General features: G+C 45.1%; 2 protein-coding genes, 1 long non-coding RNA gene and 1 pseudogene across 11 annotated transcripts; 2 read left to right on the forward strand and 2 right to left on the reverse strand.

Moving 5' to 3' along the window:
• Window positions 1–1,357: 1,357 nt before the first annotated feature.
• MTCL1 (microtubule crosslinking factor 1) lies at window positions 1,358–125,450 on the reverse strand. Of its 9 annotated transcripts, XM_045065384.1 has the most exons (17): window positions 123,479–125,450; window positions 113,530–113,754; window positions 111,493–111,651; window positions 51,968–52,027; window positions 50,405–50,482; window positions 45,419–46,756; window positions 44,169–44,300; window positions 36,609–36,731; window positions 34,423–34,653; window positions 32,989–33,186; window positions 24,657–24,824; window positions 20,962–21,216; window positions 15,617–15,913; window positions 13,918–13,949; window positions 8,091–9,615; window positions 5,288–5,344; window positions 2,441–2,553 (listed from the first exon to the last, which is right to left on the reverse strand). In XM_045065384.1, the coding sequence occupies exons 1-16, from the start codon at window positions 124,547–124,549 to the stop codon at window positions 5,306–5,308; spliced, it is 5,931 nt and encodes a 1,976-aa protein (XP_044921319.1). In that variant the 5' UTR covers window positions 124,550–125,450; the 3' UTR covers window positions 2,441–2,553; window positions 5,288–5,305. The 9 variants fall into 9 exon arrangements, with proteins under 9 accessions (XP_044921317.1, XP_044921316.1, XP_004742777.2 ...); XM_045065382.1 differs by lacking the exon at window positions 5,288–5,344 and having other exon boundaries at window positions 1,358–2,553; window positions 50,405–50,479; window positions 123,479–125,444; XM_045065381.1 differs by lacking the exon at window positions 5,288–5,344 and having other exon boundaries at window positions 1,358–2,553; window positions 123,479–125,444.
• Window positions 124,592–134,110, forward strand: LOC101680731 (annotated as a pseudogene).
• Window positions 134,111–175,939: 41,829 nt separating this feature from the next.
• RAB12 (RAB12, member RAS oncogene family) lies at window positions 175,940–201,071 on the reverse strand. Its single transcript, XM_004742909.2, has 6 exons — window positions 200,540–201,071; window positions 186,881–186,941; window positions 179,994–180,132; window positions 178,898–178,987; window positions 178,161–178,265; window positions 175,940–177,161 (listed from the first exon to the last, which is right to left on the reverse strand). Exons 1-6 carry the CDS (start codon window positions 201,045–201,047, stop codon window positions 177,048–177,050), a joined length of 1,017 nt encoding a protein of 338 aa, XP_004742966.2. The 5' UTR covers window positions 201,048–201,071; the 3' UTR covers window positions 175,940–177,047.
• LOC123387620 lies at window positions 178,932–191,749 on the forward strand. Its single transcript, XR_006602049.1, has 3 exons — window positions 178,932–179,020; window positions 185,148–185,293; window positions 191,386–191,749. It is a non-coding gene; the product is annotated as an uncharacterized LOC123387620 (long non-coding RNA).
• Window positions 201,072–258,886: the final 57,815 nt, after the last annotated feature.

The following is a 258,886-nucleotide window of genomic DNA, read 5'->3' on the forward strand; positions in this document are numbered from 1 at the left end:
CACTGTTGGAGGCCCAGCCCTGTGATGGCACTTCTGGCACTTTTCCAGCTATGAGTGCCAATGACTCCCCTTCTTCCTGCCAGCCGGCTGCTTCCAACTGGAGAAACACTAATGCACCTTCCAGCATTTACTATGGGCACAGAAGTAAAGTTTGTTGACTTGTTAGGAGGAGTATTTTTTGCATTAAAAATTGTTATTGTGGTAAAATATACATTAGCATTCACCATTTTAGTCATTTTAAGGGTAGAGTTCAGTGGCATGAAGTACAGCCGTGCTGTGGGACACCATCCATTTCTAGAACTTGCCCATCCTGAACAGAAACTGTACTCATTCAACACTTACTTCCTGTTCTTTCCTCTTCCCTTGTAACCCAGTCACCATTATTCTCCTTTTTGTATCTATAAATTTGATTACTCTAGGTACTTCATAGAATTGGAACCATACACTGTTATTTTTGTGACTGGCCCATTTCACTTAACATGACGTCCTCAAGACTCGTGCATGTGATAGGCAGCACGTACGTGCCGGAATCTCCCGGCTTTCTAAGGCTGAACAGCATATTAGCGCATAGACAGACCACAGCTCGTTTATTCGCTCGCTGATGGACGGGTTGTTTCCGCCGGTTGGCTCCATGGGTCACGCTGCCGTGAACATCAGTGGGCTAAGAGCTGTTCAAGTCCCAGCTTTCAATTCTTCTGGGCCTACGACCACAGTTGCTGGAGCACAGATGATTCGGTTTCCCTTCAGGGCTGGTCATGCTGTTCTCCACAGTGGCTGCCCCAGGAGTGCCCCAGAGTTCCAGTATCTCCATGTCCTCACCAATAGTTGGCATTTTCCATTTTAGGGGGGGGGGAAATATTTAAAGGTGGAATATTTAAAAGTGGGAACGCTGGGAACAGAGTTTATTCTGTCAACGAGTCTAGAGAAGGACATTCGGCCTGAAGCAGTTCTTACGCTCTGTTTGGCAGCGTCACCTCTTCATAAACCCCTACTCTGTCACCCACTAACAGCCCGGAGACATCAGGGATGGAGGCACCCTCCTGGTGACTGGCCACTCCCGCTTTCCCAAAGAGGGGAGAAGGAGAGAGGCCGGGCACATTTGGACTTTGGATATGAGTTTCCTCATACCTCCATGCCTGCCATGTTTTCAGTCAGAATGAAGTTGCCTTTTCATCTACCCCAGCACACTCTTCCAGAGAACAGGGAAGCTGCGGAGCACCACATGCTCACAGTGTGCCCCAGTGAGGTGTGTCAGGACCTCCCCTCTCCCTCATTCCCCTTGCTATGGAAAACTGTCACTTGAGCCCTTAGGAGAGGGTGCAGGGCATGTGAAACACGAGGTCCCGGCACAGGCCACCATCTTGTAAAGGTTTTATTTCTACTTCATCATTGTCTCATACAGACTCTGAGGCACCATCCTTTGATTCAGTGTGGTACCCTCCTGACTTTTTGTAGTGCTTTTCCTTAAACAAGAAAACTTTGAGTAAACACTGCATATTGCCAGTTCATCGTTAACAATAATTTAAAAATGCCATTGCTGTTGTATCTCAGTGCAGGAGGACAACGATAAAAATACAGTACGAGGGATTCACAACGTATTACGGTGGGACAGGTGACTCACACTTAGGCGATGGCGAGACCACAGCAGCAGTATGTACAGGCACCCCAGCGCTTCGAACCCAAAGACGTGCAAGTCGAGTAGAGTACGTGGATTATACAGCAAATTTGGTAAGCCCAGCTGAGGACTCTGTACCTTTTCAAGAATGCGGACGTGTATCCCCTCACATAGAGAGGATGTCGGTCTTGTCGACTGGCTTCATGGCTTTTTCACTACAAAAAGTTCACTGAATCAGACAGTCTGAAGCATTTCAAAAATTCTTAAAAACCCAAGACACTGACAAAATAAAATTAACTTAACACACCCCAATTCAACGTGGAAATTAACCAAACCAAAGTGTAACAGTGCAAATTTAACAGAGAGGCAGCCAGTATCGAGAGCAAGGGTGTTCAGAATCTCTTAAAATGTACATCTTTAAAACTTTTATTGTTTAAATTTATTTATATCTTATCTAGCTTTTTTCTTGTTTAATATACTGTGTGTAAAAAAGATGGAGACAAAAATAGTTTTCTGAGCTATGAAAAAAATTAAGTTATTACAGGCACGTTTACGGTTTCGTTCTGGAAACATCTCAGGTTCACAGGTTGGACATTCAGCAGCTGTGTGTTTTTTTAAAAACATTCTTTGACCTTGGGAAAGCTAGATCTCTCCTTGTGGGCGGAGCTTGGTTGATGACGACAGTGTGGTTATGCAAATTACAGGGAATTATTCCCTGATAATCCATGCAAACTTTGCACTCGTCACAGGTGTGTCTTCTCCCCTGGTGGCTCCTCGTCGCCGAGCTCCTCCAATGAGGCTGGGTCTCCGGGTGACTGAGCCGGTGAGGCAGTGGGGGAATGTGAGGCCCAACGGGACGGAGGGCGACGGTTTGCTGGTCTCTCGGGCCTGGAGAAGCAGGGTTCTAGGGATGGAGCTAGTGCGGAACAAGGTAGTTCCTTCAAAGCCGAGAAAGAGAAAGACAGGATTACTCACACTGATAGGTCCCCTGGATTGGGGTGGGGGGGGGCGTGGGGTGTGACTCTCCTCAAACACACTTCTCAACAGACTCAAGTTCAATGCAATGGGTCAGGGGCAACTTCAGAACGTTAATTCATATTTTGCTCCAGGAGAATAACTTAAAGTGTTAAGTGAAAAATTCAGCACAGATGATCAGTGACATAGTAATGAGAAGATAGCAACGTATGATCAAAACATGGCAATGCAATGAGATGGGTTTTTACATGGCGTCTTCCAGATTGGGCTGGAGCCTATGGAGGTGGGGAGAGCCACCCGTCACCTGGTCACATCCTAACCCAGTTGATCCCATCCTTTTGGTCTTCCTGAATGATCTACTAGCCACAGTGACCTGGCCCTAACAGGCCAGCCTCCCTACGCTTTGGTCTGTTGGGAGGCCCACGAAGAGACCCATGATTTATCCAGCTGCATTAGCAACAACACTCACCTTAAAACGAACTCTGCTACTGCTTATTCTAAGTTGACTGGCAGTGGGTTAAACAAACTCCCACGGCATGGAAAAAAAAAATGCTGCAGGCAGAAATTTTAACTTCGTTCTGATTTTCTTTAATGATTCTTCCTTACTGCAGCATTTTAAAAAGGGGAAATCAGAGTGTGCTTGCGCTTGTCACAGGGATCCTACGCCCTCGAACAGATCGTGCACAACACACTCAACCAGAGGGCCAATGACCTGTCGGACTTCTCAGGGGCCTGCGCTCCTTTCCTGGTGTTAATGAGTGTAGAGCTACTTAGTCTGCAGGACAGGAAGCAAGGATGCCCACACTTGGGAGCATGCCGGTGCCCAGAAGAGAGTGGTGGGGGTGTGAGGAAACGGTGGGTTCCCTGGTGGGGGGGGGGCAGAACCCGCCCCCGCCCCAAGTGACACTCAAACGAGAAAAAGCTGAGATGGTAAGCCACTGTGATGAAGAACGACAGAGAACACAGGATGCTCAGAGCCTGTCAGAAGGGCGGCGGAAGACCGACAGAGATGGGACAAGCAAGCGCAGAGGCCAGGATGAGGACGGTTTGGTCTGCGGAGCAGGGAGTGACAGCAGAGAAGAGACAGTGAGCTATGTCGATGAGCAATGGGAGGAGGTGGGAGGGCGGAAGGCGGAGCACGGCGTGGTCCTTCTGGAAGAGTGATGGAGTGAGGTGGTTCCCGCCTCCCCCGTGGGCTCAGTGGAAAATGGCTTTAACACTGGAGACGACTCTTAAACATCTCCTGCCTCTTTGTGACTCTGCGTCCTAGCAGAGGATGGGGAAGCCTGGATTAGCAAAGCACTCCGCTGATGGGAACCATGACAACCAGGAAGACCTCGCCCACGAAGCCCAGCCTGAAATAGCTGAGATGCAAATTGAGGGGGTTCAAAGTGGGGGAGCTGTCCTCCCCTCCCCTCAGCCCGCGGGTGCACATGCGCCGGGGTTGCGTGGCTTGGGAAACCTGCCACGGCTTTGTCTTTTTCTGTCTCTGCTCCTGGTATTAAGATTTGCATGTTGTGTTCTGTTTGTATTTTGTGTGTGTTGTGTAGTGTACGTGTGGGATCGTGTTGGGTATGAGGGCTGCGTTGTATGTGCCGTGTCTGAGGGCATGTGGCGTGTGTGCACTTTGTGTCATCTTGTGTGTGTCGTGGGCTGTATGTGCTGTGTAGGAGTGTGTGATGTGTGTTACATGTGTGGCAGGTATGTTGAAAATGGGGATGGCTGCTACCATAGGTTTTTTTCCCCTGACTCCACAACAGCCCTTTTCTACCTGGCTGATGCTGGACCAGAATGGGCTTTTTGATTAGACCGTGTGAACCCCTAATAGGAAGAAGTGGGGGACCATGGGTTTAAGCATGAACTTTCTCTTTAGTAGTATACCAGTATATACAAGCAAATGATCTTGTCCTTCCCTGAGAGGCTACTGCAACTGGCTGTGTGGCCATTTTATCTTGGGAGCACCTCCTTCATCATTGAGAGCCAAGTGCATTTTTGTATTTAGCATTCCGAGTTAAGACCTGTGGGTGAGGTGGGTGGGTGACCAATTCTTGATCAAAGGTTAAGTTGGGATTTTTTTCCCATGCCTCCATTCAGGCTCAGATGACAATCATGAGGCTATTTTTTTGGACCAAGGGATGGCTTTGTTGTTGATTCATCCAACAAATATTTAGTGAGCGCTTACTAGGTCACCTATGGTGATCATCTGGAAGGACAAGATACATTTGGATTTATTCCTTCTGGTGCAGTTGTTGAAAGAGAGAAAAGCCTCATCGCATTATGGTCACAGCTCATTATAGCATCTGGTGGCGTGTATGTGCCTTAGAACACCAGCGAGCAGGTACAGGCTGACTGGGAAAACGCTGGGCTCACAGACCCCCCATAGGCCAGGCCTCTGTGCCCGACACAGTCCCCTCTCCGGCCAATATCCCTTTGCCCTCTGGAAAGCAGAGAGCGGAAACGTTAGCAGGATTTCTTCACAGTGAGCACTTGCTACTCCAGAGAGCAACTGGGGATGTCTACGCCTGCCGACTGGCTCCTGAAGATGGACTCCAGGCCACGGCAGGCTGGCAGCGGGCTCTCCGGACAGGGCAGATCCACCTGGCATGATTCGGCCTCATTTCTGAGTGTCAGATACCAACCCCAAATTACACAGAGGACCTTTCCAGATGGTGTGCAAAGAAGGTAGAAAGCACTTACGGCGTGAGGCAGGCAGGGCTAGAGTCCCCAGGGGGCAGTTAGTAAGACAGTTTGGTTCTGGACAGAACAGACAGAGAAAGAAAAGAAAAGCAAGTAGGTTGGAAAGTAGTTTTTAAAAAAGAAGAACAGTAAAGGTTTAAAGTCAATAAGTCTGGTGGCAGCTCCAGGGACAGCTATCAGGAGAGACGTGAGGCCCGCAGAAGTGGGCAGGTGCACGCGCAGGTACGCAGGCCTCTCTCTGCCGGGGTCCCGGTGGTCCAGCGCACAGAGGGACCCTCACGACAGAACAGCAACAGACCTCTCCCTCCCGCTTTCTGTTCCTCCCTGATTCGCCCTGTGGCGTTTCACGTTTCAGAAACCCTTTGGCGCGCATAGGGATAGAAGCCACATGACTGCTGTATTTGAAACAGAGGATTAAATGGTCTGTTTTAGTTGCAACGATCACGTGGCCACTGCTCTCACTGAGAAGTTCCCTTCACACTGTGCACTAGACACGGGAAGAAAGAATAGCACTCCATTTCCAGATTGTTCTCTTCTTTCACACCACAACTCTCCTCTTAGCTTCTCTGCAGGGTAGAGCTGGTACTACAGCTTCAAGAGAAAAAGAGGATAAATAGAACCATGGGGGCCGGGGGAGGGAGAAAAGACAAGGGAGATTTCCCGTTGTGCCCCACCCCCGCCAGGGAGGTCCCCTGATCGGGCATCCGAGGGTGTGGACAGGGAAAGGCCCACAGCCGGGCGCTTGGGGCAGGCTGGATAATCAGCATTAGTCCTGGTGATTCCGGAATGAAAACCCAGAACTACTTACTCCATAATTTATGGAGTGGTGGGAAAGTTTCCAATGGGCCTAATACAGGAAGTCAGTTTAGACAAGGAGGAACTCCAGTGGAATCAAGAGTCAGCAAAATTCCAACAGAAAAGGAAAAGAGAGCCCACAACATCTAATCTCTGCCACTGGGCGCTCTGCGCAGGTTCTGAATCTCCGAGCTTGGCCAATCATCTCTTTGGTAGCAAGCACACCCAGTGAGAAGAAAATCTATAGCAGACATTCCACAGAGGCCCTGACTGGTAGGCGGACAGGCCTAGTTCAGTCCTGATAAAACCGGTTTCATGCCTCGTGGTTGTGATTTACATGAAGCGGTTGTCTTTCTACTATCACAGATTGCCTGGAGCGGTCACTGTAACTCAGAACCCTTTTGGGTTCCTAAACATTAATTTCTCTTTAGTTTCTAATATTAATGGAATTAACTGCAGACACAACCAGGTAATGTTTTGGGTTGGAGCCCTCATTTCACCAGATGCTTCCAGAGCCTTACGAAGGTTAGGGCATCCACCTAAATAAGCCCTTTGTGGCAGGAAACTCACTGACCTCAGGCCCCTGGAGGGATGGGGTAACAGAAGTCCACACAAGACACCATTTGTCACCTGAGAACACTCAACCATGGTATTCGTTCTTCTCAGCGTACTAAGCAGCTTTATCACAAAGACACCTATTCCAAACGTGGCCAATATACTATCATTATGTTGAAAGAAATGGCCACTGCCATTTCTGTAGGGCACTGGCAATGCCACATGGTTTAAACTCTACATTTTGAGTTGACTGTTCCTGGGTGGGTTTCACTGGGAGCCACCGATTCCGCACCACCCCCCCACCCTGCCCTGCACCAGGAAAATGTGGAAACTCGCCTGCCTCGTCTCCCAACAAGGCTGCCTGGGCCATGGCAGGAGAGCAGGGCCGCAGCCTGGGGAGTATGTCTCTCTTCTCTGACCCTCGCCATATGCAGGAGCTACCTGGAGAATGGTGACAGGTATCTGGACTCCACGGGGCTGGAGTCTGTCCATCTGGGCTAGTGGTGAGCCGGCCTCACCCTCCAGTCTGCACGCGGGATCCCCGACCCAACAGTGTCTGATGGAGGCGGGGACTGTGCGCCGCCCTACCGCACCAGGCCCCTACGCGTCTGGTCCCAGCATAACCGTCAGACTTTGTTTTGTTTCACTCACTCTTGAAGTGGAAATGCGGACTGTTCTTAAAGTGGTGTGGTGTGGACATATTGCGTGTGGAAACACGTGAGATCAAAATTCAAGGCCGGCCCATTGGTGAATAATGTTAAGGGGAATGTAATAATAATTGCATAATAATCACAGGTGCTGGCATGGGTGGTCATATACAGTGTGATGGTCATACGAGAGACGTAAGGGGGATAACAGTAATCATCACATTGTAGGAAGGCAGGATTTTTGATCTTATCCATCTGCCTCACCCAGTTTTATGGCCAGGGAGACAGAGGGCTGCTACTCTGTACTGAAGCCAGCACTGGAGTCCAGACCTTCTGGGACGTTCCACGTTATCAGCCTCTCTGGTACACCTCTTGTGTTGTCCCAGATAAAGATGTGGAGCACTCAGATAGCCCTGATGTGACTCCAACACACCTCTCACACACGCACATTTCTAGGACACAAGTTCACACAGAAAGAGGACAAATTATAACCCCAAGTGAAAGGCCCAGATAGACAAGCATCAATCACCTAGACCAGAGAACCTGAGTCAAACCCTGAGCTACATCTTCAAGAAAAGATCACCGAGGACAAGAACATGAACTTTTCTTTAGGAGTAACCCAGGGCTTGTGTTTCTGCCTATCCAGTTCTCCCAGAACTTCTGCATCTTCCAGCTCACAAGAACCCATTACAGATAAGGATTCTTGAAATCAGATGACCTAACAAAACCCCAGGTTTACACATCTTTTCTGAGCATTTAAACAGAAGAGCTGGTGGGGTGAGGGTTGGAATACTCAGCCTTATTACCTCGATGGACCCTGGTTCAGCTTTGACTCTTTCTCCCGTGTGGTTGTCACTGTTAAGACTTGGGGGCGCGTGCCTCCTCTCCTCCTTTAAGGCATGCTCCAACAGCTTCTTGTTGAGGATCCGGGCTACGTTCTCAGCGAGTGTGTAACCAGGGGGAGCGGATAAGTCCTGCCTCAAGGGCGTGCCCTCTCCCCCTTCCTCCCTCCACGTCTCTGAGCCAGCCCCGATGGGGCTGGGGGACCGTCCTCGGGAACTGGGGCCTGTTTCCTGGCCTGGGCCCAGGTCTGGCCGAGGTTCTGCTGAGCGAGACCGACTCCCGGCTCGTGTCCCCTTCTGGAAGGAGTCCTGCACCACGGGGCTGTGGTCGATGATGTTGAAGAGGCTGGAGAGGCCATCGTTGATGGCGGTGTGCACGGGGCTCTCTCTTGTGGTGGTGGAGCGGGCCCAGGCTGACTCGCTGCACCCCTTTGGGGCTAGCCCCAGGGAGGTCCTGCTGTTTGGCGGATCGGCTTTGGGAAGGGGCTTCCTTTGCAGCTTGGGAGACCCATACTTGGGGGAGCAGCATGTGCGTTCAAACTTGGCCTGCACCTTCTCGATGGCGGGGGCCACCTGCCTGCTCCTAAGGCCACGGGAAGGAGACGACGCGGGCGTGGCACCACCCCCTGCCTTTGGCGTGAGACACTTATGGGGGCTGCTGGTGATGGTGCTGCCACGTAGGGCTTCGGTCTGCAGGCCAATGTTGATGGTCTGCACGGTCTGTGTCCCTGTTGTCCGGGACCCATTGGTCTGGCAGGCCATGTCCTTGACAGGAGGCTTGGCGGGACCGGAGCATATGGCATTCCTAACGGAGAAGGCCACCTCCTTCATGTCATCACTCATGTTCTTGGACAGACTGTGTAGTGGGGAGGCGAACCCCAGGGGGGTGCAGAGGGGGCTTTCCAGGGGGCGCAGTCCTCCCTCCACATAGTCCCGGGGGTGTCTGGAGGGGGCACAAGGCCACCTGCTAAGCACGTGTTCTGAGGGACCCCCCTTTGCGTCTCCAGCGCCCCCTCTGGCTCTGCTCGTGGGAAACGGGCACTCGGGCTCCGACCGGCCCTTGCCCTCACCCCCGGCCACCACGATGCTGTCCATCCTGCGGACGGCGGGCGGGCTGTGCAGCACCCGCACCCCCGCCTGCTCGGCGCACACGTGGCTCCGCAGGGGCTGCTTCTGGCAGTGCTCTGGGCTGGTCATGGTGTCCGTGGTCATGGTGACACTCGTGGTGAGGTACCAGGAGGAGTCGGGGAAAGGCTCCGCGCTGGCCTCATTCCCTGCCCGCCCCCCCTCGGTCCTGTCTGCCCATGGCTCCGGGGGCCTCTCCTCCCAGCTCTTGCTGTTGAACTCCTCGATGTACTTCAGGTCGTCCGGAGACAGGGGCGGGGTGACGTCCTCTTTGCTGTTGGCAGCCGGCAGGCCCTTCTCCGGCAGGAAGGGAGAGACGTCCATCAGACGCTGGAACTCAGACATGGAGGACACAGACACAGCCCTGGGGAAAGTGGGAGAGAAGAGGGTGTCAGCTGCCCGCCAGCCGAGAAGCGTGCTCACCCCCGCCCCTGACCCCGCAGCTCGTGGGTCCCGCCCCCGTGCGGCCGACTGTGCGTCAGTCTCCATCCGCCTCCACTACCCGCACATCTTCCAGCCGCTCGATGTTCTCTGCTCCTGAGCCGCCCCCGTGCGTGTTCAACAGACTCTTCATGGCTCTGGAATTGTTCCGGGAGCCTTGTAGGAGTCAGAGTTTCATACAGGCGGCCCTCAACTACCATGGAACGAGCAGGAGGCTGGGGTCTGGGGGATGGTCAGAGCTAAGCTCCAAACCCACTTTGGAAGGCTTTCATTTTGGCCTGTGGTTGCTCCAAAGCAAGAAGGACACCTGGCTGACGAGTGCCTTCAATCCCTAACCCAAAGGAGTTTCCAAATCCCCGGCACCGAGGCAGGTGCTCGAGCTACTGACGGAAATACTGCTCCGTCCTGATCCAAACCTGGCAAATGGTGTGCGCCAAAGGGGTCGATATCACAACATCACAGGTATAATCTGACATCCTGTTCATCCGCCAGCCTCATCCTCTGCTGGATGAACTTCTGGTGAAATACCATTGACCCCTGAACATCACGGGGGTTAGCTGGTCCCATCCCCATGTAGGTGAAAATCACGTACAATTTCTGACTCCCCCCACACTTAACTACTCATAGCCTACTGTTGAGCAGAAGCTTTATTCTTAAGATAAGCAGCTTATATAACACATACTTTGGGGTATGTATTAAATACTGTATTCTTGTAATAAAATAAGCTAATGAAAGAAAATGTTATTAAGAGAACCACAAGGAAGAGAAAATACATTTACAGCACTGTACTATATTTACTGGGAAAAAAATCCACATCTAGGTGGACCCGTGTAGTTCAATCCGTGTTGTTCAGGGGTCAACTGTACTAAGGGTGATCCCCAGAGGCCAAAGGGAAGATGTGGAGCAAAGGAGGGAAGTGGAAGGTGTGACAGGTGGGCACGTGATTTCCAAATACGACTTCCTACAGAAACTCCATCCTGCCCTGCTGAAATCCACCACCAGGGCTCAGGTCTCCCCTCCCCCCACCTGCTCCCTCCTGTACAGCCTAGCCTGTGCTGTGTTCTTGCTCCTCCTGGATCCTTGGACGAAAGGAAGATGCCTGCAAACACTCAAACACATGGGAGGGTGAAGAGGTCTGAGCTGAAGGGACATCCAGGGTCGGGGGAGTGCTGCCCGATGGGCGTGGTTTTGGATGTAGATTCATGGATAATTAGTGCTTTCATTCCACGTATTTCTAGTTGGTATGAATTTCCCTACTGCCTCCTATAGGCCAGGGCAGGCACCATATGAGGTGTTGGGGATTCCAAAATGCTAAGACAGGAGGTTGCTGGAGCGCTTAGGCACCTTGTCAACCCGCTGGACCTTCTGGCCAGAAATGGCTCCTGTCGGCGTGCAGGCAGGGGCATATGCAGACTCACTCTCTCTGCAACGAGACCACTTTCTCATAGGACAACATATTCCTATCTGCACACCCCAAACAGAAGTTTAAATATTTAGGGTTTCAGACCAGCACAACTGGGTCCCAGAAGGAGCGTGCATGGGCCAGTCTACTGCAGAAACCATTAATGATGGTGAGGCTAGAACTGGGGTCTGTGTACCACATGGACTGGATCACAGAACCGGCAAAGACCTGGGTACCTTTGCCCTCACCCTGGCTTGCCACCCTGGGGTAAAAAGACAGAAGGTTACAAATGATACCCATAGGCTTTCTATCTTGTTATTTCTCACTAGAGGCAAAATTTAGTGATTTTTTGTTGTTGTTAGAAATAATCTACAAACTTTCCCATGGGCCCATGAAGAACAGCAAGCTGGCTACAACTAGCACTGAAAAGAAAAAGAAATAGGAGGGATGGGTCAGTTTATCATAGATATGAAGCCTTCCAGTAAGTGTGATTTTTCTCTTCTTGCCTCTAACCAAGTCAGGGAGTTGCTGAATTAATAATGAGCTTCAGATGCCTCGGTGGTGTGGTGGGTTAAGCAGCTGCCTTTGGCTCAGGTCATGATCTCAGGGTCCTGGGATCGAGCCTGGCATCAGGCTCCCTGCTCAGCGGGGAGTCTGCTTTTCCCTTGCACTCTGCTGCTCGCCCTGCTTGTGCTCTCTCTGTTAAAGAAATAAAATCTTAAAAAAAAAAAAAGATAAGCTTCAGAACGTTGTTCACTGGGGACTGGAAATGCCCCGTAGGTACTGAAACCCCAATCCTTTCCACATTTCTTGAACATGGCTCGTCTGAGCCCCGTTTCTGCCCACAGAGGAACTAGCCTCAGAGTTAAGCCAGTGCACCGGTCTGGGGCCTTTTTGCTCCCAGGTGTTGGATGGATCTCATGGAACAGAGGTGACGTGGGCAGAGAAAGGGAACATATCAGCCTTAGCAGCGGCCAAAACAAAACAGATACAAAACCAGGACACGCTAGAAATGTGCCAGTGCATAAAAGCGCACAGAAGAAAGTATTTGGGGGGGAAGACAGGAAACTGCTAGAACCAAGAGGGAGAAGGGCATAGTGAGGAAAACACGTGTACTTTCTTGCCTTAGACATTTTGATACGTACTTTTATTTTTTTTTTTTAAGATTTTGTTCATTTATTTGAGAGACAAAACACAAGTGGGCAGAGGGACAGAGGGAGAGGGAGAAAGAGACTTCCCGCTGAGAGGGAGCCCAGCACTGACCTGAGCCAAAGGCAGACCCTTAACCAACCGAGTCACCCAGGGACCCCTAAAATGTAAGTTTTAATATTTCTGATATTGCGTTATTTAAGTTTTAATTTAGGATTAATTTTCTAAGTATGGATCACTTTTGAAATTAATAGCAGCAATAAGATAAAAAATAGGGGGCACCTGGCTGTCTTAGTCAGTAGAGTGTATGACTCTTGATCTCGGGGTTGTGAGTTCGAGCCCCACATTGGGTGTAGAGATTAAAAAAATAAACTTTTTAAAAAAGATAAAAAATAAGAGCTACTAAGTGAAGAGTTCTGTGAAGATAGCTAAATTTTGTTGACCACTTACTCTGTGTCAGGCATTGCTCTGTTTTATGTGGAGTAACACATTTAAGCTGTGAAGAAATGGAAACACCTTTTGTTTACAGATGAGGAAACCGAGGCACAGGGTGGTTACCGAACTCATGGCTGGCGAGAGCAGATGTGCATTTGAAACCAGGCTCTGGCTCTTGAATGCGGCCCTGGACTGTCCGAGAATGACCAGACAAGACAATGTCTGAAGGACAGAAATACACCATAGGTGTTTTGGATGGCTTGGGATGAATCCAATACCGGGCAAAATGGGAAGGAGACAGTAATTCATGGACCCGAAGTTCACAGGAAAACCAGGAGTGAGGAGATCTGGAAACAGCGAACTGCCCTGAGGAGAAGTTTCCTGTGGTGGAAATAGCATGTGTTCGTCTATAAAGAAAAAGCATGTGAGTGGGGATGGCGGGAGTTGTGTACAGGAAGTCTTTCCTCTCAGTTGTGTTTTCTTTTTTTTTTTTTTTTAAAGATTTTATTTATTTATTTGTCAGAGAGAGAGCGAGCGAGAGCGAGCATAGGCAGACAGAGTGGAAGGCAGAGTCAGAGGGAGAAGCAGGCTCCCTGCGGAGCAAGGAGCCCGATGTGGGACTCGATCCCAGGATGCTGGGCTCATGACCTGAGCCGAAGGCAGCTGCTTAACCAACTGAGCCACCCAGGCGTCCCTCAGTTGTGTTTTCAATGTTTAAATATAAACAAATTTGCTTAGATATGTCTTTTCAGATGTATCCTATCATACGAATGACCTAAAATGGATGATAATGAACATTGCCAACATCACTCACTTTGTATTTACTTTAAGGTTTACGGACAGGAAATATGTTAATAAACTCTCCTGGTAGAACTTTAAATGTACAGTATATAAAATGTCTCCGAGCACACTGGAAAGAGGGATTCTTTCCAGACTAAATGAGAAGGGAGGGGTTTCTGTGGACTGTTCAGAGACCACTAGACACAACATTCCTTTATATACACGATACACAATTGTAACTGTTCTCACCATGACACTAACACCCACAAGAGTACAGCGTCTCCCTGGCCTTTCTATGGCAAATAATTAATAATAATAAAACAACTACGTACTCAGAAGTCTTACTTTAAGTCATTCTCAAGAAGGTGGTTACCACAGGTTCTGGTGACAAGATAGAATTTTAAGACTGAGAGGTTTTAATTTCAGTAGCTGACTATTGTTTTCATCAGTCTTACTTACCTTTGAAGATTTCCTTTGTGATTTTCTTCTTCCTACAAAGAAGAAGGTAGATCATCTGAATCAGTTAATATGGTTGCCAGGCCCTTTCAATGTGCTAAGTAATCTGTTTTGCGCTTTGGCCACAGGAAAACCCCATTTAAAATGTACACCGAGGCCAAGTTTTGGTCAGGAATGCTCCTGCCCCTCAGCCCTTTGAAGTATAATAATAAAACCAGAACCCACAGTGTGATGAGGGGTTGGAGCTCTGGCAGTCCAGGGAGGTGCCCATGTGAGTGAGAAAAATTGGCTATATACTTTGTCATGAAGAAAGTGCTTTCCTGGGTTTCTGCAAAGGAAGCTACCTGTGTAAACTTCAAAGCTGGCTTTTGTCATGACCTGAATACATCTGAATGTGTGTGTGCGTGTGAGAGAGAGAGAGAGGAGGAGGTGGGAGAAGGGAAGATGTGCACTCCCCCCCAACCCCCGGCCCGGAGAGAGGAAGGTGGCAGCTATGTCCCTCAATCTAAGCCTCAGTGTAGAAGGTGATGCAGCAGCCTCTGGCTTGAGCACTTCTGTTGCAAGCTTTGCCATGTGGAATCAGAGGCAAGCTTACAAGAACGTCTGCTCTGTGGCAGCTCAGTATGGGGCCTGGTCACTGTGGACTCCCGACCCGGGTTTGCTTCCTCTCTGCTGTGCAGCTGCACCATGGGAATTGCCAGCAGACCAAACAGGATGGCATCCTAGTGATGGCACCTGGCCCATACTGCCAAGAAGGTATTTGACCTCACAGACACCAGACCGAAGTCTAACTGGCCCCCATTTCAACACTACTTGACACCAACTCTTCGAAGTCTGCCTTTGGACAGGTTAAGTGACAGGTACAGCAGCTTTTAAACTGACTCACAGGTAATGATTCCTAAAATCCAACCCGGTTTTAAAACCCAGTTGCAGAAGGGCACCTGGGTGGCTCAGTCGGTTAAGTGTCTGCCTTTGGTTCGGGTCGTGATCCTGGCATCCCAGGATAGAGCCCCACGTCGGGCTCCTGGCTCAGCAGGGAGCCTGCTTCTCCCTCTCCCTTCACTGTGCGCTCTCTTGAATAAATAAATAAAATCTTAAAAACAACAACAACAACAACAAATAACAAAAAACAAAACCCAGTTGTAGAAAGGGCATAACCACAAAAACCTGACATTGAGCTGTGGAAATCTGAGCCCAGAGTTGAGCTTACTGCATTGTTGATCTAATTTACGCACAGCTTCTAAGTGCTGGATTTCCCCCACTTTGCAGAGAATAAGAATTTATAGCATGTCATTGTTTAGTAACACTTAGCATTTCCCAATGTGAGGTACCTTCTTTGGAACAGATTTTTTTCTGTTACCAGTAAGTGTTAAGAATCAGAAGGCTGCGGTGATTTAAAGAGAGGTTGCAGACCTATACTTCCCAGAATGAAAGATCTCTGTGTGTTTTCCTGGACCTGCTCATGGGTGAGACCAGTGTCTCCAAACCCCAGACATGTTTGGAAAGTGAAAGTGAATGCAGCTCGCCCTAGGAATTAGGGGTCGGGACCACCAAGCAAAGATCTTGGCACTCTGAGGGTTTCCTGCCTACTCAACCCAGAGGCTGCAATTTGCAAAACCCGAGCCTGCCGGCCAGATGGCCAGCTCTCCTGACAACCCCTTGGTCCTGCAGCAGTTAACTGGACCCCAAATCCCAGGCCGACCTGGGGAAGGCAGTTCCTGAAGTCCCGCTGGGGCCCTCGGGCTGGAGGCTCCTCTGGCTCGTCATCCAGAGACAAGGCGTCCAAGTAGAGGTTTTCCCGTGCTGAACATCTGTCCGATTCCTTCAGCTTGGACAGCGGCCGGTCTTCAAACGGGGCGGAATCGGTGTCTGCGCAGGGCCACACCCCCAAGGGACGGGGCATTCGGGGGCTTCCCGGGTGAGCAAAGGGGTGCATGTTGCCTTCCTTTTGATCACAGAGGAAACTGCCACTTCTCCGGGGACTGTTTTCTTTCTGCAGCTTGAGGGTTTTAAAAATGAAAACAATGAGCCTCACTTTTCTGTCTATTGGTCTCCCTAGACCACTGCTTCTTCACAGTTTGGAACTACGTTTGGGTCCATCAGAAAGACTGTAAATAGTCAATGCTCTTAAAGTTTTGACCTTAATTTCAAAAGTAACACAACATTACAGATGCTTTTATTTAAAAAAAAAAAATCACAATTTTATCCAGCCTGGAAAATGCATTAACCATACACATGAACCTATTTCCCATGAAGCTGTATCATTTCATATATATATATATATTATACACACACATATATATCACACACATATATATATCATATGCACATATATATCATATACAATACAACTTCATGGGAAATTATACATTTATTTTTAAAAAACTGACATTGTTACATGACATATTTAGAACTCTTTTTTATACCTTTAGAACTTAAGGCACACTCACTGGGAAACCATCAGTGATAGCAAACTTCTGAGGGGAAATTTGATTGTCCTAACTAGCAGGGTATCCTCATTTTAACGCTATTATTCCCAAATCATTTGGAAGGGGTCCCATCCATAACCCAAGTGATGAACTGGGTTGTAACCACTGGGTGTCAAAAACAACTTCTAACTTTGCTCGAGGGGATTACAATTTAGCTATCAAGTTAAGGAAAGATCTGGACTGACTGAAAAAGGAAAAGCCACATCCTATAGAACGTAGTTGTTTGCCTGACTTGGGAAAGGGAGGAAGCAATAGTGGGGAACATACAGGCACCCCTCAAGTGAGGAAGGCCTGAGTTGGAGCCACTGTTCTGTGGCTGGCTGGCAGAAGAGATGTCCCCAGAGATCCCCAGCTCAGTGTCCTCATCTGTAAAGTGGGGACCTCACAGCTGTGAGGGGAGGAGCGCAGGGGCCACCGGCAAGGCAAGCTCAGCAGGGCTCACTCTTCGTCCATGAGACCAGCACTGACCTCCCTGGGGTCTGGGTGCGCAGACACACCTTGTTGATTTATGGCACTAAAAGGAACCATGTGGAGCAACTCAGGAAAGGAGCCAACGTGAAATCACTGGGAAAGGCAGGGAAATGGCGAACTGGGCGGATGCTGCCTCCCTGGAGAAGCCGTAATGGACTACTTCTCCCCAGACTCTCCAGAGCTTTCCTCACCGCCTTCCTTTCGAACCATGCACACAAAGGGCTGAGGAGACCCCCACCCAGGTATCTCCACGATGGTCTTTACTGGGTGACACGTCACACACCCTACCATGGCAGAAGCTCTCCTGGCTAAGAAAGTTACCTGAAGGGCGGAAGTGACATCTGGATTTTTCAAAGAAGAGAGATGATGGGTCCTCAAGGGCTGACATGGCGCCAGGAAGTTCTAGAACTCCCCCAGAAGGATTAATTTATTTTTTAACTGAGACTCTTTCACAAATTACACCTCTGTGTCCCAACTGAGGCCTTCATCCAGGAGCTGGAGGTAAGTATGGCCTGTTCATCATCAGGAACCAAGCCATGTGAAATAATTTCCATTATTAAAAGGACTTTTACTCAATTTAAGTAATTTCTGATATGGTGTGTTATCTTCATTTTCTGAGAAAGATGGAAATTCAAGCAGCCAGAGCTTCAGTGTTAGAGTCTGAGGTGGGGTCAGAGTTCAGTTAGGGAACAAGCCAGTCACTCTGGGTTTCAGCAGCACGGCCCCTCTCATCTCTTCCCATCCCCCCCACCCCAAGGCACAGTTTTTCCCAATTCTCTTAAAGATACTAAATGTTTTCTTTACAACACCAACAAACAAAAAACGACAACAAAAAGGGAACGCTTTTTATTATGTTCATCTAATGCATGTCAACGCAATTTCGTTCTAACACATGATCATCTCAAAGCTATTCTGGGCAAGGAATTAAAACGCAAGAATCACACTTGGAGCTGTAAATGTGCACCGAGGGTGTGTGTGAAGAGGAGGAAAGAATGACTAAGGAGGAGGCTTTGAACGAGCACATTCTAACTCAGCACAGGGGGAATTCAAAAATAAACACAGGCGGCCAGAAGCAATGCTCACTAAAGCTGGTCAGTATTAGGTTTCCTAAAAATGAACTGGAATGGGTTTAGCTGGAGGGTATCTGCTGCTAAGATGCCTCTGGGATGTTGTAATAGAATAATGGGTCCTTAAAAGGATAGGGTTTCCTAGGACAGTCATTTCAAACCAGCCACCGGGGCCCACTGTACTTCGAATCCTGCACTAGAACAACTTTTAATGCAAATAGAAAACTGAAAAGACTTGCATTTCAAATAATACAGGAAACAATAAGCCCTCCACAGTGTCACCTTACCTGAGCTGGTCCAAAAAAAAAGGTCGCTTTGTGAATGGGTTTTAAAAGAAAGGCCTTTCAGGCTACAGAGGTAGTTGATTTAAGAAAGTTTCTGGAAGGAGACCAGAATGACGCATGGTTTTCCCTGTAGGTCTTTAGTACAGTGGCGAGTCCTATATCATCTGCATGTTAACTGGGATCTTAATTCTAAGGAGAAATGTAGTGTGACTCCATAAAAGTTAACTATCGCCCAATCAAATCTGGACTGTGACAAGGGTTGCTGATAAGATAGATGACACGTGTTATGTGACCTTAACTGCATCCCCACAGTCATCTGTCATATGAAATGCCTCATGCAACGCAGAAATTATGTAGGAATTTAATGACACCGGACAAGTATGAAGCATGTGTTCTGAAAGTGGAAAATGGATTTAGTGTTACTTCCTTCACCAACTATATTAGGTTATCACAGTCAAGGTTACGTGGCTCACCAAGTAGTCAAATATCAAGAGCATATATTATGAAGAATGTTCACCTGTATTTCTTATTTATCTATGGAATGTGGAGTTAAAAATTAAATGAATGATAAACGAAATCTACACCACACACACACACACACACACACACACACTCTTTGGTCGATTTCTTCTTTCCAGAGAATGACTATAACTGCTTCATTTAATTTTTGGGATTGGGCACCAAGATTTATAAAATCTTTTTTTAAAATGCTGACTATTTGGGGGAAAAGGTTGGATTTATTTTTGAAAGCCACAACTGCATATCTGAAGCGTCATTCACTGGCAGCAAATCCTCTTCTAAAAACAGTGGTGAGATCATTGTGCAAAGCCTGTGGGATCTACCACACAGATTTCAGGAACAGATGAATGCCTGGAACCCACGTGTCTGAATCCCTTATACTCAGAGACATTAACCTTGAGGACTCACATTCTGAGGCTATCGGCTCGGCAGAACCACAGTCATTCTGACTCGAAAGACAGATGTGAACCGGAATTGGGGTTCAGCTCACGCCCAATCTTACCCTTCAAGATACAGTCTTAAAATGGGGCCACTGCTCCTCCCCTGGTCATTAACTCCTCAAAAGTTGACTATCATCAGATGTCCTACTACTTTTTCCTTTCCAAGGAATTCCTCATTCCAAAAAGTAAAAACCCTAAAAGACTTGCTTAAATTATATCCAAGCTGTGACTTCCAAAAAGGAGCTATGATAAGACCACAGCTAACAGGCAAAGGGGACCCCAGAAGGGCTGTGGCAGGGATTGTGCTAGCGTTACTGTGCCATAGGAGGGATGAACACGGTGAGGGCTCCTGGAGGGGAGGCCAAGGGGGACCCTCCCTGATAACAAGGTGCCTGGCATTTCTGAGACACTGGTTAACCAAAGCTAGATGTGATAAATCAGTGACCTCTTTGTGAGAATACGTGCTATTTCTGCCCCTGCAATTTCCACCTAACCACTGATCTGTTCAGGAGAGCACAGGCACACGGGGGATTCAATACAGAAGATTCTTCTCAAATGATGCATTTCTAGGCCAAACAGGAAGTGGCCACCTTTCTTTTGCTAGACTTTGGGGAATTCTGAAATGAGCCACATCAAAGACCAATATGGTGACTCAGGTGGGTGAGTAATCAAATCTAGGAAGAAGGTCCGCTCCATTCTATCTGCAGTGTGCCTCCTTCTCAACACTTTCTGAGCCAGAGAATCCTGGCTTTTTTTTTTTAGTCCATTCTCCTTCTCTCCCTCCCCGACAGTGTGCAGAAACTAACTTTGGCCATTGCACCGGCATAACACAGGTATCTCACACATTTTCAAAAGGCTCTCACATCAATGCAGGCAGTATGGGTATTTGTAAGAGAGTAATAAGGTTATTTTCCTGACCTCAGTTTCTTATTGATTAATTCATTTCCTTGAGGTCTCATAAATTTATAAGTGGGGCAGGCTGAAATAAAAAATAAAAATAAAAACAAAAACCATATATGCTATATAAAAATCCAGCCAGAGAAGAAGTTTAAAACTTCATCAGTTTAATATTTAATATTTAATCTGTGCATCACTCGGGCATGACTAGAAACTATGCAAACAATCCTGAGTCTGATGCAATGCAGAGAACGACTCTCTGGGAAGTAGAAAAACAACTCCTCAGGCTCCCCCTGAATTCGTCTGGGTGTTTGAATTGTTTGTTTAGCTGAAGACAATGAGCTACCAGCCCCATCCTCTGACTGTGGTCCTCCCTAATCACAGCTCAGCAATAATCACAGGTGCAACCAGCCTCATTTCCAACTTAACTTACTTCAGCGATTTCTTTCCTAATGGAGAACAACTCCATTCAAGTTGGAGCAGCCACTGTGACCACATCTTTAGTGATAAACTTAAAAGGTAGTTTGCTTTTTGGCAGGAATCACCTTAGAAGGCCTGAAATAACCTCATGTTTCAAGCGTAGTCTTTAAATTCCTTCAGAATATTACCCACCCCCACCACCCCTGACCAAAGACATACCACACATATACACACACACAAAGAAATTACCTACAAATTTAGCAATAAAAAGATCTGTGTAATGCAAGGGCTGAGTGTGGGTCGCCAATGCTAGAAATTCTGTGATTTTTTTACCTCTTCCTCCAGACGCCCATGAAACATTAGCCTGATTTTTTTTTTTTTCCCCCTCTAAGGGCTCTGATTTCAGTTTAGTTATCTGTACTCTCTTTCCTGTTCACTGGTCCCTGGGTACTCCCTTTACCTGTTCTATTCTCCACAGGAGCTCCTTCTTCTGCTGCTCCCACTCCTGCCGGTCTCTGTCTAGACGGTCAAGAAGTTCCACCTTCTCCCGGTTCCAGTTCTTCTCGCTGTGATGAATCTGCCAGCGCAGGTCCATGACCAGGCCATGACTGTCAGCAAGGAGCTTCTGGTGTGTCTCCCTCTCCTTTCTGAATGCTCCTTTGCTGTCAGTAAAAGAGCCTGCTTCTCCCAAGTTCTTCTCAGTCTTCTCTTCCAGCTGGCAAGGAGAAAGGACTTAGACCTTAATCTCTGGAAAATCTTACATGAACAGGTGGGGAAAATCTTACCACATTTGCATATTATCCTCAGAAACATGTTTAAGTCAAGATTTGACCAATCCCATGGTGGGGGGGGGGAAACAATTCTCATTTTTAAAGCCCTAATTACGAACATTTGACATAGAGAGTCACACAAAACACAAGGCAGTGAGTCCACTTAGCTTCCTGTGGTCTGCCTCTCAGCTCCACGTCCTGCCTCAGTTACCACCATACCTTGCCTGTCCTTCTATAGAGCTCCCTGAGGGCAGGTCCATATCTGTCCCCAAGTCCTCAGCCCCCACATGGAAATGAGGGATGGGCCAGCAGTGGGACTGACCCGTCTATAATCAATATCCATTAAACATCCTTGAGATCAAATACCAAAACAAACAAATAAGTGAAAAAACTTCCATCTAGACATACCATATTCCAATTGCTAAAAACCAAACAGGAAACCTTAGAGGCAGAAGACACAGGACACATAGACACGAATCACAGTCCACCTCTCCTCTGAAACTATCCAAGTCAGAGGACAATGGAGTGGCATCCTTGAATGGCTGCAGGGGAAACTGACCGACTTCTATGGTCAGCAACAATATCTTTCAAAAATAAAGGGGAAAAGGGCTTTCTCAACAAATTTTAAAAAAAATCACTGCCGGCAGACCTGCACTTCAAGAAATGATGGAAGTTTTCAGGCAGAAGGATTAGGATACTAAGAGACACTCTGATCTACACAAAAAAATGAACAATGCAAATGACAAAAGAAATACAAATACAAGCTCATTTCCTCCTATTTTTAAATTTGCTTTAAAGTATTACTGAGTGTCTAAAGCAAAACCAGTTGCAGTGTATTGTTTGTTTATAGAAGTAAGGTATGACAACAAGAGCAGAGGACAGGAGGAGGGAGTTGGGAACACACTGTTGCTACAGAACATGATCGATTTTAGTGAAAGATCCGTGAACGTAAGGATGCATCTTTTTCTATTCTAGTTCAGCAGACTGCAGGATTTTTACCTACGGACCATGTTACTCCATTCAATTCTAATGGGTTCTAATCCATTCTTTTCCTTGAAGCCAGAAAAATGTTTTAAAAATGTAAACCAAAATGCTTTACTTCCATGATAAAATCAGGATTAATGTTTCAATCTTTGGCACATTCTTTTTCCTCATACCTGACTAGGTGCAGGTCCTCAAAGATACTCCTTTTTTCATGATGTTTTTTTCCTCTGAAACATCCTTTCTCTCCTTTTCCAGGTACTCACTCATATTCATCTTCTGAGACTCATTCTAAGCAGGACTTTCACAAACAATCCCTCCCTGAAGCCTCAGGTTGAGGTGCATGGCCAACATACCCCCTACTTCCTGACAGCACTGTGTATAGGCCTGGTGGGGCACTGATCACACTATTATAAATTACAGCCCTGGTCTGGGTCTCCCACTGCACTGAGAACCCCTTTAAGAAAGGTCTTCTCCGTTGCTGGATCCTTGGCATCTAGGACAAGGTCTGACTTGGGAGTGAACTGATAGAATTGCCAATTCGGCCAGGGACACAACATGACCTCCATGGAGATAAAATACTTAACTTTTGGTAGAATTTTCCCGTTTTGCTTTTAAGTAGAAGAAGAGTAAAGATGGGAGTATTACAAAGAAACTAGCTTTAGCCCACATTCATTGTTTCTTGGTCTGCAGTGGTTTCAGAAACTTCTTAAAATGATCTGGGCAGAAGATGAATCTTTACCTATTACCACCTGGCTTCTAAGTTGGAAGTCCTAATTTTATTTCATGATGTCTAGTGATTCTCCCTGAGGCTTTATGTGTAGCATGCACGTGGGTGGCCACCAGGTTTCTCTAAAACAAAGATGAAATATTTTGAAATTGGCTCACATCAAAGATTAGGCCTCCTTTCTTTAGCTACATTTACATCTGCGAAAATATTTAGCTTTCTCCCCCATAAACATATTTTAAAATAGGTTTCAGCTCACCAGAGAGCATCTTACTCATTTTGTCTCCACTCCTGACTCTTCAGGCTGTGCACTAAGATAAACAGAGCCTCTAGTAAGACACCAGGAAGGAGACAGGATTTGTAACTGGGTCAGCGGCTCCAGCAGCCCGGCCTGATGCTTCCGTTTTGCCCTGCTTTGCTGCTTCCTCTGTGGAGAAGGCAGTGTCTCCACTCTACTGGGGGCTGCGAACCTGAATCCAGGGCTCCCCTGGGGCAGCTGGCCATGCCACTGAACTTGTGGGTACCAGGCCGGGTGGGGGGGTGGGGGGAGCATTGTTTTCTTTTGACATGACAGGCTCTTTCATCTTTTATCAAGGCCACTTGGAAGATGTCTCCTTTCTGGGCAATTTTTTTTTCTTTTATGACCTAGCCAATTCATATAAAATTTTAATTTAAGATATGCCTCAAAATAGGACTTAGAAAGTAGATGATCAAAGATGCACAGACTTTTCCTCCCATTGTGACCAAGGGGCTGGAAGAAACCTGGAGAAATAATCAGAACAAGAGGATCTGGGGCAGGACGTGATATTGCTTATAAGGGTTTCCAGGGAGAAAACGCTTAGAAAAGAACGTTTCTGGTGATGTCTGACCTTAACAACTATGGCCTTGGTCTAAAATCTCTGAGACGGCTCTGCTTGGTTGGGAAGATGGAGGTAAGACCCCGTTCTCTCTACTCAAGCACTAAAGCCTCCATGATCTGAGACCAGCCACTTCCTCTGGGCCTCCCTTTCCTCCAGGGGAAATAAGGACTGAGATACTAATCAGATTTCTAGGGCTTGTAGTAGAAGGTCTACAAGCTCTTTTCAGTATTTGGAGAAATCTAGAGGAATACATGTTTGCCTTTTTCAAAGATAACTAGGCCACGCTCTGCATTTTCTTTGCACCTGTCTATGACTGTGTGTTCCGATCACCACTTCATGTTGGCCACCCCTTGATGGGGCTAAATACAGCCTTGTTCAACACAGAATGGAAAAATAAATGCTGCTGTCAAAAAGCGCTTGGCGGGGACTGTGCTTCATACTTGGGAGAGGGAATAGAAGGGAGAAGAAGGTGCCTTGAAAAGGCTGGAAATTATTATTTTTTTTTTCCTAAGCAGGCTCCACGCTCAGCATGGAGCCCAAGACAGGGCTTGAACTCATGACCCCAGCGATCAAGATCTGAGCTGAGATCGAGAGTCAGATGCTCTACCGGCTGAGCCACCCAGGCGCGCCGAAGCTGGGGATTTTAAAAAGAGCGAGCGAGTGAGCAGGCAGCTATTCCCGGCTCCCCCCCCCTCCCCCCAGTCCTAGCTCTTTGGTCTACCATCACTGCAGATTTGTCGACTGTGTCTTCTCCCCATCTGGCCCAGATGACAGAGGCCCCGCAGCGGGAGCAGGGGGGACCCCCACGGGCAGGTACCTGTTCCAGGCGGCACTTGAGCGCGGCCCACTCCACGTCCCAGGCGGCCTTGTCGCTGGCATACTGCTGCTGCAGCCGCCGCCGCGCGTGCTCGTCCTCGCGCAGCTCAGTGCGCAGGTCCTCCAGCAGGCTCTTGAGTGCCCCGAACAGCTGCTGGTTTTCCACCACCTGCGAGAGCGAACATGGAGTTGGTTCTGTCATGTAAGGTTATTCTTTAGGTCATGGCATCAAGGGGGTGCTGGGTTGCGTCCAAGGGGCCATTGCAATGGGTACACAACAGGCGGAAAGTCTGCAGCTTGTGGGACAGAGCCCTAGGGTCCCTATGCTGCCAGCTGTCAGGCTCCCGGAGCTGAAGCCGCTAAGGGCCTGGTGGAACAGGAAGGGGGAACCCCACACTCAGGGCTGGTGCTCCGGGCCCAGAAACAGAAGGGAAGAAGCTGCAGGAGGCCACAGGGCGTCCGGAAGGCAGGGCTGCGAGGAAGCCCAATGTGATTTCAGACATCTGCAGTGAAGGTTGGGAATGCAGATCTGGCAAGATATAAACACTCACCTATATATGTTGTCATTTTAATACCAACTGTTGAATCAGAAGAGAAAAAATAAAGGTTCTGTGTCTGTTATCAACATAGGGTGGTCATACTCTAACTTGGATGGATAAGTATGGCCATGGGGGAGGCCATTTTGAGCTTTAATCAAAATCAAATGTAAATGTTTAACATGCATGATGGCTTCCTCATGGTCTTCTGAGACAGAATCACTGTGTCTCTCCTTTGGGCTGCACCAACATCACCAGTAACCATGCACCTGCTTGTTCTCCCTGTGCCTCCCCTGACTACCCCACCACCAATGTGAGTGCATGGAGACAGACAAAACCCAACCCACAACCATGTTTCCTTGGGCCCACACAATGCTCATCTCAAATGAAGTATGTAAACAGGTGTGATAAATGAAAAAAGGATTTTTATCACTAATCTGCTTACACCTAACTTAAAAGATTTTTTATTTTCTAAAACTCACCCTGCCCTTGGAAAGCACATTTCAAAAGCATGACTGCTGTCTTTGTACGTTTCAGCATGGGCATTGTATCAGAAAGGCCGGTCCAAGCGAATTAAATACTGAATCAATTACGATATTTGGATAGTAAAAATGCCACGAGCTCATCCCTTCCAATCCAACAGAAAAGTGCATCCTGAGCTCCCAGTCTGGTTCCAGGGCCATCTTGTTGGGTTCATGTACAAGGCAGGTAGAATCAAAGCTCTCTCAGTACTGCTGGAGTCAGACTGTCTCGACTCTGGGGACACAGAGCACCTTACTCTCAGAGACCCCCCCCCCCACTGCTTGTGCCCAGGGCAGCAGGACGGAGCCCCCAGCTCTCCTCCACCAGATGGAGAGTCTGTCATGCTTCTAAAACCATCTCATTAATCCCTTAAACACCCATGCACAGAGATGAAAATGGACAGCCACCTTTGGGAAGAATTTAAGATACTCTGGCTATCTATATGTTTAGATTTAGAGAGAGTTGAATTAGAAAAGAGAAGCTCTTTAACATGAGTTTTATTACTGAAAACACCCCAGTTTTCCCTGTAAATTGTCTGCAGTTCTAACATTAGATGCGGTAGACTTTCAATGGGGGTAGAAAGGCCTGTTTGTTAACATTTATAGCTGTTTGGTTTTTCTCCCCTTGACCGTCAATTGTTACTTGAATAGCTCTGAGACTAAAACCAGTAAGAGTACAATCTTGACAACGTCTGAAAGATTCAGCAGCCAGAGAGCCTTCTAAAAATCCTACACGTTCCTTCCAACCAAAATGTAAGTAAATTAACACTACACTCAAAGAGGTGCTCAGGATACATATACAACTGTAATAAATGCAGAATGGTTTCTTTCAACTCTACACCAAAGGTTTTTAAAAATTATGCAAGTGCAGGTGAGTCAGAAGTGTTGCAATAATCTTTTCAGAAATACATACCTTTTTGAGTACAGAATTTGAGAAAAACTATGCTTTATAGTAGATTCATACGCAATAGAAATATCTAAAAAAAATTTTTATTTATTTGAGAGCAAGAGAGAGCACAAGCAGGGAGAGCAACAGGCAGAGGGAGATAGAGAAGTAGACTCCCCCACAGAGCAGAGAGCCTGATGTGGGGCTTGATCCCAGGACCTTGGGTCATGACCTGAGCCAAAGGCAGATGCTCAAACGACTGAGCCACCCACACATGCCATCATAAGCTCTTTTCATCTTTGGATTTTAAACTTAAAAAATCACTACTTGTTAAGTCAGAGTATTTTAAGCATAAAGTAATGGGACTAATTTTGATCTAGTCTCTGTGTAGTCATTTAATTCTCACTGAAGAAAACAAAGAAAATCATGTAATCAATTCTTGTATGTAATCAATATCTCCTTATGAACCTTACTTTGTGAGTATCATCAGACTGCGGGGTTTCTAGCCCCACAACAAATGGTTCTGATAACATGAGGACCAGAATTTGTGGTCCTTGAAAGGAGGAATTCACAGAAAAGTCTTTTTGCAGACTGAAATTTTGATTCTTCTGGAAATAAGTATTTTCTGGCATTAGCAAATACCAGATTAAATAAAATTAAGCCTTAACGTTTTCATGCACAGTTGGGTCAGTATAATTATCATAATGTGCTATTATACCAGCATAATATTGATCGCCACGGAATGAGTTCAAAAATTGCTCTGGGACGAAGGTGGCCAAAGGGAGCAAGAGAGTGCACGGAATGGATGTTATTGTACTTGTGATAATCACCCAGGAGCAGCATGTGTCACTGCAAGAAGCCAGACTAGCTCTCTCCACCATTGGTGTACAACATCGAGAACTGAGGTCCAAATAAAAATTTCTGAAGACCCAGATGGGCAGGATACTTCAAACCTCTTCAGGTACAAAAACCCAATAATGAAAAGTAATACTAATTGTCTCTAATAGAGGGGGTGCTAAGTCAGGTGTGCCCATCACTCACCGGTAGGATCTCATTGGCCTCTCTCATCAATCCTGGGCGCGTACCATCCCGTTCCCTGGGTGACAGTGGAGGAACCAGAGCATGCGCAAACGCAGCAACCGCCGGGCTCTCCCAGGCAGGAGGTGCTCAGCGCAGACTGCGCTCCCGGTCTGTCCCACCCGAGGCTGGACAAACGGAGCCAACCTATCTATATCTAAATTCTGACATTATACACTACCCAGGCTTTTTTGTTTTTGTTTTTGTTTTTTCTTTTTCTTTAAATTTTGCCTAAGAGAAGCCACCTCATCTCTGGAAACAAATTCCATCCCCAGATCAATGGAAATAGTATTAGTAAGCCATCCTGAAAGAATGCCTTGTCTTACATTTTTCCTCTGTGGGGGCCCTTGCTGGGCAATGCTTTCAGTAAAAAGACGACCCTAATAACGTTAAGAACGGCATCAAGATTCTTTGGGCCATTTAGAGGTCTTTGGGTGAAAGTCATCTTGGCTACAGAACTTTCTGAAACTTCTATGCCAGGGGCCCAATTATGCAACCTTTTAGTTTATAGATCTGTTAAGTGTAGGTCAATTTCAATCAAAAACACCAATTTTTCAACCTCTTCAAGATCAGCTGGCTGGTTTTCTTGTGTAGAAGCAGGATAAAATCGCTGCCACCATTTCCTTTTCTGCAGGCTTAGGTTATTTCAGCCGTTCCAAGTTCATCTCTCTTTGGCAAGGCTTGCAATGATCCCAAAATTGGGATTAGGAGCTTGACTGCTATAAAGTGCTAACTTTATTACAGGTTCAAGGTTGGGCTTCTGCCAATAAGACTACTACCCAAAAATACAATAAATATTACTAATAGAAAGTAAAAAGGAAGCTTCTGGGAAAGAGAACACACCAAAATATTTGTGATGTAATGACAACTACTTCATAAAATCATTCTTGCCTAAGATTTCTAAGATAAGGTGTTTCATAATTCTATGAAAGACCTAAACTACCACCAACCACTTTGCTTGTCTCAGAGCCGTTAATTTGGGAGATGGGTTTAATAGAAAGTTGGAACAGATACACTGACCGGCCACTAAAGGCTGACCCACAGAGAGCCAGGTGGCCTCTACTTCGTGCTCATCTAGGCTAGCAGACATAGGCAGGGAGTTCCAGAATGCTATGGTAGCTGTGCCTGACCACCAGCACAGGCGTAGTTCCTATTTCATACTTATAAAGAGGGGGACCTCATATCCTATTCAATTCCTCTACCTGCAAGAATCCCAGGATAAGTCCTTTACTGTGAGATCAGACCAAAAGGATACATTGACACATTTTAATAAAGAAGCCATTTGTCATTCTTACTTTCATTGTTTCATTCAGATTAATTTTAAGATTCTTTTCTAAAACGACTCTCCTCCCACAGTTAAGAGAATGAGTCACTGAAGACCAGCCATGAAAATCCCCGGTAGAGGGTTATAGAGATGAGAAATTCATTTATGTACAGGGGCACCTGGGTGGCTCAGTGGGTTACCTCTGCCTTCGGCTCAGGTCATGATCTCAGGGTCCTGGAATCGAGCCCCACATAGGGCTCTCTGTTCAGCGGGGAGCCTTCTTCCCCCCTCTCTCTGCCTGCCTCTCTGCCTACTTATGATCTCTCTTCCTGTCAAATAAATAAATAAAATCTTTAAAAAAATTTTTTAAAAATCATCTGTCCTTTGGCTGAGAACATGCCCGGTGATCCAGGCCACAAGGGCTTCTCAGGGCAGGTCACTGTAATTTTCAGAGAGCTTCCCAAGAATAGATGTGGGCTTGTGAAAGAAAGGATGGACATATGTTTAGTAAGTTATAACACAGGTTATCAGCCAAAGGCTCCAAGAAAACCAGGGCAGATGTGATGAAAATCAAGTGGCCAGAGGGGAAGAAATCACTTATGAGCAAGGTTTAGGGTTTACTGCTGCGTGGCTGATGCTGGGAGGCAGGGCAGGGGTCGGAGAGTCCTTTCCTGAGTATCCTCTAGTACTTGTGGTTCTTCACTCCTGTGCCTGTGCTATTTGCACAGTAACAGTAACAGACAAAAACACATCACCAACATAAAATGTTTCATAATCATAAGCTTTAGTCTGGTTCCTTATACAAAGAGTTGCACGTCTCTTAGGGGAGGTTATAAAGTTGTAGAATCTGAAAAATGAATCATGGTACATACAAAATTGAAGGTAAAAGTGATCCAGGTTCAAGAGGAGGGCTTCTTTATTGGGAAGAGGGAATAAAGTCAGAGCAGATCAGTTTCTGACGTACAGAACTGTACGTTTCTTGTCTGGCAGAGGTGCTCTTTCTGGAAGTTTCCACATCTTGGGCAAAGCAAAAAAGGTGGGCACCAAGGTGAGTCAACTGGGAGGCCCAAGGTGCCAAAGGTACTCGGTCTACAAGAGAGAGGCTGACTTCTACCGAGGGGGGCTTCTGAAGGCCCTGAGCCCCAGACGAGTCCTGGATGAGCTGAGTGACAAAGGTCCTGGGGAACAGATGCTAGTCATTTCTAAAGCAGGTCCTGAGGGGGGAATCTTCAGGGAGCCGCTGTAGGTGAAGACTAACATGAAACATAATTTCATTAGCTCTTGCTCTGAATTTTAAATTACGGTCTATATATTTATGCTTAGCTGCTTTAATAAAGAATATTATATCCCCTCCCTGGATGAAAAAGTAACTTCTCTCTTTGAATAAATTAATCCAATTCATAGACAATTAGCTAGTGGAATCACGGGGCCATAATGCTGGGGCTCTTAGTCACCTTGCATTAAAAATCTTGATTTGGGGAACTCCTAGTAAGCATAAAATGCCTATGTGGGTCTCAAAAGCTTCATGTCATGGCCAGCGTCCCGGAGCTCAGTGAGAGCGATACAATAAGCTCTTGCCTATTTTCCAGCTCTTCCAGAAGTCCGGGCAAACTGAAAGTGCTTTCTGTTCTCGAGGACAATCAGGTCGCGGCCACTAGATCACTAGTCCTGTAACTAAAAATCAGTCGATGGGGAACATTCACACGGCTGAACATTTTCCAACCTGATGATCTTTTATGAACTATTCCCAAGGGTGACTTGATACACACACATTTTTCTTTTTCTTTTTTTTTTAACCACTTTGGACAATAATGCATTTTGCCATCCACTGTGTTCAACTGTGAGAATGCTCACTATGACACACAGCAGAAGTCCAAGGCCTGGGGAATTAGGTCCCTGGCGTGTTTAGCCTTGGGACAGGAGGTAGGCCACGTCACTGTGCTGCTTATCACCTTGGCAGGTTCTCAGAGTTTCTGAATAGGGTGCGGCTCTCTGGGACACGTGTCCCTGCTCTTGCAGGCAGGCTGCCTAGCTAATACCCATGCCACGGAAGGGCAGGCAAATCTGCTAACGGAGAACGTTCGCTCCCAGGCTACCAGCTGTCGTACAGTAGAGCGCATTAATCTTCTGTCCTCGGGCGGACGGCTTCGTGCACTTGACTCCTGTAGACAGACGGGGCCATGAAAGGCCACCTGGATTCTGCCAGGCCGCACCCTGTCCTGCAGGCTGCCCCCGGCCCCTGCCCCATTGGCCTCTTCTGCACACCATACAAAGTGGAAATTCACGACTCCCACTGCCACTTCCGAGGGGACTAACGAAAAAAAATCAGCTTTGGAAGGAGCGGGCAAAGAGAGATGATGTTAAAATATGCTGAATGTGAGGTTCCAGCTGACTGACTTTACATTATTTTCCACCCCCAGGGTAACATTTTCCGTGAGAACTGTTTAGAAAACCAGATGTGTTACATTTTTTCCCTTTTCCTAAGCATCTGGACGCACGGGCTGGAAACACCCAACACGTGACCTGAGACACGACAGGTTTAGGGCTAAGAGGCAGTCAGTCAGTCACTGGGTGCTCTCTGAGTTAATCCCAGATGCTTTAAAGAACTGCCTGACATCTCTTTGAAAAATGGTAAAAGCGGTAGGTTTTTGAGGATTATTTGCAAGGTAGCGTTGTATTTCCTAACTAGAGCCATTGCTGGAAAACTCACTCCACGCGTTAAGAACTCCCCAGGGACCCTGGCATAATGACAAACTTCCTAATAAGTGTAATTAAACATTCATTTGAAAGTGCAACCTCTTTCTTGAGTCATAATATTCAGGGAAAACGAAGGGCGGATGGGCGTGCAGAGAAAACAGCTCTTTAGTTGTGAAAATCTGATTTGTCTAAGAAGAGAAAGCAGACCGGGGCGGCGGGGAGTAGGGTTGGGGAAAGACACACAGCCCCGAGGCCTGCGCTCAGACATCACGATTTTTCTCATTTGGAGCTGAGCCAGAGTTCTGATGACAACCCTCTCCCACTTGACCCTCTGAGGCTCGGAGGGAGGAGCCGCAGCTGTGGGGTCCAGCACGCAGGGCGTGGCCAGAAATGTCTGTGGTCCAGGAGCCACACCGCCCCACCCCGGGTCACTGTGCACTTCGGGCCCACCCGCACCTGCCCCTCCCTGCCAGAGCCAAGAGTCTAGGGCTTGGGGCTTCTGGCTCTGCCCTGCAGAACCCTCAAAGAAGCAACACAGGATCGGAAAAAACTCAGACCAGGAAGGCTGCGAGGAAAGAAGCTTTAACACTGGGTACTTCCCAGGGTCTCTCAGCACGCCAAAGCCGACACAGCTGCTGTTTTGTAATGGGCGGCATCAATAGTATCTTCTGGCTGATTAAGCAGGGGCTATCTGCTTAATAATTAATAAATGTGACATTTGGTATTCATAATGATTTCATATTATGCACTGAAATTCCATCTCCATATACGCTTTTCCGTTTTTCTAAGTGTCATCAAAAATAAATTTTTTTTTGAGTGGCCCAAAAAGAACTTGAAACACTTTATACATGTTTGGGATTAAAAAAAAAAATACTTTTTCTTTCCTCCTTATGCAAGAGGTTGCCTAATTCGTGAGGCTGCCGATATCCATTCAGCCAAACATCAACAAAAAGAGCCCCTGTACCTTCTTGTTCTGGCCCCGAGGAGGGTGCTGCCCCCGGTAAAGTCTCTTTCGTGGAAGAACAGTCAGCCTTTCTGAAGTCACAGATCCTTCTACACACCACTCTGTAAGTCCCCCTTCTCCTTCTCAGGTACGTTTGCCGGCCCTTCCAATTGATCGGATCCTACCATGCCCCTTATTGACATGTGTAAGGCAAATGGACCAATGGGCTGATGCTGAAATAAAGCCTTAATGATATGATTTCTAGCACAAGCACAGTGACAGGCCACCACAGGCGCTCAGTGTTTTCCGCTCCCCAGAACACAGCACATAAAGTACGATGACCCAGACGTAGGCTAGGAGTCTATTCTCAGGTGTGGGTCACATGAGGAGCTGGAACCTTGGCACCCACCTGCCTGTGGAGCTGTCCCCCATGTGTAGGCTGCAGCCTCGATCCGTGGTCACCCGTTTGCACCGCGGGGTGTGCAGAATGCTCTCCCATCGAAAAGCCGCAGCCTGGACTGTTGTCATCTCGGTCTGGGCTGTCCCCCTTGGGCTCCCCCTGAACTCCAAGCTCACCGAGCCTGGGGAGGGTCTCTGGATGCTCGCTCTGAAAACAGCAGGAGACAACAGTCACAGCTCTACCCAACCCCTTTGCTTGCAGCCTGGTTTATTGCTTGAGGGTAATTCTCCCCTTTATGGGTTATCATGTCTTGACTTCTCAGCCCTTTCCTGAACATGCTCAGTTAGCCCATTTCATTCACTGGCCACTTTCTTCACGGAAACAGCACACTGTGGATATGCAATCGGTCAGAAAAGATCGGAAATTTGACTGTAACTTATTTTGATAATGAAAAGTTTTATTATTTATAAATCAGTATTGATGACTGGTACGGTATTATAAGCTGGAGAAGGAGGAACTCCAAAGCGCTGATCAGCAGTGAACTTTACAACCACTTCTAGGCTTTGCGCAAAGGTGGTTTTCAATGTCAAGGTTATCTGGAAGCAGGCTGAATTAATTTGGGAGGACTTTCCTCCCCGAAGAAAGAAACAACGGTATCTGCCCCTTCCTAGGATGACTTAAAATTACGTACAGTGAAAAGCAGATGAAAACTCTGTGGGGGCTAAGAGGAAACCAATATTCACGAGGCCCTGAAGCAGCAGACAAAGGAGCCAGGGGTGTGGCTGCCCCGTGCACACCCCATGGCAGTGGCCAGAAGGCAAGGCCCGAAGAAGCCCACAGGGCTAAAGGCCACAGGGACTGAATCAGTCAGAATCAACCAGAAAGCAAATGACTCTGTGCTATTTCTGTGATGAATCTGGGAGTGCAGGCAGAAGGGGGGCGGGGCACGTATGCAAATGTCAGAGGTGGCAAAACGCAGACCCATCTGGAGCAGAGCAGAGACCCTTATCAAACCACATGGGCAGAACGGGCTCTAGCATTTAGGAACAAAAAACCAAAACGGAAAGGAGACAGAAAGATTCAGAACTCAGTCTGACAAACCAGCAAGGCTTCTCAAGAGACACACAGGACCTCAGGGTGACAATGCGCATGACTTCAAAGGTCAGCAAGGGGAAAAATGGCCACACAGCTTCGCCGCACAGTGGAGTTCGAGACAAGGGCTCTGACAACGAGGCCAGGGGACAGCACAGAATTCTTGGTCTAATGTAGAACTGGACAACATGTTGCATTTCCCGTGCCTGGATTGGGCTTGATAAAATCATCCTAAGTAACAGAATGTGACTTTGTGTGTAGGGGGGTAGAGGAACAGCAGGGCCCGGGGGTCAAGAACAAAACGGACACAAATAAAATGAACTCTCCGTGGGGGCTGCAGGGGAGGGTTACCTCAGTGAAGTCCTCGCCTTCCTCCTCCATCTGCTTCCCTTGCCTCCAATGCTTCAGCAGCCACCGGAGTTTGACATAGAACAGGAAAATGTTCTGCTTCAAGGACCGGAGCTCCTGCTGCATCAGATTCCTCTCGTCACTCCAGGTTCGCTCATGGAGGGTGTTTTGCAAAGCCAGGCTGTGCATTTCTAGTTCTTTCCACCTTAAGGCATAGAGGTGCTCCTCCTCCATCTTGAATGGAAAGAGAGACACGAGTGTGACGGCAGCTATTCCAATGTGCCGCAACACCAAACCAAGTGTTGATCAAGTTGCCCCTGGGACGGGAAACACAGACTCCCCCAAAGCCCAGGAAACTCCTTGAGAGGTGTACTATTTAGGAAACCTCAAGGGTTTTCCGATTCGGAAGGAAACGCTATTTCAAACCAAGGTGCTATCGTCAGTTCTCCTTGTCAAGTCTCCCATGGTGTTTTTTGGAGGTCTCTAAGCTTCAGGAAAATCGTTTCTCGGATGGACGGCTCACAGCGGACTTCCATGCCCATTCCCTTTGCCCTCTGTTTGTGGGCCTGCAAAAGGCACACTGCAATTGGAAGCGGGGGTGGGGGGGAGGTTAAGTGGAAACCCTTCTCCTTGGTTTCCTAAGCCTTCTAGTGTGCACCACCCTCAGAAGACAGGAGAAAGCAAGCTGATGGAAAGGCCCACAGAGAGCGGGAGAGCGAGGTGGGCGGATGGGGGAGCAGGGATTGTCCTGGAGGCAAGGTCCTCGGCCACAGATGGTGGGGAGCAAACAGGAAAGTATGCTGAGAACCTCCTTCCACACTTAGCATTCCACATTCTCATTGGCTACAAGTAACTCTTAGGGAAATAAAGCATTGCTGAAAAAGAAGTGTTTTCCATTTCTATGCTCAGTTCCTGCTTTTCAACATGGGTATAGGCGCTCTTCCAAGCAATAAACAATGACTATGTCGGTAATGACTAAGCAAAGGGGTGTGAATAGAATCTTATTGCACAGAGAAGGGCACAAAAATAATATCAATAGTAGCTAAATGAAAGCTTTCTGTTCCACAGACTGGGGGTGGGGGTGGGGTAGGATTCTAATGCCAGCCTTGTAGTTATCAGCTGTCCTCTCCCAATTTAACACTCCCTCTTGGCCAAACACCAAGGCTTTGAGTTTTGTTTTGTCTTATTTTCCTAAAGGACTCCATTAGTGCTCCAAAACCCATGGAGCTGTGACTACGGCTGCCTGTGGTCGACACCATCCTATGTGTTAATGCCAGTGAAGAGGGAGGGGCAGCTCTGGGAAGACCCCGGCTGTGCACAGAGACTGGCGTGGTCACTGTCAAAACACCAGATCTTTCCTGCACTGCAAGCTGGGAGAACACAAACATAGTGGTGATTTCATTCCCCATCTCGGCAGCCCTCAGAGTCCCGCCGTGGGTTCTATTCCCGGTGGGCACAAGAGCAGGATGAGCGGGGAGGGGGGCAAGTCTTGTCTTCAATACACTCCTTTGTCTTGAACCCAAGTACTATCATACCTGGGACCCTGCTATTTTGCTCTTAGCATCTCCAGGGATAAACTCACTTCCAGGGATAAACTTTTGGTGCAGGGAAAAAAAAAAAGTTAAATTATTTAGGAAGTGAGGGCTCGTGTCTGTGACTCCCTTCTCCTAGCAACTCTGGGAATTAACAGATTCAGGATTTAACAACTCTGATTTAACAGATCATGGATAATTAGCCAGTAACTAAGCGAGGAGAGTTAATAAGGCCGCAGCTCAATCAATGGCAGTTTTCTGAAGACAACCGTTGAGGGTGGGTCTGGTATTTCTCTCAGAAAATTTACCTAACATTGGGAAAGCTTACAAATCTGATTATTATGATTATTATGGACACCCTTTCCTGTCCAGGTGTGTTAAGGCCCTCTGTGATGCTCCTTTGCTGGCTACGGCTACGTAGGTCAGATGTTAGGAAGAACTTCCTGAGACCACAACATAAATAGTGAAAAGCATGTTTTAGAGGAGGAAGATGGACAGCTGTCTTCATGAGATGTCCTCAGGGCAGCTCAACCGGATCCAGGAGTCCAGGAGCCTGCGAGTGACAGACAATGCTCTTTCAAATACATCCTGTCACCTGTCTCCAGGGGGCTCTGCGCTCAGAGCCCTGGTTGTACTGAAATTGTGTTACATATTTACCTTCCGAATCTTGTTTGTAAATTTCTCTGTCTCCTCTTGATGCAGTCTGGTCGCCCGCGTAAGCTGACCCTGCAGCTCCTCTAGCGATACACTCTGTTCAGGTAAAACAGGGGGGCCCCTGAGCTGATCGGTGGGATAAAGGAAGGGGTTTAGTGGAATCGAGAACTCTGCCTGACGGGAAGACGCAGGACAGACATCTGCACAAGCCAGGGACACACACGGAGCGACACAGCATCGGCGGGCGCTGTAGCAGTGGAGTGAGTTCAGCGGCAACTCAGGGCCCTGGGGTTGTCTGTGATGGGCAACCCCGGCCGTCCTCAGCTCCCACCTGGGAGACAGGTGCTTAGCGGTGCCTGTCGCCCGAACGTGGGCTACCACCGTCCCCGCCACCCAGGCCGAGCCAGGGGTGGCAATGACCAGCTCACACAAGTTGGTCTTTAAGATTCACTGCCTGAGTTCATTCCAGGTTGCAGCATTCATTTGCTCCGAGGCTTTCCTTGCAGAGATTTTCCTGCCCTGTCAAGAGTGCCTTTGTTTCCTCTGAGCACCAGGGATAAGTGGGGTGGGGTGCCTTTGGGGACCAGAAACCTCTTTTGAGTTGTACACATTGCCTAAGAGGAACTGCACAAAGATCTGCTTATTACATTTTGGGTTAAAAATAGCTAAAGGAATCCTTCTTCATGCCCTTTACTGGTAAACTCTACCTCTTGGTAAAAGCCTGTCTTTTGTGCCTTTTATGTCCAAATGGCAATGATCAAGAAGTAGGGGCTATTATGTTTTAAGTAAAGTGTATTTTTTAAGAAACGGAAACAGTTATATTTAAAATTCTCAGGCATTACTAAAATCAAAGCATGACGTTTTACCCACTTGGTTTATGTTGCTTGAAGGCAGGGGTTCATAAATCCAGGAACTAGAGTGGATTGTTGCAATTAAAATAGAACCTACTGGTTCATTCTGATGAGCTAATCTGTCCTTTCTCACAGAGGATACTGTTCGCTCATCCTAAATGGCTGTGACCTGGGTTGTTGGGACCAAATATCATGCCCCAAGAACAGGAAACGGAGGGGAATGGAGGGAAGTGCAGATCTCCTCCTTTAGCACAAGGGATGATCAAGAGTTTACAGGAAAAAGGATGACGACAGAAAATCAGAGATGCTGGGGATTTGCCAACTTTTAGGTAACATTTCGGGAAGCTAGATATTTCAGTTCATCCTACTTTTAAGAAATCAGGAACTACTGAGGACCATCATGCCTCTTGGAGTTGCTTGTTACTAGAGATGATTACTATAGACTTTTATATTTACTAGGCTGGGCTTCCAGTTCTCGCTGAAAAGAGGCATTTCTCCCCACATTAAACTTATGCCAAGGACTAGTTTCTCATTTTTAAGAGAACTACTTTATTGTTTTTTAGAATGTATGGTCTTTTACAGTAATGACTTAATCTTTTCTCCTGTTTGCCTGCCTTTCGAGGTTGTGAACACACCTAATTTGTCATCTCTGATGTTCTAGAAGAATCTCAAGGCGTATCTGGGAGTAGAATCCTGCAGTTGGCCATCAGCTAGCTCTTGCTCCAGAAGCGTGTTTTGGGCTTGTGTGTTTGCGGTTTTGCACTGTGAGCTCATCTTCAGTGGGGATTAGCTATGATCTTGTATGTAACCTGGGTTAAGGATGGGCCTCCAGGACGGATTTGTGTTCCCAGAAGCCAGTGACAGAACACCAATTCTCCTTCCCTTGGGGACTCCTAGCCAATAGGTAACATCAGTTCAAAGTCTGATCCCGGTGAGGCTGACTGTCCGGTATGGTTATGTAGGGGGAGACTTCAGGCTGGTAGACAAGCTTCCCTCTACCAATAGGCAGACATCTCTCCAGCTGAGGCTTACACAGTGTGCAGCCCCTGGAGGCCCTGGGTCATTGCTCTCTCCACCTGTCTTGGGCCCAAGGCCCTATGTCCTGTTCCTGTGCAGCTGTTAATGCCTAAGGCTCTGGGTTCCCAATTCTGGCAACTCTCCCCCTAACCTGCTCCTAAAAGCCACAGACACTGCTGCTCTGATGTTCCCTTCTCAAACCAATCCCAACCCCTGAAGATTTTCCTAAATCTGGGGGAGAATTCAGCTACCTATTTAAAGAGACATCTTTTATTAGGCAGCACTTTATTCAATAAGTATTTATTGAGCACCTATAGTACTAGGAACTATACTAAGGATTTATGAGTACATAAAGCTGCCCCAAATTCCTGCCCTCCTGGGGTGTCCCACTTTGCACAGAAGTGTCTTTATGTGCCTCAGGCTACTTTCTTCCCAGTTTTACTTTTTTTGGCTACTCATTATTCTGTACATTTAAGATATAAAAATCCTCCATATTTGGATACATCTCCTACTAGTCCAAGAATCCTCCATATGCAGAGATGTTGAAAAGGGCATCCCAGGGGTACCTGGGTGACTCAGTTGTTACGTGTCTGCCTTCGGCTCAGGTCATGGTCCCAGGGTCCTGGGACCAAGCCCCACATCGGGCTCCCTGCTCCATAGGAAGCCTGCTTCTCCCTCTCCCACTCCCCCTGCTTGTGTGCCCTCTCTCACTGTGTCTCTGTCAAATAAATAAATAAAAATAATTTTAAAAAAGAAAGAAAAAGGCATCCTAATTAAGCCTAACTTTCAAGAAAACCAAAGACGTGTTAATTTAGTTTCTATACATGAAACCAAACGAGTTAGTTTGGCTTAAATCTTAATGAATAATGTAGATAAACTGTTTTTTATTTTAAACAAATCTATGAGCCTCATACCTAAGCACTGATTTAAAAATGTGTCCCTCTATTGGAACCACAACTTCAAAGGCTCACCTTGAAGATGAAAAGGACCCTTGAAGTCCTACGAAGTCATTCATCTGGGGCATCTGGTTTACCTACAGTGGCTCCCTGTCACCCGTGGAAATGTGTCAACAACAGAAACTTCCTCATCTGCTACAAGTTTTATTTTACTGTCCATTTTTGCTGATGGAATCTTAAAACCCCTCAGGCAAGTTCAGTGTTCCTAGCTGGGATGCCGTCACTCCAGTGTTACAAAAAACAAAATACGAACATGCTACAGTCCAAGTTTCTGTCCAGAATTATTCCACGGCCACACAATTGCATCCAACCACATACATTAGGACCAAGTGTTCACATGACACATAGATGTCCTCTAGAAAATAGATACTTCCCTTCATTACCAAATTCCCAAAGGGTTGATTCTAAAAGCCTTCCTTGGCCCACTTACCTAAGATTCTGATTGTACATCAAATTCGCCTTGACCTCTCTCTACGTAAGGCAGTCTATTGCAACAAATACCATCCTTACTTGATCCCAAGGCTGTGGAGACGTAGCGAGCTCGATGTCACAACCACCTTCCCTGGCAATGTACTGAATGCCACCACTCGTGCTTTCCCCAGGTGGCTGAGTCCCACACCACTTTACCATGGGAATTTCTGGACCTCTTCAGAGAAAGTGGCTTATAGATCACTTTCCACACTTAAGAAGTCGCCTGCATTATCTCGAAGCAAAAACAGGAGTGCTTTTCATTATAGTCGCTATTAGCAATGCTCCTTAAATAACAGGACTCTATTCTACCTCTATCCCCAGGACTTCATTTTCTGGTGAGTTCCATTTTGTTCTGGCCAGTTTTGTAACTGCTTCTTCCAAAAGCCGTAGAGGAGGTCAACGCCCGTGTACACATACTTGGCATAAAACCCCACATCATTTTACCACGGCTGGTATTTCACAGCTGGGGCATGAGGGGTCCCAAATGCTTCGTGTATGTCGTTGATTAAGGGATCAAAGGAGGAGCTCGGGAAGAGAGCTCTTTGAAATTTCTGATCTAGAAATTCAATCCTCTGGGTATGGGCTCGGTATCATTTATATCTGAAACGTGACCAGGGCCCATGCTTGACCACTTCTCATTCAGAACTATTTTTAAGGCGCCCCGCACATTCCAAGCTGCGTATTCTACACACTGCTCTCTCTTAACAAGTCGGAATCTCTCAGCAGATTTGTCAGGACCTGCAGGGAGCAAAGTCAGGGAAGAAATCTGGTGCACGACAGGAGCATCTAGCGAACATCTACTCAGATGAATAGGCACCAGAAATATCTGTCCTTCTGAAGTCTGGTGTTTTTTTTTTTTTTTTTTTACCTCTGAGCTAATTTTGGTGTGCTTACATTAATGGGTTAGTGGGTTCTAGTGCCTCTGACTTCAGCTTGTTCTGCCTCTTCCTGTTTTAAGAGTGCTGGGTGTGGATATTCCCTTCGCTCCTGAAGATGTACGTGTGTCCCAAGCAGCAGGCCTTCTGCTGCACAGATACGTCACCTCCTGAAATGCTCCCCTGTTCGAAGGTGGTTTTTCCTTTTCTCCTTCTTGGTGTGCTTGCTCTTACCAGTGCTAGTACTGCGAGTAGTGGCTTAACCCAGCCCAAACACCCAAATCGTCCAAAGTAAGAATACGCCTTCTCTCCTCTTACCCTAAACACGAAAATCTACACAGATTTCAGAGAGGGCATTTCACAAATGGAACTTGAGAAATTGATCCTTTGTTAAAACTTCAGCTCGAATTCAGAAAGTTTTTTTCCTCTTTGAAGCTGTTGATACTAGGCGTCCTTTCGGCTCCCCACTCCCAAGAATTCAGAACAGAGCTAAAGAAAATTCACACTTGCAGAGTATGAATCAGCTTGCACAGACAATTAGTAACTTCAAGGGCAATGTAAGAGAAGGAAGAACACTACTCGAGGTACATTGGCTTCAGTCGTGGGCCCATTCTGGATGAAAGAGTCTGAGTTCACCTTTTCTGCAGTTACAGGGTGCTCTAGGGTGTCAGGCTGTGTGCACGAGGCTCCATCGGGAGCTCCTTCTAGGTCGGGCTGCCCCGCTCAACGCAGGGGAGCTCTGTGCTCCGTTTCATGACAGCTTCATTGGAAAGTTTTGGGCAACGGATCTGAAGATGTTTTCATTAAGAGGCTTTTACGAGTTCTGCCTCTAGCATTGTCCATTGTCCAGTTCTTTAACCCCCATGTAATACTGGAAGACCAAACTAAGCAGGGGACACCCACCCCAGGGACTGAGCAGCTCCTCTAAGACCTCCAAGGGGTTTATGCTGGGCTTCTATCATAAAAGGAAAAACTACAGAGCTGTCCAAGTGATTCTAGAATACGTCTTATCTTTTTAAAAATTTTTTTAAAACTAGAACGTGTTTGCCTACATAATTGAGTCTTCTGTGTGAAATGCCTTAAGGGATAAAAAAGTCAGAACAAAGGATGTTTCAGTCCCAATGGATACTAGCCCCCTCTTAGGAAATGATGCTCTCTGGGCCTTGCCTTTCACCGTGAGCTTTTTAGCTTTCTCATCAAACTCTGTAAAATTAAAGGAAACTGAAGATGTTTAAAGGAGGTGACACAGCATGGCAAGAAAGCTGGTTTTCTCCTGCACGGAAGGGGGGAATTTGCCTGAAGACCTGACATTCCCTTCTGAGCTATACTGTGCAGTGATCCCAAGTCACCCCATGGCACTGGCCAGCTCTGCTGATCTACTTCTCAGGGAGGTGTATTTTCCCAGAACACTCAGTCTGAGTGAATGAACTAGGTTTCTCTTTCCCAAGTCAATGGTTTCTGAAGGTATGCGATGCCATGTGTGTATGTGGCAGGCAACGGGGAAACTTATCAACACCCCAGTGTTAAACAACAGCTTATCAGCGTTTAGCTAAACAAGGCGACATGTAACACGCCTTGAGCAATGAACATATGGGAGGGAAGCAGCAGTTAGCCTAAAACTGTTATCCTGGAGAATGGGGCTGCCATGTTCAGCCGGAGCCATGCCTGTGCAGATCGGGAAGCAGCCAGGGGAAGATGAGAAAGGGCTACAGTGGGCAGAGGAAACTGGTTCCAGAACTAGGGGAGCTGTGACATCCCTTCCCTCCTGGCAGCCTTCAGTGGCAGGACACCTTTCCCCTCCTTATTATTAGTCAATTACTCCTTATTATTACTTTCCCACAGCACTTAGCACTGTTCATGCTACTTTCTCAGCCAACAGTTCCCCGGCTTTGAGAATCATCCACATATAATCACAGGAGGTAGCTAGGACAGTATTTTTCTTCCCATATCACAGATACAAAAACAGAGGCTGAGATATGCTTGAGAAACAGAGCCAGTAATGGACAGAACTGGGCTCAAGCCCAGGGCAAGAATGGATTTCAGCACAGTGTGGCCTCCCTGCTAGAAAGAGCTAGGGGTGCGGTATTCACTGAAGACTAGGAAATGTGTCTCCCTGGGAACGAATCATTCACTGGTTTTGAAATGTGCATAACTGCGAGCTTGCTACTGCCCAAGCAACCAGCATTCTCAGACGAAGCCCCTGTGTGGGGCACAGGCTGATCACCGGGGTTTCCTGCAGAAGTTTCACAGGTTATAAGACACACCAATCCCTAAATCCACATATGCTTTTACATAAGCTTTGAGGGCAGTTGTCAGGTCACTGTGTGCCCAAATCAATGAGGGTAGAGATGTGACCTACTCTCCCACAGGACAGAGGAAAAGCCCACGCTGGACATCTGGGAACTCAGGTCTGGGTGAACCAGGAGTCCCATGTGCCCAACTGGGACCAAGGGACCCACAGCTCATCCCAGCATTGGCCGCAGGTTGAGCTGAAAGGACGTGGCTCTACCCCAAGAGCCTCGGCGAGCATCACTTCCTAGTCAAACGCCCGACTTTTCTGCTGAGTGAGCTCAGTGTGCTTCCAGGAGTGAGTCCCCTGTCTTTGTCGCCCCTGCCGTCACCAGGATTGGTTGGAGCTGAGCAGTAACACCCCTACTGGGACTGATGAATTAAGAATTTCAGCCAGACCTTGTCTAGTGTGGAACATGGTACTCTAGCCCTGCACTAACCTGCCTTGACGAGCAGCATCAGAGAGAGGAATTCATTCCTTGGGGACACCTGTCTCTCTGTCACAGGTGGAATTACTTGCCAGGAAGAGCTTCCACCGACAGGATTGCCGACCCCTGTTTCATATGATGGAATATCTCTGGTAGCCTCGATGGGGGTCGGGAGTTTTGCTACCAAGAGGATGCTATGGCAACAGAGAACCCCCAGGTCGGTAGTGCACTCCCTGATTCTGCCCATTGGCTGGAGCCCTGCCACCAGAAACTACAGGACAGGCCACATGAGACACAGGGAAGGACAGTTCCCTCCAGCCCAGCAAAGACAGTGCTTGGCTTTCATGCCTGTTTTCTTTCCTGTTTGACACGAAGCTACAGAACACTCACAGATCAGTCCCCTGGGCCTTGCTGAGTTTCCAAGCGTCCACAGGCAGGACGATGCTTGTCGGACAAAGGAGCTGGCGGTCTGCCCGCCTTCACGCTGTGTGGACCCTCCCATTCCAGTCGCATGCAATGGATTCTGATTTCGCGGGGAGTCCCGCCTGGTTCCGCACCTGCCCACCACGTCCCTTAAGGGCCCTGGACCCAGGCAGGAAACATCACACGACCACACAGCCGAAGGAGGGGTGGAAGGGCGGGGGTTGCTGGCCAGTGGGGCCAGGTGGTTGCTGACCTCGAGACTGAAGCAGCTCTGGCCTCCCAGCCGGCAGCTCCCGGCGTCCCCGTCGGCCCGGCGGTGCAGAGGCTCTGGCTCGTCCCCGTGCTCCTGCCCCGGCTGCCACTCCAGCTGACCTCTCAGTTTGGACTGTCAGGTGCAGGGGAGGGATTCGGATTTGTTTTGTCTTTAATTTGCAATAAACAACGAAGGAGCGGGGAGGGGGGAGCGGGGTAGGGAGGAGCAGGGAGGGGGTTGCTCAAGGAAACAGACGGGTGAGGTAGACGAAGGAAACCACCGGAGGAGGAAAAGCATGAATGGACACAGCGCCACACGAGAGGGACGAGCACAGACCCACAATGAGGATGAGCAAAAGCGATCTGAGAGATCTGCAGAGCAAACAAGAGACACAGAGCGGGAGGAAGGCAGAAGACCGGTTACACGGCACATGCAACGGGGATGCGTGAATCAGAGACTCGACCGCAAGCACGCTACCCACGAAGGATACGGAAACAAGGCTCCTCCTTCCTCGCTTGTGGTCGAGCAGCAAAAGCCATAATCCAGGCCGCAGCTGGGTCATGCACCCAAGGGCGATGCATAGGAAAGCAGTCCTTGGAAGGCCACTCCACTCTGCCCTCGCCCTCGGCTCGGGGAGGGCAACGACCTTCTCCGTCCGCGCCATCCTTTTCCCGGGCCGGCTTGTCTCCCCACTCTGGCTCATCTTCCAGTGGGAGCGGGTGGGCCTGGCTGCCTAGGGCCTCTCGGACCCACACTGGGCCCCTCTGGCCATCATCAACCCAGGTAGGGACGCATGTGCTCCTGAGCGAGTCTGCTAAGTATCCTGACTGTGAAATGAGTTTGTACTTTGTTTTAAACTCCTCTGCTTCTTCATCGAGATGGCCAGTCGTTTGAGGCACCAAAAAAAAAAAAAAAAAAGGAGAAAGGATGGACTGCGTCGATCCCTATCGCTTCCATTGGGGTGAGCCTTGTGTCGTGAGGGAGGGCCTCTAAGCCAAGAGCAGCGGCGCAGTTAAAAAAAAATAAAGAGGAAAAAGGAAAAAGAAACAAGAAGTAAAAGAAAATTAAAAAAAAAAAAAAAAGAACCCAACCAATAGAAAGGGTTTGGTTGACACTTGAGGCTTTAGTACAATGCAGGTTTGAAATCATAACCAAGCAGCCGAGAGCAGAATGAGTTCAAGTGCAGCAATGCCAGCGAGGAGGAGGAAGAGCAAAACGGAGCAGGGAGGCGGAGCCAGGAGCCCCCTTACCTGCAGGTCCGGGACCAGCTCCTTCCCCAGGTTCCCGACCGGGGAGTCCCGGGACACGGAGGTCACAGTGGAGAGAAAGCTGGAAGACTCTGTGAGGTGGGGCAGCGGGGACAGGCCTTCCAGGCGCTCCCGCAGGCCGTCCCCGATCCGGTTCACCTGCTCCAGGAAGGCCTGCAGCTCCTTCCTAAAAGCCTTCATCCTCGCGTTGATGGTCCCCAGCAGCGGGGGCTCCTTCTTGCCCCCCTCGCCCGTCTCCCCTGCCCCCTGGACGTCAGCCCCCGGTGAGGCCTCCCCACTGCCCTGCAGCCCCGCGTCGTCGCCGAAGCCGGCGGTGTCCGTGATGAGGCGCTCCACGGTCCGCTCCAGCCGCTCGGCCTCGTGCTTTATGCTCGCCAAGCACTCGGTGTCCTCCCTGGCCCGCAGGAGCTCCGCCGCGCACGGCTCGCTCGCTTCCGAAGGCTTGCCGCTGCCGAAGCCCGACGTCTTCTCGAACATGTCCTCCGAGTCGCTCTCGCCGCCGATAGGGCCCTCCCGCTTGGGCTGGGGCTGGCGGCCCTCCTCCCCATCGCTCTCCTTCTTGCCCTGGTCACTGTCGGCGTCGCTGTCCCGGGGGCTAGGGGCGCGCGGGCCCAGGTGCGCGGCCAGGTCGTAGCGCTGCACATTGGACAGCAGCACCCGGTTCTCGTACTGCAGCTTCAGCACCTTTCCGCTCAGCTCGTTGATCTGCAGCCGCGCCGACTTGAGCTCCTCCTGCAGAGGGGCCCCGCTGCCCGCGCCCTTGCCCGCGCCCTCCGCCAGCCACCCGGGCTCCGGCCGGGGCTCAAACTTGAACTTGCTCAGCTCGTGCGTCAGCTGCCGGTTGTGGTCTTCAATCTCGGATATGGACCTCCGGAGCAGCTCGGCTTCCTCCTCCACGAACTGCAGGTGCCGGCGGAGCTCCGCGGAGGACTCCAGGGAGTCGCCGAAGGGTGAGGTAGGGATGCTCGCCACGTGGTCCCGGCCTGAACCCTCTCGCTCATACTGGACCCGCAGGTCCTCCATCTCCGCCTTGAGGCCCCGGTTCTCCACCTCCAGCTCCACGATCTTCCGGCCCAGGATGTTGGCCTCCTCTTCCACCAGCTTCAGCCGCAGCTTCAGCTCCGCCTCCCTGGTGCTGGGTGGCCCACCCGCTTCCCCGGTGGGCAGAGGGCTGTCCACATCTCCATACAGGGCCTTGTACTTCTGGAGCTCCTGTTCCAGCGCATCTTTCTCCCTCCCCAGCTTGGCCATCTTTTTACGCATCAGGGAGCCTTCCTCTTTGGCAAACTGAAGCTGGCACTTCAGATCGGTACTGTCATCCTGCCGGGAGAGAACAGCCCAAGAGAAGGGTTATTTGAAAATACCACATGTCCGTATTTTCTTAAAATTTCCCTTGCACCTCGCCCTCCAACACACACATATGCACACACACACACACACACACACACACAATGATCTTTCCATTAGCGTGTTGAGTTACAGGTCAAAGGACCCAAGACAATGCCATCATAAGCCCAGGCCTTCACGGGCCAGACACGGCAAAGGCCTATGGCCTGTGGCTTTGTCTCAGAAACCGAAGAAACCAAACAATTCATTTGGGAACAACATGCACGTGGAACCCATGATACAGGTGACGACGGCAGAGGACGTAGAAAGCAATGAGACCCGGTGCCTGTTAGCGACACGGCAGTCCCTCGCTACTGTGTGGGTCTATCCGACGAGTCACCAGTGCTGGTGAGAGATGCCGGAACTCTCACGAAGCCTGGGGTAGCAGACAGGCTTCAGAAGTGAGCTCGACGTGTTGCCATTCATTTCCTCCAGTGTGGACCTCACCATCTAAAGCAGCCAGCAGCCCACAGGAGTTACCAGGACGGGGAGGCCCTATCAGAACCCGACACTGCACTGACTTGCTGAGATCCTGAGGTGTGGCAATTCGCCTCTACTCCTCCCCTAGTCTCTCCACCCCATGCATATCACAAGGAGGACAGGAGGACAAGGACACAGGATGACAGGCAGGAGGGGGCTTTTTGGAAGCCATGGTGTAGAGAAAGTACATGCTCTTGCAGTTAGGATAAAAGGTCGCAGACCTAACACCTGGGTTACCCCAACCTTTCACCAGGCAAGGGCAGGCAACGTGAGAGCCCCCGCTCCTGTTCCACTCCCTTTACTTGCTCTAACACAGCAGGAAGTGAAACTCAGAAACCCCAGGCCAGAGTTAAGTGTTTGAAAACCAGAGATGTGGTTCTCACTGGACTCACTACAGGACTCTGTAGGGTCACCAAAGCAGACTGTCACTAAAAAACCATACTTGCGTGGCTGAGGTCCTGAAGGCAGGTTTTGGACCATTTGGAAATCTGATTGTGCCTTCCCAGGGCAGATCTCCATGCCTGTGACCCATTCTAACAGTTTTGTGGGTCTGCAGAAATGTTTCACTGGGCCCATTCATGAATGGGAGAAATGACGGATTTCGTGAAATCATTGCTCTCTGGCTACTACAAATTTCCAAAGGCTGCTGTGGGGACAAAGACTTTGGCAAAGGCTTCCCCACCACCCAGAGAGACCGGACAACATGGTAGCTGTGCCCCATCAGCCCTAGGGGAGGGAGAGGCATCAAACCAGTCTCCCGGGGGGCACCTGGGTGGCTCAGTGGGTTAGAGCCTCTGCCTTTGGCTCAGGTCATGATCCCAGGGTCCTGGGATTGGGCCCCGCATTCGGCTCTCTGCTCAGTGGGGAGCCTGCTTCCTCCTCTCTCTCTGCCTGCCTCTCTGCCTACTTGTGATCTCTAAAAAATAAACAAAATCTTTAAAAAACAAAAAAACAAACAAAACAGTCTCCCGAACAAGTCAACCCTCTGGGGAAGAGTGAACTTTCAGATCCTTGTGCTCAAAAGGTCCAGCAGAGTTACAGGCAGGTTTCACCCTCAGAGAACAGGGCTCATTCTCTGCCCTGTCCTTGCTGCACACTTGCCATCGTGTAGCAAGATACAGAAATACCCACCTTGGTGCCTCCCAACTGTCCTCCTTCTACCTTACCTCGATCCCCCCTCCTGTACCCCAAACCCACGGAAGGAAAAAATAAATGATGTGGCAGGGAAGCCTCCAGGAAAAATCCAAGGCCAACTGTGAGCCAGTGCCACGTGGGCAGGAAAGCCATACTGTATATAATCCTAAGACTAAGGGAAAAGCATGCTTGTTTGTTGATTCGTTCATTCTTTCAGTGAATACGGAGAATCCACCATGTACCAGAAACCGGCACGTTACTTTTAAATGACCCCAGTTTCTTAAAACTTTCAAAATCAGATCAAATGCACCCTTCAGTTATTTGGTAAACACAGATCTGCAAGAAGTCGATGCATCCAAATGCAGACAGAGGGCTCTGCCGTTCACATGATGGGACAGAGTTTAAATAAGCAAACAGACGTACCAGGGGAGACAGACTGTCAACACTTTGTAAATGGATTAGCTTGAGGGTGAAGAGCCTAGGATGGGAGACAGGGCGGTGCCCTCAGCCCCAACATTCCACTTGAAAGCCCGTGTGTGTCCTTAGTCCAATATCTCCTAAATGATTCTGTCTCCACCTTGAAGCACAGAAATCCACCTCTGTATCTGAGGACCGCAGCCGACTTCATGGAAGAGAATGTCGCCAGCCCCAAGAGAACACCACCATCTGCCCACCTTGGGCCTGGGCAGACCCAGGAATGGGCAGGGCCCCCTGCTGGGACCAATGCCCCACCCTCCCGTCCATGGACACCTGCAGTCCTGAGGCCCTGGAAGGTGGAGGCCAGGCTGGACATGGGCGGACAAGGGGTACTATTATCTGCATAGCTCAGACCAAGATCTGGGAGTCTCAGGTGATCTTCCCTGAGGATCTTCCCCCACGAGCTGAACTGAGAAACCGAGGCAGGCGGTAGCGTCTCTGAGAGGCCTGCAAAACCCCGGCCTTCCCAAAGGCTCTGAAAGGCTTAGCTCTAACAGCTTAGGGTAGGCAATCCAAGAGTCCTCACATCACATTGATTTCTAGAAACCCTAAACCTCATAACCCCCGCTCCCACCCAACCCTCCCCACAAGTCTGACTAAAACCAGAACTGCTCTCCCGAATCTAGACCCCAGTCTGTTAGAGAAGCAAGATTCTATGACGCACCCTAAGAAGAGTCCGATTCATAGATTACCTGAGGATTGATAAAGTATCCAAAAAGTCTTCTTGTTCCTTAAAAACAGAAACTACACACACACCAGGAATTCTAAGGCAATGCAAGCATGCTGTCACGTCTACTCAACACCATGCGCGACACCAGACCTGCCACCAATGCTAAAGCCGGTTTCCAAAGAAAAGACAATCTCTGGAGCCAAGGGAGTCAGATTCGCGAGAGGGTCAGATTCGCTCACTCTGGTCCAGGCAGCTGGAGCTGGGCGCTGTGCCTGCCGGCCAGTGGCAACCCTGAGAGTGGGGGTGGGGGACGGGGTGGAGGAGGGGCAGAGAGAGGAGGCACAGAGAGAGGAGGCCCAGGGAGCCGGGCTCAGTCTGTTCTGGTGGCAGGGGGCCACTCCTTCTCATGAGATGGGCAATCGCAGCCTCAGCAGAAGGAGCAAGAGGCAGGATCCCCATCTTACCTGGCAACCACACGCTTTCCAAAATCCTGCCAAAATTCCCGGGGAGGGGGCTAGGCTGAATCGTAAGGATATCTGAAGGATATCGAGCTCTGGTTTCAAGAGATCATCAGCTAGCTCCAGGAATGCAGTATGAAGGCAGACGGTCCAGTCAGACTTTCCACACCACAGGCAGAGAAGGCAAGCACAGCACAGAGGGGAGGACGCACGTGGGACCAGGACCACCACCGCCACCACCACCACCAGCAGCCGGAAAGGCCTTGTCAAGCAGCAGAAATATATCGCTCTGGGTATATATTCTTTGGCTTGCAAGTCTGATGTCTAGCCAGCACCCCAAGCGCTGACTCCTCGCGTTCCTACCTTGCGCCGGGGTGCCGGTTTCCTTTGAGTTTTGGTTGCAGACCTGCAGTTTCCAAGGCGCTCGGGTCCACCGCTCTGCTGGACAGAATACTCCTTTCTCAATGATAGCGCAGGCGGAAGGGGGATTCAACCCATTCCCGGTGCCCGGAGTAATTCTCAAGACACTCCCGAGGGCAGTGGCACCTGTTTCTCAGCCCGAGGGACCCCCCCCCCCCCCCCCACCGCCCAGGGAATGCAGTGCCATATGGCTCAGTCCTTAATGGGGAGGTGGTCACCATCTTAAGGGAGATCTGCCCTGCTCAGGAGCCAGGAAGCTGAGACACACTCGACGCCCAGGAGGGTCCAAGCTCCCAGCCCCGGGACTGCGGATTTTAATTTCCCCATTATCAGTGGGTGGCAAAGTGAGGTGAGGAGAGTAGCGAGGGCAGAGCAGAAATGTTAATCTTGGGCACTCCTGCTGTCCCATGGCCTGGTTCTCCTTGAAGGATGTTCTGGGCATCAGTGAGTGGCTAAAGGCGCAACAGAGCAGATAGAGTGTGGAGTTCATGGGCAGGTCGGCGGAGCTCTCGGTTACCCAGATTTCTTGAGCCTCTCTAATTACTACTTGTGCTAAGAGCTCAGGGAGCTGACATCCCACTCCTGCCTTTACTCTCTCCCAATACCTAATGCCAGTAGCATTCATTATTTTAAAAATTCTTATTTATTTTTTAAATTTCTTTTCAGTGTTCCAGAGTTCATTGTGTATGCACCATACCCCGTGCTCCATGCAGTCCATGCCCTCCACAACACCCACCCCTGGGCTCACACAACCCCCACACTCCTCCCCTCCAAAACCCTCAGTTAGTTCCTCAGAGTCCACAGTCTCTCATGGTGCGTCTCCCCCTCCGATTTCCCCCAACTCCCTTCTCCTCTCCATTTCCCCATGTCCTCTGTGTTATTCCTTATGCTCCACAAATAAACAAAACCATATGATAATTGGGGGGCAGAACAAGAAAGGAATCCAGGAAAGCAAGTGTTCAGAAGAGTTCAGGCATTGCTGCAGAACACACACCATGTACATGGAAAGGGTGATGCTGTTACCACCCCCAGCAAGAACACTGCACCTTCAATTAGGACAGTTTGGATACTGTTTGGCTTGCACGTTAAAACAAAAACAAAAACAAAAAAACAACCCAACACGGAAAACATTGCCTTATGAGTGACCCAACACCACACAAGCTGTACTGTTTTACTGTGTGAATGACTGAAGGCCAGAAAATGTTTCGCCAGTTGTGAGTGCTACCAGAGAGCCCTGAATTACACCAAATTATGCTTCACAGAGTCCGTCTGTCCTTGCCTTTCTTGAAGAAACCACCAGCTTCTCGGTATGAGAAACGAAACGAAAGAGCTGGTGGGTTAGAGTGAACATTTTCACCCCATGGAGGTTTTGAGTGAGTCCCCATTTTTGGAGCAGGTCATGTTTCTTTGAATATTTTAAAGGCAACACGAGCACTTTTGAGACAATTCAGAATGAGGTGATTGCCCCTCGAGGAGACATAACATGAGAAGGATCCTTCTGCTTACCTGGTTAAAGGTTTTCTTTTCTTTGTATGTTTCCCGGCTGCCTCTTCTTTTCAGGGAACTCTGAAATAGATCCAAGGGACATTCTGTTAGGGAGGGGTCACGGGCAGGAGCCGGCACCAGGCTCACACCATCCCCACTAGTAGGGGACACACCCAATGGAGAGAGGCTCTTCCCCATACCCTGTACTGGAATCAAGGAACTTTTTACAGCCAATGTTTAAATGCTACAGAATAAGCTCGGCAAAGTCTCTGAACCCTCATGATTGTACCTGGAGTGTTCCTCAATTATTCAGCTTAATGACAAGAGAGGTAGTTTGGATAATTTTAAATAGTGGGGGAAAGATGGGAGAAACGTAGGCATTTTAGGAAACAGGTATGTAATGTTTCTGGAGCTGCCTTACCTTCCTAATTATGTTTTGTTGGGGCAAATATAAAAATTAATTGGTATGTCCTGAGTGCCTATGGGTAAATGGCCAGATATTCAAATGGTAGGAAAGGAGAGAAGGGTGTCCTATGTTTAGGGAGAAAACCTCATCCAGGTCACAACACAGCCCCCTTCGACTCATGACTAAACCTACATCTTCAAGTTCTTGTAAGTCCATACGTGACTCATGGGACATGGCCTTGGCTGTGTCCTTCAGTGGGCTGGGCCCCTGCCTAGTTCTACATATGGTGCTGTTCACTTCTGCCTGCTATCAGCACGAAATCCATCTGAAATACAAAGAGGATTATAAATAAAAGGCCCGGGGATGTCTGAAATGGAACAGCAGGAAGCCAAGACAGTCCCTGTTAAAGTATGAAGACTGAAAGAACCAGCCAGCAGTTCAAGAAGCATCACAGCGGGAGACAAAGGGACGTGAAGCCTGCAAAGATGAAGGGAATCCTGAGATAAGCCAGGAGAAGGTGGTTTCGAAGGTTACAAGACTTGCCAGCTCTCATTCAGACCCCAGCAAAGCCTGCGAGTGGGAAGGGGCTTTCCTTGCCCGCCGGCCCCTCCCCTCCACAGCCCTGCCGTACAGGAAGCACCAGGAACAGACCTGGAAGCTTGGATCCTCTGGGAGTTCCTGTCAAGGGGGCTCAGAGCCTCTCTGCTCATTCCTTTGCTGCCCAAACAGCCTGGGAAGGAGGCTCGCACACATCACTTACGTCAAGGTCAGACCTATAGTAGTGAACTCAGTTCTGTTTACACTCCAAGTGACTCACTCATAGAAAGGCAGCGAGTGCCATTTACTGGATGAATTTCAGGGTTATGAAATAATTCCAGCCACCCCTTACCCTCTAGGAGGCCAGAGGACTGGAGAAAAAATAGCAGTTGAGAGAGGGTGAGAAGGTTACAGAATCAGCATGGAGTGTGGGTACTCCTGGGTCAGCCACGTCGGTGTGTACGGAAACTGATTGTTCAAACCCAGCTGCAGAAGCAGCTTTGTTTCTTGTAGCCTTTTTGGTAAAAGCAGGGTCAAAGTAGAAAGAGAACCAACGTCTTCCAACAAGTTATGTTAAGTCTGTGTTAAGAAAGGCTTGAGATTTACTACCCAGAGTCCATAGGCTTTCCAAGATTTTTCACGCGGCAATGAAGGGGCTTCTTTGATTTGAACGAGCTGAACAAGATGAACGCTTCTGATGATTCGTGACAGAGAAGAGTTACAATAAAGAAGCAGGGAGAGAAACCATTCCCAAGGAAGGCTTCAGCCTATGGGATTTAATTCTGGGACCGATGTCTGCGTAGTCAGCCTGCTGTCCCAGAGTCTCCCTCCACGGCATCATTTGCTACCCAATGACTGCAAAACACATTGTGCACACCCAAAAGGAAGCTATCTGGAAGTGACATGAGAGCTAGAGGTGGAAACAGAGGAATTACGGTGCTGCATTGGTTGGGGGTAGGGGGGAACACCTGGGCCAACCAATGGGGAGCCTGTCTGTGCACAGATCCCTCCACCCGACCTGATGGGGTCTCCCCCTTGCTGAGCCCTGAGTGCAAGTGCGTCAGAGTCCCGTGATCCTTCTAGCGAATCACAGAAGAGGTGGGGCGGGGAGGGGGGGTATGGGATCCCCCACAGAGGTCCCAATCACAGCAACAACTACAGGGAAAAACCATGCCAAGATTAAAGTTAACCAGAAACTGGCAGGAACTCTATGAAAGAAACCATACAATTTTGGTGCTAGACATAAATGCTTGATGCTGTCTGATGGAAAGACCCTATTTTATCAAGATGTCACATTTCGCCCATATCATTGTAAGTATGATGTCATGTTAACCAAATTCCTTTCTTTCCATATATATAATGTAATGTATACACATATATACATGAGAAGTATTTATGAGTGTGTATACACACATGCACACACACATAGACTCACACACACAAATGCTATTTGTGCATATGTGAGGGAGGTAAGAATATGGAAAGATTTGACAAAATGATTCAAAAATTCATCTTGAACAGGGGCTGGCAAACTAAGGCCTTCAGGACCAATCAGCCCACAGCCTGTTTTATAAATGAGTTTCACTGGAGCAAAGCCTTGGTTATTACTGTCTACTTTGTACTACGGAAGGACATCTGAGGAGCAGTGACAATGGCCTCCAGAGCCTGTCGCATTTACCATCCTGCCCTTTTCAGAAAGTTTGCTGACCTCTGACCTAGAAAAATAAATTGGTAAAAACAGCCAAGAACACTCTGCAGAGGAAGAATAGGACAGCAGCTTTGCACTATTAGGTGTAGAAATACAATATAATGGTTTGGTGCTGGTACAAAAATAGGCAGATAAATGGAACAAAACAGAAAGCTCAGAAATAAATTTGAGACTATATGAGATTTTAACAGTTGATATGGGTAGCATCTGAAAAGTGGGGGGAGAGAATGGACTGTTTGGTACAGGCTGGATAAACTACTGGCTAGCACAGGGGGGAAAAAAAAGCAAGATCAATACCAGGTATCCCCCCCCCCCAAAAAAAAAATCCACATGAATTAAAAATCTAGATATAAGAAATCATAAAGGAACTAGAAAAAGAAAATCTCTATTCTTGGGCACAGCCTTTATAAACATACACAAAAAAGCCAAAACATACAAGGAAAAGACTGATCAAGTGGACTGGTAAGATTTTAAATTTTTATGTTTCAAAAAAACCCAATAATTTACAGTATTAAAAAGCAAATGACAAAATGGAAAAAAGATTTTTCTAGTACAAGACAGACAAAAGAGTAATATTTTGCAAGCAGCAGGAAAATCATTAAAAAATAAATGGCCAACAAACACATGATTACTAGCAATTGAAATAAAATGCCATTTTTTCACTGAGAGGTTTAGAGACCAAAAGACGCAGAACACCCAGTGTTGGCAAGTATCCACAGAGGCAGGCACTTGTATCCAGATGAGTGAGAGTGGGCATTACATCCCACAGCATTACCGGTGGGAAAACGAGCCCGATGAACGCACACACTGAGCCAGGAATCCCACCTCTGGAAAGAAACCACTAAGTTCCCATGACTCAGACAGCCTTCACTCACTCAGTATTAACAGTATCTACTATGTTGCCTTGTCTGAGCAACAGAGTAACAAGTCTTTATTTCTAAGGAGGGGTCATGAGAGTGTGGAGTCAGACAGTAAGAAAGGAAACAACAAGAACAAAGTAATTTCTGCTGGCCTAAGGAAACTGCAGAGATACTGAGGGAAGACTTTGGGTAAGAATGCTGATCACACTACCTTTTCTAATAGCGAGTGAGTACTGTGGATGGTGTTAAAATTATGTTTTTGAAGAATACTTCCAGATTCAGGAAATAGAACACATTAAAAGAAAAATAGAGGTTGCAAACATCATGTATTTTGTGATTTCAATTTACATCTAATAAAATATCAATAGCGATATGTCAGAAAAGCAGACTGGCAAAACAGATACCAAGTGTTAATAGTGTTCATCCTCAGGTTATGGAATTATGAGTGATTTTTATTTTCTTTTTTGTGGCTTTTTATAGCATCCAAATTACCCACAGTAAATACTATTTCCTTTACAAGTAAAACAAAACAAAACAAAAACAAAAACAAAACAAACTGAGGAAATTATTAAAGAGGTCAGAGAAAAGAGGCTCCCACTGATATCTTATGTAGGATTGCCGTGTTTTTTTTTTTTTTTTTAACATATAATGTATGACTTGTTTCAGGGATACAGGTCTATGAATCATCAGTCTTACACAATTCACAGTGCTCACCATAGCACAGACCTTCCCCAATGTTCATAATCCAGCTACCCTATCCCTCCTTCCTTCTCCCTCTCCTCCCACAACCCTCAGTTTGTTTCCTGAGATTAAGAGTCTCTTATGGTTTGTCTCCTTCCCTGGTCCCACCTTGTTTCATTTTTCCCTCCCTTCCCACCATGGCCCCCGTGCCCTGCCTCTCAAATTCCTCATATCAGAGAGAGCTCCGATTGACTTATTTCGCTCAGCATAATACCCTCTAGTTCCATCCACGTCATTGCAAATGCCAAGATTTCCTTTTCTGATGGCTGCATAGTATTCCATTGTGTGTGGGGTGTGTGTGTGTGTGTGTACCACACCTTCTTTATCCACTCATCTGTTGATGACATCTAGGTTCTTTCCATAGTTTGGCTATTGTGGACATTGCTGCTATGAACATTGAGGTGCACATGCCCCTTCAGGTCACTACATTTGTATTTTTAGGGTAAATGCCCAGTAGTGTGACTGCTGGGTCATAGGGTGGCTCTATTTTCAACTTTCTGAGGAACCTCCATACTGTTTTCAAGAGTGGTGCAGTGGTGTTTCATCAGAAATTATTTTCCAGGAGCACCTGGATGGCTCAGTAGGTTGAAGCCTCTGCCTTCGGTTCAGGCCATGATCTCAGGGTCCTGGGATTGGGCCCCGCATCGGGCTCTCGGCTTAGCAGGGAGCCTGCTTCCACCTCTCTCTCTCCGCCTGCCTCTCTGCCTACTTGTGATCTCTCTCTCTGTCAAATAAATATATAAAATCTTAAAAAAAAAAAAAAATATTTGCCAGCTTCTTGGATCTCTTTTTGTGAGCTGACATTGTTTTTATCAGCCTGGTGCTTCAGGCATAACTATATATATGTATAATCCATATGTATATTGTTTTTAAAAGACCAGGAAGCCCCCTGAGGAGTGAGGGAACCCACCAGGTGCCCCACTCTACCACAGGTGCCTGGCGTCTGGCTCCCTCACTGACTGACAGACGGTCACAAGGCCCCCAGCCTGGGGTATGGTGTCTTCCCAGGCTCACCTGCTACTTTGGGTCTCCTGGCCAAGGGACCCTGAGTGTAGGATGGTTTATGTGCATGTGATTCATGGCCAGTTCATTTCTCTAGAAGATTCAGAGATCCAGTGGAGAATCTCTTCCAAGAAACAATAAGAAAAAGGGGAAAATGTTGACCATCAAATAAACCAAACTCAGAATGGAGGACTTGCCTGCTGATTCATTAGACTCTTTCTTTTTAGTCTGGCCAACAGCCAGCAAATCAACTCTAAATTCCTATTGAAAGGAGAAAAAAACTGAATTTCTCACTCCAAATTGAACCCATCTAAGGCTGATGCATTTGCTGAGTATTGAAAGTGACTAAATAAAATATGACGTTAGGCAATTATTTGGACTTTCAAGTCATTTCTTAATATTTCCTATTTTAAGCCAACCAGTTTCTTCCAGGCAATTTCAGAAAAAAAATGAACAAGCTCTCAATTGCTTAAGTGTTTCAGAGACAGGCTTTGGGCTTAAAATTCAGATTAGTAATAAAAAGAGACAAAAATCATGATCCTGTGAATCATGAGTGAGGATGGGAAGGAAGGTACGGATGTAGACAGGTGACTCTCAGAATTCTTAGAGATCCTTTTTATCTAGAAAGCTGTTTAAGTTTTGGGGGGCTGATGTACAGCACACGTGCTTATAAAATCTTATAAAATCAGAATAAGAAAATGAAGAGGCAGAGGCCTTCTTTCTGTTTAGGAGAAAGTTACCAAGATTCTCTTACCCACATTAGTCTCCACCGAAGGGTTAGGAGAAGGTAAGACTTACAAGCTTCTCCTTTAGTTAGAAGCAGCAGATCCTGGCTGGAAAATAACCTTTTATTCTTCCTTCCCCTCCACTAGCCTCTTGATGGCTCCCAGGGAGACTGGTTCCCATCCTGCCCTAGAATCATTGCACTCAGCTCAAGCCCATGCACCACTGTTACACTGCAGAGCCTTGTAAACAGAGTCCTCCGCGGATTCACACCCTCCATGGCCACAACCGAAGGAAAACACTTTCTCCTTGGCTGTTTGGGAGAATAATGGTGGATATTAACAATTACTGTTTGTTGGGCACACATTCACATCAGGGGCAATGCTAAACCCTTCCTTCCTCCCTCCCTCCATCCTTTTCTTTCTGTTAGTTATGAGAAAGAAGGGTGGTGGGCAGAGGGAGAGGGAGAATCTCAAGCAGACTCCCTGCTGAGTGTGGAGCCCAACATGGGGCTTGATTCCACAACCCTAAAATCAGGACCTGATCCAAATCAGGAGTCAGATGCTCAACAGACGGAGCCACCCAGGTGCCCCACTAAACTCTTCCCTTATGCGTCTGATCTCATCTCATCCTCACAAAAGCCCTGAGAGGCGTACGTTATTACCACTGATGAACAGAGGAGAAAACAGTCCGAAGTGAGATGAGGTTTCATGGTGTCCCCCACTCCGAGATGGGGCTCCAACCTGAGCCAGACTCCACCCCCTCATTCACAGTCCCAGCCCTGAGAGCCTCCAGGCTGCCTTCTGTGCTTCTGACAGCACAATCTGCCAATCTAGGCTGCTTTTCTTTTAGTTTTCGAGGTTTCTGAGCCCCGAGTTGCTAAGTCTTCTTGTACAAAGAGTCTCTCCTTTCTCTGGCGAAAGAGCACAAAGACCTATTACCGGAACAGTTGCAAATTGCTATGCTCACGAGGTACCTCATGGCTATGAAATATTTGTTTGCACTGGTAGTTTCTGAGGATCTGAGGCTGCAGACAGCACAGGTCCTTATATGGAAAAGACAGAAGCTATTATCAGAGGACAAAATGCTACAAAGTAAGTGAGAAGAGAAGACTCTATTGGGCTGTCCAGCTCAAGAAAGGTACAGCTGGTTCAGATCCCAGCACCAAGGCAAAGAGGGAGAAGGCCAGAAGGACAACAGCCTGGCCACAAGCCACACAGTCCAGGCTGCGAGACCTACCTGGGAGGGACATAGACCACCGGCACACCCAGGCTGCCCACCAAAGGCCACCTTTGCTTGGGGAGAGAACATGGTGATAAAAATGACAGGTTGCTGCTTGTGCACATTTGGAAACATGACACGTATCTGTTTCGCAGTAGGGGCTGGTTGTTGCATTTTAAGCCCCAGAGACATTTATCTTGAGGCCCAGTAATTGGAAAATTGTGGTGAAAACATACTACAACACGGCAGTCCCAGCCAAACACAAAATAAATGAAACTGAAGGTGATAAAGCGACGGGTAAATTATCATTACTCTGCAATCAGAGAAATGGAAAATCATGACTATGGCAAGACCGAAACAGTGATGGTACAAAAAATAAAGTGTTCTTACCCCAAATTATAGGAATTCCCAGTGTATACACACACACAGGCACTCAGCAACACCATCAAGCAGTACACGAAATATTGAATTAGAATCTATATTTCAGAAGCTTCTACGGACTCACTGAGTAGGTGACAAATAAGTGGCTGTGGGGCATTCACAGATGTTGAAAATCCATATAAATATATGCTATTTGCCGATCAGAACTGAAGGTAAGGTTTGTGTCTTATTATTAATAATCTGTTCCTGGCTCCCACTGGTTTAGAAAAAATATACTAGTCCATGGAGAGAGGCAGATTATTTCCCAGTCTAACAAAATAATACAAAAAAGTTAGAAGTGCTTTGAAAAACAAAGTTGGGACACCTGGCTGACTCGGTCAGTAGTGCATGGCACTCTTGATCTTGGGGTTGTGATTATGGGCCCCACATGGGGCATAGAGCTTGTTTTTAAAAAAAGAAAAGCCAGGGCACCTGGGTGGCTCAGTGGGTTAAAGCCTCTGCCTTTGGCTCAGGTCATGATCTCAGGGTCCTGGGATCAAGCCCCACATTGGGCTCTCTGCTCAGCAAGGAGTCTGCTTCCCTTCCTCTCTCTCTGTCTGCCTACTTGTGATCTCTGTCTGTCAAATAAATAAATAAAAATAAAAAAAAAAAAGAATACTTGTAGAAATTCTTAAAAAAAAAAAAAAAGAAAAGCCAAAAAATATAAATAAGGGGCGCCTTGGTGGCTCAGTGGGTTAAGCCACTGCCTTCAGCTCGGGTCATGATCTCAGGGTCCTGGGATCGAGCCCCACATCGGATCTCTTCTCAGCGGGGAGCCTGCTTCCCCCTCTCTCTCTGCCTGCCTCTCTGCCTACTTGTGATCTGTCAAATAAAAAAAAAAATTTTTAATTAAAAAATATATATATAAACAAATGTTAAAATGTTGTTCCCCTTTTCAGAGAAATTAATCACTTACTTTTCTTTCAGGTGCACATAACTTAAGAAAATACTTAGTACTTCAAACAAAAGAGCACATGAAACACTTTTAAATTACTTACGGTATATTTCATAATAATGAGCCATCACATCCTTTGGACCTTCTAAATTGACTCCAAGTATTGTTCTAAATAACAGAGTGTGCTATTATACTATTAAAATGTATGCATACAAGGGCGTCTGGGTGGCTCAGTGGGTTAAGCCTCTGCCTTCGGCTCAGGTCATGATCTCAGGGTCCTGGGATCGAGCCCCACATCAGACTCGCTGCTTGGCGGGGAGCCCACTTCTCCCTCACTCTCTCTGCCTGCCTCTCTGCCTACTTGTGATCTCTCTCTCTCTGTCAAATAAATAAATAAGTAAATAAAATCTTTATGAAAATGTATACATACATTTGTCAAAACTCAATGAACATAAATTTAACACCTGTGCATTTCAATACACATAAATTAACAAAAAAATATAAGCAAAATTAAGTTCTAGTTAATAATTATTTATTTAAGGTATATTTAAGGTAAGTGAATTGGTGCCTACATTTTCAAATGTGTCAAAAAAAGAAGGTGGGTTAATAGATAAATAGAAGGCTAGATAAATATCTGATGAATCAAATATTGTAAAATGTTAATGCAGAATTTAGATGGTGAGTATACAGGTGTTCACTATAAAATTCTTTAAGCTTCCCTGTATGTTTGAAAATTTCCCTAGCGTTGGAAAAAAACGCATTATGCACACAAATTCCCGATTTCACTGAAAACAGCTGCTATAATATTGTACAGCCATTAAAAATTATGATTACTAAAAATTTTTAATAACATGGGAAATTTTTCATAAAATGCCCACCTTTGAGATGTAGGCTAAAAACATAAATTTAATTATCTCATCAAGATTAAATACTTCTGTCTTTGAAATATTTAGAAGCAAGTACACTAAAATGCTAGCAGGTCTTAGCAATGGGCAGCAGCATTATGGGTGACTCTGTGTTTTTCCTTACAGATTTTTTTTCCAGGAGTCAAAATGATTATATATTACTTTTCCAGAAAAACCCTTTTAAGGATAAGAGAACTGACCCAGAATGCAAACACACCCACTAAACCTACCACTGTGTTACTTTGGCCCCATGTCCCCCGGAAGCAAGGCACAAGACTGATGGACTTTCCCTCAAGGGAGACAGGAAATTAAGCTAAGGGATTAGCCCCTAGGCGGGATTAGCTCCGTGCTGCTGGAGATCATCAAATATATTTTCACACGGAGGACAAAGGAGGGCCTAATGGACATGGGGGGGGGGATAGCAAATGGATCTGAGATTCTAATCACCTCCCCAGCCGAAGGCTTCATCTCAGAGACGCTCCCTGACCAGGCGGAGGCTGACTCACTGACCCGTGTCTGTCCGGGAGCCCTGTTATCTGAAAGCCCTGCTCGCCTCCATTAATCATCCACCAAAGGCTCTGAGATCTGGAAAGCAGCCCTGGCTAGCATTCTGCCTAAAGCCAACACTGTCCCTTTGGTAAATAATCGTCTGGAATTCTCATCTCCAAACCAGAGCACCTGGGATTCCCACCACTAACACCAAGGCACACTCTTTAGGGATTGAAGAGGGGACAGGAGATGCTGACCCCACAGTTTCGTGACTCCTACGGAGCCAAAGCTCTCTCTAGTCCCTGTCTGCACCACCCCGTTTGGGGGACTGCAGAGGATTCAGTCAAGCAAGACAGCCACTGCCTTTTGAGGTGGGCCAGCCAGTGAGCATGGGGAAAGTAAGGGGCTTCCAGCAGAACGTAATCTGGGAGGAACAGAACAACATCACGGCAGGAATACCGACCTGCCCTAAGTGCAGAGCCGAGGGAAGCCCCGGGTTGGGGGCAGCGCTCTGTGAAAGCAGGTATCCCTGGGGTCCAGCGATTAAGAGCAAGGAAGCCCACTCTGTCATCCGTGGTGCTGTCTTCTGTGAATACACGGGACAGAAGCCTGATGCCCGAATCGTGCATATTGCTGCCGGCATGTCGTATCCATGCAACAGACCATATAGACAGTGCTCAGAAACACGATCAGCCACCAGAGCCGGTGTGGCCTCGGCAGCCCTCAACAGTCAAGCCAGAGCAGCCACCGTAAGAGCCACTGTCGCCTTCAAAGCCCTCACTTCAGGATCGGGCGGTGACAGTGGCCGTATCACAGAGCCCAAGGGCAAACGTGTTATTTGGACTTGCAACAGCCTTTTGTTAGGATGGTTCCTCCCCAGGCTGTGTATAGTTCCATTTGTGCCATCAAGCCAGATCCTAATGGCTCCTGAGTCGACAGAGGACAGAGGCTTAATCAGGAGGCACTGTCTGCCTGCAAGCTTGTCCTGCTGCCTTCTCTGATGCAGCTTTGGGGCCGCGACCCGCTGGGCGGATCACTCATCTCTGACGAGCCTGCGTGCCTGCTTCTGAGCCCTCGCCTGTCCCAGGGTGAGAGCAGATGTCCCTGGTCCCTCCGACCTTCAGACCCTCCGAGTCTCCTCTTCAGCGGAATCACTCCCTCCCATAGCAGCCTGGGTTGGGAAGCGTGTGGAGGAGGAGGGGAGACCACACATGCCCACAGCACCTTCTGTCTCGCACTTTCCAGAACGGACAGCAGGCATGGCAGTAACCTTGCAAAGGTTCCTTGCAAGGGATGTGGGGAGGGGAAGGTTACACCTTACTTTGGGGTGTTGTCCCTGAAGTGCAGGGACAACTTGGGGTTGAGGTGTTTTTGCTTTGTCCGACAGCCCTCTGTTCAGACATCTCTGGCCCCTCAGGGGCTCCAGTGCCAAGTCCCTGCACTTGGGATGGGGCCATGTTTCCATTCTCCTCACACCACCAAACATTTTGCACGTTTCCAGGAGGAAAGTCACAGCTAGGGGCCTGCCATGCCACTTCTGCCTGCCTGGCCAGCACCACACATGGGCTTGGGGGGAGGGGGTGCACGGTGCTTCAGAAAAGTAGCTGATGCTCCCACAAAGAGTCCTCTGGAGGTTTAAGTAGCAAGTAGCCTGCAAATGGGAAAAAGCTGCCGGAGAGGCCTTGTTTTATCCCAGAGGATGTCCGCTGACTTCTGTGTGCCGCTCAGCTCACACTTCACGGGGTTCTGGTCACACATCTCTGTACTCCACTGATATGCTGTGACTCTCCTTTTAGGCATTTTATGTCTTCCTTTACCCTCTGGAGTACCTACACCTAAGAGCTCTCAGAGTTGAATGTGTAATTTCAATTGTTTTTTTTAAGTAAGAGCTACATCCAGTGCGGAGCCCAAGGCAAGGCTTGAACTCATGACCCTGAGATCATGACCTGAGCTGAGAGAAAGAGGCACTTAACAGACTGAGCCACCCAAGCATCCCCTCAGTTGGCTTTGAAAAGCGTTCATAGTATGGCTTTAGGGAAACTTCATAAATTTGAAGATTTTTGTCATCCAAAATCTGTCCACATCTTTATGAATTTTTAGTTTCCCAGTGAGCATATGAAGACCTGCATGTTATATGTGTAAAAGGGAAAAGTGGGCGAAGACCATGGGTATTCACATCCAAATCCAGGTAAATCACTAGTAGTCTGTGACCCTGGGGTAGCTCCTTGAGCTCCTAGTACCCCAATTTCCCTATTTAAAAGTGGTAATAATATTAATGCCTACTTTGTATAAAGGTTTCTTGTAAGGACTAAATGAAATAATATGCTTAATAAAGTGATTGCCATGGCCACAAAAAGCAAACATTAGCTAACCATTTATGATTCTTTACTTAATATTTTCAGATGCTAATCACCTTTTTTCCCCCTAAAGTAGAGGGGGGAAAACCATTATTATTCATTCCAGCTTTCTTCTCTCTACAGGAGCAAAACCAGTGTTCACAAAAATGTCTATTTTACTCTACATGAGGAAAGTATGTTTGAAGTGTCAACTTTGTCAACTGTGTTGTTTCCATATATTCTCTTATTTTTGCACTTTTTTTTTTTTTTTGGTAATAGAAATTGGCTATTTCAGGATGCCTGGGTAGCTCAGTGGGTTAAGCCTCTGTCTTTGGCTCAGGTTGTGATCTCGAGGTCCTGCGATTGAGCCCCATGTCAGGCTGTCTGCTCAGCGGGGAGCCTGCTTCCCACCCCCACCCCCCACCTGCCTCTGCCTACTTGTGAACTCTCTCTCTGTCAGATAAATAAATAAAATCTTAAAACAAAAACAAAAACAAAAGAAATTGGCTATTTCAGAACTTCAAATTCATATCCCAGGTCACCTAAAATCTCGCTATTGTCACTGAGGAAATTTTACCTTAGAAAGAAATCCTCTCTCACACTGAGTGGACGTTACTTCCATCGCTTCGGGGAGGTGAGTAGGTCAGATTTTCCACAACACACTTACGTGTGCCAAGAGCCACTGGCAAAGATGCGTAGGATGAGTCAAACCGTGAGGAGACAAATGAGGACACGTGCTCTCCCTCACCATCAGATCCTATCATAGCCTAAGGCTCAAAGGGAGACACGCCTCTTTGGGACTGACAAGGTTTTTCTTTGACACAGTCACATAAAGTGTGTGGCATCCCCAGGCGCGAAGGCATATTTAACTACCCAGACCATCCCCCACAGCACCAGGGGCTGGTTCTCGTGGCAGCAAGGGGAGGTCATTTATTGATGGGGCCCGTCACCTTCTCTTTGAAAATCTCAGCCTTCGGAAAGATACCTTCTAAAAACACTAATTATCCGAGACACAAACGGACACTCCTACGGTAATGTTTACTGCATCGTTATTCACAACAGCCAAACGAGGGAAGCAATCCCGGATGAACGGATAAGCGGAACAAGTGGTCATCATACAATGGGAGGTTATTCAGCCGTAAAAAGGAAGGACATTCTGATACACGGGTGAATCTTGAAAATGTGGTAGGTGAAATAAGCCAGACCCCCTCCCCCCCAAAAAGGAAAAAAATTGTGTACTTCCCAATTATGTGGGATACCTAGATTAGGCAGATTCAGAGAGCCAGAAAGTAGACGAGAGGTTACCAGAGGCTGGGTGAGGGAGGAACGAGGAGTTGCTGTCTAATGGATGGAGAGTTTCTGTTTGGGATGATGGAAAGTTCTGGAGATAGTTGCGATAGCTGCACAACATGGTGAATGTCTCCAATGCCACTGAATTATACACTTAAGAAGGACAAAAATGGTAAATTTTATGTTCCGTATATTGCAGAACAGTAAAAAACAAAACAAAATCAAAAACAAAAACCTCCTCCATCTCAAATAGCCTAAAAGCCATAGAAAACCCTCCAAACAAACCTCTAGCTATGGATCCCTACAGCTTATATTTTGGGTGTCACTATAAGATCCTGTGATTTATTTCATTTTCCATGTGTACAATACTATAGATTCTCTCTCCTTTTATGGCTAAGAAGCTAAGATTCACTAGTACTGTTTTTAATCTGTAAAATACACATTCAGATGGATTCAAACTGCTAATAAATGTTTTGAAGGCAGCTTTTAAACAGTGACCAAAGTGTTAGCAGGTTTTTTTTTTTTTTCCTCCAGGGCTTTGCTTTTTTTTTTTTTTTTTTTTTTTAAAAACAATGGCACATTTTAAAATTCTGTTTTATTATATCACCAAAGGTAGTTTTTCCCCACTGATGTTTTAGATCCATACATTTTAACCAACTACTACCTGCAGGCTCTCTTCATAAGAAACACATCATTTCTCTGTGGTCATAGCATATTTGTAGAAAAAAAAATTTCCAAACTTACCAGAACATTTGGATCTTTTTCATGGCTGTATCCAATCTTAAAACTTGCTGGAAGCAATGCAGGAGTATCTTCTAGAATACTTTCTTTTTTGTACATATGTACAGAAATACATTGCTTTTATGGAAATATGGGAAGTAAAAAGAATGAAAGGAGAAAGCAGCTGGAAAGACTGCAGGTAAGAGAGAGGGACAAGACCAGGGAAAAGGGCAAGCCTTATGTTCTGTCCCTAGACAGAGCTCTAGCTGACCAGCTGCCTTATTAGCCCTTGTGTCAACTGAGAGGTCAGGACCCTGACACTTGCCTTCTGGAACAGGGAAAACCTGGTGACGTGACAAGACACCCAGCAAAGGACCGCCGTCCAGAATGTCAGGAAGCTTAGCAGACTTGCTGCTTCTATTCTGTATCTAGTAACTTGTTGCACTACGGCCAAAGACTTTGTATTCAAGGTCTGGCCTCCTCACAACACTTCTGGGAGATGGGTGTCATCATTTGCATTTCATATGTGAGGGGAAGTAACTCACCCACCGCTCCAGGTGGGGCTTGAACCCAGGCTCTCCACAGAGCTGAGCTGGCTGTCTGATGAGGGAGCTCAGATGGAAGAGCGGTCAGAACCCCAGCGGGCCACTCATGTCCATGCTGACTGAGCTCATGTTCCAGTGGAGCAGAAAAGTACACAACAGAAGATAATGCTGTGCCCTTGATATTTTGGGGGCTCACAGGGGGGTAAAGAGGTAGCTACGCACTCCTTGCCTCACTAGAGTCACTTCATGTTTGTCTGTCCTTCGTAATGAGAGCAGAGCAGCCTCTAAGGACTCAGGGGACCTAGAAGGATGAGCCCTTCGGGGCCCCCTACAGAAACCGGAATCCCAAACACACTACCGTCCTCTCAATCCGGACACCCACAGCCCACCGCCGTCTCCCACTTTGCCCTCCTCAAGCCTGGGCACGCTGCAGACCCGAGTCTAGTGTTCTCTGGGTACTGGTGGGCACAGAACACCTACTGTAACAAGAGTTCATCATTTATGGACACGATACTCTGCTCTGGAAATTTCTGCCGGTTACATGCTTCTTTAGAAATCCTAGGTTTGAGAGGACAATCTTCTTTTAATCAGGGTCTCACCATGGAGTGGTGCTTTTTAAGCCTCCTTTCTTCCCAGGAGACTCCTTCCACATTGGGACAAATGAGAACCCCTTCAGCTCCCCCATTAGAAGGGTCGCAAAGGGTCCTGGGGGTGAGGGGAAGTAGTCTCACGTAAATTAAGAGCACGGAAAGAACGGGAGAAAGAACCATTTCTCCTGTGGATTCTTGGCTGCATGGAAAAAATCATAAGTAACTCTTGAACTTCAAGGAGTCAATTTCCCACAGTCTTTGAAATCAACGGTATTCTTTCCGAATGCCTCCTGAACTTGGCTCCTTGGCACAGCCAGAGATGATCTAGGGCCTGAGGATGGTTACGAGTGCTGAGCTCCAGGAAGAATCCTGAAAACACGTCCCAATCTTCCACCCCCCGGAGAAGCAGGAGCATTTACTTGTAGACCTTTGCCCACACAAATGCACTTTACAAAAAGGCTTGTCAGATGCTATCGATGAGCTTAAAAGCACTCGGCATAATTCGTGTGTGATCTGCTTAAGTCTTTCCACTCAAAGGCCATTTTCCTCCAAAAGTGATCCCAAATGCGGAATTACAAAACAATAAAAATGCCCCTTAACCCACTCCCCATCCCTTTTAACCTTTTATTCTTCTGTTCCTCTATGATTACTGTCCAGGACTGGGATTCTGGAGGAGGCATTTCAACTACATTGTACTGAATGCAATAAATGGAGAAGAGTAGGGGTCTTTGAGAGAAATCTACAAGCCTGGTATATTCAGCCCTCTTCATCTCTCTGGAACCCTGAACCTGGTTTCCCCCATTCTCGGCACAATCTGCAATAACAGAGTTTTGTTTCCTCGGGCCACTTATCACTGTCTACCTATTGTGTGATCACAAGCACCTAATAGCCAAGAATTCACAATTCACTGAGGTCCCCTGGCTCGTGAGAGGTGAAAGAGAGCCTAAATACAAAATAAGCATGAACAGTTTTTAGAAAAACTTCAAGAGCACAAAGTAACACAATCCTAGCTCAAGTTAGACTGGATGTTTACAGCCTTATCAAGTCAGATGCGTTTAAAGAGTATCCTAAGGCACAGGGCCAACCTCATCACAGATGAGATTAATCATCCTGCAAAAGTTCCCCACTGTCTCTACTCTAGATCCTACAGATTAAGAAAAACCCAGGTGAAGGGCACTGCTGTCATGTATGAACCTCACCTAGAAAATGGGAAGTGAGCCACAGTTAGATAACTGGAAAAATCTCTCGGGTGTTGTTTAGTATCATTCTTGAAGAAAGGATTAGCAGAGTGGGTGATACCATCTAGATTATGATTATTATAAAGCTTTCTTTCATCTTTCTGAGATAAAAAGTCTTTAAACTCATCTTGAAACCCTTGTTTAGCCAACTCCATAGGTATAAAACCATTTAAAGAAAGAACATCTCTATCAAATGAACATGTGCATTTTATTAATACCAAAACAATAAAAGTAGGAAATAAGAGCATTTAATACAGTAAAAACATATTCCTTTTAACCAACTGAGCCACCCAGATGTCCCAAAACATACTCCTTTTAAAGAACTGGGACACTTCATCAGACTTCCTGTGTTATAAGACAATATTCCACTGAGATACTGTGATGTTTGATAAATACATATTTGGTCTTCATTGGTATTTGGTCTTTCTGGCACAGACCCTGGAATTTTGTAAATGACAAGAGTCATAAACATGTGTTGATATTCATAATAAACCCCTGTCAACCACACCTGAATTTATGTTAATGAGGTGACATTTGGAAAGCTCCTAGAACATCTTAGGAAGATCTTAGATGGGGGCTGATCACCAGAAGAACCATGTAATAAGAGAACCTTCAGTCCCATCCTCAGATCTTCAGGAAGGAGAGAAGGGCTGGAGATGGCCAGTGATCTAATCCACTGTGTTTATATAATGAAACCTCCATAAAAATCCCAAAGGATGGGGTCTGGGAGATTTGGAGATTTGGAGATTTGGAGAGTGGTGCTCCCTGAGAGTGTGGAGGCTCTTTGCCATTCCCACGTATCTTGCCTTATGTATCTGGCCATTCCTGAAGTATATCGTCTTATAATAAACCGATAATCTAGTAAATAAGATGTTTCTGTGAGCTGCTCTAGCAAATTCATCAAACCTCAGGAGGGCATTGCTGGAACCTCTGGTCCACAGCTGGGTGGTCAGAAACATAGGTACCTGGCCTTATAATGGCATCTAAAGTGGGGAAGGGCCACGAGGGCAGTCTTGTGGGACTAACCTGCTATCTCCAGGTAGACAGTCAGAATTGAGTTAATTGCTTGGTGGGATGGACAAAACCCCACGTACCAGAATTCGTGTCAGAATCAAATCTTCACAAATCACTTCAAAAATGCAAATGATCCCTTTTTACTAAATATATATCTCCAATCACACCTTTGTGTCCTGCAACATTTTATGGGTTAGAACCTGAGGGCATAACTGTTTCCTGTCACATGCCCTTGGAACTTCCAAGATCTTCCCTGGGCGGTAATATTCTTATTTCACCTGCTTCCAGGTGTCCCTGCTCCCTGGCCTTCTCTAGGTTTGTTACTGTCCCCTATTTCCTGTCAATCACCTGTTACAGAGTTGACTGGGGGTTGTCTCGGTCACCAGGACACATGTCTTTAGTTCCTATAGTGACTATTTGCTATTCGGGCATTCTTGGGGAAGGAGGGGTTCCAGGGATATGAAAGATTTCCAGGGACATAACACTTTCCTCTGTAGAAGCTAAAGCTTCAAACAATAAATAAATGGCATTAGTCATTAAAGGTAACTCAGGTTCTAGAATCCTGAAGTTTAGAACCCAGTAGGAGAGCATGATGGTAGCCCACAGGCCTCAGCAGTGGGAAAGCTAGTACTTTTAATTTCCAGCTACTGTTTTAGAAAATACATTCTGCTTTCCCAGCCTTTTTAAATGGAATTTACAGAACACAGGTCAACTTTGTTCTCATGTCTGGGGCTCCATTACCAACATTTGGGGGGACTCTGCCATGGGCTCTCTGGCTGACTATACCCGGGGGCCAACTCACTCCTAAGAGGTGACCTTCCCCACTAAATGCATCACTAGGCATCCCAACAGCCTCTTTGGGGCTTCAGAGCCCTTTTTTTTTTTTTTTTTAAAGCACTCCGAAGTTTATGAGCATGTTCCAGATGTATATAAAGCTGACAACACCTGAATTCCAGATAAAGACACACTCTCATCTTTCATATTTTATCATCTTTTTGTTCCTCTCTTGTAGTCTCTCAATTTTTTTTTTCCTCCCAAAAGGTTGCCTCTACTCTTCCACATTGTGGAAATGCTACATAATGGGAAGCTGAAGCTCTTGCCACTGATCTATACAATTCTTTCTCCTGGCTAGCTACAGCTGAAATCTCGCACCGTTCCTTAAGGGAAATGTGACAAGGGCTGAAGTCACCGAACTGCCTTAATGACCTCCAGAAAGTCCGGTGACCCTCCAACAGGGACCACCGCACTCACGTGCAAAAGCTCAAACATCCCACTCCTCAGACAGAGCTGTCTGCCCTCACTCCTTGCCTGCTCGTTCTAATTCTGAATACACGTCTAACAAAACTGATGAAAATAATCGTATTTGTGTGATGTTGCATGACTTCCCATACAGCCTCTACCTCAAAGCCCTGCTCCACGCACAACTCCCTGTGAGCACATCATCTGAGGACTTTATAGGACTTTTCTCCCGGAGGGGGATGGTTTGTCTTTCAAAGGTGCCTGAGACATTAAAAATAGTTATGACCCATCACAAAATAGGTCAGGTTATCCTGGGGGCCCCAGAGAGATGTCCTGGAATTCTAAGAAGTGGCACTGGTGTCAGGAGGATTTTCTGGGACAGAGCTGGTTCCAGGGAAAGTGAGGAGAAGGGCATGCGATGCCCGTGAAGTGTCCTTGATGGGAAAGAAGGCTTGCTTGGCTGTCCCTTGCTCCTCAAGAGGAACAACCACACACTCTGCAAGTGTCAGGACCACGGAATTACTTTGCCACCACTCCACCACTTGCTAAATTTGAGCCTGACACGCCAAGATCATCAAGGACTAAAGGCCAGGTTTTTTGGCCCAGGTGGGAGTTTTCATACAAAACGATGATAACAAGAGTCAAAGCCCCAAAAGCGCTTGTGACCCTGGCGTCCGAAGGCTTGAGTCCTGGACCCTGTCATGTCACTTGTTGTGTGATGTCAGGCAAATCCCTTGGCATTCCTGAGTCACAGCCTCCTGTGGGTAGACCTGTGGGTAGACTCACAGAGTGAAGGCCTGTGAGGAGCGAGCGGCCTGGGGCGTGGACCCACTTGGTGTTCCTCAAATGTGCTGTCTCAGTCTGCAGCCTCTCAAACCTAAAGCCACTTAGGGACTGTAATATTTTCAGTGACTTTCAAGTTAAATGCTTCCGTCACCAACAGAAGCATATGGCACTCAAAGCCAGGAGTCGGGGGAGGGGGGAAGGGGGCGGGGCTCTTTGGTATTATCAGAAAGAAAGCTGGGGCAGAATTAGGGAGAGTTGTTTTTTTCAGGTGAGCTCTATCTGCAAGCTAATTTCTTCCCACCAAAAAATCTGAAAAACTAAACCCTGTTTCCATAAATACTCCTATGCGTCACACATCAGAGAAACAGAGACAGAGAGAAATGAAGAATAAGAGAGCACATAAGACACAGAGAACTGGGCAGGGCGGAGGCATTATCAGGTAGCAGGCATTCTGCGGAATTACATGTGTCTGCACTCCAGCTATGCGCATCCAGAGTGGCTTTGGCTACGGGAATATATATACCAACTAAAAAATATGTAACCATTCTTGATAGAAAGGTAACAACATGATTTGGTTGGGTTTTCCCTCTGACATCACTGGTATTTCATTATCAAGCACTTGATAGGTTTACTTTGGTTGTTCCAGGTAAGCCCATCTCATTCTTTTAGAATGTTCTAAAACCAAGGGCAAGGGCTGAATCATCTACTGCCTCCAAACTCCCAACAGCACCTGACGGGATGTTACGCACATAGGAGATACTTTATAGACAATTGTTTAAAGTGGGAGAAACATTTTTTTCAAGCAGTTGCTTCACATCATCTGCAGGAAAAGCAAAAGGATTTTCAAATCATTTGAAATAAGCATTTCTATATATTTTAAATTTGAAATCTATATAACTGGATTAAATGCTGTAAAATGGTTCTTTGTTAAACAGATGCAAATTTTACTTTATTTATTTATTTTTAAAGATTTATTTATTTATTTGACAGAGAGAAATCACAAGTAGGCAGAGGGGCAGGCAGAGAGAGGAGGAAGTAGGCTCCCTGCCAAGCAGAGAGCCCGATGCGGGACTCGATCCCAGGACCCTGAGATCATGACCTGAGCCGAAGGCAGAGGCTTAACCCACTGAGTCACCCAGGCGCACCAGATGCAAATTTTAAAACGTCTCTCAGATGTTCACCTATGGCACTGTCATATTTCTTTTTGTTTCATTTTTACATTATTTTATATTCATTTTTATTTTATTTTATTATTTATTATATTATTTATGTTTATATATTTTTATTTTATTTTTATATTATTAGAAGACCATATTTTTTTTTTTATATTTGAATACTTTTGTATGATGAGAAGACCATTTCCACAGGTCTCTCATGTTTCTATGCATCATGCTGGACCAAGGACACAAGAGTCGGACCAGTCTTTCCCTGGACCGTTTCTCAGGACTGTGCTTGCAGTGAGCGACTTGAAGATGAGGTTAATGCTCCCTCTGTAACAGAGAGCAGGCATGTTGACTGCTGCTGTCAATGCTGGGTGCCCCCCACCAGCTCAGTGCTCCCCAGAGGCAACACAAGCCCACTGTGTGCACATCACCCTTCTGGGCCCTCTGGGTCCTGCTCCTTGGACTTGGGGGACCAAGGGGGGGCTGACTGATGATGGCTGCCTGGTACACCGCAACTAATAAAGGCCTTCTCTCCCACACCAGAGTCTCACATCTTCCGTCAGCATCCCTGGAACTGTTCACAGGCCAGCTAAAATGCTTGTAACTTCGGTAAATAACACGGATCCATCCGTATCTTAGTTCAAATATTGGGTGAGTGTCTCCAACTGACATTAGAGTTGAGTAAAGGAAATCTGGGTTAGAAGGTCATGCCTATAAAAATGGAATTCAAGATTTGATATTTTTTTTTTAAAGTGATTTTTGACATTTCGGAAAAAGTGTCCTGCCCACCTCGGGCTCTGCGGTATCGGGTTCCGAGTGTGCGCGCAAACATGTCTATGATGTGCCCGTTTATCTAGCCAGGCACCCCTGCCTGAGCAGTCTGGCCTTACGTGACTCTGCTGCCATCCCTTTCTGAGGGCTCCCATGACACTGCTAGAGGCAGCTGGTCTCGTAGCCCGGGGATCAATAGTAAAACGTCAAGTGTGGCCAGCCTCTGCCCTTGGCCTGGCACCAGCCTCCTTCCTCCCCACAGTGGCAGGCCAGAGTGGCCACACCTGTTGCCAAAGCAAGTCATGAAGCTTAGAGACTGATTTTTCTATTTAAAAGTTATCAGCTGTCAGCCCTCTCTCAGCACGCCGCCCATTCGTGGAAGCTGACTGTTCAAAACGTTTAACCAAGTTTACAAAACTGCCCAGGAGCTTCATGAAGCCAGGATACTTCCGCATCTCACTCAAAACTATAGATGGTTCCTGACTCGTGAGGGTTTGACTTACGGTTTTTTAACTTTACGATGGCATTTAGAAGGCGCTACGCCATTGACAGAAACTGTACTTTGAACTTGGATTGTGTATGCTTTCCTGGGCTAGTGATATGGGATGATCGTCCCCTGGGATGCCGGGCACATGGGCACAAGAGTCAATGACCGACCCGCAGCTGTGCTGTACCCACATGGCCATCACTGGTCCCTTTTGGCATAGGATTCTATAATTACACAGAAGATTCAACATCTGATTATAAAATCGTCTTTGTGTTAGATGAATCTGCCCAGTGGTGGTCCTGCACACAAGGAAGACAGGCTGGGTGGAACTGTGACAGGCCAGGAGGATCAAATGTCTTTTCACCTTAACATGTTTCCAACTTAACGATGGGTTTCCTGGGACGTAACACATCGTAAGTCAGAAAAGTTCCGCATTTTGATGTTCTCATTTAAAATACTGGATAATGTATAATTTTATCTCAGTCTCCAAGTCAACCTTGTCCACGGTGTCTTCTCCCAAATCAGTCCCCTCCTCTCTGTCCTCAAGATGTCCCAGATTCTAAGCCCTGGAGTCCTCTCCAGTTCCCTCCTTCCCTTCCTGGCAGTCTTACAAGTTGTGCCTCCTTTCGGGACATGTTCATGTTCATCATCCCTCCTCGTCGTCAGCTTCACTATCTCCATCCAGCCCAGGTCAATGAAACAACTTTCCAAAGAGAATGTCCCTGACTCCATCTGTCCCAACTCAATGCATTTCTAACCTAACCTAGTCTTCAGCATGACAACAACAAAGAAGACTATTTTTCATTGTGATGTCTCCCTCTTCCAAAAAAAGCCAATGGCTCTCCTTGAGCCAGGAACCTTCACGGGTGCTGACCTGCCCTGAATCTCACCCCAACACCTAGCCCCAGCCTGCACTGGATCTATAGGATCCAGAACAGTGAGAAAGTTTGCCCTGGGTCTTCTTGACTATTTATGGGCATGCAGCAACCCCCCCCCCAAGAACAAAAAAAATGATGGTTTTTTTAGTGTTCATCTACCAGAAATGAGTGTCAAAAACAGCAGAGCAGTGAGAAATTATGACACAAAATTTAAGTGACCTTGTTACTTAAAAGGACTCTCCTGGAAGGACTGAGACGGACAACTTCTGAGCACAGCCCAGAACAGCAGTAGCAGCATGACCAGCCTCCCCAGGAGCACAGATAAAATATCACATTACACTCCTGGGTGGTCACAGAAAGAGATGTGTTTAATGTCTCTGCCCACAAAACTTAAAACAGAGCACCAAGTGGCTAAAGGAATACTCTTCTGGAGCTTTCTTTTGACAGAACACAGACACGCTATGTCCAAACATGTGCAAAATTCCTTATAAACATTCGAGTCGAAGCGCACTGTCAGCAGTGGCTTGAGCCTTACGAACCTCTCTTTTGCAAATATCTTCTTCTTGATAGAATCCAGACACACGCACACACATGTGCACGCTGTATGCCGAGAGACATGTACGTGGAGCAGGGAGACGCTCGGTCACATGTCCACACCCACTTGTGCTGCTGTGTCTGGTGCCCAGAGGGTCTGCCTAGCCAAGCCTGAAGGGTGGCATGGGGACCCATAGGGCAAACCTGGCCAAGGTGCCCACCGCGCGGGGATGCGGCCCACTGCCTCACAGCTGCCCACCATCCTCCCCGTCACCTTCTCCCGCTCGTGTCTAATACAGCAACACCTTAACACCTTAACAGAAGGTGGCTCTGCAGGGCTCAACCCCAGTCACCTTGTGACTCCCAGAAATAAATTAAGTTTTACAGGCAAGTTGCTTGCTGGAATGAAGATAAAGTACTCTAATTAGCCAAGAACTCCCTCAAGTCAGGGGGATAATCTGATTACAGCGGCAATGCATTCAGAAAGCTTGTTCATAATCTCATTACAAGTCCTCCTACACCCAGAAGAAACATGTTCTCAAGCCTTCTGCAGAGCCATGTCCTCTGGGCTCATTCATCTAGGGTCCAGCTTGGTAACCCCGAGGAAGAGCTGGTGGCGTTCTAGAGCTCCTCCCTGCCCTCTGTCTGAGGACAGGCAAGACACTTCTCCTCACCCAGCCGGCCAACCAGCCAGCCAGGAGACAAGCACACACTGCCTGGTGCCGGGAACCCATCCCTCAGCCAGGGACACAAAAAGTGGCCAAGCAGGGCCCCGCCAGGGAGAAGGGCTCTCTCCAAGCCCACGGCTTTGGCAGCCAGACGCAAGGGGCCAACCAGCTGACAATTTTAATATTCCCTATGGATTATCAGAAACAAATTCAAAGTGTATTTTTATGTCAGCAAATCTTTACCCCATTTAAACATCATAACGCTCTTCCGAGGTTGGTGCTATTGTCTCTATTTTATAGCTGCCTACACCGCAGTCGAGACACTCAAGCAGCCTGCCGCCGTCACCTAGTTATGAAGTGACAGGAGGACCTGATGTCTGAGTGGAGCCCGGCGTGGGCTGGCCAGCACCACACACTGAGTTCCAGTGGAAGACACAGTTCCCACAAGTAGTTAGCAGGTGGCCAAAGCCTTTGCTGGCTCACGGACCTGCTGCCACGGCACCTGCCTGGGCAGATCTTGCCATTCAGATCGCTGCGCACAGCCTCCGAGCCAGCGTCCCTCCGCCCGTGTCACTGTGTCGTCACTCCGCTGCCAGTGATCAGCCAAGGAATGCCTCTGAGAGTGGCAGGCCCCTTTGGGAGTCCTCCTGCGGCGCCCCATGGCCTTCAACATAGCATCCTACACTCAGAGCCCAGACAGGAGATTCACGCCATCTGTCCTTGGTCAGTCTGACCTGTCCAGCCTCACTTCTGGCCGCTCCACGTGCCGCATCCCTTGCGGTTCCGTGCGGTCGGACCCTCTGCTTCTCCTCCCAGGGCCCCATTACTGTGATGCGACGTCATCACTGCCGGGGACCCTTGGCCGGGGCCACCGCCCTTGCTATTTTCTCATTGCTCTTCAACACCTCTCCGAATGAAGTGTGGGGACACTGCGCAGGGAAGAATGCCCCGCAAATGGAAAACGTGGCTGGCTGCTCAAAAGCTCCACCTTTGGCTGCTGCCAAACAAATAAGGCAAGTGGCCAACTATCTCAGAAGGTCATCTGAGGCCAGTCCAGGGTCTCCATTTATAACGGAACTAAAAGTAGAGATGAAGCATGACATTGGGAGGGAGGCATCACATGCTAGTGGGGCCAACGGAGGACACTTTGCTCGTCCTTGTGCATGAGAAAGTGCTTTGAAGGGACTGGACCTTAAGTGACCGTGACAATCCCTGGGAAGGAGCTGCGACCACTGAGGACGTCCGGCTGCAAGATGCAAGGGTCTCACATTGGTTCCCGTTTATAAACCATGAGGCTTCCCTCATCATCAAAGTCTTACACTCAGGCTGGTGATTCTGTCCCGAAGACAGAGGGGCTTGACCCTGCACTAATGTAAAAAAAAATTCTGAAAATCCATACCAACATATCAATAAACTTCCCTAGGCCTAATGGAAACACACATATTATATATCTGTGCATATTTTATATTTATATTAGAATACATAGAAAAGGTATAGATCTCATACCTCAGCTTCCGAAAATGTGAATCAGTGCTATTTTTCTGTTGCTCTGAATTTTTATCCATCCTCGGTTGTAAAATAAGTTTCCATTGATTATTTTAGTTTTCTTTCTCTTCGTTCTAAATTGGTTTCAAGTTTCTTGAGATTTCTGTCTAATATTGTCTCCAAATGGGGGTTTACCGTACTTATTACATATATTGTGCCGAAGTCGCAAAATATTTCATCAACTATCCATAAAAAGAAACCAAAAACCATGAGAAATCTTATGGGACTTAGTAGAAATGTTCCTGGTTCCAAAAAAATTATGTGCTCTCAAGTTATCATGTTGGAGCCAACCACGGATCTGCTGGTGATGCCGACAAGGTCATGTGCCCAGCTGGAAGGCAGAGGTCATGTGCCCAGCCGGGACCTGGCTCCTGGGGGCGCCATACCAAGAGCCCTCACCCCTACAGAGCCTGGCCTCAGCTGCTGTGCCCCCGGGAGGGTGCAGCCCGACATTCATTCGTGCACGCACACATTCAACAAGTACTCATCGGAGGTTTACTAAGGGTTCAATCATACTCCACTGTGATAGAGACAGAAATGAGTATGACAGGGTCTAGCCGAGATGTTGAGACCGATGCCCAAAGAACAAAACAGGGCAGAACGTGATGAGGGTTCGAGCACTCACTTCCAGCTGGGATCCAGAAGCCTCCACGGGGAAAGACTGGAGGGGAGAGGGCCCCATGGAGGTAGCCAACTAAGGGAGCCGTGGTCCCAAAGCAGGCTTGTACAGGGAGGGGGTGTGTGACATGTGTGGGAGTGTGGTCACGAGAGTTTCTTGGGAATAGGGTGGAAGACATGGGTGGGCAAAACTCAGGCCAAGGAGGCCTAATGCCAGGGTAAGAAGTTCAATTCACTTGCCAGAAAGAGAGTCCCCAGTGATTTCAGAGCCCAGAAGTGACTGCCGTGGAAACTCTGTGCAGAGCTGGGTGGAGGGGCCGGACCAAGGCAGGGGTCCCTCACGGGACTACTGCAACAGTTTGGAGGAGAGGCTCAGAGAATGGAACAGAAGGGGCAGAACAATGGGCCCCAGAGTTCGGAGGGGCTGCTTTGGGAACTGAAGACCAGTGGTGCCACCACCACGACACAGAGGTGAGGAAGGGGAGCTGGTGTGTAGATAATGTCCAAGATGTTAGCAGGGGTACTGGAGGGAGAGACAGTGAGGAACAGAGCCCCAGGACAGTGCTGCCCAAGCTCTCTCTCCAGGGGCAATTTAAGAAAAATACGATACAATGAATTTCTGAAGAAAGAAATAGAAAATGCAAACCCGCTGGCTGTGTGCCTGGATGTCACGGCAGGGTGAAATTCCCACAAGAATTTCTAAGGGCTTACTCTCCACTTCTGGGCCTGTGTCCCAAAAAGACACACTGAGGTCCTAACCACCACTACCTACGAATGTGCCCTTAGTTAGAAATAGGTCTGTACAGGTATAATTGAGTTAAGATGCATTCGTCTGGTGTAGGGTGGCCTTAATCCAGTCTGATTGGTGTCCTTCTCAGAAGAGGAGAAGAGACAGAGACATACAGAGGGAAGGTGCCCTGGTAACATCAGGGGCCAAAACTGTTGCTGGGCAGCTGTGAGACAGGAGTGGCCAGGAATGCCCAGGACCATGAGATGTGAAGAGGGAGGTCTAGAACAGATTCTCTTCTACAGCCTGAAAAGAGAGTATGGCCCTCCTAACACCTTGATGTCAGACTTCTAGACTCTGGATCTGAGAGAAGACGTTTCTGGTTTTTAAGATGTGCAATTTGTGGCCTTTTGTGATGGCAGCTCAGGGAAACCCAATAGTACCCAGGGGAGGGGTGGGACTGGCCAGCACCAGGAGCCTGGCAGGGAAGGTCTGGGGTTCTGGATCTAGTCACTCCAGAGGCTGGCCATCCTCTCGGATTGCCACCAGGAAGAGCTAGGCCATTATGGTTGCTTGGGCACAGTGAGCTTTGTGATTTACACAGGGGCTCCTGGCGACAAGGCCCAGTGTTACTGGAAAGAAGGAAACTAGCAAGTCTGTATCTCCAAGCTAAACCTTAAACTGACTCCCCTGTCCATTCAGCTTTTGTCTCTTTTATCTGACAGAAGAAAATACCCCTTTTTACATGTACAGTAAGTCTCATTAGGACAGATGTTTCCCATGGGAAGCCCAGAGAAGTCAGCCCAATTAAAAAAGAATCCTGTTGAAGATTCATCCAGTCCTCAGGTATTTATTCATTACTATTGAATATAATGAGATAATTATCGGTTTACTCATCCCACATCAATAACCCACACCCACCACTTCAGGGGTTCTGGGTTCGGGCCACAGCAAAGACTCCACTCTTCAGGGAAAGAGCACGAGAACCTTCCGGCAGGGTCTGGAGACCCTAAAAGTGCAGACACCCCCGAGAAAAAGCTTCTTCATGAAAAGAAAAACCACCAGTTTAGTCCCAACCTTATTTTTACTCCAAACAGGATAAGGAACTGTGTAGGAAAACAACTGCTTTCACAGCTTCAGGTTTTTCAGGATTTAAATTGCATACACACACACACACACACACACACACACACACACACCCGTGAAAAACAACTCTGCTAAGAGCAGCGACAGGCCAGGCATATATCCTAGGCAATCCAGATATGCCTCCTCAAGTCCTCCCAATGACCTGGCGAGGGAAGCACAAATGACCCCAATTAGAAAAGAAAACGCCAGCCTCCCAGAGAACGATCATCTCCAGCGGGGACATGGTGGGGAAGGGGTAAGGGGAAGAGATCAAGAAAACACCTGCCAATGGGTGAAACAGAGGAAGGGCGTTAAGGCCACACTGATCACAACGAGCACTGAGTAATGCAGAGAACTGCCTAATCACTATACTGTACACTTGAAACTAATACAACATGGTTGTTAATTATACCTCAATTTTAAAAGTTAAAATTAAAAAAAAAAAACTGTCCTGGGAAAACCAACACGGTCACCCCTTTAGTTCTGCATGGTGTGTGTTTCATCACACCTGCCTCCCCGCTTCTGGGATAAACCTGCTGATCACTTCTTATGTCTTCCAAGTGCAGACACAGAAAAGTATTTAATACAAGACAGCAGTGCCAGATCTGACCCCGAGAAGGCTTCCAAGTACCTCTACACAGAGCTGAAGGGCTATTCTGACGAGTAGAACCATGCAATCCGTGAGTGTGTAAAATATTCCCCCACTGTGGTGGCAGTTCTAGGGGAAGAGCAGAAAAGTCAGAGTCTGCTGGTGTGTTTTTCAGAAGCACTCACACACATACACACCTGTTCAGGATTCCGTTGTCAGAACAGGAATGTGTGCAGTTTGCAAAATCTCCCTGATGACTCAGGGACATGACCCACTCTAAGTTGAGACTGACTACTCTAAGAAAAGATACAACGAAAGGGGCTGGGACAACTGGTCACCCATGGAGGGCGAACGAAGAAGGCTCCCTCGCTCACACCCTACCACAGAAGATAAATCCCATTTGGGTCAGGAACTTAATTGTGAAAGGTGACAAATCTATAAAATCATTGAAAAATATGTTCATGGCTTTGGAGTATGTGCCATGAAGAATAAGACTGACAAATTTAACCACAAGAAAATGTAAATTTCTGTTCAAAAGTTATTAACTATACTCTACGGTGAGCATTGCATAATATATAGAATTGTTGAAGCACTCTGTTGTATGCCTGAAATGAATACAATGTTGTATGTCTACCTACAACATTGTTGTATGTCTACCTACAACATTGTTGTATGTCTACTAATATTTTAATTTTTAAAAAAAGAGAGATTACTAAAAAAGTGAAAAAGATACACCACAAATCAGAAGACAATTTGCAGCTTCTGCAAACTAAAACCTATGTCATTTCATTCAGAAGACTGGCAAAAATTTTAAGTCTGACCATGCAAGAGTTGGCATGGCTGTCAAAATTTTCATGAACTGCTAGTGACAGACAAGTTAGTTGTTACAACCACTTCGATAAACCATTTGGCATTAGCTGGCAATAATGAACTTATGCAAAGGACTTGTATAGACATTTGGCCAAAGAAGACATAGAAATGGCCAACAGGCACATGAAAAGATGTTCAACATCACCAGTCACTAGGGAAATGCAAGTCAAAACCACAATGAGTTACCTCTTCATAGCCTTTAGGATGGGTACCATAAAATTACAAAATAACAGGTTTTGATAAGGACATCTAGAAATTGGAACTCTTGTGCATTGCTGATGTGAATGTGAAATGGTGTACCCGTATGGATAAAAGAACAGTCGTTCCTCAAAACATTAAAAATAGAATTACTTCTGGGCACCTGCGTGACACAGTCGGTTGGGCAACCAACTCTTGGTTCGGCTCAGGTCAGGATCTCAGGGTTGTGAGATGGAGCCCAGTTTTGGGCTCAGTGGGGAGTCTGCTTGAGACTCCCTCTCCCTTCCTCCCCTGTCCCTTCTCTCTAAAATAAATAAATATTTTTTTAAAAATTGGGATTTTTTAAAAATTGGGATTACCATATGATCCAGAATTCAAAGTGGTACTTGAACAGATACTCATACACCCACGTTCATAGCACTATTATTCACAAAAGCCAAGAAGCAGAAGCAACCCAAGTGTCTGTCAGATGAACGGATAAACAGAAATGTGATACCACACATCCCATGGGATATTTTTCAGAATGAAATTCTTATACATGTTGGAACACAGATGAACCTTCAGGACATTATGCTCCATGAAATAAGCCAGATATAAAAGGATAGATACCGAATGATTCCACTTATAGGCAATACATAGAGTGGTTAACTTCATCGGGACAGAAAGTAGAATGGTGGCTGCCAGGGGCTGGGGGCAGGCAAAATGAGGGGTCACTGTTTAATGGATAGAGACTTTGAGTTTTACAAGACATAAAAGTTGTTCTGAAGATGGATAGCGGTGACGGTTGCACAATTCGATATGAACTTAATGCCACTGAACTGGTACACCTAAAAACTGTTGAAATTATCCTTTTTATGTTATGTATATGTTACCAAAATTTTTAAAAACTAAAAATTTAAAAAGCTAAACGATTAGAAAAGTTCCAGTGCATGGAATTGGGGGGAGGAGTGGCGGGGAATGAGGCACATGCACAGAAACATGGTTCTGTAATCAAACAAACCTGGAAGCAACCAACCAACTAAAAAACACAAAAAGAAGAGATCCTGACAATGGAATAATAAAAAGCAATAACAACGTGTGAACTCCAGGGATACGCATCAGTGTAGACAACTATCAAAAATGCACTGTCACGTGATATACCGTGTCCTAGAAGAGTATCTACAGGACCATCCCACTTCTTTGCTTATTTAACACAAGCAAAACTAAATGACACACTTCTTTGGGATACGTAGAGAATTGGCACACAAGAAAGAAAAGCAAGGAAAAAATCAACACAATTCATGATAATGTTGAGTCAAGGGTAGGAGACAGTCGTAAGTGGATTTTCAAACCAACTGGTAATGTTCTAGTGCCTAAGATGGGCATTCTTGCTTTTCTGCTTTAAATTGTACAGATAAAATTTACATATAGGACCACCGGGGTGGCTCAGTTGGTTAAGCAGCTGCCTTCGGCTCAGATCCCAGGGTCCTGGATTCAAGTCCCAATCAGGCTCCTTAGTCAGTGGGGAGCCTGCTTCTCTCTGCCTCTGCCTGCCACTCTGCCTGCTTGTACTCTCTCTCTGACAAATAAATAAAATCTTTTTAAAATTTTTACATATAAAAATTTAATAACATGTGTACCCTTATGTACATATACATATATGTATATACTTACAATACATTATTTTTATATATAAGGCAGTTCATAATTTTTTCAAAGATCATCCAAAAAATTAACACATTTAGAACCCTCTCAAATATCAGGAGGCAAGAAGGATGCCTTCCTCTTACCCACTCTTTGCAGCCCAGGCAAGAGCCCACTGCGGGTCCTAAGATCAGTGAGACTCCATTTCAGTGGGTTGGCTGCCCTGCTCCTGGCTCCCAGGCTTTCCCTATACAGGCTTCTCGTTGTCATCAGAACAAGAAACCATGGGGCGGTGGGGCGGGGATGAGGAACTCTCTTAACAGAATTTCAGTGACGCCCTGATCCTTGCAACAAACAGAAGGAACAGAAAACAGCATGGGAGTGCCCTGGCCTTTGACAAAGGGGACCTGACAGATACCACACCATGGTGCAAACGGGACATGCACAGATTCGAGCTCATGCACTCTAATAAAAGTATCCAGATGAGTGAAAGTAAAAAATAAAACAGACAGAAGGAATGTGTCCAAGACAAAAAGATAAAGAAATACGGGACTCAGCTCTACGCAGTGGCAGGGCGCAGGGCGCAGAGCGAGGAACGGAAACCAGGTTAAGTTTTTATCTCAGAATTTCCACATAAACCTTCTGGTGTGTCTGAATTGGGTAATTTACAATAAAAATCATGCTCTGAGAGGATGGAAAAAAAAATATATGGTGTCCCCTTACAGAAGGAAATCAGGAGCTCCAAAAGTTAAAAGGGCTTAAAAATACCAAAGAGACTCAAAATCAAAAAGGAACTCCTGGAAAACCTATTATTACTTGGGTCACTGGAGGAAAATATGAGCTAGCAGAATGGCATAATGGAAAAAGAGCACCAGACAGGAACCCGGAGATCTGATAGGCTACCACCCGCACCCAGCACACAGAAAACGTACTACATCTAACAACTCTGGGTGAGCGTCTCAGCTCTGCCACTTACACGACAGAGGCCAGGTCTGTACCCACTCAGAACCTCAGTTTTCTTATCACTAAAGTAGGAATATAAAAATGCCCATTTCAACGATTAGAGGAGCATGTGGGAGCATTTAATACCCAGGGATACCTAATAAATGTTATACCCCAGGCCTCAGTTTCCCAACTGTGCAAGTCCGAGAAGGAAGAAATGAACTATAACCTCACAGGCTCTACCGTTTTGTTTCTCTACTGTGGTAGGTCGACTAATCCCCCTTCTCTCCCCCAAACATGCTCTTCCTTGATCCAGGGGATCTGGGATGGCCACCCTTCGGCAGAGGGTAATGACAGTTGTTAAGCAGCGGACCTTACAATAGAGAGATTATCCTGAATTACCTAGGTGGGCCCCGTGGAATCAGAGAGACCTTCAAAATGGAAAAAGGGAAGCAAGACAGAGAATCAGAAATCTCACCCCACCATTGCTGGATATGAAGATATGAAGATGGCTGAAGAGGGTTTTGCACCAAGCAAGTTGGATGTGCCGAGAAGCTGAGAAGGGCAAGGGAACGGATTCTCTAGTCAAGGCTCCGGGAAGGAATGCAGTCCTGCAAAACCTTCCTTTTAGCCGGTGAGACGAAACTTCAGACTTCTGAACAACAGTATCTTGAGGTAGTAAGTCTGCCCTGCTTTGAAGCCACTCTGTTCGTAGTCATTTGCTACGCCCTCTGCAACTACACAGCTTTACTGGTTTCCAGTAGCTTTCCCTGAGACCTAAGCGCTCCCCACACAGTGTGGCTGAGCCCTGGAACGGGGGCCCTGGCTTCTAGCTGCCTCAAGGCAGCTTGTTCAAAGGGCCTGACGTCAGTCTGTGATACTGGCTGACCGCCTATGCTTGGGACTGGACCTACATGGTGCTGGGGAGGAGAGAACTATGAAAAGAAAGAAAAAAAAGAGGATAAAACACTAGCTCACCAGTAATGGACAATATGATTACATGTATCCGTTCATGTATAGATGGTGTAAATTTGCGAATGGACATATAATTTTCAAAAAATTGTTTTTTAAACCTTACAAAACTGCTAGAATGGTGTTCTATGCTGGCAATGCACAGCCTGTATCCCTGGGGCTAATAATACATTATATGTTAATGAAAAAACAAAAACCAAAGCAAAACACAACAAACCCAGGAAGCTACCCCTGAACCAAGGTTAGAATGTCTTCTCCAGCTTCTCCATCCTGGGCTCTTGGCTCTGGGCTCCCCCCAAAGCAGTTTAAAGTAACTCATTCGGGACACGTGGGTGGCTCAGTTGGTTAAGCCGCTGCTTTCAGCTCAGGTCATGATCCCAGCCTCCTGGGATTGAGTCCCACATCGGGCTCCTTGCTCGGCAGGGAGCCTGCTTTTCCCTCTGCCTCTGCCTGCCACTCTGCCTGTGCTCGCTCTCTCTCTCTAACAAATAAATAAATAAAATCTTAAAAAAAAAAAAAGATTGTATAAAGTAACTCATTCAAATTTCCCATGTAGTTTTCAGTTAGTAAGATGAGGTACTCTGAATTGCATTAACTAGAAAAAGAATACTATTGATTTCTATTACTAACCGCAAAGGAAATGTCTGAGGCATACAGACGGATGAACCGCCTATGCATCTTGAAAATGCACAGCATTGTGGCTGTTGTTACACTTGGCTCCCTGCAAAGTCAAGGTTTGGGGAGCTTTGCTAGGGGAAAGGCATAAGTTATGGGCTCCTCAAGTTCGTTCTTCTATGCTCTCCATTTTTTGTTGGAAAAATAAGCGATTCAGAAGTACTAAATAGAAGTATGCGGAGATATTTGGAACTGGCTTTGAAATACTCACCATAAGGGAAGGAGGAGAAAATGAAAGAAGGAAGAGATACAACAAGGTGGGCAAAATGTGAACGGTTAAAGCCGGCTGACGATCGTTGGCCGGTTCACTACACCATCCGCGCAAGTGCTATCTATGTTTGACACCCTCTGTAACTAAAACCAACTTTAAATCAGGTAGGCTTCCCACCTGTCGATGCACACCCACCAAACTGGGGCCGGGCGTCCGGGGGAAGAGGGGCTTTTTGCCGCTCTAAGAGGCCGGGCGTGGTCCAGGCTGGGGGAGCCCCTGAGAAGCCGGGCGGCAGCACCCAGGGGCCGAGCTGAACTGGGAGGAAGGAGAGCAGCGGGAATAGGGACAAGGGTCACGGGAAGCAGGCACTTCTTTTTTTTTTTTTTAAGATTTTATTTATTTATTTGACAGAGATCACACATAGGCAGAGAGGCAGGCAGAGAGAGGAGGAAGCAGGCTCCCTGCTGAGCAGAGAGCCCGATGCCAGGGCTCGATCCCAGGACCCTGAGACCATGACCTGAGCCAAAGGCAGAGGCTTTAACCCACTGAGCCACCCAGGCACCCAGAAGCAGGCACTTCTTGAAGACACAGCTTTACTGGTTTCCAGTAGCTTTCCCGGGGACCTAAGCCCTCCCCATAGAGTGTGGCCGAGCCACGGGAAACACGGGCCCAGGCTTCCAGCTGCCTCCAACCAGCTTGTTCCAAGGGCCATTTAACTCTCCATTAACTTGATTTGATGAGCTCCTGGATGGCCACCAAGTGCACTGAGGAATAAACTCCGTCCAGCAAGCGCATTGAAATTTACCGAATCCATTAACAGATATGTGAGCCTGTAGCCCTTGGCAAAAGGCAAATCACTGCTGTTTTCTGATTTCCCCTCATGTCCCTCCTGGTCTGTGTGTGCACTGAGCAGACTCCCCTCATCTCTCATGGTTTTCTCTGTAACTTTATTCCGTTTGTTTCCCATCCCATAATCTTTTATTTAGTTACGCCATTTGCTACCACCACCCGTGTAATTATTGTGGACCTGACAGACGTTTCAAGGCAAAAATCCTACAGTCCTCAAACCATGCACTCATCCCACTTCCAAAGGTTCACAGAACCAAGTAGCTTTAGGCACGAGACCAGAGCAGTCAACTGGGACTCAAGAAAAACTGTAAACATGTCACTTAAGCATTCTGGGCCCTGGCACTGAAAAGGAGAGAGCCCAGGGTGCTTTGTGAAGAGAAGACGGCACCTGTGGGGAAAAGAACTTAGAGGCAAAAGATCCATCTTAGTGCTCAGTCTTCAACTCCACTCACTGACTATAAGAGCAACTACACTCCAGACACCACCCTGGCCCACAGGATACAACAATGAAGACAACAATCCCGCCTTGAGGAAGTGCACAGCCCAGCCGCACCTGGGTTTCTGAATCAACAATCTAACGTTAGTTCTTGGATTTCCATGGGCTTCAGGGCATCTGTCCAATGGGTGCTAAAACATCAACCAGCTTGCTGTAGGAGCTATAAAATACAAGTAAACCACAACCAGCTTGCTGTAGGAGCTATAAAGCACAAGTAAAACCAAAGCATGAATGAAGCACTACCCTGAGATGGTCATTACCTTATTTCTCAAGGATTTCTCATGCCTGAGCAGGTTCCTGTTTCCCTGAATGCATAGGCACAAGAGAACACTACAGACTGGATTTTGGTTAGTGGAAGAACAACCTAAATAAAGTTAAGTGAGTAAACAGAGCAACATACAACTGTTTCTTTACTCACCAACTACTAGGACAGTTTTGCCTGCGAACTCACTCAACAGAATGGGCTCTGGGAAACATTAACATGTTTTCCAAGGAGAGAACATTTGTCATAGCCCTAAGAAAGGAAACGTTACTTTCAGCTCTTTACAATCACAGATATTTACCGAAACCCTTTGTATGGCCCTTAACCATGCACATAGAACTCCCTGTGACCAGGGATCTGGCGTCAGGTGGTGGTGTTTCACCAAGGTGATGATGGTCTCCTTGACCTTGTCAGTTCCTGAATTACTCAGATGTCTCTGAATACAAGACAGAGATGCTGATGTTGGTCTCTGGAATATGTATCCTTTGGAGAAAGCATCCCATCTAGGATAAGATGTCTTATAAACACTACTGATACACATAGGGATTTCTAAGGGAAAGTCATTCATGCATCTAGCAGAATACCTTTCTGTCACCGCCTCTCCCCAACTGTGCGCACGCACATGCGTACACCCCAGTACTGCTGGGGGACATGCTTCCGGTGGAACGGCCCCTGTTTGCCCCTTTTTGTCCCAACACTTTAGCGCTCACATTTCAGAGTACGTTTTTCAGATGAACTTATGACATACACCAAAACGCACCATTTCCAGACTTCAAGGATGTCTTCTATAGCTAAGCAGACTCTAACCTTAACGCAGTATCTGTTACTCAAGGTTCTGTGTGTGGTTTCTCATTCTGTTGAGCCTGGTTACTGAGGTATAATAGCTGCTACAGAATCATTCAGGGTAGAAGTCGGTCAAAAAGGACTCTGTAAGCACCCTCTTCCTCTGCCAAAGCATCGTATTCTACCTCATGCCCAGACAAGGTCAGTCTAATCAGACTTTAAAAGGCAGTTCTTGGACAAAACCGCATATATTACGTGGAAGGATAGGAAGACAGTATCAAAAGAAACAACTCCGCTTTCTAATCTGAAAGCAAAATAAATGTCATGTCTTTGTTCTCTGCAAATCACATGAGGTCAACTAGACCTTCACAATCTCCCTTAAGATGGTTTTCTAATTACTTGTGTTATTGGCTAATATTTCACAGAATATTAAAGACCACCATCTCAAAAATCATGCTATAAGCCCAAAGGGGTTCACACTGAGAGTAGAAAAAGACTATAAAAAATAATTTTCCAAGAGAAGACAAAAATCACCTTAGTTGTCCATTCTTTGAATTCCCTACTATATGTAAACTAGGGATAAAAAATACATCTGTGATCTAGAATGACAATACTATTTTACAGCAGATAGCGCATAAAAATTATTATTATTTTTTTTTTTTTGAGAGAGAGAGAGAGATCGTGTGAATGTGGGGGGGAGGGCCAGGGGAGAAAGAAATAATCGTTTTTTTTTTTTAAGATTTTATTTATTTGACAGAGAGATCACAAGTAGGCAGAGAGGCAGGCAGAGAGAGAGAGGGGCGGGAAGCAGGCTCCCGCTGAGCAGAGAGCCTGGCATGGGCTTCAATGACCTGAGCCATCACCACCTGCCATGACCTGAGCCAAAGGCAGAGGCTTTAACCCACTGAACCACCCACGCACCCCGAAAGAAAGAATCTTAAGCAATCTCTACACATAGCTCAGAGTCTCGATGGGGACTCAATCTCACGACCCTGAGATCATGACCTGAGCCTAAGTCAAGAGTCAGATGCTTAACCAACTAAGCCACCCAGATGCCCCTAAAATTATCTTTTATGAGCTACACTAGTAAGCTTGGCACAAAGGCAGAAAATGGGCTCCTAAGCTTCTCAGTCAGGTGACTGCCCAAGAGATGGAAATGAGTATGGAAATGAGAGACCAGGAAAGATGTTTTTGGAGGGAAATGCCATTAGCCATGACATCATTGGACTAAACTATTCCTCCTTGAATACTATTGAAACAGGAAAAATAAGAAAGTGAAAATAATGTTTTTTAGACCAGATGCCCTCTATTCAGATTGACATGACACCCTGTATTTAGGGCATACAGATTTTAACTTCTCGAAGCTCTGACTGAAATCTTTTGCTATCGGTCTCTGTACCATCATATGGGCCCAACAGACACTGCTAGGCAGCTGGACCTGGACATCAGGCAACCAGACCCTGAACCAGGCACGATGGGCCATTAGATTCAAAGTGATGCCAAACACAAGAAATGAGGAAGGTGCATGAACATGCCAAGAGGAAGTCACAACAAGGCTCATCATAGTAAAACTACAACAGGAACAAGAAAATCTGAAGAAGAACCAGAGGGAAAAGTCAGGCTACCAACAAAGAATGACAATAAGCTAAGGAGCTACTAATAGACACCAAAAAAAAAAAAAAAAAATCAATGCCAGAAATAGATTTGGAAAATAATGGAATCAGACCTTTGGGAATACTGAGACAAAGTAACTGTTAACCTAAAATTCTCTACCAAATTAAAGTATCATTTCAGAGTCGGGGCAAAATAATGCTGTGTTCTAGATACAAAAAAGACCTCTCTTAGAAATGATCTCCTACTTAAGCTTGTTGAAATAACACTAAAAGAGGCCTTCCAGCAAGAGGGAAACAGAATCCAGAAAGAAAAGTAGAAACTCGGGTTGGTGGGTGTAGGTCTAAATGGGAAATCCACACCAGGACTTACAACGAAAAGAGAAACAAATGGATGTTTAAGATTGGGCGTGGGAGGATGAGGAGAACGGCCTTAGATGTCCGTCTGCAAGTCAGAAGGAGCTTGTCTCATTCAAGAGGACGGTAAACACACTTTAAGAGAGTTTATTCAAATTTGCGAAGGCGATCAGTAAAAGAACAGAGAAAAGAAGACGGGACTTCTAACCCCGCAGAGGGAACGAGAAACAAGTCCAGTGTTTTTGACAGAACGCAGGAAGGTGGGGAAGAAAAGAGTAAAACCACGGTAGCAGGAAATGTAGAACAGGGCAGTAGAAAGAAGTCTGGTTACAAATGCAATCACAAGGCTCTAAATGGAATACATGCTCCCTCTTCGGACAAGCTCAGGGTATCTCACACACGCACACCCATACATATACACAAACACTCAAACACAGACAGCGCTGTGGAAAACCGGGCATGGAAAAGCTAAAAACAAGTAGAAAAATTACACCAGCAAAAACTACCTAAAAGAAAGCTGACATAGCACCAGTAATATCAGACAAACTGGAAAAAGGCAAAAGCATTAACAGGGATGAAAAATATATGAATAATAGGAAAAGAACAATGTACCAAGTTCTAAAAATCACAGATTTCTATGTGCCTAATAATATAGCAGCTAACACTTCCCCCAAACGAAGTCATTTCCTTTATTTTACTTAAAGGCTCCAAAACAGACTCCTGGGTGGCTCAGTCGTTAAGCACCTGCCCTTGGCTTAGGTCATGATCCTGAAGTCCTGGGATCGAGCCCCGTATCGGGCTCCCTGATCAGCAGAGAGCCTGCTTCTCCCTCTCCCATCCCCCTGCCTGTGTTCCCTCTCTCGTTGTGTCTCTCTTTGTCAAATAAATACATAAAATGTCAAGTAAATAAATAAATAAATAGCCCCCAAAAGCCACACTGGTCGGATGGAAGTTGTCCCTGATTTAGCGGCAGATTCTTCCTGCAGGTGGTCATGGAGCCCTGAGTGTTTCCAATTCTCTAGAAGTTCTGAAGGTATCAAGGGCTGTTTTCCTCCTCTATGTGTCAAGGGACTCAAATCCAACCAAACTCCTCAGAGCCGAGAGGAAAACAGGGGGATTCAAATGAAGGGAGACACCCCCTTGCCCAGTTGCCCTGAAATTAGACAAGTTAGACAAGACCTGCTTGGTATCATCCGTGGTTTCTGCTCACTTCGAGGGCTGTCAATGAGCTTGTGAAGACAGTTCCGAGAACAGCCCCACTCCCCACAGCCAGCCCAGCCCACTGGCATCTGCCTCTTGCCGCCAGGCACCTTTCTTTGTCCACACTCCGGAAGCCAACTCAGCCAGCCCAGCCTTTAAACAGGCAGAGGTGACATCACCAAAGGCCACTTCTTATTGCCTTCTTGAAACATCCTTAAAACTCATTAGCTTGAAACTTCCCTGTCTCTGTTTAAATTCTTTACTACTAAATGTCAAAACAGAGCCTAGTGCGAGAAATAAACAAAACTCTTTGTAATGAATGTCAACCCCTCTACTAAGTTTAGTTTCATCTGTTTGTTGTTCTTAAGATCAAAGCAGGAAGCTTTGTGTGAACGTCTGGCCTCCAGACTTCCCACCTCGTAAAAGGAACATGCAGGGTTACTATACAGGCAGGACTCACAAATATAGGACTATTTATCTAAAAAGGAGCTAAAAGATAGCTTTCCCAAATCTTACAGGAATGTTTTAAAATACCTTCATGTTTCCTTAGGTATCTAACTCAAGTGGGAAGTAATTTGGGCATGAGACACAATAGGGCTTATCCAAGGGAATTAAAAAAGTATATATATGTCATATTCCATTGATTTTAAGATACACACTTTCGCATTTTAACATCTCGGAGCTGTCACATGGTATGATCTATGGCATGTCATGATTTCATTCATGGGCAGTTGATGTTATCTGTTCTTAATGTTACACATTTTCATCAATGACCATCAGTGAAACATGGCCTGTCAATGGAAATGGCCACAGCCAGACAGACTCTGTGACCCAGGATTTTTAAAAATGTGGTGGATTCCCTCCTTTATCCTGTTTCTTCCACACAGAGATGCCTTAATGTGTAACAGTGGGCACGTTTATACGTTTCACACATACACCCCCCTTTTCTTCCAGAAAGGGAAAGGTCGTTTGATCCAAAAATATAATAAAAGCATTGGCTCTGTCCCTTATCAAGTCAACGTTACCCACTGGTGTGAGGTCCTGTTTGCTTACAAGCTGTGTGACCTAGGGCAAGTTTCTTAACATCACTGAAAATGGGTCTGCCCCGCCCGGCCCACTCGGGGTTGCTTAGGGATGGAACTAGGTGAGGCTCTTAAAGAACTGAGTGCTGTGTCTGGCACCCAGGAAATGGTCAGTCGTCTCTGGGAGAGGGCCTCTTACCTGCTTCTCCCCGCTGCCCATGGCTGCTCCCCTGTCCACTCCCTCTAGAGGAACTCTCAGCAGGTGAGATCCCCCCGCAAGCAAACCACCCTTCACTCTTCCATCTTTCTCCTGCCAGGGTGTTTTAATGCCCCCAGGGCAAGTAAATACACCAAAACCCCAGCACTCAAGGTGCATGTTTTCCAAGGCCCATGCTGGGCCTTCTCCCCGCTGCCCACAGCAGTTCAGAGGCTGCTGGAGGTGGACAGGAGAAAGGGACAGATGGACATGAGAATGCCACTGCATTCTAATGAGAGTTCGTGTCCCACCTCTGCCCTGGAGGCAAAGAGCCACTTGCCAAATCAGTGATCAGCACCATCCCAGACCACCAGAAAGGGGTGCTCTCTCGGTGAGTGACAGGGGACAAGGACAGGAGAGGAAAACAAGCTCAACTGGGGGGTGGCGAGACAGAGTATGAATGGGATGAGGGGTGGGTTCAATCAAACCACGGCCAGGCAAAGGCCACTGTCATGCATCTGCCAGGATCTGGCCTCTGACTTGCTTTAGGAAAACTGTAATTAATGGCCAGGGAGCCGCGCAGTCACTGCCCTTGACAACTTCTGCGGTCATAAATGCCCGGCTCGAGACTATGAGTTGGCGACCTCACTGGAGCAATTATATGGTGTGGCTTGGTGGTCTGGGGCCTTGGCTTTGATGGAGAGGTCACTCCAAGGCCTCATCTTCCTACTGTCCTGGCAGGGACCACTGCTGATCTAAAGATTGCCTGGGGGGGCGCCTGGGTGGCTCAGTGGATTAAGCTACTGCCTTGGGCTCAGGTCATGATCCCGGGGTCCTGGGATCGAGTCCCGCATCGGGCTCTCTGCTTGGCAGGGAGCCTGCTTCCCCCTCTCTCTCTCTGCCTGCCTCTGTCTACTGTGATCTCTCTCTGTCAAATAAATAAATAAAATCTTAAAAAAAAAATGAATAAATAAAGATTGCCTGGGGAAATTAAAAAAAAAAAAACAACAAAAAAACATGATGCCTAGGTCCTCCCCCCGCCCCCAGGTGGTGATGTAACTGGCCTGGGTGTGGCTTGGGCATCAGGACTCCCAAAAGCCCCTCCCCCCGCCCCACCCAGGGATTCTGTAATGCGGCCAGGGTGGGGCACCAGAAGGCTAAAAGGTTCACAGGCCCAGCTCAGGTCCCTTTCACTACCCAATAAAAAGCAGTGGAGCGAAAGACACCTTGTTACAACCTGCTCTGAGTGCGGCTGTGCTCTAATCCTCCTGCAAAAAAAAAAAAAAAGACGCAAATGTCTACATGATCCTTTCAAAGGGCACCTCTTAAGGTGTCTTGCAAGCATCTGACAGCGAAGGCAAACACGCTGTGCTCACCTCCGAACCCACCTCTTCACAGGATTAAGAAAACATAGGCCGGCCCCACCCTCAGCAAAAGAGAGTTGGGAGCCAAGCTCTGGACTTCTAGGACTGGAAGCCAGATACAGAAAGAAGAGAGCTAAGAGAGCTCGCCTAAGGTGCTGGGCAAACCTTGCACATTTCCCTCCCGATCGGGTCAAACAAATCCTTTAGGGGGAAAAAAAACTGACACCACGGTCAGGGCCAAAGGTACCCACATTACCACGTGCTTGCCGGGTCAATCAGGACTCTTCCTCTGAAGTTCCAGCGGGGGAGTTGGAAGGAGTGCCCAGCTTCGTCTCTGGTGCTCCACTAGTGGAGGGGTTGGTCCTCCTCCAAGGACATTTGGCGATGCCCATTGACACGGTCACAGATGGGGAGGGGGGCTGTTACTTACATCTCATAGAGCAGAACCAGGAGTGCTGTTCATCACTCTGTAATGCACAGGACAGCACCCCCCAACAAAGAATCATCCAGTCCCAAGTGTCCATACTACCGAGGCTTAAGAAGCCCAAGTGATTTCTTTTTTTTAAAGATGTTTGTTTATTTATTGGAAAAAGAGAGATACAGATAGTGAGAGAAAACAGGAGCAAGAAGGAGAGGACTTGATCCCAGCACCTTGGGATCATGACCTGAGCCAAAGACAGGCGCTAGGTGCTCCGCCCAAGTGATTTCAATGTGTGATGTTTTCATGATGGTTATATGACATCTGGTGACCCTATGAGTAACCTTGGTTAAAAATAAATCCAAACCCAAACCCAAACTCTTGGGAAACAAACAAGAAACTCCCAGCGTTACTTCAAACTTGAAAAGCAAAAGAGTCACATGGTCCAGCCCCTAACATGGACTCAGTTCACCAGTGGGAAAATTGCCTCCAGTTCACATGAGAGAAACTTCCTGCAAATCTCCTCTAGCAGGAGCCTTTAAAGCTCTTGATCATTAAAAGTGTTTTTTTATTTTTAAGATTTTATTTAATTATTTGACAGAGAGAGAGAGAGCACAAGTAGGCAGAGAGGCAGGCAGAGGGAGAGGGAAAAGCAGGCTCCCCACTGAGCAGGGAGCCCGATGCGGGACTCGATTCCAGAACCCTGGGATCATGACCAGAGCTGAAGACAGCCACTTAACCAACAAAGCCACCCAGGCGCCTGTAAAAGTGTTCTAAATACATGTATTAGACCCAAACCAAGGAAACTCTTGACTAAAATGACATCATCTTTAAATCATGCTTTTCCTATGATTTACAAATACAATAAATGAAAAACTCTCAGAAATGACTGTTTTACTCGTTCATGGGAAAAGTCATTAATACCCATAAACAAACACAGACCATGAAGCATTTGAAAGCCTCTTCATATCCCGACTCTCCATGTGGTCTTCGAACTGACTGCAGGGACATGCCTGGTGCCCTGACCCTTCCCCCCCACTGGTTTCCCCACACTGCCCTCTTGCCAGACCTCTGACCAGAGAGACAAAGCCACATATGACAGGAGGACAACTGCTGAGGGTCTTCCCCGACTCTTCAAAATGAAGTCATGAACACAAATGCCGCCTTGATAAATAGACATTGCTTTGTCTGGGCCACCAGCTCCCATCAGCATCCAAAATCGAACAGCAGCCCAGTTCAAATACCCACCCCATGACGAACACGCCCTACACTTTCCACATTCCCTCATTCCAGGAAAATGACCGTGGGTCATGAGAAAGAGCACCTGTGATGTCGGGGAACACACGAGAGCCCAGCCATCCCACACAAACGTTCTTTCAGTAAAAGGATTAACCAACCTGTACAAATAAACAGTGAGGGAAAGTGCCCCCGGGGAACTTAGGGTCTCTCTTTTGTCTGAGGCTCATCCTTAGGTCAGAAATGCAAATACTGCCAGAGTAACTGCTCAACGGCAGGACATTCCGTGTGCTTGAGCAACTGGACGCCAGTCCCACCTGGAGCCTTTGCAATGCTGAGTAATTTCTGATGACTAGGGGGAAAAATGAAAACTGCTTATTTGGCTCATAATCATACCACTCAGCGTACGATGACTCGCACTTGAGTCAGAGAAATACCCAGAAAGTATACTCGGGAAACAGATAATACCATGTGGTGTTTTCTAAGCATTTCTATCTCTCTGACTCTTGACTCTGCATCTGAAGACAAGTTACCTAAAGTATATCACATCAATAACGTGACTTACAGCATGGAAATTTGACAGACTCGAGTATCGACTGCAAACTTTGAAAGGAGACGTATTTTTATTCAGTCCCATAGCGCAAACTCAATGCAGTTAACATTCCAGTGAAGTCTAGAGCATAAATACATGCTCTGTCTCTACTTTGATCATTTTTAAAGACAGGCAGTGGAGAACACAGTCTATCTCACTGTAATACACAAGTTCCGGGTCTAATTGCTTACACAGCAGTAGGTAACATGTTTCTGCAATGCACCCCACATATAAAAGATCCCTCCACATTATAAAAGTGGTATTGAGGAAGAGGAGAAATAGGTGGGTCTAAAATCTCTGAGGCTTGCAAAGCAAAGGCTGCTCGCACAGCCTGGTTGCTTCTGATGTGGCCACTCTGGGGGGGGTCACCCTCTGCCCAAAAGGTCAGCTGAGCCCCCATAGTGCCTGCAGGTGACCCGCTGCAGGAAATAGCTATACAGGAGCCCACCCAGCTCACCAGGGACAACTGAGTGTGGCCCGATCCCAGTGATGGGCACCCAGAGCCTGTGTGAATAGGAAGCAAGCAGACAGAAAGCAGCTTTCCTTATCGCTAACCAAACAGGGTGACTTCATAACCCACAAACAGTCATTGTCAAAATACTTGATCTAGAGTGGAATTACTGGTTTGTACGAACTGTCCTGGGGTAAACATTTACAGGATCGGAAATTCCTCACCAGGAGGTCTGTAAATATGTTACAGCTCTTTCTCAAGGAGAAATAAAGAGAATGAAACTCACCCATTCAACACGTATTTACTGAATGCTTGATAAGGGCAGGGATGTGCAGAATACACCTGCGTCCTACAAGGCAGAGACAGGAGTGTTCTGAAAGGCCAGTGAGGGGTCCAAGGAGACTCAAACTAATGGCTGGAGCAGACACAGCAGTTTCAAAATTTATACTGCTATGTCATCAAGACTGTATTGGCAGAGATCGATGGAACAGAACAGGATTGAACAGGATATGTACAACTGAGTTTGACAGGGTGCAAAGTAATTCAATGGAGGAAAGATAGCCTTTTTAACAAGTAGTGCTGAAACAATTAGACATCTGTAGGTTTAAAAAAAAAAAATGAACTTGACCTAAGTCTCATGGCTTACACAAAAATGAATTCAAAATGGACCATGGACAAGGATACAGAAAAAGGAAAACCCTCTTATACTGTTGGTGGGAACACAAACTGCTACAGCCACTCTGGAAAACAGTATGGAGGTTCCTCAGAAAGTTAAAAATAGAGCTACCCTATGATCCAGTAATCGCATTACTGGGTATTTATCCAAAGGACACAAAAATAAGGATTTGATGGGACACATGCATCCCAATGTTTATCAAAAATAGCCAAACTACGGAAAGAGCCCAAATGTGTATTGACTGATGAATGGATAAAGAAGATGTGGTGTATACATGCAATGGCATATTACTCAGCCATCAAAAAGGATGAAATCTTACCATTTGCAGCAATGTGGATGGAACCAGAGTATTATATTAGGCGAAAATGTTAGAGAAAGACAAATACCATACGATTTCACTCATATGTGGAACTTAACAAAGAAGACAGGTGAACATATGGGAAGGGGCAAAGTGAAAAATGAGAGAGGGAAACAAACCATAAGAACAACTGAGAACAAACTAGCGTTGCTGGAAGGGAGGTAGGTGGGGGATAGGTTAAATGGGGGATGGGTATCAAGGAGGGCACTTGTGATGAGCACTTGGGGTTGTATGTAACTGAGGAATCATTGAATTCTACTCCTGAAACCAATAGTGCACTGTATATTAACTAGAATTATAAAAAGATGGACCATGGATTTAAATGTAAAACATAAAACATTTTAAAAAACAGAAGAAAATATATTCAGAATCTAGGGGTAGGCAAAGAGCATACCATAAAAGGAAGCATTTATAAACTAAACTTCATCAAAATTAAAAACATTTGCCAGATGGGGTGCCTGGGTGGCTCAGTGGGTTAAAGCCTCTGCCTTTGGCTCAGGTCGTGATCTCGGGGTCCTGGGATCAAGCCCCGCATTGGGTTCTCTGCTCGGCGGGGAGCCTGCTTCCACCTCTCTCTCTGCCTACTTGTGATATCTCTCTCTCTGTGTCAAATAAATAAATAAAATCTTAAAAAAAAAAATGCCAGGAGGGAGAGAGACCCCACTGAAAGGACTAAAGACAGGCTTGGAGTGAGAGAAAATACTTGCAAACCATATATTCAACAAAGAACTAGTATCTAGAATATAGAACAAACTCTGAAAACTCAACAGTAGTTAAAAAAAAAAAAACAAAAACAAAAAACAAGCAAGCAATCCAATTAGACAACGGGCAAAAATTGTCAAGAGACGTTTCACCAAAGAGGAAACACACATGGCAAACACCACAGGAAAATATGTCCAACATCATTAGCTATTAGGGAAATGCAAATGAAAGACACAATGAGGGGTGCCTGGCTGGCTATCAGTGAAGCACGTGACTCTTGATCTCGGGTTTGTAAGTTCGAGTTCCCTGTTGGGTGCAGAGATAACTTAAAAATAAAATCTTAAAAATAATGATAATAAAATAAAACCACAATGAGGTATCCCTTATTAGAATGACTAAAATAAAAAACAGCGCCAACACCAAATGCTGGTGAGGATGCTGGAAGCAGTGTTAAATGGAGCGGCCACTCTGGAAAACCGTTTGGCACTTTCTTAAAAGACAAAACAACACAAAACAAAACAAAAACCCAAAGAACAACTACGATACTACCCAGGAAATGACATCCCAGGCATTTATCCCAGAGAAATGAAGATTTACGTTCCCACAAAAACCTGCACACCAATGTTCACAGTGACTCCATCTGTAAAAGCCCCAAACTGGAAAAACATAACAGATGTCCCACATCTAGCGAGTGGGTAAGTGACTACACACTAGGGCTCATGCATGCCTTGGAACATCTCTGGGGAATGCTGCAGAGTGAAAAAGCCGATCCCAAAAGGTGACATAGCAAATGAGTCCATTTATATAAAGTCTTGGAATGACCAAATTATCAAAATGGAGAACACAGCAGTTGTGGGGATGGAGATAGAATGGGGACAGGAGGGAAGCTGGTGTGGCCATAAAAGGTCACCATGAGGGATTCTTGTGGTGATGGAATTATTGTTCTCACAGCTGGACGGAATCAAAGTGACTGTCCTAGTTCTGGCACCATCCCAGAGCTTACCACCTGGGGAAACGGGGTAAAGGGTACGGGAGACCTCCTGTTAACTATTTCTTACAACTGCCTAGGAGTTTACAAAAATCTCAAAACAAAAGGTTTAATTACAAATAAATAATACTATACTAAAAACACTATACTAAGAAGTATAGGGGCGCCTGGGTGGCTCAGTAGGTTAAAGCCTCTGCTTTCGGCTCAGGTCATGATCCCAGGATCTTGGAATGGAGCCCCGCAAGGGGCTCTCTGCTCAGCAGGGAGCCTTTCCTCCTCTCTCTCTCTCTGCCTGCTTCTCTGCCTACTTGTGATCTCTGTCAAATGAATAAATAAAATCTTAAAAAAAAAAAAAAGAAGTATATAGGGTGTATTTCCAATTTCCTATGAAAAATAAGGTGTATTTCTGGGATGTTAACATAAGGGAAACTTTCTCTCTCTACTTTTTGAACATTCTCTAGCCAACATGTAACAGTTTAATCACACAGAAATGTTTGTTCAGAGGTCAGAAAAGTGTTATAGAAGGCTTTGGGGGAGGAAGTGGCATTTCTGGGAGAATCTTAAAGAATGGGCAGCATTTCAACAGATAAAAGAGGCATCTTGGAACAGTCCTGGGGAAAGAATGGCCAACACCACGGAACAAGATGGGAGGGAGAGGGCCATAGGAGGCCCCCATGGGAGTGAGTGGTAAGACAGACGGGGAGGCCTGTGCTCACTGCCTTCAAAGGTAAATTCTGCTGTCCTTCTTCCTGTAATTTTCTCTGTAGAGATGAAAGCAGCAGCTTAATAAATACTTCTGAAAGCAGAAATTAATTTTATATGGCAGCATTAATGGGTCAAAGAAAGACACAGGTGCTCTTCCTCACCAACACACTGAAGCAGGGAGCCTAGAGCTGCTCTCTCCTCCAGCAGCTTGCCCTGAAGACCACAGTCAAGATGGCCCCATGAGTGCTTACCTCCGGTCCTGACCTAGGAACCTGCCTCTTCCTCCTGAGCCTACAGAGAAGGGAGAGGGTGGGGCTAGAGATAAAGTCCTAAGGAAAGAAGGAGTAGAGGAGGGTTTCTGGAAGCCAGGAGACCTGGGGTAGCCACCATTCACAACCTACCCAGACCTTGGCTTCCTCGTGTAGGTGATGGGGAGGTCGGCTAACTCAGCTCTAAGATTCTTCTGGCTCTGATGTTCCATTGGCCTGAGGTCCCCAGGCCTGGGTCTGACCACGCATGCCAGATCCCAGGAGAGCCACCAAACTCAGTTACTCCTTCTAAAGTCCTGCCTGTGTCTTCACCACCATTTTCTTTCTTTTCCAACCTAACCCCCACACTACGTGGAAGTAAAATAGTCCTCTGACAACAAAATTTAACAAAAAAACTCAACCCAAGAAATGAAAGTATTTCGAAGACTCAAACCTGGGAAAGCCACCCATTGCTGTTGGAGCCACCACCAGAGCTCCAAAACAGAAGCAAATGTGACTGCCCAGGGAGAGCACCAGACAATCCCCAAGGGAGAGAACATGCGGACCATTGCCAAGTGGGTCACAGGACTTTTACTGGCCTTCTAGAAGACCTCAGTATGATTCTGTCTTGACTTTGACAAGAAATCGCTCCAAGGGCACCTGTTCTGAGTGACCAGAACAGACTGTGATGGGCTCTCCCTGTGCCTTTCCAGTAACAGCATGAAATTAGCCATTAGTACTATTTATCATTGTTTAACTGAACACAAACCCCCCTTCTTCCCAGACACCCAAACTGTTCCATTTACAGCTTAAGCATTCAAAATTATTTATGCCAAATCTTCCTACAGTTGCTGGACTCTTCCTAATCCTTCCCAGCCTGTGAAATCTGGATTTTCTGGCCCAGTATTTATTCTCTTGGTTGAAAGGGCTCTACTCTAATTCCATCCCCGCCTACTGGTCTGATGAGAACCTACAAAAGGCCATTTCCCTCTAGACCCCTGTGCAGACACTGCATGTATATGAACACACACAGATACATACACAGATATATATGTGTGCATACACACACACACACACACATACACACCCCCCAGACTGTACTTGTATTTTAGTGTTTGGGAAGAAGACTTAACCAGACACCCTGATTCTTCCTGCTCCCACTCTCATCCCATTTCATTCTCATCCCGCCCTCATTATTAACCCAGCAGGCCAGCTAACTGGGATATCATTCAGGGCACTGCATTTCTCCCTACTTCCTGTTCTCTAGTTAGAATCACCCTGCCCCCCCTCCCCCGCTCCCAACTCATGAGACCAGCAAATGGAACCAGATGTTACTTATTCCTCCCGAGGTATCTTGGAGAGCCTGCCAAGCTAACACAAAGAATGCCTGCCTGGACTCTGCGTGCCCTGCCGGCCCACAGTCCACCATTGACTGGGCCAGGAGCGAGGCCCCGACTGACTCCACAGCAGCTGCCAACAACCTGGTCGGTGTCCAAGGAGATGCCCTGGCATGAGGACTCGGCCCAAAGATGCTTTGCACTGGCTCACTCAAGCATATCTTTTTCTTATGGGGAGGACCATAAAGTCTGGAGACATAGATAATGTTTTATTAAACTATAGCGTAATAGCAATAAACCATTTATTATGTCCGTACACCTATGCTTCCAGACTTTAGGGCTGTCTGAGAGTTTAAATGCAATGACACACAGAGAAAACTCCTCACCCACTGGTTGAGAAAAAAGCAGAAAGACTAGGTCTTAGTCTGTTCAGGCTGCTGTCAAATACTGTGGACTGGGTGGCTTCAAGGACACGCATTTATCTCACACAGTTCTGAAGGCTGGGAAAGCTAAGATCGCAGTGCTGGCAGATTGGGTGTCTAGTGAGAACCCACTTTCGGGTTCACAGACGGCCATCTTCTCTCTGTGTCCTCAATTGGTGGAAGGGGCAAGGGAGCTCTAGGGTATCCTTGAAAAGGGCACTAATCCCATCCACAAGGGCTCCACCTTCGTAATCCAACCACTTCACGAAGGATCCACCTCCTCATTCTATTCTATTGGAAATTAGGATTTAACTAATGAATTGGCAGGGGCTTGGGGATATAAACATTCAGTCTCTAGCAAATACCTACAGAGAATGTAAGTAGAAGCCATGATATAATGAATCCATGAGTTTAAAAAAAAAAAAAGGCCTGGGGCAAATGGGAACTGGTGAGTAGCAGGGTAGAAGTAAATGAACAGAGAGAGGCAGGGACAATAGTGCTGAGCCATGAAAAGGAAGACCACGGGGGTTACTCATGGCACTCCAGAGTGCTACTAGAAAGCTTCCGCTAAACCCCAAAGGATCACATCCTGTTTTGGCAACACAGCACACTGAGCCGTCTTGAGCCTTCCCCCCAACAAACACCTAGAAATGCTAAAGAAAACATAAAAAGCAGAAATTCATACACAGCTGACTGACAGAGTCACAAAAGGAAAATTCCCTAGTATCAGAAATGCATTAGGGATTAAAGAGGTAGAGGGCAGGAGGGAATGGTGGCAGTTCTCTTACCCAGAAATAGGCACTCTAGCCAGGGACGTGAGAAGAATCTTTGATAAATGCCCCAGACAACCCACTAAAGGGATGCACACCACTGAAAGTAAACTAAAAATCACTTGGGAAGTGGGAGAGTAATAACCTGCTACGACACTGGCAGGTGACAAAAAAAAAAATCTCCTTAAAAGTATAAAAATATTTAGATGTATGCCATATATAAGTCTGATAACCAACTGACACAACCCCTTTGGGACACAACTCCATGAGCCCAAAATTAACAAGTGTATTTGAACCAATAATGCTACTCAGGCACATTTGGAAAAGACCAATGCAAAAATCTCACCAAGTGGAAATTTCAACAAGAAATGAGCTCATCTGAAAGCTCATAAAAAAATCCACTTTCAGTGAGAGACAACAGATCGGGAAAAACTGAGGGACTGGTAACACACAAGAACTCAAGAAAACAGAACTGAAAGAGGCCGTGACTTAAAAATGTTTCAAAATTTAAGGAAGAAATAACATACGGTAAGGGAAAAAAGAAATTTATGAAACAAAACAAGCAAATTTCAAAATTCATTTCATTGAAATGAAAACTTAGTGGATGAAGAAAAGAGTAATTCTTTTGTGAAGAAGAGAATTCATAACTTGGACAAGAAATGAAGTAATTATTCAAAATAAAGCACAGTGGGGCACCTGGGTGGCTTAGTCAGTTGAGCATCCAACTCTTGGTTTCAACTCAGGTCATGATCTCATGTCCTGGGACTGAGCCCTACCTCTGACTCTGCACAGCAGGAGGTCTGCTTGAGATTTTCTCCCTCTACTCCTCCCTCCCCACTCTCTCCTGTGAACAAGCATGCATGCACATGCATACACTCTCTCTCTAAAATAAGTAAATAAATAAATTATATATATATATGTACATATATATAAAACACAGATAAGAATAATTAAAAAAAAAAAAAAGAACAGTTAGGTGAGATGGTGGATGGAAGAAGAATGGCCAGCAGAAGTTCCTACATAAAACTAATAGGAATTCTAGAAGTGATACAGAAAATGGGGGAAGAAACACTATTTAAAGACATAATTTCCCTACTGAACGTTATTCAAAGAGTGAGAATTTTCCAGATTTCACAAAAGACATAAACAGACTGACAATGAGTGTTGCCTAAAGTATAAAAATAAATCTAGACACATCTGGTTGAAACTGCAGAATACCAAACACAAAAAGAAAAGCATAAAAGTAACCAGGAAGTAAATAGAGATCATCTACAAAAATGAGAATTATTTGACAGCAGACTTCTTGACAGCAAAATACAGCCAGAAGATAATAAAAAATACTATCTTCAATATGTTGGGATCCTATGCCCAACTAAATATGTTTCAAGACTGAGGATGACATAAAAGCATTTTTAGACAATACCATTTACTGAAAGAAAACACTCAAGGACATGTTAATGGATCAGTAAGAAGAAAATTGAACTCACAAGGAAGGAGTAACACTCAAAAAGCAATGATAACCAAAAAAAAAAAAAAAAAAAAAAAAAAACAATGATAACAGACTGGAAAATATGTAAATGAATCTAAATAAGCATTAACTGTTAAATTAGCCAACTTTTGGGGGAGATGCTTTTAAAAAGATAAAACTAAAATGATACTACATAATAATAGTATGAAACACAGGAGCTCACTGGAGTTGAAGCTTTCTAAGATGCTTAATATTATTAAGGAGAAGAACGGGGATAATGATTAGTTTTAGATGCTAAGTCAAACAGGCATGTTAAATATGTAAGAGTAATTTTTAGAACAATAATACAAGTTCCTAATCAAGAAAAGAACTTGAGAATTGAAAATTCAATCAAAGAGAAATCGACATAAAAAAATAGAAAAAAGAAATGAAGAAAAGGCTTGGAATTTACAAACATAAAATACAATGATAGAAATAAATTCAAACACATCAATAATCATAATAAATGTAAATGGGTTAAATTCACAAGTTTTTGTTAAAAAAAAAGATAGTATCAGATTCCATTTTTAAAAAGAGAACTATAGGGGCACCTGGGTGGCTCAGTGGGTTAAAGCCTCTGCCTTTGGCTTGAGTCATGATCCCAGGGTCCTGGGATCGAGCCCCGAATAGGCTCTCTGCTCGGCAGGGGGCCTGCTTCCCTTCCTCTCTCTCTGCCTGCCTCTCTGCCTATTTGTGATCTCTGTCTGTCAAATAAGTAAATAAAATCTTTAAAAAAAAAAAAAAGAGAGAGAAAACTATAGACCAGTCACAAGAAATACATCTAAAACATAATGACTCAGAAAAATGGAAAGTAATGGAAACACAAAAAAGCTATACCAGGCAAATTTAAAAAAAAAAAAGAAAGAAAGAAAGAAAACAGAATACATTAGAATAAAGAAGTCATTATCAAATGATAAAGGGGAAACTTCATAATCAAAAAATGGTTCTAAAAAAAAACTGTTCTAAATCTGTATGCATTTATATTCAAAATATATAAGCAAAATTGGCAGATTACAAGGAAATATAAATACAAAATTATAACAGGTGATTTTAACATACCTTTATCCTAAATAGATCTATTTAGCAGACAAAACAAAACTATAAAGGATATAAACAATTTGAACAACACAATTAACAAGTGGTCTAAAAAAACTTTCCAAATTGTTGCCATCCACATCACTGTAATTGTTTACAGTCCACATGGACTGTAAATCAAATGTATAACTACCCTTTAAAAAACAGAACTGTAACAGAATGGTCAAGTTTCATTCTTCTACATATAGCTGCCCAGTTTAAAAAACAGAACTGAATAGAACTGAAAATACCAAAATGCGTCCCATATGGCAAAGATAAGCATTATTTCGTGAGACCTTTATGTTTGTATTTTGAGTGATGATATAAAATGTACTGCTTGTTGTGAGTTCAAATTTGGAAGTCTTCAATCTAATGGATTTAAAGTCTTCACCCCAAAATTGGAGCATATGCTTTCCTCTCAAGCACTCAAGAAATATTTATAAAATTTGAATCATTTATTAGCCACAGAAGAAATCTCAACCAAACCCAGAGAATCAATACACATCCTGAATGGTGCTGAAAGATGGCCCGCAAGAGCTATCTGGCTGCTAACTGGTTCCCTGTGGCTTCATTCAACAATCCCTAGGGTGGATGGGTAGGAGGGGTAAGGGCAATCCAAAGATACAAACTTCCAGTTATAATAAATAAGTCATGAGATATAATGTACAGCATAATGACCATAGTTAACAATACTATACTGCATATTTGAAAGTTGCTAAGAGAGCAGATCTTAGAAGTTCTCATTACCAGAAAAAATATGTTTGGACCCATGTGTTCAACAAGGAATGTTAACCTACTATTGGGGTGATCATTTTGCAATATATACAAATATTGAACCATGACACCTGAAACTAATATAATGTTATATGTCAATTACACCTCAATAAGAAAAAAAAAAAAAAAGAAAATCCCCATTCCCTGGAATGATCTAGAATCTGTCTCTGTCCCTTCCAAGTGCCAACTAAACTGGCCAGTTATTATTGTGTCTAAGATATAGAAGTATTCAAAAACTTTGGTAGAATGAAATACTGCTCAGTGAAAACAATCTTTAAGACGTTGAAACTAAGCTAAGATTAACCATTTTCAACCTGTCCAGATAATTCATCATAGAGTTGAGTACTAGAAGAAATATACTCCTAAAAAGGCAAAAATGTTTTGAGCTTGCACAAGTGGAGGGGTGTACCAGAATTGGGTGCATGGACCACGATGCAAAGAGGCACAAGGAAGCTGGCTAGACAGAAGGGACAATTCCACATAGTTTCATATTGCCAACCCTCTTTAATCATCTTATCTATCAATGGAGACAGTGACTCTTCTAAGACCCTCTCTGTTCAAAGGAGACCGGAAGGCACAGATTATTCTCATCTCGCTCTGCTGCCTTTCTTTCATTCCAGGGTTTGCAGCAAGGGGTGGGAAACCCAGCCGGGAGACAGGGATGATCCCCAGCAGAAAGCGTCCTCTACGTCACACTAGAGAGTCAGCCAATCAGGAGCCAGGGCAAATTCATGTGTTTAAGCGGAGAGTCCCATGGTAGGCATTGGGGGAGCGTTGAAGGTGAAACAGAGAAGGGAGAGACTGGAAGTAGTGTCTGCCTTTAATGTGTGACGGCATAGAGTCGGCTCTCAAATATTCACTTGAGAGAAGACTGGTCAAAGTATGGGTAGAATAGAGAATCTAAAAAATCTTATTTGAGGTTAAACCCGACCACCTTAAAGTACACAATTAAGAGGCATTCACAGGGTTGTGCAGCCATCACCTTTATCTACTTTGAAACCTTTTTGTCACCCCAGAAGCAGACCCCATACCCATTAAGCAGTCCTCTCCCTTCTCCACAGCCCCTGGAAACCACTGATCTGTTTTCTGTCTATGGATTTACCTATTCCGAATAAATGAAATCATGCAATATGTCCAGCTTCGTTGGTCTCTTTTCCTTGGTCTATTTTCATGGTCCATCCACGGTACAGCATGTGTCAGTGAGAGAGAAAGATGAAATCTTGCTATTTGCCTCAACGTGGATGGAACTGAGGGTAGGATGCTAACTGCAGTAAGTCAGAGAAAGACAATTATCATCTGATCTCACTGACATGCGTAGAATTTAAGGAACAAAGCAGAGGATCACGGGAGAAGAGAGGAAAAAATAAAACAAGGTGAAATCAGAGAGGGGGACAAACCGTAAGAGGCTCTTAATCATAGGAAACAAACTGAAGGTTGCTGGGGGAGGGGGAGGGTAACTGGATGATGGACACTAAGGAGAGCGGGTGATATAATGAGCACTGGGTGATATATAACACTGATGAATCACAGGCCTATACCTCTGAAACCAACAATACATTATATGTTAATTAATTGAATTTAAATTAAAAAATGTTTTGAGGGGCACCTGGGTGGCTCAGTGGGTTGAAGCCTCTGCCTTCGGATCAGGTCATGATCCCAGGGTCCTGGGATCGAGCCCCACATCGGACTCTCTGCTCAGCAGGGAGCCTGCTTCCTCCTCTCTGGGCCTGCTTCTCTGCCTACTTGTGATCTCTCTCTCTGTCAAATAAGTAAATAAAATCTTTAAAAAAAATGTTTTGAAAAAAAAATCATGTTTTCAGGGGCTCCTGGAATGGCTCAGTTGGTTAAGCGTCTGCCTTTGGTTCAGGTCATGATTCCAAGGTTCTGGGGTCCAGCCCCACATGGGGCTCCAGATTCGGTGGGGAGCCTGTTTCTCCCTGAACCCCTCCCCCCACTCATGTGCGTGCACGCGCTCGCTCTCTCTCTCTTTCTCTCGCTTTCAAATAAATAAATAATCTTAGAAAGAAAGAAAGCAAAGCAAAGAAGAAAATTCCTAAGACCGCAAAAGCATAAGGGCAGAATGTGAAGGCATTCTCAGCGCCAGCAGGAAGAGAGGTCAGGGCACCCACCAATGTTCCCGCCAGAGGGACCAGCAGAACCGCAGCGCCGTGGACACAAATGGGAAAGACAGGGAAGAGTCAGGTGGGGCTGAGGGTGGCAGGTCTGATTCTGGACTCTCTGAGCGTGAAGTGCTCGGGCAAATCCATCTGGCAGAAGCCCACCGGGCCGCCACAGGGACAGTGTGCAGTTCCAGGAGAGGAGCCCCCCGCGGCAGCAGCTACGGAGCCCAAGAGGCACGGAGATGCCCTAACTGTCCTCCCAGGCTGAGAGGGACACGGTCGTCTGCAGCTACTTCCGTCATTCAGAGACACAGGCGACGCACGAACTCCCCTTGCCTTTTCCGGAATGTGACTCATCCGCTTACGAAACTTCAGAGGTGAACCGATAACGAGTGGGACTCAAGATCGAGAAAACAGGACAGTCCCTTCGCAGCAAAGCTCCTAGCGCCTTCCCTTCCCGCTTTAGTAAAGAGAATCCACTCACGAAGCCACAGCTAGCACTTTCCAGTAATTATCTCCTCTACCACCTTTGAACCTCGGGTCGCCTGGTTCCATCATTCTCTCCTTCCTGCACTGTCTAGAGCATCTACCTTCTGTAGAGTCTGGTCAGTTTTAGGGTTTGTTTGGAATCGTGAGGTTTGGTGCCAAGACACCATCCCGCGGCTGGACTGCAGCTCTCCAGGTAAAACAGGGACTGTAGCCCAGCTGGGCCATGCCTGCGGGGGACTCTAACCCATACAGGCAGGGAGGCGCCGGCCTGCCACCTCCTCTGTGTACATCCAGCCTCAACCAACATCACCGTTCTCTAAAGACCCCTGCTTCACCCTTGCCTGGCGTTGAACGTCAGTCATCATTTCTCTCCCTGAGGAGCTATTTGTGGCCTGATGCCAAGTCCCACACAAATCCAGCTCTTTGGGGGCAAGAGAAACTGCCTGCTTCAAATATATTTATTTACTTACTTATGTGTACATATAATTTGAATATTTGTATGTAGGCATTCACACATACAACATTTGTAAAATAGACTCCTAAGATGTTTTCTGCACCCTCAAGGTCAGGCTCAAACTGGAAATCCTGAGGAAAGAAGCCATTATGGCAAACCTTCTAGCAGACTTAGAGCAAAAGGGAAAGAAGGAAGTAAAGGACGGGGGACTCTAAGTGCAGAGGTAAGAGACCCACAAAGAGAGGAGAAATCCCCCCAATCCCTTGGGGTAAGTGCACACCTAAGTTAAGGAGCAAGGGTTACGCATGATGAAAGAACATTCTCAGACTCTACCTCCTCTGTGAAGCGCACGGAGTCCCCAGGCGAGCTGTGCTCACCACAGCTCCACCCTCTCGCCCTCCATTCACTCCCTCACCCTGCACGTCTCCGACAACGCCTAAGTGCCAGGCACTGTTCTAGGCACGGAGACCCCACCATGAACTACGGAGACACACCCTCTTCCCACAGAGCTCAAGTCCTGGAGGCACATTAGTGAAGGCAACAAAGAAATAAAACCCATGGCATTGTCAGACAAGCGCTGGCAATATACAAGCGAGTCACCAAAATCCACAGCATGTCAGATGGGAAGGCAGATAGGGATGGCCAGGAGGGGGGAAGCAGGAACAACTGGGAATGTGTACGTGTGCAGGGCCAGGTGGCTGAAGTGGGATGTCAGCAGAGACCCGAAGGCGAGGGACTGAGCCCCAGGGCTATTGATCTCTGAACAAAGAAGGTTGCCCCTCACCCCCCTGCCAACCTCTAGAAACAGCAGGGCACCTGAGTGGCTGTTGGGGGGATGGGGTGGAAGAAGAGAGCCAGCAACACCGGCTCCTTTGCCGTGATTACTTGTTTTGCTAGCCACGTGTCAAACTGAGCTGTAAACATCTTGAGAGCAGAGCCTGTGCGGCCATACTCACACCTGCCTCCCCAGGGCATGGTACGGAGCCTGAATTAAGTGTGGGCAGGTAGACAGCTGGGTGGATGAGGAACAACTGGGTGACTCGGGAAACTTGTCCAAAGGGAACATGCACTAAGTGAGGCTTTTAGCAGGTAATAATGCTGGCTTCAGCCATCACTGTAAAGGCTTCACCAACAGTTTCTAACTCCAACAACATACAGGCTATTTTCTAAGAAAATACACAGCTTTAATCTTATAATGGAAGTAACAATAAAACAGCATTTGCATTACTATATGCAAAGGGGAAAAAATATATATATATTTATGTATTCATTTTCTTGACCACTTTGCTAGAATACATTCACTCTCTAAAATAAAAAGAAAACCCTGTATTTAAACCATGTTGCCTAAATAACAGATAGAGGTGGCATATACAGATTATTTGTTTACACAGCTTAATAGACAACCAGAACACATTTTCCAGCTCATTGGAAGAGGAGACTCGAGGAAAAAGCTACTGCTTAATTTTGTATTCCGGTAATAATATTCTCCATTTAGACCCATAAAAGGAATTAATGGCCAGCTCATCTGAATGGAAATGATAAAAAGTAGTTTTAGACCACGGTTCACCAAGCCCTTTCTGTAGAGGGTCAGACACCAAATATTTCAGGCTTTGTAAGCAACATATAGTCTTTATCAGTCTTCTTTGCTTTTTTAGATTTATTTTTGTGTGACTGTTTTTGTTTTACAATGCTACGAAAAATGGAAAAACCGTTCTTAGATTCTGGGCCCTACAAACAAACCACAGTTCAGCAAATGGGGCCCTTGGAGTGCCAAGCTCCTAACAATTAAACCCAAGAAAGAAATCCCCGTATGTCTTGGGATTACCTCTTTCAGTCTCTCCAGCTCATTCTGGAGGGCTTGTTTGGATATCTCCACTTCAATCATCTGCTGTCGGAGACTTTCATTTTCATCTTCAGCTTTAGCGCGCTTTTCCTCCACGGTTTCAAGTTCATGGTGCAATCGGACAGATACATCTTTGGCTACCTGTATTGACCCACGGAGATAGTTATCAGGACATGAAGTTTTGCTGTGTGCTAAGGGCACATTCAAACAACTTCAGAGGCAGAATCATTAAGTGATATGATATCGCCATAAAGGGCAAAGACCTTCGCTGGGCAAAGACCCCAGCAATATTAACAAGCCTATTTTTAAAGGAGGAGGGTATTAGTTTCAAACATGAAATCTACATTATAAGCGAAGCTATGACCCTTATCTGGATTAAAAGGCTACTGTGGATAGCTCTACCTCATTATAGAGTATCACCAAGAATCCCAATTCTGCTCACACACACTGCTTTAATGATAAATTAGAAATAATAGTAACAATAACAATAAAAATGGATCAATAAACATTTCTCTTCCTAAGGCATACTAAAACTACTTGCTAAAAACAAAAACACAACAAAATAATCCTGTAAAATAATGTAGTCAAGTTTTATCTTGTCTACTATAGTAAAATATCTGAATGTTAAAAGCAATTAAATGTTTTTACCTTCTAAAGGGAAACAAGGAATGAGATTTTGCAAGAGAAATATAAATTACCCTTATATCCCCCTGAATGACGTTTTGTTAGTGGTTTATAGATTTGACAGAATTACACAGATTCTTTTCCTGTTATCATAATGAAAGGCGAAATGAGATTTCATAAGTACTCCCATAATAAGGAGGACATTATGCATAATTCATCTCTTGATAAATGATTTGATAATTGGAGCACAAGAGAAGCCATGCTACCCTCGGAGATAGCAAATGGTATAATGTCTGGAATTTCTTCACTTCATTCCCACCTCTGCCAGTGGTTTTCAAAAACACCTTAGACAATTAGCTTTAGACAATTAGTTATGGTCCCATTTCTCTTTCAGTTAAATCAAAACACCATCCTTGGGTTATGGTCATTTCAGGTTTCCTGCATTCCAGAAACTTAAGTAACGATAAAAACATTAAATGATTAGAATCAACCTCTATGAGTGGTCTTTGACTATAACTGAACTGATCATCAATAGATTTTTTTTAAAGAGTGTAGATCTTTAGAAGGCATTTTTGTACAATTCTCCACAACTGTCAGACCAAGTGGCAGTTATCTTTTTTAAATTTATTTTTAATTATTCATTTTTTTTAAGATTTTATTTATTTATTTGAGATAGAGAATCAGAGAGAAAGAACACAAGCAGGGGGAGGCCCAGAGGGAGAGGGAAGAGCAGACTCCCCACTGAGCAGAGTATCCAAGGCAGGGCTCCATCCCAGAACCCCAGGATCATGACCTGAACTGAAGGCAGACACTTAACTGAGCCACGCAGGCACCCCAATTCTCTCTTTTCTTTTAAATTGTAGATCCCTGGGCGCCTGGGTGGCTCAGTGGGTTAAGCCACTGCCTTCGGCTCAGGTCATGATCTCAGGGTCCTGGGATCGAGTCCCACATCGGGTTCTCTGCTCAGCAGGGAGCCTGCTTCCCTCTCTCTCTCTCTCTGCCTGCTTCTCTGCCTACTTGTGATCTCTGCCTGTCTAATAAATAAATAATTAAAATCTTTTTTAAAAAATAAATTAAAAAAAAAATTGTAGATCCCTTATTACAATTTGTTTTCTTTTCCTTAGGTTTTAAGATTCCAGTTCATGGGACAGGTTTAAAATCTTGGAATGTCAAAGCCATATGACTACCCATACCCTACACACCAGCAGGTGAATAAAGAACGTGTATGCTAAAATCTGCTGAGAGAGAGAACTACCCTCAGAACGGCAGGACCAGGTGTGTAGGTGGGGCCCAAGGGCTGCCGGTCCCCAAATCTGCGATCCCCACCCGCTATCATCCCTGGCTCCTGCCGCCCCATCTGGGAACGAGTGCCCCCTATCAGCGACACTCACTCACCTTCAAGTCCTGCTCCAGACTCCGGATGAGCTCGCCATCCACCTGACCAGTCTCAGCCACTTTCAGGCTCTTCTGCTCGGCTTTCCTGAGGCGGTACTGCAGGATTCGGCAGTTTTTGTGGGCGCGGTCCAGCTCCCGCCGAAGCTCCTGCAGCTGGTAAACGTCTTCCTCTAAGTAACTGTCTCTCATCTCTTCCATCTCAGCACGGAGTTCATCCAGCTCGTCCTACACAAGCCAGATGGAACAGAGTTATAAGCCAGGTCCACCAGGACAAGGATGGGGTTCCCCGTTCACTCGGCAATACTGGACGTCCACAACCTGTGCGCTTACCCCGCGGCGGATGGGCGCACCTACGTGAGGGGACACAGGGATCTCTGGAAAGAGTCACACAAGACAATATTTTCACATGTCCGTTCAAATCTCATGGGTCCAGAAACTCAAAACCAGGATGGATTATTCATTGTGGCCTCCCGACATTGATTTCACTCCCAATTTCTTACATAATCAGAATCATAGATGAAGTCAACTCTGCAGATAACTGAAACTTTAGATTCAAACCAAACCCTAACCTAAACCTTATCTCCAGGGCACAGGCTTGGGACGAAGAGGAGGGGCACAGAGCCCCGTCTTCGAAGGACGTAAACAGTGCAATCATAACAACTGCCTTGGAATTACGACACACCTGCAAAAATGTCCCTAAAACGTGGTTCCACCATACACGTCTCAGCACTGACTATGTGACTCACGATTCCAAAGATATAACTTTTGCATTATGTCAAATCCACACTGGGTTTGGTTTTTTCCATTCACTTGGCCTTCATTTCCCATCTCCACTTTACTCTGGCATCAGCATGAAGACATTGTGGGTACAGGAAAACCCAGCACTTGTTCCCTGCTCCCCACCCCCTGCCTTCCCATTCCACAGCCAAACCAGTGCCGTCAGCCCAACAGCAACATATGTGTGGGGCACTCTCTCCTCGGTGGCTGCACACACCACAGCTAGTCTCTGCCTCCGTCCATCCCCAGGGAGCAGGTGCACACACAGGTGAGTCAAGTGGGGCTCCTTGCTTCCCTCTTTTTTTTTTTTAAAGATTTTATTTATTTATTTGACAGACAGAGATCACAAGTAGGCAGAGAGGCAGGCAGAGAGAGAGAGAGGAAGGGAAGCAGGCTCCCCGCCGAGCAGAGAGCCCGATGCGGGGCTCGATCCCAGGACCCCGAGACCATGACCTGAGCCAAAGGCAGAGGCTTAACTACTGAGCCACCCAGGCGCCCCACCTTGCTTCCCCTTTAACCAATTCTCCACCCAGAGTTACCCTTTACTGTGGAACTCAGACCACGACCCTCAGACCTTCCAGGGGGCTTCCCACTGCCCTGAGGAAATCCTTCAGAGTCCTCCCCAGGGCCTCTGAGCTGCCCTTCTTCCCTGCCACACTGCGGGTCTCACAGCGTCTGGGCGGCTGGAGGCCTTTCCACCTGCTCTCCCCCTCCTTAAACCGTCCCTTCCCAGCTTTTACAGAGCTCGTTGTTACATCATCTGGAAGGTACACACACAGCGCCTTCCTTGACCACCCATCCCCCCCAACCCCTCCCTGCTTCTAACCCTTCTTGCCTTGCTCTGTTTTCTTCCCACCTCTTATCACCGGCTACTGGTTCTTTGTGCTTTTTCCTATTCCTGTCTGTTGCCCATACTGAAATGTGAGCTCTGTGAGGGCAGACCCTTCGAGGGGCTTCTCCAAATTCACAGCACCCAGAGGGGTGTGAGCCACACAGTAGGCCCTCCATAAGTATTTGTGGGAGGAACACACATGAACCTTGGTCAGTCCCGACAAAGGCCAAATTGTAAAGACTGACCAAAATCGGACACAAATGCACCTTTGTTTTGTTCCAGTCTTGTAACCTAATTACCAAAAATTCTTCCCAAACCCACAGACATGGCTGCAATATGCAAGACAGAAATCTATTGAAGGATTACAAAAGATTTTAACGAGGAGTAATTTGGAAGGTGGGAGCTTAAGAAAAGTATTCTAGGAATTTTTTTTTAATATTTTATTTATTTATTTGACAGAGAGAGAGAGAGATCACAAGTAGGCAGAGAGGCAGGCAGAGAGAAGGGGAAGCAGGCTCCCCGCTGAGCAGCGAGCCGGACGCAGGTTTTGATCCCAGGACCCTGAGATCATGACCTGAGTCAAAGGCAGAGGCTTAACCCACTGAGCCACCCAGGCGCCCTCTAGGAATTTTCTTGATTATTTGATCATTGATGGCTTAAATGTCTCCAGACTTAGATACGCTCAGTCATTCCTTTGTGTTGTTCAATTAACACTGAGGGTGAAGGAAAAAACTCTCCATGATGTGGATACACTAAATTGTCAGTTCTTATCCCACTATTCAGTTTGTCCCTGATTCTCTTCACTCTCACTAATCCTGTGTTTGTTCTCAAAAGCAGGGATTTGCTTGTAATAAAGAACAAGAGCTTCCTAACATCAAAGCCTCAGGCAGACAAGAAATTGACCAGAAGGGAATCTCCAGATTTTAACCTGGAAAAGTTTAGGTGTAACAAATAAATTGGGACTCCTTATGGAAAAGTACAAACTGGCACAGACGGGATAAAGACAGTTGCCTAGCCAACCTCTGCCATATGTAGGGGTCTCCTGGAAAGAGTACTATAGAGCATTTCATTCCCCCAAATCCCAGCCTGTAGCTTCTCCCCAATCTGTCCACACTACCCTAACCAAGAAAATGGCCTACTCAGCTGCCCGTGACTCCAAACGGAGCCTGTCTGAATGGACTGCCAAGAGGAATGATGTTAAAGAAGAAAAGCTTGACCACGTCCCAAATGGTATTGACAAAATTAATAAAGTGGTTTTCTCAACTTCTGAGTGTTCTCACAAAATTTCTAGAGCATTAAAAATATAAGATGTTCTCCTGTGTTTAAGAAAAAGGAAAATCTTAACCTTGAAAAGTGTTGCAAAGTATAAGCAAGTTTTGTTTCTTTTTTAAGATTTTATTTGTTTATTTAACAGAGAGAGAGAGATCACAAGTAGGCAGAGAGGCAGGCAGAGAGAGAAGGGGAAGCAGGCTCCCCACTGAGCAGAAAGCCTGATACGGGGCTTGATCCCAGGACCATGAGATCATGGCCCGAGCTGAAGGCAGAGGCTTAACCCACTGAGCCACCCCGGCACCCCAGCAAGTTTTGTTTCTGGTCTCTCTTCCTTCATGGAGAGCTCTTCCTATATATCTTGTTTCTAGTAGGAAAATTCACCAGGACTGGGAATTCACAGACCAAGCATGGAAGCCAGTCAGTTGAACATATGTGAACAGGATGAACAGGCTGAGCTCTTCAGGGAATGGGAGAACACAGCTCTTTCAGGAAGGACCTTGCCAACATCAGCAAAGAGTAAGTTGGCAGACTGATGCCAGATCCCGACACTGGAGCTGTGATGCCGCTGTGTAAGAGCCATGGCCCTGACCCGCCCCACTGGGGGAGACCAGCTGCAGACAGCAAGCTCTAACACAGGCCTTGTGGGCGTCAGTCTTCTGGTAAAGATTAGATAATTAGTCCTGAAGCTTCCAAATCAAGGTCAGGTTTCACCTATGGATATGATGGGTCTGACTTTCAGGAAGAGCCTATTCTCTACACTTAACCTTAGAGTACAGTTAAAAGGTAATTGTTTCGTTGCGTAACTAATACGGAGTTTAATACAAGCAAGAATCATTTGTATGGGGGCGCCTGGGTGGCTCGGTGGGTTAAGCCTCTGCCTTCGGCTCAGGTCATGATCTCAGGGTCCTGGGATGGAGCCCTGCATCATCACAGCATCGGGCTCTCTGCTCAGCAGGGAGCCTGCTTCTCCCTCTCTCTCTGCCTGCCTCTCTGCTTACTTGTGATCTCTGTCAAATAAATAATAAAATCTTTAAAAAAAATCATTTGTATGTATACATACAAATATACAGTAACTGTGGCCATTATGTTCATGGAAGGAATGGTCTGTGATTGCTTTTCCTTCTAGAAAGCTTACCTATAAAAGCCAAGGTCGTTAATGCCTAGAATTACCTGTTACTCAAACAAAAGTTTTCAAAGTGTGAAAACGGTCATCAGAAAACATTAGATACAACTTTCAGGTATAAAACTGTCCTCCAGTTTTCAGATTTTGTACTAGGAGGATGCTCACAGACGCAACTCAACAATGGATCCATCAAACAATGGATATGTTCTATAGATGCATAAACAACCACGCAAGCTAAAAGAGACAAGTGTGTAAGGGCTCGATGAACCCGCACCTCCTAATCATTCAGTAGGTCAGATGGAAACAGCTAACATTTTTTGGCATAAATAATCACCAATAGTAGTTGCACTGAAAGGAAAATTAGGGATAGCCCATAACTGCATGTATTTGAATCATTGCCTTTATAACTCATATTTTATCTAAAATTTGTAGAACAGAAGACATCTCATTCAGCACTTTACCTTCATTACTAACCCTGTTCTTATCCTGCCAGGAACATATGGCCCATTTCATAGACAAGAAAAGCAAACCCAAGCTGGTTAGCATGTCCAAAGCCTCATAGCTAATAAGCAGAAGCTAGACTGCAAACCCAGGTGCTCTTCCCAGTAAATACTATAAATTATTTGCAACAACCAGGACAAATGAAACAATAATAACCCTTAAATCACTCTTTTAAAAGCCCACCCTAGATGTGACATAATAAAGCAAGTTAACATTTTTAGACCTTGACAACTGTCGATGTATGAGTATATCCCTTATCTCAACTGGCCCTCAGAAAAACACTGCAATATGCAGCGAAATTATTAATATCCCCATTTTAAAGATGAAGCAATTGAGATTCTAAGCATTTAAATGGCTTTCAACACCAATCTGCTGCAGAGATGGGACCAAGGCCAGTGTCTCAGCTCCCTTCACAGAGGCTTGAAGAAAAGCAGTTTTCAGGTTCAGCGAAAAGAAATTACAAGAAAAGCAAATTATAAACCATGTCAGCCGGCAGCAGACATGTGAAAAGCAAAAACTGTGATTATTCAGATGAGGGTCATGATGGATGGTGATTTTCAAGCTACCACTACGTTAATTTTCGGACAGCACACTCTAATTTAGACTGTGTTGTGTTAAAGAAATCCGAAAAATGTCTGCTGTTTAAATGTTTAAGAAAACCAAATCAAGCAGAACATATAATGTGTCTGGCAAATATAATTTAGACATACAGGAAGTAGACGGAGAAAACTGCTGTTGTTTTTTTATATGCAGAAACTAAGAAGACCTGTCCTTAACAGTTTTATGTAAAATTAACGCCAGGTTTGTTTGCATACTTCACTGTTAGATCATTACTTCATTGAAAAGCTAATTTAGTTTTAATTAAATCTATTTTTCAAATTCTGTATATAAAATGAAACCTTGAAGGTGAGTGAGGCTCCCCAGCTACTCCCCTTTGCCTGCAGATAGCAGCTCGAGCCCTATTATACACATCAAATTACAGAAATAATGAGGTACCCTGTGTGCACTGGGGTAAATGAAGATTAAAACGAAGCGTTTCAATGCCAAGCTCCGTGAAAACAGTTTTATCCACAAATAAAAAATAAAAAGGGAATCCATAGTATCTTAATTGAAGGGATGCAAACTCTTGATCATACTGATTGTTGACGGAAATCTTAAAATCTCCTTCAAGCAACCTGAAAATCAATAACTAGTTCTACATTAATATTTTAATAACCCTTCTTTAAATAGACCCCAATTTGGACAGGGGAGCAGTCATCTGGCTACTGTTGCAATAATTCCATCTTCTGGGAGTTGTAGACAGAAACGATTGTCTGCTGTAATATACAAATAATCCACCTCATTTCCCTCCGGACAATGGAAATGTTCTCTGCACAGTCCTAGCTGTAGCAAAGAAGGCACAGGGGGCCGCTAACCATTGTTTACCAAGTGACAGTTCACCCAGCAGCTGATGGGCTCTGTTTGCCCTGGTCTACATGATCTCGCCTCTAAGACTATTCCAGCCGCTCTTTTGCGGGCTGAATAAAGAATGGGTGTGGAAAGGGGAATGTCAGGAAAGAATAGGAGTGCTGTCCACTTTAACCCTTCCAAAAGAAAGGCAGAAGAGAGGAGGAGCTCAACGCGTCAGCTGTTCAGAACCATGGATGCTGCTGGCCTCAGCGTCCCCACTCCAGGCCGGAACTCAAGGCTACTCAGGTGAGAAACGGAGTGGTCAGGCTAGTTCCGCGGTCATACACTGCAACCTATAAAACCCCAAACAGCCCTACCCAATGCTCTCCCTTAGGAAACCTCTCCTCTCAAAGGATGGGATATTGCCCGCCCAAGTAGCAAGCCGTGATTTTTGTATGAAACAAAAAGAATTCTTACGAAATCACTGAGAAAGCAGAGGAAAACAACAACAACAGCAAAAAGCAGCCTTTCCCCACACCAACCCGCGCCCATCTTGCAGGACACTGGGGCTTTGGAGAACATTATTTGGACACAAGCAGAGGGGGACATGGTGAGCACATCACCAGGAATCCGAAGGGCATTTTCAAAACGGGCCAATACGCTCAAAGTGATTAATTCCTCCTGAAAAGCCAGTGGAAACGGAGGACATAATTAATATGTTTCCAATGAGCACTAAGGCTGGTCTGATGGGCTCAGAGCACTCGAGCAAAAACCCGGTGGTGGCAGGGCGGCTGGCAGGCAGAGAACACACTGGCAGCATTTCACAGATGCTCTCATCCCTAAGAAACATACCTGGGTTCGGTTTGAAAGTGAAGCAAAGGCCTTTGGACCATTGAACTCAACCGCTCACCAGAATGCATGAACACGTCCAAATATATTTAAGATCATCGGGGTAAAGGGACAAGACTGCTTTTCTGACTGTGTTTCCACACAAAAAGCCAGCCACCTAGACTGCATAATTGTGTGTTTTTCAACTAGCCACCCTGGTGCCCTTTGACGAAGGCAGAAGAGGAAGAGAAAGCAGAATCAGGGATGCCCCAGACATCTCCACACAGCTCAACCCAACATAATATACTTGTCTGGTGACATCTATTTTAAAAAATACAGCAGACCAGCTAAAACTCAAGAGAATTCCACTTTGATTTTTCAATCACTAAGACATCCCCCTGGGGCTCTGCAGGCCTTATGTATCTGCTGGATTACCTTTCGGTCATTTTACCTCAGGAAGTGTGACCGCCTTGCACAGTAATGGTGACAGAACTGACATGGGAGAGAAGGTGACCTTTAACATGGTCACAATCCCCAGAATACACCCAAGTAAAATTCCTGGACCAAAGCTCTTCTTGTTAGGGAACATTTGGCCAGAGGAATGCTCTGTCTAATCATGAGAGCTCTGTGCAACCTTCCCCAAGAAAGCAGGAGGTCAAGGATGAGCTTCTACTAACCATGAGAAAAAAGTACCAGTGAGCAATGAGACCAATAAAAAGATAAGTTTTGATTTAGAATGTACACACTCTACACACCCTGTGCCAAGGTATGCCACCCGCCTCTGCCCCTCGAGGTCACTTGTGATCACAGCCCCATTTTGCACCAGTGGGCATGCCCACTGACCTTAATCTACCAGGACTGCTGTGTTTTCTCCCAAACTGAATGACTGTAACTTAAGCTCTTGTATCTGTGTGCAGACTTCTGGTTTCCTAGCTTCCTCCTGAGCTCCTCTACCTACTTCTCTCTCCTGCTGTCAAAGGACAGGCTGGGAGACGCGCTCAGGCAGAGAGAATGGTTGGCCGTGACACTTTCTCCACAGGAACCAGCAAGCGAAATTTCCCACAAATTAAACATTGTCAGTGGGATTTATATGACCATCTGTACACAGGCTAGTGGAGAAGTGTTCATTATGGCCCTTTCACCTAAAATGAAAAGAGGCCCCCTAGGAAAGCTAAACATTGGGAACATTTCAAGCGAATAAAACAATAAGAAAGCAAGCGGTATACACTGAGAGAGGCAGCCTTGCTGTGAATAGAAATGCAGCCTGGTGTGGGCGGCGGGGGAGGGGAGTAGAAAAGTTGCACCCCCTACTTGCTGTATGGCCTTGGGCAAGTCATTTAAGTTTTCCAGGCTTTCAGCATTCTTGTCCATGAAATTGGGGGTTATGATAAAAATGACCACAGCTATACCCTATGTTGTGAGAACTCACTGAAATATCAAATATACCAGATATCAGACTCCAGGGTCAGACACCTAGTTCATTCAGAGACTCCACCACCGTGAAAGGATAAAGCAAATAAACAGTTACCTAGGAATGAACTCTGAAATGACTATTGAGCTGCCTACCTTAAGATCAAAGATGCAATGGGAAACATCCTTTCTTTTATGGAACCCTCAGTTTCCTGTTGCTTAGCAGGTCATAATCTGGATAAACATCATTTAATCAGAAACACTGTAGGTCAGGGATCATGCTTAGAGCTGGCTCTGTAGCCCAACGAGATTATCTTTCTGGCCCTTAGGGAGTTTACATTTGCTGAAGATCTACAAAAGCGTTGATTTCAAGATTTCAAGATACAACATCACCAGCCTTTCTCTTCAGCACCTTTGAAATTCACTCTGTTTATTACGTGAGTGGGAGACACCAGCAAATGTACTGTTTGAAACATCTTGCTCCAAAGTCCCAATCTGTTCTCACCTCTCCTCCTCTGCCTCACTGCTTGCTACCTCTTTGCAGGCAAAACTACCACTGGGCTCAGCTGGGGTGAGCAGCTCCTGTAAGAGGCTGAGGTTTAGAACATTCGGCAGCGAACCTATTCCGAAGACAGCTTGAACTGCACACTTCACCACCTTAAATAAGCCCATGCCCTTGGTCCCACTGGCCAATAACCGGGCCTCATTCGGGTAGGTTAGCATTTGCTGAGAAAAAGTACAAATCACATAACCCAGATAAAGGAAGGCCGTCCACTGGTTTGGGAGGAGACCCATATCAGAATCTTAACAGAAACATGAAAACAGTTATACCACTGTAGCTATTTACTAACTTAAAGACTATAATAAAGCAGTTGCCCCAAATTCCATCCCCCTTATTTTCTCTCAAGTCACTTCAGTTGTCTTAACCCCCCTTCTCCCCCATACACATACACACACACTAAGCCCTCCATTCTGCAGGGCCAACCTGCCTGCCTCCTGGGAGAAAAGGCAGAAGTCAGATTGAGGGCCCCAAAGCTAAGAAGACCAGGAGGAGTTCTCTGCTAGCAGGACCTGACAAGAAATACTCAGAGATTGGGCAACGGAGGTTGCAATTCCCTTGAAAGTGCTGGCGTGCAGGGGGGATTAAGTGGCCTCTCCTGACAAGCAAAACCGGCTTGTGGATGCCTACAAAGGACAGGCGGACCAAGCCCACCAACCCCCCAGTCCCCAACCTAGGGCACACTCATGGGACCCCTGAACTTAAGGTTTATCACTGAAAACTGGGAGGTGCCCCCACCCAGAGAAACAGAAGGGGCCTCACTCTGTACCACTGCAGGAAAAGCATCTGATGCATCCACAGCCTGGCCCACAAAAGGCTCCCCAATCTACACACTCCTGCCCAGGCGGGGAGAGCTCCCTGGCCGGGGGTAGCCAGATCCCACAGGTGAGAGTGGGCACATTTTGGCCGGGCGGACGGTCAGCAGTGTATCCAAAATGTAATTCTGGCCACCTCTCCCCCAGCACATCTACAGAGCCAATGGCATCAGCAAGAAGAAGCAAGACCCAGAAACAAGAAAAGCTAAGTGGGGTGAGGACCCGCCCAGACCCACAGGTCTTGCTGCTCCTTCCAGAAGTTTTAGCTTAAGTTTCCAAAGCCCAGTGTGTATGCGGGGACGGGAAAGTGAAGCGCAGAAGAGAGAACGTGCTCGTCAGGACCCGGAATGTTGGACTCGCGGGTCCCCCTCCCCGCCCCCCCCCCCGCACCCAGACCATTTGGGGTCGCCTCCGGGACACCTGAGGCCGAGCCGGCTGCTCACCTTGAGATAGTCGTTCTCCGAGCGCAGCTCCTCGATCTCCCTCAGCAGCTCCTCCTCCTCCGCCGCCGCCGGTACCAGTCGGGTCTGCTCGCCGGGACCGGGCTCCTTGGGCACCCCGGGGACCGTTCGCTCGAGCGGCGCGCGCCCCCCGGCATCCTCTGCCACACCCATTCCCAAGGACCCCGTCGGGACCCCGCCAGGGCTGCTCCGACCCCCCAGGCAGGCGCCGGCGGCGGGAGGCGCGGCGAGGAGCGCAGGGGGTTCGGGGCTGCTGGGCGGCGCCCCCCGAGCTGCCGGGCTCGTCGTGGGGGCTCCTCGCAGCGGTTCCCGGTCGCTGGAGCCCGTGCCAGACTCGGCGTCGCTGCTGGCGGCGGGGAGCAGGCGTTGCTCGTCGGACAGGGGTTCGGAGGGGCAGTCGGAGAGGTCGGAGCTGCTGTCTGTGTGGCTGATGCGCGAGCCGGGAGCAGGGGAGCCGGCCGAGGAGGTCACAGCGAGGATCACGGCGGGGATTGGAGCGGCGGGGGCCGGGGGCCCGGTGGCACGGGCGGGGGGCACCCCGGGGCCGCGTTTGGCTTTGCGGCCCTTGGCAGTGGCGGACAGCGGCTCGGTCCCGGGCGGCGGCGGCGGCCTCCCTGCCCGGGGCAGCAGCTCCGCGGGCGCCGTGCGCGCCGCCCTCCTGAGGCCCGGAGCGGCCTTGGCGCCGCCCGCTGCCCTGGCCCCGGCGCCCGGTGGCGGCTTGTCCTTCGCTCCAGGGGCGCCGCCGCTGCGCCGAGAGAGGCGGCCGGGCGCGGCCAGGGTTCCCGGCGAGGACGGTGCTTTGCCCGCGAGGTTGGGCGAGCGTGGAGCGCCGGGCGCCGGGGCTCGGGCCGAGGAGGGGGCCGCCGGAGCCGGGCCGGACGCCGGGGGCCGGCCGTGCAGGTCCTTGAGGAAGGGTCTGGCGGGCGAGGGCGCACGGTGCAGCCGCCTACGCTCGGCCAGCGGGTGGAGGTGGTGGTGGCGGTGGTGCTGGCCGGGCGGCAGCGGCTTCGCGTGCGGGGCGCCACCGCCCGCGAGGCCGTTCAGCGTCTCCATGGCCGGCTGATCCCGGGCCGCGAGCAGCAGCTCCGGCGGCAGATGCTCCGGGCGGCGGCGGCGGCGTGCAGCCTCCCCGCGCGCCCGCTCATCACTGTCCCCCAGCCCCGCCCGGTCTGCGCCCCGCGCTCCCGCGCCGCCGCCGTGCCCGGCGCACCCCTAGCCCCTAGGATCCCCGCGGGGCTGGCAGCCGCCGCGTCCCGCTCTCCCCTCGCTGAGGTCAACGCCGCTCGAGTTCACCCGGCACAGCAGCGCGGCGGCTCCGCGCGGCTCGCATCACCTAGACTCGGCGCTCCGGGCTCTCGGGTGTGCCACCGCGGCCTCGCACACCCGCACTCGCCCGCTGGCGGCGCGCTCCCCGCTCCCGCGTCCGGCTCCCCGCCCACGGCAGCCCTGCTCCCGCAGCGCCCGCCCGCTCCGGCTGAGAACTGCACGCGCGTTCCCCCGCCTCCCCGCGCCCTGCGCCCCGCCACCGCGTGCGCATGTCCCGCCTCCCGCCAGCCGGCGCCGGGGGTGGGGCGGGGCCTGCGCTCCCCAAGCTCGCGCGCCTGCTGCGGCCCCCGCCCTTCTTCGCCCTGGGACCCTCCTCGCTTTTTGTGGCTCTCTGGACAGTGCCTTGAGCTGGGGAGGGGAGGAAGTGAGCAGGGGTAAAGTGGGGTGGGAGGGAGGCGGGCCCTGACTCCTTGCGGTATATTGGAGGTCCGGGAAACGTGAGCGGACCCCTCCGTAGCGCGTGCAGTGGGGTGCTCCCTCTCCCCCTGTTGTCGACCAGCGCTCCCCACAAACCCCTCTATCCAACCCCTGCCTTCTAGGGCCCCTTAGTTCCCTTCCCGCTGTCTTCTCACAGCTGTGCCTGTAGTCCCCGCACTTCTTTAAGGATTAGCTGGTACCCGATGCAGCTATCACGTCAAAACGGGCACGGTGCTCCACAGCTGGCACCCCCAGTGGCCTCCCGAGCTCAGAGAAGGAGGAGCTGCTGTAGAAATAGGAGAAGCAGCTCGCCAAGCTTGGGGTCAGAAAGGGAACTCACATTTATAGTGCCGGCTGGGAGCCAGGCACTGTGAGACACTCCATAGGCATTGTTTTATTTAATCCTCGTAACAAGCCTGAATTGGAATTACTGTCTTCTTTAAGGATGAGGACACAGGCGCAGGGAGGTGAAGTCGGCTTTAGGCAGGCTATGGCCGAGGCGGGTGGAGGGGATCACATCCAGTCGGTAGAATTCTCTGTCCTAGGTGCTGTCCCCTCGGAGAACCATGGCTGTGAGTACCTGTTCTGCCACCTGAGAGTCTAACGTGGGCCAATGACCTTTTCAAGCCTCAGTTCCCCTGCCTGTATAATTAGAAAATTCTGCTACGTGACTGTTGGAAGGATGACTGTTGGGCAGATGTGAGGACCACTGTGCAAACTGTAGAGTACTTTTCAAATATCCCTGGGTGCAGGTTTTGGATGTTGGGTAATACTCAGAGGACTAAGGCCCGGCCTGTCCTCTAGATTTGGCTTTGCCAGAAGGCAAAGGGACAGGCAGTAATTATGAGTTGCTGGGGTAAGCATTTGCCCGCCACCTGGGAAGACTGGTGTTTTCCTGGAGTGTAGTTGGGTGCCCAGGATTTACAGAGCAGGGATTGTAGGTGACAGAACCCTGGAGGGTGTGTGGGACCAAATATCCTGCGGCTATTATCCTAAAGGCTGGAGGAGCCTTTGGAGAATGGTGAGTATGGCTGATCTTATTTGCCTAGAAAGATCCCAGTGGCTGCAGCAATGAGGAGAGGGAGACGCATGAGGGGAAGCAGTCAGTGGTGACAACAAGCACAGGCCAGGGGTATGGGATCGAGAAAAGAGGGCAGACTTGTAAAGCTACAAGGAAAAGGAGACTCTAAGGTCTATTATCTTAACCACAAATTACCCTACTGAGCCACCTTCCTCAAAAAATACAGGATAAAGTGATTTTTTAAAAATCACTGTAAATCAGGAGAGCATACTCCCAGAAGACATCCTGTCTGCTTCTCCTTAGATGCCGGCAGTGATCCTGAGCCATGGCTAGCTCTGAGTGCACTGGGACCCCATCCTCTCTGCTGCTGTTATGTTTTCTACGACTCATTTATCTGGCAATTCCTCTGAATGTGGAACAGCACACTCAGAATATAATATGTACTGAGTCTCCTTTGACTCAATATCTAATAAGACCACAGCCATATTTCTTGGAGTATTTGAAGAAAAAGAACACTGGTAGGCAACAACACGGCAGCAGAAGGAAAACGAGGACGTCAGTGCCCAGCCAGGGCTGGTGGGGGAGCGGCGGAGAGGTGGGGCCGGGCAGCCAGCTTTCCCCTAGAGGGCGCTCCAACTCTCAGTTGGACACGTGTGATTTTAAAAGATTTTTGTTGGTCCATCAAGTTAGTCTAAAGGTGTTAGGGGTTGCTATTTAAAGTGGGCTTAAGGAGTGTTTTTCCGGAAAACAACAAAACCCCATGTGGGTGTGCCTGTCTGGGTCTGTCTGCCCTCAGACCCAGTCCTTGCCCTTCCCTGATGGCTCCTACAGAGGGGGAGCAACTGATGAGGGCTGGTTTTTTAGATTCCTGGCCTTGTTTATTGGGTTTGGCTGGTAGAAATTGTAAAAAAAAAAAAAAAAAAAAAAAAGTGTAAAAGCAAAGGAGCGTAAAAGCAAGGGAGAAACCAGAGTTATTACCTTCTCTGCCTCAAGTGGCTTCTTCCAAGTGGCTCAGTCTCCTTTGTGGACTGGCTTCTTGGGGTTCCAGCTTTCGCTGAAGCCCTGAAGCCCCTAGTAACTTCACCTCCTCCTGTTGCCTCTCCATGAAGGGTACTAGCGCCTTCTTATGGTTGCACATCTCTGGGTTACTTCACTGTCCCCTGTTTGGTTCTTGATCCCTCCCCCACTTGGCAATCAATTCCCCTGCCTTGTAAATCCTGTATTATAAGCACTGGCACTACATACCAAATTTCCGATTTTCTCATTCTTTTGCAGAGGCCTAAGTACAGGCCTAGAGAACTGCATGCACTAATAGGTAATTTGGTAGGACTGTATCCATGAATTCCTTGTCAAACAGCATGCGGTAGAGTGACAAGTGCTGAGGCTTCCACGCCTGGTAATCCGGGTCCTGATCCTGCCTAAAGCACTAGCATGCTCTGTGCCTCTGGATAAGGTATAATTATCGCTATCGTCATCGCCATGATCTATTTTATACCAGTGGAATAATCAATACTCTTTGAAAGGTGAGCGCACCCAACTTGGAGTGAAAGTTAAAAAACCTAGACTGTGTCTATACAGCTCTATGAAGAGAAACGGATTTTTGTTTACCTTGTTTGACACATAGTGGAAAAAATATGACATGGGACTACACTTCCCTTACCGCTCTGTGCACACAGGCAGAATTATATATAGGATTTCTGCACCTTCGAACCCTTGTCCAAACCTACAGACATTCTTTTCCAGTTTTTTCTGCTTATTTTAACACAAAAGTGCATTTAGAATATGAAATCATGCCTCGATTAAATAATAAGAAGTAATCCTCTTTGAAAAGAGTAGGAAGAAGAGATTTTTAACAGAGTGGGGCTGTGTGTCTATATGTGTGTGTATGCGCACGTGTGTGTGTGTGTGTGTGTGTGTGTGTGTGTGTGTGTGTATGTGTCTGTTTGAGGAGAATTGGGGTTAAAAAAGGAAACCAGAAGTCAGTGGGCCACCCACCTGAGGTTGAAGCAGATGTATCCAACCCAAGGAGGTGTGTGGGGGTGCCTTCCAGCTTCTCCCGCAAGGTTACTGCCCAAATGTCATGTGGGAGCTGAAGCAGGCCAGTCCTACAAGGACCCACGGACCTCCTCTCAGGGCCAGATCGGCAGCTCTGCATAGTGGTGATGGTGTGATGACTCAAGGGCCTCTTGTGGCTAGAGCACATTCATAGCATGTGAGCTAGTAAAAATGCAGATTCTATGGGGCCACATGCCCCAGAGATCTGGTTTCAAAGGTGTGAAGTGAAGCCCTGGAATCAGTATTTTTAATACATATTTTTTTAAAACATTAACTTTTTTTTTAGGTTTTATTTATTTACTTGATAGAGATCACAAGTAGGCAGAGAGGCAGGCAGAGAGAGAGGAGGAAGCAGGCTCCCTGCCGAGCAGAGAGTCCATGTGGGCCTCGATCCCAGGACCCTGGGATCATGACCTGAGCTGAAGGCAGAGGCTGCAACCCACTAAGCCACCCAGGCGCCCCTTTAATACATATTTTTGATGCAGGTAACCATCTGACCACACTCTGAGAAACCCTGTATTGGTATTTCTAACAGGGCACCAGGTGTCACACATTCTTCCTTTGCATTTCTTCCTGTTTTGTTTCCTTTTTTTTTTTTTAATTTAAGATTTTATTTATTTATTTGACAAAGACACAGCGAGAGAGGGAACACAAGCAGGGGGAGTGGAAGCGAGAGGAAGAAGCAGGCTTCCCGCTGAGCAGGGAACCTGATGCGGGGCAGGGGGGTGGGGGGGCTCAGTTCCCCGACCCTGGGACCATGACCAAGCTGAAGGCAGATGCTTAACAACTGAGTCACCCAGGCGCCCTCCTCCTGTTTCTTTTTGAAATTCTTTCCAATGCTGTATGTGAAATTCTGGATGATAGACATGTAGAGATGGAGACAGAGATGTACTCTAAGTCCGCTTTCCCAACTTCAGAGATGTACAGCGTCCCACCAAAGGGCTCTCTCGGGGCCAGGCGTGTGGGGAAAGAAGAGAATCTCCCTCTCATCTGAGAACTAAAGGAAGATATACCTGAGGGTAGAAAGGAGGCCCTTTTGCTCTTGACCGGTCATTCTCAAATGAGAGTGGAAGCACCTTTAGGGGCATTTTGGAAGTTTGCTGGCATGACAGATGGGTTGTGGGGGCACTTGTGGAATTTAAGAGAGGGTGTCTGGAATGCTAGTGTTGCAATATGCCTGAGAAGAGCTGTTCCATACACTGTCCAACTTCCAAATGCCCTTCTGAAACATTCCCGTGGGTTAAAGACCAAACCAAACCAAACCAAACACTGTCAGTATCTGAGCCTAGAATGTAACTATTGATCCGTTTGGGGAGCTATAGCAGAATACCGCAGTTTGGGGGGCTTATAAACAATAGAAGTTTGTTTCTCACAATTCTGGAGGCTGGAAGTCTGAGCTCAGGGTTCCCATATGGTCACACTCAGGTGAGAGCTCTCTCCTTGACTGCAGATTGCCATCTTCTCGTGTCCTCACGTGCAGATATGTGTCTGGTGTTCTCACATAGCAGACCCCTCTGCGGTCTCCTTTATAATGGCACTAATTCCACTCATGAAGCCACTACCATGCTGAGCTAATCACTTTCCAAAAGCCCCACCTCTTGAGACCATCACCTTGGGCATTAGGATGGCACATGAATTTGAAGGTGAGAGGGACATGAACATTGGTTGATAGCACTATTTTACACATAAACACAATACTTTTATGTATAAAATGGAGTTTTAGGGTTGTTTTCAGAGATACTAGATTTTTTCTTTTCTTTTCTTTTTTTGAATGAGAGAGAGAGAGAGAGAGAGAGCAGAGGTGGGGAGGGGCAGCAGGAGAGGGAGAGAGAATCTCAAGCAGCCAGCATGGAGCCTGACGCAGGACTTTCTCCCACAACCCCGAGATCATGACCTGAGCCAAAATTGAGAGTTCGATGCTTAACGGATAGAGCCACTCAGGCACCCCATACTGGATTTTTTTTTTTAAAGGAATGCAGCTGCAATAGAAATCAAGACTGATTTAAATTTATTTGGAGATTTACAATGACTTCTTCACGTTCCGCCATTTTGTCATCGATGGCAACGCCCCTCAAAGTATCTGAATCATCACATTAACACACCTCTATCTGTCTGCATTTTAGCAATTGCCTCTATGTATAGAATCTGACTACTCATTATATATATTTTCTATATTTTACCTAAGTTTTATATGTGGAAATACATACTACTTTGTTATAAATCACTTTCTTATTACTTCTTTTATGTTATCATTGGAACACTATATTAATTTTATAAGATATGTATGATAATAATGAGTGATACACACATAATGATTCTCATTGCAGAACGTAGGGACCTTTGTAAGAAAAGGGGGTGCTGTGTTCTGACATGTGTGAGATCCAATGCTCCTTTGGGGAAAGAGCTAAGGCGTGTTGGAGGATGCCCCCTAGTGGTAGGTGTTGTGATGGCACACCTCTTCCCCAGCACGCAAGAAAATGAGTCTCCAAGTGTTGGTGATTCCAAGAGACTTCCTTTCATTAAAAGAGGTAGTATTCCCTCATAAAAGCTTTTGATATGTTTGAGAAATTCATGGTTAGAAATTTGGGCTCCCTTCTTCTGACAACATAACTGCTAAAATTTTTTAAATTATTTTTTAAAACTTATTTTGGGATTCTAAGCTTGACGCACAAAGAAAATACATTGTTAAATAGGGAAAACTAATCAAAATTAGGTTTTTTTAAGATTTTATTTATTTATTTGACAGAGATCACAAGTAGTCAGAGAAGCAGGCAGAGAGAGAGAAAGAAGCAGGCTCTCTGCTGAGCGGAGAGCCCGATGCGGGGCTTGATCCCAAGACCCTAGAATCATGACCTGAGCTGAAGGCAGAGGCTTTAACCCACTGAGCCACACAGGCACCCCTCAAAATTAGTTTTGAAAGAAAGGCAAGGGCCCTTCCTGATAAGCAGCATGTATACTCTGAAAAACTTGGGGAAATTAATGTGCTGTGTTACCACCCCTTCAATTTAGAACATTACAGATTTCACTAGGCAGCTTCTGAAATGTACAGCACATGTGTATTTGCTTTTATTGTAACTAGTATTTCTATCTCTACCTATACAGTTACTACCTTTCAAAACAGAAATGGGGATGTGAAATAGAAGACGCCATTAGCCACTTCATCTCACTGGTCCGCTTTCCCAACTTCAGAGCTCTTCTTTCCATATAAAATAAGTGCAGGTTTACAAGGAAAGCAAAAATGGAACAATGGATTTATAGAAGCTTCCACAGCACATAGTACTTAAGAAATAAGCTTCCTGATTAATTCAGGAAATACAAAAGAGCATGCCTATAAATACATTTTGATTACTATTTCTATGTAAAAGTACTGTCATGCAGATTTCACCAGTGAAGTGATAGAACAACGTGGATTCTATGTCTCATCACAATGATTTGTTCATTTACCTCGGAGAAAATAGCTCAGTCTTCCTGGACTTTTGAGGCCTCATGTATAAAATTAGGGAGTTGAACTTAAGTGAGCTTTAATGTATGTCCCAGCTTCACGAATCTGGGGGTTGAGGGGAATTTGCATGTGCTATTTTAATTGTCGGCGTGGGATTATCTGTAGCAAATTGTAGGCCACCTCTCTTCATTCTCAGACAAAATGTACCAGGCAATATAAACCAATTTTAAAAGAATAGTATAATTAAGAAGGTTAATATGATGGAATAAATATGACAAATGTTAGTTATACATATTCCTGATTATCCTATTGGGGCAGACTATTGAGAGTTAATTTTTTTTTTTTAAGATTTTATTTATTTTATTTTAGAGAGTGCGGGTGGAGATGGGTAGAGGAACAGAGGGAGCGAATTTCAAGCAGACTCCAGGCTGATGTGGGGCCTGACTCAGGGCTCCATCCCATGACCCTGAGATCATGACCGGTGCCGAAACCAAGAGTCGAATGCTCAACCAACTGGGCCACCCAGGCGCCTTGAGAGTTAATCATGTTTTTTCAGTGGCCCTCAGTATTATTACTTAGAATAAGTTCATTTCACATTTGTCTCTTTATATTCTCCCCCACAGGATCTGAGAAACTGAAAGCAAAAGAGGTCTTGGAGAGCATTGCCATTCTGTTCTTTTGTCAGCCCCTAGTTAGGAACCCCCAGCATAGGGACCCACTGGTTGTTATTCTGAAGCTGTCCTCTTGCCTATGATTAGGGTTATCATGATCAGACCATAGAATATTTGAGAACGGAGGAGAGGTGGCTACCTGAGCTGCACCCAGCAACACGCTCCTTCCTGCTCCCCCACATCAGCCTCAGCCCTCTCACCAGCTGTAGAAAATGGTGAAAGAAACCACTTACTATGGGGCACCTGGGTGGCTGAGTGGGTTAAAGCCTCTGCCTTCAGCTGAGGTCATGATCCCAGGGTCCTGGGATCAAGCAGCGTGGGGGCGGGGGGTGTCTCTGCTCAGCGGGGAGTCTGCTTCCCTTCCTCTCTCTCTCTCTCTGCCTGCTTCTCTGCCTACTTGTGATCTCTGTCTGTCAAACGAATAAATAAAACCTTAAAAAAAAAAAAAGAAAGAAACCACTTACTATGATATTTTGGGGGTCAAACCCAATGCCACCCTAGAAGAATTGAAAAAGGCCTCCAGGAAACTGACCTTGAAACACCACCCTGATAAGAATCCTAACGAAGGAGAGAAGTTTAAACAGATTTCTCAAGCTTACAAAGTACTCTCTGATGCAAAGAAAAGTATGACAAAGGAGGAGAACAGGCAATTAAAGAAGGTGGAGCCAGTGGTGGTTTTGGCTCCCCCATGGACATCTTTGATATGTTTTTTGGAGGAGGAGGAAGAATGCAGAGAGAAAGGAAAGGTAAAAAAGTTGTCCATCAGCTCTCAGTAACCTTAGAAGATTTATACGACAGTGAAAGAAGAAAACTAGCTCTGCAAAAGAATGTGATTTGCGATAAATGTGAAGGCCGAGGTGGTAAGAAAGGAGGAGTTGAATGTTGTCCCAGTTCCCCAGGTACTGGAATGCAAATAAGAATTCATCAGATAGGACCTGGAATGGTTCAGCAAATTCAATCTGTGTGCATGGAGTGCCAGCGCCATGGGGGAACAGATCAGTCCTAAAGACAGATGTAAAGCTGCAATGGAAGGAAGATAGTTCGAGAGAAGAAAATTCTAGAAGTTCCTATTGACAAAGGCATGAAAGATGGCCAGGAGATAACATTCCATGGTGAAGGAGACCAAGAACCAGGACTGGAACCAGGAGATATTATCATTGTTTTAGGTCAGAAGGACCATGCTGTTTTCACTGGGTGAGAAGACCTTTTCATGCGTATGGACATGCAGCTGGTTGAAGCACTGTGTGGTTTTCAAAAGGCAAATATCTACTCTTGACAACCGAACCATTGTCATCACCTCTCCTTCAGGTCAAATTGTCAAGCATGGAGATAACAAGTGTGTGCTAAATGAAGGCACGCCAATTTATCATAGACCATATAAGAAGGGTCACCTTGTTGTCGAATTTAAGGTAAACTTTCCTGAGAATGGCTTTCTCTCTCCTGATAAACTCTCTTGACGAAAACTCCTGCCTGAGAGGAAGGAAGTAGAAGAGACTGATGAAACGGACCAGGTAGAACTGGTGGACTTTCCAAATCGGAAAAGAGGGCGTCATTACAATGGGGAAGCATGTGAGAATGATGAACATCATCCCAGGGGTGGTGTTCAGTGTCAGACCTCTTAATGGGGCCAGTGAATAACACTGCTGGCACTTTTTGTGCAGTAGTGAATGAGTGAAGGACTATAATCATAGCTTACTACTCGCTCTTGTTTTTGTTTTAATATTAAACTCTAGTAGTGTTTTAAAAGTTAAATGAGGAATAAACTCAAATATAAAAACTCAAAAAAAAAAAAAGAATATTTGAGAATGAAGGGACACTATTAATAATGACATGAGACAACAGGCACGAGCTGGACCTGAGCAGGCAGCTCAGGCTATAAGGTCACCCCATGATGCATGCACATTCCTCAAGGTAAGAATATTCTCCAAACTGGATCAGACAGACTCCTGTTTACATCCAGCTTCACTAAGAAGACATGAATTTTTCATTATGTTTAACTTCTTTACATATAATTGGATAGAAGACTGTTCAAGAGGGCATCTGGGTGACTCAGTAGATTAGGTATCTGCCTTGGGCTCAGGTCATGGTCCTGGGGTCCTGGGATCAGTATAAGGCAAGGCATCAAGCTGAAACAGAATAGAGCAACCATTCTCTGTTTTACAAATATATGAATCGGTGAAGCACAATCTTCGTGCTTTAACGGGTCGCGTTTGCCCTTGAAAAAGACTGTAAATATTGAAAAATCATTATATATTTAACGACTGCAAGTCTCTGAGCAGCTAAACCTTCTTAGTAACTGTCCAGATCAAAGCCTACTTTGGAGATGATGCGAAATAGACAGTCTTTTAGCTGCACGAATTGCTTTTGTCCTACAGTGACATGAGGATCTTATTTTTTGCACCAACGTAACGCCATTTTATCACCTAGGATACAACATTTGGTAATTTCATGAACTGCCCATTCCTCTCTGCCATGCAACCTAATTTGCTTGCTTATTTCTGTTTTCTCTGTAGGGTGCTTCTCAAATATCATCAAGGAATTTAGAAACTTATCAAGTAATGAAAAATGAAATAATCATGGAAGCATAGAAAGAGGATATAAAGAAAATAAAAAGTCATTGTCTAGTCAGTATTAACACACTATTTAAAGGATTTAATTGTTTTCATCCCTTAAAAGATAAGTGAAATAGAGTGGAACGGGCTGTCTTTAAAAGTACCGTCACAAGCTCTCCGGAAAAGCGTTGCCTAGGCTGAAGGCGATGTTTCAAAAAATGCTACAGAGAAGATTGTTATCTGGGCCAGGGGTTCTCTTTCAACTCTGTAGATGTATTCTTGGCTGTCTTCCAAAGAGGATAACCTTCTCAAGTACAGAGCCACAGGGCAGTACAGAAATCTGCACGCACTAGGTAGGTGGCAGATCTCTGCCTATTTTCTAACTACTGTAACTCACCACTGGAGCAAGTGGGAGGTCAAGACGGAAGACAGCCAGGAACTTTCAGAGCTGGAGGAGAGAGCTGCCGCCATTACTGTGGCTCTCCTTCTGGTCTTTATTCTCAAAGACGAAAAGAGTCATATCTTTGTCATTGTCTGGCACCTTGAATATTGCACATACTGAGAACATTCTACACGCATCAGGATTTTATGTAATCATCAAAGTTGCCTTTCTCCTCCTTTCCTTGCTCCCACTCTTGAAAGTCTCTACATATGTATCATCAAGGTCAAGGGACTGGTTACTTAAAACTTAGAAGAATTGCCGGTCTGTGCAAATTCCTCTTCGGGGACGATGCCCTTCTATCTCTTCACTTAGCAAGATTCCAGGGTCTTAGAAAATGTTCTACAAGGAGAACATTCTGGATTTCATTTTTGGCTTTAGTCACTGAAAATTATGGAGGCCAAAGCATTCTTTTCTACTATTTCTACACATACTTCCGGGGCGAGAAGGACAAGAAGTATCGTCATCCTACAGCTTTTCAAAGAAAAACTCATTTTAATCTCAGTTAATGAAGTGTGGTAAAATCAAGATCACAAAAACCAGCAAAGAATTTGTCCCAGATGCCTGAAACCTGTCAGAGTGAATTACAGAGCAGATTCACACCCTTTAAAGAATTTGTAATTTCAGGCACTGCTGGGAACAGGTGAGTGAGCTGCTGAGAAGCCCAGATCTAAGACTCAGTAAGCAAGGGCTCCGGCAGCACAGAGAGGCTTTCCTTTTGAATCAGGAGCAGCCTGGACCGCCTGGTATAGGGTTCAAAGAAGCACGAATGACCTAGGACCTCTATCCTATTATTTTCTCTTCTTGTCACTTCCTGGTGTTGGCACTTCCGCTGAAAGCAATGACGTATGACATCAAAGGAAAAGAGAAGATTGGCAACCCCTAGTTCCTTTCCTGCTCCTCCTAAGCCGCAGGCTGGGCGTGTGGGGAAAGATGTGCAAATATCAAGCAGCAACAAAATAAAAACAGCTGAGTTTGGGGCCACGAATGTCATGCAAGGTGCAGTGAGAGGCAGAGGCGAGTGCTTGCCCCATTACTTCTATGAGAAAGCATAAGCCAGCGACTGTGAGCTGGGGCTCTGGCGCCAGACCCCAACATTGCCAACTTGTATCCTCGGAGGGGTGTCCTACTCTCCGTGTTTCAGTTCTCTTAAAAATAGTGATGATAATGGTGCCTTACTCACAGGGCTGTTGTGAGGATCACATTTTTTAAAAAGATTTATTTATTTACTTATTTTTGAGAGTGAGAGAGAGAGAGAGAGACTGGTTACACCAGGGTTTGGGGCAGAGGGAGGGGTTGAGAAAGTCTCAGGCAACCTCTCCACTGAGCACAGAGCCCCACGTGGGGCTCGATCTCATAATCCTGAGATCAGGACCCTGGCGGGAACCAAGAGTCAGACGCTTTACCCACTGCAACACCAAGGCCACCCCAAGATGACATTTTAATACGCAGATATTGAGAACCCTATTGCTGGGCATCCAGCAAGACCTAAATAAAGATCCCAGCTATTATTAGTGAAGATGAAGGTTTGAAGCAATATATCATTGATTCATGACACGAGCAACTCTCAGTCTGGGCCCACCGACCAACCTTCCAATGGTAATTTAGCTTTCCTACGTAAATCCACCTCCAGGGAAAGAATGTGCTCGGTAATACATTTCTTTCTTTCTTTCTTTCTTTCTTTCTTTCTTTCAAATATTTTATTTGTTTATTTGACAGACAGAGATCACAAGTAGGCAGAGAGGCAGGCAGAGAGAGAGAGGAGGAAGCAGATTCCCTGCTGAGCAGAGAGCCCGATGCAGGACTCGATCCCAGGACTGAGATCATGACATGAGCCCAAGGCAGAGGCTTTAATCCACTGAGCCACCCAGGCACCCCGGTAGTCCATTTCTTACTAGAAGATTATGAATAGGTATTCTGATTTGCAAATTTTTTTTTAAAAAAGGAAGAAAACATGCAAAGAGAAGTCATTACGCCTGGTCAGGCTTTACGGTGGAGGTAACAAATGAGACTTATCAAAGGGAATAAGGGGACCTAGATATGCTGTTCTCTTCCTTCTTTTTTTTTTTTTTTTTTCCCAAAGATTTTATTTATTTTTAAGAAGTAATTCCTCAAACCCCACAGCACCATTGAGTGCCAGAGCCAAGCTTTGCCCTCAGGAGTTCTCACCCACTGCCGTACCCTGCACTACCTTCCAGCATCTGCTCCTGCCTTCCCCACAGGTGGGGCGACCCCGGGGTGGCAGGATCCCGCAGAGCAGCAGGGGACCTTGCCTAGGGGTGACAGGGAGGGGACTTCGCGAGATGCACAGAGGACAGATGTGTGAGAGAGGCAACGGGAAGAAGAGAACGAACCATCATCAAGCAGAAATGATAACCGTGGATGTCTTGCTTCTTCATGGGAAATTTAATGCCTGATGTCTGCTCTCTGGGTTCAGAAAGCCAGGAGTATTTCTAGAATTTCCATTCATCAGTGAGATGATGGTGGAAAGAGAGTTTTATATTTAGCAGGAATCAGAGATCCTTGGGAGTGCATGGAGTCCATACAGGAAAAATGAGTTCTGCTCAAACTCTATATAAGTTAAAATTTGAAAAGGTGGGGAAGCAGTTTTTTTAGTTAAAAATGTGAATACGGCCACTGAGTGAGGAGAGGCACAATCCCTGATCTCTGTATTGTGACCTAGGGAAAGGCTGACCTTGAGCCCCTGAAACAACCAGCTGTCTTTTTTTTTTTTTTTAAGATTTTTAAAAATTGATTTATTTGACAGAGAGAGATCACAAGTAGGCAGAGAGGTAGGCAAAGAGTGAGAGAGAGGGAAGCAGGCTCCCTGCTGAGCAGAGGGCCTGATGTGGGGCTCGATCCCAGGATGCTGGGATCATGACCTGAGCTGAAGGCAGCGGCTTAACCCACTGAGCCACCCAGGTGCCCCACAACAAGCTGTCTTTAGGTCCATTCAGAAGTTTACGTGTGGCCCTAGGAGAGCGTCATTTGAGAGGAGCCAAGGAAGAAGCAATTAGATTCTTTGAGACTTGGGAAAACAGGCATGAGGGAAATGACTTGAGATTTTCCTGTGTCCATTTGACAACACTGCTGTGTTTGGACCTGTTTCCCTTTGTGCTCCATGGTGAAATTCGCAATGGACAAGGGCCAGCCCACCAAGATTGCCCTTGGGTGGCACTTACCTGCTATCAGATGAAGAAGCATGACTTTGATCAGTGCCTTCAAAAACTGTAAGCATCTCCTTCTCAGACATTTATTCAAGTGCAGAGATAATGTGGTCAGATCCAATGCTGATTTAACAAAATGCCTTAGGAAAGCCCTTAATGATAGCAGTAGCCTTTGTAGATGTGAAAATCCTGTGGGCGCCTAGGTGGTCCCATTGGTTGAGCATCTGACTCTTTATTTCAATTCAGGTCATGATCTTGGGTCCTGGGGTCAGGCTCCTGGCTCAGAAGGAGTCTCTCTCCTTCTCCCTCTGCCCTTCCACCCACACTTTCTCTCTCTTTCTCTCTCAATAAATAAATAAATATTTAAAAAAAGAAGAAGAAGAAAATCATGTCATCAGTGTGCATGGTGTAACTGATGATTTCACATTTGTGTGTGGAATTGTCTTAGCATCTCTTGCCCCAGATTTGGATGTTTTCAGTTCCTTGTCCCCCCACGGCAGTGTTTCCACATTGAGAACTAAGGAGAGAGTTGTCACAATCCCATCCCTCTGTTTGTCTGCTTTGGAGGACATTGAGGTTTTCCTGGAACTATGTGCTGTCCGAGGGTTGATCGAAGGAGGTAGAAAGATGGCCAGGAGTCTACCTGGAAGGCACTTTTAGAGGACAAGGCTGATGCTTGAGGGAAGAGAAGATGCTTCTCTGTACCACTTTTCCTGATCCTTTAAGTTGGTTCTGGGCTCCAGAAGTTTCATCTTTCTCCTCTCTCTGCTTGCCCAATGACTTCTAAGCCAATCAATCCAGAGAGTATGTTTTCTTTGAGCATTTTCTATATGCAACACACAGCCATCACCTATCTCCTTCACCGTGCCCCTATCTTAGCCCCTGAGCTCTATCCTGCACACTGTCCAAGCTCTCGGAGGTTCTCTGGGTGATGACTGATTCCCATATCCTGTCATTGCAAGGTTGGCTTGCTTCAGGGCACAGCATGGGAGTGGAATGCCTAAGCTGGACTTACGGCATACGAATTGCAACACTTCCATATTTATCCTGCACAAACAACCAGGACCAGATTGTGTACACATTTCAGGGTAAGTCTGAGACATGCCCTGTCAATCACTAAGAAATTTCTTAAATAAAGGAGAAATGAATTCATTCATTCATCTACCCACCCATTACTTCTACTGTGCAAAAGTGTTAAGTACGCCTCTCCAAATACATAAACATGAATGTTTCCTTTTCTAGTTTTTGAAAAGTAAGGACAGAGAGGGTGCTGGGTGACTCAGTCAGTGAAGCATCTACCTTCAGGTTGGATCATGATCCTGGGGTCCTGAGATGGAGTCCCTGCCTGGGGCTCCCTGCTCAGTGGGGAGCCTACTTCTCCCTCTCTCCTTGCCCCTCCCCCCGCTCATCCCCCCTCTCTCTCTCTGCCAAATAAAATACATAAAATCTTTTTAAAAATAAAAATAAAAAAATAAAAGTAGAGACAGAGAAGATACTGCATCATTTGCTGCTAGATACACTACTAATCTCAAATGAGGGGGAGAATGGAAAGGAAAATTTTACACATTTTTTTCTCCTGATTCACAATGTTAATAGAATCTTTGTTCTTATTTACACAGCTTTAAATGGAATTAAATATAAGAATCTTCGTAATAGTGAATTTGGTTGGGTACTAAACAGAAGACGAATTTATTTTCTTTTATTATTATTATTTTTTAAGTAGGCTCAATGCCCAATGCAGGGCTTGAACTCTCCCTCCTGAAATCAAGAGTTGCCTGCTTCACTGACTAAGGCGGCCAGGTGCCCGGAAGGCCAATTTGAATTACAGAAAATTTATAGGTTTTTTTTTTTTTTTTTCTGATTTAAGAAACCAGACTTTAATCATGTATAATAGTAATGGGAACTAGGTGGGGCGCCGGGGTGGCTCAGTCGGTTAAGCAGTGAAGCATCTGCTATCGGCTTCAGGTCATGATCCCAGGGTCCTGGGATCGAGCCCCCTCTCCCTCTGCTGCTCTCCCTGCTTGTGCCCTCTCTCTGGCTCTCTCTCTCAAATAAACAAATAAAAGTCTTAAAATAATAATAATAATGGGAACTAGGCAGCCCGCGATCATTGTTGCTTTAACATCCAGTTTGCTCTGCCCTTGGCAAGCAAAGAAGACGTGCCGATGTCCTTCTTGGGGACCAGACTGACCTCAAAATCTCAAAAGACCACAGGGGATCTTGTTAGCTGAGTGAATCTGGGCAAACTATGCCTTGATTTCTCTCCATGTAGCTTCCTTTGTCCACCAACAGCAAGACAGTAATAGTGATAAAACCCTCCCCCAAGAACTGTGAGGATTCAATGAGATACTGTATGTCAAACCTTTTCTACATTCAAAACACACAGACAAGTTCCAATTCATGAGCTACATGACCTTCTGGCAAGTCACTTAACCTCACCAGTTTCAATTCTCTCCGATTCTAAATTCTCTTTCCAAACAGCCTCCTTGGATTTTAGAGAATTGTAATTAGCATATCAAGCACCAGCCTAATTTGTGCCAGCTCCTGCTATCACTGCAATTACACTGTTTATATGTAAATGGCACCCTGAGTCCCTGAATGGAGCCAGGGCACACAGCTAAGAAAACAGTGTCTAATCTTATTGACACTCCTCCTTTCCTTAGCAAACCCTTGTTCCGGGAGAACACAAAGGTACACTTCTGAGCAGCCCCTAAGGCACTGATAAGGTGGGGAAAAAAATGCAGTTTGAATTCTCAAGATTTTTCTTTGGTTGAGTGATGGGAACAGAAATGACCCTACACACACCTTCCTTTAAGAGTGCTTTGGAAGCTAATTCTATTTGGATGGACTGTTGCAATTAGCTATGAGAGCCAGTTGAAGCATTTTTAAACTGAAAGGAAATGTTCATGGACCTGAACTCACCATTAGGATGAATGTTTATGTCTGGAGGGGGGGGGCACAAGTATGCATCCAACAGAAATCTGTATAGTCAGGAAGGTTTGACTGAATGAGTCTTAGAATCTGCTGGTTGATTCCGTTTCCCACCCAAACATCTGAGTCAGCCCTAGTTAAGGCTCATTCATTTAGCACAAGAATTTTGCCAAACACAGAGAACACAAAAATGACTATTCATTGCTTTGGCCCTCCAAGAGTCTTGTTCAGGAGCCGATTTATAAGCAAGGATGATGTATGATGATGTGTTAGGGGAGATGGGTGCCGCTATGGGGCACGAAAGAAAGAATAAACGGCTTGCCCTGGATGCAGGTAGGAGAGGGCTGGTGAGGAATAGTCTGGAAAGGAGGTGACCATGTTTGTCTTTTCCAAATTTGTGTTCCCCCAATTATTAAGGTTCCCTGTTCCTCATTTTATTTTTTATTTTTTTAAAGATTTTATTTATTTATTTGACAGACAGAGATCACAAGTAGGCAGAGAGACAGGTGGAGAGAGAGGAGGAAGCAGGCTCCCTGCTGAGCAGAGAGCCCGGCATGGGGCTCGATTCCAGGACCCTCATGACCTGAGCCAAAGGCAGAGGCTTTAACCCACTGAGCCACCCAGGTGCCCCCCTGCTCCTCATTTTAAGGAAAGATAGTAGCTCTCGCCATCTGTCAAGTTTAAGCTCTCCTGTTTGGGAACATGACATTATCTCCAAGCTAAATGTGTCAGAGGGAGATCTTGGTGGCTAATAACCGCAGGCAAATCAGAGGTTTGCTGACTTGCTTGGGCATGTTCTGTGTAAGGGGAACTCGGCAGGGCCGACTCATCAACCTTCTCAGCAGGGAAGCGAGGGCTCACCAACAGCTTGGGCTTCCCATGGGGCCAACTGAAGAGGAACTGGGTATGTTCCCTAAACACAGCCCCACAGTTTATAGAGTAAACAGTAGGCGGGCTTTTCACCGGGTCACTTTCTTAAGCCCCCATCTTTAGGATAGTTGATTCTTTGGAATGAGGCCACTTTGCACCAAGAAGAATGTGGTAAGGTGGTTTGTGGTTAGGTTCTCTTCACTCCCACATAACCCAGCCAGAAGGTGGTTCTTAAAGGTGTCCAACAACCACCATTAGAAGCTTCAGAGCCCCCAGGGCAGTGGTTCTCAAATTTCCCATGTAATAGTGCCACCTGGACCCCACCTCCAGAGTTTCCCATTTAGTAGGTCTGAGAATTTGCATTTCTAGCAAGTTCCCTGGTGAGACCATAGTTTTGAGGATGACTGCCTCAGAGCATGACTGATGGCTCTTGCTAAAGCAAACTTTTCAGACAATTTAAGTATGAGACTTAGTGCAATCTTACATAGTTAGTTGATTAGACCAGATATAATAAGAAAAGGATATTTGATGAAAGATCACCTCTGTCTCACTTGACTGAGTGGGTTGGTGACAGGTTTCCCAGACCAGTCTTCATGAAAGTTTATCATATGGGGCATCTGGGTGGCTCAGTCGGTTGGGCATCTGACTCTTGGTTTTGGCTCAGGTTGTGATTTCAGGGTCCTGGGATCGAGCCCAGCATCATGCTCTGTGGTCAGTGGAGAGTGTGCTTATCCCTCTGTCCCGCCCCCCACTGTGTGTGCACACTCATGTGCTTTCTCTCTCTCTCTCTCTCAAATAAATAAATAAAATATTTTAAAAATTAAAGTTTATCATGAAATTGTTTTAATTTGTTTTTTTAATCAAGAATGCTAATTTCTGGGATGCCTAGGTGGCTCAGTTGGTTAAGTGGCTGCCTTCAGCTCAGGTCCTGATCCCAGCGTCCTGGGATCGAGTCCCACATCAGGCTCCTTGCTCAGCAGGGAGCCTGCTTCTCCCTCTGCCTCTAGCCTGCCACTCTGTCTGCCTGTGCTTGCGCGCGCTCTCTCTCTCTCTCTCTCTCTAACAAATAAATAAAATCTTAAAAAAAAAAAGAAAAAGAAAAAAGAATGCTAATTTCTTTCCAGAAATTTGGGAATTACATCATACAGAATTAGATTCCTCCCAGACCGGGTTTGGGACATATGTTCTTTTATACCAGTAATACAAGGCACTTGCTTAACATAAATAGAAGGTGGTTTTATTTCTTTACTCGGTAGATACTCCCTCAGGCCTCTAGGAAAGGAAATGCTGTCACACCACATGCAAAAGAAAACCAGAGTTCCTGCCTTCCGCACAGCTAGAATTCCTTGTCTGGCCTTCTGTCTGTAAGCTGTCTCTTGGCTCACTCACTTGTAGCTTTCCCTGTCTCTGGCTTTAGTCTGTGAACCCTTGGACTGTGAACACTTAGGACGTTGTAGTTCTGTTCTCCCAGCTAACTGACTCTTTTTCTTGTACCCATGTTCCAGAACTCTCTGGAGAGAAAATCTGATTGACCCAGCTTGAGTTAGGGGTCTGCCCTGACCCAGTCAGGGTTGGGAGGCACAGGACCTTTAGTAGCTTTGGGGCCATTGACCAGTCCAGCATCCCCAAAAGAAAGGGGAGTCTAGGTGGGGAGGCAATGATGGACGCATGCTCAGTAGACCATATACATCCTGTCACGCAGCTTTGCATACAAGGCACTACGCATGTAAAGCACCGAGCTAGACACTCAGTCAGGACTAGTTTCCTTTCCACCTCATTCTTCTTCCAGAAAATTCATCAGGAATTCGGGGAATGAGGTAGAGGAATCTGGTTAACTGTGTCTAGCAGGAGAGCACAGGTGGGAAGGTCTTCTGAACCCCTGATCCGACTTCCTTGCTGGCTACACAACTAGTTTGTTGCTCAGTCACGATCTCGGTCTGAAGGCTCCCCAGGAGAGGCAAAATCTTCAGGTCTGCCAGTTCAGGACATCAGGGAGCCGTCACACACCTCTGTTTCTTCACACTTCAGGAAAGTGTGACCGTTTGTCAGAGATTTTCTTTTTGCGGAAAAGGTGACAGAAAAATTATGGATGTTGTTTAAAAAAAAAAAAAAAGCAGAATTCAACTGAGTACACTCACAGATTGTAATTTTTTTTATTCCATGATTCATAGACCGGGAAGCATCCCATCTTGCAAGTGGGAAGAGATCTGAGCAGCTGGACAAAATGGACGTCTTCATAGGCCGGAGGGGGAGCAGGGACAAGGAAGTCAGGAACAGAAGGATTATTTCAGGCCACATCCCCATCCTTTAGGGTAAGAGCAGGGCTCTACAGCAGGTGCTCTCACTAGTGCGGATCAGGTAGTTCCCAGCGTGTTGGTTTAAAGTCCACTCTGGGGAGAGTCTAAAACTACAGTTAGCACAGGTACTAAGTCTTGCTTTGCTGGCATGGGGGTCAGCACACGTGACTCCATTTTGGCCCTCTTATTTTTTTTCTTAACGTTGTGTAAAATTGTACCTTGATCTCAAAGGTCTAAACCATGGGCTTAACTATAAATCCAAGTGCTTGAGTGCATATGTGGACTTAATAGCATGTCTATTATTTTGTGCCAATTTTTGGGGGGGGACCTTTTGTAATTACAAAAGAGACAATGGCTCTTAATGTTAGCATTAAGAGCTTATAAAGGTGTGACATTTAATTCAAGTCTTTGTTTGGGCATGCTCAATTCAAGGAGTTCTTACCTTTCCTCTGCTCCCTTCTCCTCCCTCCTTCCTTTTCTGTTTGTTTTTAAATTTTACCAAGGTATCTAGGACTTTCTGTCAGTAGAAATGGTCCTTTTATTGGTAGAGTTTTGACCCATCACAACCCTACACAAAAAGGCAAGATGAGAATCCAGGGCCACAGTAAAAGGTCTTTTGGACATTCTTGTCCTACCACGGTGCTGGAAGCCCTCACTATTGGGGGGTGAGGGAGGTCTGCAGCAAGACAGTGGCCAGGGGGACAGATGGCACCCCACAATGTTCCTGTCTACACAGTGCACCTCTAGCCTCAGGTCTATTCACCACGGCACTGTGGGAAGAAGCTCCCTGGTTTAATTTCAAAGTACCTGCATTTCTACCTGTGGTACAGTAAGCCATACATCAGTTTAGCATTTATCATTTCCTGAAGGTTAAAAAAAAATTCTTCTTTCTCACATTTTCTAGCTTGTCAGATCAGCCAGCTGACTAGCTACACACCAAAGAACATATAGAAATTATCTCCTTTGGGAATTGCACTGTTTTTAATCATTTTCATGTTGGCAGGAAAGAAAACACTGAAAATACATTTCACTGTGCTTATTAGAGAGTTTTCTATATTCACACAGTGATTCCTAAAGGAACACAGAAGAGGAAACTGCAAAATGAGAAGTTCTAATTAAAACGTAGCCCTTTCTCTTTTGGGTTGACTGTGATTTTTCAAATCATGTGACCAAATTCTAGAAAATAATACTTTATCCAGTAGTTCCAACGAAGCTCTGTGCACGGCAGTGACCTCCTCCTTCCATTTATCTTCTAATTGATTTTAGGAAGCAAAGCTTTTATCCAGCCTTCTTCCCTTCTGTGTTTTGTTTTGTTTTCCTGCTTTGTACTGGCCTCTGAAGAGGTCTTCTTAATTTGAAAATAATATTTTCTCTGGAACTGTGGGGCCGTGGTTCTCAAGCCTCAACTTGTATCAGAATCGTCCGGAGGGTTTGTTTGCACAGTGTTAGCTGGAGCCTGATCCCACAGTTTCTGATTCTGCAGGAATGGAGAGAACTTAAATTTCTAACACCATCTCAGGTGCTACTGTGGCTGGCTGCCCCTGGGTCTTGGGGGCCACACTTTGAGAACTGCTGGTCTAGATAAAAAGCAGGCAGCATTCCCTTCCCAAGGTCTGCCTAACTGCCTGCCCGCCATCCCCCTTGTCTCAACTTCTAGGTCTTGGCTCTGGGGGAGGGGGGGACGAACAGATTGGAGGAGACTCCAATTTCACTTCTTTTTTTTCTTTCTTTCTTTTTTTTTTTTTTGGAGAGAGATCCGAGAGAGGGAGTTCAAGCAGAGGGAGCAGGAGAAGGAGAAGCAGGCTTCCTGCTGATCTAGGAGCCAGATGTAGGGCTCCATCCCAACACCCTGGGACCATGAACTGAGCTGAAGGCAGACGCTTACCATCTGAGCCACCCAGGCACCTCCCTAGTTTGACTTCTTAACGGGGAAATAAATCTCATATGTAAATCTATCTTGCAATAGTTTACAAATTCTTTTGTTACATTGTAGAAAAATGTGACAGATTTTGTATATCATATTGAGCTCCCTAAATTATTTTATTTTTTTAATTTTTTTTTTAAGATTTTACTTATTTGACAGAGAGAGAGGGATCACAAGTAGGCAGAGCAGCAGGCAGAGAGAGAGGGGGAAGCAGGCTCCCTACTGAGCAGAGAGCCCATGCGGGGCTTGATCCCAGGACCCTGAGATCATGACCTGAGCCGAAGGCAGAGGCTTAACCCACTGAGCCACCCAGGCACCCCCTACATTATTTTAAAGAGGAAAGAGAGGTTTAATCATCCCTAAACTTCTTCACAAGCTTCCTTATCCCTATGCAATTTACTTTTTATGTCTTGCTGTCTCCCATTTATTTATAAATACAAGTTCAGCCCCAAATTAAGGAATCCTCTTTTCTAAACACTGAGAAATTCCTGAAGAAAAGGGGAAGCATCAGGGTGCCTGGGTGGCTCAGTGGGTTAAACTTCTGCCCTAGGCTCAGATCATGATCTCAGGGTCCTGGGATGAGCCCTGCATGGGGCTCTCTGCTCAGCAGGGAGTCTGCTTCTCTTCCCTGACACCACCCCCCCCACCCCCTCCTGCTTGTGATCTCTGTCTGTTGAATAAATAAATAAAATCTTTAACAAAAAAAAAAAAGAAAGAAAGAAAGAAAAGAAAAGGAGAAGCATCAGCTACTGAGCCCCACTGATTTTGCCCCATAAGGCTATGTAACTCTGGGTGAGACTTTCAAGGGATAAGGAAAACTATAGCTTTGGCCTCCAGAATTGAAATACTTCTTGTAAGTTTCCCATCCCTTTTATACCAGAAAAATGGCAACTGGGCAAATGAAAGGATAAACAAACTCTCATAAGTTAAATATTTTCTTAACCAAATGAAGTTCAGTCAGCTACTGATTTAAGGAAATATTTCGCATCTTCTTTTTTCATCAGCTGGAGAAACCGATAACACACATATATTTCATTTCTAAGTGCAAAAATTCAACCCTACTTTCTCAACCTTATTAACGTTGAGAAATTTATCAATAATACCTCTGAACTAAAACTGGAACCACTCAAATGTGGGACAATTAATTAACCAGTGAATATTTACAGCACGACAAATTTCTTTAGATCAGAAATGGGAGACAACAGTGAGAGAGAGGTCATCTTTTTCTACCATGAATTACAGACGTGTAGAATAAAAGTCAGTTGAGGAATACATAAGTAGGGGCACCTGGGTGGCTCAGTCTATTAACCACCTGTCTTCAGCTCAAGTCATGATCCCAGAGTCCCTGGATCAAGTTCTACATCGGGCTACCTGCTTGTTCTGCCTGCTTCTCCCTCTGCCTGTGCTTTCTCTCTCTCTGACTTACAAATAAGTAAATAAAATCTTTTTAAATTTAAAATAGAGAACAAGGGGCACCTGGGTGGCTCAGTGGGTTAAGGCCTCTGCCTTCGGCTCAGGTCATAATCTCAGGGTCCTGGGATCGAGTCCCGCATCCGGCTCTCTGCTCAGCAGGGAGCCCGTTTCCTCCTCTCTCTCTGCCTGCCTCTCTGTCTACTTGTGATCTCTATCAAATAAATAAATAAATAAATAAATAAATAAATAAAAAATAAAATAAAATAAAATAGAGAACAAAAATTCTCTACAGAGATTTGCTCACATTTCAAGATAATGACAAAAAAGGCTCTTTCTCTGGAAAGGTCAAGGGTTCTTCTGCTGTGAAGTGGTGCCCTGTGTGTTCTGCCTCACTTAGCCCCACGCTTAGCTCTCACGGGACTTGGAAGATAAGAGAACGGTTCCAACAAGAAGCTCAGGCTCTGTGCTGTGCCTGGAAAAATACGCTGTCTAAATCCATGAAATGGTTGCCTGCCTTTTGGCCAGGACCACGAAAGGGTGACAAGTGTCCATGCTCCTGCATCCCACTGTTTTTTGGAAATCCATGCCTGCTCATCACTCCGTCCTGAAATCCCTCTTTTATTTATTTTGCCAACTTTCTGCATTTTCTGTTTGTTGCAATTCTTTCCATACAGTGCATGCAAGACCTCTGTCGTCTAAACGTTACGCCCTACGGTTGTATTTGCAGATATAGAAGCAGAAATATTTTTTTTTAGAGTATAGTATTTAGAGATAAAAGCACACAAATCATAAGTGGACATCTTGACGAATTATCACGGAGTGAATACACCCAACGACCATCCGGGAACTAGACGGATCCTAGCAGCCCAGAAGCCACTCCAGCACGTGCTACACACAGCTGGCCCCTCGCCAGACTCCCAATGCCAGAGTTCAGTGGACCTATTTCGAATTTTACAGACATGGAGCCCTTTGGTGCGTTTCCTTTTGTATCCTGTTTCTTTTGTTCTTGTTAATGTTTACGAGTTAATGTTAATGAAATATATGTAAATGAGTTTATGAGTCTGTATTCCATAGAATACCTCGTTCTATGAAACTCTATTTCATTCTCTTTCCTTGCTCCATAGAATTCCATTTTAGGACATCCACGATCTATTTATTTATTCTGCTATTTGCAGTCACTTCAATGGTTTATGTTTGGGACTATTAAGAACAACACTGTTAGGAACATTCTTTGTTGCGCATGTGTCGTGCAGTTTTGCTGGCTGTTATTTTAGGAGATTGTGCAGAATTGGTTCTGCAACGGCCAAACCGAATCATATTCCCACCAAAGGGTACGAGTGTTTCTGCCCCTCCGGCCCATGGCATTGTTCTTGCTATTTAAATTTTAAAAAGCAACCTGAGTTCCAATAAGCACCCACAGGTCCGCACAGCATACACACAGCACTTAAAATTGGCTTTGAACTGGGGCGCCTGGGTGGCTCAGTGGTTTGGGCTGCTGCCTTCGGCTCGGGTCATGATCTCAGGGTCCTGGGATCGAGCCCCGCATCGGGCTCTCTGCTCCGCAGGAAGCCTGCTTCTCTCTCTCTCTCTCTCTCTCTCTCTGCCTGCCTCTCTGCCTACTTGTGATCTCTGTCTGTCAAATAAATAAATAAAATCTTTAAAAAAAAAAAAAGTTGGCTTTGAACTTACTGCTCTCTTCTTTCCCTCTCTGTAGGGCCAATAGAACCAGGATGCATTTTAAAAAGATGTTTAGGGTTAGGAAGTTGGGAGATGGAGAGAAGGGAGTTGGGGGAAATCGGAGGGGGAGACAAACCATGAGAGACTGTGGACTCAGAAGCAAACTGAGGGTTTTGGAGGGGAGGCGGGTGGAAGGTTGGGTGAGCCTGGTGGTGGGTATTTAGGAGGGCACGTATTGCATGGAGCACTGGGTAGGATGCATAAACAATGAATCTTGGAACACTGAAAAAAATTTTTTTAATTTAAAAAATAATAGAAAGATATTTAGGGGCGCCTGGGTGGCTCAGTGGTTAAGCCTCTGCCTTAGGCTCAGGTCATGATCCCAGGGTCCTAGGAACTAGCCCCGCATTGGGCTCCCTGCTCAGTGGGGAGCCTCTTTCTCCTTCTCCCTCTCTGGTTCTCTCTCTCTGTCAAATAAATAAAATCTTAAAAAAAAAAAAAAGAGAGAGAGAGAGATTTGAATTCCTAGGTTTGGAAGGACAGATGTCATTGAAATGTGCTATTCTGTAGGGTCGTTGTTTTAAATTATGAGGTCATGGACTCCTTTGAGAATAAAACCTAAGTCCTTCCCCTCTCTAAAATGCATTTATGCACAAATGCCCAGAAAATTCTGCCTGACCTTCTGAGGAGACTCACAACTGCCGGCAGCCCTTTCGTCCCCGACTTCCAGATCAAGGCCTCCCTCACACAGCGCTGACTTGAGCGGAGTAACTGTTCGCACGAGATCTTCTAGTTCTTATTCCAGCCTTGTCATTCTCTCCCCCCCCCCCTCCCTTATTTCCAGCAGAGAAAAGTTCCAACTTCCTACTTTGAAGAAGTCCCACCTCGATTCAAAGAGACCAGGGCCTGTCCCCTGCGTGCACACTTGCCTCGGGAAAGCTGCGTTTCTTCTCCCTCGTGGGCAATCTCTTCATCACCCTGCTGCTCGAGCTCTTTCAGACTGTGGGGCCCATGATGCCAACTCACACACACACACACTTTGCGCCCCAGCCTGACTCCCCGCACCCTCCACCAAGCCGCCGGCTCTCTCTCTCTCCTCCTCACCTCCAGTTTCCAAGATGGAAACATTATTCCTTCATATCCACATTTCCGGGAGAAAAACATGGCAAAAATGCCACATAGTCCCGAGACCCCGGCATTCCTGCTTCCTGAGAATCATCCAGATATATCTATATATATATATAGATATAGATATAGATATAGATATAGATATCTTTATATATATGTATCTTTATGTGAGGTGTATATATATATATTTTTTTTTATTGAACTCTAATTCACATATGAAGAATTTGTCCATGTAAAGTATACAATTCAGTGTCTTTGAGTGTATCATAGAATTGTGCAACCATCACCATAACCTTACGTTTAGAACACTTTCATCACCACCCAGGGAAATCTCATACAGCCAGCAGTCATTCCCTATCCTCCACCCTCAATCCCAGCCTCTGGCAACTATGGATCTACTTTCTGTCTCTATGGATTTGCCTAATGTGGACATTTCATATGAATGGGATGACACAGTATGTAGATCTTTGGGGGCTGGCTTCTTTCACTTAGTGTAATGTTTTCTAGGCTTATCCATGTTGCTGCATATATTTCTTTTATGGTTGATAATATCCTTTTTTTTTTTTAAGATTTTATTTATTTATTTGTCAGAGAGAGAGAGAGACAGTGAGAGAGTGAACACAAGCACGGGGAGTGAGAGAGGGAGAAGCAGGCTTCCTTCTGAGCAGGAGCAGAGAGCCTGATGCAGAGCTGGGTCCCAGGATCCTGGGATCATAAACTGAGCCACCCAGGTGCGCCTGTTGATTATGCTTTTGCTGCCATATCTGAAGCCATTACTACCAAAGGTCATGAAGATTTACTCCTAAGTCGTATTCTAAGAGTTTTGAAGTTTCAGTTCTTAGATTTAGGTCTGTGGTCCATTTTAAGTTCATTTTTGTGCCTGGTGTGAGGTAAGGGGTCCCAAACCTTTTGGATATTCCGTCTTAATCAAGAATTGGAGTTTCTGGGCTCCTGGGTGGCTCAGTGGGTTGGGCCGCTGCCTTCGGCTCAGGTCATGATCTCAGGGTCCTGGGATCGAGTCCTGCATCGGGCTCTCTGCTCAGCGGGGAGCCTGCTTCCTCCCCTCTCTCTCTCTGCCTGCCTCTCTGCCTACTTGTGATCTCTGTCTGTCAAATAAATAAATAAAATAAAATAAAAAAAGAATTGGAGTTTCTATTACCAAATGAAAAACGTTTTAGATTTTGGACTACCGTACTTAGATTTCAGTGTGGCAACTTGGGCTCATTATCCTTGAGAAAAGTAACAAAAAATAACAAATGACTGCCCTTTGCGGCAAAGACAAAATAAAACGCTGATCTCTTAATTTGCTAAATGTTTGCTTCTCTTCCCATCTTTAGTTCTCTCTTTCAAAATCCTTACCTTTTGTTTATTCCCCTTTTCTCCCCCAGTCATTTGCTGTGTTGTAATATTACAAGTACATTCAAATATTGGGAAAAAAAACCACACACACACACACACACTCCCTTGTATAAAAGGGACTGTGTAAGATCAATCACAGATATGAGAATGATTTTGTAAGTTCAGTACAAATTCAAATACTGTACTCTCCAAATCACTCATATTTGATTTACCCCCCACCCCCACCCCCTTAGCAATGCCCAGCCCATGGGAACAGTGGATGAACACTCACTGTCCTCATAGCGGCTCCAGTTCAAGCAGCAACTGGGGTAGAGGAGACCCCTGATGGCTGGATGGGTGTGGGGAAGGTCCTGTCTCTGAGCTGGCACATGAGTGGGCATAGCAGGCTGACACAGATAAGGTCTTGACCTCTAGGAAGCACCGTTGTTTTCATCCACTGCTTTGTGTCCACAACGTTTATGCATAATCTCATCTCATCCATACGACACGCTGCGCTGCGCAGTAGGTCCTTCACCAGCCCAGTTGTCTTTCTGACTCTCCGGTGAACAAATGGGGCTACAAGGAAGGCGGATCCGTCTCCCAGGCTTTCGGGTCCTTGCGTGGCCATTCGCCTGCCCCTTGCCTCTGTCCTTTGCTGGCCCAGCTCCTCTGGGTTGTTCCTGCTCCAAAGTGCATCCCAGCACCTGTCCCCAGAGCTGGTCTCTCAGCAACCCCTCCTTTGCCATCAGTCCTTTTCCTATGAAGACCTTGGCTTTTCCTCATGCCTCTTGGTACCTCCTTGGTCTGCTCACTGCTTTCGGAAGACCGGCCTGTGAGGCATGGACCCTCCACTGCCTCCACAGAGCCTCACCCACTCCCCACTTCCCAGCCCATATCTGGGCACTGGCAGGTGCTCACAGAAGTGCTGTTTAAGATCATTAACTAGTTAGTTGCTTTCTTGGGTATAAGACATACATATATAGAGCTATACATATATATAACTAACATTAACTAGTTAGTTGCTTTCCTGGTTATAAGACATACATATGTATAGCCTCTCTTTGGACAAGTATGAAGCAGCTTCTTCCTAGGATTCCAACTGTCCCTTAGGGAGCCTTGGGCATGGGTGTGGCCCCTGGTGTTGAAACCAGGCTGTGCTCAGGAGGGGACAATTCAGGACAAGGAGCCAAGGAACCACAGATGGGGAGGGCGTGGCAGTCCTTCATCCAGGAGACAGAGAGGGAACGGGTGTTGGGTAACAGCTAGCCTGGCAGACCTTAGTGTGGGCTCTGAACCTCGCACTCCTGTCCACGTCTCAGACAGAACCTCTCACACCGCTGCAAGTGTGTGGGATTTGGGGGGCAGAGGGTCGAGGGTCTTGAAGCCAGATTATGTCCTAGCCCAGCCACCCCTGGCCCTGGGGCTGGACAAACCCCAAGATCTGTGTGTCCGTGGGTCCCCAGATCTAATCAGAATACGAAAGTGCCCATCTTGAAGGCTGTTGTAGGAATTAAGTCATTTCATACAAGCGATGTGCTTAGGATAGCACCTAGTAGCTTACCATGTCAGTGAAGTGTTAGTACACTAAGGGGAGCAGGAGGAAGGCGGGGGAGCCCAGTGATAGAGAATGCGTGCAGCTGCTGGGCTCTACTGTGCCTACCCTGGGACCCCGCGCTTTGCATACAGCTGGAGCACAGACTCTCCCGACATAAGTCCCTGAGCCAACTGGCACACCACTGGGGCGGAGAAAGGAGCCGCCGTCGCCAAACCCACAGAATGAAGATTTAGCCTGCTGACAGGAGCCCCGGGATTCCTTTTGTCCTGGCACACTCTCCCCCACTCCCTTTTAAATTAACACGACTAAACTGGGAATCCAAGGCCTTTGTCCTCTCAATCCGTCTCAAGTTCAATGCTCACCTGCAGGCTCTTTGGGAAGTTGGTGAAAAGAAAGGTGGTCAGAGCAAAGCAACCACCCAGCCTTGCAGAGGTACAATTCAGTTATTATTATTTTAAATCCTGTTCCAAACAAAAACATTTTGCAGCCTCCTGCTTAAGGAAATGGTTGTGTTTAACAGCTTAAACAGGCTCCCAAGGGCTCAGTCCTCAGGATGTCAGGTGGGTGGTACAGGCCCAGCACCTTCATTCTCCCTCAACGGATTAGCTTTCCGTCCCCGGGGCAAGCTCACCCAGAGCCCAGCTGCAAATGCAAATTTATAATGAGAAAGGGTGCTGCCTTCAATCTCTATCTGCCAGCGGGAGCCAGTTTCCTAGGTGACAGGCGGTGCTGTTTTCCTGGGTAAATTCACAGGGATGGGAAGGAGGTAAAAAATTAGTAAAAAAATGAACCTGAGCAATGAACTAACCCTTTTCATTCATAAAGGCTGACCTCCAGCAATCACTGGGAATTGTGGACTGTATTTTAACACAGTCTACCTCCCTAATCCTTCTTTCCACCAATACCATCAATTGCAGGTTTGATTGTTCACTAATTTATTATTCAATTTGTAGTCATAGGTTAAAAAAAAAAAAAAGCACAACTGCACTTTGTGTTTTCACAAATGAGTTACATTTGCTTTCTGTGTAACAATTAATGCTAAACTCTCAAGTTACAATAGGACAATGAGGCTTGCCTGAGCGTAAAGACTTCTCTTTCCTTGCCTTAGAATTACAGAGAATTCTTTCCTTCTCCTTCCTCTCTCCTTTTCTTGCCAGATATATTATTATCTGCATACATTCATCGAATGTTTGCTTTGGCTGAGACACTCATTTTACAAAGACTGACATGTCCCCTGCCTTCCTTCATCACCTAGTTGGGGACACAGGCACAAAAAGTAATTACAACCCCCATGTCAAGCAGTTTTCACCAGCTGGTGGAGTCAAGAAGGTAACCTTAAGGCTATCCCCAATTCCTGTCCTGGCTCCCACCTCCACGCAGAGCCTGGCACCCCACGGCGTTTCCTCCTCTCCCCTGTGGCCGGAAGCTAAAGCAGGAGAAAAGAATAAATCGTTGAGTGAATGAAAACATAAATGCGGTCCAATCAAGTATTTTTTTTTTTAAGATTTTATGGGGTGCGTGGGTGGCTCAGTGGGTTAAAGCCTCTGCCTTTGGCTCAGGTCATGATCCCAGGGTCCTGTGATCGAGTCCCACATCAGGCTCTCTGCTGTGGGACTCTATCTTAGGACCCCAGGATCACGACTCAATCCAAGGCAGATGCTTAAAAACACCCAGGCGCCCCAGGTATGTCTTGATATAGGCATGAATGTGTTCCTGCAAACTGGTTCCATTTATTTTGAGAGTGCATGCTTGAAAATTCAGAGAGTGAGCTTTCTATTTAAAGGAGTCTACAATAAATAAATAAATAAATAAATAAATAAATAAAGCAATCTTGGCAAAGCAAGGTAATTACCAACATTTTGTAATGACCCTGATTAACCAACTTGATTTCATTTACTTTCACATCCAGATTTTTCTAGAGTGCACTGTTCTCAGGATAGCCCCGAAAATGCTCCAGGAAGCTGTGAGGATTGACACAGTGGGAGCCCAAGGAGGCCCCGGGAATCTGCCCTGGCTGCTCCCTCCACAGGCTGGTGTAGCCTGCACCCTGCAGAGGGTCAGGAGGAGCTCTTGGGAGCACTCACAGGTGGGAGAGCTTGAGGCTCTGGGTCTGGTTCCCACAAAATCACCCTTAGGCCTCCTTGGATGCTTTACAGTAATCTTTGACAAGCCTCCAAATAGCCCTTTAGAAATCCGTGGAAGCCAAGGGCCTGCTTCAGTTTCCCAGGGAGGAGAGGCTGCTGGGCCCCCGGAGGGTGGGACAGAAGCAGAGACGGGGTAGGGGGGGGAGCCACTGAGGTTTTGTGGGGGCTCTGGATTGGCAGGAATGGTACCAGCCTCCCTGCCGCTGGACCTGGCTTCCAGGTTCTCTGTGGCGCTAAATGGACAAAATTGGTTTTGTTTTGTTTTTAAAGATTTTATTTATTTGAGAGAGAGAGAGAATGAGAGAGAGCGAGCGAGCCCAGGAGAGGGGTGAGTCAGAGGGAGAAGCAGATTCCCCCATAGAGCAGGGAGCCCTGGCAGGACTCGATCTGGGACATGACCTGAGCCAAAGGCAGTGGCTCAACTGACTGAGCCACCCAGTGCCGGAGATGGTGGGAAATGTGAACACGCCCAGCCAGCATCTGTCCCCGGAAGTCCACACAGAAGCTGTGTCCTCCTCATAATCTCGTTTTCTCGATGGCTGGAGACAGAGGCTGGAGGAAGTTCAGGGTGTCTTCCAAACCCATGGTCAGGGAAGTGGGAAACTTAGAGCTAAAATCAAAATCCATTCAAACTCAGGAGGGTCCTTTCTGAGGGACAGTCAGTGGATGTTATGAGCTGAGCTGGCTTTTTGGTGTCCCCAGACAGGCGAGCTGCGTCACCGCCAGCCACCCTGTCTCCAGCCGCAGTGGCTTTTATTTACAGGCTGTGAGGAAAGGGCCTCTGGGTCTGAACATGGCTATTAATATCAGCATCATTAGCAGCTCAGTCACAGGAGGCAAAGAAGAAGGTCTTTTTTGCTTCATGATCTAGAAGTGCCCAGACAACCGTCAGATCAATAGCGATTTTTATCTTCAGGTCAGACTGGCGGCAGCTGAGGCCACGCAGGCCCAGCTCTGGGGCAGCTGCTCCCTCCCCAGCTCCCTCTCTGGGACTTGTCCTGGTGACATTGACATCTTTTGTTACAAAGTGGTTTATAAAGGATTGTGGAGCCCTCCCTGTCGTTTTCCAGCTACTCCGCAAAGAAGCACTGGAGAGAGAAAATTCCACGGGGCTCATGGGAACCCTTCCCTGGGAAGACGGAGCTCTTCGTGTCATTTGAGAGCAGCAAGATGCTGAAAAGACGATAAAAACTGCCCATGAGAGAACATCTGCATGGATTTCACCCCTCCCATTTCTTCTTCTGAAGATTTTCTTTATTTAACACAGAGAGAGATCACAAGTAGGCAGGGAGAAAGGGGGAAGCAGGATGCAGGGCTCGGTCCCAAGGCCCTGCGATCATGACCTGAGCAGAAGGCAGAGCTTTAAAGGGCAAAGCCTTAACCCAATGAGCCACCCAGGTGCCCCTACCCCTCCCGCTTCTTAGGAGTTCTTCTCTTCTCCCTGCCCCCAGCCAAATTCCGTCAGAGGACACGCAGACCAGGTGGAAACCATTTTTTCAGCTTAAGGCAGTCGGTCCGGGCTTTTGGATAAACCTCCTGGGAGGACAGAATGGGGGCTGATTTCCCCGTAAGGAAAAGAGCTAGAGCGGCCGCTGGCCCCTCACTGGGCGGGAGCTTCATCGCAGGAGCAACTGCCCAGACAAGCGAGCGCAGAGAGCGGACCGGATCCTGCTGGGACTTGTAGCGCGGAGGGAGGGTCTGCGGACCCGGCCCGCGCCCCAGGCCCCAGCGCAGCACGCCTGGAACTAGCTGACTCTGCAGGTGGCTCGTTACCATGGCAACTTGACCCCTCCCCCCGCCCCTGCCCGGGAGACGCGGGTGGGGTCCTGCAAGGTGGGCCAGGCAGCTGCAGGGCTTGCGCGGCGGTAGGCGGAGGGTGGCGCGTTGGGCTGCGCTGTTCTGCAAAGAGCTTCGCGTATAGGTAGGACCTAACAGCGTTTTTTTCCTAATAGGAAAAATTATAAAACGTTGATGAAGAAAGTTACAGCAACGGCAGAGAAAAGCCCCAGAACGCCTGAAAGGGACCAGCTGCTGGGCATTCAAAGGGGAGACGTAGCAGAGTGAGAAAACACGGGCACGGTGGAGATTAAAATCTACCCGAGGACAAAAGGCAGAGAAAATAGGGAGCAACCTGGATCTTTTGAACCGAGGGAGAAAGTCAATGAAACTGTCCGAGGCAGCTTCCCTCAGCCTGCAGCCTGGGGCGGTGAGTGACAGGGAGGGGCTGGGAGTGACCTTGGCAATGACAAAGCCCGGCTTGTGCTAGAAATGGAGTAGCGAGGTAGCAGCAGCCGCCCTCAGCCAGGAGCACACCCAGACTTTTCCATCAGGGCCGGCAGATGGCTGGAGAATGTGCGCGGCCTTGAATTTTTAAATATTTCTTCCTAGGAAATCAGATCTTTCTTGTAATGTGAAATGGATTTAATTGAAGTGGCAGTTTCAAGTAGTCCTCACAATTGCTGCTAGGCACAAAAAAGCACCAGAGTCAGGACGGTTGTGAGCAGGCTTGCTTTATTCTTAGGTGAGGTCCAACCAGCAGGTGTTCCTGGTTTCTGTCAAATCTGTTCTCGGAATGACCAGTCTTATGCACCTGGTGAGATCCAAATGGTGAGCCATTTGAAGTGGGGGGGAAGTTGGGGTGAATGATTGGGTCTCAGTGTTGAAGAGAGAGGACTCAAGGGGCCACCTGCCAGGAGTAGCAGGCCTGGGATTAAAACCCCAGTCAGGGTCACCACAGAGAAAGTCTCTGGCTTTCCTGACTGTCTCAATGGACCAACCTGAAAAGCCCCAACTCTTGAGCGACAGTGGCTAGTTTTTGCTTTATAAATTTATCTGAATGAACCTAAGTGTTACTGATTCCAAAACAGGGAAACAATGCGACCACCCTGGTTAGTGCCTGGCTGGGGTCATAGTAAAGGGGGTCATTAGCCATAGATGAAACTTCATTGCTTTGCCAGCACATCATGAGGACCACAGTTGGAAGGAATGGTTCATTCCAGAACTTGCTCTCAAACATTTGGTGACTGTCTTTGGAAGACGGGACAAAAAAGTTGTCCAGTAAAACACAAAGTCACCTATCCTTTAGATTGAGGTTGACTTATGCCCTTGTTTCGTGGAACTGATCCAAGCAAGGTTGTGTGGGCATCTGCTGCTCTCTGAACCATGATCCTGGGAAGCCTCCTGCTACCAAGTGAGGGCTCGCCATTTTGGATTTTCTCCCTGAGGCTGTTTGCTCAGAGACCTTGGGTCCTCCGTTGTCATGAGTCAGCATTCATATTAATGTAAGAATATTTTAGGGGAGTATCCAGTAAATATAAAGAGCTTCTACAAATCAATACATAAAATGCAGACAATGCAATAGGAAAAATGAACAAAAGAGGAGAGGAAAACATTAAAACCACAATGAAATACCATTATATACCCATCAGAATGGAGAAGATGAAAAAAATAGGCAATGTCAAGTTACTGAGAAGTTATATTAATATAATTAGTAGTTATATTTGATGATTTGAATAATTATAATATTTTATTATAAGATAATAAAATTGGTATTATTTTAGTAATATTAAATACCAGCAGCTTAATTGTAGAGCTGCTGATAAACACACGCACTGTAAATTGGTAGCAATACTGTGGGGAAATTCTTTGCCAGTATCAGTTAAAGCTGGACATACATACCCTGTGACCCAGTAATTCTACTCCCAGGTACACCCATCTGAAATGCATACCTGTGTTCACCAAAACAACAAACAGGAATATTCACATCAGCCCTATTTTTATTTTTTTAAGACTCTATTTATTTGTCAGAGAGAGAACACGTGTGCACAAGCAGAGAGAGAAGCAGGCTTCCTGGCAAGCAAGAAGCCCAATGTGGGACTCGATCCCAAGGACCCTGGGATCATGACCTGAGCTGAAGGCAGATGCTTAATTGGCTGAGCCACCCAGGTGTCCCCAGCCCTATTTTTCATAACTGCAAGCTATCCAAATGTCCATCTACACAGGGTAGATTAATCACAGTTGAGTCCTACAATGGATTACTGGACACGATGAGGATGGACACGCCATGACTTGCTGTACCAACACAGATAGATAAAGCTCACTCACATAATGTGGAGCAGAGGAAGTAGCATGAAAGAGCGATTGAATTATGAAGAATTCATTAACTGAAAGTTCAACACCCAGCAAACCAGTGTCTGGAGCGAGAAGTTGGGATAGTGTTTAAGAGGGTTCTTTGGAGGCCTTGCCATTAACCTTTCTTGCTCACTGCAAGAGGAGTCTACCAGCTATGCAACTCGTGATTTATGTACGTTATCCTGAAGTGAAGATCACAGAGACGGGGGCATCTGGGTGGTGCAGTCCGTTAAGCATCCAGCTCTTGGTTTCAGCTCAGGTCCTGTTCTCAGGGCCATGAGATCCAGCCCTGCGTGGGGCTCCTGGCTCAGCAGGGAGTCTGCTGAAGGCTCTCTTTCTCTCTCCACTCCTTCCCTCCTCACTCCCTCTCTATATAAGTAAATAAATCTTAAAAAAAAAAAAAAGGATGATGAAGTCAGAACAGAGCCAAACTAAAACTAAAAGCCTCTGGGAGAGCCTGCCCCTGAGAAGTGTTGTTTGGTCTTCCAGAACAGAGCAGAAGTGTTCCCCGTCTCCCAGGACCATCATCCCCCTGGGAGCTACTAGTGGCCACCTTCTGATGACTCCCTAACTTCTGAGAGGCCCAGGGAGAACTACCTTTCTCTGCTCAACTCCTGTTTAACCTCACAACGGCCTCACCCAGAACTCTCTCTGCCTGACCCCTATTGCCAAGGAGAAACCAGGGGAAACTTAGTATATTTTTCTTACATCCTAAACCTAATCATTACCTAAAGCCATCGTGTAGCAAGAGAAATCGTGCTTTATTCCCAGGTGGTATAAGCTAGATCATAACTCTTCAAGGTACCGCTGCCAAGGTTCTTAGAATATTCATGATAGTATCCGCTCAGATCCTCCCTCTCTTTTTCTCCTTCTCAGAGGAGTGTGTATATTTCCAGTCCCCCTGTTCCTCACGCTGTACCTGACCTTGTGGTGTCCTCTCTAAAGTTCTTTCCCATCAGCAGAGGCTGTGCTACCCTCTGGAAACCAATCCTCTGGCTATCCCCTTCATGCTGCTTGAATTCCTTAACCATCACCCCCTGGCTGTGTCTCCTCCCTTTTCCTCACCTGCTCCTGCCACATATGCCCACAGCCAGGAGTCCCGATCTGGTCCGGGGCCACAATTTACGAAGCAAATTGCCAAATCAGTTTAGAGAATAAAATAGGTTTTTTTCTTTGTTTGGGTTTTTTTTTTTTTTTTTTTTTGGTCTTCCTTGAGTGACACCTAGATAAAAGCCAAACAATAGACTCTATGGAAAGAATTATCTTTAAAACTACCATTATACTTTGTCCACTTCTGACACTTCTTTATGCATAAAAATCTTCAGTTTTGGATTTAAGAAAATTCCCCTGAGTTCAAATTGAATTAGGTCTTCTCAAACTACAGCTAAAATGTAGGGCATAATCTTAAAATTTAACTTCCCTTTTCTAAGCTATACCATCTATTCAAATGATGCCTTTTATATGTGGTAGAAAACATTAAAATAACTAAGACTCCAATTTAGAAATAATGGTGCTATTTGTAAATGTTGTTTTAACCTTCAGGGAGTGTTCTTTTGCTCTATCATTGGTGCTCTGGCTCCCCCTCGTGGGCAATTTGCACTATTGCAAAAGCACTTCAGAGGTTTTTTATTCCAGGACCCTTAAGATATTTCATTGTTTATAGTCCAAGTAGTTTCCCTAGGGGTTTGAGGTGACTTAATTAATATACACACTATTATATAGTGGGGGGGGGGAAGAAATTCAGGCTTTAGAATGTCTTCAACAACATCCCTTCACTAAAGGTAATAATGGATTCCACAAGAGGTTTCCTACGTTAGTTGAAGGCATGACTTTCAAGCACAGTGAAGACAATTGCAGGGGTCAAGACGATGAGTTTCTTTCCTTCTTTAAAAATATTTTTCTTATTTATTTATTATATATATATATAGAGAGAGAGCATGAGAGGAGAGAGGTCAGCAAGAGAAGCAGACTCCCTGCTGCACAGGGTGCCCGGTGTAGGATTTGATCCCAGGACTCTAGGATCATGACCTGAGCTGAAGGCAGTTGCCCAAACAACTGGCACCCAAGACAATGAGATTCTTTACCCAGCTCTCCTATGAGCTGTCTCGACCTGGGGAGTAATACAAAAGAAAGGAAGAGAGAGTCTGACTTTCGAACTCTGAGTCTCAGAATTTTTGATAGAGTCCAGCAGCAGATATTTGAAGCTTGTGCTCAATTTCAACAGCTTTGAGTGTGGGTAATTTGTGGAGCTGATTAAGAGCAATCCATATGTTTTTAAATCACTAGCAGATGGAAGGGCTGCCTTCATTTCTGGTGGAAAATAAAAAGCCTAATGAAAATACTAGACCGAATGGATACCATACACCATCATTCTTTGTATTCTATTTATGGACAATAACTAAATACTTTGACTGGCTCTTCTCATATAGGCTGTGGTAAGGTATTTTCAGATCCGTCATGGGGGAGAAGGAGAAGGAAGTGACTTTTCCTCTTCTGTTTTCTTCTAGAATATTTGTAGTTCCAAGTGTCACATTTAGGTCTGTGATCCTTTCCCCCCACCCCACCCTCTGTGATCCTTTTTGAGTTAGTTTTTGTGTAAGGTGAAAGGAATAGATTGAGGTTCATTTTTTGCATGGGGATATTTAATTGTTCCAGTACTATTAATTGGGAGAAAACCCCCTATCTTTTCTCCATTGAATTACCTCTTTCTACATTTGTTGAAAATCAATTCATCATATATGTGTTGGTCTATTTCTTGACTTAATTCTGTTCCACTGACCTATATGTTTTTTTCCACCATGTCTTGATGACTGTATAGTTAAGTCTTAAAATCAAGTAGTGTGAGCCTTCTAATTTCGTTTTTCTTCTAAATTGCTTTGACAACTCCAGTTCATTTGTTTTTACATATGTTTAGAATACATAGTTTAGAATTAGCTTGTTGATTTCTACGAAAATTCCTTTAGGGATTTTTATTAGATTGGCATCAACTCTATAGATATGTCTAGGGAGAGTGGACATCTTAATAAGATTGAGACTTCTAATCCATAAAAACAGTAATCTCTCCATTTATTTAGATCTTTTTTCTTTGATTGAGAGTTATAATTTTTGCATACAGATCTCACATATATGTTTTTAGATTTGTATCTAAGAATTTCATGGCTTTTTGGGGGAGAGGTGCTATTTAAATAATATCATAAAATTCAATCTCAAAATCTTTATTGCCAGTAAATAAAAATACAGTTGATTTTTAAAAAAAATTTATTTATTTATTTGATAGAGAGGTCACAAGTAGGCAGACAGAGACAGAGAGGGGAAGAAGTCTCCCTGCTAAGCAGAGAGCCTGATGTGGGGTTCAATCCCAGGACCCTGAGATCATGACCTGAGTGGAAGGCAGAGGCTTTAACCCACTGAGCCACCCAGGCGCCCCAGAAGGCAGAGGCTTAACCCCCTGAGCTACCCAGGTGCCTATAGTTGATTTTTGTATATTGACTTTGTATCTTGTGACCTAGCTAAAGTCTATTATTAGTTTTAATAACTTTATTATAAATTCTCTGTGAATTTCTATGTCGACAATCATGCCATATGTGAATAGAGATAATTTTATTTGTATTTATTTCCTTTTATTCCTTTTCTTGCTTTATTTCAGGCTGGCACATATAGTATGATACTAATTGCAGAACAAACATCCTTGGCTTGTCCCTAATTTTAGAGAGAACACAATCAATATTTCACCATTGAGTATGAAATTCTATGTTGGTTTTTTATAGGTGAGCTATAGCAAGGTCACCTATAAATTTCTTTTGAATGAGTTTTTAAATTAAATTAAATTTAATTTTTTAAAGATTTTATTTATTTATTTGACAAAGAGAGATCACAAGTAGGCAGAGATGCAGGCAGAGAGAGAGAGGAGGAGGAAGCAGGCTCCCTGCTGAGCAGAGAGCCCGATGTGGGGCTCGATCCTGAGACCCTGAGATCATGACCTGAGCTGAAGGCAGAGGCTTTTACCCACTGAGCCACCCAGGCGCCCTTGAATGAGTTTTGAATTTCTTTTGAATGAGATTTGGCAGTTTGTGTTTTCAAGAAATTCATTCCTTCTAATTTAACTTGTTTCATTTATAGGCATAGAATAGTTCACCGTGTTTCATTTTCATTCTTTTTTTTTTTTTAAGATTTTATTTCTTTATTTGACAAGGAGAGATAAATCACAAGTAGGCAGAGAGGCAGGCAGAGAGAGGGGAAGCAGGCTTCCCGCCTATTGCCCTCGCCCCTCAAGGACGACAAGAACCCTGGTTCCGATGCATCTTCTCTCTCTTTATTTCCGCAAGTCTACACACTTATATACGCTTACATGACCAATCAGCGAGCAGGGTACAGGAGGGAGCGAATCAGGCTGTGCACCTAAACGAACAACTTCGCTAGCAACCAATGCTGTTTACTTCCTCTTTGGGCGTTCCGCTTAGTCTCACCAGGCAATCCTCACCTGGCAACTAGCCAGGCGCCATCTTTTAATGGCAGAGGCCGCCCTGGCCAGGGGCCTGCCTCCGACACCCGCCAAGCAGAGAGCCCGATGCGGGGCTCGATCCCAGGACCCTGAGATCATGACCTGAGCCGAAGACAGCGGCTTAACCCACTGAGCCACCCAGGCACCCTCATTTTTATTCTTTAAATATCTTTACTGTCTGTAATGACGTCTCCTCTTGCAGTACAGGTACGGATAACTCGTGTCTTTTCTATTTCTTGGTCAATTTGGCTAGAGGTTTATCAATTTGTTGATCTTTTCAAAAATAATTTATCCCCCCATTTCATTAAAATTTTTATTATGATAAAATATATAAAACATAAATTTACCATTTTAACTATTTTTAAAAAGATTTATTTATTTATTTTAGAGAGAGAACATGCAGGAGTGGGGAAGGGCAGAGGGACAGAGAGAGAATCCCAGGCAGACTCTGTGCTTAGCGTGCACCCCATGGGAGAATCAGTCCCATGACCTTGAGATTGCGACCTGAGCCAAAATCAAGAGTCAGATGCTTAGCCAACTGAGTCCCCTGAGCGCCTCCCATTATAACTGTAAGGACCTATTTAGCCAGGGTGACTCCATCTTGGTTAAAAAGCTATTTTGTTGTTTGTGCAGTAAAACTCAAACTAACCCTGCACCCCCCGCCCCCGAAAAACTTACTTAGAAGCAAGTCTGGGAAACCAGTAAAATATGGTCGGCCAGTTCCTGATAATAGAGCCCAGAATACAAGGACAAGTCAGGCCAGGTGGAGACTTCCAATCAGTAAAACACACATACTGTCTCCTGAGCCACCAAAGAATGTAAACCCCGCCTTTTGGGTGCCATACTTGAGCGACAGTCCTGACCAGAGTAATAGGTTAGTTCAAACAGCTACTAAAGGGTAAACTATAATTCAGTTGGCCACCTGTGTGTGGCCTAACATGACTATGCAATGTTACAATCTCATTGGTCACCTATGTGTGGCCAGGCTTTTGCTCTATAAAAGTTAGTCTGTGAGGCTGGGAGGGGTCGCTGTCTTCGGAGGCAGCCCTGGCCGGTCAGTCTAACTTCTAATGCTTGGCATAGAATAAAACTTTGCATAACTTTAACTTTGTTTCAGTCTCATTCCCCTGGCAAATCAGTCTGACTTCTAATACTTGACATAAAATAAAGCTTTAAATAACTTTCACTTTGTCTCAGTCTCGTTTCATTTAATAACGGACCTAACAGTAACTGTCATTAAATGTACAGTTCAGTGGCATCAAGTACATTCACACTCTTGTGCAGCCGTCACCTCCATCCAATTCCAGAACTTTTCCATCCTCCACAACTGAAACTCTGTACCGGCTGAACATTCACTCCCTGTTCCCCCTCCCCCAGACCCTGGTAACTCTCATTCTACTTTCTGTCTCTATGAATTTGACTACTCTAGGGACTCCATATGAATGGAATAATTTATATGTCAGTATTTGTCCTTTGTGACTGGCTTATTTCACTTAACATAATGTCTTCAAGTTTCCTCTATGTTGTAACATGTGTCAGAATCTCCCTCTTTTTTAAGGCTGAATAATATTTCATTTTATGTATATACCACATACCACATTTTGTTTATTCATTCATCCAACAGTGGGCGCTGGGTGGGTTACTTCAACCTTTTGACTATTTTTAATAATACTGCTATAAACATGGATGTACAAATTATCTGTTTCAGTCCCTGCTTTCACTTCTTGGGTCATAAACCCAAAGTTGGATTATATGGTAATTCCATATTTAGTATTTTGAGGAATCCCCATACCTTTTTCCACAGAGGCTGTACCATTTTACATTCCTACTAGCAGTGCATAAAACACATTTCTCCATATCCTAGCCAACATCTGTTATTTTGGTTTTTCCGTAACAGTCATTTACATGGGTGTGAAGCGGTATCTCATTGTGGTTTTGTGTTGCTTTTCCCTAATGACTATTTTTTGTCCATTTTTAAGTTGGGTTGTCTGTTTTGCGTTGTTGTTGAGTTGTATGAATACAGTTTTGGGTTTATTGATTTTTTCCTATTATTTTTATGTTCTTGATTGCATTGATTTATGCCTCATCTTTTTTTTTTTTTTAAGATTTTTTTTTTTATTTATTTGACAGAGATGACAAGCAGGCAGAGAGGCAGGCAGAGAGAGTGGGGGAAGCAGGCTCCTCGCTGAGCAGAGAGCCCGATGTGGGCTCCATCCCAGGATCCTGGGATCACGACCTGAGCTGAAGGCAGAGGGTTTAACTTCGAGCCACCCAGGCGCGCCTGATTTATGCCTCAACTTTATCACTTGTTTCCTCTTCTCGCATTGAGTTTAACTTGCTTTTCCCCCCACACCTAGTTTCTTAAAGTGAGAACTTTGATCAGTTACCTAAGACCTCCTTTCTTTTCTAATATAAGCCCTTCATGCTTTAAATTTTCTTCTGTATACTGCTTTAGCTACCTTCCCCAAGTTTTGATATGTTGTATTTGCATTTTCATTCATTTCAAAATGTTTTTTTTAATTTTTAAAAAAATATTTTATTTATTTATTTGACAGAGAGAGAGAGAACACAAGCAGGCAGAGACAGGCAGAGAGAGAAGGGGAAGCAGGCTCTCTGTTGAGCAGAGAGCCCAATGCGAGGCTCAATCCCAGGACCCTGAGATCATGACCCGAGTCGAAGGCAGAGGCTTAACTCACTGAGTCATCCAGGTGCCCCAATTTAAAATGCTTTTAAATTTAATTTTTTATTTCTTTTTGACACATGGGTTGTTTAAAAGTGTATTGTTTATTTTCCAACGATTTAGAGATTTTACAGATATTTTCTGTTATTTTTCTAGTTTAATTCAGTTATGATCAGAGAACATACTGTATGTGATTTACTTCTTTTTTTTAAAAAAAGATTTTATTTATTTGACAGATGGAGATCACAAATAGGCAGAGAGGCAGGCGGAGGGCAGTCTCCACTGATGAGTGGAGAGCCTGATGGAGAGCCTCTGTCCCAGGACCCTGAGATCATGACCTGAGCCAAAGGCAGAGGCTTAACCCACTGAGCCACCCAGATGCCCCTATGATTTACTTCTTTAAAAAAAGTTTAAAGTTTGGGGTGCCTAGCTGGCTCAGTTGGTGGAGCATGCCACTCTTGATCTTAGGGTTGTACGTTCAAGCCCCGTTTTGGGTATAGAGATTATTTAAACAAAATCTCGTTGAAAAAAAATTTTTGGGGGGGGGTGCCTGGGTGGCTCAGTTGGTTAAGCCGCTGCCTTCAGCTCAGGTCATGATCTCAGGGTCCAGGGATCAAGTCCCACATCGGGCTCTCTGCTCAGCGGGGAGCCTGCTTCCCTCTCTCTCTCTGCCTGCCTCTCTCCCTACTTGTCATCTCTTTCTGTCAAATAAATAAATAAAATCTTAAAAAAAAATTTTTTTTAAGTTTTTTTGTTTGTTAATTGAACCTCTACACCCCACATGGAGCTTAAACTTGTCATCTCAAGATCATTCTCTTCTAACTGAGTCAGCCAGGTGCCCCGATTTCCTTTCTTTTGAATTTATTAAAGTTTGTTTTATGGCCCAGATTATGATCTATGTTGGTAAATGTTTCCTATGCATTTGAAAAGAATATATGTTCTGTTCTTGGATGGAGTTCAGTTTGGTCAAGCTGTTGTTCAGGTCTTTGGTAATCTCACTGATTTTCTTGTCTGCTTGTCCTATTGATCATTGAAATGTAACCACAATTGTGGATCTGTTTTTTTTTTTTCCTCCTTTCAGTTTTACCAATTTTTGCCTTATGTATTTTGAAACTCTGTTGTTAGGTGCATGCAGGTTGAAGATTGTTGCCTTCTAGGTGAATTCATTCCTTTATCATTATATAATGCTCCTCTTTTTTTCCAGATGATGTTTCTAAGTCTGAAATCAACTTTTTCTGATATTAATATAACCAATCCAACTTCTTTCGGTTAGTGTTTTCTTGACATAACTTTTTAATCTTTTGATTTTTTACTTGTCTTTATCATATTTAAAAAATGTGTTTGTTGTAGACAGCATTTAGTTAGGTCTTGCTTTTTTATATGACAATCTCTATCTTTTTTTTTTTTTTTAAAGATTTTATTTATTTATTTGACAGAGAGAAATCACAAGTAGATGGAGAAGCAGGCAGAGAGAGAGGGAAGCAGGCTCCCTGCCGAGCAGAGAGCCCGATGCGGGACTCGATCCCAGGACCCTGAGATCATGACCTGAGCCGAAGGCAGCGGCCTAACCCACTGAGCCACCCAGGCGCCCCTACAATCTCTATCTTTTAATTTGTAGGTTTAGGCTGTTTATATTAATATGATTATTATTTGGTTGGAAAAAATTTCACCATCTTAATATTTGTTTTCTATTTGCTTGTTTTTGTTTATTTATTTATTTAAAAAAGATTTTATTTATTTATTTGACCGATGGATATCACAAGTAGGCAGAGAGGCAGGCAGAGAGATGGGGGGAAGCAGGCTCCCCGCTGAACAGAGAGCCTGATGTGGGGCTCAGTCCCAAGATCCTGAGATCATTACCTAAGCTGAAGACAGAGGCTTTAACCCACTGAACCACCCAGGCGCCCCTATTTGCTTGTTTTTAAAAGATATTTAAAGGGTTTGTTCTAGAATCACATTGGTGATTTTTAGAAAACTATAATGACTCTAAGAACCAAGCTTTTTGGGCCATCTTCCCCGTGAAATGTGGCAGGAAGTAAATTGCCCATTGAGTGGTTAATACAAATAGACAAGGAACATGTTACTATATATTTAACCCAAAGTGTTACTAAATCTTTTCAAAGACTGTGAGAGAAGGCTGCAAGGAGTCTAAAGACTTGGGGCTTGGTCTTAGCTCTACCCCCTGCTAACTCTGCAGATCTGGACAAGTTCCAAATCTCCTTGAGGCTCAAATAGATGAAATAATACAGCAAATGATGGAAGGAGCTATCTCTGAATCTTGGATAGAGCTGGGGAGAAAAATCCCTCCACTTGGGGAAAATATTCTAGACAAGATGGGATTTCTGAATGTGTTTGGAATTTAATAAATTAAAAAGGAATTAATAAATAGTCATATTCGACTTGAGAGGTTTTTTTTTTTCTTTTAAGACAAGAAGAATAATTATTAGGATGTATATACAAACCAATGACTCTTGTAAGAATGCAAGCAAGGAACCATGAGACTTCAGATCATTCAGACTAGAGAGAAGACTCTGTCCAAAAGGGCGTGAAGACCAACTGGAAACGGAGGATAGAAAAGGGAGAGGTCTAGAGCTGACTGCAAGTTTCAGACCTGGGAAATGGGGTAGATAGTGGTTCTTTCACTGAGATACAGAATACGGCACAGGTTAGAGGGGCTGGCTTAGGAATAGGTGATATTGGTTTCAAATGAATGTCAGTTGAGTTTGAGGTGTCTGTGGCCAACCAGGGTGGAAGTGTCAGGAGATAGCCTGATCGATGCATTTGCAGCACATGAGGGGTCTGGGCTAGAGACTTGGAAGCCATCGGTATCCAGGTGATGGTTGGAGCCTTCGGCACGGGTGACTGCATACACTGGAAACTGGGCTGAGTACCGACCCCTGGGGTGTTAGTGAGGACACTTTCAGCTGTTAGTAAGGAACATTGCAACTAAAAGTGGTGTAAACTGCTATCATCTTACGTAGCAATATGACTCAGTTAACTCAGTGGCTCTGAAACTAAAGGGCCTGTATTCTTTTTTTTTAATTTAATTTTTTATTTATTTTCAGCATAACAGTATTCATTGCTTTTGCACCACACCCAGTGCTCCATGCAATCCGTGCCCTCTATAATACCCACCACCTGGTACCCTGACTTCCCACCCCCTGCCCCTTCAAAACCCTCAGATTGTTTTTTAAAGATTTTATGTATTTATTTGACAGACATCACAAGTAGGCAGAGAGGCAGGCAGAGAGAGAGAGAGAGAGAGGGAAGTAGGCTCCTTGCTGAGCAGAGAACCTGATGTGGGGCTCGATCCTAGGACCCTGACAGATGTGGGAGCTCCAGCTGGGGACAGAGGAGCATCTGCCCAAAGGGGAGATCGGAGCTAATTTTGGTCCAGGGGCCAAGCCAGCTGCAGCGAGAACGGGAACTCACAGGAAAGAGGGATGCTTGCTGGTGGATGGGATTCATCCTGGGCCTTGGGGTTCTGTGTGGGAGGAGGCTGCGAGGCACCTCTGTCCCAACCTGGCAGAAGCCACGCAGGGAAATGCAAACTTGGTCCCGTTGTCTCTGCTCTCCTTTTCTTTCTGACTTTCAGGTGCCGGGTGCCATCCCCCTCCAGCTGTCACCAGGTCTTTCTACTTGTTGGATGATGGATTACGCTTTGATGGAATCCAAACTAACAGGCTTCATAGATTAAAACTTCCTGCTTTGAATTTTGAACACCTGCTTTTCCGAGTTTAGGGCATTCCAACAAATTAGGGCAGAGGTCCTTTCATGGGTTGAGGGGCCCAAGGCAAACCTAGACTTCACTTGCTGACCCAGAGGGTAAAGCTGAGGAGGCCCGAAGGCTGAGACATACTGGGACCAGTGTCTTCCTGGGAGCGCTTCAGGACTGCCATCCCTGATTGGACTTATCAACCCCGCGTTCTTCTCCAATATAAAGGAATGTAACCTATTTAATCACAAGCATTTATTGAACATATCTGGACTAGCATCAGAAAGGTCTGTGATTTCTTTAAAGAAAGAAATCCAGTAAAATCTAGGGATTCTGTTGTTAAGCGTGGTCCACCGAGATCTAAACACCCAGCCCCCGGCAGTGGGTCAGTGGCCGTGACGAAACTCTCACAGCTTTGGGACCGCCTGTTGTTTTCGCTGGGTGTGCACGGTGAGGAACTTTCCTTCCTACTGGACATGTGCGGTGAGTTGTTTTCACCAATAGCAGATGAATTGGGGCTGTTTACCCTCTCGGTTTGTCACAGGGTTGATTTAAGCCGTAGGAACAGGGCTGGCTGATCTACAAATAGATCAGACGCATCAGCTTCCCCTTGCTAAAAATATGAGGCAGATTTTTCAGAACTCTTTTCAGTAACCATTGCAAATGTATTGGAATGAGACACGCTTTCCTTTTTTTTTTTTTTTTGTATGCATGCAGACAGTTCCACTGTATTTCCAGTAATTATGTTCTATCATGAAAACAGGCTTCACCAAACATTTACAAGAAGCAGCCAAGTGTTTAGGAAGCTATTGGAATGGCTAACAGTGCATGTTTTACTACATAGTCTTTTTCCAGAGGTTTCCCCGGCTCTTTGGATACACTATCTGGCCAACAGTCTGTCCATAGCAAATCATTCTTTTTTTTAAAAGATTTTATTTATTTATTTGACTGAGAGAGACATAGCAGGAGAGGGAACACAAGCAGGGGGAGTGGGAGAGGGAGAAGCAGGCTTCTGGTCAAGCAGGGAGTGCGATGGGGGGCTCGATCCCAGGACCCAGCGATCACAACCTGAGCTGAAGGCAGATGCTTAACGACTGAGCCACCCAGGTGCCCTCAGAGTCAACTCATTCTTGAGGGTGAGGGGGAAAGTGTCCCCCCACCTCCCCACCTCCCCACCTCCCCCCATCCTGGCCTTGGCTTCTCCCTCCTCTGCTTTCCCCGGGAGTCTCTTCGTTGTTTAACGATGTCCCTCTGTCTCTTGTATTTGGACTCAAGGGCGGGGACTGTCTGATTTCTCTGGCGTACCCCCTGGAGCACCCAGGCACAGTGTTCTGCATACAGCCACCACCCAACACATTTCAACTCGGCCAACTACAGTACTGCAACCAAGTAACGGGCTGTGAACCACGTCCTGACCACGCTGACCTGCAATCTGTGGGCCCAGTTATACTATCAAGGTGATCCACACAAGTACTTTCTCTCTCCCCTGAGAGTTGCTCCTGAAAAAAAAAAAAAAAAAAACGAGCAAACAACAAAAAACAAACAAACAAAACCAACAACCAGTGTTAGGTATTTTGTTTACAACCTGGCCTAAAAGCTCAAGTTTTATTGTGGCATCCACTAATACCAACCCTCTGTTTTAATATTCAAATCTGAACCATTAAAAAAAACCACTTGCCAAACTTGAAATAAGCACCAGGACGGAGGAGGCAGAAGTGAGGAGCGTTTTCACGCACAGAAGCACCACGGCCTTCCCCGCCTGCATTCGAAGTAATTCATTCACTGCTGACTCTCTGCGAAGCAGGTGAATCCAACCTCGTTTACTGTCTACTTCACAGACCAGTGATAGGATTTTGTGGTCTTAACAACGTCTATAGATCTTGGGGCGATAGGTGGTTCTTATTTGTACTTTCTCGGACTTTGTTCTTCTCTGCCTATGCAGACAACTAAAAATTAATTTTACACCGGTCTCTCTACTCATCTCAGTTTCCGAGAATCAAATGGGCACTCATCTAAGACAATGAGCCGCAAAAACATAATGGCGTTGTTTACAGCTGTTTTTCAAAAGGAGAGAGACCTTTTTAAAAACCAAGAGGACGTTGAGTTTCCGCTTCTTACATGATGGACCATCGCTGTGGGCAAGATGGGCCGTGAGTCAAGAAAACTGCTCACAAAGTTGATATTGAATCACCCGCCCCTAAAGAACTGTGGAGGACTGTAGGATAGGACATCGTGAAGTCCTCATCACACTGTCTAAAGTCCTACTGATCAGAGAAAAACCCTAAAAGCATACTGGAAAACGAGAGCCGAAAAAGTTGGAAGAGCGTACTGAACACTCAGGAAGGCCAAGAGCTGTGAACCGCACAGAGACATCTTGCAAAGTCCTACCTTTAACCCCCAAACTACCCCACTGAACAAGGGTGCTTCTGTTGATACTATAGCGGACAGGCACAGATGCAAGAGTGAAGATTTAGTTGTTCATATAAAGGCCACAGATCACTGAAGTAGCCTCAAATGCCTAGGGCAAACAAACGTTTTCTTAAACGCATCTTTGAGCCTGTTGCCTGAGGCCACACCCAATACTGCGCCCTCTGGCGATCAGGAAAACAGAAATCAGGTATTTTTATTTTTTTTTAATTTTAAAGATAAATAAACTTATTTATTTATTTATAAATATTATTTATATATTTATTCATTTGACAGAGATCACAAGTAGGCAGAGAGGCAGGCAGAGAGAGAGGAGGAAGCAGGCTCCCCGCTGAGCAGAGAGCCGGATGAGGGATTCAACCCCAGGACCCTGGGATCATGACCTGAGCCGAAGGCAGAGACTTTAACCTACTGAGCCACCCAGGTGCCCCCCAAATTTATTTTTTAAAAAAAGATATTTAGTTATTTGTCAGAGAGAGAGGGAGGGAGGAAGTGGGGGAGAAAGAGCCCACAAGCAGGGGGAGCAGCAGGTAGAGAGAGAAGCAGGCTCCCTGATGGGCAAGGAGCCCAGTGTGGGACTGGATCCCAGGACCCTGATATCATGACCTGAGCCGAAGGCAGACACTAGACTGAGCCACCCAGACGTCCCCATGCATTTTTAAACAGGGATTCACTACAGGAAAAGAGCCACATCATTTTTTTCTTTCACACTTAAAAAAAATTTAATGGTGCTTTTTAAAATTTAAATTCATTCAATTAATACATAGTATATTATTAGTTTCAGAGGTAGTTTAGTGAGTCATCAGTTGTAATAACACCCAGTGCTTATTCCATCAAGGGCCCTTTTTAGTGCACATCACCCTGCTACCCCATCCTCCCACCCCCTCCCCTCCATGAATGGATGAAGATGTAGTAATACACACACACACACACACACACACACACACGGAATATTACTCAGCCATCAAAAATTCTTACCATTTGCAACGGCATGGATGGAACTAGAGGGTATTATGCTAAGTGAAATAAGTCAGTCAGAGAAAGACAGTTATCCTGTGATTTCACTCATATGTAATGTGGAATTTAAGAAATAAAACAGAGTAACTAGGGGAAGGGAGGGGAAAAATAAAATAAGACAAAATCAGAGAGGGAGACAAATTGTTAAGACTAACTACAGTAGCCACACCATTGTTCAAATGCTAACCCAACAGAGGGAACCCGAGGTAATCCCATGACAGCTGAAGGAAGCACCAGTGCTGTCAGCTCGGGGGGGGGGGGAAGTGAAAAGGAAGAGGTGGTGTCGTCCAAACTCTGGAGCTCGGAGAAAGGACCCCTACTGGCCTGGCCTGAGCTTCTGAGGGCGCTGCCACCCTGGCAGGTGCTGATGCTGAGCAGGGGCGGGAACCACTGGGCAGACGGGCATCTGGGGAGGGGGTCAGCAGGGGCTGTGATGGTCAGGCCGGGGCCCAGGAGGCAGGACGCCTACCTATCCCAGCCCCAGTGCTGCCCTGCGTGCTGTGCGGGGAGCGGGGAGCACTGGTTGCTGGAAGCCCAGCATGGGTTATTCCTGCAGGTGCTGATGGGAACAGGAAAGTGACAAGCAAATCCCTCCTCCTTCCAAGTCCCTCAAGTCTCTCCCATCAGCTGGCTTAAGAGGAAGAGGAGGGTCTGGTGAACCCAGTCCCACCCCTGCATCAGAGCGGAGCCATGAGGGAAGGTATGACAGTAACACCTAATTAATCCACGGAACCCATGACTGATCGTTGGCCTGGAAAAGGTCACGTTAACATTTTCTTGAGGACAGTATATATAAGTAAATATGTATTTAGCTGTTGTAAAGCATACAACACTTGAATGGCACTAAGCATAGTCACATCACATACAACCACCACCAACAACCATTGCCAGAACTTTTTTCATCTTCCCAAACTTTAAGATTGTCGCTATTTCCTCTGCTGTTGGTTCAGGTCATGGTCCCAGGGTCCTGGATCGAGCCCCGTGTCGGGCTCTCTGCAGAGAGCCTGCTTCTCTGCCTACTTGTGACCTGTCAAATAAGTAAAATCTTTAAAAAAAAGTCCCTATTAAACACTAACTCCTCATTCCCCCCTACTCTCAGCCCTTGGCAACCACCATTCCACTTTGTCTATGAATTGGACTCGTCTAGGTCCCTCATATCATTGGAATCTTGTCATTCTGTGCCTGGCTTACTGCACTGAGCAGAATGTCCTCAAGGTTCGTCCATGTTGTGGTGTGGGGTGAGGATTTCCTTTAAGGTTGAACAATATTCTGTTCCATGTAGAGATCACTTAGGTTTACCCACTGATCTGTTGATGACATGTGCTGTGTTTCCCCCTTCTGGCTATTGTGAATAATGCTATGAACACTGTTCTATAAGTCTGAGTTTGGGTCCCTGCCTTCTATTTTTATTTTGGTATGTACCTAGAGGTGGAATTTCTGGGTCATAGTTCTTCTATGTTTAACCTTTTAAGAAGCAGTCTGGCTGTTTTCCATAGTGGAGGATGCTGTATTCTTCTCATCTAAAATGCTCAAAAGATGTGAAGTTTTGGAAAATACTGTCAGATGTATAGTTTGTAATTACACAAAGGAATGTGGCCACTCAACTGTCATTCATAAATACAAAATTTTATTTGCACTTCATTAGTGTAGAAAGACCACAATGCTTTTCATATCACAACACTCAAGACACGCCAAGTTATTCAAATACATAATTACTTATTTACTTTGACTAAACAAAACAGTGCAGTTTAATAAAAGATATACCAAAGATAGAGTTCACAAATTCATTATCAGACCAAAAAAAAAAAAAAAAAAAAAAAAAAAAGAACACAGTCTAGGCTTAATAGGAATAAGCTTCACCATAAAGGGGAGAAGTTTTATCATTACAAAGGTATAGAATGTTTAGGTAAATACATGTATGTTCTTTGATATAGTAAAATGTATCTCTTTAAAATTCCTTTAAACAGGATTTGTTTAGCACAGCAGCGTTGTTTTAAAATCTTCTATAGTTTCAAAAACACTTCTTTCTTTATTGAATCTTTGTAGTTCTTAAAAGCACAGGGTATGTCCATTAGGAAACCATAAGAGATTCTGCGGCCTCAGGACCAAGTCAAACCCCTACTCTCTAACTAGTAGTACTCTACCATAACATAACATTAATAAATACCCTTCAAAGACGGCTATGAATGGAGCTTTGCTTTGTGGCAGAAATACTCCCATACTTCAGAGATGCTACAGCTGGGGTAAATGTCTTGTAGATAAAGAAAAAGCACTTATGATAGCTTTATTTTTTTCCCAAAAAGTCTTTAGTTTTACAAATTTTCTTTAAAACAGTAAGCAAAGCACCACTTTCTTTCTTCTTATCAGAATATCTTCTGTCCTCATAATATAATTAATGAGGACAATTATATTATTTATTTCAAGAAACATTATACCTTTCATTTCTCCCATTCTTCATATTAGAAGTACTATGTTTCCCAGTGTATGTCCACTAGATGCTGGGATAATGAATGAAATATAATAATTTGGAGGGAAATATGTAATTTATAACCCAAACTTACCCAGGATTGCATATTTGCATATTTACAAGTTAGTGTATAGCTGTGACTTGGATTACAAAGTGCGAAAAGAAATTGTCAAAATGATTGTAGTGCAGAAGAGAACATTCTCCCCTTTCCAGGAATCATTTCCACTTTGTCTCCAAAGTAGGAAATCAACAGCATCGAACATGTGGTCTCGGTGGAGGCAGTTCTGGTGGGATCTCAGGTTCTGGTTGTAACGAGAGGATGCTATTGGACAACTCATTCCTTAAAATATCCAGAGGCATCTTAAGGATAAAGAAAAAAAGACAAATACATTTAACCCTGCAATGTATCTGGAAGTTCTGCAGATGACACGATTCTATATGAGCAAAGTATTTCTACTAAAGGTTTATAATCATCATCATTTAATTAGATGTTCAGGTATGAAGCCAAACAATGAGGACCAGGTTCAGGGTGTTCTCTGCCACACACAAATACTGGCCAGTCTCAATCATACCCTATGTTCAAGGAAAGGAAACCAGATGGATTTCTCTCAACAACATGTATTTTCACAGAACATAGTAATAATGGAAATTTAATGCATTAATTCAGGGGAAAAAAATGGTTCTGCATTCTTAGGGGTTATTACCATCACTAAGGGAGAAATAACTTCTCTTAGCAATTATATAAACAATCGTTTTATTAGAAGCTACTGAATTGTTTGAATTAGCAGATTATATGTAGTAATAACATAAACTAAGTTCTTATAAAAAAATCTCTGAATTTAAGCCTACAGATGCTTGAAGAAACTATTCAGCAAAGCTGTCCAGCAATTTTCCTGCAGCTTAGTGTCACAGAAAGGCCTAGGCAAGGGAACTGGGCCACGTGGGGAGCACAGCATGGAGGGCGAGGTAGGTAGGACCCAGGGGCTCCCTCCTGAGACACCTGCACACTCCAAGAGGTCCCCACTGCCTGTGTCTTAATTTTTGTGGGAAAATGGGAAAAGAACAAAAGGAAATGTTAAATAAACATGGCACACTGTTATACCTGCTCCAGTCACTTCACCAAACCATCTTCAGGGCTCAGCACACCTACGGGATGCCAACACTGGACTCGGTGGGGCCCCCCACGGACATGGCGGCTGCCACAACTGGAGGCCTCCAGCCAAGGCAACCACCTCACCTGGTTCTTCACCTCTGAGTAAGTTCCCTGTCTCCCTTTCTAAGTCAAACATTCTCAACCGAGACATTGTAAAGGGAACAACAGGTCTCACACGAGATAGCTACCTGGTATCATTATTTTACCTTTTTCAGAATGTCATCAACAAGCTTCAGAAATATCTCGTCCACATTGAAGTTGTCCTTGGCACTTGCCTCACAGAACCGCATTCCGGTGATCTGCTGTGCGAACTAAGAACACAGGGTCATGATTTCTTTTGGGGGGGGGGGTGACACACAATGGAGTAGGTGGCCAGGGGGCCTGTAACCGGGGCAACCAAAGCGTGGGCTCCTGCTTGAAGGGAGGGATGGGCCAGGTCTGCAGAGCCCCATCTAGGCTCCAACAGAGTTCGCGTGTGCGACACCCCCGAGGTGGGTAAGTAGGCACATGGGGCAAACCCCGCCAGGGTGAGTGAGGAACGACGTGGAACAAAATCCCTGAGGTGACGTGGGGACATTCAAGTTCCAGAGCGGTGATGTACCTGACATTTACAATGGGAATATCACTGGTTCTCCACGGAAGGATACAATACCCCAGGGCAAATCATGAAAGCAATTTTACGGCTTAAAAAACGTTTCTCTGTAGGAGATGGTGGGTTAGAGAACAATGCCACATATACTGATGTGGACACTCCGCTCTCCCCCCGCTCCATTTTGAAACAATTTTTAAAAACTTCCTGCTCCTTTACGTCCAAACAAAGGAGATGGACGTGATTGTATAATTATTTCATCATTAAAAAAAAAACTCCTTAAAAAAGTCTCCCAACGGCAGACGGCACAGCAGTGTGGACGGCAACGTCCCCTCTACTCCCCATTCCTCTCACCTTTTCACCTTGCTGCCTGGTGATTTCTCGGTCAGTTTCACAGTCCAACTTATTTCCAACTAAGAGAAGTTCTGCATCTTCTGAAGCATACTGTGGAGTTTTAGAAGAAGCTGCATTTCAAAGGTGGGCACTGTCGTATCCTGACAGGTAATGTACACCACTCTGCTGATTGCTATCATTGTGTTCATCCACACCCCACATCCCACCCCACCCCCCATCCCGCCCCCCATCCTGCCCCCCACCCCGCCCCTGGCAGGACTGACGCAGGCGGGGTCTGACACAGTCCACACGGGGCTCAGGGCTTTGGAGCGTAATGCAGTAACAGGTATTCTGAGCTTCTGACCAGTAATTTCTAAGGATCTATCCTAAGCAAATGATTTACATCGCAGGCAAAGCCCTATACTTACAATGACCATCAACTGAAGAAAGTCCAACAAAATAGATGGAGAATGAAATAAGTTAAGGTACATAAAAAGAATGCAGCCATTAAAAAAAAACAAAACAAAACAACAACACCCAAATAAATCATGCATACTTTGGAAGAAATTTCAAAGACACAGGAAAGCTGGCACGACAGAACATTCAGTGAACTAAGCAGGCTTTAAAACCACATGGAATATGGATTCAGTTTGATTTTTCAGAACAGCAAAAGTATACATTTTTTAATTTACTTCTGTGCTTGATTTTCCAAATTTTCTATCGTGACAAGGTATCATTAATCTTACATTCAGGAAAAAAGTTAAGCTACATTTCTAAGTTAAAAAAATAAAATAAAATAAAGCCCCTGAATGGTGTGACCTTGGCCGAGTCACTCAAGGTCTTGGTCTCCGTCTCTGTGTGGAGTACGGGAGCAGAACAGCGCCCATCTAGTGAGGCTGCTGCGACACAAGCATGGGAAGTACTCGAGAGTACTCGAGAAACAAGAGCACTTGTTCACAAAAAGGCAAAAAGCAAAAGTATAATAGGGGGCAGAGCGTTATATTTCAACCTCAGCAGATCCACAAACTGAGCACCTCACGGGGCCTTGAGGCTTGAGGCCATGGCTTTTCGGTCTATGGGATTAATACAGGTTCTCACAGGAAAACGCAACACCTACCTTATCAATCATCTTCATCCATTTTGGCAAATCATCAAAAGTCTCCTTCTTCGTGATATCATATACTAGTATGATCCCCTTGGCACTTCTGTAATAAGCTGAGGTAATGCTGTTGAATCTCTCCTGACCTGCTGTGTCCCTATGAAACAGCAGCAACAGTCAGCTCCCACACAGTGACCAGAGGGAGCAGCTCCACCTTCCAACACGGATGCCCCACCCCCTGCATGCTGCTTCTAGTCCTGTCCATCCATAAGCATCAGTATTAGTGGGGGGTAGGGGGTGAGAGGTAGTTTTTCTGAGTTAGTTACATTCAGACAAAGACAGTCCCAATTTCTCTCAAACCAAGATTTTGAAAATAAGAAAACAATGTAAAATGATGGAAAGTGTAACCCCATACAAACTTTTTTTTTTAATAAACTCATCTCTGTGTTCCACGTGGGACTTGAACGCACAACCCTGAGATCAAGAGTCACATGTTCTACCAATGGAGCCAGCCAGGTGCCATCCCCCCACCCCCAACTCTCGCTTAACCAACATCAATGGTTATATCTGACTTTGTTGAGAAGATGACCAAGAGTTGCTCGCTAAGGAAAAGTACTAAAAAATCAGTCTTGTTACTGTCTTAATCCTTCTAAGATAAAAAAGGGGTCAAAGGGGGCAGGGAATAGGTTTTCAAATATGGTAAAGTTCATTATTGTCTGACTGCTACTTTAAAAGCCAGAAGTTGTATTTATTCTCCAGGCTGAAGTCGATCATTTCAACATGAAGAATGATGTAAACTCATGAACAGTGTATAGCAGCTGGCTGAGACATTATTTTCTCCATCTAATAAGCCAAGAAACTGCTGAAAACCATCATGTATTTATGAATGAGCTCAACGGAGCAGGACTTCTGATCTGGAGACAAATTTCTCTAAAGATAATGTAATTTAGCTCTTCCCAAAGACCCTGAACTCACAGCACACTCCCGGGGGGCGCATATGAGACCGGTGGGTCCTGCAGTAACACTACTGGGGGCCAAGGCACTGAAAATAGGCTTCTTCACTGCAAGGCCATTCAAGGTCTCCCAAATTGACAGTGTGTGGGTTTCCGAGAGGTAGAACGCGCAGCTTTTCCCAAATGCATCTGATCAAACACTACTTCCCTTGAGCTGCGCTTTGTGGGACTGTTTCCCTAACGTACCCTTCCCTTTGGCAACTGTGTTGTAATTTACAGCTTTATTCACACTGGTCTTGCCCCCAAATTAATTCACATTAGTGATGGCATTGTTATGCCAAAGACACAAAAAAGCTTGTTGGCAAATTCATTTTCACATAAAGCAAAGCCATTTGCTTTGTTCCAGAGGATATAAGAATCCCCAGTTGCCTCTGACTGGAAGGTCCAAGAGGGCCAAGGCTGGTCTGTTTCTGTCCACCAGGGTCTGGCAGGGTGCCTGGCCCGTAGCAGGCTGTCAGTAAGCAGGTGCTGAATGAAGTTTACATGTTCAAAATGGGGGAGCTGATGCCACTTTAAGACAAAATAACTTAAAATGCCCCAAACCTGGAAAACTGAATAGGATGGATGGGGACTGAATTCTTCAAGATTCCTAAAAAACCTTAAAAGACCACACTAATGGGCACTGCACCTTCAAGGTTAGTAAGAAGGAACTGATTCAGGTACCATTTCATTTACACAAGGAATCAATGATTAAAATTATTTCTGGAATCCTAGGGAGACAAGGGTATAATATACATATTTTAGGGGTGCTTGGGTGGCCCAGTCATTAAGCGTCTACCTTCGGCTCTGGTCATGATCCCAGGGTCCTGGAATCAAGCCCTGAATCGGGCTCCCTGCTTAGAGGGAAGACTGCTTCTCCCTCTCCTACTCCCCCTGCTTGTGTTTCCTTTCTTGTTGTGTCTCTATTGAATAAATAAATGAAATCTTTAAAAAAAAAAACCAAAAACCAACACTTTTATTTAGAAGGGGATGGGGCAGAGGGAGAGGGCAACAGGGAATCTTAAGCACGCTCCATGTCCAGTGTGAAGCTCGACGCTGGGCTCGATGCCAGAACCCTGAGATCATGATCTGAGCTAAAATCAAGAGTTGGATGCTTAAGTGACTGAGCCACCCAGGCACCCCCTATAATTAATACTTTTGAATCAATAAGGAATTAAATCTTTGAGAGCATGGTTTCCCAGTCTATCACAAGTTATGGTTTGATCAAATTAGGATCTGATCAAATATTTTTAATACTTTAAAAAAATATGCTGTGCTGTTTGGATACTGTTAAGAAACAGTATCTCATTTCTTTAAAAAGTCAAAAAAACTATACCTTTTTCTACTTTAAAATTTTTGGTTAGCATAGTACTTTAACAATTTAATAGAATAAACCTTTATTCTAAGCAACTTTAATCTGGCTGTTTAGTGCAACTCAACTGACATGAATTTCTGCACACATTCAAAGAATCAGAATCTAGACACTGGGGGCTCAAAAACAGTGAAATTAGAGGTAATGGGTTTTTGTTGTTGTTGTTCTTAAAAGATTTTATTTATTTATTTGACAGAGAGAGATCACAAATAAGCAGAGAGATAGGCAGAGAGAGAGGGGGAAGCAGGCTCCTTGCTGAGCAGAGCCCGATGTTGGGATCAATTCTAGGACCCTGAGATCACAACTGGAGCTGAAAGCAGAGGCTTAATCCACTGAGCCACCCAGGTGCCCTGAAGTAATGGTTTTTTAATTTAACCATTTTTTTAAAAAAAATTTTATTTGACACAGAGAGAGAGCCCAAGTAGGCAGAACAGCAGGCAGGGGAGAGGAAGAAGCAGGTTCCTCACTGAGCAAGGAATCCAGTGCGGAACTTGATCCCAGGACCCTGAATCCGAGCTGAAGGTAGCCGCTTAACCAAGTGAGCCACCCAGGTGCCCCTAATTTTAAATGCTTTTATTTATTGTGGTAAGATGACCTGACATGAAACCTACTCTCCTTTAACTCCTTTATTTGTGTGTAAAATATTGTTATGTATAGGCATGAAGTTGTACAGCAGATTTCTAGAATAAAAAATAAATAATAAAAAAGCCAACAGCTGAATGATAGGGAGAATAAAGGGCATTTCTCATAAAGTTAAAAACACCTGTCGCCTGGGTGAGGCAGTCAGGAATCTCAGAAACATTAAGAAATTAGCGATCTTTGTTGGTTTTCATTCAGACACAGAGAAGAGGGCAAACCTCAAAATGCAAAATTAGAGGCAATCATTCTAACACAAATAACTGAGCCAGTAAGTACAGTTTACAAAAACCCCAAAGAGGAACCGTTAATCAATTTGCCACTCCCATTTAAGGTCATTCCTTAAATTCCGTCCACTTGTTTCCAGCTCTGAATGCTTGAGGTAGAAAAGCATCTTCCTTTGAGAGACTGTCCTCTATTTCCAAAATATGTGGGTCATTTCATGCAAATTTTTGTCTTCTATTCCTCTGAAGCTCTTCTGCTTAACTTATTTCCCCTACTAAATTATCTGCTATCACATACGGTCAAAGAGCAGGGAAATGAAATGCAGACACAGCTCAGCGAGTACTGATTACAGATCTCCTATGCGCCAGTACCACTGAAGTCGCAAGCACCCGAGTTCCTACTTCTCAAAAATTAGCTGCTAAGACCCCAATGCAGTGATCATACTTCTGTCTTTCTGTGAAGATGCAGAATCCTAGTATTTCCTCTTTATCTCCATAAACCCGAGTTTTCACTGTTGTGATAGAGGATTTCTCGAGATTTGCAGTGTACTAATGTCAGCTAAATTGTCATCTGCTGCTGTTGGAATATGCGGTGATTATTTCTCTCTCTGCTTTTTGGTGCAAACTGAAGAACTCCTGCAATTCTATTTCCCCAGTTTTGTAATAAGAGAATGCTTTGAAAACTTAGAGATTCTTACTTGTATTTAATACATCCACTTATAGACGTAATTATTAATTTGCAGGGCAGAAATCAATTTCTGCACACGAAATGTCCTCACTTCTTTCAAGCAGAGAACGAAAAGCAAGCCTTGATGTCGACATAAGAAAGCTGGCTAAAACTAAAGTCCCCCACAGGGAAGACTGAGGCGTGCTGTACAGGTCGGTGGGGCCCTTATATGATGCATGTTAATTCCCGGTGTTTAATCTTCAGGATGGCATCTGAATGTCAATTCATGAAGCAGTCTTCTAGCTGACACACACTGTTTTAGCTACACTTACACAAAAAAGCACTTTTAAGCACAGAGATGAGAAAAGTCTTTTTTTCTGGCCACAGATAATCAAGGGACTGAAAAATATGGCAATGATATAAAATGTCACGTAAAAGTGTGACAATGCCATCTGGAGCTTTCGGTATCTTAAACTTTTAGGAACCTCTGGTTAGTATTTCCTCAGCTCGGCTATATCCAGAAAACATCAAGAAAAAAAATGCATTTCTTCTAATCAGATCTCTGTGAAAACCAACTGGGAATGTCCATGGACTATCATCCTAGAAAATCAGAGCACAGCTATTCTTAGCAGAGCAAGGCTACTGAGGCTCTTTGAAGAGCCCTCCTGGCCCCTCCTGGGTCATCAACTGCGACAGCAAAGTGGTGACATCGGGCTTGCAACAAAGCAGACTATGACAGCAACGGTGCGAGCGCGGCTTCTCTGAAATGAGTCCTGTGTTCCTTTAAGCAGTGAGCCTCAACCCCCATACTTGCATTCTATCTACTCCGTTAACAATAATGAAGGAAATGTTTAAACCTCTACACAAAATGCTTCAGATGACAACAATCTGGCTTTGAGTTTTGTGTGATTAACAAGTGGCGGGCATTTTGTGGATGTGTTATTCACTGCTGAAAACCCCTTTAGGAAAACGTATGTCCTCCTCCTTCACTGAATCACTGGAATGTTCCTGGTGGAAAACGTGTAATCAACCTTTCCTTCTTTCTTTTCTTTTGATTTTATTTATTTGCAAGAGAGAGAGACAGAGTGAGAGAGCATGAGAAGGGAGGTCAGAGGGAGAAGCAGACTCCCTGTGGAGCTGGGAGCCTGATGTGTGACTCGATCCCAGGACTCCAGGATCATGACCTGAGCTGAACGCAGTCGCTTAACCAACTCAGGTTGCCCCAGGTGCCCCATAATCAACTTTTCAATACAGTCACTAAATCTCGATTTCTTTCCTCAGTTGTATTCTTCAGTAGAGTCAAGGAGAAGCAGAGCAGTTACGCCGGGGAATGCATTTACTTCCCAGAGAAATAATGGTTTTCGGAGTGTCCTGTGCCTTTCCTAGAACTGTCCCAGCATGCTTTTCCCCACAGGTGGGAGTCACAGGTGAGGCCCTCTTAGAGATATTCAGAGGCACTGTCCCGAGATTCCAGAAGGAGCCAATGTCATGGGCACAGACAGTTTTTGTGGGCTGAATTCCAGGGAGCCACAGGACATTTGAACATACTTTTTATAGGTCAGATTACTACTGCCTGAGATGAAAACTGAAGTATGAATTCAGTAATTAAGGTACATCTGCTTAGCCAGGCCATGATGTCATCACCTAGACACTGCCGTCACTCATGAAACAAGCTCCACAGATGGCCTAATATTAGCTCCATCACCCTCTGTTCAGTAATGCCCTTCAGATAGGATCTCACCCACAGGTGCTAGGCAGAGATGAACCACCGGAGTAGTCCTTTGAGAGGTGGTCTTTACCTGAGAGAGCTTACAATCAGAAACAACAGCTCATGGGGAAGATACTTTGTTGTCCCTTCCAGAGCTTAAAAACTGGGCAGCAGATTTTCCAAAAAAAGGGCTACTAAAGTAAGAAATACCCATTTGTTTGGTCATTAAGTATTTAGGCAAGAGTGTTAATGTTTCATAGCCAAACCAAAGCCCAAACCCCCAAACCCCCACACTCCCACACCCAAACAGTCCTTATGGTGGGTCACACAGTGGCAGGAGACCAAACAAAGACATTACCTCAGACCCCTCTGGTGGGCAGCAGTGCCCACCCAGGGGCGCGGGCGGAGAATGAAGGCATGGCATTAACATTCAAGCGTTAGGTGACCGATGATGCCACAGATGAGGAGCAAGGAACGCAGATGAAAGCAAACACACACATGGTGGACAAACATTCAGAGCTGAGGTGGACCTGCAGAGGAGTTAGTAGGCTGAGTACACGGCAGCATATGTGACCAACACAAGGGCATCCCGGAGCCCCTCGGCGGCGCCACGCTGAAGCCAGCATCAGAGGGGCTCTGCGGCCCGTGGGTGGGCTTCTAGGGCCGCCTGTGGGCTGCTGGGTGCCCACAGCCAGTTCCTAGTGCCCCGCAGGTCCCCTACGGGGACCTTAGCTGCTCACCCGTGACACTGTGAGAAGGGGCTTCTCTTGGGGGCTCTGGATGCATTCCCAGTTGGCAAAGGCGGGGCTCATGTCACGCGGTATGAGCCACGCGGCCAGCGGGAGCATGCATGTCCCACCGCGGTGCTCACACGGCGCCACCCCGGGCAGCCCCCGAACCGTCTATGGGTATTCCGCTTTGAAACCGCACAGATTGGGTCGGCAACGGGCTGCAATTTTTTTTTTGCATACTATCAAACAAAATTACTTTAAAAATGTGAAGACAATCATTGGGGCAATCACCTTGGGGATGACAAATTGGCTATGAATACAAATGATTGGGAAAGAGGCACTGAGTCCCCAGTTAGCTATTATTAAGGTAACATTCTTTTTTCACCATTCCCCAGGTGCAAATGAAGGATGAAATAAGTAGTCTTTTCTAAATTTTCTCACTGTTCATTTTATTTAAAGATGAGCAAGAGAGGAAAAGTAGGAGAGGCAAGCCAGCTTGGACAGTTAATTTTATTAGACAGGCGTACAGACTGTTAACACACATGGTGGTTACTGGGGGTGGATCCCCCACTTACCAGATCTGTAATCTGATTTTCTTTCCTCTTAGCTCTACAGTTTTGATTTTAAAGTCAACACCTGCAAATAAAACAAATGACAGTGAAGCAAAAGATAAAGATCAATTTTCCATAAAAAAGAATCCTATTTGTACCTTTTGTATCGTTATCAGTAAAACAAAAAACCTGTCACTAAATCCTAAAAGGAAAACAAAAGTCCACCAATGCGTGTGGCGCCGAGTCTACGCTTCCACAGGCAACTGAACGAATCAACCTACGCCATGTTTTACCAAGAACTACCTATGTAGCATTTGTTAAACGTAGTATGATTTATCACTACTACAAGTTCAGCATAAAAGCCACTAAAAAATGCATTTGGTAATTACATTAACAATTGAAAGGTTTAAAAAGAATGATACACTGGGGGAAATTCTTACAGGAAATGGAGGGAACAACCTTAATTTCAAACAGTCTCAGCCTGAATTTAGAAATTATCTTACCAAATTCTGTAGCATTCACAACAAATTTAGTTAATATATAAACAGGACTTCTTTATTACATTGTCAACAGCTACAATAGGAATTATTTTTAAAAGACTTACTTATACAGGCTAACATACCCAATTTTAATTTTTATTCACAGGTGAGGACCTCAGATTTTAACACTGAACAAAACATCATGTATCACTCACTGTCCTTTTCTAATTAAGCTCTTAAAGCTTCAGGTAACTTTTTAAACCAAATTTTCATTTGTATATGTTACCTGATACAGGTCTCAATTATAGAAAACTTGTAGATTTATTTTTTTTAATTTTTAATTTTTTAAAAAAGATTTTTATTTATTTGACAAACAGAGATCACAAGTAGGCAGAGAGGCAGGCAGATAGAGGGGGAAGCAGGCTCCCTACCGAGCAGAGAGCTCCAATGTGGGGCTTGATCCCAGGACCCTGGGATCATGACCTGAGCCAAAGGCAGAGGCTTTAACTCACTGAGCCACCCAGGCGCCCTGAAAACTTGTAGATTTCAAAACAATGTTTTTTTACACCATTTTCTCAACTAACAAAAACAAACCAAAGGGATGCCAATGGAATCTGAGAGTTAGAAACACTCCCTCCAGGAACCACTTCCTGCCTGTTTCTTGAGATCCAGGGTCGCTGTGCTGCCAGGCCTCTTAACGGGCAGGGGCCCGCCGCTGCCAGTGAGGGCTCAGCAGCCACCCAGTGGGTGAGGACCCCCTCCTGGGCTCTCCATCTCAGGGATCTGTTGCAGCACTGCAAAGTCAGATGATGTTCTTGAGGTGAAGCGAAAGACATGTGACTGACTTTTATAATTAGTAACACACTGCAGATACCATTGCAATACAGAAAGACATGTTTACAACCCGGGGTTGGGGAGGGCAGCTCTCGGTCTGTACAATGAAGAGAAATGGCAGGAATATAAACTCTCACAAGAGAACAGAGCTAGGGAAAATGTTTTAATTCTGAATCTCTTAGACCAGCCATCATTTCAAATGCCACGGAGTGAAAGCTGGTTAGTTCCATCTCACTTTCAGTTCTAGAACCGATTTGCTCTTCAAACTCAAACGACACTCGAAACCAGCCTTGAAACAGGAAGCGTGTTTGTGGACTACCAGTATCCTCAGAGTTCCTGAATGACTCAACCATAGGGAAGAACGTCACTAAAGTGATATTCTTCTGCAAGGCACAAGAAACAGCCTGGAGATATTTGTTACGTTCTGATTTTAAACACACACACACACACACAGCTTAAGGACAAAACAGCCACTCCTGCTATCAGCTACAGTGAGGGCCTCATCGTGTTACTCTGTGATAGCAAACTACAAATCAAATTCATATTTTTGTCATGACCACTATTTTATTTTATTTTGTTTCCAGATACCTTGTGGGTTTTTGGGTTTGTTTCGTTTTTTTAAGTTTCAGCTAAGGGGGCTGTAACTTCGGTAAAACTTGTTACAGAGGCTGCTACTTTGTTAAAAGAATTGGCAGATGATTCCTCTTTGGTGAGCTCTGCTTCAGGTCAGTTGAAAGAAGCCCTCAAGACAGCCAGCACCAGTAATTTTTGTTTTGATTAGGCTGTTTCCTCTCAAGAATCACTCTCAGCCTGAATATGTCAGACACTCTTTTTCAACCTACTTGAAAAACTTAGGCAATTTTTACGAACAATCCTTTGTAACCACAAAGCCCAATGAATAAAGGTAAAAGCTAAGGCTGTCAGTGTTCAGAATCAGGAAATAAGCGGTAATGTTATTACCATGTGGCAGTAGGTACATTACTAATTTAATAGGAAAACAAAACGAATATGAATCGACAGTGAACAGGATTAAGAATCTGCTGAGCCAAATTGAAGATTGTCTAGTTTCAGTGAGATTAATGACAACTTCACAAAAAAACCCAGAAAAATAGCCCTTGGCTAAATCTAAAACCCCATAAAAGAAAAGAGCCCATTAAAAGAACACTCTCTCTCGAATGCCATATCCTTTACCACATTTAACTACCATTCAGTAGCCTGTAACAACTGGAAACTTACTCCAGCTTATGGCTTTTAACAACTAAATGTTTCTTAAAACCATCTTACATGAAGAAAAAAAATCTCAGAGTTGCCTATTTTAAGATTTGCATGTCAGAGAAGTTATAATAATCCTTCATAGAAGGTAGTAAGTCTTCCACAGCCTCAAATATTCAGCGGATTCATTTCAGGAACGGTCAGCACAGAGCTGGCCCGAGGAGCTGCTAGGACCGATGTTTAGGAACAGGCAAGGGGCAAAAAGAGTGGCATCTCCATCTGTGGCCCTTGTTGAAAACCCTGTTTCCTACAGGTAGCCCGATGACCAGGGAAAGCCATCAGCCCTACCATCAATTGATGGGGACAGTCCCTGCCCTCAAAGGGCTCAGTCATACTGACCTAAATCACCAGCCCATGCAGTTGGCAAAGAAGTGCCTTTCTTTGCTGTTCTCTCTTCTTAGAGCACCTCCTTGTCTGTCCAGAAACCTTTCTGGTCCCAGGTGATTCCCCATCTGAACCCTTCTGCTTGCCCCCAAGTCCCAAGTGTGCACTCTGTTCTTGGACCTGAACTGTCCTATCCCTTCTTTGTTGTGTTGTGCCTCCCCAAGGATACAGTCGTCTCTGACTCCCTGCAGTCTAGGATACAACCTGGTACACACAACAGCAACTCCATCAATCTGATCAATGAAATCTGATCGATGAAAGCCACTCCTTCTTCTCTACCAAACATTGGACACATAAGGAGAAATGCTGACTCTTCTTGGAAAGCTTAAGGAAATTCAGGACTGATCAGTACAAACAAAACAATACAATAAAACTCACAAAAAACACCTTAGTAAGAAGGAAAGACAGATGTCCTGAGGGTCTGGTGACACATAAAGTCACCTAGAAACAAGAGTGTTTCATTTCTCCTACAATTCCAATTGTTGATGGTAAGTCCTTAAAGGACGGGGCAGTCCTAATAAGCTCATACTCTCTCCCTCCATGCCCTCACCGCAGGGGATTGTTATGGTAATCGTTGATTCAGTCACTTATATGGGAAGTGGTCCAATAAGTGAATTATTCTAGCAACAGGAGATACCTTTAAGCTTACTAATGCTATAAAAGTCTTTGTAAAAATATTTTCATCAGAAAGGACACAATTCACAGAGCTTTAATTCCTGTATCAATGGGCGCAGATGGTTCTATCTGAGTCACCATGTCTTCTTGATCTTACTTTTCTTCAGCAACAATGATAGTGGACATCTGTCAGACCCTCTGTGCTGACACGGGATCCTGTGGCGGCCCAATGAAGTGGGCATTATTATCCTCATTTAACAGAGGGAGACACCAGTGTGGAGAGAGGTCAAGGTGCTTTGCTTTAAGGTCATCTCACATGCTAGCTGAGTGGCAGGATCTAGATTCAAATTTATAACACTGCCCACAATGAAAACTTGTTATAATGAATGTCATACGCATGCATAAAAAGGGAAGGTGTGAAATGTTCTGTAAATGACCCAGAACCACCCTAACTGAGCTGTAAAAGAACAAAGCTTAACTTTGCACTTGGCCTTTGTATTTGTCTTTCATAAACCTTAGCAATAGCATAAAGAATTGGCATATTTACTGCTGATAAGATTTCTAAGTTCCCCTTCAGGCAAAACATTTCTAAAACATTACCATAGTTCTCTCTGCCAGGCTATAAGAAGTTACAAAAAATGAAAATGGCAAAAATAAACAGAAGCCTCTTTCTTCACATTCCTTTCCAGCAAAAAGCTAAACACATAAAAGCAAAAATAACGCCAGGATCCACCTATGATGACAGCTGAATGGACTTCTCCCCTTTTACTTCTTTGCCCATCTCCCCTATAACCCCAAGATCTGAGTTTATTTTACTTAACTTTCAAGAGGTTGAAATATTTCATAGACTTTGAAATTAAATTTGTCTCCATTCAAACAGTGGTTATGATGTTACTGCCACTTTAAAATAACGGTCTTAAGTTTACACAGTGGCTTTTCTTCCAGGGATACAGATTTTATAAGGTGTCCTTCAATCTCGGACATGATATTTCTACTAAGGGAGAGGATTTCCAGCGTCTTCATGGAGTAGAGAGTGGGAAAATAAAGAAAGGAGTCAAAGTCACACAGAGAGAGGTCAATTTAACATTGGAAAACAAGTCGCCAGCACGTGGGGCCAGTCTTCTGCCCAAATACCACCTACCAGAGGAGAGTACAACCTAAGTCCCCAGAGGAAAGCACCATGTAAAGAAAAATAGGATTCAATGACGATTCAACGCAAGAGAAACCAAGTGCTACGACTGTAAAATACCCAGCAGAAGGTACTAGTATTAAAATGGAAAAATGATGGTATGACATTAGAAATGCTCACTGGGCCAAGGACATGAAGGCTCTATCCTATCAGTTAAGAGTTATCCTATCATTCCAAGTTGGACGCGCCAGCTAGTTGTCTCCCTGTCCTTGACACACGCAGTGCAAAGAGGGAGCCGTGCACTTGACTGGACCAACAAAGGGGTACCACGAGGTGCATGAGTCAGGGATGATCTGAGGGGTTCGATGTCAAAGGAGAGGCAGGGAGGGAGGCAAGTATGTGCACCCACAGAGCCCGTGAGAACAGGTAAGCATTTTCACGAAGCATATACACGTAGGAAAGACCTTCACAGGAGGGCGTTTGTTCCCTTCCTAATACAAATATTAAGAACTCTTCTATGTTGTTTACTGTGCTTCGGTACTATTCTAAGGGTTTTATGTTCATTAATTCACTGCAGTATATCCTCTTAACAATTTTATGAGGCAGGTATTATTGTCCCCATTCTACAGATGAAGACACTGATGTCAGAGGGGCTAGTAGCAGCCCAGTCGCCAAGCAGGTAAGTATAAAGGGCACTGATCTGAACCTGGTGGATGGCTCCAAGCTACACTCCTCCCACCTCACTGTGCAGCCTCACAGACGGGACAGCTGGAAGGTATAAACGTATCTTTAGATTATATTAGTTTTGCATTGCTAGGAAAATATTTTTAAAAAGAAGAGTGAGGCTTGCTGGCTGCCTTGGACAACAGTTCCTGCACCAGCAAGGCTTCCTCTACTCCCGGTTACAGACAGACCCCTCTGAAAAGGCAAAGTTAACTCGCCTTTGGTCTTAAGAGGAACAGAATATAGAGGGAGGGGAGGAGAATCTGGGGAAAAAACCCCAAGCCCCAGAAGATCAACAGTGGACCAGTAATACTTTCGTCATATGCACAAAACATTAACTTACTCTGACTATTACTCAGATTAGGTCCATAAAAATGCAGACTGTCAAATGCATTTTGCACTTCACCTGGGTCATGTGTTTACATTTATTTCTTAAAGATCTGTTTATTTATTTTAGAGAGAGAGCATGTGTAGGAAGCAGGCAGCGGCAGAGGGAGAAGGAAAGAACCTTTAGCAGGCTCCATACAAAGCATGGAGCCCCACACAGGGCTCGATCCCAAAACCCTGAGATCATGACGTGAGCCAAAATCAAGAATCAGATGTTCAACCGACTGAGCCACCCAGATACCCCTACATTTTGATTTTCGCATTCACCTATATATTTCAGTATGTCTCTCTAAAGGATAAAGATTTATTTGTAGAGTGTTTCAGAGGTTTTGCATCTATGGCATAAATTAGGAGAAGGGAATATAACCGATCCTTATAATGGTCTCTTTCAGGCCAGGTACCCAAGATATTACACTCCCATTTATTCCTGTACCAGGAATAAGAAAAGCATGTAAGTCCTCCTTATTTCTTTCCAAGAATGAGGAAACTGAACTTAAGTCGCTCACTTAAAGACACACGACTGCTCGTGTGAGAGAGGGGCCTCCCACCCGGGACCCTGCGTCCACCTCTCAGACCCACTCCTTCCACTTATCACACTGAGGGGACTGGGGGCGGAGGGGCCTCTCTAGAAGGAGTAGTGGCCAAGGAGAAGGTGGAGAGGTTTTCTTTAGAAGTTGAAAATTCAAAGTGAAAGACGGTAGGTGTGATTGGTTAACAGTCACCCAGGCCCGAGGTTCTGGTGCAGGCTTCTGAGGACAAGAGAAGGCCTGGGCACAGCCCTTCACCTGGGGCCTGGCTCAGTCTCAGGGGGTCCTGAATCCTAAAGGAAGGTGGGAAAATGAGAATTTTATTCATCAGCTACTTCTACCACAGGCCTGCCTGAGGTGGAGTTGTGGGCTATTGTTCAGTTTTGCAAACTAAGAAGACATTATTATGTAAGCCCCAGAAACCAAACAGTGGTGGCTGCCAGATTTTGGGTGGGGGGGTGGGGTGGGGAGGAGAGGGAGGAGAAGGTTTTCCATGGAATATAGTGTTCTGTTGAGCTGGTGCTGTGTTTTCTGGTTTTAACGGATAAGGAGTTTCTGAAAAACATAATCACATTCAATCAAGGGCACTATTTTTTAGATCTGTAGTTTTGGTTTTTCAAATGTCAAAGCTGTACAATCAAAGGACAAAAGGAGAATAATCAATTTCTTCCTCTGTTCAAGTACGGCAACATAGCATTTTATCTCTTTCCCAACGTTTTATTGTGGCTGCTGCCACGACTCTGTCTCTTGCCCTTCTAAAAAGGACAAGCCGGGTAAGGAGGCACTAGCTTTGTGCCCTACAAAATGGCTAGCGGAGCGTTGTCTCACATAAATAAATACAAACAGCCTCTCTGCTAATACCTACTGACTGACTGCATTACACAAAGCTACATTTACTTTACACATTCCAACAAATGCTTAATTAGAACAATGTACCTGGCACTCAAGGCTGGAGAATACTTTGGACTTAACAGTTCTCAGAGGAGCCTACTCTGCCTTCTGAAGCCAGTTCTAAGATCTGCTAGCAGATGGCTCCCGGCCATTCTACGTGGCTGGAGGGAGAGAAGCAATCTTCAAGAATCTCGATCTCTAGCATGCATAATGAAACCTTTCTTCTTCCGTGTGGCACAGAGAGAGAAAGGCTGAATGCACTTAAGTCAGGCCTTTAAACAGATTTTTATTCAACTTCAACAACCAGAAGGCAACCAAATTTCCATACTTTCTTTGAAAGCGAACTATTCCACAAGAAGGGACACGCTCTCCGTTTGCACCCAGTTCATTAAATAAATCAAGCTAATGACAATGCATAGCATCTGCTGGTATAAAAACGAAACGTTAACCATCCGCATCTGTTCCTTTCACACTCACATCTCCCTGAGTCATCGTGTTACATCATTTTGGCAGGGCAGTGAGACAGCACTGAAGAGGCTCTCGGTCTTGGGCTCTTGGGGTGGGAATTCTGGACCATGCTCCCTAATTCTCTTTTAAGTGAAAACACTTAGGCAGATCAGCCATGGCATGGAAGACTGTGGAAGACTGCATAAGAGCAAACAGGAGCAAAATAAAATACACGATTTAGAATTTCAATCCAGTAGTAGATGCTCATTCTGGGTTTTCCGGCAAAAAAGTCTGATCTGTTTCCAGAATGAAGCACAAGCAGTCAGCTTCCCCTGACGGTGCTTTCACTGCTATGAGGTAAAGCTGACCAGACCCTCGTGGGCTGCATTTCACTCAGCGCGTCCCCTAACACTCGAGGCCAGAACCACAGAAAGCCATTTCCGCAGGGGCTTAGTGTTCACCTGTTTCCTGCTAAAATACTCTCCCCTACCTGTACCACCAAGTTTCCTGCCCATGAAGCAGGGTCCCCAGAGCACCTTCGGCTTAACTCTGGACTGACAGAAGCACCATTACCTACGAGCACTTACTCCTGGGGCCAGCCGGGTTGGCGGGGTGGCGGCGGGAGGGTGGGGGTGGGGGGTGGGTGGGGGGTGGGTAGGGGTGTATCTACTGCACTGCTGCACAGCGAGGAAAATGCAGAGTGTTAAGGTCCTTGCAACTGAAGTCAGAGAACTTTTAATTCTGATAGTATGTCTCTCCTAATAATTTTTTTGTCTACTTTACCTTTTTTTCTTATTCCTTTATTTTTTGAAAAGTTGGTAACAGCAGAGTTTCAAAAAATGTCTTTAGTTGCCAAAATAGAACAACTGGTAGCCCCAGGCTTCCACTGCCGGGGGGATACCTAACCGCCCGAGAAAATTGGAATTCTGGTCTAGACTGCCTTACTCCTACTTTCCCTCTATTCGTACATATAAAATTTTGGAAAATTTTAATAAATATGTAAAACGTTGAAGATGTTTGAATGTCTGAATAGTTAGGTAAGAAATCTAATTCTTAGGGCATATTTTAAAATCCAGAATGCAAGTGATGGGTGATGATAGCGGCATAGTTAAAGAAAGTTAATTTCAGTGATACCATAGGTCAACGATCTTGCCATCTTCCCAGGCCTGCAGGGGGACCAGATTCCATTAAGTCTTGAAGGACTCTGTGATGTCTGATTGTGAGTCACAGAATTTTCACAGAGCAAAGTAACTTTAAACCTTAGAGTAAGCTAAGGAACAAACAGAAAGAACTCACTTATAGTCCTGGTCCTGACCAGCTATGCCACAGAGGGTAAGGTGCTTACCTCTCTGAAACTTTGCTTCCTCATCTATAAAATGGGAATAAATTCCAGGATGGCTGTGAGGATCAGACAGTGTCCCTTTTGCTGGGATATAGTTAGTGCTCAATAAACAGTAACTACTGCGAATAGAATGTTATATTTTGTATGCAGAGACAAGGAAAGTACGTATCCAAAGTCACAAGCTAGTTAGTGACAGAGCCTTAAATCAAAAGCCCAGGCTCTTCATTCTTACTCCAGTGTTTTTTTTCTAGAATGCAATGCTGCTGGTGCAGGGGTGAAGGTGGATGCTACCTGGTAAAACCATTTTAATTCAAACAAAGTTAATAGCTAGCTTCCAACAAGTACTCAGAAATAAAACAAAGTCCAAGAAATACAAAATTTTAAAGGGCTTTCTTGCATGTCAGATAGTTGTAAATTTCTACAACAGAACCAATTTGTTTTCACTTCCTAAACTTCGAAACAGTGCTCCTGTATTTTTTTTTTTAAGTTTATTTATTTAAGTAATCTATACACCCAACGTGGGGCTCAAACTTAGGACCCTGAGAGCAAGAGTCACACAGCTGTCTTCCAACTGAGCCAGCCAGGCACGCCTGCCTTGTACTTTTTAAAGGACTTGTCAAATTATGCTAGTTATATCAGGCTAATTCAATTCTGTGGATACAAAATCCCACTTGAAAATAATACTCCACCTAGGCAATTTCCATTAAACAGGTCAATTACTAAATAGTCTTTCAAAAGTTTTTACTTAAATATCTTAAGTAAATATAGTCTTTTTAGCCTTTCATGGCCTGGCGGATTTTGTGTGTGTTTTAAACCAAATGAACTTCGGATTTGATAAACAATACAAACAAAAACAAAAAACAAAAACCAACATTTTACTCATTTTACAAATTAAGTTCTTTCTCTCAAATCCCTTGGGATTTCCACTACACTCTTACACAAAGTTCAAGTGAATCTGAGTCTCTGTAACCAGGCACTTATTGGAGCCACTCTCCTCTCTGAGCTAGATGAGGCCGTCACTTGAGTGACCCACGGGGTGGGTGGGTGGGCGCATGCTCAGAGACTTCCCGGCCATGGTGTGGGGCCCGGGGTCTCTTCCACACTCTGCTGTCACAAGCAGCACACGTCTGCAAGCCGGACAGGGAAAGTTCACTGAGGAAGAGAATCTTCCTCTACGTGGATCCAATCTTGCTACTCTTGGAAAACTGCCTCAGAAGGACAACTGGCCATGACCTAAATTGCTCAGCAGGGAGGCATTCAGGTGAGGCGACCACAGTTCACCACACCCAACACTACATTTAAATAGCATTCTTCTAAAGGAACTTGGGGAATGAATTCATCTTTACAGCATGCAGACAACAAAGCCTCTTCCTGCTGCCCGTATGAGAGGGGCTTGCACTGCGTTCCTCGAATCTTCTGCACACGTCTCCATCACCGCTCTTACCAACATGGGTCATCCTGTTCCCCACAGGCTCTGAGCCACTTCTGGAGACCACGTCCCCTTTAGCAGTGGAACTCCAGTCAGTAGCACAGTACCTCACGCCCAGTAGATGCTCCGTAAATGATCTGATTGCAAGAAGGAACAAACATCTCAGAGGCAGAGACTGAAGGGGGGGGCTAGCTGGCATTCTTGAAGTATCTTCGTACTCTGAATTAGACCAGAGGTTATCAACTTTCTCTGAACTTCCCACAATTAATCAACAGTTAGAGAGCCAAGAACTATAGGCTATGTTTGGAAGAAACAAAAATGAGCAAGACAAAAACCCAACCACATAAGGAACCCCACAATGGTAGCAGCGTGGGAGATATGTGAAATGTATATATTTATGTTTGCCAGGAGGAAAGAGAACCAAACTGCCTGGTGTCCTTGCCTCCTGTTTCTTCATCATTCCCAAATAAATATCCTATGCAATCTTGCCAAATTAAGTTTCACTGTCTCCATGCCAATGCTATATTCAGAGGCCTTTCCAGCTCCAGTTGCTATGGGATAAGGTCCATGCTCCTTAGCATGGCAGTCAAGGTCTTGAAGCCTTATTCCTAAAGTCTATTAATGAGTCTTTCCCAGAATGTGGCCGTGAGACTGTGATTTATACTAGGAAATATATTTGGCCTTTGTCCACATTCCGGTCAGAGCTCCTAGAACCCTTGGAATTTTCTAGGGAGCAAATTATAAAGATGTCTTTTGGTATGTTAATGAGGTGACTTGTGGAATGCCCCCCAGGTCACGAAAAGATGGGGGCTGGTCAGCAGAACCAACTAAGTGATTAGATGATCTGATTTTTTTTTTTTTTAAGATTTTATTTATTTATTTGACAGACAGATCACAAGTAGGCAGAGAGGCAGGCAGAGAGAGAGAGGAGGAAGCAGGCTCCTTGCTGAGCAGAGAGCCCGATGTGGGGCTCGATCCCAGGACCCTGGGATTATGACCTGAGCTGAAGGCAGAGGTCTTAACCCACTGCGCCACCCAGGCGCCCCAGAGGGCCTGAATTTTTGATCCCCGCTCCAAGGAGGGTAAAGGGGATGGAGACTGAGCCCAATCATGAATGGTTAGTGATTTAACCATGCCTATGTAATGAAGTCTCCATAAAACCCAAAAGCGCAGGTTCCGAGCTTGAGGGCTGGGGAACACATGGTATATGGGGAGAAAGTCATCCCCAGGGACCACCACAACACTTCCTGCATCACATCCTTTTACAATTACCTGGTCATCTACAAAGGAGAAGGTTTCTCTGGGTTCTGTGAGCTGCTCCAGCAAATTAATCAGACCTAAGGAGGTGGTTGTGGGAACCTCTGATATCTATGGCTGGTCCGTCATAAGTACAAGTGAAAGCCTGTACTTGCAGTTGGCGGTGAAGGGGGCGGGGTGGTTTTGCACGACTGCCTGCTTAGCCTGCTCAGAAAACTCTTCTTCACCTCTTCTCTTTCCCACTCTAAAGCACATCTCCGCCCATCTCCTATCCACACCCCACCCCTCCAACCTCTCATTTATCCCCACCTATCAGTGCCTGGGCTGATTTCTCTTTACCACACAGTGCAGTCATATTATCCCTTATTTTTATATATTTTGAAGTATGCAGTCATCAAACACTGTTACTTCTACTAAACTGCCTTTACCTCTTTTTACACCAGGTACTAAAATAACAATGTAAACCTCATTTGATCGTTCAGTAACTCCCTATCCTCTATATGGTCCAACTGGATATTTAAAACAGGTACAATAATGCTACTCAGTTTTATCACGGTCCCAGGAGTTATCATTTTAAAAACAAAGGGTACGGAGAGCCCAAGCATTTCCCAAATAGTCCATTCTAAAAAAGGACCAAGGAAAACACTTCTCAAAGGAGAAACAAAAAAGACAGTATGAAATTTGGGGGTTTTATTTTCCAATTAGACATTGAAAATGTTCTAATGTACGGTTCTGTTACATTTAAAAACCATTCTTCCCCAAATTGTACTGCCTTGGCTACCTCTGGTTACAAGGCCACGTATGTGGACAGGAACACGGAAGATATGTTTAATTCTGTACTTCAAATTTAATACTACACAATGTTTCTTGGACCTCCTTGCGGGAGATCCTTTGCTGCCTATCACTGAAGGTGACTGCCCTTTCTTTCTAAGTCTTAGCTCATCTATGTGGTTGCCCTAGGTTTGACAGCTTTAACGGGTTTTCCATAGGAAAAAACTATTACCCATACCAACCTGACGAACTTCCATACCAAGTCTCCTACATCTGACTTCATTAAACAACTTCCCCTCTGCAGTTTCCATTGCGGGTGAAATACTTTCTGACCTGGAGTTACCTCACGTATTTACTTCACTGCTGCACTTCACCCACTTAGGTGATTTTGGAAGACTCCTCCCCATTTCAGCAAGTCCCAGGGTTATTTGAGGTCACCGACAAGTACAGCTGAAGTCCCTCTGACCCGCATTGACAGTTAAAACGAGAAACTTGGTGTAGTTCTAGTCTTAATATTCTCCACAGAGCCTCCGCAGGGAATTTCAAACTTCATTATGTCGGCGCATTGGAAAAGTGAGTTCAAAATTAGCAAATAAGCCCTGATTCTCACAAGGCGAGCCTAAGCACCGGGATTCGCTATAGATGACCCACTTTGGCCATTTCGCCGGCGCAGAGCTTCAACTTCACTACGCTGCCCGCCTGCTTCCCACCTCGCAGCACCTTTTTTCTTGGGTGAGTAATGGAAGGGCCAAGAGTTTCCGTGGAGAGATTCTCACCCTGTCCCTGAAAACTGAACGGGACCAATGCATCACCCCGGTCTCATGACCGGCCCTTGGAGGGTGCGAGAGGGGACGCTGGTTCAAAAACCAGCTGGGATCAGGCCGTGGGAGGGGCGTGAGGGGTTTGCGTCGTGGGAGGATGCACGGCCCGGAGGCCCCAAGGACAAGTCTGCGTGGAGACTACCACGAAAATCTCGGTCTGGCTTTAGAACAGGATCGAGGGACTTCCATTTGGAGCCGCCCTTCCCCCTAAATTTCACCGAGGCCCATCCACCAAATACAAGGCCACCCAGCTGGAGGGGGAGAGGCTCACAGACGCAAAGAAAACGCGGCCGGTAGGGCGCTGGGCACTGCGGAAGGGCAGCGCTGGCGACGGAGGGGCCCAGCCGGGGTCCGGCCCAGCCCCGGCGCCCTTACCCACGGTGGACTTGCAGGCCTCGCAGAAGGTATCGTCGGTGAAGCGCTCCATCAGGCTGGTCTTGCCCACGCCGCGGGAGCCGATGATGATGACCTGCAGCTTGAAGTCGGCCGGCCTGGGGGGCTGCTTCCTCCGGCGAGCCTGACCGCCCGAGAGCGCCGGGGAGCCCGCGCCCAGGCCGCCGCCGCCCCCGGCCCGCCTCTGCAGCGCGGCGCCCGGATCCATGCACGCATACGGCTCCCGCTCGGCCCGCCGCCCGCCGCCGCCCGCTCCCGGGCCCCGCGCCCCGGGCCCCGGCGCCCCCTCGGCCTCCGCCGCGCGCCGGGGGTCGGCCCCGGGCTGGGTGTCCGTCCGCTCGAGCGGCCCCGACGGCCCGTGGGCTCCGCGCTGCAGCTGCGCCGCCGGCGGGCTCCCCGCGCCCGCGTCCACACCACCACCACCACCGCCGCCGCCGCCGCCGGGAGAGGAGGAAGGGAAGCAGCTACTCCGCAGCAGCGGCAGCAGCATCCCGGACGAGGAGGGGCAGGAAGCGCAGGCGCGGAGCGGGCGGGGCGGGGCGGGGCCGCGGGACCTGCGCGGGGCGGGCGGCCCGGCGCTCGCGCGTCCCCTATCGGCCGGAGGACCGCTCGCCTAGCGCGGCTCGTTCACCCCGGCCGGCTTCACTTTTCGTCCTCCTAGTCCTTGCTCTCCCGCACTCTGCTGCTCCGTTTCCCATGCCCTTTCTTCCCTGTCTTTTCTTTCGGTCGGCTCTTGTAACTTCTCTTTCTTCTTCATCCTTCCCCCTTCTCCTTTTTCACTCCTCCTTTCCCGTCTTTCACTAAACACAGTCCCCAAGCACGACTGCAGTTCATTAGCCATCTCTCCCCCAAACCTGCTACGTTCTCAAGATAACATCCCCCAAATCACTGTTGCAAACTCAAAAGAGTTGCTGGGACGCTCGCAAGTCCCCGAGCCAGGCCTTCTCGGTTACACCCTGCCAACTGCAGGCTCCAGTGCAGACCCCGTCAAGCTAAGGCCCCACCCTCTCCCCGTGGGAAGCAGGTTTCTTCGTCTTGCCGGGTCCTGTCTGCCTTTCATAGGAAGAAATGCCATGTCTTTTCCATAGGAAACACACGAAATCCGTTATTTTTAGCCCTGGTTGCTGCCTTATTCAGAGTTCAGCAGTTTTTATTCCGTTTCACTTTTAATATAAATATATGGCATGCTCCTTTGGGGGAGCGAGTGAGTTAAACATCGAACAGTGCTAAGAAAGGCCAAGATTGACACTCCACAAGTTTAGGAATTATAGACTCGGGCAGGGTGTTCTGGCACTTCTAGTTGAAAGGACTTAAGGATACAGAAAATCGCTGCTGTGATTCCTTGCCAGGGATTTGTTTAGCAAATTCCTCAGTGTGAATTTGAGCACCTCGGAACACAGGGTTCTAAATATGATAGGAGCTGGCACATTTGCTGAGAATGATCACGTAACCCACCGAATTTCAGCTTTATTTAGAACTGGGTTTGGTAATGCGTAGTACATGTGGATATTACTCTACAGACCGGATTTGTAAAACTCTTGCATTGCCCATAAATTAATGGGAAGTTCTCATTTGTAGGAGAGTCCTTAGCTTGCCAAGAGCAGTCATAATAGTTTTTTCCTTTGTTCGCTAGTTCTTACGATATTTAAAATATGATTGATCTCTGTAATTTTAAACACAGCTCCATCATTTACAATCAAGGAACCACTCTCAGCTGTGGATTTCTCTCCTCTGCTGTAGGAAGGAGAGCAGTGACCCCACTTACTGATTAGCAATGTCAGGAAGCAAGTACTTGCCTCTTGGTGAATGCATGACCTCATCAGTCTTGACATCCCTACCAAGCTTTGATGGGAGTCCATCCTGTTCTCTGGTGTGTACCTGACAGACATGTTGGTCACTGATTATGATGCACACCTGCTATTTTTGTAGTGATCTGCGCGCTGAAGAGTGAGCTGTGAAGTTTGTGCTCTATGCAATTACTCATAGTTAATATACTGTGGTAACGGAAATTTGAGCCATTGGGGAAATGGTGTTATTTAACTAAACTGCGGTAACTGAAATTCTGCTTATCCGAGCCTGCAAAGAGAGTACTGTCTGTACCCAAAAGCATTCATTATCATGAGGGTGGGAATCAGATTGCATCGTTCATCTTTGTTAAAAAAAAACTCTTGAGCTTTGTCCAGACTCTCACACTGCTCTGTGAAGTCACCTGCTTCAGGTAAAGCTTGCCCAAGCATCAGGACCAGTGGGGGGGATGTTGTTTTGTCTCAGTTAGTTACTCAGATTCTATTCTCCTTGCCAGTAAGTGGCTCAGAAAAGGGCATATGATCAAAATCTGGTCAATGAGAAATGCAGGAAAATCTTTGGGAGGACAGAGCTTCTGGTAAAAGGTTTTGTAGCTCTTCAAAAGAGACCCAAGGTGGGGGGCAGAACCAAAACCAAAACAAAACAAAAAACAAAACCAAAAAAGGCCCCAGGAAGAGATAGTACCTCTTTTGCCTTTGACCTTTTGTGTGAAAGGTGTAATGCTTATAGGAGTTTCTGCCATCTTGCTGTCTTGAGGACAGCTAGCTCACAGGTTGTAGATGGTAGAGTGGACAGATGAAAAAAACCTGGGACTTAGATGTGGTTGTGAAGGCCCTGAATTTACTAATCATGGCGACAGCCCCGGCATGCCCCCACACCGCCTAGGGACATCTTACCATGTGAGAGAATAAATTCCCCTGTTATTTAAGTCTTCTGAAGTAGGTTTCCATATATGGAGCTGAAGGAATCCTAGCAAATATTGGGAGTGCATGCTTACAAATACGACATTAGAGAGGTAAGCTTGAAAACCCTAATCTTTTCTAAAGAATGTACTTTATCAGTAACAAATTACTTGTGATGTGGACAACTGATCACAACTGATCACAAAATCTGTGGTCCTGCCATTCAGAACTGGGCTGTGTACCAGCTAGGAAGGGAAGGCAACAGATGGGAGGAGCTAGAGAAGAATACCAAATTCAATATATTTCCCCAAGTTAGAAGTCAAAGTAACATTTGATTGGACCTGGAAACTGCTATAAAAAAGCATCATCTAAAAACTCAGAGTAGATCCAGGTTTTGCGGGGCTTGACATTTTGGGGGTCACTCTTAAAGACATTTCAAAATTACAAATGCAAAACTTTTGAGAAATTAAGAGCAGGGTCTGAGATGTTACAAAACTTGCAAGCTAACAAATTAGCTCAACACAGTTCCATGGGTGAGAAGACAGAAGACTCCTGGGTCAGAGGCATGGACACATGGAGAGGCAAGCAAGTCTCAGTCTCCTTATTGCCAAGACACACTCCCCACCCCCAACCCTGAAGTTTTACTATGTAACTGACATATAACATTGTCTTAGTCCAAAGTGTCAAATGTAATTATTGGATATTTGTATATGTTGCAAAATGATCAACACAACAAGGTCAGTTAACACCCATCAACTCACATAGTTATAATTTTTTGTGTCTGATGAGACTTTTTTTTAAATAAAAATTTTTAAAATAAATTGTTTATTTATTTGACAGACAGAGATCACAAGTAGGCAGAGAGGCAGGCAGAGAGAGAGGAAGAGGAAGCAGGATCCCCGCTGAGCATAGAGCCCAAGGTGGGGCTTGATCACAGGGCCCTGGGATCGTGACCAGAGCTGAAAGCAGAGGCTTTAACCCACTGAGCCACCCAGGTGCCCCCCTCTTCTTTTTTTTTAACTCTTCTAGCAGCTTTCAAATATACACCACAGTACTGTTAACTATAGTTTCCATGCTGTACATAACCACCATGACTTATATATCTTCTAACTGGAAGTTTCTACTCTTTGACCCTGTTCACCCATTTCACCATTTCTCCCCACCTCTGGCAACCACCAATCTATTTTTTGTATCTTTGACTTCGCTTTTTTTAGGTTCCACATAAATATGAGATCACAGAGTATTTGTCTTTCTATGACTTATTTCACGTAGTATGACATCATCAAGCTCCATCCTTGTTGTTACAAATGGCAGGATTTTCTTCTTTTCAGAGGCTGAATTGTGTGTATGTAACAAATTTCTTATCCATCCATCCATCCATTGATGTACACCTTGCTTGTTTCCATGTCTTGACTATTGTAAACGATGCCTCAGTGAACATAGGGCATATACATCTTTTTGGGCTAGTGCTTTTCTTTTTTGGGGTAAAGTCCCAGAGTGGAATTGCTAGACCAGATTGTAGTGCCATTTTCAGTGTTTTGAGGAACCTCCATACTGTTTTCCACAGTGGCCACACCCATTTACATTCCCACCAAGAGAAGGACACCTGTTACTTGTTAACCGTAGCACTTTAATACTCCCAACACAGTGGACAACATGAGCATCATATTCACCCCAGTTCCTTTGTCCTCAAGTGCCACAGCTATTGTGGGACTGGGTCCAAGTGGATGGTGCGCAGAGTGGGGCTTGCACGGTAGGTGACGAGCCTCAGGCTTGGGAACCCCAGTCTTTAAAGGGGCTGCAAACCAACATCCCCAACGTTGGCCAGGAGGGAGTCATTGTCTCTATTATACTGGTCAGCAGTTAAATCTTCCCTCTGTCTTGAAGGGAGCCAGGATTTCATTCTTCCAAGGTCATTTGCTATACAAACATCCTGAAAAGATCGTTGGGAACAAAAGTTGTCAGTGCCCTTGCTTATAAGATATGTAGAAGCATAAGAGACCCATGGACAGTTATCTCCCAACAAAAATTAGATAAAAAGTAAATATTTTTTCCAAATGATAAAATAAACCATACTTCACAAATTTAAAAGAGCTGATAAGTGTTCTAAACAAAATCTTAAAACTTAGTATTTTTATTATTGAACTGCCCAAATCATGTCTGTAATTTTTTTTACTACATGTGTTGGCTGCGTGCATTTGATTATATTAAATGATTTTGTAATATCTTTTACAGTGAGACTTGAAATGCAGTCTTTCCTCTAGCATGGTGGATTTGAATTTTTAACTTTTTGTTACTGATGGTTGGAACACGTAAAACTCATGTGACTTCATATCCAGACATATTCTCTGTTCATAGTTCTGCCCTAGATTTTTGTCCTACAAACATAGGACTTCTGATCAACAGCATTTTCATTCAAAGAGAAAACAAAATGTATCATGTGTTTATAATGGTTTATACTTCACTACTTAAAAAAAGAGATTTACCCATTTATTTTGGGGGACGGTAGGGGAGGAGCAGATGGAGAGGGACAGAGAATCCCAAACAGACTCCCCACTAAGCACAGAGTGGGGCTTGATCCCACCACCAAGAGCTCATGACCTCAATCCAAATCAAGAATTGGTCGCTTAACCGACTGGACCACCCAGGTGCCCCATCTACACTTTACTACTAAGTGCATCCTTTACTGGAAAGAGTTTCACTTTGCTTGGGCACTGATGAGGACTAAATTTTCTACTTACAATTTTGTGCTCTGATTACTTGAAGGACACTCCTTGGGTGCCTTCTGACTACACCTGCCATTTCCTCTCCAGTGTCCATGTATATTTGGTGCCAGCTAGTAGGACATGTTCTAATTGCAATATGACTTCTGAATCATTGTGTCACAACCCACGTTGGTTGGCACAGTGGTCAGAATAATTCCTACTTGGAATTATTAGCAGTAATTTGATTGTACATATAAGTAACTGCGAGCAACACAGTATATCCCATTAAACCTAAACTAAAATATATGCCCAGTTCAATGTTCCCATAGGCAAGGCCACTCAAATGCCCTGATAGGAGAGAAGGCTTGGGCAGAGGCAGCAACCTTAACAAATTGCACTAAAGTTAATTTTCCTCTAAACTTTACAGACACATGGTTATGAGAACACAATGCTGGGACCCCTCCCAGGCCTCTGCAAACAAAGGGTCCTGAAGCTTCAGCTTCATTCCTTATGATAAATCTGCAGCTGTGTAAGTCCCAACTCCATACTTATATATTAACCAAAATCAAAATAATCTTTTCCTCCTCGTTACTCAATTAGGATGAATAAATGTCTCAAATACGAATGTATAAAATATACTTACACTTGAAAAAGAACATATTTGGGGATTCTGTGTAAGAATTTGTTGACAAGAGGGGCGCCTGGGTGGCTCAGTGGGTTAAGCCTCTGCCTTTGGCTCAGGTCATGATCTCAGGGTCCTGGAATCGAGCCCCGCATCGGGCTTTCTGCTTGGCGGGGAGCCTGCCTCTCTGCCTACTTGTGATCTCTGTCAAATAAATAAATAAAATCTTTTGAAAAAAAGAATTTGTTGACAAGAAAGGGTTTAAAATTTAATGTGGGAATAATTGATAGAGTCAGCCCTTGAGGAAATGGGAAACTGAGCGCTGCTGCCCCTTTCTTCAGAGAGGGGTTTGGTAGATGGTGACAAATGCTTTTGCAAGAATAGGGAAGAAAAGCATGTCAAGGAAGCTCAGGGTCTCTCAGCCATCATTATGTTTTTACCTCTGTGAAGTCCAAGGCCATATGAGAACTTCAGAAGCCCTAAGCTCTGAAGAGTGTGTCTGTGCCGTCCACCAGGGCCTTCCCTGTATGTACTGCCAAAGACAACGCAGAAGAAATGTAATATAAATTTAAGAAAGGTGTTAGGGGTTGAAATGTGTGCTCCAAAATGTTATGTTGAAATCCCAACTTCCAGTACCCCAGAATGTAACCTTATTTGAAAATAGGGTTGTTGCAGATGTAATTAGTTGAATTAAGATAAGGTCATACTGGAATAGGGTGGGATCTGATCCCACATGGCTGGTGTCTTCATACCAAAAAGAGAAGAGGCACAGACACAAGAGGGGGGATGTCACGTGATGACAGAAGCAGAGATCCAAGAGCTAAAGCTGCAAACCAAGGAAGAGCAAAGATTGCTGGCAAGGCACCAAAAGCTGGGAGATGCAGAGAAGGATTCCCCCTGCTTCAGGTTTCAGAGTGGGCTTGGCCCCGCCTGATTTCTCACTTCTCATCTCCAGAACTGGGAGAGAATATATTTCAATTTTTCTAAACCACCCAGTTTGTAGTCTTTTGCTGCAGGAGCCCTAGCAAACCAGAGTTGACCCTTTAACAATGTGGGGGTAGGGGTGCCGATGCCCTTCCCAGGCAGTTGAAAATCCAGGTACCCAAAATCCTTTTGACTCCCCCAGGAGTCACTCTTAACTACTGCTAGGTCACTCTTGACTGGAAGACTTACTGAGAACATAAGAAGTTGATTAACATATATTTTGCAATGTTATATGTATTACCTATTGTTTTCTTATGATAAAATAAGCTATGAAAAGGAAACGTTATTAAGAAAATCATAAGGAAGAGAGGATGTATTTACAGTACTGAACTGTATCAGAAAAAACCCATGTTATACCTGCAATATGTATATGTGTGTATGTTCAGTTTAAACCTATGTTGTTCAAAGGTTACCTGTTATACAAAGGGCCAAGGAATTCTGATTTTTTTGGTTATGATTCATTATTTCAATGCCTGTTTGTTTCTTTTAGAAAGTATGAAATTCTTTCTTAAAATTCTCTTCCTTGGCCATCTTTTTGGGTATCTTTGGTTTCCTGATGCTCTAGGTACAAACTTGGTCTGCCCTTTGTGTTAGCCAGAACTGAAGTTCTTTTCTCTGCCTTCGTAAGATTTTCCGTGATGGACTGTTGTCATCCAAAACACTAGTCCATGCTCTGCTTTTTGGACTCAGTTCTTGGGTAGAGCCACTTACCGCGTTGGAATCATGGGAAGCAATCTGGCTGAACCCCTGCCTGGCCCTAGATGACAGCAGTGCCCTCAAGACCAGGAAGCCTGTGCTGGCGGACACAGTAGGTCCAGGGTAGGAGACTGATGGTAGTAAGTCGAGGTAAGTTCACAGCCAAGGCAATTTGTTGAGGATCGGTGTCTGGCCCCACCCCATACTTGATTGCCTACCACCTCTCTACCGTTTTGACAAATGCTTATTGGACATTTTCTCAATGTTATATCAAGGGCTATGCAAATGCAGCTGGAAGACAAGTCCCCTCATGACCTCTTCCAACTCACGTCCTTTTCATGCCGAGATCCAGTGTTTCCTCTAGAAAGAACTTTTAGAATTGGGGAAGACTGTCTAAATCTTTCATTGGCCAGAATGAGGTCAGATGCTTTGAAGACAGTTGCTGGCCAAGGTAATGGGTCTGTCTTCAAGGGTTACTTCTGATCCTGGGGCTATGGTCAGTCTTCATGACTTAGTAGGTGAGGTCTGGGCATTCGAGTGAACTCAGCACTTGACTGGCAAAGAAGCAGGTGGGAATGGATGTTGGGTAGGTATCCAATGGTTTCTGCTGTAAGTGTCAGCAGATAACAGCTTACTGGCTGCTCTCCTTCCATGCTTAGGAGCCCATCTGTCTATGACTCCAACCCCAGCCAGCTGGTCCTAGTAAGAAGACCCCGCCTGCATGACTGTCCCATCTTTCTTCTGCTCTGGCTTCCACTCTGCCAATCCTAGGTTTCTGGCTGACACAGCCCTACTGGTCAGGTGAGGAAAAGCAAAAAACAGTCTGAGCTGGATAATACAGCCTAGACAAAGATAGAGAGATGCCAATGCTTCCACATGCTCTGGGACCAATGAGGGGTCAGGAATTTTGGAAGAAGAGACACACCATCAGAGCAAATTAATGAACTCATTTATTCAGCATGCTTAAATCGATCACCTGCTATGTGCTAGGCCCTGAGGGTCTAATCCTGGACAAGAGGACACAGTCTTGGTGCTGGACATTCCCAGGGCCACTCTCCAACATCCTCCCTCAGTTCTGAGCCCAGGAGGTGACCTGTCTTGGCTGCCAGGACAGGCTTCTCCCACTCTGGCTCCCAGCTGGATTCGGCCCATTAGAGGCAACAGTAGGAGATGAGGAGTGCTCATATAGTGAGGGTGAGGTTTGATTCTTCAAGTTGCGTCCTGCTGGACTACTGCAGGTCAACCACATCTCTCTTAATGACATGCCATCTGCTCAGTTTATTACACTTTATCAGTGAGTTAATTTCTCCCGCACGAAAATTTCCAGGTGAAATTTTTAGATCCTGTCCTTCATTTGAACTGAATACTTTTATCTGCATGAAATGGCTCAAGGGGAGGAACAGGCTTGTCTCCATTTTATCACTTAATAATATAACATATTATTGCAATTTATGTTGATTAATAAAGTGATCTTTAGAATATGTGTGTGTGCGGGTGGTGTCGATAAGATGGGGAATCGAATCATCCTGGTGGTCACTTCTATAACATGGTCTACATCAAAATCTTGCACTCTTGAGTTGTCAAAAAAAATTATACATGCATGTCTACATATGATGCTTAAAAAAAAGTAGGTACTTTCAAAGGCAACCATCTTTCTTTCAGTCTAGATGTTTTAAATGTGAGCTTCTTTCTTCAACGGAAATGAATAGGGGTGATATTCAAGTTGGTGGTCTAATGCTGGTCACTCCACCTAGGGAGTTTACTGAATTGGGATCATTCCTTTAATAATCAGAAATTCTGCAATGGTCTGTTGTTTTTCATGGATTAACGGCTTTTCTTTTTTTTTTTATTTTTTTTAAAAAGATTTTACTTATTTATTTGTGTGTGAGAGAGAGAGAGCGAGCATGCAGGAATAGGGTGAGGGGCAGAGGGAGAGGGAGAAGCAGACTCCTCGCTGAGCAGGGAGCCCGACATGGGGCTGGATCTGGGGCTTCACCTGGGGACTCCAGGATCATGACCTGAGCCAAAGGCAGATGCTTAACCCACTGAGCTATGCAGGCGCCCCTTTGTCTTTTCTTTTTGAAAGAATGAGATGTAGGTGATGGGTCCACCTTCTGTTTCTTCTTCCCAGTGTCTCCTGCCTCCTTGCTATATAAATGAGCTGAACGTGGCCTTCGTGTATCCGCCCCTATGTGGTTTATTTCTTCACACCAGGCAGAGACCCTTTAGCTCAAAATCTTGATAAGGCCAAGTAAATTTTTGTATATCCAGTTAATTTAAACATAGGCTCCATAAGCAGATTTTTAGCCATTTCGAGCCTGCCTGCTTTGTACAGCCTGAGAAAGTATGCCTGATTTCTGCTAACCATGAATCGGGTAAACTGGGGCTATGAAGACCCCAAGCTACTTTTCAAAGTGATCTGATCCTAGGGCTTTCTGTCCAGAGACATCAACTTTCATGGAAAGCCCTTCTCTGAACCTCTTCTCTGATTGCCTGGGTGTTCCCCTGTTGACCTGGGGTCCCTGGTACAGAAGCTTCTAGACAGTCTCCTGCCCTCAGGGACCCCCCACATGCGATCCCATCAAAGGGGTGCCTGATGAAGCTTGTGTGTCTTACTGTCCCTTTCTAGCCATGTCATTTTCTTTGCTCGCCTCTGAAATCCCTCAAACCTCCATACTACTCTATTAAAAAATTACCCTGAATTATTTTATTTTTTTGTGTGTGTGGAAGTCAAGTATCTACTCAGAACAGTACATGTAACATCACAAAATTCAGAAAGTGGGAACCACAGGGTGGCTCCGAAATGTCTATGTAGATGGCCTTAGTGATGATAGGAAAGGTGATGGCCACATTCTGGTTTTGGCATAATATGCGGAAGGCTGAATATGGATTTCAAATGGAAGGAGAGGAAGCAGCTTTAAGGAAGCTGAGTTCAGCTCAAAGCTTGGATGGTACCTAGAAATTGTTTCTTGCTTAAAATTCATGCAGAAACTCAGTAGTAACATTTCTGGTTCTCACAATTCTGGAAAATCACAGGGAAATTTTTGCTTTGTTTTTTAAAAAAGATTTATTTATTTATTTCAGAGAGAGAGGGGGAGGAGGGCAGAGGGAAAAGGAGAGCAGTAGGGAACCCCCCACCTGCTGCGGGCCTCAGTCTCGGACCCTGAGATCATGACCTGAGCCAAAAACAAGAGTTGGATGCTCAACCTACTAAGCCACCCAGGTGCCCCCGATTTTGGCTTTAGAGGAGTAATTGCCTTTATCAAGAAGTATTTGATGTAGAAATCTACTCAGATCATCACAAATCAAAAGTTGGAGTTTGTTTTCTTATATCCTCCTCCCAATGGGAAATATAACCAGGTGCCAGGCTGAGCTATATTTAGGAATATTGGAAGGGGAGACACAGGGCATCAAGGGCTGAATCATGTCCCTCTCCAGATCCCACAAATTCATATGTTGAAGTCCTGACCCCCAGTATCTCAGAATGTCACTGTGTTTGGAGAGGAGGCCTTTCAAGAGGTGATTAAAGTAAAATAGTGTCATATGGGCAGGTCCTAACCTGATATGACCACTGTCCTCATAAGAAGAGATTAGGACCCAGACACAGAGAGGTAAGACCATGGGAGGACACAGGGAAGAGAAAGCCACCTACATACAGGCCACCAGAGAAGTCTCAGGAGGAACCAGTCCTGCCAATACCTTGCTTGAGGACTTCCAGTTCCAGAATGGTGAGATATGGGTGTGTGTGGTTAAGCCCCCCAGTCTCTGGGACTTTGCTATGGCAGCCCTAGCAAACTCACATACGGATGTCACCAGATGATGAGTCCTCTTCTCAGCTCCATTGCCCCATTTATCTACATCTACAGATGGCTTTCTTGCAAGTGGTGCAGATCCGGTAAAGATGGTCTTGCTAGCCTTGATTCTAGATGAAGGCTCTGAGCTCCAGCCTCAAATCATCTGCAGTCTCTGGGAGGGAGAACCGGACTGACCTCCTTGGGTCAAATGTCCATCCTGGTCTAACATGAACTATGGTTGTTGGGAGAGGAGAGTCATGTGTGCCAGTATGGAAACCTGGTCCTTCCAGTCCGCAGCAGATTGTCTGCTCCGAGTGACCCTCAGGTACAGAGGTTGGGCTGAGGCAGGTGTCCCAAGGACTGAACTACTGACCCCAAGCAAATCTTAGAGATGAAAGTAGAACTCTCGACAAAACCCAGCTCTCAGACAAAACCAGCACAATATGGTCCATTGGGGTAGATCAAATATCTTGTATCCTCTTCCTCTAAACTGCCATTCAAAGTGGGCAGTGACATGTAATGAAGGGAGGCCATGGCTCCCTTCATTGGGAGCTTGGCAGCTTCTTCCAAAATATATAAGAAGTCCATGAGGACTTTAATCATGAGCAGGGAAAGAGCAGGACTGAGTCTCTCTCTCAATCTCTCTCACTCTCTCTCTCTCACGCACACAAAAATGCGCGCGCGCGCACACACACACACACACACACACTCATGCACTCCTCAGTTGTCTTTTTGTGATTTTCCTCCCCTCTTTAATACTGTTATTTTATTTTAAAATGGGGGCAGAGTGGAAACGAAACGTCTGGTGTGTGTTCTTGTGTGTCCTGTGAGAGCAGATGGAGACCCTACATCTAAATCAAGATAGTTCTGGGACCCTGGGAAATTTGAGCTAAGCAAGCTTACGCGCCTTTTCACAAAAACAGAAAATTAGAAAATGTCAAGATAGCAATGAATGTACAAGGTTTCAGATTACAGAAATTGAACAGTGACAAGCTTTAGCAAAAATGGGGAATTGATTTTTAGGCTCTGGGCATGGCACAGAGAGAAATGCACGGGGGGCCCCGGGACTGAAGGGGAGCAGGAGACTCCAGGCCCATCAGGTCTTTCTCTCACCTTTCATCTGTGCCTCTCAGGGGTGTCAGCTCCATCGTTTATCTCTCGTGATCCTCCTCCGCCTCCCAGTTGTAAAAAGAGGAAAAGGCTGTTATCTGCAGCCCCTGGAAAGAAAGAATATAAACTCCATCTCTTTTTCTTTTGTCAGACTCCTAGGGAAGGCCTCTGGCAGTCCTGGCTGGGGTCCGAGCTCCACCTTTGGACCAGCCAAGATCGTCAGAGAACAAGACAGCTTGATGCGATCAGGTTCACAGGCAGGGGAGGCCAGTTCCAGAAAGGGCAGACGGTGGTGGAGCTAACGTGGGCTGTGAGCTGGGGAGACAAAATTATAACTGTCTGCTTCCACGAACAGGCAAAAGAGGGGAGAAGATTTATAATCATACCATATCCCTTTGGGATATTTGAACACCATTTTTTTTTCCCCACTGAGGAAGCACATTGTCTATCCACACTCTGAGATAGAAGCCGTGGTGGGCTTGTTGTGGATCTGCCCCTGTTCTTTTATATTCATTCAGTGGGACCAGTTTTTCTCCATACCGGGATGAAAACTCAGGACGCTTGATGGCTTTCAGGTCACTCTCAAGTGATACAAATTGTCTCAATACAGAAATGAGGATTTCCAGTCTCTGGCCATTTTCCAAGCTCGAAGTTAATTTGATTGAGGTGTCTCTTCACTATCAGGTGGGAGGCCTGTCACCGAGGAACATCCAAGGTTCTATTTTTTCCCAAACCCCGTCCATTTGCTAACCATGACTTCCAGCACCTGTAGGTTTGGGGGTTACCTGGGGACAATGGCGAGGCGAGAAGGAATGGTCTGTGTTATGCTGAGACTGCCGTGAGCTGGCTTCTTGCTCTCTGCTGCTGGCAGATTCTGTCTCCCGAGCCTTGGTGTGGAAGCCTCAGCGGCCTTCCTCCAGCCACCCACCCAAGCAGGTACCTCCTGTTTGCAGTTAGGGAATGATGATTTTCTCCTGGCCCATTGTTTGTGTTTTGCCTGGAGTTAAACCTGCCCCTCCTTGCCCCTCCAGGGGGGCTCACCTGGACAAGACCTGGCCAGCAATGGCTTTCTCATAGGGGGAAGCATTCATGTCCATTTGCTATAGCATCTTGGGCTGCGGCCCTCCCACACAACCGCCGTCCCTCCCCTGAGCCATTGGCATCTCTCATTCTTTCCACTTCCCAAGTGGGAATCCGAGACCCATTTCTGGAGCCACCGCTGCCTGGAACACCAACCTGCTCTCCACGGGGTCCCCTTCATGCCCCTCTCTGCAGTCTGAGTTGAGACCAAGAGTCCTCCACTTCTCTCCCAGGGGCTGGGACTTCAAGCCCACCCACAGTATTCTCTAGAAGTCCCCTGGACGAATCCCCCCAGTCTCTCCACATTCTGGCCTTTGATGCAGGTCAGCCCCCAGGTCCTCACGACTTCCTTTAAAAGTTAACATCCTTTTTTGGAAGCTCAGTTTGGCCTTTGATCTTCCTGGTGTCAGGTTCTCAGTCAAAAGTTGCATTTGTATACTCTTTTATACATGAAAAAATGCCCCTCTTCTTTATTTCAATTTTAAGTGAACAAAGGAATAAATGAGTAAGTGAGTAAATGAATTAAGTAAGTAAGTAAGTAAGAGATTCATTCTTGAAAGCTGTTTTTTGTTTGGAAAGTTTGAAAATGCAGCCATGCATTGTTGTCCCTGCGTCTGTTCCTAAACGTTACACATGTGAGGGGTTACATGGAGCTCTGCTTCAGCGTTAACACTGGAAATGATAATACTTTTCACTTATATAGCCTTTTAGAGTTGGAAAAAAGGGTGCTTCCAAATTGCTTGTTTCTGCATGCAATTGTTCAGAATTAGGAGACATAATAGAGCCATTAGAATACATGAATAATGTATTCTTTTGTGTCCACCTCAAGCCCGTAAATGAGAAAGTACATAAACAATTTTAAAAGTTTGGAAGATTGGCACCTCAATCAAGATGACCATTTTTTGAAAAAAAAAAAAAAAGATTTTTTTTTTACTTTTAAGTAATCTCTATACCCAACGTGGGGCTCGAACTCACAACTCTGAGATCAAGAGGAACATGCTCCAATGACTAAGCCAGCCAGGCACCCGGAGACTATAGTTTTTTGTATGTTTCCAATATTCTTCTGGGTTTACTCATTGATGATTATACTGTTTAAAAAAATTGGATTTTTCTTGTTTTTCCTGGAGGCATTCAAATTTGAAGGTTAAAGTCAATGATGCAGTATTTTAATAACCGAGTATGTTCGATGGTATTAATGGTATGCTGGGGCTGCGCTCCAAGAGATGCTGGCTCTCAGGGAGGGTCTCAACCAAGCGAGGCTGTCCCACGCAGGCTGCTGTCGTGGAGGTCCGGAGCTGGGCCACTCTGTTAGGTGGACAATACACATTTTACTGCCTTTAATCACATTCCCGAAGTCCAAAATCACAGCTTCTCACTGGAACGGGCAGTCATTTTATTTGAAATAATGTTTCTCTCTCTCTCTTTTTTTTTTCTTTAAAGATTTTGTTTATTTATTTGACAGAGAGAGACACAGCCAGAGAGGGAACACAAGCAAGGGAAGTGGGAGAGGGAGAAGCGAGCTTCCCGCTGAGCAGGGAGCAAGCTGGATGTGGGGCTTGATCCCAGGACCCTGGGATCATGACCTGAGCTGAAGGCAGACGCTTAATGACTGAGACACCCAGACACCCCTGGAATAATGTCTTCTTAACGGTGGAGCTGTGGCTTTCTGCCACAAAAAAATGCCAATTAAAAAACGAAAAGAATCTCCCCTTCCCTTCCTCTCTTTTCCATCTTCCTCCTCCTCTTCCTTCTCCTTTCCTACCCTCTGTCTCTCTCTTTCTATTTTGTTCTTTATGTAAACTACCCATTCCAACTTTAGTCCAACTGAAGGTGGGTGTCTTAGCATTTGGCTGGTGACTGAGCCTGTATTTTTTTCCCCACGGGTGGTGAGGAACCGAGGTCCCCCTCCTCTTCCAATGGTCCTTCCTACTGGTGCCTGGGCAGGACGCACAGAAAGTCCCCTGCAGTCCCACCCACACAGCCACCCGTGGCCCCTCACCACAGAAAGTCACGAGCTTCTTTGAGGAAGTAGGTTAACCTTGGCCTTTTTCTCCTGATGACTTCTTCAATTTCTTAGCTCGGACTACATATGTAAGCCATACAGTGCGAGACAATGGGTTTCTCTAGCAGTAATATGGGGCCTATAAAGACTCTTAGTTCTGGGAGCCAGGGGTCCCGGGGCTGCCCCGTCTTCTTTCGCCCGAGTCATGACAGATGCCACTGTGGCTATGACCTCCTTCTTCTGTGCCTAGGCACGCTCAAGGAAGCCTGACTTTACAGCAGCATCTTTTCTTTAAGGGCTGCCACACCTGTGAATCGGACCTGGATCTTCCCATCTGATGTTGTTTCATCATCCAATCAGCTTATTAGTTTATGCAACAAACAAGTGCAACTGAGTAGGTCGACCTGATGATCCCATGTTAGCTGATGAAGGGAGATCCAGAAAAGGCTTCCTGCCTTTAAAGAACTCACGATGCAGTAGAAAGAGGTGTTCCTTCTGTATCTGCCTACTACCCTAAGGACTCAGTGCCTCAAATGCCTCTGGAGTCCCTTCAAATCCTCCTGATCCCACAAGGTGTCCTAGCTACCCTGTAGCCACCGGTACGGGCTCTGAACAGCTTTGTGAAAGGGCGACCTGACAGTGTCTTGCATCTTGACGGGTTCATGTCAACAGCCCCTCACTTCCTATAGCAGGTCGCTCCATGAGCATCTGGAACATTCAGGTGCTAACCCCAGGGGAGCACCCTTGGCCAATGAGTGAAAGGAGCTTCTTCCTTTCATGGCTTGGCCAAGGTAGAAATCCAGAAGCAATGCCACATCTTGGAAGAGAGTGCCCCGATCAGCACTACCACCAAGAGCAGAAGATGTAGGGGTCTGAGCTCCAGCATATCCTGTTCCATCCCCTGTTTGCTTCCTGCGCAATCCAGCGGTGTCACGGAGGATGGAAGTGGGTTACCTCAAATTAAACAAATGGCAGCCGAAAGCAGTGACTCTAATAAATGAACAAATACCTTTATTGGAGCTGATTAACCCCTTTTTTGGCACTTGGCATGCAGTTATTGATCTGGCAAGTGTATTTTTCTCAAAGAAGAATGAAGAACAGTTGACTTTCATAAGGAAGCTCACTGGTACTTTCCTGAGCCCCCCCATTCTTTGTTGTCCAATGTTGTTGGGACATTGATTATCTTGACATTCCACAAACCACCATGCTGGTTCACTTTGTTGGTGATATGGTGCTAATTGTTCCTAGTGGGTATAAGCCAGAAGAACCCTTCACACCTTTGTAAAATAAGGTGTAGCTGACAGTTAGAGATTCGTGCCATCAAGATGCAAGAATCCACCACTTTGGTAAAGATTTTAGGGATCTAATGGTTTGAGGAAAGTAGGGAAGTCCCCTCTAAGGAAAAGGGGAAGTGGTTGCCCCTTGCATCCTCAACCAGGACAACCCCCCCAAACCAAAAAACCAAAAAGAAACCCCCAAACTAAAAAGACAAGGTGCTTGGTGACACTCTTTGGATTTTAGAGACATAGCACATAGCATACTTGGGAGTATGATTGTGACCCATTTATTATATGACTCAGAAGGCTACTGGTTTCAAGTGGGGCTCAGAGCAGGCAGAGCTCTGCAGAAGGTCCAGGCTAGCCATCCACCAGGCCATTTTCCTGGCAGGTCTGATGCTATTAGAGGGATCCGTGGAAGGTAAGGAGGCTGGATGGTAAGTTCTTCCACTTCTTTTTTTTTTTTTTTTTTTTTTTTTTAAGACTTGACAAAGAGAATGAGAGTACAGCCAGGAGCTGGAGGGAGAAGCAGGCTCCCCACTGAGCAGGGAACCTGATGCAGGGCTCCATCCCAGGACCCTGGGATCATGACCCGAGTCTAAGGCAGACGCTTAACCGACTGCGTTACCCAGGCATCCCAAGTACTTCTATGTCTGAAATGATGTCATTATGCAGCAGAGAACCACTGGCCATTTGCAAATCAATTCCTGGTGTGCTACTGGTTCCTAGTGGAGACTGACTTGTTTGCTAACCAGATGTTCCAAGTGCCTGGATGACCAGAGCTGACCAGCATGAACTGGTATGATCAGATCTACCATGTTATGAGCTTAGGAGGTAATGTACATTCGAGATCAGTCCCGGCAGGCTCAGAAGGCCCAAGTCTTATGTAAGCTGGTGGTCCAGTATCTCAAGCTAACCATCTCAAACAATAATGCCCAATAATCCCCAACTGAAACCTGTAACTTAACAGGGGTGGGGTGAGGTGGGAAGAAGGGTTTCCATCATTAGCTGGCAGAGGAAGAAAAAATTCAGGTCTGGCTGATAGAAGGATTTTTCTTTTTTAAAGATTTTATTTATTTATTCGACAGAGACAGAGTGAGAGTGAACACAAGCAGGGGGAGTGGGAGAGGGAGAAGCAGGCTTCCTGCTGAGGGCCTGATGTGGGCCTGGATTCCAGGACCCTGGAATCATGACCCGAGCCGAAGGCAGACCCTTAATGACTGAGCCACCCAGGTGCCCCTGGTAGATGGGTTATTATGATACTTTGCTGCAGGTCTGTTCGGGAGTGACCTTCAGGATAAGTGGTGAAGAAATCCCACCAGTGGGCAGCGGTGCAAGTGACACTCTTCTTTGCTCACAGGTGTGGAGATGTCATCAGAGGGATGGGTACGCATGGAGTCCCGGGCAGTGACAAACGGCTTGTTGACTGGGAGCCAGACAGCAACAAGATTTGGACTTCAAGGTATACAGCTGTACTAAAAGACAGTAGAGACACTGTATCCTTGCACAGACAGGGTATAAGGACCAGGGAGGCCTATGATCTATCCACTTAGAGATGAGATCCAGAGTTCAGTCTATACACAGTCCTGTGTCATAACCTTCTGTCAGCAGGAAATACGGCTGCCTGAAACCTGCTGTCGGGGTAACAGATTGCTGCTGCTGAAAAGTTGTTGTGTCTGCCTTAAGTGACCTTTCCTCCGGTAGGGTGGAAATTGACTTGGGATTTCATAGGGCTTAGAGAAGAGGTTTCATAAACCCCTTTGTGTCCTCTTACAAATAAGTCTTTATTCAGTATTTATAGGTGTTTAGGGACACCTGCGTGGCTCAGTCAGTTAAGTGTCTGCTTTCCATTCAGGTCATGATCCTAGGGTCCTGGAATCGGGTCCCGTGTTAGGCTCCTTACTCAGCAGAGAGTCTGCTTCTCTCTTTGCCTGCTTTTCCCTCTGCCTGCCGCTCCCCCTGCTTGGGCTCTCTCTCTGACAAATAAGTAAATAAGTAAGTAAATAATTAAATAAATAAAATCCTTAGAAGTGTTTAAATAATAAAAAATTTATATGTGTTTATATGTCTGTTTTGAGACATGGTTTCAGTGGACTCTAGCAGCAATGTTCACCCACCTCAACCGTTTTTGGCGGCTACCATCATTTACTACCAACCAGCCAAGGGTCCTGAGTGACCATGTTAGCTTAGGAAGTTTGCCACGCAAATAACTGGGCAAGGGTTAGGGTCTAGGGCTTGATATGGCCGAAGAGAGAGATGATGGAGTTGTCAGAGACACTTGATGAATCCAAAGTATCCAGAAAACTGGGCTCATTAAAATTAGCCAAGATCTACACAAATGCCCAATTTATTATTATAAAATAAGAATAATTAAAACAGCGTAGTACTGGTATATGGTTAGACAAACAATGAAGACAGAAAACAGATCCTGGAAACATGCATCTCAGCCTTTGATTAATGACCCAGGTGCATCATAGGACAGGGTGTTTTCCAACACCAGACCTAGGAGAGTTGGACTTCCACATGGCCATGAAGTGAAATTAGACCCCACCTCACACCCTCCCTCAAAACAAACTCCGGGTAAATCAGGGACTCAAACGGTAGGACAAAAACCACATGCAGCTTTCCAAGTTCACGTGGGAGAAAATCTTCATGATCTTGGAGCAGAAAGATTTCTTGTGCAAAACACAAAGAACTCTATGTATACAGAAAAAGACTGATACTCTGACAATAGGAAAAATGAAGGATTTCTGTACGTTGGGAATGTCTAAAGACCTATTGTAAATGAGTAAGAAAAAGACAGACAACCCGTCAGAAAAATGGACAAAAGACTTAAATATCTTACCAAGAGGTGTTGCAAATGTCAATGATCTCATGAAAAGAAGTTCAACCCCCTTAATCGGTGAAATGCGAATTAAAGCCACACACCCTTCAGGCGGGCAAGAGTGAACTACTGCTGTGCCCTCCTCTGTCATAAATTGATATACATATGTCTCTTTTTCTGGCCACTTGATTCTGTTCCAGAGACCCTCCGTTTTACCTGCCGAGGGAATAATGTGTTTTCTGTCAGATGGGGGAGAGGAGTTTCCACAGTATAGAATTACGAAGGGGGTTAGGATTTTTTTTTTTTTTTAATTAAGCATATAACCAATTGTCCCTTTGCAGGTTTCTTTGCTTTATATCATGTTGCTTCTCAGCTTCCTTTTCTGCTGGCTTAAGATTCAATTTCCTTGGGTTTCCCGAGTAATCTATCACTCTTCCATCTGATGCTCACGACCAAATTTTGTTGTCTGTTTTTCATCCTTGAGGGATTATTACTTAAAAAAAAAAACAACAAAGAAAAACCCTAAGCCTTTCTTATCATCTTAGTGGGATTTCAGGAGGAAGAGAATGCCTCTCTCTCTCTCTCTCTGTACACACACACACACACACACCCTTATCTCTGATGTGTTTAGACACATGTTTTTAAAGTAAGTTAGGAAAGAACCATAATATGACACCTCTGACTCAGTTTCTCATGGTCAACAGAACGGAGAACTGCATAAGAACAAATGATTTTATCTATTTTTTTAAAAAAAACTTTACTTATCCATTCATGAGAGACAGAGAGAGAGGCAGAAGCAGAAGGCGGCTCCCTACTGAGCATGGAGCCCGACGTGGGGCTCAATCCCAGGACCCTGTGATCATGACCTGAGCCAGAAACAGTCGCTTAACAGACTGGGCCACTCAGATGCCTGATTTTATCTATTTTTTTTTTAATCAAATTATCTGTCATTACTCTTTCCATAGCTTCTCATTTCAGCCCCCACATAGAGGAAAGCCATAATGAGGGCCTTGAGCTGTGTGCTAGAAGAACCGTACCAGAACTAACCAGATCTTTCGATTATGGTGTTTGGGTGGACTCTGGTCAATCTCCCTAAGATGTTCAGAGGAAATGAATTTTCCCTTTTTTGAGGAAGTATAGAGAGGTGGCACAGTTCTTTAAACCACAATTTGGAGGCTTACAATAAAATACAGTTTATGGGGCACCTGGGTGGCTAGTGGGTTAAAGCCTCCGCCTTTAGCTCGGGTCGTGAGCTCAGGGTCCTGGAATCGAGCCTCGCATCGGCTGTCTGCTTGGCAGGGAGCCTGCTTCCTCCTCTCTCTCTGTCTACCTTTCTGCCTACTTGTGATCTCTGTCTGTCAAATAAATAAATAAAATATATTTTTAAAAAATACAGTTTATTTGATTTTTACTGATCTGGTCTTTTAGCCTAGGGGAGGGAGCCAAAACTTTATTTAGTTTGGCCCAGTCTGCTTTGGAAAAATTTAGTTGTTCTTTGCCATATGCCCAATTTCAGTGGCCCTCCTCACCCCTGCTTCCTTTTGTTCTCCAGTGTTTGGGTTTGTGGAAGGGTTTATGGTGGCTTCTTCACAGAGCCGAGCCTTGGGTCTCCTGAGGTCTCTGGCTCAGGAATCCATGGATCAGTCATTCTTTTGGCCTGAGTGATTCTTCCAAGAAGCATCAAACACCTCCTTCTGGCTGGCAAGGCCCTACCCTGCCTCTCCCTGGTAAACAAAATCTGGGTACAACTCCGAGATCAAAGACAAGGCTGATATCCACGATGTCCAGGCAGCTTCCTGAGCCCAGGCTAGGCTAACCCACCTGCCCATGGAAGAGATACCATTCTCTCCAGTAAAACCTCAGCATCTTACATATTTCTCATAAAAATGCAATAAGCAATGATTTCCGTTTCATACAAATCAAATAAAGCGACATAAAAACAGAAAAGGTACATGGTCAATAACAATAATTAGAAACCTCAAATCATTAGGCCACAATGAGGATTTTCATGGATATGAAAATCTCAGTGTGGAATTCCAAAGCATAGTTGTTCTAGGATACCATTTTCCAGAAAGGATCATTAGATTTTTCTAGCTACGTTGTGTATCTTGAGTCATTTTTTAGAAGATTTTATTTATTTATTTGACAGAGTGAGATATCATGAGTAGGCAGCGAGGCAGGCAGAGAGAGAGAGAGAGGAGGAAGCAGACTCCCTGCTGAGCAGAGAGCCCGAGGCAGGGCTCGATCCCAGGACCCTGGGATCATGATCTGAGCTGAAGGCAGAGGCCTAACCCACTGAGCCACCCAGGCGCCCCTTGATGATTTTTTTTTAAAGCTTAATTTGGAGAAGCTATGTTCTGCACAGGCAGCTGAAAACGGTGAAGTTAGATTTATGTCAGGAGCTTCAGAAACACTCAGAAATGTGGCTGGTAAATAGTTGCTGCAAATAGGTGACAGTTCTTTAACAGGATCCTATTAGGTATTAGAAAATGATTCAAGTTCTTTCATTCTTCATCTTGACATCCTATTAATTTAAACGTCCCTTGCCATGTGTATCAGCCAATTTCAACGCAAACTTAGCATAGTTACAGGAGTTTACGTCTGCTATATTGTTCAAATTATGTATGTCTTCAAAAACAGTGTAAAGGTTATCATATATATTCAATTTTACAAAACTCTTTTTAAAAGATGTGTTGTTGTGGGGCGCCTGGGTGGCTCAGTGGGTGAAGTGTCTGCCTTTGGCTCAGGTCATGATCCCAGGGTCCTGGGATCGAGTCCCATGGCAGGCTCCCTGCTTAGCAGGGAGTCTGCTTCTCTCTCTGCCTGTTGCTCCCTCTGCGTGTGCTCTCCCTTTCTAACAAATCAATAAATAAAATCTTTGGAAAAATAAAGATGTTGTAGCTATATGGGAAAGAGAAAATTTAACTTTGAAATTTCATGTGGGGTCCTAAATGAGAGAATCTGTAGTCAAAACGAGAGTTCTTCCTTTTTCTAGCATATTCTACATTTGAAAAGTTGATTTCAGTGTCAGAAAAAGGCAATGTGTTTCGCCTAAAGAACATTTAGAAAAAGTAAATATCACTGCATTTTTCTTCAAAGAATTCCCTAATCCTTTTGATGCCTTTCACGGGCATAAATACATTACGTTTTTCTTACCGCCATCATTTTGCTTATAATGCTAATTTTACTTTAACCATGATTTCAAACGAGTACTGGGTAAATACAGTTGAAAACAGCTATTTAAAATCTTGCATTCTAGAATGTGTATCTTTGTATTTTCAACAATTTTTTTAAAAGATTTTATTTATTTATCAAAGAGAGAGAGAGAGGGAAGAGAGCAAGCACAGGCAGACAGAACGGCAGGCAGAGACAGAGGGAGAAGCAGGCTCCCTGCTGAGCAAGGAGCCCAATGTGGGACTCGATCCCAGGACGCTGGGATCATGACCTGAGCCAAAGGCAGCTGCTTAACCAACTGAGCCACCCAGGCGTCCCTATTTTCAACAATTTCTAAGTGGGTGAATCTGAGGCCTGATGGCATCCCCATCTTCTCGTCACAGATTTAATAGTTTCAAATTTTTGCTTGGCAAACGTGTTCTCAATACAGCCAATATTCACCGAAGCAGCAAAGTAGTTGTACAGTTCTCAGATATTGACAAAAATTCAGCATTGTCAAAAGTTTTTGCAGTAACATTCACTGACATATTTGACAATGTGCAAAACAAAGAATATTGAATACCCTGTAATTTCTTTTTTGTGACTCTACTCTCGCCTTCTGTTCTATTTTCTAGGCGTATCTGTGGCCTGTCAGATATTTCTCTCTAAATTCGAATTTGGTATTAGTCTTTTAAGAATATGCATAAATCCTTATCAACCATGTCATTTGTTGCATAAAATCCCACAAAAATCTTTGCACACAGAGTATTTGCTGTTAAAAATCTATCTGTTCTCCATCTGGGCTTTCATCTAAAACAATGGGGTATTATTTTGCCTTTATTACCTTATTCAAAATGATTTTGTTCACCACTTGTGGGGTTTTGTGTTTTATCTCCTAAATAATGTGTAATATTTTACATTGATCCTTATATTCTGTGTAAATGTTCTCTTATCATGTTTTCACATTTTGTCTTGGTTTTTGCCAAATGGAGAAAATTACCTCGATCACATTCATCAATGTTCCTAGGTCATCCTTTGAACATGAAACATTGTCCTACAGAAAAGCTGTATCATGTGTATTATTCATTCAGTGTGTCCATATTTTTTTTTCCATTTTGATACAGTTTCTATTCTGTTACATGGACAGGCACATTTTTTTCCAAGTCAGTTTTTATTTTTAAGTACTTACTATTGTTGAAGATGTGCATTTCACTGATTTCTTACTTAGCAAGAACATGAGGCAATTGCTGAACACCTTTGCAATCATTCTCATTCTTTGGTTGACTGTTCTCATCCCTAAAGAGTTACCAAAATAGACAATATACTGAGTTTTCGAGATACAATAAAGTAATGAGGATCTGGTGATTTCTTTTCTGCACTGGGGAAGAATTTGTATGTAATAAGTTTCTAATCTTTTGGTTCACTAATATTAGAAGGGTAAAATCTCTTCATGTGTATAATTTCCAACAAGAGTCTTCAACAAGAAGGCCTGGTGTGTAATGTTTGAATCATATGGCCATGCACTTGGATGGGAGGAAAATATATTTGGTTTAATGCATTCTCTTTGCATTTCTTCTTGAAATGCATCAGTAATGGTTGATATGAAATTAATGTATTTGACCACACCCTGCTTGACAGTGATATAGCTGTGTTACAGTTTTTTTTAGAGATGCTTTATTTAAAAAAAAAATATTGTATTTATTTATTTGACAGACAGAGAGAGAGCACAAGCAAGGGGAACAGTAGGCAGAGGGAGAGGGAGAAGCTGGCTCCCTGCTGAGCAGAGAGCCCGCCATGGGTCTTGATCCTAAGACTCTACCATGACATGAGCCAGAGGTAGATGCTTAACCTCCTGAACCACCCAGGTGCCCCATGGAGTTGTTTATTTTATTCTCACATTCTTTACTTACTTTCATCAAAGATTTACTTAATGATCAAGATAATTTTATCATTTTTATTTTTGTTTTGTGAAATTTTTTTCCTGCCATCTCAGAAGGAAACAGCATAATACTTTAGCATTTTATCTTAGAACTTATAACTTTAAAAAATAACACACATTTAACATGACTCTCAATTTTAACAGCCATTAATTTTTTTTACTGACAAAAACTTTTCTTTTTTTTTAAGATTTTATTTATTATTTATTTGACAGACAGAGATCACAAGTAGGCAGAGAGGCAGGCAGAGAGAGAGGAGGAAGCAGGCTCCCTGCTGAGCAGAGAGCCCGATGCGGGACTCGATCCCAGGACCCTGAGATCATGACCTGAGCCGAAGGCAGCGGCTTAACCCACTGAGCCCCCCATGTGCCCGACAAAAACTTTTCTAACAGCAAATTACACAATTGCAATATTGAAGTAGATCGTTTGTGCATTATTAATGGTAGATAAAAAGTTTCTTTCCTTAGAGATTTGTATCCTAACAGAAGTATCATAGATTTTAACTGGGAACTCAGTTCTACTATTCTGGAAGAGTAACCAGTCAGCAGATGACCGAAATTGCAACAAGAAATCAACAATTTAGTCACTGCACTAGTACCAATAGGGGGTACAAAAAATTTTTAAAAACCCTCCCAGATTAGTATATCAGATTGAAAAAAAAAAAGCTTCTAGTTTGAAAGCACACATTTATTTTGATGGGCTAGATGATTAGGCTTTGATTATTGACTAATTTCCTCTTTAGAAGTTAACGAAGAATCATATATATCTATATCTATATCTCTCTCTATATATATATCTCTATCCTACACTCTTAGAATAAACTACTTTTCTTCTAGCTATCAAAACTTGTCCACATATACTGATTCTGTTAAAACAAGACACATTACTGCCATCTCCTGGAAAACTGTCATAATAGTTACACAAATTGCCCATCTTTGAAGTGTACAAAATATAATACAAACACAAACAATCCACAATAAAATAGATGTTTCTCATGTGAACAGCTCACACCTTGAACATGATGTCTTTGTGTAGTGCACAACTTGAATAACTGTCCATTTTGCTCTTAGTTAACCTTTTGGGTCCAGGCATATGGTTTTCCTGGACACCCTCCTTGTTAACAGTGTGACTCTGAGGAGTCTGCCCCCAGCCTCACTTGGGGCTGTTCTACCTGTATACTGACTTGCAAAATTGCTGCGTGGTTATTGTCCTTGGCCAAGCCCTTCAGTGCTGGGCCCCTACCTACTTCTCAAGCCTCGCCTTTCTTCCTTGCACTCTTGCCTCTGAGCTTTCACACATGCTGATCCTTTTCTGCCTGCCAGCTACTTCAAGGCCTTTAATTTTTGAGGATTTTATTTATTTATTTATTTATTTGAAAGGGAGAGCAGAGTGAGCAAGAGATAACACGAGTGGAAGGAGGATAGGCAGAGGAAGAGGGAGAAGCAGACTCTCCACTAAGCAGGGAGCCCCTCTGCAGGGCTAGATCCCAGGACCCCAGGATCATGACCTGAGCTGAAGGCAGACATTTAACAACTGAACCACACAGGTGTTCCCAAGGCCTTTAATTTTTAAAGCACAGATATAAGCTTACCCAAATCCCTAAATGTTTTTATTCCTATATTAGAAGTAAAATAAATATATTCTCATCTTACAAATTTGAACAAACACCTCCAGCTTCCAACCATTTCTGTAGTGAATGGGTTTTGGCAACCCGAAACATTTTGGAAATCCAATGAAGGAAAATTCTGGCAATATGCATGCTGATTCTGAAATAGAAATCTACTAAAATCGGAATTAAGTGGATCAAAGATCAAAACACAAAACAGTATACAGCAGGACAGGCTGAAACACTCTGACATCAAAAGGCCCAAATACAGCTTTGATTACCAGAAGGCAGTGGGCTCCAAGCCCAGAAGAAATCAGGCCAAAGGAAGCCATGCTCTGGGAAAGTAACAATTACTGCAAACCAGTTATGAGCTCCCACTGAACCAGGATTAAGGCACTAACCACGCCCCTCTCTTTTGGCTGCAGCCTACCCTGTTCCCCAACCCTTTGCTATCACCATGGCCCCAGCTTGGGTGGTACCCACAACAATTCTGCAACGTACTGACAGCGTGACCTGAAGGCTTTATATTTTAGATATATTTATATAGGCCAGGATGTATTGCTGAGATCTCTGTTTTTAGAATTGATGGCAAATTAAAAGAGTAATTCTAATAAAAAAGTTAGGAGTTTCGTACAGGTTGATTTAAATCAACCTGTTCATTTACCCTAAAGATACAGATGCAGTAATCTAAAGGGGCACGTGTACCTGAATGCTTATAGCAGAAATGTCCGCAATAGCCAAACTATGGCAAGAGCCAAGATGTACATCAACAGATGAATGGATAAAGAAGATGTGGGATATATATATATATATATATATATATATATATATATATATATATAATGGAATACTATGCAACCATCAAAGAACAGAAACTTTCCCATTTGCAACGACGTGGATGGAACTAGAGGGTGTTATGTTAAGCGAAGCAAGTAAATCAGAGAAAGACAATTATACTATGATCTCTCTGATACAAGTTATTTGAAAGGCAGGGCGGGGGGCAGGGGGGAAGGGAGGGGAAAAAAATGAAACCAGGGAGGGAGACAAACCATAAGAGACTCTTAATCTCAGGAAACAAAATGAGGGTTGCTGGAGGGGAGGGGCAGTGGGAGGGATGGGGTGGCTGGGTGATGGACATTGGGAGGGTATGTGCTATGGTGAGTGCTGTGAATTGTATAAGACTGACGATTCACAGACCTGTACCCCAGAAACGAATAATACATTTTATGTTAAAAAAAAATAACAAAATAAAATCTATCAACGTTCTTCTGTTTTGAGATGGTCTCATGCTTTGGGTGAGGAAGCCTCATAGTACGTGAATGCCTGGCCAGGCCCTCCTAGGTGGTGCTGATGAGATGGATGGTAGGAGCTTTACCGATACATGGCTGGCTGGACAGCAATCCTCCTGACCTATGCATGTTTAAGGACACAGGGTGTAAGGACATGTGTACCCAGGCCACAGGTAGAGCCAGTGCGGCACCAGACAAAGGAAGAAAGAACTCGAACAAAGCTTGAGATCCTGCAGATCACATAGTGGCCGAGTAGGTCCCCATCACCAGGCTTCGACAAAAGTGTGCCAAACAAATGAGAAGGAAGGAGGCAAAAGGGAAAGAGACACCTTTCCTCAAAGGAGCCTGTTTTCAGTCTTACATCAATGGGCAAACAAACAGAAAATCGAACCAGTGGCACCTTTGAAAGGGGGGCGGGTACATTTGTTGTATGAATGGCCTCAGGATCAACATTAGTCCCAAGGACTCAGGAAGCTCTATCTGTGGGTCATGCTCTCCATATCCCCTTTGTTTCCTTTTTCATTTCCGCTGCTTTTATTATTTTTAATGAATGTAACAAATTGTAGCAAATACTCAAAATAGGTTTTTTTTTTTAATATTATTCTTCATTAATGGAATGACTACTCCAAGTGACAAATACTCAGAGAGAGAGGGAGAAGTGGAGGGAGAGGTACAAGAGAGGGAGACAGAACGGGGAGAGAGACTGATTTATTATTTAGAGTTTCTGGATTTATTTGCCGTAGACACAGTCTATTAACTGTCAGTCATGGAAGCAAGGTTCAGTGTTCGAACACCCTCCCTGCTTTCCTGCCTCTCTCATTAGCCTACATTTTCTGGTGAAAATGATACTGACTGAATTTGCTGGAATTATCCCCCAGCCTTCTGGGTCACCTCTTCCACTGGTTCTGTCCTTTCCTCCATCAGCCCTGAAATCTTCGAAGTCATCAGCCTTGGGTGGGGTCTTCTTTGCATTCGTTTTTCTAGTATTCCGTGGGCTCTGTCTGGGAGCTATTTCTTCATATGCTGCCACAGTATTTGGATGTGGTTTTCAAATCCACTCAGGCATCACCCTTCAATTATTTCTGCTGCAATCGAAGAACAACATTGATCAAGTATGTAAAAATACTAAATGTTCCTCTTAAGGTGCCTTCTTTGCCACCCTCCATGTTAGAAATCACACTACGGTGATCTCTCAGGTGGAAAGTCCAGAATATGGAGGATTCTGTTCATATCGCTCAGCTGTATCGCTTGAAATCACGGAACTGGCCTTGCCGGGATTGCCAGTTCACGAAGAAACAATTTTTGAAAACCTCATTCCTTTTTTCAACGGGCAGCCACGTCCAGAGGGGAGGGGAGACGGCGTGTGTTGCAGTGCCTGGGATTAGAGTGTATTCCTTTGGGGTGGGGGAGGGGAGGAGGAAGGGGTGGACTGTTGACCCTAACTGCTCCTGGGGCTGGACTCACCCTGCCCACTGCCTGCAGAGCCTAGCCTGACACTGTTCCACCAGCTGAGATCTTGAGGCATCTTTTCCAGTCTCTGTCTTGACTCATATTACCGTTGTTAACCTCAACAGAGATACTGCTCTTGATGCATGAGTGTTCGGTGAGAAACAGAATAAAATGCTAGCTGAAAACTGGCTCTCGAATGCCTCATGTCTGCAGAGCCAAGCACGGATTCACTCTCTGCCCATGGTTTGCCCAACTGTCAAGTGCAGCCCCTTCCAGAAAGGATAAGGAACAGCAATTGCTTTTCCGTGTTATATGCCATCGACACAATGTCATACCCTACTGTGTCCTTTCTGCAAAGGGTTTTGCAACTGGCTTTTCTTCTTCCTTCCAGGCATAACATTTGTCATTAACTTTAGCACGATTTCCCCCAATCTCCCTAGGAATCCTGGCGTTTTTGCTATGGAGAATGCAACTTGTTTTATTGTTTTTCTTTTAGTCTTTTTTGCAACAAGCCCCCCTCCCCCTCCTTTTTTTTTTTTTTTTTACTGGAAATCATTATGTAGAGCATTTTTCCAGGAGAACTCATTAAATTCTACCAAAGAGATCAAAGAGTCTTAAAAGTGATATGACGGCTTCAGGGGTTTCATACTTTTCTTTGGCAGAGTTGAGACCAGACTTCACACTACCTATTAGCACCTTCCAGTGTTGGTCTCCTAAAAGGAAAATCATCCCAGTTGGAGATTTTCCTGCTCCAGCACACACAAACGCGCATTTCATATTCTCAGTGAAGTCATGTTCAAGACGTGTTTTTGCAGCATAATTCTGAGTTGTATTAGCATTCTTATTTTCAATACCAGTTTTATAGCTGGTGAACCGCTTTTCAACCACTGCTCCAGGTTTGTGAATTGCAAGTGTAAGATACACAAGGGAAGGAACAGAAGTGCCCATTTAATGAGCAGAAATGACCAAAATAACATCAGACTCCATTAGCAAACATAAGCTCTAAGCTGGTAGTTGAGATGACCTGACCCTACAGTCCCTGTAGCCAAGTCACTTTCTTTTTTTTTTTTAGAATAGGGTGGACTTCTTTGAAAGTCACAATTAATTTTACATTCCAAATTCGAATGTGGATAAAGCAATCTTTCTTCTGTTTTGTTATCCCAAACTGCTAGGCTGCCTGCCCGCGAAGTAACTGGCAGATCGCCAGGGGCTGTCAGCAATCGAAGAACCACATGGTGAGAAATGCTGCTTTGTACCAAAGCGAAAATCTATCCAGCCCCAGCTCCCGGACTCCCTCATTTCTGTTCTGCAGGGAAGCAGGAGCGCCCCTGGTAATCCCATCTAGCTTTTCCCGCCGGTAACCCGAGGCTCTCTGACAAGTTCTCCCACGCAGGTGTTGACCAGCATGTCAACAGACTGTACCATGTTGACCAGAGAATGGACCATGAGCCAGGAGCACCCTGCTCCCTTAGAGACTGAGAACTCCCTGAGCCCCACTGCTCTCCAGGATTCAATGGAGGCAATACTTCCTCCCCTGCAAGATTTTGGGAAGGGAAGATGAGTTGAAATGTCAAACAAGAAACCCCTCGTATGGAGACTGGTGCACAGCAAGGCTTCAGTAATTAGCACCTATTAGAAGTAGTTTCTGTCTTTTAAAATCTGTCCCTGTAGCATTTGGGTATCAGAAGCTGAGATACCCCACAGTAAATGAACTTTAAGTTGGTTATGACAATCCAGGAGGACAGAGGAAGTCCTTCAGTAGCCTCCAGGCATGATGTCCAGAGGCCTGAGAAAGAGCAGTAGGGCTCTGTAGGGGCCACTTGCCACCAAGCTCTAAGAGGTGGGTCTGTTCTCTGTCGGTCACAGCAAGATTCTGAGCCTGAGAGGCTGCCTCGCAAAGGACGGTCTTGCTAGCCTTAGTGTCCTCCTGTGTATGTGACAAATCGTCTGTACGGTCATTCATTCTTCCTGACTCCTCTCAGGGATTTTGTGTTTGCACTTCTCTGCCATGATTATTTATGGTGCTGACTCGGCTCATGAGTTGGGGGGCAACTCTCAACAGGGAAGGAAAGAGAAATAAGATCTGGAAGGCAGAGGAAGGTGGGAGGTGGGGCGGAGACACAGTAAACTGAAGCATAAGCATGCACTGGCCTTCTGGCTGGAGGATTGAAACAAGGTTCTGGAAGTTGCCTGGAAGTTTGGGACTTGAGGTCTTGAGATGGGTAAGAATGGGTGTTGTGCAATTTCACCTTTCTCTTTGGAAGCTGGACTCTTGTTTCCTGTAGATGCGACATTGTGCTGAGACAAGAGGCATGATGGGTGGCAAACATTGCCCCAAGTTTTTCCCATTTACATTAAAACCAGTTTACAACACAATTTTGCAAACGCATCTGTATGCAGGGTCGCCATTGCCTGGAGCAGAGACAGCTCTCAGCTGAGCTTACCTCAAAATGTTAATCCTCAGAATTGCAAACAAATAAATGGGGGTCATTTTAAGATACTAAGTGTAGGAATGCTTTGTTATGCAGCAAAAGTTAACTGATACAGGCAAGAAGAACAAGAAGGCTCAGCACTTTATAGGGTTGTTTTGAGATAGTGATGTATGCCTGGTGCCTATGTGTGCTTACCAGGTAGTAGCCCATAGAACAGCAGGAAGAGTCAATTAAATGGAGCAAACACTAGAGAATTTGATCAGTATTAGTGTCCCTAGAGTTCAACTGCTCCAACCTGCCTGGCAGCCACCAGGCCCAGCTGATGGCTGATGGCTTCCTGGGGCAGAGATCCCCAGCTCTCCCTGGTAGCCCATTCCATTTGGAGAGTTCTGATTAGTGACACACCCTTTCTTATGTTTGGCTAAAAGCAACAACAGTGAGAATGAGGAAGGTGTTTTACTTTTAGAGTAATCCTGACTCTTCAGAAGAGATGTGACAAGAAGAGAGACCCACATCCTTCGAACTTCCACTTCCTTTATCTCCTGTCCTCTGCCTTGAGGAAATCTGCTGGGTTCTAGAGCTGTGAGAGCCTCTTTCCTTAGGATTGCTCAGTTAGCTGGTCAGCTAGCACCTACCCAAGACTGTAAAGCCCTGGAATTATGGGCTGTGTGTACAAGATGAGATGTACATGGCCTATGGTGTATGATATGGTATATGATGTATGATATTATATGGTATATGGTATTTGGTATGATATGGTATATGGCACATGGTATGGTATGATATATGATATATTGGGTGGTATATTTGGTATGTGTTATATGGTATGGTCTATAGTATGCTTTATGGTATGGTATATGGTATGGGATGATATATGGTTTATGGTATGGCATATGGTATGAGATGGTATATGGTTGATGGTATATGGTTTATGGTATTGTATATGGTAGGTGGTATATGGTATATGGTGTGGTACGGTATGTATGTGTGTGGTGGCAGGTTGGGGAAGCCCATAGTCAGTAAGTCTGTGATATAACATGATTTTCTGTGCTCAGAGGACAAGTTACACAGGCTTTGCAGCTATAGGAAGTTGACATGGGTTGGAGTCAACTACTGTTCTCAAAATCAAACAGTGGAATGAGTGGGTTTGTCATTCATTCATTCATTCATTCACTCATTTGTTCATGCAGCAAACATTTACTAATACTAGGTTCTGGGGATTCAGGGACCAAAATATGAGGGTTATCTGAACTCTTAGAGCCTCCATTCTGGAAGGGGGTCATACCCAAAAAACAAGTTATTATATAACATGATTTGGGGGCATGACACAAGATAGTGTTTGTGATGCCTCTTTACATAAAGCGGGTAGGAAAGGCCTCTCTGAGAAGGTGAAATTCGAACAAAATCCTGACTTTGTGCAGGCTGGAGCCCCAGAGACTTGGGGAGGAGGAGCATCGGGCAGGAAGTGAAGCGCGCCAGCCTCAAGGAGGCGCTGTGGGCGGGGCTTAAGGGGGTGTGCACGGATGGGGCTGGTCTTGGGCCCCGCCTGGGGTGGAAGCCCCGTGTCTGTGTATCACGTGCTGGGCCTCCGAGCCAGGGACAGAACTTTGCGTTTGATTTACTGCGGGTGGGATGGAGAACTTGGGCCGACTGAGAGCAGGAGAGTCACTCGATGGGATTTACGTCCTTACAGAATCTCTCGAATGTCGTATGGGAAAAAGGAGATTTGGGGAAGCCTTAGGAAGACGGAGCTGGGTTTGGGAGCTAGAACAGTGGTTCTACTACTGGATGACATTGACATGGAGCTTAACCTCTCTGAGACCCAGAGTCGTATCTATAAATTGGTGGTATGAATAGTACCCTTTTTAAAGCTCTAACCACTGTTTTTTGAGCCACTGCTCTGTGCCAGCCACACTGTGAGGTGCTGGGCTGCAGTGAGGGCTGGATACACACCTGAGAGCCCAGCATGATCTTAACACAGCAGAGTTCAAGAAATGGTGGCCATGGCTGTTTCCTTTAGGATTATTCAGTTCGTGTCCTGGTCTGATGGAGGAAGTGGCTCCGGGTCTTATAAGGAGGGCACCAAAGACACCTGCTCCTGGCCAGAAGTCTCCTTGGGCATCTCTTACTCCTGAAGACTCAGGCCAGCTTCTGTGGAATCATTGGCAACATCCTGGCAGTGGGTTTTCCCCCTGCTCCTGGCCTTCTGCCTTTGCACTTTTAGAATTCTAAGTCTTGGGGCGCCTGGGTGGCTCAGTGGGTTAAAGCCTCTGCCTTCCGCTCAGGTCATGAGAGCCTCACATCGGGCTCTCTGTTCAGCAGGGAGCCTGCCTCCTCCTCCTCCTCTCTCTCTGCCTGCCTCTCTGCCTACTTGTGGTCTGTCTGTCAAATAAATAAAAATCTTTAAAAAAAAATTCTAAGTCTTAAAAAGTGATTTGCATTAATTTACCTTGTTTTTGGTACATCTTGCCCTTTGTACTTTTAGCATTTGAGCTTGACTTATTGTTGTTATATTAATGATCTCACTGAGTCAAAATCTGCTTTTCTGAGCTTCTAACATGCAAAAATGTAGAAATACCGGTTGGTCAGCTTTGGTATCTGCCATCTGAGGGTTACAACAGCATATTGTGTTGCGTTATTGTTTATTGTCTTTTTTTATGAACATGACCTTAGATAAAATCATATTAAGAAGCTCTAGTTTAGAAGGAATATATATTTTTGAAATTTACTTTAATTTTTTTAAAGATTATTTATTTCAAAGAGAGAGACCATGCGAGCTGGAGTGGGATAGGGAGCCCCAGGCAAAGGGAGAATTAGGCTCTCCCCTGATTGAGCAAGGAGGAGCACAATGCGGGGCTTGATCTCAGGACCCTGGGATCATGACCTGAGCCGAAGGTAGAGGCTTAACCAACTGAGCCTCCAAGGGGCTGCTTTAAAATCAATCAATTAATTAATTAATTAAAGATTTTATTTCTTTACTAGAGATAGAGAGAGTGAGCACAAGTAGGCAGAGGGAGAAGGGAGAAGCAGGCTCCCCTCTGACCAGGGAGCCCAATGGGGGACTCCATCCCAGGACCCTGGAATCATGACCTGAGCCAAAGGCAGATGTTTAACCAACTGAGCCACCAAGGTGCCCCTCCCCATCAAAATTTATTGTGATGAAATACAAATGACATAAAAGTTATAACTACTTACTCTGGTATATTTACTATAGTATATGTATATGTATGTACACTACAAATACTACAACTATACTTAATGGTAGAGCTCAGTGGCATTAAGCACATTCACATTCTTTTGCATCCATGACCACTGCCCATCTCCAGAACTCTTTCATTTTGCAAAACTGAAACTCTATCTCCATTAAACAACCACTGCCCATTCCCTCCTCCTGTAGCCCCTGGCAGTCAGCATTCTACTTTCTGTCTCCATGAATGTGACCACTCATAGAAGAGGAATCATACAGTATGGTTTGGAATCATACAGTATTTGTCCTTTAATGACTGCCTTATTTTTCTTAGCACAATGGCTTTGAGGTTCACCCGTGTTGTAGCCTGTTGCAGAATTACTTTCCTTTTAATCTTTAAATGCTTCAAAACTTTTTTGAGGTATAATTGACAAATGAAGCTGTAAGATATTTCAAGTATACAGTGTGATGATTTGGGAAACGTATACACTAAGATTCCCATCATTGAGTTAAAAAGCATATTCATCACCTCACATATTTCCTTCTTTTTGTTTTAGGTGAGAACACTTAAGTTCTACGCTCTTGGCAAATTTTAACTCTATGTTACAGTGTTGTTAACTACAGTCACCATGTTATGCATTAGACCCTCAGCCCTTTCTCATTTTACAATGGAAAGTTTGTGCCTTTTATCTCCTTCTCCCTGTTTCCCAGACCCTGGCAACCATCATTCTACTCTGTTTCTAGAATTTGGCTTTTTTTTTCTTTTTTGGAGAGTCCACATATAAGTGAAACCACATAGCATTTGGAAATGAGAGAGAAAGCTCTCTGACTGATTTTGTTCATCACGATGCCTTCTAGGTTCAACCACATTGTCACAAATGGCAGGATTCCTCCATTTTTTTTACCCAGTGAGCCACCGAGGTGCCCCCTCCATTTTTTTTAAAGAAATAAAAATTTCCTTCTTTTTAAGTGGAATAGTATTCGATCATATATGTACTATATCATCTGTCGACGTTAGGTTGTCCTTAGGTTGTTTCCGTACTTGGGTTATTATGAATAAATGTTTCGGTGAGTACTGGAGTACTGATACCTTTTTGAGATAATTTTCATTATCTTTCTTTTCATTTCCTTTGGACAAACATCTAGAAGTGCAATGGCTGGGTCATAGGGTAATTCTATTTTTAATTTCTTTAGGAAACTCCATTCTGTTTCCTGTAATGGCTGCATCAGTTAACATTCCCACCAACAGTACATGAGATTCCCTGGTGATGAGAAGTCTATCTTTTCCCCAATAAATGGTCTTGGTACCCTTGTCAAAAATCATTTGACCCTTTGTGTGAGGGTTTCTTTCTGGACTTTCTATGGCTTTCCATTGGCCTATGTATCTGTCTTTATTCTAGTACCACACCAGTTTGATGGCTGCCATTTTATAGTAAGTTCTGAGGTCAGGAAGCATAGGACCTCAACTTCGTTCTTCCTTTTTTAAGATCATCTGGGCTCTTTGGGATCCCTTGAGACTCCATATGAATTTCAGGATGAAATTTTCTGTGCCTGCAAAGGGGGGCGTCATTGGGATTTTGATAGAATTGTGTTGGATCTGTAGGTCACTTTGTGTAGTATGGCCAAGTTAACAGTACCAGGTCTTCTAGTCCGTGAGCACAGGGTGTCCTTCCATTTATTTATTTATTTATTTATTTTCATTTATTTATTTATTTGTCTTCTTAAATTTCTTTCAGTGATGTTGTGTGGTTTTCAGTGTATAAGTCTTTCACCTGGTTAAATTAATTCCTAAATATTTTATTCTTATTTGATGCAATTCTAAATGGACTTGCTTTTTAAATTTCCTTTTCAGATTGGTCATTGTTTGTGTGTAGAGACACAATTTGTTTTGGGGTGTTAATTTCATATCCTGTGACTTTGCTGAATTTGTTTAATAGTTCTACTAGCATGTAGTATGTGTATGTGTGTGTAAAGAATATGTTTTTGAATGCTTTCAAAACCATCTTCTCCCTATTTTTTGAAAGGCTGTGCATGAATGCTCTCAGCATCTAACAAAGACTGAATGTGAATGTGTAGGGAAGCCTCACCGCTCCATGCTGGTGTGGGTACAGATAGAAAAAGCAAACCACACAATTGGCAAGTGTGCTTTGAATCTGTCAGTTACACAAAAACAAGTGTGAATGGTTGATATTCCAGATTGAACATGTTGACAGAAGAGAGGAATATTCAAGAGATCTTTTTTAGATGTTTTCAATTTTCTTAGCATGGAAACGTGATCTCTGAATAAATTTGAATCATGCTTATCCCACCATGTCAGAAATTGCACAGAAAAACGGTAAATAATGTTTAGTAGAAAATTGCTTTGCTTTGTGGAATCTTCTACCACACCACAAATGAGGTGTAAATAGTTTTCTAATTTAGGAAAAACGGTGAAGAGAATTTCCTGCTGGAGAATGGAAGTTCTACCTCCTTTAGAAGTAATTGGGATGCCTGCCTGAAAACAGTAATCTGAGAACGCAGAGTTCAGAAAATTTCTGCACTGTCAAATAAAAGCTACGAATAGAGGATGCATGTACCGGGCTCTCCATATAGCTGAAAGGGAAAGGATATGATTAGAAAAGTGAAATAACTTGCAGTTGCTTCCACTTTTTAGGGGGTTGGGGTGACTCCCTTCTCTGCTGGGTCAGCCCTCAAGGTGATGGATCGGAGGGGAGAAGGTAAGCATTGCTCTCAATCTGGGATGACTTCACCTTGGCCCCATGAGTGTGTGGGCCCTTTGTCCTTATCCCAGACCGGGATTCCCTTGAGATGGTGGGGATTAGATCAGAGGGTGCATATGCCTTTACATCCCATTGCTAGCTCATCAGAGTTTGCAAGAAGCACCCCAGTAGAATTTGTGGCTCTCTCAAGTACATTGTAACCGGGAGTCAAAGCCCACTCCCTTCTTCCCTGGCCTAAGACACAAATGACCGCTGAGCTCCTTCCCAGACATTCCTCATTCCCCAATGGTGGAGCAACCAGACTGTGCGTGGGCCTGCCTGTAATTATGGTTTACTTCCATTTCTGTGGCTCTGCTCCTTTCAGCCCATTAACATAATGAGAGGTTCCGTAGCCAGGCAACTAGGGATAGGACAGGTTCAGTTCAGACTGACTCACTGTGTCTCATTGGGTCCAACTCCCATTGTGTCTTCTCCTGGTTTACCTCTCTTCTGTAGTCACAAGCATGCAAACCCATCCACAGTTCTGCCAGGTGACGCTCCCTGCCTTTGCTACCCCTTTGCACCACGTCCTCCTCCAGTCCCCGACTCAGGCTGGCCTGCATCGTCTTCCTTGAGTGTACTGCAATGGCCCTTTCTGTTTCTGCTCGTCAATCCTGAGGACTTTGCCTTTCCTAATGCAGTAGATTGTCCTTCTCACCGATTCTGCCCACTAACAACTACTCCATTTCGTGTGCCTTTCTAGAGGCTTTTACCCTTTCGAGAAGCAGCCAATTTTTAACTTTCTGGACTGTAAAGAACTTGACTTTTTATCTGGACAATAAAGACAAAAAATACAATATAATATTTTTGGTACAATACGGTACAAAAATAGAGTAAAAAGACAATAAAAAGACAGAAAAAGACAATAAACTTGACTGTTTATCTTGTTTCACTTCTTTTGTGTAATTGTTTCACTTCCCCTTGGATTATTTTATGTCATAAGAAAAATAGGATACCCGCTATTATTATAACTCCCCATTCAAAACTAGGCAAAATACGAATTGTCCCAATTCCCTTTCCCAAAAGGAGACATCCTTTTAACTCTGCCAACTGATGCATCTGGAAAGATTATCTTTTGACCATCATAGATAACGTTGACCTGCTTATTTCTCCCATTGTTCTAAAGTGGGCCAGAGTCCTATGTTTCCCAATATAGTTCTTCTATATTTTTAAAAGTCTGAAATATTTTTAAGTTTAGAGGAATGTTGTAAGTGCAGTACAGAACTATTTTTTTCTAACACCATTTGAGAATAATTTGCCCATAGGATGTTCCATCTCCCCCAGATGTATTTGCTGGGTATCTCCTAGAGAACCACCATGTGGTTAATTGCTATGATACATTGTTACCATCTAATCCTCAAACCCCTTTACACTTCCCTAGTTGTCCTCATAATGTCCTATATGCAAAAGGATTCCATCTAAGGTTTACATTGCACACCATTATCGCTTTAGTTTCCTTCAGTCTCAAATAGTTTCAGTCTTTCCTTGATTTTCATCACCTTGAAGATCACAGGTTCATTATTTAATAGAATGTCCTTCAGTTTGCACTGGTCTGATGTTCTCTCATGGTTAGACTCATATGAGGCATCCTGGCAAGAAGATCATAGAATTGAGGTCACGGTCTCATCTTATCCTCTCACATGGCACATTTCAGTTTCTCTCATTACTGGTGGTGTTTACTTGGATCACTCATTAAGATGTCATTTGCCAGCTTCCCTCTGTAAGCTCGCTCTGTCTTTGCCTTAGTAAATAGCAAGTATTTTGGAGGAAAATTCACTGATTCTGTGTAAATATCCTATTCCCCATGAAACTTTCGAATTACTTATTTTCTTAATTATATCAACATGGACCTGTGGATTCTGCTTCTGTTCAATGGGTTGTCATCTGCCACTATTATTATCTATTTGTATGCTCAGAAATGTAGCAGATCTGGTCCGTGGGAGCTCCTTCAAGCCGGCATCTGTGTCCGTTTGATAGCTTCTCGCATTCTTTGAGTACTGTTATACTTGCTGGTGCAAGAAAAGATTTCAGGGTCATCTCATACTTTCCCTGACTCAGTTGTTGGAATCAGCCACTTCTCCAAGGTGACCTGGTTCTTTCTAGTGTAGAAAATGGTTTATAGAAAGGAAGACGTGAGCACTCAATGTGCTCATTGTTTTGGGGGCATTTGGTATAACCAGCCCTGTCAGTGCACAGGGCTAAGTCATGTATGTCTGCATGTGTGTGTTTCACATGTACACTCACATTTGTGTTTATTTTGGTGTCTATCTTTGTGTCCTGAAAACCTCCAATTCAAATCAAGCAACAACGTTCATGCTGGCTTTCCTCCCTTTCCACTTGTCCAATGCTAAGAAATCTGGCTGCCGTGATCCTTAATGCAGTTACTGATTTGATTAGTTTCCCAAGCTGTGCTCAATCTTGCCTTGCTGCCCCTGCCCCCAGCTGCATCCCTGTGCAGATGCCTTGCTCACCCCAAACTAGGCTGGGCCCCCCACAAGAAGGGCTTTCTCACTCTGTTCAGCTCTGATACCCCAAGCCAGTTGGCCTTGGGAGAGAGACATATTCACCCTTCTTGGGGCACTGGCTTTGAGGACAGCACATCTTACTCCCTCCCCCTACCTTAGGTAGACATCTACTTTGGTTTTTATTTTTATTTATTTATTTATTTATTTTAAATTTTAAAAATTTATTTATTTTTTTGGCAGACAGAGATCACAAGTAGGCAGAGAGGCAGGCAGAGAGAGAGGAAGGGAAGTAGTCTCCCCCCTGCGCAGAGAGCCCAACGTGGGGCTCCATTCCAGGACCCTGAGACCATGACCCAAGCCGAAGGCAGAGGCTTTAACCCACTGAGTCACCCAGGCGCCCCTCGTTTTTATTTTTTGGGGGAGGGATGGCATGCATTAGATATATCTGGGATTGAAGACAATCTGCTTAATAATTGATTCTTATTGTATTAATCATAACAAGATCTGTGAGGTCATTGTTGGCAGGGTAGTTTTAAGGTCCTAAACATATTCGACTTTAAGTAAGCAAATGTGCCCTTCTATATCAAAAGCTTACAACAAGTGTAGCTTCCCATAACAAATACCCTTAGTTTTGAGGTCCTACATCAATATTGCTTGCAACTGCTTCAACAGATCTTTCAATAAAAGAGGAATGCTCTTTGCTATTTTAGGTAAATATACAAAAACTCAACTTTCTTAAGACAAGATACAGAATACATATAGATTTCATTTATATTTTATGATAACTTGCACATGAATCCTTAACCTCCTTCTCTCTTTCAAAACAAGAGACAATGGGTAATGTAGGGTTTTGTCTTCTCAGAATCACTTATATCTACAGCTTTTTAATCTGCTTAAAGTTCCTACTTAAAACAAACTTGTGACTTCTCCAATCAGCTCCCTTTTAAATCCAGATTGAATAAAAATACATTTGGTGGGTCTGTTTTCAATTTCTGCAAGTATCTAGGTGATGCCCACAATAGGGCTGTGTGACCCATGGGAGGGACATTATCCACAAAAATAATGTGATGTTTGGTTCAGTTTGGGGAAAGTGATGAGACTAGAGATGGACTGGCATGTATTCCAATGAATGTGGGAACCAGAAACCCAGTTTTCTTAGCTATAGCCGCTGTGTTGTCCACTAAAAGCCAGACTTCCAATTTGACAAAAATGAGTATAAATGAGCTACATCCCCAAAGGGCTGCTACTCCATTTTCATTATATTTCTAAAAATATCTTCAAAAATTTACCTTTATATTAAACTTAACCTCTATAGAACTTTTAAAATCCTAAGTTTATCTTCAAAAGAAATCAACAACAGGGAAAAATTTAATTGACACTAATAATTTATAGTTTCATTCCTAATGATATTGTTTTTTTTTAAGTTTTAATTTTAGTTCCAGAAGATTAACATACAGTGTTATGTTAGTTTCAGGTGTACAATATAGTGATTCAACAGTTCCATACACCACTCTGTATTCATCATATTTCTAACCATGTTGTTTAGATATTAATTGATTTTTTAAAGACTTCGGGGTTCAAAACCTGATGAACATGGACACAAAAATTCTCAACAAAATGCTAGCAGATCGAATCCAACAGTATATTAAAAGAATCATTCACCACAATCAAGTGGCATATATTCCTGGGTTGCAGGAGTGGTTCAATATTTGCAGAGCAGTCAACATGATACACCACATTAATAAAAGAAAGCACAAGAACCATATGATCTTCTCAATAGATGCAGAAAAAGCATTTGACAAAGTACAGCATTCATTCTTGATTAAAAACCCTCAACAAAGTAGGGATAGAAGGAACATAGCTCAACATCATAAAGGACAAATATGAAATGCTTACAGCTAATATAATCCTCAATGGGAAAAAACTGAGAGTTTTTCCTTTATGGTCTCCTGACCTTAGTGATGTCCACTCTCACCACTGTTATTTAACATAGTGCTGGAAGTTGTAGCTTCACCAATCAGACAACAACAACAACAAAAACAACAACAGCAACAACAACAAAATAAAAGGCATCCAAATCAGCATGGAAGAAACCAAACTCTCACTATTTGCAGACAACATGATACTCTATGTAGAAAACCCAAAAGTCTCCACCAAAAATTGTTAGAACTGATACATGAATTCAGCAAAGCCATAGGATGCAAAATCAATGTACAGAAATTTGTTGCATTTCTACACACCAATAATGAAGCAGCAGAAATAGAAATCAAGGAATTTCACCCAAACCCTCAAGTTATCTAGGAATAAAACTAACCAAACAGGTAAAAGATTTGTACTCTGAAAGCTATAGAACTCTTATGAAGGAAATTGCAGCTGACACAAAGAAATGGGAAGACATTCCATTCTCATGGATTGGAAGAATAAACACTGTTAAAATAATGTTAAAATGTCTGCATTATCCAAAGCAATCTGTATATTTAATACAATCCCTATCAAAACATCACCAGCATTTTCCACAGAGCTGGAACAAACTATCCTAAAATTTGTATGAAACTACAAAAGGCCCCAAAAAACCAAAGCAATCTTGAAAGAGAAAAGCAAAGCTGGTGGGATCTAGACTTCAAGCTCTAGTACAAAGCTGTAATCATCAAGACAGTGTGGTACTGGCAAAAATACAGGAGCCTAGGTCAGTGGAACAGAATAAAAAGCCAGAAATGGACCCACAACTATACAGTCAGCTAATCTTTTCCAGTGGAAAAAAGACAGTCTTTTCAACAAATGATGTTGGAAAAGCTGGAGGGACACATGCCAAAGAACAAAACCAGACCACTTCCTTCTACCAGACACCAAAATAAATTCAAAATGGACGAAAGATCTAAATGTGACACAGAAAGCCATCAAAATCCTAGAGAAGAACAAAGGTAGCAACCTCTGTGACCTTGGCCATAGCAACTTCTTACTGAATTCGTTTCCCAGGGCAGGGCAAACAAAAGCAAAAATGAATTATTGGGACTTTATCAATCAAGATAAAAAGCACAGCAAAGGAAACAATTGACAAAACTAGAAGGCATCCTTCAGAATGGGAAAAGATATTTGCTAATGACATGACAGTTAAAGGGATAGTATCCAAAATCTATAAAGAACTTATCAAACTTAACACCTGAAAGACAAATAATCCAGTTTAAAAAGGGGCTGAAGACATGAATAGACATTTCTCCACAGAAGACATCCACATGGTTAACAGACACATGAAAAGATACTCAACATCACTCATCAGGGAAATATAAATCTCAAACCTACAATGAAATACCACCTCACACCTGTCAGAATGGCAAAAATTAACAACACAGGAGATAACAGATGTTGGTGAGATTGTGGAGAAAGGGGAAGCCTCTTACACTGTTGGTGGGAATGCAAGCTGGTGCAGCTGCCCTGGAAAACAGTGTAGAGATTCCTCAAAAAGTTGAAAATAGAGCTACCCTATGATCTAGCAATTGTACTACAAGGTATTTACCCAAAGGATACAAAAGTACTGACTTGAAGGGGTACATGCATCCCAATGCTTATAGCAGCAATGTCTGTAAGCCAAATTATGGAAAAAGTCCAAATGACTATTGACTAATGATTGGATAAAGAAGAGGTGGTATATATGAACAATGGAATATTATTTAGCCATAAAAAGGATGGAATCTTGCCATCTGCAGGGACATGAATAGAGCTAGAGTTTATTATGCTGAGCAAAATAAGCAGTTGAGACAAATACCATATGATTTCACTCGTGTGGAGTGTAAGAAACAAAACAGATAAACATAGGGGGAAAAAGAGAGAGAGGCAAACCATAAAACAGAAACCTTAACTATAGAGAACAAACTTAGGGTTGCTGGAGGGGAGTTGGGTGGGGGGATGTGTTAAGTGGGTGATGGGCATTAAGGAAGGCACTTGTGATGAGCGCTGGGTGCTGTATGTAAGTGATGAGTCATTAAATCCTGCCCCTAAAACTAATATTGTCCTCTGTTAACTAACTGGAATTTTTTTTTTTTTAACTAACTGGAATTTAAATAAAAACTTGAAACTAAAAAAAAAAAATACATGTTGCAATCTATATTAAAAAAAAAGACTCTGTGCTCAAATAATGATCTGTAAGCAGATGGAATTGTTTCTGGAAATAGGTTAAAAATATCAATGCAGAATTCTGCTAAAGAAGTAAACAAAAAAAGTAGAAAAATAGATGTTTCTTCCAAACATATAAAATATGGGTCTTCTTCTTCTGAAAAGACATCTTAATTTAGGTCAGCAAATTATAGTATAGTGTTGGAAAGCAGGTGGGTGTGGTGATTTGTGTGGGTTTCTGTCACCTTTGACCTTGGCAGTTTCCTGGAGATGGATTACCCTGCCCTGAGCAAAGGAAGAGAATTGATCTCGAAGGAAAAGCCACAAATTAGACAGCAGGGTACTCCCATAGCAAAGAATGACGGGCAGTGGATAGTAATTCCGTGTAGGAATTCATGCAAATAAGCAGCACCTTCAAGCCATTTTGGCTGCCTGCAAAAGCCACCGAAGCATGGCTAATTATTTTTGTGATAATAAACCTTTATTCCAGTATCAAATGCATAATTTTTTGATGCATTACATTTGAAACACAATATTGCTCTTTTACTTAGGTTGACATGGCTAGGTCATCTTCAATTCCATTCATTAAAATAACCACCAAATTTGATAATTGACCAGAAGATTAAATTAGCCTAATTAACAAGAATAGAGGAGGCATTTCTCTTTTTTATTTCTTTCTCTAATAGAGTCTAATAGAGTTTTTATTTCTTTGTCTAATAAAAGGCATTAAGTGTGAATTTTCAAAAGCCACTGTCCTGCAATGACACATTGACATACTCCATAAGCAAATGCCTGTGACTGAAGGTGATTTCTGTGATTATTCAGTAGAGAAGTTGGCCACTTTGACTTCATTGGACTTATTTTGTAAATATAGAAGTTACGTATATGATGACTAACAGCTGAATAAATAAATTCAGAAAAAAAAATCAGTCTTTCAATTACCTTACGAACAGACTAAATTTCTTTCACCTTAATCCATTGTTTAACAATAATACAGTAGAGTCTGTGTTCTGGTCCTAAAATAGCACAGCCTGGAAAATTAGACAGGAAAGGGGGTTCACTTGCATCACTGCTTTTACTCATTTAATAGATATTTCCTCTTTCCCTGGCCTTTTTGTTTTTTAATTTTTTAAAAAAGATTTTACTTATTTATGGGGGAGGGTGGGGGAGGGGCAAAGAGAGAGGGAAAGAATCCTAAGCAGACTCTGCTGAGTGAAGAGCCTGATCTCACCATCCCAAGATGATGACTTGAGTCGAAGCCAAGAGTTGGATGCTTAACCCACTGAGCCCCTTTCCTGGTCTTTTTAAGCTTGAGCTTGTCCCTAAGTTTGCCTGAGCTGACCTCAATGCATGTCCTTCCTACTCCCCATGCAGACTCCTGAGTCTAGGCTTAGCTCGGCCACAAGGACACCGTCCAAGGGCAGAATGCACCAGCCAGGTGTTGTGGAGTGCAAAACTTTCACAAGGATATAGGTCTTCTGAGGGATTTTAATCACTTGCCAAATGTTAATGTTAAGAAAAAAATACTAGTGGCTGCTTCTTCATGGGCGGGCAAGTTTGAGGGTAAGGTAAGTGGCAACTGTAGCCCATATGAGGGAGAGCACAGTGTAATCAAGCAGCAATATCTGTGAGCCGCTGTGATATTGTATAGGAAATATGTATCTGGTGAAATTCCCTTTCACCTGGGTCCCCTTAATTAGGATAAGACGTCACTACATATCATAGAACACTTACCCTGTGAAAAAGTGGCTTAAAAAAGTTAAAAGTCCATTTCTGCTCTAGAGTTATCTGGGATGGTTTGGCAACTTTGAGCCATGAAGGACCAGACTCCATCCAGTTCTCGACCTCATTGTACGAGATGGCTGTTGGAGTTCCATCCATTGTATTCATATCTCAAGCAAAAGTATTGAGGATGGGGAGCTCTTTTTTCTTTCTATGCAATGCTTCCTCTTATATCTCATGGAGCCCTTGGCCATATCCTAGTGTAAGGGAAGCTGAGTTGTGCATCTTTCTGCTGCAGAAGGAGACAGACAGGATAGCTAGAGAATGGCCATCACCCCTTTCAGAACTTCTGTTTGTTTCGGTGGAATATTTGTGGGTCACCAACAATGTTCCCTGAAAATGGAACTAAAGACCCTGGTCAGATACTGTTAGAAACAAGGCACTGGAAATACTTGTCAATTACCTGAATGTTAGAGCCAAGATGATGACATCCAAAGGGAACAAAACAAGATCAGGGGTATGTGTTCCTGGTACAGAGAGCAGGTGGGCATGTGCAGTGAGCAGAGAGCAGGTGGAGTTTGCACAGGAGAACACAACCACATCAGCACGGCTCACTAGCCAGATGCCAGACACCATCTCATGAAAGCCATGTCAGTGCCTGGATGTCATCAGATGACAGAGAAGGAGAGAGGAAGTGTGGGGTGCACACATGTTCTGAAGACAAAAGCAGGCAAGTCAACAAAAAACCGGGAACTCAGATGTGCTCTCTTAGGAGATTCCTTCACAAACCAGTGGCTGGTATGCCAACCTGATGGCTTTCTGCTTTGATAGAATTGTGATCCAGCACTTCATACTGTCTTCATGGACTGGAACAAGTCATGCTCCTCATCTGTAACACTCACACTAGCTTTGTATTAACTCCATGTCCTGTGTCACCCCCTGGCCTATGAATCAGACGTCACAAGGCCTTTTTTGCCTCTCCGTTCTCCACTGATGCTGAGGTTAGGACCGTTTGCCGTGTTAACTGAGAAGGCAGCATGAGGCAGATTACCTTACACCATGAAAAAAAATACAAAGGGCCAGCAAACGAAGCCTTACATGCTGTGAATTATGAACAATGATGATGGTGTCAGGCAAAGTAATAGTGTCCTCTAAAGGGAATCATTTCAGACAGATGATTTGTTCCCACTAGAAAAATTGACTCAATATTTTGTTAGAAACAAACATCTGCATTATGAATATCTTGAAGCATCTAGAGATGTGTAAGGTTCAAGGACTCCTTTTATATTTATCTGGTCACATTAGTATTATCAGTTAACCCGTTTTATGGAGTGCTTCCTATGTGCTGAGGATATGGTGACCTGATGCTCCCTCCTAATAGCACCACAGAAAGTACTGGAACAGAGACAACATCCACAATGACCTCAGGGGCTGAGGGGGAAGCACTCCCTCTTTACCTTAAGGCTGTTATAGTATGATGGGAAATACCAGCCCCTGCCAATGCCCCAAGATATCTTTGTCCTGATCCCTAGAATCTGTTAATTGCAGATTACGTTATTTGGAAAGTCTTTGCAGTTGTGATTAAGTTAAGGCTTTTGAAATGACATATCAGATAGAGGACTAGTACCCAAAATCTGTAAAGAATTTATCAAACTGAACACTCAAAAAACAAACAATCCAATTAAGAAATGGGCAGAAGACATGAATTGACATTTCTGCAAAGAAGACATCCAAATGACCAAAAGACTCATGTGAAAGTGCTCAACATTACTAAGGATCAGGGAAATACAAATCAAAACCACAGTGAGATTTCACTGGGTTAAGCAGTATGGCCTTAGACCAAGGACTGTCGGTAGGGAAGAGGCAAGAAACCAACTCTCTGCTAGAGCCTGGAGTATCTCCCTTTGGTACCTGGAGTATCACGAGTGTTAAAGAAGCAAGTCCAGAAAAGCCAATAAAAAGAGGGAACATTTAAATCTTTAAGGATCTCTAGGGGTTTTCCAGGTGGAAACGGCATGCCAAGGCTGTTTAGGCAGGGGGTGAGTACGGAAAGGACAGGAAATGATCACAAGCCTGCTGCCTTTTCTGGCGGGGGGCTCTCTGGGCCCCATCCTCCTACCTCATCCCTTTTTGCTGGTTCAGTGGATCTCAGATAGGGGTGTTGTTTGCTCCTCCCTGCAAGGAACCTGTGGCAGTGTCTAGATGTTTTTAGGTGTCATGACCTAGAGGCTGCTACTCCCCCAGGCAGAGGTCAGGGATGGTACTAAGCACTCTGGGATGCACAGGACAAATCCACTGCAGAAATTATCCTGTCCAAAATGTGGATTGTGTTGAGGTGGGAAAATGCCCTAGCCTATTGCACTTATTCTTTATTTCCATCTTATGGGTTCCTTCTTCCAGCCCTGATGAGGTCAGACCTCTCATGGTAGCCTATATTCCTTCTCTACATGCTCACTCTCAACAACAGGAAACCCTATAGACTGAAAAACAGGGCCTAGGTTTATGGAGCTCAGGAATTATCTGCTGAGTGGTGGATGAACAAGCAGGGTATTTCAGAGGCAGTCAGGAACTCGGGGTATAGAGGCTAGGAGGTTGGAAAGGACAGGAGGGTAACCAAGGGTTAGGCTGAGGAAGTGAGGCCATGGGCCAGGCTAGCTCACTAGCCTCCTTCATGCTGGCAAGGACTTCTGGTGCAATGAGGTTGTTCTCCTCTGAGTTAGAATGGCGGCGCTTGTAGCCTGGAGATTTATTAGGTGCTCTTGCAGTGGTCAAGGTGAGAAAGGACAGGAAGCATCAGGGACAGGCAGAAATGGTGAGACAGATGTGAGGAATGTGTCAATGGGAGAGTAAGTAGGATAGTGGAGGATCTAGAAGAGATCCACTGAATTTCAGAGGTGAGAAAGAGGAAGAGAGAGGGAAGAAGGAGAGAGAAAGTGGGATGGAGAGAGGAAAGGAGGGTGGGAGAGAGGGATGAAGAGGAAAAGAAGGAGAGAAGGAGAGAAATTGGGTCAGAGAGAAATGGACAGAGGAAGCAAGGGATGAAGGGAGAGAAAGAGAGGTGTCTCTGGCATTGAGTGCAACCAGAATGGTACTGTCCTCAGCCCCACTCCATATTGCCACTGTGATGCAGTGAAGAGTCTGAGACTGGGTACCAGTGATATCTCAGCCAGGGGCCCCTGGAAAGCAGAGTCCAGTCAAGAGTTAGAGTACAGATGCTTTATTTGGAAGGCTCAAGCCCAGGGCAATGAGAATGAGGGGGAAAGGTGGAGCAGGGTGAGGACAATGTGACAAGCCTGCAGTGCCCTCCCATGTGGGACAAGGTTCACAGTGTTCACAGTGAACACAGGGAGACCCAGAAAGGTGGAGCAGGGTGAGGACAATGTGACAGCCTGCAGCGTCTTCCCATGTGGGACAAGGTTCATAGTGTTCATAATGAACACAGGGAGACACAGAAGCCTCCCAATATGGCAGGCCTCTCCAGGGTCTGCAAGGGGAGACTGTATTTGGAGCAGTCTGGTGGAGGAAGGCGGAAGAGGATGGTGGGGTTATCTGCCTAGTTATCTTCTAACTTGTTTCCAACAGGTCAAGATACACACTGGGGAGGTGCTTCCATGCAGACCAACACCTGCCTCCTCATTGCCAACTTAGGACATCAGATCTTTGTGGTATGGCATTCTATTAAAGCCTGGAAGAGGAAAGGCAAGTGAGCCAGGGTCTGGGGGCCTGTCAGTCATGTGGACCAAGAAGAGAAAGAAGAAACTGGGAAGGTACACAGGGTTTGGATTCAATGCAGCGGGCAGTCCAGTCTTTGCTGAGCTGCTAACCAGTCTCATGACTGTGGGCAAATCACCTGGCATCCCCATTAGAATCCTCAACTACAAGGGGTGGGTGGGTTAGATGGTCTTGTGGGTCCCTTCAGCTGGGACCACCTTCCTCTGCAGGAATCAGCATTGTTCTGGGGGATGCTTAGAAATGTCATGTTCTTGGAGGGTGCTGCCATGTTCTTGGGGGTGCTTAGAAATGATACTGGAAGGCCAGGCTTTCAGCAATCCAGTTGCTGGCAGGGAAAGAATTTTCTTGGCTTAAGCAGAGATTTTGAAAAAGGTATGGAGAGAGCATTCATTGCCCTTATGCCCAAGGGGAAAGTATTGCTTTCACCCTGAAGGAGAGGAAGAATAACTAGCTTCAATGATTTCTTTGTCTTCTGAGAAATCTGCCACTCATATGCATTCAGCAGTCAGCACTCACCACTAGAATCAATCCAAACAAAATTTACAAAATAAATAATTATACTTAGCTTCAAAAGGAGTATAATATTTTTTAAACCTTTGGAGTGCAAATACGTTAATGTGTTTGGATCCAATTGCCAACAATAGATCAACATTAATGCATGTGAATATATGAACAATGGTGCCTCGGGGTGGGAGAGGTGGAGAATGAGTTGCTGGATGAACCTGGATGACGGCAGCTACTCAGTGTGGCTCTTCTGGAAATCAGGCCAGGGGAAAAATACTGATGCCTCTGAACTGCACATGAGGTCTGGTATCGCCCCCAACAATATTGGTGCCTGGAGCACAGATATAGTCTCCTTTAGAGCAAGTGCCCATGATTTCCTGGTCTTGAGTTGCCTTCACCAGCAGGACTGTCTTTAGCAATTCCACTTCGTGTCCTAGGACATGGGTGCTACATCTCACAACCCAGAGGACACTGTAAAAATTAGAGTCAATGCAGGAATATGTGTGTTTGAAATGGGCTGTTGGTTTCCTTTTCTATGTGTGCTCATCCTATCAGGTTAAATACTGGACAATAGATGATTAAACTGCATATAGCTCATCACTTTCGATTAGGATTGCCATATTTAGTGAATATAAATTCAGATTGCCCAGTTAAATGTGAATTTCAGTTGAACAATAAATGATTATTTGTCTCAAATGTCATACAGTTGTAACAAATTATGTATTGATTATTTGAAATAATTTTTTAAAAGATTTAAAGACTTATTTATATTTTGGAGAGAGAGAGAGAGAGAGTGAACAGAGGGGGGCAGAGGGAGAGAATCTCGAGCAGACTCCCTGTGAAGCATGGAGCCAGACATGGGGCTCATTCCTGTGACACTGAGATCACAACCTGAGCTGAAATCAAGAGCTGGACCTTCAACTGATTGAGCTACCCAGGTACCCCTGAAATCAAAATTTAACTGGGCCTCCTGCATTTTAAACCTGACAGGTCTAACTCAAATATAGTATTTTTTGCATATATAAACATTTGTGTGGGTATACATATGTAAATACATTCATTTTTCCCACATAAACGGTAGCATATTGCACACTACTCTGACTTGATTTTATTATTTAATAATACATCTTATAGATTATTCTTTGTGAGTACACACGTATCTGCCTCATTATTTTTAATAGCAATTGAATAGATTACCATAGACATTCAGCCACCTGTAGGTATTTACCCACAACTTAGAATTTTTTAAAGTAACTTTACCCCCAACATAGGGCTTTAATTCATCACCCCAAAACTATGAGTCTTATGCTTTACTAAGCCAGCCAGGCACCACCACCACCCCCGCCCCAGTTAGAATTTTGTGGTTGCCAAATAATGTAAACCTTTTTTATTTGTGCTACCTTCTCTAGGGAAGATCTAGACATGTCTAAGGAAGATGAATGTGGCCTTTGTTTTGCCATCCTGTTGCTGATGGAAACATATTGTTATATTTCTCTAGTACATTATTTAGTGTGCAATTAGCAGCAATCATGATTACTTCCTTGGATCTCTGCACAGTCCTATTTTAACAGGGACTGCTGCTTTCCAGGCATATACAGAGAGTATTCTGTGTCTTGTCTTCACTGCCACCATAAGTTGGATCCACTGTTTTCTGGGTCCTATGTCTTAATCTTTCTTGGCTTATCCTCTTATTTTATAGAGAGTATTATCTAGGAGTTTTCTTTCAAACACAGCTTACAAAGTAATATTATATGATTTTTCATGTTTGAAAAGATTTTATCCTGTTCTTAAATGCTATTGATAGTTTCACTGGGTATAGAATTATAATTTGCAAATGTTTTTCTTTCAGAATTTTAAGGAAAATCCTGCATTATCGTCTTAATTCTGGTGTTACTATTAAGAAGCCTGATACTATTCTGATTTTTGTTTATTTTTTAAAATGTAACTTTTTTTTTCTTCTTTGGACACATTTAGAATTGTTTCTTTCTGGTGAGGAGAAATTTCTTGAAGATATGCCTTAGTGTTGTTATTTATGGTATTTGGCTGTTGACAGGCCTAGTAATTCTAGAGACTTATATATCCTTCAATTTCATATACTTTTTAAAAATTTCTTGGGTAGATTAGTCTCAATAATTTCCCCTGTTCTCTCATTTCAGAATACCTATTTTTAGGATATTTGGCTTTTAGGGGATGAATCTCTAATTTTCTTATTTTCTAATTTTCCATTTTCTTGTCTAATGTACTTCCCAGGAGATTGTCCCACTGAGACAGAAGCTGATGGCACAATTCACACCTGGAAAAACAACCAAAAAAGGAGCATATGCAAACCACACATTGACTGACTCCTAAGCTTCTGCTTGGACAAATACTTCTGCCCCTGTTTTAGTGGCCAAAGCATGCACATAACTAAATCTGCCATTTATAGGGTAGGAAAGCATAGTCCTCCTTCAGGAGGTGAAATGAATCTTGTGGATAATAATACATTCAACCACACTTCACATTTTTAAAATTGCAAGATTGCATTCTTGTTTTCTGAGTCATCAAATTTCTTAATTTATGGGTTCAATATCATCTTGAACCTTTCTGAGGATATTATTTACATTTTAATTTATATGTTAAAGATTTTGCTTGGAAATTTATTTTCCCTGGTTCTTTTCTTTTTTCCATTTATTTGTTTGTTTTTTCCATTTATTTGCTTTCTTTCTTTGTATTGTGATCCTTGATCATCTATTCAGATTTAATTTTAAGTGAGTGTGTCACTTAAAAGCAGATGAGGGTGGAGGGCACCTGGGTGGCTCAGTCATTAAGTGTCTGCCTTCGGCTTGGGTCATGGTCCCAGCCCCACACTGGGCTCCCTGCTCAGTGGGAAGACTGCTTCTCCCTCTCCCACTCCCCCTGCTTGTGTTCCCTCTCTCTCTGTGCCTGTCTCTGTCAAATAAATGAGTAAAATCTTAAAAAAAAAAAAAAAAGCGGATTGAAAGTTGACTGGTAGGCTTCTTTTAAGTGGGTAGCACATTTCTTTACTGAGGACCAACAATTAGTCTGTGGAGGTTGTATCAGTCAGAGTCCCATCAGTAAATAGAATGGCAGTCAGAAAGGGGACTGGGAGAAAGTTTAACAATGGAGCTATTAGTGGAGTTAAGGGAACCAACAATGGATGGTGAACCATTCAGCGATTGGGAAGCCATTACCATTTGAGACCTGAAGAGACCAGGGAGATTAAAAGTTTCTGGAATCTCTCCTGATATGAGGAAGTGGATATGCAACATGGGGGCTTAAGTGGGTAGGAGAAGAATCAATGAAACAAGATGGGATTGGGAGGGAGACAAACCATAAGTGACTCTTAATCTCACAAAACAAACTGAGGGTTGCTGGGGGGAGGGGGGTTGGGAGAAGGGGGATGGGGTTATGGACATTGGGGAGAGTATGTGCTTTGGTGAGTGCTGTGAACTGTGTAAACCTGGCGATTCACAGATCTGTACCCCTGGGGATAAAAATATATGTTTATAAAAAATAAAAAATTAAAAAAAAATCTGGGGAAAAGTGTAAAGAAGAAGATAATGATCATTTAGAGTCCCATCACATATTTTTCCCATATAAATGGACATCTGTGTTTGAAAATAAAAGTTTGATATCTAAAAAAAAAAAAAAGTTTCTGGAATCTAGTAAAGCTCAAAGCTGTGGCAGAAGGGTTTCTCAACAGGAATCATTACTGTAGGTGGGGGAATGTGTCATGCCAGACTCTAGCATGTCATGAAGGGTGAGAATAAATACTCCAGCCATCTTCACCTTCCAGTCTTCCAGGCTCATGCCAGTGCACCCTTAACCCAGCAGAACCTACCCAGAAGCCAGCAGGAGAGAGAGCCCACATGACACAGTGTGTCATGGTTTACCGCCAGGAACACAAAGCATTAGAGAGAAGCCTAGTAGATCAAAGGACCAAGAGAATATCTAGCACACAGATCTTTTCTCTAGGGGGCAGCAGGGAGTCCGCTGATAGCCTTCTCAGGGTAAGTGCCTGGCTACCAGACATTCTGCAAACAGGGTGAGACAGGGAGCTGGGAGAGCAGTTGTTGTGCATGAAGACTCTTCTCTAATCCTCACCTCTCTTCTCCATGCCTCAGCTCCACACTCCATTAGATCTTCTGCCCCAGGTGCTTAGACTGTTCTGGGAGGGGTGGGATGAGCCAGCTCCTTTCTTGCTTGTGACTCCTGGGCACAAACCTTAGGATGTGGTTTCCTCTCCTCTGTCAGATCAGTTACCACTTCCCTTCCAAGACACTATTGAAATTCCTTGGTTATGCTTGCATTTTCTTTTTTATTTCTTTTACTAGAAAATGCTACTACTTAACACTTTTATATTTATTTTAATAAAAGGGCATATATTAATTATATATAGTTCCTTTATGTTATCTATAATGTCCTATACAGACACAAAAGAATAATTAACTAAAGTAACAAAAATAATACACTGACAGTATAGAAGATATATTTTAAGGATGAAAAAAAGAGAGAGAAAGACAAAATTGTAATCTTGATATTGTATGGGTATTTTTTTTTTAACAGTATTGGCATTTTAAACCTAAAATTCCTTGGATGTGAATTATAGTTTAGAGTATCCATGTTTTGGGAATCTTTCACTGTGGAAGAAGTGGAATGGGGGGAATTGTGGAAGAACAGAGTGTAGTTGGATTTGAGGTTATGGCTTTAAACACCAACAATATCTTGAGAAGTAGTAAGAAGTTCATAAATTCACCAAATAGTGTTCTTGCCAGGAATGTTTGACCTAAACATTATCACAAGGAAAGAGACAAATACAGAATGTAGGATGCCTTACAGGGATTCTTCAAAGAACTCACCATCATGAAGAACAGAGGGAGGTGAGGGGATTGTTCTATATTAGGGGAGAATAACAAGTCCTAATACCCATTGCACGCATATGAACCTTGACTACATTCTGAGTTAAAAGGAAGAAGAGTACAAAGGACTCCATTGGGACCACTGAGGAGGTGGTGTTACGTTATTTAGTTGAATGACACTTGTTTTTTAGGGGTGGTAGAAGTGTCGTGGTTGAAGCATCACCATCTACACTCAAATTTCTGATGGTCTGGCAAGAGGGAGGCGAGTATGCAGAGGGAGAGGTGAAGAGGGCTTGGCAAGGTATGCGAAGGTGATGGATTTTAGCTGGATTTTCACTGGATTGCTATTTTGAAAGGTCAAAACAAAAAGTGAATACATTTGAAAAATGTACTAAAAACATTCTAATGTTTCAAAACACTTTTGCAAGGATAGGTGTTTCCTCATCCCCACTCTTTTTAGTAGCCTTACTGAGTTTTGCTTTGTGAAATCACTAAAAAATGACGGAGGTGCGCTGAAGAAAGAGAGGAAAGGCAGGGAGCAGTAGCTCATGTTGAGAAATACAATTTTCTCTCCTGACGGGACTTTGTTTAAAAAGATGGCGTCTTGCATCTTTACCTTATTGCTTCCTGAGGCCAAACAACAAAACCCAAGCCACCTTCCAGTTCCCAATAAAGAGGATTGTCATACACTTTTCTGTGAGAAGAAGCAGCAAGCCCAGGAAGAATGGGACAGTCAGAGGTCTGAAGAGAGTGCCAACCTAGGATTCAAAACCAGAAACTCTTCCCAGGTGCACGGAAAAAGGAAGAAGCTAAAAAGCTAGACTTGTTTCAACTTCTGCTCATCACTGAGTGGTGATGGACAAGATCTCCATCTTCATTCTCACTTTGGCAAGCTTCCCAGAGAAGAAACACAAGAAAGAGAATGGATAAGAACTATGGGTGGTTGGGTCTACGGCCATACCACCCTGAAGGCGCCCGATCTCGTCTGATCTCGGAAGCTAAGCAGGGTCGGGCCTGGTTAGTACTTGGATGGGAGAACTATGGGTGGTTGGGATGTTTAGCTGCTGGAGCAGGAAGTGGAGTCTGCTCTGCCGAATTGTCTTCCATCTGCCTGTGAGCCTCTTGTGTAAGTGGGACTCTGACACCTACAGCTGCTAACACCCGACATGCAGTCTCCAAAGCGCTTACAGCATTGGCTTTACAGAAGGCTCTAGAATACCCAGATGGCAGCTGACCAAGGTTGCTTCCACTTCTGAATGGGTCATACAGACAAAAATCACATCTGCCACAGATAGGATGGAAGTGCACACACACGTGTGGTAATACCAAACACGCTTGTGCTTGGGGAAAGAAAGGTTTTGGTGGGGGGTTAAAATTGCTGCCTCCCCATCCCTGATCTCTCTGAAGCTATGCTTGTAGCTTGTATACCTGCTTATTTAGTATTTATTTATTTAGAAATGGTTGTGTTGGGGCTGGTATAGACACATCTGTCAATTTGCAGATATAGATAGGCTTAAAATGTAGGTACTCATGCTCCTAGGCTGCAGATAGATAGACACATGAACGTGTGTATGTCATTTGGAATAGTAAAGAAAAGTAAAAGTTCTTAGCCCCTGGATGTTTGTCTTTTCCAGCTTATCTGACTCAGGGTTTCCTCTTTCTGAGGGCAACAATCTTGAAGAACTATCCATCCTGCACAGAGGTTAGAGGGGAAGGAAAGGAAATAGGGACTTGTATTCTCTGTCACCAGAAGTGGTTCTTTAGGGTGAATCCTCAGGGTAGAATGTCTGGGCTATAAAGATAGGCTCATTTTAATTGTAGAACCTCCAAATTATCCTCCAATAATGTCACATAGATGTTCATTACCACCAGCAATGATGAGAATGTTCTACCTGCCCAACCCCCCCCCGCCACAACTTCATCAACCATTAACACTAGAAAACAAAAAATGTCTTATTACAATGGTTGAGAATGATATTTCATTTCTTAAAGTTTTCATTTCCATGATTCTTAATGAAGGTGAGCATTATTTCATATATTTATTGGCCATTCATACTTCATTTTCTCTGATTTTTCTTTTTCTTTTCTTTGTTGATTTTTTTCCTACTACATTGTCTTTTTTCTGACTGACTAGAAAGAGTTTTTTTTTTTTTAACATATTCTCGGTATTAATATTTGTCTGTCATAGCTGTTGTAAATATTTCATCCAACTTGTCAACTTGTTTTCTGTTCTGTTTTAGTGTATATTTTGTTATAACAGGAGTTTTAAATATGCCTTACTTTTATAATCTAAAAAGTGTTAACCTAGAGAAAGCAAATGTTACTTCTAAATGTTTTTTCTAAACTTTTTGTTCTATTAAGCTAGAAAATTCAGATATGATTGACTGAAAAGAGTTATGTCCTCTAGTATAATAGGCACTGGGGACCTAGACAGCCAGCACATAACTCATGGCACCATCTTGCAAATCTCAATTGCATCTGATACTTTTGTGTTGTCTATGCAAGGCTCTTATTACCAATCACCTAACAAGTGACAGAGTTTTCTGACAACTGTGGACATGCTCTGGCTCTTTGGCAACCTGAGGCATTTAGTTAAGAGAAGAGGGCCTTCTGTATTACTTATGAGAGTCTAGTAGGATTGCCAAAGCACTCACAAACACACGGAGAACCATCCAGGTGGCCAAAATTTGCTCTCTCATGGGTCACTGATGTATGCAAGCTTCCAGTGTGAGAGCCTCCTTTGAGCAAAATTAGATAGAGAAGAATTGTTTTAGTATGTTTGGCTGAAAATAACAGGCATTTACTTATCACAGGTCTGGAGGCTTGGAAATCTTAGGTCAAGCTACCCGTTAATTCAGTTTCTTGGGAGGACTCTCTTCCTGGTTTGCAGATGGCTTCCTTCTTGCTATGTCCTCACGTGGCCTTTCCTTGGTGTGTGCATGTTGGGGGAGAGCTCTGGTCTCTCTTCCTCTTCCTATAAGGGCACAAATCCTATTGGATCAGGGATCCATCTTTATAATCTCGTTTAACAATTACATCCATAAAGGTCCTGTCTCCAAATACAGTTACACTGGTAGCTAGGGCTTCCCTACTTTCATATGAGATGAATGGAGAGACACAACTCAGTCCCCAGTAAGAGTGGATCTCCTAAGCAACCTTACTGAAGACCCCTACTCACGATCCCTGAATCAGAGGGAGTGGAGGTTTTAGAGAGGTCAAATATTTCATATCACCCCCGACATGGCCATGTTGTACTCGAGGCCTGCTTGATACCTTCTTCAGAGGAGAGGTATCCAATCCAATTTGCCCTGGACAGTTTGCCC

This window comes from Mustela putorius, unplaced genomic scaffold (assembly GCF_011764305.1).
Source record: "Mustela putorius furo isolate JIRA1106 unplaced genomic scaffold, ASM1176430v1.1 tig00003858_pilon_pilon_pilon, whole genome shotgun sequence".
Classification (NCBI taxonomy): Eukaryota; Metazoa; Chordata; class Mammalia; order Carnivora; family Mustelidae; genus Mustela; species Mustela putorius.

Coding starts and splice junctions, on each gene's coding strand:
- MTCL1 (XM_045065381.1), bottom strand. CDS start 124,549: ATGGAGACGCTGAACGGCCTCGCGGGCGGTGGCGCCCCGCACGCGAAG. Junction 36,732..44,168: donor AGAGCTGCTTCAGTCTCGAG/GTCAGCAACCAC, acceptor CCCACCGATCAG/CTCAGGGGCCCCCCTGTTTT. Junction 24,825..32,988: donor GGGGACAGCTCCACAGGCAG/GTGGGTGCCAAG, acceptor TCGCTCTCGCAG/GTGGTGGAAAACCAGCAGCT.
- RAB12 (XM_004742909.2), bottom strand. CDS start 201,047: ATGCTGCTGCCGCTGCTGCGGAGTAGCTGCTTCCCTTCCTCCTCTCCC. Junction 186,942..200,539: donor GGCCTGCAAGTCCACCGTGG/GTAAGGGCGCCG, acceptor TTTTATTTGCAG/GTGTTGACTTTAAAATCAAA. Junction 177,162..178,160: donor TTGATGACATTCTGAAAAAG/GTAAAATAATGA, acceptor TTTATCCTTAAG/ATGCCTCTGGATATTTTAAG.